The 288358-nt window shown below is 45.7% G+C and overlaps 5 protein-coding genes and 2 long non-coding RNA genes across 12 annotated transcripts in view; 5 read left to right on the top strand and 2 right to left on the bottom strand.

Moving 5' to 3' along the window:
• Window positions 1-64266, top strand: part of LOC115107620 (rho guanine nucleotide exchange factor TIAM2-like) — a 65058-nt gene extending 792 nt beyond the window's left edge. Inside the window, 25 exon segments of the mRNA XM_029631069.2 lie at window positions 32424-32598; window positions 33181-34482; window positions 37411-37900; window positions 38220-38395; window positions 41771-41995; window positions 43335-43520; window positions 43767-43913; window positions 46841-46903; window positions 48284-48451; window positions 49334-49438; window positions 49660-49738; window positions 49896-49985; window positions 50233-50448; window positions 52396-52499; window positions 54487-54592; window positions 54595-54698; window positions 55553-55621; window positions 56058-56183; window positions 56439-56547; window positions 56830-57009; window positions 57403-57521; window positions 60229-60337; window positions 60481-60539; window positions 60638-60816; window positions 60955-64266. Coding sequence (XP_029486929.2) covers window positions 33187-34482; window positions 37411-37900; window positions 38220-38395; window positions 41771-41995; window positions 43335-43520; window positions 43767-43913; window positions 46841-46903; window positions 48284-48451; window positions 49334-49438; window positions 49660-49738; window positions 49896-49985; window positions 50233-50448; window positions 52396-52499; window positions 54487-54592; window positions 54595-54698; window positions 55553-55621; window positions 56058-56183; window positions 56439-56547; window positions 56830-57009; window positions 57403-57521; window positions 60229-60337; window positions 60481-60539; window positions 60638-60816; window positions 60955-61600 — 5151 coding nt within the window. The 5' untranslated portion in view covers window positions 32424-32598; window positions 33181-33186 and the 3' untranslated portion in view covers window positions 61601-64266.
• A 4694-nt stretch (window positions 64267-68960) lies between these two features.
• LOC115107619 (claudin-20-like) lies at window positions 68961-87142 on the top strand. Its single transcript, XM_029631068.2, has 3 exons — window positions 68961-70213; window positions 79714-79768; window positions 80330-87142. The coding sequence occupies exon 3, from the start codon at window positions 80481-80483 to the stop codon at window positions 81393-81395; it is 915 nt and encodes a 304-aa protein (XP_029486928.1). The 5' UTR covers window positions 68961-70213; window positions 79714-79768; window positions 80330-80480; the 3' UTR covers window positions 81396-87142.
• An 11532-nt stretch (window positions 87143-98674) lies between these two features.
• LOC115107274 (uncharacterized) lies at window positions 98675-101126 on the top strand. The gene is made up of 3 exons (XM_029630661.2): window positions 98675-99665; window positions 99958-100065; window positions 100399-101126. The coding sequence occupies exons 2-3, from the start codon at window positions 100048-100050 to the stop codon at window positions 101038-101040; spliced, it is 660 nt and encodes a 219-aa protein (XP_029486521.1). The 5' UTR covers window positions 98675-99665; window positions 99958-100047; the 3' UTR covers window positions 101041-101126.
• Window positions 101068-116875, bottom strand: LOC115107618 (uncharacterized). The gene is made up of 3 exons (XR_003860229.2): window positions 116789-116875; window positions 109980-110097; window positions 101068-102616 (listed from the first exon to the last, which is right to left on the bottom strand). It is a non-coding gene; the product is annotated as an uncharacterized LOC115107618 (long non-coding RNA).
• LOC115107617 (AT-rich interactive domain-containing protein 1B-like) lies at window positions 115634-229633 on the top strand. 4 transcript variants are annotated; one of them, XM_065008682.1, is made up of 21 exons: window positions 115634-117213; window positions 122316-122516; window positions 127357-127503; window positions 152114-152224; window positions 189298-189532; window positions 190381-190470; window positions 192588-192770; window positions 195295-195658; window positions 196011-196193; window positions 205740-205891; window positions 205993-206114; window positions 209087-209296; window positions 210661-210859; window positions 219184-219316; window positions 219481-219656; window positions 223846-224002; window positions 224436-224552; window positions 224701-224788; window positions 225189-225984; window positions 226404-226534; window positions 226789-229633. In XM_065008682.1, exons 1-21 carry the CDS (start codon window positions 115945-115947, stop codon window positions 228460-228462), a joined length of 6738 nt encoding a protein of 2245 aa, XP_064864754.1. In that variant the 5' UTR covers window positions 115634-115944; the 3' UTR covers window positions 228463-229633. The 4 variants fall into 4 exon arrangements, with proteins under 4 accessions (XP_064864754.1, XP_029486927.2, XP_064864756.1 ...); XM_029631067.2 differs by having other exon boundaries at window positions 127354-127503; XM_065008684.1 differs by lacking the exon at window positions 152114-152224 and having other exon boundaries at window positions 127354-127503.
• Window positions 229634-235045: 5412 nt separating this feature from the next.
• On the bottom strand, window positions 235046-236105 carry LOC135564284 (uncharacterized). The gene is made up of 2 exons (XR_010460851.1): window positions 235641-236105; window positions 235046-235482 (listed from the first exon to the last, which is right to left on the bottom strand). It is a non-coding gene; the product is annotated as an uncharacterized LOC135564284 (long non-coding RNA).
• LOC115107616 (palmitoyltransferase ZDHHC14-like) lies at window positions 235989-273572 on the top strand. 3 transcript variants are annotated; one of them, XM_029631065.2, is made up of 9 exons: window positions 235989-237067; window positions 249417-249577; window positions 254146-254304; window positions 254750-254887; window positions 261438-261486; window positions 263224-263326; window positions 267694-267803; window positions 270228-270330; window positions 271474-273572. In XM_029631065.2, exons 1-9 carry the CDS (start codon window positions 236823-236825, stop codon window positions 271849-271851), a joined length of 1446 nt encoding a protein of 481 aa, XP_029486925.1. In that variant the 5' UTR covers window positions 235989-236822; the 3' UTR covers window positions 271852-273572. The 3 variants fall into 3 exon arrangements, with proteins under 3 accessions (XP_029486925.1, XP_029486924.1, XP_029486926.1); XM_029631064.2 differs by having other exon boundaries at window positions 271429-273572; XM_029631066.2 differs by lacking the exon at window positions 254750-254887 and having other exon boundaries at window positions 271429-273572.
• The last annotated feature ends 14786 nt before the right edge of the window (window positions 273573-288358 follow it).

The raw sequence follows: 288358 nt of genomic DNA, 5'->3' as shown, positions 1-288358 counted from the left end.
CTCTGACAATTAATCCACAGGTAAAAGGGTAGACAGAGTTTGTTTCTAGTAATCTCTCCTCTAGGCTTCTTCATCTTCTTTGGACTTTATATGGCGGTTGGCAACCAACTTTAACGTGCATTACCACCACCAACTGGACTGGAGTATGGACCTCAGTTCACCTTTCAATCACCCATGTGGGTATATGCTCCTAAAAACCAATGAGGAGATGGGAGAGGCGGGACTTGCAGCGAGTCAATGTCACAAATAGAACAAAGTTCTATTTTAGTGCCTGGCTACTACGCATATGCTCTTTGATGCACGAGCAGTGTGGGTGCAATGATTGAATAACATGTATGTGTACATTTATTTTGCAATGCTCGTGCACGCGACGTGAGTGGTGTGGTCTGCATGTTACTGTCAAATACTTAGTGAGAATCATAAAATGGTCATACAACAAAAAGACTTTGGAAGATTATTTTGTAACACCTTTATGTTAATCGACATGGATATGTCTTGTGTGTGAGCAGAGAGCAGAGGAGATGGCATAGCGGCACTTGTGGCCCTGGTGGGTGATATGGATGTAATTGTAGGGGCCAAACCAAGACTTACTATGAATAACTGTGGCTCTTGTCTTACTGTGGTTTTTGGACAGTGAGGCTATTGCGTCTGACAGTCTGAATTATTTGTCTGAATGGATGCAATAAATATGACATGTTATGATGCCATTACAACTATACTCAGATAGTTTATGCTCACTAAAAAGAGCTCTAGCAATGCATTTATATGACACATAAGGTAGCCCGACCAGTCGTTTGTCATCTGTGTCCAACTGGATTCTTGAAAGCGTCAGCATGATTAGGTTAGGCAGGCGCCTAGCCGAACCGAAGGAGTCGCACACTCCCTTAAAAGGCCTTTGCTTGAAAAACAAGGGAAAAGATGCCATAGCCAGTATACAATTCCTCAAAATAGTCAGAATTCATTTAAACTACCTCAATAAATCGGTCATTTCTTTTTACGTTTTTGCCGAGGAGATTTTAGTCACTCAATTTTACATCTAACTTAACTGTTTGGTGCCGTATTTATCATTTAAAAAATTAGCATGAAAAGTAGTTGTCTCTCATTGAATGACAACAAAGATATTATTGAATAATCCCTACTGTTGACCAGTCACAGAAGTAAGACTTCGGCTTGCCTCCAGAATTTTTTTTGTGCCCGAACAGCCGAAAAACACGACACCGAATTCCAAAATGAACAAAAACGTCACAAAATGTCATAATATATGGACAAACTCTTCCCAACTTTTTAGTCTGGGAAGCATGCGTTTATGCAGCCGGCTAGCTATACACATGTGTCCCTGGGGACCGGCTTGTACATAAAACATCCTCCATTCAGACTGCAGGAAAAAAAACTGTTCCACCACCATGCTAGTAGCTATTGCTACTTCCAGATCTTGCATATAGCGTTCACCCAGGGGTAACAGACTGCTGCAACCTGATTGACCGAACATCAGGAAGTATCATTAGCCACTCTAGCATGGTGGTGGAAAATTGTGCTTTATTAAGACAGTACGCATATTTTTCCAGTTCTTCTTTTGGAGTCTCGCCATTAAAGCTAGTTAAAGAGGAAATCGACGCCTTTGCAACCTGAATGGAGGATATTTTAAGTACCAGCCATTCGCCGGGGGACGGGAGTGTACAGCCAGCTGCACAAAGTCCAGTCGGACTCAGATGACAAACGACGTAAAAAGAATAATAGAACCATCTGCGGCCCGTCGGGTTACCTTATAAGACTGCGATCAATGGAATTGTAACGGTCAGATAACATTAACGCACCCTTAATTCTGTCATTAGAAAAGCACATGAGCATGAAGCCAGGTTTAGAAACCAACAAACCATCCAGCCCACTATTCATTAACTTGCTCCCACACAATGTCGTTAAGTCATTAGACAACATATGGGGAAACAAGTCTTCACACATGACTGAAGGTACCTCCTCCTGTTCATAGGTAAATATCCCATTGTCCATGTAGGCCTAATCATTAAGAGCACAAGACAGGAATTATTCATGACAAATGCATCTACAGAATGTTGTGATGTGGTGGGAACATTTTTTTTTTTAATAGATCAAACAGTTTCTATCTAAAATGCCAAATACGTTTGATATGCAAACTCTCAATGAGACTTCATGGAGCTGAGAAGCTCACTCGTAAGATATAGCTGGGGCCATGTGTATAAGTGTATCAGGTCCCTCCTGTCCACATCACCTTATTCATTGTGATCTAAAAGGCTAAACTGATCCTAGATCAGCACTCCTACGCTGAGACGCTTGATACATAAAGCCCCTGGTCTGTCTATATTGAAAAAATATATAAATGCAACCATTTCAAAGATTTTGCTGTTGAAGTTCATATAAGGAAATGAGCAACTTGAAATAAATTCATTAGGCCCTAATCTATGGATTTCACATGACTCTGCAAGGGTGCACCCAAAGAGGGAGCCAGGCCCAGCCAATCAAAATGTGTTTTTCCCCACAAAATCACTTTGTTACAGACAGAAATACTCCTCAGCATCTCCCCCCTCCCCTCAGACGATTCTGCAAGTGAAGAAGCCGGATGTGAGGTCCTGGACTGGCGTGGTTACACGTGGTCTGTGGTTATGAGGTTGGACGTACTGCCAAATTCTCTAAAATGGTAGAGAAATGAACATGGAATTATCTGGCAACAGCTCTGGTGGGCATTCTTACAGTCATCATGACAATTGCACACTCCCTCAAAACTTGAGACATCTGTGGCATTGTGTTGTGTGACAAAACTGCACATTTTAGAGTGGCCTTTTATTGTCCCCAGCACAAGGTGCACCTGTGTAATGATCATGCTGTTTAATCAGCTTCTTGATGTGCCACACCTAAAATTCTCACTAACATGGATGTAAACACATTTGTGCACAAAATTTGAGATAAATAATATTTGTGTGTGTATGGAAAATGTCTGGGATCTTTTATTTTAGTTCATTAAACATGGGACCAACACTTTACATTGGCGTTTATATTTTTGTTCAGTGTATAATAAGGCTGTAACAGCTAGTCATTGACCATATGGCCATTGAGGTGGTGACTTCTTGGCCATAAAGACTGCTGTCAAATGAGCAAACAAGAGAAAGTCTTCATGTGTGACCCTCTGAGATAATTCAGAACACTTTTATTGAATTCTCCATGACAGCCATGACAGTAGGGCCATTGTCCAACCTTATTTCATTCAACGTGAAAAAACCCCTCTTGTAAGGATATTGGGCGACTTGTGGTCAAAGCTATCGTAACTTTGCAGAGAAACTTTGGGTCACATTTCATTATAATATTTATTTGGTCTGGTGGAAGAAAGTAGACATAACAAAAAGAACAAAAAGTTACATTTTTACACAAGAATAACAAACATTGACCAGGGTTTTTTTCTGGATCAAAAAAGGGCTTAGGTGGTGGGCGTGGCAGAGGGGAGCGTTCGGCGAGGCTAAATTTGAGAGAAGATTTTAGATGCCCCCATCTTGGTGTAGACATATATTTGCATTTTTAAGACCAATTTCCTGTAATTCTAAACATTTTGCCATGCAGCTGAGTGAAAACGTTGCAGTTTTATAGCAAATTTCCCGCGATGCTACATATTCTACCATGTTCTTTTGCTCAAACATAAAACAACATCTGTACTGCTAAATTCATTGTTTTGGGAATTTAGAATTCTCTCTGAGCTAAAATATCTAGGTCCGTTATCTTTCCTACATACTTTATATCTGGTTTAGTCATTTACATATACACTGAAGCTCTTTTTCTATCCCAAAAATGTATTTCAACATTTTTGGGACTTAGGCGACCTGAAAAAAAGCTTAGGCGGCTTGCCCAAGATTTCAATTGCAGAAGAATCCCTGATTGACATAATTGTTGCGTTCTCTGACACTTGCTAGAAGTTGGAAACCAACTTTACTCCCTGGTTCCTTGTTGACAGCTGAACTCAGTCAGAAAACTGGTCAGCCCAAAGCAAACGAAGAGCCAGTCCCTGGTCTTGGACACCAGTCAAAGAAGGGGATATTGGACCCCATGCAACATTCCAACAGCTATGCCAGACCAACATATGCTTACATACTGACAACAATAATCAGGTGAACTAACCAACATCAACAACCAGGCCTGGTCAACGCTGGGCCAGCCAGGTTTGCTCCCAGATAACCAGATGTAAATGGTCTGCGTTCACGCTCAATTGAAGTCAAACACGGGGTCCAATTGGCTGCAATCAATAGATAACATCGACCAATTCGCTAAGGCAAATTTGCTTTAGTAATGTAAAGCTGGCACCAGACTCCTAAGCACAAAAACATCATCATTTATTTTCTCAGCATAAATCCTTGACTAATCCACATCATTATATACATTCTTTCCTAAGAACAACACCCTCCAGAAATAGTAAACCCTCTAATCTAGCGGCATCCAAATACAAGTCTGTGTGTGTGCAGATGCAGTGTACCTACAGATGGATAAAGCCAAGGCAGTGGAGTGGTTAGTCACTATGGGCTTTGGGTTTCCATGACAGTGCTCTCTTTGTGCCCGTCAGTCGGCAGCATGCCCCAGCCTTCCACCCTGTGCTGGTGGTGGTGTGCTGTGTTTGCTCTGCCTACCGCTGCACTCCAGGACTCCAGTTGGCCTTTTGTGTGCACTTTAGTCTGCCCAAGCCCCTCACACACTCATCAGCAGCACAACAAGCCACGTTGGGGGGGGGATTTCCAGCCGTTTATTAGAGGCTGAAGAGAAAGAGACGTTTTTACGGCCAACATAAGGTGACTTTCCTGCTGAATTTCTTGCTCTGTAAATCAGTAAAAGAGACAAGCATTGCAAGCAACAAGCATTCTCATTACCTGTCCATCATATGCACACAGAAGGAGGAACACATGTGTCAATGTGAACAGGTAAGTGAATGCTGTGGTGCAGTCAAAAGATAGCAGGGGCCTCATTTATACAGTTTTCATGCAAAAGTTGGCATTTATAAAAACTAAACTTGAAAATGTGCTTATCCTCCCGCAAACTGTAGACTATGCGTACATACTGTTTCTAGTGGTTGATGTATTGCATTGCAAGAAAGCAAAAGCCAAGTAGTAGCCTTGTGACACTCTTATTCATAACAATAAAACAGGTAGCTAAATATATGATGACTCTTATTCATAACAATAAAACAGGTATCTAAATATATGATGACTCTTATTCATAACAATAATCTAAATATATGAACTCTTATTCAAACAATGTATCTAAATATATGATGACTCTTATTCATAACAATAAAACAGGTAGCTAAATATATGATGACACTTATTCATAACAATAAAACAGGTATCTAAATATATGATGACACTTATTCATAACAATAAAACAGGTAGCTAAATATATGATGACTCTTATTCATAACAATAAAACAGGTAGCTAAATATATGATGACTCTTATTCATAACAATAAAACAGGTAGCTAAATATATGATGACACTTATTCATAACAATAAAACAGGTAGCTAAATATATGATGACTCTTATTCATAACAATAAAACAGGTAGCTAAATATATACTGAACAAAAATATAAAAGCAACATGTAAAGTGTTGGTCCAATGTTTCACGAGCTGAAATAAAAGATTCCAGAAATTTTCCATACGGACAAAAAGCTAATTTCCCTAAAATGTTGTGCACAAATGTGTTAACATCCCTGTTAGTGAGCATTTCTCATTTACCAAGACAATCCATCCACCTGACAGGTCTGGCATATCAAGAAGCTGATTTAAACAACATGATCATCACACAGGTGGACCTTGTGCTGGAGACAATAAAAGGCCACTCTAAAATGTGCAGTATTGTCACACAATACAATGCCACAGATGTCTCAAAAGCTGAGGGAGTGTGCAATTGGCATGCTGACTGCAGGAATGTCCACCAGAGCTGTTGCCAGAGAATTTAATGTTAATTTCTCTACCATAAGCTGCCTCCAACGTCATTTTAGAGAATTTGGCAGTACGTCCAACCGGTCAGACCAAGACCTCCACATCCGGCTTCTTCATCTGCGGGATCGTCTGAGACCAGCCACCCGGACAGCTAATGAAACTGAGGAGTATTTCTGTCTGTAATAAAGCTCTTTTGTGGGGGAAAACTAATTCTGATTGGCTGGGCCTGGCTCCCCAGTGGGTGGGTCTGGCTCACAAGTGGGTGGGACTATGCCCTCTCAATTTATTTTATCTTTGCATTCTAAAATACTTAGAAAAAGGCATCTATTTCCTGTTATTTATTTCATTTCCATGATCATAGCAGAATAAATTCCTCACCTTTTCTGACTGGGATGGTTTCAAACTCGCGAAAATAGCCTATAGGCCTACAACAAGTTAGGATAGGCTACCATTTGTCCCACGTCTCATTTAACTGGACCCACTTCACAGTAGCATAGTAAATAGATAAGCTATTTCAAGTATTAGGTGATCCGATGCGCAGTTTAACGGTAGAACCGACTGTTCACCTTTTCCATTGTCGTTTGTAGGCTACGTCCTAATAATGTCACATTTCTCATAGGCTATATTTCATTTCTAAACATAATACATCATACATACACTGAGTATACCAAGCATTCAGAAAACCTTCTCAATATTGAGTTGTATCCTCCCCCTTTGCCCCCAGAACATCCTCAATTCGTCAGGACATGGACTCTACAATGTTTTAAAAGTGTTCCACAAGGATGCTGGCCCATGTTAACTCCAGTGCTTCCCACAGTTGTGTCAAGTTGGCTGGATGTCCTTTGGGTGGTGGACCATTCTTGATACAAACGGGAAACTGTTGAGCGTGAAAAACCCAACAGTGTTGCAGTTCTTGGCACTAACTGGTGCACCTGGCACTTACTACCATACCCCATTCAAAGGCACTTAAATATTTTGTCTTGCCCATTCACCCTCTGAATGGCACACATACACAATCCAATTTTTCAATTGTCTCAAGGCTTAAGAAGGCAGTGATTCGCTGGTTTCAAATATCCACACTGTGTCAGTAGCAGTATGTGTACTACTGACAGAGACAAAGCCCAGAGCCCCCTCTCTCCTTCTCTCTTCCTCAGGACACTCTGCTGTGGTCTCTCTCTCTCTCTCTCTCTCTCTCTCTCTCTCTCTCTCTCTCTCAGGACACTCTGCTGAGGTCTCCCTCTCTCCTTTTCTCTCCTTCTCTCTTCCTCAGGACACTCTGCTGTGGTCTCTCTCTCTCTCTCTCTCTCTCTCTCAGGACACTCTGCTGAGGTCTCCCTCTCTCCTTTTATCTCCTTCTCTCTTCCTCAGGACACTCTGCAATGGTCTCTCTCTTCTCTCTTCTCTCTCTCTCTCTCTCTCTCTCTCTCTCTCTCTCTCAGGACACTCTGCTGAGGTCTCCCTCTCTCCTTCTCTCTTCCTCATGACACTCAGCTGCGTTCTCCTTCTATCCCGGGAATCGAACCCACAGTTCTCGTGTTGCAAGCGCCATGGTCTACCAACCAGAGTATGTGATGAAAGTTGAGCTCATGGAGCGCTGCACAATGCTCCCCGGCACTCCACATCCTTTCCAACGGCTTGGCAAAAAACTGCTCCTAGCTCACAGAAAAAAAACTGCCTCTCTGAATTACATGAATTAAAGTCACAATTTAACCAACACCCATCTATTTTTGTGACTACCTGGACCTACCAGTTGGTTTTGAACTTTTAAGAGATCTCAGTTTATAAATACTTTGCTACAATGACACTTAGTTATCAACCCACCCCGTTCCTTTCTGTTAGCATGTAGTAAGTACAGCATCATACTTTTGGGATGTCTTTACAGATTCCACAATTATTCTTTAGTTGTGGACAACACATCTATCACGTTCTGACCTTAGTTCCTTTGTTTTGTCTTTGTTTTAGTATGGTCAGGGCTTGAATTGGGGTGGGCAGTCTATGTTCTTTTTTCTATGATTTGGTATTTCTGTGTTTGGCCTGGTATGGTTCTCAATCAGAGCCAGCTGTTTAACGTTCTCCCTGATTGAGAACCATACTTAGGCAGCCTGTTTTCACCCTTGAGTTGTGGGTGATTTATATTTTCTGTTTAGTGTGGTTTGCACCTGACGGAGCTGTTTCGATTGTGCTTTTTTTGTTTCTTTCTTTGTTTGATGTTGTTCAGTTAAAATAAATAAGATGAACACGTACTACGCTGTGCTTTGGACCTCACCTTCTTTCACCGACGACCGTTACAACATCATTGCACTCCCCCTCTTACTCTTGATCCTCATCTTTCTAAGTCACCTTGATTTTTACACCTGTGTGTTTTATCAGTTTCTTTATGAAAATATTTAGCAAACTCCATGACAGTAGCTAAAGCAAGGGGCTATAGCAGCACACAAGTAGACTGAATACAAATGCATGCTGCGTCATGCATGCCCTGAGCTCATGAAGTGAGCTCTATTGGAGCGGGCGACGCTCCAGCCTTTGGGAATCTCGCTACTCGCTCCAGTCAAATTGGGCATGCTCCACTCCTCGCTCCAGTCAAACTGGGCATGCTCCACTCCTCGCTCCAGTCAAACTGGGCATGCTCCACTCCTCGCTCCAGTCAAACTGGGCATGCTCCACTCCTCGCTCCAGTCAAATTGGGCATGCTCCACTCCTCGCTCCAGTCAAACTGGGCATGCTCCACTCCTCGCTCCAGTCAAACTGGGCATGCTCCACTCCTCGCTCCAGTCAAACTGGGCATGCTCCACTCCTCGCTCCAGTCAAACTGGGCATGCTCCACTCCTCGCTCCAGTCAAATTGGGCATGCTCCACTCCTCGCTCCAGTCAAATTGGGCATGCTCCACTCCTCGCTCCAGTCAAATTGGGCATGCTCCACTCCTCGCTCCAGTCAAATTGGGCATGCACTCCTCGCTCCAGTCAAATTGGGCATGCTCCACTCCTCGCTCCAGTCAAATTGGGCATGCTCTACTCCTCGCTCCAGTCAAATTGGGCATGCTCCAATCCTCGCTCCAGTCAAATTGGGCATGCACTCCTCGCTCCAGTCAAATTGGGCATGCTCCACTCCTCGCTCCAGTCAAATTGGGCATGCTCCACCCCTCACTCCAGTCAAATTGGGCATGCTCCACTCCTCGCTCCAGTCAAATTGGGCATGCTCCACTCCTCGCTCAGCTCTACTCACATACTCTGCTATTAACTGAGCTACAGAGGACCATGATACAACACTTGGGCTGGGAGACCCCAAATACACACACACACACACACACACACACACGACCAGGGTCAGAGGAACAGGGTGAGAAAGACAGAGAGAGAAGAAAAAGGGCCCATTGTTGGCCACAGGTGTCTGGCTGCCTGGGATGGTGAAAGGGTACAGACAGGAAGAGGACATTCCTAACATCCATCTCTCATCTCTCACACATATTAGTCTGTGTTATTTTGAGCTTCTTTATTCAGACACAAAGAAACTGGTTTTACATGATCCTGCTGTATCTCTCCCAAGCCCGAGGGTGACTGACTGACTACTTTGCAGTGCCTGATCAAATAACACTAGACATTCCCGGAAATTATTTCCCCTTGCGCTCTGCCAGTACATTTATTCATTTCAAAACAATTGCCTAGCTGTCAGTGTCGGCAGACAGTTTGTGTATGAACAGAGTTCTTCAAATATCATTAAGACATGTTGCCTTAGCTCATCTCCCAGGCTGGTAGCTGGGGTGGGACATGCTGGGGGTGGGTTACATGGGGGGATGTTAGGCTGGGGTTGTCCCCCAAATGGCACCCTATTCCCTATATAGTGCACTACTTTTGACCAGGGCCTATAGGGCTTCCCCCAAAAGTAGAGCACTAGGGAATAGGTTGCCATTTGGGACACAACCTGGGTTGTTGTGGGTGGGATGAGGACTGAGAGGGCAGCAGCATGGGAAAACACAAAGGAGCTCCGATATGAGTAGAATAGGCAGGTAGGGTGGGAGGTTGGGCGCCTGGAACCAGCAACCAGTGAACAGCTCTGTCAGAAAGAGGGAGAGTGCCTGCTTCCTCCCTATCCCGGCAGTGCCTGACAGGGGGCTTTGTGCTCCCAGCGTGGGCAGACGGGTGGGGCCCCTGAAACCCATGTTACGTTTGGTGTGGTACCACAGCTGCTTCCTCCTCTGGACCCCATCAAACAATTCAGAAGGGCAGAGGGGAGACTTTGAGTAGGGAGACCTGTGTAATATTATGCACCCGAGGGTCTATTTATAGGATTGTGTTGGTCTGGTTGTCTTGATAAAACTGTGTTGGTCTGGTGTGGTCTAGTTGTCTTGATAAAACTGTGTTGGTCTGGTGTGGTCTAGTTGTCTTGATAAAACTGTGTTGGTCTGGTGTGGTCTAGTTGTCTTGATAAAACTGTGTTGGTCTGGTGTGGTCTAGTTATCTTGATAAAACTGTGTTGGTCTGGTGTGGTCTAGTTGTCTTGATAAAACTGTGTTGGTCTGGTGTGGTCTAGTTATCTTGATAAAACTGTGTTGGTCTGGTGTGGTCTAGTTGTCTTGATAAAACTGTGTTGGTCTGGTGTGGTCTAGTTGTCTTGATAAAACTGTGTTGGTCTGGTGTGGTCTAGTTGTCTTGATAAAACTGTGTTGGTCTGGTGTGGTCTAGTTGTCTTGATAAAACTGTGTTGGTCTGGTGTGGTCTAGTTGTCTTGATAAAACTGTGTTGGTCTGGTGTGGTCTAGTTGTCTTGATAAAACTGTGTTGGTCTGGTGTGGTCTAGTTGTCTTGATAAAACTGTGTTGGTCTGGTGTGGTCTAGTTGTCTTGATAAAACTGTGTTGGTCTGGTGTGGTCTAGTTGTCTTGATAAAACTGTGTTGGTCTGGTGTGGTCTAGTTGTCTTGATAAAACTGTGTTGGTCTGGTGTGGTCTAGTTGTCTTGATAAAACTGTGTTGGTCTGGTGTGGTCTGGTTGTCTTGATAAAACTGTGTTGGTCTGGTGTGGTCTAGTTGTCTTGATAAAACTGTGTTGGTCTGGTGTGGTCTAGTTGTCTTGATAAAACTGTGTTGGTCTGGTGTGGTCTAGTTGTCTTGATAAAACTGTGTTGGTCTGGTGTGGTCTGGTTGTCTTGATAAAACTGTGTTGGTCTGGTGTGGTCTAGTTGTCTTGATAAAACTGTGTTGGTCTGGTGTGGTCTAGTTGTCTTGATAAAACTGTGTTGGTCTGGTGTGGTCTAGTTGTCTTGATAAAACTGTGTTGGTCTGGTGTGGTCTGGTCCCGTTTGATTTGTCCATAAGTCTGAATATGAGGCCAAATGTGGCCTGGTGTTTTTATTCATACTCATAAAGGGACAGATTCAGATAAACACATGCAACTCAGATTTTTTGCGTAAATCGTTCATTGGTGTCAATGGGAGTTAAATCTGAGTTAAGCTAGTGGATCTCAATTAAAATACTGCCCATATATTTTACGAGTAAGCAGTGTTTCTCTTATTCATTTATTCATCATCTGTTCCCAAAACAAAGTTGAAACCTTATCTACTAATCAGACTATATTTGACCAGGTGTTAAATCTAATCTGACTCTCTTTAGCTACCTCCAGCCCATTTCCACCCTAAGCCTCAACCTGTCAATTTCTCCAACACCAGTTAATGAATGGTTAACTAAGTTAGCTGTCAATTAGCGTTGGACCTCATCGATCCATCACTGTACCTGAGCATTCTGTTGTTAGCAAACATGATGGGGGTTGAGGTGAGGACACAGACAGCATCCCAAATATCACCCTATTCCCTATTTAGTGCACACCTTTTTACCAGGGCCCATCAATGTTTGGCCAGTCCTGTGCGGTGACTTTCTCTGATGCATTCGGACTTTCTCTGATGATTGATAGAGCAGTCTCCATAGTGATGCTCACTTCTTTATACTGCATCTGTATGTCTTATAGTGGAAGTAGTTGTCGGTGTCTGGTGTGTGTGTGTGTGTGTGTGTGTGTGTGTGTGTGTGTGTGTGTGTGTGTGTGTGTGTGTGTGTGTTCACACCTGGCAAGCCTTTGTACATTCACTCTGCCAAAACATTACACAGTTACAGTCACTCACCCTTCTAGATAATTAAAAGCAGTCTAACAAGGTCTAGGCTAGCTAGTCCTAGCCATCTTTTTTGCCAATTAGCTTCAAATGGCTGGTGTGCAACCATGGCAAAGTTGGTTTTGACGTTTGGTAGCCTTACTCTGGGGCTAGTTAGGAGCCGGGAATAAATGACACAATGTAAATGGGACAATATTTGCATGTTGCACATCTAGTTGTCTCATTAAAAGCTTTCAATAATTGTATATGAATTTCTAGAATGTATAGTTGGTTTTAGGTTTTTAATTAATTGAAATTTGGAAATATTGTCCTTTAAAAATATTGTCCCATGTACATTGTGTAATTTACTGATGGTCCCTAACTAGCCCCATAGGGATATCGAATGTCAAACCAAATTGACCCCTAGCAATTAGAGTTCTAGCCAATGAGCTTCAGCCCCTTGCCATTTCTGTGACAGCTAGCAAGATGCACACACAGCAGACCGAGAGAGAGAGCAATGGCGTGGGGTGCACATTTTTCCACATGTGACGTAGTACGCAATTTTTGGGGACCCTTTTGGCTCTAAATGAGCACTAAATTCAGAACTACTGGATAAAAAGTATACAAAAGTACTGGTGAAAGAAAGATGTAAGAGGCCAGTTTCTCAGGCTCTGGTCATATGGGGGATGGGGAGTGGAGTGTGCAACTTAAAAGGATTGTGAAGTGCTGATAACAGTTACCGGCAGGGAAATAGTAACAACTGGAGAATCTTTTTAAATGCTGCAGCACTTTCAGGTTTTGCATTTCTTTCTATAGAGGCAGTGGCTGGGATTCCACTCAAAGGTCCTTGAAACCATGCATTCAGAACTGATGTGTTGACCAAAATCAAAACAGAAGATTCATTTGCAACCCCAAAAATGTGATTTTTCGACATAATGTTATGCTATTTATTCATGACTTTATTCAGGCATTCAACGCATCCATGATGGCATGATCAGTCTGTCAGTTACTAAACGGTGGGGAAGAGTTAACACTGTGGATGTGTATTCAGCACATGTTTTCAGACGTTTAGATTTGGCCCATTCATCTCTAGTCAGAGGCAGAGTGAGGCATGCTGGGTTTGCTCCAGCAATAGCTTAGCACTTGAGTCCGAGCTGGGTACCGCTGTGCAACACCACACACACTAATGAGCAGGATGTGCTGGTTAAGGCTAAGCCCCATGTAAACACAGGGATACCACAGGCAAACCCGAAGCCTTCTCTCACGCACAGATCCGCACACAAGAATGCACGTAAGTACTTTGAGCTTGGAGTCAATTCAGTATTTATTTTTTGTTGCTTTGGTACTATTTTCACAAGTATGTGGTACATTTTCACAACTCTTAGTACAAAACTCCAAGCTGGTCACACAACGCAGCCAGTCTTTCATTCAAAACCTGTCCTTGTGCATTCATTGGGATTGTAAACATCTCTTCACACAACCATTGATTCAAAATATATGTTTATTGTGACATGTAATGAGAACATTGGTTTAATCACCAAAACACAACATAATGATATAATTTAGTTGTTTTAACTACCAGTTAATCCAATAGCAAACAATGCAAGATACAAGGTTCACATTTTCCCAAATGTATTACAAATAAAAATCAGAAATACCTTATTTACATACATATTCAGACCCTTTGCTATGAGACTCGAAATTGAGCTCAGGTGCATCCTGTTTCCATTGATCATCCTTGAGATGTTTCTACAACTTGATTGGAGTCCACCTGTGGTAAATTGATTGGACATGATTTGGAAAGGCACACACCAGTCTAAATAAGGTCCCACAGTTGACAGTGCAGGTCAGAGCAAAAACCAAGCCATGAGGTCAAAGGAATTGTTCGTAGAACTCCGAGACAGGATTGTGTCAAGGCACAGATCTGGGGAGGGGTACCAAAACATTTCTGCAGCATTGACGGTCCCCAAGAACACAGAGCCTCCATCATTCTTAAATGGAAGAAGTTTGGAACCATCAAGACTCTCCCTAGAGCGGGGGAGAAGGGTCTTGGTTAAGGAGGTGACCAAGACCTTGATGGTCACTCTGACATAGCTCCAGAGTTCCTCTGTGGAGATGGGAGAACCTTCCAGAAGGACAACCATCTCTGCAGCACTCCACCAATCAGGCCTTTATGGTAGAGTGACCAGACAGACGACACTCCTCAGTAAAAGGCACATGACAGCCCGCTCTGTGTTTGCCAAAAGACACCTACAGACTCTTAAACCATAAGAAACAAGATTCCCTGGGTCTGATGAAACCAAGAGTCTTGGCCAACTCTTTGGTCTGAATGCTAAGAGTCATGTCTGGAGGTGGCAGCATAATGCTGTGGGGATGTTTTTCAGCGACAGGGACTGAGAGACTAGTCAGGATTTGAGGCAAAGATGAATGGAGCAAAGTGCAGAGAGATCCTTGAAGAAAACTTGCTCCAGAGCGCTCAGGACCTAAAGAAGGACTCTAAGCACACAGCCAAGACAATGCAGGAGTGGCTTCGGGACAAGTCTCTGAATGTCCTTGAGTGGCCCACCCAGAGCCCGGACGATCGGACATCGATCGGACATCTCAAAATCCATATATAGCAGACAAACCAGTTTAAAATCTATAGGTTTTAGAGCGCAGTTAGATTAAGTGATGGTCAAAATGTATTTATACAAATGAGAAGAGAATCATATGAAAAGTATTGTGAGCATTTCATTGTAAAACGCAATTACTTTCTATGAAAGGTATTTCTAGATGAAACACTGATTAGGTTTGCTGAAAAAGTTACTGTGTGATTCTGTGTGTTGGACTTCGTCAATTGATCATGTGTTGAAAGTTTTGAAAAAACTGCCTTTTTGATGATTTTCAGTCTTGTACTAAGAGTTGTGAAATTTGACCACATTCTTGTGAAAATAGTACCAAAGCGATACAAAAAACGAAAGGATTTCATTAACAGTATTGATCTGCCTTTTAGATGCCAAATGAAAAGAAAAAAAGTGTTTTCATTCCAGTGCAACCAACCCAAAACAGGAGAAAGGGCTCTGTAAGACCAAGTGGTATAAAAATTCCTGGATTTAATGGCTTAAAGTTGAATACTATCTGTCCAGAAGGTCACTGGTCATTTTAAGCGTAGAGGAATACAAACATTTTTCAAGTAGATGTGTCAATGTGGTGTAGAGCAGCTAAAAACCACATCCACCAATTGTATTCTCTGTTTTATTTCCCTAGTTTCTATTGTAGACAGTGCCGCCTTAACATGGCAGTATGGCTGCCAGAGGTCCACAGCCATGAAAATAATCTTGTTTGAAACACCTCTGACTGTGAACACAGCTTAGTAATACTGTTGACCAGTCACTGAGTGGGGAGGGCTGACAAATACATTCTCTTAAGACTTTCTCACTAGCACTGCTGACTTACGAACACACACACACGCACACGCACACAGACACACACACACACACACACACACACACGCACACACACACACACACACACACACACACACACACTGACTATAATAGACTGTACATAAAACATACCCACACAGGACGAGGTCACTTCCTGTGTCAGGGTAGGGCTATTTCCTCTCAGCTGGCCTCACCAATAGCAGGGCTCCATTCCTATCTGACTAACAGGTTTCAGAAGGTCAAACATCCCGTCCACATGTGTTCCTGTGACGCTGTATTACTGTAGTGTAAAACCTGGGAATGAACATCCAACTGAAGTTTCAACGGAATAGCCTACAGCAGAGACTTCAGGAGAGCTATCAGACACAGTAAACACAGTGTCATACACATACAGTGCATTCAGAAAACATTCAGACCCTTTTTCGTTTTCCACATTTTGTTACGTCACAGCCTTATCCTAAAATGGATTCAGTAAATGTTCTCTATCATCAATCTACCCACAATATCCCATAATGACAAAGCAAAAACAGGTTTTTAGAAATGTTTGCTAATTTATTTCTACAACTTCATTGGAGTCCACCTGTGGTAAATTCAATTGATTGGACATGATTTGGAAAGGCACACACCTGTCTATATAAGGGACCACAGTTGACAGTGCATGTCAGAGCAAAAACCAAGCCATGAGGTCGAACGAATTGTCCGTAGAGCTCCAAGACAGGATTGTGTCGAGACATAGCTCTCAGGAAGGGTACCAAAAAATGTCTGCAGCATTGAAGGTCCCCTAGTACACAGTGGCCTCCATCATTCTTAAATGGAAGCAGTTTGGAACCACCAAGACTCTTCCTAGAGCTGGCACCCAGCCAAACTGAGCAATTGGGGGAGAAGGGCCTTGGTCAGGGAGGTGATCAAGAACCCAATGGTCATTATGACAGAGCTTCAAAGTTCCTCTGTGGAGATGGGAGAACCTTCCAGAAGGACAACGGGGGATATGGTTAGGAGCGAGGGAAAGATGAACGGAGCAAAGTACAGAGAGATCCTTGATGAAAAACATTATTTCCAAATGCATCGTATTTCTGCTGCCTGCTTTGAGGAATACAAAGATTTCAAAATGTATTTCTAAGCTGTGTACTGATTACTGAAAAGTGCAGCAGCACTTCACCAAGTTCTCCTCTGACTTCAGTCTCTTCTAACAGGAATTAAGGTAAGACCCAAGTGCAGACTGTGTGAAGTAACAATGTTTCTTGTAACCTCAGGAGCAGGCAAACGACAGGTCAAGGCAGGCAGGGGTCGATAATCCAGAGCAGAGGCCAAGGTACAGGACGGCAGGCAGGCTCAGGTCAGGCAGAGGTTGGTAATCCAGAGGTGGAGCAACGGTACAGAACGGCAGGCAGGCTCAGGGACAGGCAGTGGTCAGGCGGGCGGGTACAGGGTCAGGTCAGGCAAAGGTCAAAAACCAGGAGGATGAGAAAAAGAGAGACTAGGGAAAACCAGGAGCTGAGACAAAACGCTGGTAGGTTTGAACAAACAAGACGAACTGGCAACAGACAGACAGAAAACACGGGTATAAATATAAATGGGGAAGATGGGCGACAGCTGGAGGGGGGTGGAGACAAGCACAAGGACAGGTAAAACAGATCAGGGTGTGACATCTTCTCTTGTTTGATGGGAACACTTCTCTCCTTGCTAACATGAGAGGCCGCCGTTCCAGGGAGTGTGAATGTTCAGACATGGAGGGAGAGTCACAGAGCTGTGCTTACCAGGAACCACAGAGGCTGAGTCCTAATTCTCCAACCTTTTCCAGAAGTGTGCACTTGCACGCTCCCCGTCATGGATATGATTGTTGTAAACATTGGCTGGAGTGAGTTTTTCCATTACTGTCAAATTCAAATGAGAAAGTGTGCAAGGTAGAGAATCGGGATGCAGGAGAGAAGTCAGGAGAGCCTCACTCCTCTCTTATGCAACCCTGAGAGAGGCTGAAGATCCAACACTGGGAGAGGCTGAAGATCCAACCCTGAGAGAGGCTGAAGATCCAACACTGAGAGAGGCTGAAGATCCAACACTGGGAGAGGCTGAATACCCAACCCTGAGAGAGGCTGAAGACCCAACAATGAGAGAGGCTGAAGATCCAACCCTGAGAGAGGCTGAAGATCCAACCCTGAGAGAGGCTGAAGCTCCAACACTGAGAGAGGCTGAAGATCCAACACTGGGAAAGACTGGGGATCCAACATTGGGAGAGGCTGGGGATCCAACATTGGGAGAGGCTAGGGGTTCCAACATTGGGAGAGGCTGGGGATCCAACACTGGGAGAGACTGGGGATCCAACCCTGAGAGAGGCTGAAGATCCAACACTGGGAGAGGCTGAAAATCCAACCCTGAGAGAGGCTGAAGATCCAACACTGAGAGAGGCTGAAGATCCAACACTGGGAGAGGCTGAAGACCCAACCCTGAGAGAGGCTGAAGACCCAACAATGAGAGAGGCTGAAGATCCAACCCTGAGAGAGGCTGAAGATCCAACCCTGAGAGAGGCTGAAGATCCAACACTGAGAGAGGCTGAAGATCCAACACTGGGAAAGACTGGGGATCCAACATTGGGAGAGGCTGGGTATCCATCATTGGGAGAGGCTGGGGATCCAACATTGGGAGAGGCTGGGGATCCAACATTGGGAGAGGCTGGGGATCCAACATTGGAAGAGGCTGGGGATCCAACACTGGGAGAGGCTGAAGATCCAACCCTGAGAGAGGCTGAAGATCCAACACTGAGAGAGGCTGAAGATCCAACACTGGGAGAGGCTGAAGACCCAACCCTGAGAGAGGCTGAAGACCCAACAATGAGAGAGGCTTAAGATCCAACCCTGAGAGAGGCTGAAGATCCAACCCTGAGAGAGGCTGAAGATCCAACACTGAGAGAGGCTGAAGATCCAACACTGGGAAAGACTGGGGATCCAACATTGGGAGAGGCTGGGTATCCATCATTGGGAGAGGCTGGGGATCCAACATTGGGAGAGGCTGGGGATCCAACATTGGGAGAGGCTGGGGATCCAACATTGGGAGAGGCTGGGGATCCAACATTGGAAGAGGCTGGGGATCCAACACTGGGAGAGGCTGGAGATCCAACATTGGGAGAGGCTGGAGTTCCAACACTGAAAGAGGCTGGGGATCCAACACTGGGAGAGGCTGGGGATCCAACACTGGGAGAGGCTGGAGATCCAACATTGGGAGAGGCTGGAGTTCCAACACTGAAAGAGGCTGGGGATCCAACACTGGGAGAGGCTGGAGATCCAACACTGGGAGAGGCTGGAGATCCAACACTGGGAGAGGCTGGAGATCCAACACTGGGAGAGGCTGGAGTTCCAACACTGGGAGAGGCTGGAGATCCAACACTGGGAGAGGCTGAAGATCCAACACTGAGAGAGACTGGGGATCCGGCCACACAGAATGGAAAACAATAAGGACTGGAGTCAGAAAGGAGCAGGACACGATGACAAAACATCAACTGAGAGGGATACCACTGAACAGTGCTGATGGAGAAGAAATAAGAAGGAATGTGGGGGAGTGGGAAGAACTGACACACAGGGGAAGGATGTGTATCTGACTCACATACATTCATATACTTGTTCATACACATGCATGAACACACATACAGTACACACGCACCCCCCTTTCCAACCCTTGCATTTTTTAGTTTGGGTCAAGGAAGGTTCCCAGATATCCATTGTGGGAAGCAGCCTTTTGGGGGCCCTAAACATATTTGTTTGGGGGGGCACCCACAAAGCGGGCAAAACATTTTAGTGGCCCCCCTCTTGACGGCGGAGAGAACGTTTTTACGTTTTAAAGTACATTTCCTGCATTTCTACACGTTGCCACGGGGCTTAGAGAAAATGTTGCAGTTTTAAAGCAAGTTTTCTGCAATTCTACACATTCTGCCATAAGGCGGAGAGAAAATGTTGCTATTTTATAAAAAATGTCATGCAATTCTACTCATTTTGCCAATGGTGCGGAGAGAAGAATTAGTCATTTTAAAGCTAATTTCCTGAAATTCTACACATTTTGCCATTATTTATGCCATGTCAATACAATATCTGAGCGAGTGACTAACAAAATCAATGTGGGGCCCCTGGGCACATGACCTTCGTGCCTGGTTGGTAATTTGGCCATGATTACTACTAAGTTTAGATAGCTGGCTAGACTAACTTACCAATCACATTTTTTTGTTGCTTACATGGGCTAATTGAGTGACTGTCAGTGACTGACATAACAAGAGGAAAACTAATGATGCACAACCACATTTCGGCCCTGGTCAAGAGTAGTACACTCCATACATTGGAAGAAAAAAAGATAGCGATTCAACATACAATTGTAAGGCAACCAGCTGCAATAGGATTGTGTGTTCACTCAACAAAAATGTTCTTGGGCAAACTCACAACAAAAAGTTTGTGTGTGAACATTTTGTTGAGCAAACTCACAATCCTATTGCAGCTGGCTGCCTTACAATTGTATGTTGAATCAACATTATTATTCGTTTTTTTCTATAGTGATGGCTGTCTCCCTGTTCCTCTCACAGGGGAATATGCCTCTGCTGGGGTTAGGGAGATGGATGAGTCCCTGGGAGACCAGAAAGAGCAGAATAAGAACAACTGTGACATTCGTGGACATTGTCCACGTTAAGAGAAAATGAGTTTGAGGGTGGATTTTTAAGTGACGCATGGAGGCTATAAATATATGCGTATGTCTGTGTTTGTAAACAAGCAGAGGAACCTTTTGTGCTCTGAAGTGTGGGTATTCCCGGAAATGTGTGTGTGTGTGTGTGTGTGTATATATATATATATATATATATGCCTGTATGCCTTTGTGCGTGCCTGTGTGTGTAAGCACCGTGTTTGAGGGCTGGTGGTGAGGGGGGTGAATCAGAGGGGGCAAGCAATGGGAATTATCTTGTGGGGGAACAGGGAGTAGACGAGACTGGAGAGCATAAAGGTAGGACAATTAGATCGGTAATGAAACGCAGCTGTGGACCAGTCAGGCCCATAAAGACATGAGGAAACAAAAAGCCATGTTCTTGGACTCTCAGAAGAAAGGGGAGGCCTGGGAATGGGAATGGGAATGGGAATAGAAATGGGAATGGGAAAAGCCTGTTTATGATGCAATAATGCTGCAGAGGACACTGGATTGGTGTAACAGAGCAGCCACTGTAGGTGCCGTTCCTGTCCCTCACTTCTGCACAACACCTTCCACGCACAAAGCAATGTTAGTTAGCTAGCCACCAATCTACTTTTGAGTAAGAATGGAGGTAGGCGATGTATTCTGAGAGCACTTCAAGAGAAAACAAAAGAGCTTGTGTCATCATTCTGACACTCGGCAGAATGAAATGATAAGATATGAAAAGATGACGTGCTTCCCTGGGTAAAGCTCTCCCAATGCACATTGAGGAATAGAACAATTAACATGTTTCATGGGGTCAACTTTACACTTATTTCAGAGATGGAAACAAACCTGGCCCGGGTAAGCGGCTGCCTTGTTTAGAGGGGGTTACAGCGCTGCGGCTGGACGAGATTTAATAATGTTCTAATGCCATGCGCGCACTCAAAAAGAAAGAAGGGATACTGGTGTGTTGGGTTGGGTAACGGTTTACAATGGACCGTCATTATCCCAAATGGAACATTGATAAGATCAAATTGACTGTGAAATGACATCGCTGAGAGACCCTAATGGAAGCCACGAGTTTCCAGTGTGGCTGGAGGATGTGGACCGCAGTGCGTATCGCAGGCTGTTTTTTCCAGCCCAGTCAGGAAAAAAACATTACCCCTTACCCAAACCCCCCTATACTCTAGTTCCCTTCTCTTCTCCCATCAGCTTTCAACATACTCACTGGGCCCAGTGGGGGAGACCATGGAGACAGAGGACGACCTAAATTACAGCTGTGGGTAACACAGTAATCCACATTATCATGAGGTATTCGCTGCTGATTCCCTCTTTGGACTCAATGTATATATGGTTCAAACGCATTAAGAAGGAAAGAAATTCCACAAATTAACAAGGCACACCTGTTAATTGAAATGCATTCCAGGTGACTACCTAATTAAGCTGGTTGAGAGAATGCCAACAGTGTCCAAAGCTGTCAGTCTTCAAGGCAAAGGGTGGCTACTTTGAAGAATGTAAAATACTTTTTGAGGTACAACCTGATTCCATATGTGTTATCTCATAGTTTTGATGTCTTTACTATTATGTAGAAAATAGTAAAAATAAAGAAAAACCCTTGAATGAGTAGGTGTGTCCAAACTTTTGACTGGTACTGATTATACAAGACAGATGTCTGGCCTGGCAATCCATGTCTATGTTTTGGAAATGCAGATCATCTAAGAGTGCTGTAGGCATAGACTTTACTTGTCATAGTTGAGAGAGGATGCATATTATGAACTGTGTAGCTACCGACTGCATGACAACATAGACTTTACTTCTCATAGTTGAGAGAGGATGCATATTATGAACTGTGTAGCTACCGACTGCATGACAACATAGACTTTACTTCTCATAGTTGAGAGAGGATGCATATTATGAACTGTGTAGCTACCGACTGCATGACAACATAGACTTTACGTCTCATAGTTGAGAGAGGATGCATATTATGAACTGTGTAGCTACCGACTGCATGACAACATAGACTTTACGTCTCATAGTTGAGAGAGGATGCATATTATGAACTGTGTAGCTACCGACTGCATGACAACATAGACTTTACTTCTCATAGTTGAGAGAGGATGCATATTATGAACTGTGTAGCTACCGACTGCATGACAACATAGACTTTACTTCTCATAGTTGAGAGAGGATGCATATTATGAACTGTGTAGCTACCGACTGCATGACAACATAGACTTTACGTCTCATAGTTGAGAGAGGATGCATATTATGAACTGTGTAGCTACCGACTGCATGACAGCATAGACTTTACGTCTCATAGTTGAGAGAGGATGCATATTATGAACTGTGTAGCTACCGACTGCACGACAACATAGCTTGAAGCACTCCAATATGAGCAGCAAGTTTAACAGAATCTCTGATTGGCTGTAAAAAGTTTAAGTATTAGGATCCCCATTAGCTAACGCAGTAACGCAAGTTAATCTTCTTGGTGTCCAACACCAATTAACAAGACATTACAAACAACCACAAATCAAGACTTAACAAACATTCAACAAGTAGACAATACAGACAATTAAAATGACAGGAAACACATTTAACATTCAGTTGATGCTTTCTATTTCCTGTCCCGTCATATGGTCTATCACATTAGATGTTCTTTCTATTTCCTGTCCAGTCATATGGTCTATCACATTAGATGTTCTGTCTATTTCCTGTCCAGTCATATGGTCTATCACATTAGATGTTCTTTCTATTTCCTGTCCAGTCATATGGTCTATCACATTAGATGTTCTTTCTATTTCCTGTCCAGTCATATGGTCTATCACATTAGATGTTCTGTCTATTTCCTGTCCAGTCATATGGTCTATCACATTAGATGTTCTTTCTATTTCCTGTCCAGTCATATGGTCTATCACATTAGATGTTCTTTCTATTTCCTGTCCAGTCATATGGTCTATAACATTAGATGTTCTTTCTATTTCCTGTCCAGTCATATGGTCTATCACATTAGATGTTCTGTCTATTTCCTGTCCAGTCATATGGTCTATCACATTAGATGTTCTTTCTATTTCCTGTCCAGTCATATGGTCTATCAATTTTTTTTCTTGAAAGTGGATTTACTTGTTGCCTGAGAAATATGGATGGGTAAAAAGTTCCATTCAGCAATGGCTCTATATAAAACTTGTAGATTTAAGGCTATTTGTCCTTGGCTTGGGTTGTCTTAGCTGCCCTGAATATGCCTGTCTGGTTTGGTGATTATGCGTGTTGCTAGTATGTACTACCTTGCCTGAAAAATACTCTGTTTTAAAAAATATATATAACATGCCTAAAGACAATCAGAAGACTGGATAGTAATTTGTTTTCAACGTGAAGCCATGAGAGACTCATTTGATGCATTTGGATAATATTCAGCTTTTTATACATCTTTCTTTGCTGCAGATTACCATAAGAACTCTAAGTGTGATAGGACCAGGGATTGAATCACCTGATTCAGAGTGCTAGATGTTACATACTCTGAACCTTTTCTTGTAGCAGCAATTCCCTTACCCATCTTAACAATATTATCTATGTGTTCGGACCATGATAAAGCTGAGTGCGACATGACGCCTCGTTTTTTTCACTTGCTCTACATGCTATCTATTCATCGACAAATTCAATTGGGTATCATCAGCAAGCATATCTTGAACCAAATACAATACATTTAATTTGAGAAATGTTCAACACCTATTTGTTCATATCAGTTCTTAGTTCACTACTCAGTACATCTGTTTGCTCATTACGTTCTGATGCTGCGCTATACATTGTAGAGTCATCAGCATACATTACCACTCTTGCTTTGTTCATGACTGAAAGTAAATCATTAGTAAAGCTAGAGTAGAGAAGTGGGCCTAGGCAGCCTCCTTGAGAAACACCACAGTGGGTATCTTTACTGTTTGAAAAGCTGCCATTAAAGGACACATTTTGCCTTCTCCTGGATAGATGGCTTTCCATCCAGTACAGAGCTGCGACTTAAAATCCTAACATTTGAGTTTACCTAGTAACAGTTCATGATCAATTACATCAAAAGCAGCCCTGAAATCTAGCAACACAGCACCAACTAACTTCCTGTCATCCATTATCTTTAACCAATCATCTGTCGTTTTTTCTAAAGCCGTACTCCTAGAATGCCAGATTTATCTTCTACTTTTTTGGCATAATAACGTTGAATCATTACATTTCTCAGCTCATCATCAATCCATGGGGCATCGTTTTGACCTCACAGTGTATTTTCTTAAAGAGGCATGCTTATCAGCTATACTCATAAATAATTTCATAAACAAACTTAGTGACATTTCAGGATCATCCTTACACACTTCTAACCATTGCACATTCTTAATATCACCCACAAGGGTTCAATCAGAGTCCTGCTTGAACCCTCTGTAGGACCATCGGTAGCTTGTTTTCCTAATGAGGCAACCAAGTTGTGATCACTACAACCTAGTGCCACTGATACAGCTTTAGAACAATGTTCAGCCATGTTAGTAAAAATGTGATCGATACAAGTTGATGATGTGATACCGGACTGTCGCACATTAAAGGGTAAACTGTTCAAGTGAGAAATAAATTGTGTATGACTAATTCATATTCAGGTCTTTTAAAGGCTGGCTCTTTGTTGCTGTCAGAGAGTCCCCACTGGGCTAATGCCAGCCCCTGAAATGACTTGAAACACAAACACTTTGCTCAGCTTTATCCACAGCCATTTGCTTTTCCCTGACGTGTGAAAAAAAAACAAGATGGTGTTTTGCCAAGAACAATATTTGCCTTGTTTAATTTGGGTTAAGGTATGCTGCTCAGACAGCACCCTTCCCTTCCTCTCCATGTTGACTTTCAGCATCATATACTCTATGACGCTCAATGGGTTCTTCCGTTCCCAAAATGTGGGCTTTCACCTACCTCGAGCCAGTCACGTGTTTTTGGCATAGCCAGCACAAAAGAGCAGCGCTCCACTCCAGTCTCAATTTCTATCAACATTGGGTAGAACATAGTGTACTGTCCATGATGTTAACAACAAGATAATGATCAACCACTGTTATTTTATCAAGATGATTCCCAAAGAGAAATGTATAGATTAATATTACCACCCCAATCAGATTTATTTTATCAAGATGATTCCCAAAGAGAAATGTATAGATTAATATTACCACCCCAATCAGATTTATTTTATCAAGATGATTCCCAAAGAGAAATGTATAGATTAATATTACCACCCCAATCAGATTTATTTGATTTTAATCAAAGCATTTATTTAAAACAATTATTTTCAATGTCTGACCTCTTCGAGGTCAACAGTAAACTCTTTATTATAAATCAAATGTGAACCCAATTATGTTTATTGGCCAGGAGCATTTTAATAGTTGAATAGTTCGGTCTGCCATAATTGAATTTTAGATGAGTGAAATAAGATTGTATCAGGGCTGTTCTCATGCCTTATAATGCCATATGTATATAGGGTCTCCATTGTGGGATTACAAGGCCTCTTCATCCTCGGTACACCCAGTCCTAATGTTGTGCGCGAGACTGCTTAGCGAAAAACAACAAAACCCAGGACAGCTAAGCCTATATCGCATTCTTCCATCGTGAAAAAGTGCCGGCTTGCATGAGAAAATAGGAGATAATTAGGTAGAAAATCCACCGCACATTCCGCATGGCAGCAGTTCAGCCAGCTGAACACAGAGGGCCCTTCTTCTGCACTGGAACCACAAAGACATCAAGGCAGTTTACCACTGGATCTGGGCTGGATGAGGTTGCTGGGCTGCGTGCCTGTGATGACTACCTAGTGGAAAAATGAACCCATTATCCTGGGACTACACCTCTTGATGCATCTTATCCTCTTCACATGTACCACTCAAAGTCATCTCTGACTGAGAAGGAGCTCTTAGGAGCTCTCACGTAGGAGAACTTCAAGAACATATAAAGGATTTGGTCCCACACTGAAAATGTTCTGAAAGTGTTGCTACCATGAGACGCTCTGATCAACTCTACAAATCTGTTACATTTTTAAAATAAAATGTTGTCTCATGTGCAGAGACCAGGCTGCTACTGTAAGTGAGGCTTCACTACTGTTCATGAGGAGCGGTGCACGCTGCTAACTCAGTCAGCAAACATTGGCAACAAGAGGCTAGTATGTAGAAGCAACATAAACTGTACATGGTCCAAAACCCACCTGCTCAGCCTAACAATAGTCCTGGTGAAAACTCAGGTGACACTCCTTTAAAATAGTTACTTACTGACTGTAACAAAGAATACCAATGCATTTATATTTGAGTTAAAAGGTGGCGATTAATCCATTTCATTATTTCACTGTTGGGGAATAATCTTTGATTCAACTCGTGACTGAACTGCTACTCACAGACCTCTGTTTGTTATTTCAAACCTCTCCCAGCCACGTCTCTAGTCATTCATTCTACTGCTGACAAAAGCACCTGAGGCCTCATTTATAACAGTTGCGTAAAATTTATACTAAATATCTGCGCGTGCCATTTCTGAAAAGACTGTTCACGCACAAAAATATTAAGATTTGACAATTACGTCCTTAATTGCTGTATACTTCAGAAGTATTGGAATTAGGCCAAGACAGTATCTAAAGGAAATAACAATGGTGAACTTGATCAAATGTCTTTGGAGGTGTTGACAGAATGTTTTCTTTTGCAGTACCATTTGCTGTAAACTATCTGACCGTTTCTGAAATACAAAAACTATTGTAAATTGTTGTGCACATGTAGACAGTTTGAATTCAATAATGTTTTGCATTTACTGTTTTCCCGAACCTAAATATGCAACATTGCCTGCGAATTCTGAAACGTATACTCTTATAATATTTTTTTACTAGAGTAGGCTATACTTACAGTGGTAGGCTACACACTTCACTGCAAAATATCAACTGTCTGTTCACCTGATTCTACTGTATGTTATGAACCATCCTCCCGTTCTCAGAGCAAGGAGAGCAAAAAGTAGAAATTATAATAGCCTATCTAATAGGCCCAATTAAATGAGAGATGCGCATGGTCATTTGTTTATGGCTACTTCGGGAATATGAACTCATCATGGCCATAAATGGTGATTAATTTATTCTGCAATGGTTATGGTGTACACTGAGTATACAAAACATTAAGAACACCTGCTCTTTCCCTGACATATACTGACCAGGTGAATCTAGGTGAAAGCTTATTGATGCTACTTACTAAATCCACTTCAAGTAGTGTAGATGAAGGGGAGGAGCCTGGTTAAAGAATGATTTTTATCAACTCTACATACATGGTATTATTTAAACAACTTACTGATAGTTTATTTAATCATTTTGCATTTTTCTGTGAACGTGTCCGTTTACAATGAATAATTCCATTCTCAGTCTGATGATTCATATGTACTGTAGTCATAAAGTAAGCTTCAGCTTGTGTGTTATTACAATATTAGCTCATAGCAGTAGATTTTTAGTTTGGAGTTCTCGGCTACAGCAGATGGGTTCTAACGACATAAAGTTGATGAAGAGAAGAGTCTGTGCCAGGTTTTAACGGTCCATTTGGAACGCTGCCAGGTTGCTCTCTGTCTGTGCCAGGTTTTAACGTCCATTTGGAACGCTGCTAGGTTGCTCTCTGTCTGTGCCAGCTCTCCATCCCCTCAAATGTTATTTGTCACATGCGCCGAATACAACAGGTGTTGACCTTACAGTGAAGTGTTTACTTACAAGCCCTTTAACCAAAAATGCAGTTTTAAGAAAAATATGTGTTAAGAAAGTATTTACTAAATTAAACTGAAGTAAAACATAAATAATAATAAAATAGAAATAAAAAAAATATATAAAGTAAAAAATATATATTTTTTAATTGAAAAATATATATATTTTTTAGTTAAAATAAATAACAATAGAAATAGAACAGATAATTTGATCTGTTGGAGTGGTATGCTATTGGGAGTGGGTCTAGGGTTTCTGGGATAATGTTGTTGATGTGAGTCATGACCAGTCTTTCAAAGCACTTCTTGGCTACAGACATGAGTGCTATAGGGCAAATCAAATCAAATCAAATTGTATTTGTCACATACACATGGTTAGCAGATGTTAATGCGAGTGTAGCGAAATGCTTGTGCTTCTAGTTCCGACAATGCAGTGATAACCAACAAGTAATCTAACTAACAATTCCAAAACTACTGTCTTATACACAGTGTAGGGGGATAAGGAATATGTACATAAGGATATATGAATGAGTGATGGTACAGAGCAGCATACAGTAGATGGTATCGAGTACAGTATATACATATGAGATGAGTATGTAGACAAAGTAAACAAAGTGGCATAGTTAAAGTGGCTAGTGACATAAGGATGCAGTCGATGATCTAGAGTACAGTATATACGTATGCATATGAGATGAATAATGTAGGGTAAGTAACATTATATAAGGTAGCATTGTTTAAAGTGGCTAGTGATATATTTACATAATTTCCCATCAATTCCCATTATTAAAGTGGCTGGAGTTGGGTCAGTGTCAATGACAGCAGCCACTCAATGTTAGTGGTGGCTGTTTAACAGTCTGATGGCCTTGAGATAGAAGCTGTTTTTCAGTCTCTCGGTCCCAGCTTTGATGCACCTGTACTGACCTCGCCTTCTGGATGATAGCGGGGTGAACAGGCAGTGGTTCGGGTGGTTGATGTCCTTGATGATCTTTATGGCCTTCCTGTAACATCGGGTGGTGTAGGTGTCCTGGAGGGCAGGTAGTTTGCCCCCGGTGATGCGTTGTGCAGACCTCACTACCCTCTGGAGAGCCTTACGGTTGAGGGCGGAGCAGTTGCCGTACCAGGCGGTGATACAGCCCGCCAGGATGCTCTCGATTGTGCATCTGTAGAAGTTTGTGAGTGCTTTTGGTGACAAGCCGAATTTCTTCAGCCTCCTGAGGTTGAAGAGGCGCTGCTGCGCCTTCTTCACGACGCTGTCAGTGTGAGTGGACCAATTCAGTTTGTCTGTGATGTGTATGCCGAGGAACTTAAAACTTGCTACCCTCTCCACTACTGATCCATCGATGTGGATAGGGGGGTGTTCCCTCTGCTGTTTCCTGAAGTCCACAATCATCTCCTTAGTTTTGTTGACGTTGAGTGTGAGGTTATTTTCCTGACACCACACTCCGAGGGCCCTCACCTCCTCCCTGTAGGCCGTCTCGTCGTTGTTGGTAATCAAGCCTACCACTGTTGTGTCATCCGCAAACTTGATGATTGAGTTGGAGGCGTGCGTGGCCACGCAGTCGTGGGTGAACAGGGAGTACAGGAGAGGGCTCAGAACGCACCTTGTGGGGCCCCGTGTTGAGGATCAGCGGGGAGGAGATGTTGTTGCCTACCCTCACCACCTGGGGGCGGCCCGTCAGGAAGTCCAGTACCCAGTTGCACAGGGCGGGGTCGAGACCCAGGGTCTCGAGCTTGATGACGAGCTTGGAGGGTACTATGGTGTTGAATGCCGAGCTGTAGTCGATGAACAGCATTCTCACATAGGTATTCCTCTTGTCCAGGTGGGTTAGGGCAGTGTGCAGTGTGGTTGAGATTGCATTGTCTGTGGACCTATTTGGGCGGTAAGCAAATTGGAGTGGGTCTAGGGTGTCAGGTAGGGTGGAGGTGATATGGTCCTTGACTAGTCTCTCAAAGCACTTCATGATGACGGAAGTGAGTGCTATGGGGCGGTAGTCGTTTAGCTCAGTTACCTTAGCTTTCTTGGGAACAGGAACAATGGTGGCCCTCTTGAAGCATGTGGGAACAGCAGACTGGTATAGGGATTGATTGAATATGTCCGTAAACACACCGGCCAGCTGGTCTGCGCATGCTCTGAGGGCGCGGCTGGGGATGCCGTCTGGGCCTGCAGCCTTGCGAGGGTTAACACGTTTAAATGTCTTACTCACCTCGGCTGCAGTGAAGGAGTCATTTGGGTCAGTAGTCATTTGGGCAGCTTACCTTGGTGTTCTTGGGCACAGGGACTATGGTAATCTGATTGAAACATGTTGGTATTACAGACTCGGTCAGGGACAGGTTGTAAATGTCAGTGAAGACACTGGTCAGCGCATGCTCGGAGTACACGTCCTGGTAATCCGTCTGGCCCTGCAGCCTCGTGAATGTTGACCTGTTTAAAGGTCTTACTCTCATCGGCTACGGAGAGCTTAATCACACAGTCGTCTGGAACAGCTGGTGCTCTCATGCATGCTTCATTGTTGCTTTCCTCGAAGCGAGCATAGAAGTAATTTAGCCCGTCTGGTAGGCTTGTGTCATTGGGCAGCTCACAGCTGTGCTTCCCTTTGTAGTCCTTAATAGTTTGCAAGCCCTGCCACATCCGACGAGTGTCGGAGCCGGTGTAGTACGATTCAATCTTAGTCCTGTGTTGACATTTTGACTGTCTGATGGCTTGTCGGAGGTCGTAGTGCGATTTATTATAAGCGTATTAGTGTCCCTCTCCTTGAAAGTGGTAGCTCTAGCCTTTATCTCAGTGTGGATGTTGCCTGTAATCCATGGCTTCTGGTTGGGATATGTACGTACGGTCAGTGTGAGGACGACATCGTCGATGCACTTATTAATGAAGCCAGTGACTGATGTGGTACTCATCAATGTTATTGTATGAATCCTGGAACATATAATAGTCCTATAGCTTAGCATCCGCTTTATCGAACCACTTCCGTACTGAGCGCGTCACTGGTACTTTCTGTATGAGTTTTTGCTTGTAAGCAGGAATCAGGAGGATAGTTATGGTCAGATTTGCCAAATGGGGGGCAAGGGAGAGCTTTGTATGTGTTCCTGTGTGTGGAGTAAAGGTGATCTAGAGTTTTTGCCTCTAGTTGCACAGGTGACATGCTGGTAAAAAATGTGAAAAGACAGATTTCAGTTCCCCTGCAATAAAATCACCGGCCACTTGGTGCTCCACATCTGGATGTGCATTTCCATGTGTGTTTATGGTCCTATACAGCTCATTGAGTGCGGTCTTAATATCAGCATCGGTTTGTGGTTGTAAATAGACAGCTATGAAAAATTTGGATGAAAACTCAAAACTCTAAATAGTATGGTCTGCAGCTTATCAATATGGCCGTTGTGGAGTTTTGCACCAGGGGCTCATTGTGATTGAAGAATGACAGGGTCAAGGGTGACATAGGGGTGATGGGGCTTCCCCTGCAAGGGAGCAGGTGGCCTATAGGAGAGGCACAACAAAAGTGTTGACTGCCACCTGCTTGCACCTTTAACCATTCATGGCCTCCTTGTCTGCAGCGCAAGCCGACAACTGTGTCACAAAGCGCCGGTTCCACAGTCCTGCCCACCGCACAGGCCCATAGTCTAGGGTCCCAGCCAAGTGGCAGACCATTGACTGGCTGAAAGCGCAGCCCATCAGAATTTTAAAACAGACAGCGAGTACCGAATACAATCTGTCCCTCTGCTGCTCTGAATGACAGATGTGATAATGACTTTGCTGTTCTTCTGTCCTAATGACTGGAGTCAACCAGTTACTATTTTCTCTGCCATCAGACTAGGCGTTCGAAGTTTCCTGATCGTTGCTTCCTGTTGGGTGTAATTGAAGGAGTCAAGGGTTGTGGATGTGTTTAGGGTCAGCAGTGTGATGTATTCTCACCCTGCTTTGTGTAACCAAGGTCTCTGTCCTCCTCCTCCTCCTCTCCTCTCCTCCTCAGTATGAATGAGGCCAGGACAGGACAGGCATAGTGCTGCTATAGTTTACTGATGGAACACGGTGCACCTTAGGCCACTCCGACCTCTGACCCCTCTCTGTCTCTCTCAGGAAATGAGAACTCTGGACAATACTCTGATGGTTTATCTGTTTCAAGAAACACTGGGGTTGATGTCATTGTATTTCAAAATGTCTGTAATTGTTTTACCTTATAGATATGTTCTCTTTCATCCTTTTTGGCTTGATCTTGAGCTGTTGGGAGATTTCTAACTTGTGTTATTTAAAAAAAGTTTAAATCTGACTTAGAGACGTTGCTCACGGTGATGTTGAAATAGCCTTGTCTGATAACTTAAACTGAACGGTCTTAGAGTCGAGCGTTTCTGCTTTTAAAAAGGAAAGGAAATTGCTCGGAATTCCTGAGAACCAAAATAAACAGGCGACAGAATGAAGTCCGCTTTTAAAAAGTCTGTTCAGCAGCTCAGTAGCAGTACGTCATGGAAGGAGGCTGAGTGGAGTCGGGGGGTGGCCAAGCCAAGGAACAAGGGGTGTTTAGATTTAGAGTGGGGGTTGCAAAGGGGGTCCTCCTAACCACAGTGGGCTCACATACAAGGCAGACTGTGTGTGTGGAACTAACTGAAGTCCCTCCCTCCTCTGTTTCCCTACAGATGAGCTGGAGACAGAGAGATAGAGAGAGCAAGCGAGTGAGCAGCTGTGTGTGTGAGTGTGAGAGAGGTGCTGAGTTCTGAAGAGCTCACACAACAGGACAGAGCCCAGCTAGCGCTGCTGAGACGGACTATGCAGAATAGTGTCTGAGTTTGTCCTGAGGATAGACACCAAGAGGTAAGATAACTTTACAGCTGGTGTGTGTATACTGTAGTTTGTTGTTTTTATGTGCTTTTGTTTCAATTTAACCTCGTGATTTAATTTAGTTTTATTCAAATGTATGTGATTTCATTTGATTTAATTGAACCTTTTTTAACCATTTAACTATTTGTCAGACGGCAGTCAAGCATCGATCATCATGTCACTAGAATAACACCTTCAATATTTATTGGAAAGGAGCATCAAGCTCATCACCGTACACTTTCACCACCCTGTGAAGTTCATCATAACTTATTTCATTTGTTGCCTAATAAACTGCATGTTTTTCCGAGTTGTAGTGGGAGGACCACACACCATATCATCGCTTGACTTTGATATGATGGTTATTATATCAATATTTGCATAAAAAGTCATTTCCACCACCATTTCCCGACACAAAAAGACCCCGCCAAGTCGAATGAACAAATTCCTGTTTCCACCACAGCTGTCCTGACTTTTTTATTTTATACGATATGACTTTACTGTGGATGAATGTGTGATTATTGGCATTCTCTCTTGATTATCTCTCATGCTGATGTTTTGTCTTCTGCCCTACTACAGATCAGAATGGGAAACACTGACAGCCAGTACAGCAACTTCAACGTCCCTGGGAAACCCAAACCCTGCTCTCTAAAGTTCCACTCCATTAAGGAGGAAGTCCTGTCCCCCAATAGCTGGTGGAGGAGCAGCGAGGGGGGCGGCCAGGAGTACAAAACCGGAGGCAAGGGAGGGAGGGTCTGCCTGCCCCAGCAGAAGATCACTCACAACCAGCCTTATGGCTTGTCGCAACACTACGAGCACCACATCACCAAGGAGGGCAGGGGACTGAGAGGGCCCCCAGGAGCCAAGCTGAAGTCCAGCTCTCCGCAGTGTTGTGGCGGAGGGGACAGTTCCCAAGTGACCAGGAAAAGCAGAGGTCATAACGGCTATGGTTTCCTGGAGAGTAGCGGGGAGAATGTGAACGGTCTCGGTGCCAACGGGCAGCGCACCCCTGAGATGACTTCTCTGTGTGAGCCAATAGAGAGCCGCAGCAGCCCCAAGGTGCTCCTCAGTAAGGACGGCAGCATGCGTGTGGAGTTCACCAATGCCAGGAGGATGCCTCTGGAGCCCCAGGGTCTGTCAGGCCACAGCCACAATGCAGTAGCAGCCCCAGAGCCCTCTCTGACTAGGACCAGTAAGGGTAGCTCGCTCAGCTCCGAGGGCTCCTGGTACGACTCTCCTTGGGGGAACAACACAGAGCTCAACGATAATGTGTTCACATGCAGTCAGACCGCAACGAGGGACAACAGTAGTGGCTACACCACCTACTCCTCCACGCGCACTGAGGAGACGGGCTGCGACTACAACACCTTCTCATCCGCCCCTACTGAGGACATGTCCCCGGGGTTCAACCCCAACCTCCTCTTCCAGAGCATGGATAGTAATGGACAATATGCAAGCCGAGGGTTTAACAGCAACGGGTATAACTCTTGCTCTTTGGGCCGCACTGAGGACAGTGGCATCGGAGATTCTATGATTCTCTACCCGGAGCAGAGTCAGTTTAGCCTCATCTCCCCTCCCGTGTCCCTATCTGACCTCTGCATGGTGGCTACATACCCCACCCCTCACTTCAAGGACATCCCCCAGCGCCGGGCGTCGCTGGCCTCGGTGCTGACCCTGGACGTGGGCGACCAGGAGGAGAGCTCAGAGTCGGGCGACCAGTGCTACTCCTCCGCTCACAGTCACACGCTGCCCTGCAGGAGGGTCGCCACCGGGCCTACCGCCATCGTCGTCAGCAACAGCAGGAAGGACAACCTGAAGAGCCGAATCCGGCGCCTCAGCGACTGGACAGGAAGTCTAAGCAGGAAGAAGAGAAGACTACAGGTTAGGAAGGAGGGGAAGAAAGGGGAGAGGGAAGGAGGAGGAGAGGGTACATAGTGAAGGGGGAAAGGGAGTAAGACTGGACATGTACTGTAAACTCTTTATCAGATGACCTGTTGCCAGTTATCTATGACATGAGACTGCAGGCTGACTATGTGTGATGGTAATCTCATTGTTCAGGTTGTTTTGGTCAACGTGATTGGCTGATGGCCATTGGCTCTTAGAACCAATCAGATGAAGCAGAACACTGCAGTGTCACAGGAATATCTCTCTGTCAAACATCATCCTATGACAGTTAAATACTAACAAACGTTTCAGAACCTTACATCATTATGACAGATGTTATGTACGTCTCCTTAAGGCCTTGTGTCGAGGGGAAAGGAGGGGGGTTTCAAAGGTCAGAAAGGAAATCTTCCCTGCTTCTTTTGTCGCCGGAGAACGTTAAATTAGGCCAGAGTCACACATGACCAAGCATTTTCCAGCATTACTTGAGTTAAAATACTGCTGTGAACAGCCTTTATTTGTCGACAGTGGACAAGAGGATGTAATCAGGTAATAACGATGGTGTTATATGACTCCATTGCGTTTTTTCTCTGTATTGTACAGCAGGCTGAGACCCCGCCTCCTGGCTATGTAAGAGGAGCCCTCTACCTTTCTCTGTATTGTATAGCAGGCTGAGACCCCGCCTCCTGGCTATGTAAGAGGAGCCCTCTACCTTTCTCTGTATTGTATAGCAGGCTGAGACCCCGCCTCCTGGCTATGTAAGAGGAGCCCTCTACCTTTCTCTGTATTGTACAGCAGGCTGAGACCCCGCCTCCTGACTATGTAAGAGGAGCCCTCTACCTTTCTCTGTATTGTACAGCAGGCTGAGACCCACCTCCTGACTTTGTAAGAGGAGCCCTCTACCTTTCTCTGTATTGTATAGCAGGCTGAGACCCCGCCTCCTGGCTATGTAAGAGGAGCCCTCTACCTTTCTCTGTATTGTATAGCAGGCTGAGACCCACCTCCTGACTTTGTAAGAGGAGCCCTCTACCTTTCTCTGTATTGTATAGCAGGCTGAGACCCCGCCTCCTGACTATGTAAGAGGAGCCCTCTACCTTTCTCTGTATTGTACAGCAGGCTGAGACCCCGCCTCCTGACTTTGTAAGAGGAGCCCTCTACCTTTCTCTGTATTGTATAGCAGGCTGAGACCCCGCCTCCTGGCTATGTAAGAGGAGCCCTCTACCTTTCTCTGTATTGTACGGCAGGCTGAGACCCCGCCTCCTGACTTTGTAAGAGGAGCCCTCTACCTTTCTCTGTATTGTATAGCAGGCTGAGACCCACCTCCTGACTTTGTAAGAGGAGCCCTCTACCTTTCTCTGTATTGTATAGCAGGCTGAGACCCCGCCTCCTGGCTATGTAAGAGGAGCCCTCTACCTTTCTCTGTATTGTATAGCAGGCTGAGACCCCGCCTCCTGGCTATGTAAGAGGAGCCCTCTACCTTTCTCTGTATTGTATAGCAGGCTGAGACCCCGCCTCCTGGCTATGTAAGAGGAGCCCTCTACCTTTCTCTGTATTGTATAGCAGGCTGAGACCCCGCCTCCTGGCTATGTAAGAGGAGCCCTCTACCTTTCTCTGTATTGTATAGCAGGCTGAGACCCCGCCTCCTGGCTATGTAAGAGGAGCCCTCTACCTTTCTCTGTATTGTATAGCAGGCTGAGACCCAGCCTCCTGGCTATGTAAGAGGAGCCCTCTACCTTTCTCTGTATTGTACAGCAGGCTGAGACCCCGCCTCCTGGCTATGTAAGAGGAGCCCTCTTCCTTTCTCTGTATTGTATAGCAGGCTGAGACCCTGCCTCCTGGCTATGTAAGAGGCGCCCTCTACCTTTCTCTGTATTGTATAGCAGGCTGAGACCCCGCCTCCTGACTATGTAAGAGGAGCCCTCTACCTTTCTCTGTATTGTATAGCAGGCTGAGACCCCGCCTCCTGGCTATGTAAGAGGAGCCCTCTACCTTTCTCTGTATTGTATAGCAGGCTGAGACCCCGCCTCCTGGCTATGTAAGAGGAGCCCTCTACCTTTCTCTGTATTGCTCTGGATAAGAGCGTCTGCTAAATGACTTAAATGTAAATGTAAATGTATAGCAGGCTGAGACCCCGCCTCCTGGCTATGTAAGAGGAGCCCTCTACCTTTCTCTGTATTGTATAGCAGGCTGAGACCCCGCCTCCTGGCTATGTAAGAGGAGCCCTCTACCTTTCTCTGACAGGAGAAAGTGTTTATTGTTCGCTATTAATGAGAGATTACGGTCGCCGTTCTACTGAAGCAGGGATGTTAAGATGGGCTTTGTCTTGTTCCAGTAGGAATGGAAATGAATTAATAGATACAGCATGTAAGAGCTTTAGGTCAGTGGGTCAAGACTCGAGAGTACTCATTCACACCCAAAGATACCTACACTAGAACTATCTTACCCTTTCATCTGTGGGCCTGATTCCTTTTGGGTCGCAATCTAAGACTAGGTCCTGGTTTTGTTATTTTGTTGGTCACAAGAAACCTTTAACATGTTTAGGCGGGGCAAGTCACAAGAATGTTTGGATAATATCCATGTGTTCTGTTACCCGTACCAGGGAAACTCCAGGCTGTTATTATAGGGGACTGATTGTTGCAAAAATATTTTACAATATCATGTTAGAGTATCTCACGATACATTTCATATTGTTTTCTAATATAAATAGACAACAATTGCCTACTGTTCAGGAATTGGTAGTTGAGAAATAGATGAAAATGTGCCTCTTCTGTGTCCCTGATCTTGTGCTATTGTAAGATTATCGTTTAACTTTACACACAAAGGTCTAGTTAGTTAACTATTCAGACTTGTTTTCCTCCTCAAAACCATCCTGATCTCTCTCTCTTACTCTCTCTCTCGCTCTCTTACTCTCGTTCTCTCTCTCCCTAGGAGCCTTATGGTAGTGAGGCCAGTGAAGGCTTTATCATTGGAGTGGATCCTAGGTTAGGTGACTCCAGGTCCCAGGTAACTGGTCCAGTATGGAACTCCCTCCACACCCAGACCCTGTCAGTCCGCTCTGGGGCCTCCAGGGGCCAACAGAGCCACAGTGACGCCTTGCGGCAGAACATCTATGAAAATTTCATGCAGGAGCTGGAGACAGGAGGCAACAGCGGGACGGAGCGGACCGAGCCTTCGGAGGATGGAGAGGGGGAGGACATGGGAGGAGCAAGGGGAATAGGAGTGGGGGAACAGGGAGAGAGTAGTGGCAGTGGCTCCCTGGGCTCTCTGGAACAGCTGGACCTGCTGTTTGAGAAGGAGCAAGGGGTGGTACGCAGGGCCGGCTGGCTCTCCATCAAACCCCTCCTCACCTTGCATAAGGACAGGAAGCTGGAGCTTGTGGCCCGCAGGAAGTGGCGGCAGTACTGGGTCACGCTCAAAGGTAGGGCTCCCTCCGCCTTCCACCTACACACACTGGAAATAACCTGTAATACATACAGACAATAGGGGTACTTCCCAAATGGCACCCTATTCCCTATATAGTGCACTTCTTTTGACCAGAGCCCTAGTGCACTATAAATGGAATAGGGTGCCATTTGGGATGCTGACTAGGTCTCCCTTGGGAAAGAAGTCTTCTGACCACCATTGGACAACCTGGTTAAATAAAGGTTGCATGCACGTTGTTAGATATATGTTCTGTAGGTATTCCCCATTAAAGCTGTGTGTTAGCTGAAGCCTCCTCTCCTCCCTGGTGCATACAGGGTGTACCCTCCTGCTCTATGAGACCTATGGGAAAAGTAGCTGTCCCGAGCAGGAGCTGTCCCCGTGCTACACCCTGCTTGCTGAGGACAGCATAGTCCAGGCGATCCCTGAACACCCCAAGAAGGAGAACGTCTTCTGCCTGAGCAACGGCTACGGAGATGTCTATCTGTTGCAGGTACGTTCTACCCGAGGCTCACACACAGATTTCTCCCCAAGCTCGGATGTACAGTAGCTATATGAGCTATAGCCTCCACACCCAGCTAGCGGACCGCAGAGCGGATCTGGACCCAGAACAGGGTGATTTAAAAAAAGATTATTATTATATACATATTTTATTTTCTGCTGGGTCAGGCTTCGACCCCTGGTATCATTTAAACACACATAAGACAGGGAAGATTGCATATAATTGCAGTAAATTAGCTTTAAAACAGAAAAAAATCATCTCTGTCCCATAGCAAAATGTGTAGAATTGCTGGAAATTAGCTTTAAAACTGCAACATTTTCTCTCCGCCAACAAGAGGGGTGTGAACAGTTTGGGGTCGCATGGATTGTGAGGTGGGGGTTTGTTACCACGCTGTTAAATGACATTATCCATCTGGACCTTTGCCACCTAGGAAATGTGTGACTTGACCTTCTCAAAATAGTAATGGAATACCCCTGCGCTATCGTATGCACTGTGAACTCTGCACAATAGCCTGGGGATGAGGTTAGTTCCACACAGACTGTTGTGCCGTCAATGGAGGCACCTGTCATGTTTGAATCTGCAGTACATCATCGTGTTGATTTAGCCTTTACAAATTGGACATTATAACACTCTGAGCTTGTCTCTTGTTTATTTGTAGGATGTTCTATTTTTCTTAGAGCACAGTGTGAATGGCTGAGAGGAAACATTTTAGGGGGTTTAATGGGTTTCTGCTGTATTTCCTGCTCCTGTCTCTCAGGCTCCGTTGACAGGGTTGTGCTTTCTACTCAGACTGCAGTCTGTTGAGAGGGTTTGTAACAGCTCCTGCTATGGGACAAGCACAAGTATGGACTAGGCTGGACATCTGCTTTTTAGGATTTGCTGTGCTGTTGTTTTTGCTTGGTAATGAATGCGTTGGTGTTGGTTATGTCCTGTCTGGGTGTAGTGTCAGCTTTACAGCTCCATTGTTACAGTGTATGTTCTATAAGAGGGTGAAATGGCAGTGTTGGGAAAAACCTCCCTACTGGCTGATCTGAGTCGACTAGTCGTGTATGATTTTTAAATGTTTTACATTTTTATTTCACCTTTATTTAACATGGTTGTCACAATTGTGTGTATAGGTAGCAGGGAAGTCAGGCGCAGGAGAATTAAACTTGGTAAAATGGAGTAATTTAATAAAACAAAACATAACTCCAAAACCATAAATAGAAATGAAACAAACTGGGTACAAGGACCCGTCGTGCACCAAATACAAACAACACGAACTGAACATAAAACAATCTCTGACAAAGACATGATGGGTAACAGAGGGTTAAATACACAACAGGTAATGAATGGGATTGAAACCAGGTGTGTAGGAAGACAAGACAAAACCAATGGAAAAATGAATAATGGATCAATGATGGCTAGAAGACCGGTGACGTCGCCCGCCGAGCACCGCCCGAACAAGGAGAGGCATCGACTTCGGCAGAAGTCTTGACACAGGTAGGCCAGTTGAGAACAAGTTCTCATTTACAACTGCGACCTGGCCAAGATAAAGCAAAGCAGTGAGACAAAAACAACAACACAGAGTTATACATAAACAAACGTACAGTCAATAGTACAATAGAAAAGAAAATTAGAAAAATCTATATACAGTTTGTGCAAATGTAGAAGAGTAGGGAAGTAAGCAATAAATAGGCCCTAGAGGTGAAATAATTACAATTTTAGCATTAATACTGGAGTGATAGATGTGCAGATGATGATGTGCAAGTAGAGATACCGGGGTGCAAGAGGGTAAGTAATAATATGGGGATGAGGTAGTTGGGTGTGCTATTTACAGATAGCATCCTAAATGCCACCCTATTTCCCTATATAGTACCCTGTGGGCCCTGGTCAAAAGTAGTGCATGTTAGGAATAGGGTGCCATTTTGGATGCATCCAGTGTGTCTGTTTGGGAATAGGGTTGTTTGCCTCCTTTTTCCACATTCGAGAGGGAAGGTCTTTTCTCTTGAATGTGCATTACACTCAGTTTTACGAGCGTTGAAAGCACCTTCTTTTTCTCAGAGAGTAACATTCATTTGATTCAGTTACTAAGTGTTTACCAGACACACAAATCACACCGCAGGGCTGTATCTACCCAACATCACCATGGCAACGGGGAAACCTTGGCCTGTTGCACTGAGGCACTGAGGGAGTGAAGCCTTATAGCGAAAGTGATGAATGTGTCAAGAGGCTTTTGTTTGGCACTTAAGGATCCCCATCTGGGAATAGAGAGAGAAAGCAGAGCAATGACAACCATGTTCCCCTGCAGTTCCCTTAGCCTGGCACTGTGTCACCTGTCCCCATGTTCCCCTGCCCTTCCCTTGGCCTGACACTGTGTCACCTGGCCCCATGTTCCCCTGCCCTTCCCTTAGCCTGGCACTGTGTCACCTGTCCCCATGTTCCCCTGCCCTTCCCTTGGCCTGACACTGTGTCACCTGGCCCCATGTTCCCCTGCCCTTCCCTTAGCCTGGCACTGTGTCACCTGTCCCCATGTTCCCCTGCCCTTCCCTTGGCCTGACACTGTGTCACCTGGCCCCATGTTCCCTGCCCTTCCCTTAGCCTGGCACTGTGTCACCTGTCCCCATGTTCCCCTGCCCTTCCCTTGGCCTGACACTGTGTCACCTGGCCCCATGTTCCCCTGCCCTTCCCTTAGCCTGGCACTGTGTCACCTGTCCCCATGTTCCCCTGCCCTTCCCTTAGCCTGACACTGTGTCACCTGGCCCCATGTTCCCCTGCCCTTCCCTTAGCCTGGCACTGTGTCACCTGTCCCCATGTTCCCCTGCCCTTCCCTTAGCCTGGCACTGTGTCACCTGTCCCCATGTTCCCCTGCCCTTCCCTTGGCCTGACACTGTGTCACCTGGCCCCATGTTCCCCTGCCCTTCCCTTAGCCTGACACTGTGTCACCTGTCCCCATGTTCCCCTGCCCTTCCCTTGGCCTGACACTGTGTCAACTGGCCCCATGTTCCCCTGCCCTTCCCTTAGCCTGGCACTGTGTCACCTGGCCCCATGTTCCCCTGCCCTTCCCATAGCCTGGCACTGTTAACCTGGCCCCATGTTCCCCTGCCCTTCCCTTAGCCTGGCACTGTGTCACCTGGCCCCATGTTCCCCTGCCCTTCCTTTGGCCTGACACTGTGTCACCTGGCCCCATGTTCCCCTGCCCTTCCCTTAGCCTGGCACTGTGTCACCTGGCCCCATGTTCCTCTGCCCTTCCCTTAGCTGGCACTGTTAACCTGGCCCCATGTTCCCCTGCCCTTCCCTTAGCCTGGCACTGTTAACCTGGCCCCATGTTCCCCTGCACTTCCCTTAGTTTGACACTGTGTCACCTGGCCTCATTCCTCCCCGCAGGCTGCTAATCAGACAGACCTGGAGAACTGGGTGACAGCCATCCACTCTGCCAGCGCCTCTCTGCTGGCTAAGAGACAGGGGAAGGAGGACACGGTGCGGTTACTGAGGAGCCAGACTGGCGCCCTGCTGCAGAAGGTAGACATGGACAGCAAGATGAAGAAGATGGCTGAGTTGCAGCTGTCTGTCATCAGTGACCAGAGGAACAGGAAGGCCATCAAGAGCCAGGTGAGGCACTGGGATGTGTGTGTGTGTGTGTGTGTGTGTGTGTGTGTGTGTCAAGATCAGAGGCCACTGTTAGTCCTAGCCATTCAAACATGCAGTTAGTTAAATTGGCCTATTAAGTCATCAGTGTCTGAGCTCCATGGAAACCAGACTATTCTCCCTCTGAAGAGCCACACATATACACCTGCATGACATCTTCTTGTTTCTGTCCGCATAGCCTGCGAGTTAGAACGTTCATGTAATGGCTGAAATCATTACGTTATTACACCGTTCCTTGTGGTTGTGGAACATACTGACATGAGCCCAGATGTGTTGGCAGCAGAGTTTGTTGAAACTGGGGTTTTATGCTTTCAGACCCAAGCAAGATGACATAAGGAAAGTCATTTGTATTCCAGATGTTCTCAGTCTAACAGACTAGTACAACACATTCGGTCCACTCCACATAGAAGTCTATTGTAATGGGAAACCCAGATGAGGGGGACATTTTGCAGAACACACACCAAATGCAGATGAGGAGGATGTTTTATTCCGTAGCACACCAATGCGGATGAGGAGGACGTTTTATTCCGTAGCACACCAATGAAGATGAGGAGGACATTTTATTCCGTAGCACACCAATGAAGATGAGGAGGACGTTTTATTCCGTAGCACACCAATGAAGATGAGGAGGACGTTTTATTCTGTAGCACACCAATGAAGATGATCGTTCCTCTTCCCTGGGTGTGTTGGATAAGGGCGATTTAATGTGATTATGTGGCATTGCTCCAATGAGTCATGTGACTTGTTCTGCAGTTAGACACGCCCCTTTTGATTGCCTGATGCCATTCAGTCACCTCGTCGCCCTCTGTGCTATGGTGGGACCAGAGCCACATCTCATTACTAAAAACTTTTATTTTTTAAACCTTTATTTAACTAGGCAAGTCAGTTAAGAACAAATTCTTATTTTCAATGACGGCCTAGGAACAGTGGGTTAACTGCCTGTTCAGGGACAGAACGACAGATTTGTACCTTGTCAGCTCGGGGATTTGATCTTGCAACCTTCCGGTTACTAGTCCAATGCTCTAACCACTAGGCTACCCTTCGCTGCTGTTTTGCTTTGTGTAATGTCACATCACCAACAGTTTTGGAAATAAGGTTGCTAACATGGTGAACTGTGTCAATGTTGGCCAAACTCTCTCTAAGTACTGTATATGGTTCTGTGTGTGACTGTGAGCATGTGTTTCTGCCTTGCCTGGTCTCTCATTGTCAATAAGAGGGTGGAGAAGTCATCCTGTCACCTTGAGAGTGACTCTAACCCTGTGTACTGTGATGTGACCCTGTCTGTCTGTCTGTTTCTCCCCAGATCCAGCAATGGGAGCAGAACCTGGAGAAGTTCAACATCGACCTGTTCCGGATGCGCTGTTACCTGGCCAGCCTGCAGGGCAGTGAGCTCCCCAACCCTAAGAGTCTCCTGGCCGTGGCCGGACGGCCCTCCAAAACCACCCTGGGACGCCTGGGGATCTTCTCTGTCTCCTCCTTTCATGCCCTGGTGATCTACTGCTTTGCACCCATATCAACCCTCCACCTGGGACATTGACATTTCACACGTTCTCTGGACCAGTTCCATTGAAAACTCGTTATTTATCCCCGTTTAAGAAAGCGATTAAGAATGTTATTGAATGCTGCTATATTTATTATGATCAAAAAACATCAGCCTGTTCTCTGGTCAGATTTTTTATACAGATAAAATAAGTCTCTAACCACAGAAGTGATGTCTTTTAATGTTTGTTCTCAGATCTGCACCCGTGACGAGGCAACCCTGCGGAGGTGTTGCCAATCTCTTTCCCGGGAGACACGGAACAAGAGGGGTATCTTCTCTTCCCTCAAGGGTCTGGACAGCCTGACCAAACGCAGCAAGGAGAAGAGGCAGTCCATGTCCCAGGTATTATACAACCTTCCTACAACCTCCCTAGAACCTCCCACTCCCACGTGAGTGGTCAAAGTAAAGAATAACTCATTGAGGAGGCAGATAATGTTCTGTACTCGATAAACCTCTGGATTACCCTCCCAAAGCCTTTATTAGGTTAACTGAACGTGTCAGCTGGGACAGATCTGTGCGGGTTACCCCCTGCTACCCCATAACCTGTCAGCTGGGACAGATCTGTGCGGGTTACCCCCTGCTACCCCATAACCTGTCAGCTGGGACAGATCTGTGCGGGTTACCCCCTGCTACCCCATAACCTGTCAGCTGGGACAGATCTGTGCGGGTTACCCCCTGCTACCCCATTTGCTGCGGCGCCCATGTTTGCCTTTTTCCCGTTCTCCTTTCTATCACCTGTATAAACAATCTTTTACAAGAGACCTCTTGGCTCCGGACCCGACAGCACGTTTCTGGAGGCTTTTTGAACAGAGAGCATGTTTGATAAATCCAGCAGAGAAGAAGTGGAATGTGTTTCAAGCACTAACTGACTCCTCGCCAACCCATAAATTAGCCAGACAGACAGGGTTGAACTTGCAACATTTTCCTGCTCATCGTAAAGCTATCTTTCCTGTACGTCGTTTGGGAACATTCCAAACTGAGGCAATGATTGAGGGAGTTGTTTTGTTTTCCCCGGTCAGGGGCAGTAGTTAGCAACCTGCTGAAATTCTCATCATCAGTCATTGAAGTCAAGTCAGTACTCTCCAACACCACTGTCCAAGCCCCAGCCCCTATCCCAGCCCCCAGCTGTCCCAGCCTCTATCCCAGCCCCCAGCTGTCCCAGCCCCTATCCCAGCCCCCAGCTGTCCCAGCCCCTATCCCAGCCCCCAGCTGTCCCAGCCCCTATCCCAGCCCCCAGCTGTCCCAGCCCCTATCCCAGCTGTCCCAGCCACTGCCCCTGTCTTAGTCCCTGCCCAATCGCCTATTCCCCAGCCCCTATCCCAGCATCAGTCCCAGCACTATTCCCCAGCTCCAGCCCCTGCTGCAGCCCCAACCACTGTCCTTGTCCAAGCCCCCAGCTTTAGTGCCTGCATCTCCCTCTGTCTCTGTCTGATAAAACAGCTAGCCTTCAGAGAGTGGTCTATTTTGGGATGTTGATAGGATCTGTTATCCTTAGGACTCCTGTGAAGGACAAGCCACACTGGGCCCCTCTGCCCCACCATCATTGTTTAGTTCTGTCCAGTCAGTGGGACATTACATTAGACAGATTGACTTGTATAATATGATGATAGGATATACATAGTAAGCCCACTTCACCCCCTTGCACATGCTCTGTGTTAACATTCTGAAAGATACATCTCACAGTCACACCTGGAGTCTGTTAACTCACATGTCCATATGCTGCTGATCCAGGCAGCATACGTTGGTAATGCCCAGGGGTGCCTGGGTAATCAGAACTATCACGGTAATAGATGGTCACTATGTAATATAATACACATACACTGAGTATACCAAACATTACAGACACCTTCTTAATATTGAGTTGCACCCCCTTTTGCCCTCAGAACAGCCTCAATTCGTCAGGGCATGGACTCTACAAGGTGTAAAAAGTGACTACAGGGATGGTGGCCCATGTTGACTCCAATGCTTCCCACAGTTGTGTCAACTTGTCTGGATGTCCTTTGGGTAGTGGACCATTCTTGATACACACAGGAAACTGTTGAGCATGAAAAACCCAGCAGCGTTGCAGTTCTTGACACAAACCGGTGCGCCCGGCACCCTACTACCATACCCTGTTCATAGGCACTTACATCTTTTGTCTTGATCATTCACCCTCTGAACGGCACACATACACATTCTGTCTCAATTGTATCAAGGCTTAAAGATCCTTCTTTAACCTGTCTCCTCCCATTGGTCATCACTGATTGAAGTGACATCAATAAGGGATCATAGCTTTCACCTGCATTCTCCTGGTCAGTCTCTGTCATGGAAAGAGCATAATGTATTGTACACTCAGTGTATAACATGACGGCCTCTGATCTCTGTACACAGGTCAAACGTACAGTAGTGCCCAAATCCGTACATGATTCCCTCCGTAGTCATGGGGCAGATAGGAAGAAATCTCCCAGCAGTGAAGTTCTTTGTTATGAGGCTGAGTCAGAGAAAGCTTAATCTCACTATAGAGGCCAGCTAGACCACTCAATGGAACAGAGATGGAACAGACATTAGAAGCCACATGTGGTTAATTGTTGTAAGCTGCAGCATGCCAGCCCAATGGCGACAAACAGATGGTCTGTGTAAACCGCCGTGCTGTCCCACTAAACGTCCTACAGCCCCACATTTACCAAAGGGGATCTACTCTACCCCCTTCTCTCTGCTAGCACAGCAGTTTGTTTTTATTGTAGGGTGATTGGGGGTTGATCACTTTAAGAGCCTTGTAATCGCTTCCAGAGAGCTGTAATGTCAGCGAGTCAAATCAGCCAGTCAGAAAAGGTACAGATGTAAAATGACTAGCTCATTCAAGCATTTTGAGTCCTTTGTTCTGCGATTGTTGTTTAGTTCCAGTAAGCTGTTGGCATTTGTTGACACAGGTAAGGTATCTTGTCTCTGTGGTGGTCCTGCCTGCTGCTGGTGGTGGTAGAGGTATCTCTGCTGAGGGCAGACTGGTATCTTGGTGAAGGGGAGACAGTCTCCATCCCCGCCAGCCTGATGAGGGCCGTTCCATCTGCCTGACTCCCAGACCTGTAATTTCAACATCACCAAACCCATTATTTCTTCCCATAGATCCTCCCGAGGCTGATTTAGGTCTCAGTCTGGATCCGAATAGTATCAAAACCTTTGGTTTTAGAGAGATCATTTTAAAAGATATGTAAATATAGACCAGGTAGTTATTTTTAGTGTGCATTCTGCTCCTTGGTCACTTATGAATGTGTGTGTTTTCCATGTTGCAGGTTGTTGAAGGACAAAGTGTTGGAGTGCCTGCTGGCCATGTCCTCAACCACAGCAGCTCTGAGGTACAGTAAGCACTTTGTCCGGAAAACATTTTCCAACATGTTAACTCATAATTTCTGCAACCAGTGGAAATATGTGAACACTTCATCTTTCACTAGCTAACCACATCTTTCACTAGCTAACACATATTTCACTAGCTAACCACATCTTTCACTAGCTAACCACATCTTTCACTAGCTAACACATCTTTCACTAGCTAACCACATCTTTCACTAGCTAACACATCTTTCACTAGCTAACCACATCTTTCACTAGCTAACACATCTTTCACTAGCTAACACATCTTTCACTAGCTAACCACATCTTTCACTAGCTAACACATCTTTCACTAGCTAACCACATCTTTCACTAGCTAACACATCTTTCACTAGCTAACACATCTTTCACTAGCTAACACATCTTTCACTAGCTAACCACATCTTTCACTAGCTAACACATCTTTCACTAGCTAACACATCTTTCACTAGCTAACACATCTTTCACTAGCTAACCACATTGCAATATTCTATTCAATAACTTTAGGTTGTCATGGATACATTTGATACATCAACCTTTTTCCTCTTTGTTGAAGAAAGTCTCCAAATACTGCCCCTATGTTTGCTCTAGAACCAGGTGTTAGGGAGAAGTGCATCCAAAATGGTACCCTATATTCTATATAGTGCACTACTTTTGACCAGAGCACATAGTGACCAGAGCCCTATGGGTATTGCACGATATAGGGAATAGGGTGCCGTTTGGGACCTAGTCGAGGAGTATTGTTGTTGATCAATCTCAGCCTAATGGGGGCCAGTGAGGGTGGGTGGGATGGAGGAATGGAGGGGGGGGGGGCTTTCTATTCACACGGGGTCGGGGTTAGCACAGCTGTCACAGCAGCATCCTGGTATGTTGACCCTGCTTCATGCAAACAGGCAGGCGTGAGGAGGGCAAAGAGCCCTTCGAGGGTCTGGGGGATGGGGGGGTTAGGCCGACGGAGAATTCCATTGTCACCTAGTGACAGCCCTCTGTACGGCCAGAGAATGGGACCCCCCCCCAGACCTGTTGTTGTGTGCTTTCAATGTCTTTTGGCTTTAGTTCGATAGACACATAGGTCAGCTGAGACTGGCATGAAAACACACATTTCTGTTGGGGTTTTAATTAAACATCTACGATTGATACATTTTGTTCATGTGAGTTTTTTTTGTCATCGTGTATTAATATTATAAGAATAATATCTTGTGGCAAAAGTCACAGAATTCAGAACTTTTCACCACAATGCCAAGAGAGATGTTTTATACCTGATTTAATTATTTGAACTTGTTTAATATAAAACACCTATTTATAAAATACCTATTGTCAGTTAAGAAACCTAAATGAACTCCTCCCTCTTTGTCTCTCCGTAACAGAGATTGGACGCTCTTGCCAAAGTGCAGTTGATAGCACCACCTAAAGGCAACCCTTGGTTCAGCAGTTTGGAACCTCCAGTCTGTGTGAATATGCCCGAAAGCCAAACAGTTACTCTGCACATCAAACCCGATTTCCTCGTATCAGATGTGCTATCTTTGGCCTGTAAGGTAAGCATACTGCATCTATCAACCTCATTATTAATACATTTCAACACTCTCCTAACTCTGAAGTCAGCATTTTGCGGTGAATTCTCCAGTGACTGATATGGATGTTAAAGGCAAACCGGGAATGATAGAAGAGAATTGTACAGAACAGCTACTAGTTTAATTGCTCTGGATTCCTCAATAATTCATGCTTTCTCTCCATAGAAAGTTCATTCACTACAGCATAATTTTAGCTGATTGGGAACATGAAGAGTGTTAGTGATTGTGCGGGAGTGTAGCTAGCTACCGTAGCTGAAGACACTGAACATTTCTGACACACTGAGGTGATGTCACTAATGGCACCCTATTCCCTATATAGTGCACTACTTTTAAATACAGCCCTCTATGGGTATTGGTCAAAAGTAGTGCAGTGGTGTAGTGCAAATGTAGTGCACAACATAAGGAATAATATTGCATTCTGGACGTAGCTTCATTGTTTCCTGATCAAAAGTAGGTCACTACATATGGATTAGGGAGCCATTTGGGTCGCACATTGACTCATTCACTTGGGTCGCACATTGACTCATTCACTTGGGTCGCACATTGACTCATTCACTTGGGTCGCACATTGACTCATTCACTTGGGTCGCACATTGACTCATTCACTTGGGTCGCACATTGACTCATTCACTTGGTTCGCACATTGACTCATTCACTGGGTCGCACATTGACTCATTCACTTGGGTCGCACATTGACTCATTCACTTGGGTCGCACATTGACTCATTCACTTGGGTCGCACATTGACTCATTCACTTGGGTCGCACATTGACTCATTCACTTGGGTCGCACATTGACTCATTCACTTGGGTCGCACATTGACTCATTCACTTGGGTCTTGAACTAGGACAGGCACCTGGACCCGAGCCAGCACTGCCTGCGTGTGAGAAGGCTGGTGGGTCAGGACACGGAGACCAGCTCCACAGCACTCACAGACCCACTACGAGACCTGGTAAGGCCCCAGCTATACAGTAGCAATTCACTGGTAAGCATTCATTGATTTATTCAGTCACTTATTGTGTTATCTCAGAGTCAATACATTTCAATATTAAACCATAATTCCAGGATTATTATCATTTTGTTTCAGAGACAACATTTCTTGCCCCTTTAGGAAGTACATTGATTATGTGTTGATGAGTTCTTCTTCACTCTTCTATGTTCTTCTTCTGAAAGGTGTATGATGAGCTAGAGGTCTTCCCGCTCAATGTTTTCACCATACAACTGTCCCGCCCAGACACAGCAGTGGACTTTGGTGAGTAGGGATTGTGTGTAGTGGGGATTGTGTGTGTGCGTTTGTTTGTGTCTGTGTGTGTGTGTTTGCAAAAAAATGCTTATTTACACTTCGGTTACCTTATTACAGTATAATATCATGTGTTACTGTTTTAACCTCTGACCTATCCCACCTGTAGGCTTTGCTGTGACGGGCCATGTAGACGGAACCAGGAAAGGCCATGTCTATGTGAGTGAGGTCACTCCAGAGGGACTGGCTTTCACTGAAGGTACGTCAATTCATAGTCATGGTGTGCTGGCGCTCTGACCAAGATGTAAAAAATTGTCTGGACCACTACTGTCCTAGGAATGTAAAACTGCAATAGTAAAGGTGGTTCAAGAAGGCAGCTTAATTCAATTAATTATTTAACATAAATAAACAGACTTTATTTCAGGAATAGAACACACAATACAGATGATGTATCTTACCTAGTGACAAACACTAACAGCCTGATTAGTAATGTCTCTTTCCCTCAGGTCTGAGAGCGGGGGATGAGATCCTGTTTCTGAATGGGACCAGTGTGTCCTCCCTGGACATGGGTCTGACACACCTGTTGTTCAGCCACCAGACCCTCCATCTGTTGCTCAGACGAGAGGACACGACCACTGAGGACCATACCTCTGTCTGGTCAGACTGTGGCCCCTGGCAGCCAGCACCACCGCCACCCAGCCACTGTGGCCCCTGGCCTACAGGTATAGAAAGCACATTCTATAGAAAAGTTTGTGGTCATACGCACATCCTTAAAAACATAGGTGCTGGGCTAATGAAGAATACTAGTATAGAACAAGAAGGCCCTCACACTGTTAAAGCTCCCAATTCAACGCTTTATTGACTACGTTTTAAAACGGGACTTCTTGTTCTAAAGATTCTAAAGTTCACATTCCTCATCTTCATACAGATACTATTATTGACATTGGGATACTTCTTAACCTATTTGAACTAACTCAACATTTGGTTTACTGGAGGGCATTCAGTGTCTTCTACCGGCAGGTTTTCATTTTTCAGCACTAGAGGGCCTCAGGCAGCAGTATCATTAATCAGCCAGTGTGTCTGTGGAGGGGAATGCCATGCTGCCCAGCCAATTCCACAGGGTGTTTAGGCCTGGCTGGAGACATTCAAATGCCTCATGCTGATTCAATTAAGAGAATGTGAAGACAGCTGGCATGTCTGACTGGTCTGGGCAGCGCAGCACGGTCACTCCATGATGGAGCTAGCTAGGATCATTATTGTCTTCATTACATCATGCAATAGTATGTGATTAGATCACTGATTACTGGCATGAGCATAGGCCATTGTTAAATCACTGACAAACAAAGTTTATGTATATTGTTGAAAAACAGATACTGAATTTACACTTGAGTGTGCCAAACATTAGGTAACACCTTCCTAATATTGAGTTACAGGAAACTGTTGAGCGTGAAAAACCTAGCAGCGTTGCAGTTCTTGACAACGTACACAATCCATGTCTTAGTTGTCTCAAGGCTTAAAAATCCTTCTTTAACCTGTCTCCTCCCCTTCATCAACACTGACTGTGGATTTAACAAGTGACATCAATAAGGAATCCAATAAGGAATCATAGCTTTCACCTGGATTCACCAGTCTATGTCATGAAAAGAGCAGGTGTTCATAATGTTTTGTACACTCAGTGTATAATGATAGTCTCTATTCTGTTTCAAACAGATGATAAAAACTTGTTTATTCCTGTTGGTGTGAGGCCAAGTAAGCTGTATAAGACCCCTGCGAGAGTAGGTGTGAGGCCAAGTAAGCTGTATAAGACCCCTGCGAGAGTAGGTGTGAGGCCAAGTAAGCTGTATAAGACCCCTGCGAGAGTAGGTGTGAGGCCAAGTAAGCTGTATAAGACCCCTGCGAGAGTAGGTGTGAGGCCAAGTAAGCTGTATAAGACACCCTGCGAGAGTAGGTGTGAGGCCAAGTAAGCTGTATAAGACCCCTGCGAGAGTAGGTGTGAGGCCAAGTAAGCTGTATAAGACACCCTGCGAGAGTAGGTGTGAGGCCAAGTAAGCTGTATAAGACCCCTGCGAGAGTAGGTGTGAGGCCAAGTAAGCTGTATAAGACCCCTGCGAGAGTAGGTGTGAGGCCAAGTAAGCTGTATAAGACCCCTGCGAGAGTAGGTGTGAGGCCTAGTAAGCTGTATAAGACACCCTGCGAGAGTAGGTGTGAGGCCAAGTAAGCTGTATAAGACCCCTGCGAGAGTAGGTGTGAGGCCAAGTAAGCTGTATAAGACCCCTGCGAGAGTAGGTGTGAGGCCAAGTAAGCTGTATAAGACCCCTGCGAGAGTAGGTGTGAGGCCAAGTAAGCTGTATAAGACCCCTGCGAGAGTAGGTGTGAGGCCAAATGAATTGCTCCTGCCTGCTGGGCTTGTAGTGAAGCCAGATCGATGGTGGTTGGCACCAGTCAGGTGCACTTAACCTCCCCGCCAGTACAGAACATCCACCATTCATCCCACGGACTGCTGTAAAACTGCCTCCAGTGCTTTAAACCAGGAATTCCCTCTCAGCACCTGTATGTGTGTGTGTGTTGGTGTGTGTGTGTTGGTGTGTGTGTGTGTGTTGGTGTGTGTGTTTGTGCACAAGCATTCTGGCCCATCTGGAATCATACTGTCCTGTCTGCTTATCTCTCAGATGTGCTGCTGCCCCAGGAGCTTCCAGAATGCTCTGTAACGTCTCCCTTTCAGGAGCTGTCACAACAACCACAACCCGCTGATGGGACGGAGCAGCTCGGCCAGGTGAGATGGAGTGTGTGTGTGTGTGTGTGTGTGTCTCAGGTTAAGAGCAGCAAGTGGTGTGTTTGATGGCGTGTCCTGTGTTGGTGATCAGAGCACCTGCTAAAATGAGATGAGTGGCCAGGAGAGTACTGGCTCAGGTTCGACAAACTCCGGGGATGAATGGCTACCAGCGGAGGTCAGAACGCCCAGCCAGGCGTGTAGCATGTTGTTTCTATCTAGCTCCACCAGCGGGGCTATGTGCTGGGTTCTGTCCCAGGAGGATGATGTGGGGGTGGGGGACTTCATCCCTGGGACTTTCTCCCTGCCGTCTCTCAGACAGTCCCTGAAGGACATGCTGGCTGGGCTGCTGGATGAGGTAATCTCTTGTGTGGCCCGCGAGCAGGCAGCCAACAGGATCACTCTGCTGGTTGTACTGTAGCTACTGTAATGTAGTGCCTCTCTCTATTGTAGTTACTGTAATGTAGTGCTTCTCTCTACTGTAGCTGCTGTAATGTAGTGCCTCTCTCTATTGTAGTTACTGTAATGTAGTGCCTCTCTCTACTGTAGCTACTGTAATGTAGTGCCTCTCTATTGTAGTTACTGTAATGTAGTGCCTCTCTCTACTGTAGTTACTGTAATGTAGTGCTTCTCTCTACTGTAGCTACTGTAATGTAGTGCCTCTCTCTACTGTAGCTACTGTAATGTAGTGCCTCTCTACTGTAGCTACTGTAATGTAGTGCCTCTCTCTACTGTAGCTACTGTAATGTAGTGCCTCTCTCTACTGTAGCTGCTGTAATTTAGTGCCTCTCTACTGTAGCTGCTGTAATCTAATGCCTCTCTCTATTGTAGTTACTGTACTGCAGGGTTGGAGTCAATTCAAATTGAAGTCACTCAATCCAGGAAGTGATTTGAGTTAAAACATTTCAAATTCAAAAAAACATTTCAAATAATTAGCTTCTCCTTTTCAGTTTATTGAGAAATCATTGAAAACAGATGCAATTACTGAATTGGAATTTGAGTTTATTTCCTGAATTGACTGACTTCAATTTGAATTGACCTGCTGTATTGTACTGCACTGATTATGCATTGGTACTGTAGCTAGTGTTGTTCTGGTGTTATTGCTTGGGAAGGAGAGTCTTTACTGTTCAGGTCTTACTGTAGGTACAACTTATAGGATACATAGGCAACACGCTCCTGAGAGATACACAAAGAACACATGTTACAGGAAATAATAAGCCCATAAATGTTCATGCTTATTTTCACCTTCCTTGTCCACGTTTGCTTCTATTTTAGAGGGTATTTTAAAGCTGGATTGCAGCACAGCACAACAGTCCTAACCAGAGGGATTTATCAGTTTGTCAGCACTTTATTATAGCCTGACAGGAGAAATTATGATGACAAATGGGCAAAGCTCTGGCTCGGGATCCTTCCTGCTACTGGGGGTTGCCTGGTGTGTGTGTGTGTGTTTACCGCCGATTGTGCTGCCTTTCTTTGGCAAATCTACTGAACATCTTTGAGTGAAAATGGTGTCAATGTGGATGGATGGAAGTATATGATGTGACTTGTTGTTTCAGTAACTAGACTCCCGGTTATGTATCAGATATCATGCTGTTAATTGCTCTGTCTCATGTCTTATGAAAAACTTAATAGCAGTGTTTACCCACAGTGTCCAAATCTCTCTGATCCTGTTTTGCCCATGATACAGCAGCCTGGCTTAAACCCATGGGCCCTCGTCAAAAGTAGTGCACTATTAGGGAATAGGATGTCATTTAGGATATAGACCTGGCTCTCTGTGCACTTTCTGCCTCTCCAAATACAGAGGTTTGACAGACATGCTCTCGGAACTACAGAAGGGGTCGATGATTTTAACTGGCATTATGATTAGGTGCTTGTCGCAGTAGATTCAGGGCTGAGTTGTAACTTAACTCCCCAGAGTAAAGGGCAGTCATTTGATATTCAGAGCTGAAATGAGAATCTCTCCTGACTCATCTCTCTTCTGTTTCCTCAGAATGTTGAGACGGTGTGCTTCCTGAACCAGACCTTCTCAGAGGGCCGTGGGGCAGCGGGGGCAGTGGTGGTGGAGGGCCAGAGGAACCCCTACTCCATGGAGCCCCCGTTCCCCAGACCCTGAAGCCCCCCTGCCCCAGACACATGTCCATCTCTGAGAGGCTCTGTAAGGTCATACAGGAATTGGTGGACACAGAGAAGTCCTACGTCAAGGTACATACCTGGCCCATTATTCACCAAGTGTCTCAGAGTAGGAGTTATGATCTAGGATCCATTTAGCCTTTTAGATAAGGATGAATAGATGATATGAACAAGGGGAACCTGATTCTAGATCAGCACTTCTACACAAAAGAGAGGTCAGGGCCTATTCACGACATGTATCAGAGTAGGAGTTTTAGATAGTAATGAATGGACAGAGGGGATCTGATCCTAAATCAGGACTCTTGTTCTGATACACTTTATGAACACGGGTCCCTCACATTCTGCTGCTCTATCTAAGAGAATGCTGGAACATCCTCTCTGGGGATTTATAATTGATGGTCTCTCTTTATTAATGATCTGCCCGTAAATGAATGGTCTCTAAGTGGCTGTTTGTTAACGATCTCTAGTAGCATTTAGTGTAATGCATATTTACTTAACCTCTTCTTTAACGCCATGTGTCAGGCTGAGGAGAATGATGATGTCACAGTCTGATAGTGATGATGTCACTGTCTGATAGTGATGATGTCACCGTCGGATAGTGATGATGTTTCAGTCTAGTAGTGATGTTGTCATAGTCTGATAGTGATGATGTTATAGTCTGACAGTGATGATGTGACAGTGATGGTGTCACAGTGGGATAATGATGATGTCCCAGTCGGATAGTGATGATGTCACCGCCGGATAATGATGAGGTTTCAGTCTAGTAGTTATGATGTCATAGTCTGATAGTGATGATCTTATAGTCTGATAGTGATGATGTCACAGTCTGATAGTGATTATGTTTTATTCTGATAGTGATGATGTTATTGTCGGTTAGTGGTGAAGTCACAGTCTAATGAAGTTTGTTCTCTGTCTCTGTCCCTCAGGACCTGGGCTCTCTGTTTGACATCTACCTAACGCCTCTACAGAGTGAGACCTTCCTCAGCCACGATGAGGTACAGTACAGATGGGTGTGGGCAATATAAAAAATATAGCTTACATGTAAAATGTCTAAATATAGGCAATTTTACATGTCTAAGCACATGTCAAATACAATAACATTACATTACAGTATGTGCTTATTTGATTATGACTTGTTAGTAAGCTGTATGTTCGTGTGACAACCGGGGTTTGAACCAGGGTGTTAGGGAGTTAACTCAAGTCTTCAGATCTCAGACAAGTCTATCCATCACATGAGCATGGTTCCCAACCACCTCTGTTACATTATCTGTAAATCTCTTTCCATCTTCTATTCTGTACTTTTGTAGCATTTTAGTTTGCTATGTAGTGTATGTACAGTAGCTAAATGGTGTCCATAAAGGCTTTCTAATGATCAATAATCTTCTGTCCTCTGGTTCGTTTCTAACTGTTGTCATCTCCTCCCTCCACTAGATGGAGTCTCTGTTTGGCAGTCTGCCTGAGATGCTAGACTTCCAGAGAGTGTTCCTACACACCCTGGAGGAGCGCATCGCCTCCTCCCCCAACTTCAGCTCCCTGGAGACCCCGGAACAATTCAAGGTACAGTATATCCACAACAAGTCTGGTGATATGTGTGAAATGGCACCCTATTCCCATAGGGTTCTGGTCAAAAGTAATGCACTATGTAGGGAATAGTGTGCCATTTGGAACACATATTGAAGGTCTAGTGGGAAAGCTTCACGTTTCATTAACAGGATGTTTCTTAGCCTACTGACTGCAGTGTTAGTCAGAGGTAGGCCTGTTGGATGTTTACAGGAAGTGTGCATTCTCTCTTCTTTTTCTTTCTGCATCCAGAAACTTCTTCTCTCGCTGGGGGGCTCCTTTCTCTACTACGCCGACCACTTCAAGCTCTACAGCGGCTTCTGTGCCAACCACATCAAAGTCCAAAAGGTTCTGGAACGAGGTAAGGCTGATAGCTATGCTACCTCATGTACATTAGATCTGAACATCCCACTTACAGTAGTACCCTGTTCAACCATAGGCTAGAAAATGCCATCTAAGTGAAAAGTCAGTGAAAGTTCTGAGGATCAAAAGCCTGCTTTCTCATCTACACTAGACCAAAATATCCCGTCTACTCAGTTAATCATAAATGCCATCTGAAAAGCCAGTGCAAAGGCAGGGAATCAATACCTGCTTTTGCGATTCATCCACACACTTAGCCTAAGTCCTAATTTCCGGTTTACAGCGAAGACGGACCGGGCCTTCAAGCAGTTCCTGGAGGCGAGAAACCCCACCAAGCAGCACTCATCCACCCTGGAGTCCTACCTCATTAAGCCAGTCCAGAGGGTGCTCAAGTACCCCCTGCTGCTCAGACAGCTGGTCTCCCTGACCGACTCAGAGAGCGAGGAGCACAGCCACCTCACAGGTAGGACTACATATGACAGGGCTTATGTATGAGCATGCATAGACTCATACAGGGATGTGTACACACACACACACAAACAGAAACCATAAGACACACAGCACACACCCATTGCCAGGTCTGTCTGATGTGCTAGGCTTGAGCTCTATTGGTGTGTGCTGTAACACTTGTCTGTCTGTCTGTCTGTCTGTCTGTCTGTCTGTCTGTCTCTCTCTCTCTTTTTCTCTCTCTCTCTTTCTCTCTCTCTTTTTCTCTCTCTCTCTTTTTCTCTCTCTCTCTTTTTCTCTCTCTCTCTCTTTCTCTCTCTCTCTCTCTTTTTCTCTCTCTCTCTTTTTCTCTCTCCCTTTTTCTCTCTCTCTCTTTTTCTCTCTCTCTTTTTCTCTCTCTCTCCATCAGAGGCTCTGAGAGCCATGGAGAAGGTGGCCAGTCACATCAATGAGATGCAGAAGATCTACGAGGACTACGGAACTGTGTTTGACCAGCTGGTGGCAGAGCAGAGTGGTCCTGAGAAAGAGGTAGAGCATAGCCAACCAGTCATACCATTATATGAGTGATATTACAAAAGATATAGGTCCTCTGTAGCTCAGTTGGTAGAGCATGGTGCTTGCAACGCCTGGGTTGTGGGTTTGATTCCCGCTGGGGTCTCCCATATGAAAATGTATGCAATCTTTGTAAGTTTGATTGTAAGTTGTAATTTGTAATTTGTAATTAAGATTGTAAGTTGCTTGTACATCGTTTTGGATAAAAGTAAACCAGTCTGCTAAATGACGTCAACTGTATAGTGTAAGTCGGAAGTTTACATACATCTTAGCCAAATACATGTAAACTCAGTTTTTCACAATTCCTGATATTTAAAAATCCCTGTCTTAGGTCAGTAAGGATCACCACTTCATTTTAAGAATGTGAAATGTCAGAATAATCGTAGAGAGAATGATTTATTTCAGCTTTGATTTCTTTCATCACATTCCCAGTGGGTCAGAAGTTTACATACACTCAATTAGTATTTGGTAGCATTGCCTTTACATAGTTTAACTTGGGTCAAACGTTTCGGGTGGCCTTCCGCAAGCTTCCCACAATAAGTTGGGGGAATTTTGGCCCATTCCTCTTGACAGAGCTGGTGTAACTGAGTCAGGTTTGCAGGCCTCCTTGCTCGCACATGCTTTTTCAGTTCTGCCCACAGATTTTCTATGGGATTGAGGTCAGAGCTTTGTGATGGCCACTCCAATACCTTAACTTTGTTGTCCTTAAGCCATTTTTCCACAACTTTGGAAGTATGCTTGGGGTCATTGTCCATTTGGAAGACCCAAGCTTTAACTTCCTGACTGATGTCTTGAGATGTTGCTTCAATATATCCACATACTTTTCCATCCTCATGATGCCATCTATTTTGTGAAGTGAACCAGTCCCTCCTGCAGCAAAGCACCCCCCCAACATGATGCTGCCACTCCCGTGTCTCACGGTTGGGATGGTGTTCTTCGGCTTGCAAGCCTCCCCATTTTTCCTCCAAACATAACGATGGTCATTATGGCCAAACAGTTCTATTTTTGTTTAATCAGACCAGAGGACATTTCTCCAAAAGTACGATCTTTGTCCCCATGTACAGCTGCAAACCGTAGTCTGGCTTTTTTATGGCGGGTTTGGAGCAGTGGCTTCTTCCTTGCTGAGCGGCCTTTCAGGTTTTGTCGATATTGGACTCGTTTTACTGTGGATATAGATACTTTTGTACCTGTTTCCTCCAGCATCTTCACACGGTCCTTTGCTGTTGATCTGGGATTGATTTGCACTTTTCGCACCAAAATACATTCATCTCTAGGAGACCGAATGCGTCTCCTTCCTGAGCGGTATGACGGCTGCGTGGTCCCATGGTGTTTATACTTGCGTACTATTGTTTGTACAGATGAACGTGGTACCTTCAGGTGTTTGGAAATTGCTCCCAAATATGAACCAGACTTATGGAGGTCTACAATTCTTCTTATTGGCTGATTTCTTTTGATTTTCCCATGATGTCAAGCAAAGAGGCAGTGAGTTTGAAGGTAGGCCTTGAAATACATCCACAGGTACACCTCCAATTGACTCAAATGATGTCAATTAGCCTATCAGAAGCTACTTAAGCCATGACATCATTTTCTGGAATTTTCCAAGCTGTCAATTTAGTGTATGTAAAATTCTGAGTGTATGTGAAATAATCTGTGAGACATGTGATCTGTGAGACAAATAATCTGTGAGACATGTGATCTGTGAGACAAATAATCTGTGAGACATGTGATCTGTGAGACAAATAATCTGTGAGACATGTGATCTGTGAGACAAATAATATGTGAGACAAATAATCTGTGAGACGTGATCTGTGAGACAAATCATCTGTGAGACATGTGATCTGTGAGACAAATAATCTGTGAGACATGTGATCTGTGAGACAAATAATCTGTGAGACATGTGATCTGTGAGACAAATAATCTGTGTGACATGTGATCTGTGAGACAAATAATCTGTGAGACATGTGATCTGTGAGACAAATAATATGTGAGACAAATAATCTGTGAGACATGTGATCTGTGAGACAAATAATCTGTGAGACATGTGATCTGTGAGACAAATAATATGTGAGACAAATAATCTGTGAGACGTGATCTGTGAGACAAATCATCTGTGAGACATGTGATCTGTGAGACAAATAATCTGTGAGACAAATAATCTGTGAGACAAATCATCTGTGAGACATGTGATCTGTGAGACAAATAATCTGTGAGACAAATAATCTGTGAGACAAAGTAGATGGCCTCTTAGTTCCGGTGGAGGGAAATCTTAATTCTACAGCATACAATGACATTCTATGCACAGACCCTGACCTCAACCCCATCGAACACCTTTGGGATAAATTGGAACGCAGACTGTGAGCCAGACTTAATCGCCCAACATCAGTGCTCAACCTCACTAATGCTCTTGTGGCAGAATGGAAGTAAGTCCCTGCGGCAATGTTCCAACATCTAGTGGAACGCCTTCCCAGAAGAGTGGAGGCTGTTATAGCAGCAAAGGGGGACCAACTCCATATTAATACCCATGATTTTGGAATGAGATGTCCGACTAGCAGGTGTCCACATACTTTTGGTCATGTAGTGTATATACATTATATTATAGTATTTTTATACAATTACATGAATCACAGAGTGAACCCTTTAAACCACTAACCTCCCAGACTGTGTCATCCTCTCTCCTCTCCAGGTTACAGAGATCTCCATGGGAGAGTTCCTCATCCACTCCTCATTAAAATGGCTCAACCCTCTCCCCTCCCTGGGTCGCATGAGGAAACATCCTGAGCTAATGCTGTTTGGTGAGTGGGACTTTTTACAATGAAGAGTTGAACCAGAATAACTGACTGGATGATATGGTGTTCAAATATGTTCAAATGTGTGTTTATTACAACAATCAAAAATATCTGACTTAAAATCTAGTTGCTCCTTCCTCTCTGCTCAGTTTTCAAGAGAGCGGTGATCCTGGTGTACCGTGAGCGCAGCAAGATGAGAAAGAGGATGGTGAGTCTCAAACACGTCTGATAAACTGTACTGGTGACTTCATGCTGTATACATGTGATATGACGTCATTGGAGTTCTAATGAGTTAATGTGCTCCAGACCACGTCACGCTCAGGGGACCTGGAGGCCTTCAAGTTCCGCTGGCTCGTCCCGGGGTCGGCGGTGCAGGTCCGCCTGGGGAACGCAGCAGGAACGGAGAGCCCATGTATCTGGGAGCTGGTCCATACCAAGTCTCAGGTGGAGGGGAGACCAGAGACCGTGTTCCAGCTCTGCAGCAGGTGACATTGAAAATGACAGAGATAATGAATGTTTTATCTGTCATGAAAAAGCCAGAAGAACAAAATATATACATTGGAATTAACATGGCAGTGCCTAATTGACTTGATCTCATATGGATCTATATGTGTCTTTTCCAGTGGTTTGGAGAATAAGGCCAGTGTAGTGAAAGCTCTTCGCTCCCTTCGAGACTGGACCTGTAGGCCCCTCCTATCAGAGAGAGGTTCTAGAGAGTACCTAGGCTCCCTCCGTAGGACCCAGCCTGCACCGGTCAGAGCCGGCTCCTGGAGAAGACAACAGGAACTGCAGGCCATGAGTACTGCAGGCCACCAGCACCACTCTGACGACGGCAGTGTGTCCAGTGGTGCAACCCAACCCTGCCCGGGAGACACCCACTCGGAGCCCCAGCTTCACAGCCGCTCCACCATGGGCCTCCCCAGCCTGGAGGTCACCACGCTGGGCAAGAGGGCCCGGCTGTGCTCCCTGACCAGCGCCCTGGAGGCCCAGCTCCAGAGACTCAACTTCACAGAGGAGGCCGGGCCGAGGAGTGCTGCGTCCCAGCAGGAGCACCTCAGACCGGGGCCCCACCAGCCCCATCCTGCTGCCCAGAGGAGGGCTAGCAGTCTGCAGGGTCCAGGAGGGCAGGATAATGACCCCCAGTGTGTGGACCTTAATGCCCTGCTGGGGAGGGACTTCAGTGTGCAGAGCCTGACCTGTGTGGTCAATGAGAACTGCTTTTATGACACAGTTATGGGGATCCAGAAGGCGGCCATTCCAACACTATAGGGGCCCTAGAAGTTGCCCCTAGACGCTGATCTTGGGTCAGTTTTCCCCACTAATGGTTAACAATAGGATTGGGGGACAGCTGATCCTAGATCTGTACCAAGGGAAACTACACCCGGAGAGCTGATGAACACTATAGAAGGTACACTCCTGTACCTGTCTCGACCCTAATCACACTGACTACATTAGTGCCTGGTCAAGGTACTATGGACTAGAAGATGAATCTCCTTAATGTGTTTACTCTGACTGGTGAGTAGGCTACGACTGAAGACCTGAGCTCTGATCACAGTTACTTGACTTTATCCTTTTATCTCCTAGTGGAGCAAAGGCATCAAGATCACACTGTGACAGTATATACAGTGCATTTGGAAAGTATTCAGACACCTTCGCTTTTTCCACATTTTGTTATGTTACAGCCTTATTCTAAAATATATTCCATTGTTTTTTCCCCTCATCAATCTACACACAATACCCCACAATGACATCACAATACCACATACTGACAAAGAAAAACGGGTTTTTCAAAATCTTCTGAACTGTATACTTAAAAAAAAACGGAAATATCACATTTACTTAAGAATTCAGACACTTTCAGTACTTTGTTGAAGCACCTATGGCAACGTTTACAGCCTTGAATCTTCTTGGGTATGATGCTACAAGTTTGGCACACCTGTATTTGGGGAGTTTCTCCCATTCTTCTCTGCAGATCCTCTCAAGCTCTGTCAGGTTGGATGGGGAGCGTCACCGCACAGCTATTTTCAGGTCTCTCCAGAGATGTTCGATCGGGTTCAAGTCCAGGCTAAGGCTGGGTCACCCAAGCTGTGTGCTTAGGGTCGTTGTCCTGTTGGAAGGTGAACCTTCGCCCCAGTCTGAGGTTCTGAGTGCTCTGGAGCAGGTTTTTATCAAGGATCTCTCTGTACTTTGCTCCGCTCATCTTTCCCTCGATCCTAACTAGTCTCCCAGTCCCTGCCACTGAAAAACATCCCCACAGCATGATGCTGCCACCACCATGCTTCACCATAGGGATGGTGCCAGGTTTCCTCCAGACGTGACGCTTGGCATTCAGGCCAAAATGTCAATCTTGGTTTCATCAGACCAGAGAATCTTGTTTCTCATGGTCTGAGAGTCCTTTAGGTGCCTTTTGGCAAACTCCAAATGGCTATTATGTGCCTTTTACTGAGGAGTGGCTTCTGTCTGGCCACTCTACCATAAAGGGCTGATTAGTGGAGTGCTGCAGAGATGGTTGTCCTTCTGGAATGTTCTCCCATCTCCACAGAGGAACTCTGGAGCATCGAGTTCTTGGTCACCTCCCTGACTAAGGCCCTTCTCCCCCGAATGCTCAATTTGTCCGTGTGGCCAGCTTTAGGAAGAGTCTTGGTGGTTCCAAACTTCTTCCATTTAAGAATGATGGAGGCCAGTGTGTTATTGGGGAACTTCAATGCTGCATAAATGTTTTGGTACCCTTCCCCAGATCTGTGCCTCGACACAATACCTTCGACCTCATTGCTAGGTTTTTGCTCTGACATGCACTGTCAACTGTGGGACCTTATATAGACAGGTGTGTGCCTTTCCAAATCATGTCCAAACAATTTCATTTACTACAGGTGGACTCCAATCAAGTTTTAGAAACAATCTCAAGGATGATCAATGGAAACAAGATGCACCCGAGCTAAATTTCGGGTCTCATAGCAAAGGGTCTGAATACTTAGGTAAATAAGGTATTTCTGTTAGTTTTTTAATAGTTTTGCAACAAAAAAATCTAAAAACCTGTTTTCCCTTTGTCATTATGGGGTATTGTGTGTAGATTGGTGAGAGAAAAAATAACAATTTAATCCATTTTAGAATAAAGCTGTAATGTAACAAAATGTGTGAAATGGGAAGGGGTCTGAATACTTTCCGAATGCACTGTGAAATGAGCGTCCTTTGTTTGGCTTCACTCTCTAAGCTCTGAGCACAGTTGCCTATGTTCAATAACATTCCTCCTTACTCTTGTTTGTGAATATGATGCAGTATCTTAATCACAAACATTACATTTTAATGTCTTTTTTGGCAAACGCAGTTGTTAATTAAAAATTGGAATTGCCTGAATTCTATTTATATTTTGTCTCAATATTATTTTGTTAATGTGTTAATATCCACATAAAAACAAAGACTAAGTGTCACATTTCGATTTAATTGATTTTATTAAGTTCAAAGCTTTAAATCTCTTTCTTGTTTCAAGTGATTTGATGTATCACTTTAAGAATTGTTCAAATGTTTTATCATTATTCAGATGTATCTTAACTGTAATTTATTCTCAAATGTTTATTATTTTCATTTAAACGGGACGTTTATACGGGTGTCCTGACTCTCTGTGGTCACTAAAGATCCCATGACACTTATCTTAAGAGTAGGGATGTTAACCTCGGTGTCCTGGCTAAATTCCCAATCTGGCCCTCATACCATCATGACCACCTAATCATCCCCAGCTTACAATTGGCTCATTCATCCCCTCCTCCTCTCCCCTGTAACTATTCTCCAGGTCATTGCTGTAAATGAGAACGTGTTCTCAGTCAACTTACCTGGTGAAATAAGGGTTCAATAAACACATTGTACAGGTAAGGTAAAATGCTGTAATGTTGAATAAAAAAACAGTCTCTTATACTAGAGTTGTCCTGATTGATAAATAATAGATGCTTTGTTATTACATTATTAGCTCATCCAGGTCTTATCCACTAGACACCAAATGAAAGAAAATGAACCTAAACTGGGAGCGACTACCTGAACTTGTCCAATAAGAAATTCTTGTTGAACAATGTTTTGCAACGGCACTAATACATGCTGAATGAGAGAATATATTAGAAATTGTGAGCAGTAATTTACAGAAGAAGAGCATAAAGTAGGATGCAAAATATTCCTCCACTTGCTCCTTCGTGCTCCATCCAGTAGCTAGAGTAGGATATAGAGCCCTAATTGATACTATGGAGCCCTGGACCAGAGCTAGCCACAACAACCACGGCCACACCACAGAGACTGTGGGGCTATGGACCAGAGCTAGCCACAACAACCACAGCCACACCACAGAGACTGTGGGGCTATGGACCAGAGCTAGCCACAACAACCACGGCCACACCACAGAGACTGTGGGGCTATGGACCAGAGCTAGCCACAACAACCACAGCCACACCACAGAGACTGTGGGGCTATGGACCAGAGCTAGCCACAACAACCACAGCCACACCACAGAGACTGTGGGGCTATGGACCAGAGCTAGCCACAACAACCACGGCCACACCACAGAGACTGTGGGGCTGTGGAGCAGAGCTAGCCACAACAACCACAGCCACACCACAGACACTGTGGGGCTGTGGACCAGAGCTAGCCACAACAACCACAGCCACACCACAGGCATCAGGAGCTGAGCATCCTGTCCCTGAGTTTCAGTGTTGTGTGTGACTCACACAGATTCCTCCTCCTTCAGACAGTGGACAGTGGCATACCACAGCTTCGCAAAGAACATTTTGCAGTTTTACAGCTACTGTTCTACACATTTTGCAGTTTTAAAGCTAATTTTCTACTGTTCTACACGTTTTGCAGTTTTTAAGCTAATTTCCTTATTCTACACATTTTGCCATGTGTCTGAGAGAACATTTTCCGTTTTAAATTTCCTGTCATTCTAAACATTTAGATATGACTTATGACCTGTTCATATGCTATCTGCAGAGCTTGTGCCCCCCCTCCGAGAGAGAGAGAGAGGGGGGGGAAGCTTATTTTATTCAGTCTCTCAGCACCACCAACACAATGAGTCATAATTGTTGGCCCTCTCTCTAGGTCTTTCTGTTCACAGGTCTGTGGGCGATGTTAATCATGTGTGGGTGTGGGGTGCCCGCCAGTCTTTGTCACATGAAAAGGAACAGAGGGAGTAGTAGACATTACACGGGGAAAATATGTTTTCCTCTTAGTTTGGTCGTTGGTCACTGTGGATCTAAAGGATGAGACACAGTATCCCTGGGCCGGACAGATGGACAGATGGACGGACAGTGGACAGACAGGCGAATGGGTGCACACACACACCAGAAACAGACAGAGACTGTGGGGAGATGGAGGGGGTAAGGTGTGTACACTAGCATAATGAGTAACAGATTGCTTTAAAGGGAAAACAGGAGACTGTGTGTGATGGCAAGCCAGTTATTTTCCTGTTGCCACAGTAACACCTGTGTGAAGGACCATAAAGACAGCCCACCTCACACACACACACACACACACACACACACACACACACACACACACACACACACACACACACACACACACACACACACACACACACACACAAGCCTCAACCCCCAGAACCTACTGCCACTCCAACACACTGCTGCCTGGCAGCCTGAGAGAGGAGAGAGAGAACACACTGCTGCCTGACAGCCTGAGAGAGGAGAGAGGAGAGAGGGAACACACTGCTGCCTGACAGCCTGAGAGAGGAGAGAGGAGAGATGGAACACGCTGCTCCCTGGCAGCCCGAGAGAGGAGAGAGGGGACACACTGCTGCCTGGCAGCCTGAGAGAGGAGAGAGGGAACACACTGCTGCCTGGCAGCCTGAGAGAGGAGAGAGAGAACACACTGCTGCCTGGCAGCCTGAGAGAGGAGAGAGGAGACACACTGCTGCCTGACAGCCTGAGAGAGGAGAGAGAGAACACACTGCTGCCTGGCAGCCTGAGAGAGGAGAGAGGGAACACACTGCTGCCTGACAGCCTGAGAGAGGAGAGAGGAGAGAGGGAACACACTGCTGCCTGACAGCCTGAGAGAGGAGAGAGAGAACACACTGCTGCCTGACAGCCTGAGAGAGGAGAGAGCAGAGAGGGGACACACAGCTGCCTGGCAGCCTGAGAGAGGAGAGAGGGAACACACTGCTGCCTGGCAGCCTGAGAGAGGAGAGAGAGAACACACTGCTGCCTGGCAGCCTGAGAGAGGAGAGAGAGAACACACTGCTGCCTGACAGCCTGAGAGAGGAGAGAGAGAACACACTGCTGCCTGGCAGCCTGAGAGAGGAGAGAGGGGACACACTGCTGCCTGGCAGCCTGAGAGAGGAGAGAGGAGACACACTGCTGCCTGACAGCCTGAGAGAGGAGAGAGAGAACACACTGCTGCCTGACAGCCTGAGAGAGGAGAGAGAGAACACACTGCTGCCTGACAGCCTGAGAGAGGAGAGAGAGAACACACTGCTGCCTGACAGCCTGAGAGAGGAGAGAGGAGACACACTGCTGCCTGGCAGCCTGAGAGAGGAGAGAGGGGACACACTGCTGCCTGGCAGCCTGAGAGAGGAGAGAGGGGACACACTGCTGCCTGACAGCCTGAGAGAGGAGAGAGAGAACACACTGCTGCCTGACAGCCTGAGAGAGGAGAGAGGGGACACACTGCTGCCTGACAGCCTGAGAGAGGAGAGAGAGAACACACTGCTGCCTGGCAGCCTGAGAGAGGAGAGAGGGAACACACTGCTGCCTGACAGCCTGAGAGAGGAGAGAGGGAACACACTGCTGCCTGACAGCCTGAGAGAGGAGAGAGAGAACACACTGCTGCCTGACAGCCTGAGAGAGGAGAGAGCAGAGAGGGGACACACAGCTGCCTGGCAGCCTGAGAGAGGAGAGAGGGAACACACTGCTGCCTGGCAGCCTGAGAGAGAGAGAGAGAACACACTGCTGCCTGGCAGCCTGAGAGAGAGAGAGAGAGAACACACTGCTGCCTGACAGCCTGAGAGAGAGAGAGAGAACACACTGCTGCCTGGCAGCCTGAGAGAGGAGAGAGGGGACACACTGCTGCCTGGCAGCCTGAGAGAGGAGAGAGGAGACACACTGCTGCCTGACAGCCTGAGAGAGGAGAGAGAGAACACACTGCTGCCTGACAGCCTGAGAGAGGAGAGAGAGAACACACTGCTGCCTGACAGCCTGAGAGAGGAGAGAGAGAACACACTGCTGCCTGACAGCCTGAGAGAGGAGAGAGGAGACACACTGCTGCCTGGCAGCCTGAGAGAGGAGAGAGGGGACACACTGCTGCCTGGCAGCCTGAGAGAGGAGAGAGGGAACACACTGCTGCCTGACAGCCTGAGAGAGGAGAGAGGAGAGAGGGAACACACTGCTGCCTGACAGCCTGAGAGAGGAGAGAGAGAACACACTGCTGCCTGACAGCCTGAGAGAGGAGAGAGCAGAGAGGGGACACACAGCTGCCTGGCAGCCTGAGAGAGGAGAGAGGGAACACACTGCTGCCTGGCAGCCTGAGAGAGGAGAGAGAGAACACACTGCTGCCTGGCAGCCTGAGAGAGGAGAGAGAGAACACACTGCTGCCTGACAGCCTGAGAGAGGAGAGAGAGAACACACTGCTGCCTGGCAGCCTGAGAGAGGAGAGAGGGGACACACTGCTGCCTGGCAGCCTGAGAGAGGAGAGAGGAGACACACTGCTGCCTGACAGCCTGAGAGAGGAGAGAGAGAACACACTGCTGCCTGACAGCCTGAGAGAGGAGAGAGAGAACACACTGCTGCCTGACAGCCTGAGAGAGGAGAGAGAGAACACACTGCTGCCTGACAGCCTGAGAGAGGAGAGAGGAGACACACTGCTGCCTGGCAGCCTGAGAGAGGAGAGAGGGGACACACTGCTGCCTGGCAGCCTGAGAGAGGAGAGAGGGGACACACTGCTGCCTGACAGCCTGAGAGAGGAGAGAGAGAACACACTGCTGCCTGACAGCCTGAGAGAGGAGAGAGGGGACACACTGCTGCCTGACAGCCTGAGAGAGGAGAGAGAGAACACACTGCTGCCTGACAGCCTGAGAGAGGAGAGAGAGAACACACTGCTGCCTGGCAGCCTGAGAGAGGAGAGAGGGAACACACTGCTGCCTGACAGCCTGAGAGAGGTGGAACACACTTCAATGTGTCTACTGCCTACTCTTCACGAAAAAGGGCTTGGAAGGGAGACTGAAGTGTTGGTCTCAGCAACGGGAGGATTAGATGACGAGTGGATGACAGAGGAATGGCTGGATCTATCTCTGGGGCAGACTGCAGGAGGACTGGAGGCTGGGCTCCACAGATACCACAGCCCACTAACCTAACCTAGCAGGCGTAAAAAGACGACCTGAGCTGAGTCCCCACATCTGGTTTTCAGGGGAAACGAAAGTTAGGTTGAAAATATTGTATCCCTGAAAATCGGATGTTAGCAGTTTCTGGCGACCCCACATAAGGCTACAGCCTGCAGGCAGCAGCTCCACTGACACACTGTTGAAGGCAGTCATCACACAAGAGTCAGCAGTGCCTGGGTCCTCCTCCTCCTCTCAGAGCTCCCTCTCCCTCTGCCTAGTCAGTGCCTCCAGTACCACTAGACTCTCTTGTCTGTCAGCCTCGTGCTCTTTTCTCTACCCAGAACAATAGAGGGGGATTGCAGCTCCACAAAGACCACAGCACAGCAGCAACATTCACAGACAGGCAGGCTGCCGTGCCCTCCTCTCTGGGGTGTTCCAGCACAGCAGCTGGGTCTCTTCAGCCGTTATTGGCTCAGCCGACTCCTGCCTGCCATTCACCCATGATATGACTGGGATCCTCCTGGGGCCTCCTGGACCATCAGTCCAAAGGGAAGGGAACACTGCCGCTACCTCGTTCTCAAACCAAGGTGCATAAATTGAGGAGCAAACTGAAGTGAAGAGGACATTCAGAAACTCTTGGAGGCTGCATTGTTGGTTAAGGGCTTGTAAGCATTTCACTGTACCTGTTGTATTAGGCGCATCTGACAAATAACATTTGATTTGATTTGATCTACAGCACAGAGAGAGAGACAGAGGAAGAGAGAGACAGAGGAAGAGAGAGACAGAGGAAGAGAGAGAGAGAGAGAGAGAGAGAGATAGATAGGAAGAGAGACAGAGGAAGAGAGAGACAGAGGAAGAGAGAGACAGAGGAAGAGAGAGACAGAGGAAGAGAGACAGAGGAAGAGAGAGACAGAGGAAGAGAGAGACAGAGGAAGAGAGAGAGAGAGAGAGAGAGAGAGAGAGAGAGAGAGAGAGATAGGAAGAGAGACAGAGGAAGAGAGAGACAGAGGAAGAGAGAGAGCGAGAACGAGAGAGAGAGAGAGAGAGGAAGAGAGATAGGAAGAGAGACAGAGAAAGAGAGAGAGCGAGAACGAGAGAGAGAGAGAGGAGAGAGAGAGGAAGAGAGAGAGAGAGAGATAGGAAGAGAGATAGGAAGAGAGACAGAGAAAGAGAGAGAGCGAGAACGAGAGAGAGAGAGAGACATAGAGAACAGGGAGTCTAGCTCCATCACAGACGGACGGTGTGGTGTGATACTGGGATACTGTCAGAGGGCAGAGAGCTGGTTGCCTCAGGTTCCAGCTAACTGGGTTCTCTCGGAACAACAGCTGATGGGATGTGCTGTGCTGGACTGCATTCAACAACGGACATTCATCACGCCTGGGGCTGAAGTCCCCCCCTCTACCTGGGATGGGCTTGCCTTGTCCAAGTTTCAACTAGCATTCGCTGAGGTGACATACTCACATACACACGTGTGTTTGTGTGTGCAAACACACTAACACAATCTCTCAGACACAGGAGAAATGTGGTTCCATTGTGAGTTGTGCTGCTGGATGAACTGGATGGATAGAATAGCGGTAAGTGCGTGCTGAAAGTGTTTCCCTCTTTCTTCTCTAAGTCATGTGAGGTTGATTACAACGTATTAGGTAGATGTTGTTAGACGAACCACAGCTATTCACAGTAATCTACAGTTGGACTGAGACATGTCTATGTGTGACAGTTTGTGTATGCTACCACATCTGTTAGCAATTTGGACATGATTCAAAAAACAGGATAGATTTCCATCATCGTTGTTCTAAGAACTTTGTTGACAGGTTGTTTATTTGCACTCCCCATTCTAACCAAAATTCCTCCCGCATTATGGCTTATCCAATCAGGGAGCCGGACATGGTTTCCATCATTTACCTCCTCATTCCATTACTCGGATGTCATGACATGACAATTAATAACAATTTTCAGAAAGAATATCATTCCTAAACAGCTAGTTATTTAACTATCCACATTGATTGTATTAGGCTGTGTAAAAATAGTCAATTACCTTAGGAACCTGTCATTGATCATTTCATGGCAGTACCTTAGTGGTGAAAAAACTGCATCAATCCAACTGCTGACAGGTAATAGCGAAGCCATTGCCTCTTGACTGTGGGAATAAATAGGTCATTTATATTCCTGTCTGTTTGATGATTTAGGTAGGGTTGATGCCTCCTGGCTGTACTCATGCAAAAATATCTCAGCCTACTGAATGAACTCTCAACTCAGAAATTCCATTTCTCCTGGTGATCTGGCTACTGCATTAAGGTGGTAGGGTGAAACCTTTAACTAATCCTTATTAGATGTTACCTTTTCCCCTTCTCTGGCCGTGTAGTTTTGCTATTCTAACTTCATATGAGGCAATGAAAATGTAAAGTAACAACAAATAGATGCCTACAGATGTAGGATCTTAATTTGAGCCAGTTTGCTACAGCAGGAAAATAATCCTGCGGCAACAGGAAATGTGAATTATTAATAGACATTAAAACCAGAAGATGGTGATAGCGCTGACATCATCCACATATTCCTTTGTAAAACTCCCGATGGCACATGAAGTATATGTGCCATATTGCTAAATGGCACCAAAAAAAGGATCATGGTGAAAGCGACCATAACTAGCAAAGGATCATGGTCGATGTAATCCTGGTAGCCTGCCGGCCTGTGATTGGTCTGTATAAGCACGTGGTCCTGCATGACAACAGATGTAGTAGTTCAAATGGATTACTATTGAATTAAAATATCTCCATTTGTAGGGAACTTTAAAATAATTCACTGGGAAGATCAAACTTGATCATAATAAACACATTTTAGAGCCCAAAACGGCCATCTATTTTTATTTTGGGGACCGTTCTGTCCATCGTACTTTACATCAGCTTTCTAGGGCAGACCAGGGCTTTTGGCAGCGCTAGGTTGCTACACAGTAGCCGACCAGCAGAGCTGGTGACTTCACCCTCCAGACTGGACACTGGGGGCCTGGAATTATTATGTGAAGAATAATTGTTGATACATTTTTAATTATGGCAAATCATGTCTGACATTTAAAAATGGAAATGACAAACTTTAGAAGCCTTTTTAAACTTTGAATACACTACAAGTTTGCCTTTCCTGCCGTGAAGGAAAATCCTCAGCAACAAAAGAATGATCAAATTAAGATTCTAAATCTGTAGTATCACACATTAGTATTCTGACAGCACTACGATGCAACATTTCTCATTGCTGGACAGCTTGTCATCACAGTAAACATCAGTGAATTCACAAAAAAACATTACTGGGTCTTTGTTAGTCTGCCGGCTGCTCATACTGTAGCTTTTTCCCTTTAAAAATAGATTTGCTGAATGAGCTCAACACAGGTTTTTTATGAGCTTGTATGTACAAGGCTTTAAAGAGGGAACAACAAGCACAATAGCAACCTGTAATGAATAACAGACTAATGACGTGTCTAAATTGCCCGCTTTTACTGTATGACTATTTTCATTAGAACACAATAAAAATTCCTTGGCTGTCTGACCAATTTCAACATTTCTTTTTAAAACAAACTTTAAACAGGCAGTGAAAACGTTGTAAGCTGGAACCGTGCTCCCCAGTTGACATTAACAATAACTTTTTATTTAAATAATTCTGGGTAGGACCGCCTTTTAAACCATCATTACAAATTTATTTAAATAATTCTGGGTAGGGCCGCCTTTTAAACCATCATTACAAATTTATTTAAATAATTCTGGGTAGGGCCGCCTTTTAAACCATCATTACAAATTTATTTAAATAATTCTGGGTAGGGCCGCCTTTTAAACCATCATTACAAATTGATTTAAATAATTCTGTGTAGGGCCGCCTTTTAAACCATCATTACAAATTTATTTAAATAATTCTGGGTAGGGCCGCCTTTTAAACCATCATTAAAAATGTATTTAAATAATTCTGGGTAGGGCCGCCTTTTAAACCATCATTACAAATTTATTTAAATAATTCTGGGTAGGGCCGCCTTTTAAACCATCATTACAAATTTATTTAAATAATTCTGGGTAGGGCCGCCTTTTAAACCATCATTACAAATTTATCGCTGGATATCTAATTTTACTCTTCCTTGGAAGTGACAACAGAATAACAGTCTGTTACTGCTAAACAATAGTCCTCAGTTATCATCTCCTCCACCGTTAAACATTATCAATGGCTCTCTTTCAATGAACCTGAGGTGATGATGTAGGAGTATTCCGTAGGACGGTGTGTATCATGTGTATCCTATAAATACGGCTAATACAACTTGACATTTGAACTTCTAACTTGATGAGCAATATTAGGGAGAGCGATAACAACATCTAATCAGTACCAGGTACTACTGTCCCTTAGTAATTATGGGAGTGAAACGCAAACAAGCCACAAAGTTAATGGAACCAAGGAGTAGTAGAATGCGACAATAAGAACTAGCCTACACATCAACGGCTACTACTCCAGTTAGTGGAGGCCAGGCCACAGAGCTAGAATAACACTCCTGCTGTCACGTTCGTTGGAATGATTGGACCAAGGTGCAGCGTGCGTAGCGTTCCACATATTTCAATAAATCGAAACTCACCAAACAAAACAATAAAGCACAAACCAAACGTGAAGCTAACAGTGCTACTAGGCAACTATACATAGACAAGATCCCACAAAGCACAATGAGGAAATGGCTGCCTAAATATGATCCCCAATCAGAGACAACGATAAACAGCTGTCTCTGATGGAAACCATACCAGGCCAACATAAATCATTAATCACCTAGATGATCCACCCTAGTCACTATCACGGCGTGACACCTGCCCTGTTCTAGTGGAGGCCACAGAGCTATAATAACAGTATACTATTCTAGTGGAGGCCACAGAGCTAGAATAACACTATACTATTCTAGTGGAGGCCACAGAGCTAGAATAACACTAATCTACTATTCTAGTGGAGGCCACAGAGCTAGAATAACACTAATCTACTATTCTAGTGGAGGCCACAGAGCTAGAATAACACTACTCTACTATTCTAGTTGAGACCAGAGAGCTAGAATAACACTACTCTACTATTCTAGTGGAGGCCACAGAGCTAGAATAACACTACTCTACTATTCTCGTGGAGGCCACAGAGCTAGAATAACACTACTCTACTATTCTCGTGGGAGTACACTGAGCTAGAATAACATTACTCTACTATTCTAGTGGAGGCCACAGAGCTAGAATAACACTATACTCTTCTAGTGGAGACCACAGAGCTAGAATAACACTACTCTACTATTCTAGTGGAGGCCACAGAGCTAGAATAACACTATACTATTCTAGTGGAGACCACAGAAATAGAATAACACTAATTTACTATTCTAGTGGAGGCCACAGAGCTAGAATAACACTAATCTACTATTCTGGTGGAGGCCACAGAGCTAGAATAACACTAATCTACTATTCTAGTTGAGACCACAGAGCTATAATAACACTAATCTACTATTCTGGTGGAGGCCACAGAGCTAGAATAACACTAATCTACTATTCTAGTGGAGGCCACAGAGCTAGAATAACACTAATCTACTATTCTAGTGGAGGCCACGGAGCTAGAATAACACTACTCTACTATTCTAGTGGAGGCCACAGAGCTAAAATAACACTATACTATTCTAATGGAGACGACAGAGCTAGAATAACACTAATCTACTATTCTAGTGGAGGCCACAGAGCTAGAATAACACTAATCTACTATTCTAGTGGAGGCCACAGAGCTAGAATAACACTAATCTACTATTCTAGTGGAGGCCACAGAGCTAGAATAACACTATACTATTCTAGTGGAGACCACAGAGCTAAAATAACACTATACTATTCTAATGGAGACGACAGAGCTAGAATAACACTACTCTACTATTCTAGTGGAGACTACAGAGCTAGAATAACACTACTCTACTATTCTGGTGGAGGCCACAGAGCTAGAATAACACTAATCTACTATTCTAGTTGAGACCAGAGAGCTAGAATAACACTACTCTACTATTCTAGTGGAGACCACAGAGCTAGAATAACACTAATCTACTATTCTGGTGGAGGCCACAGAGCTAGAATAACACTACTCTACTATTCTAGTGGAGACCACAGAGCTATAATAACACTAATCTACTATTCTAGTGGAGGCCACAGAGCTAGAATAACACTAATCTACTATTCTAGTGGAGGCCACAGAGCTAGAATAACACTAATCTACTATTCTAGTGGAGGCCACAGAGCTAGAATAACACTAATCTACTATTCTAGTGGATGCCACAGAGCTAGAATAACACTAATCTACTATTCTAGTGGAGGCCACAGAGCTAGAATAACACTAATCTACTATTCTGGTGGAGGCCACAGAGCTAGAATAACACTAATCTACTATTCTAGTGGAGGCCACAGAGCTAGAATAACACTACTCTACTATTCTAGTGGAGACCACAGAGCTAGAATAACACTAATCTACTATTCTAGTGGAGACCACAGAGCTAGAATAACACTGATCTACTATTCTAGTGGAGGCCACAGAGCTAGAATAACACTAATCTACTATTCTAGTGGAGACCACAGAGCTATAATAACACTAATCTACTATTCTAGTGGAGGCCACAGAGCTAGAATAACACTAATCTACTATTCTAGTGGAGGCCACAGAGCTAGAATAACACTAATCTACTATTCTAGTGGAGGCCACAGAGCTAGAATAACACTAATCTACTATTCTAGTGGAGGCCACAGAGCTAGAATAACACTAATCTACTATTCTGGTGGAGACCACAGAGCTAGAATAACACTAATCTACTATTCTAGTGGAGACCACAGAGCTAGAATAACACTGATCTACTATTCTAGTGGAGGCCACAGCGCTAGAATAACACTAATCTACTATTCTAGTGGAGGCCACGGAGCTAGAATAACACTACTCTACTATTCTAGTGGAGGCCACAGAGCTAGAATAACACTAATCTACTATTCTAGTGGAGGCCACAGAGCTAGAATAACACTAATCTACTATTCTAGTGGAGGCCACAGAGCTAAAATAACACTATACTATTCTAATGGAGACGACAGAGCTAGAATAACACTACTCTACTATTCTAGTGGAGGCCACAGAGCTAGAATAACACTACTCTACTATTCTGGTGGAGGCCACAGAGCTATAATAACACTAATCTACTATTCTAGTGGAGGCCACAGAGCTAGAATAACACTAATCTACTATTCTAGTGGAGGCCACAGAGCTAGAATAACACTATACTATTCTAGTGGAGGCCACAGAGCTAAAATAACACTATACTATTCTAATGGAGACGACAGAGCTAGAATAACACTACTCTACTATTCTAGTGGAGGCCACGGAGCTAGAATAACACTAATCTACTATTCTAGTGGAGGCCACAGAGCTAGAATAACACTATACTATTCTAGTGGAGGCCACAGAGCTAAAATAACACTATACTATTCTAATGGAGACGACAGAGCTAGAATAACACTACTCTACTATTCTAGTGGAGGCCACGGAGCTAGAATAACACTAATCTACTATTCTAGTGGAGGCCACGGAGCTAGAATAACACTAATCTACTATTCTAGTGGAGGCCACGGAGCTAGAATAACACTAATCTACTATTCTAGTGGAGGCCACAGAGCTAGAATAACACTAATCTACTATTCTAGTGGAGACTACAGAGCTAGAATAACACTACTCTACTATTCTAGTGGAGACCACAGAGCTAGAATAACACTAATCTACTATTCTAGTGGAGACTACAGAGCTAGAATAACACTACTCTACTATTCTAGTGGAGGCCACAGAGCTAGAATAACACTAATCTACTATTCTAGTGGAGACCACAGAGCTAGAATAACACTAATCTACTATTCTAATGGAGGCCACAGAGCTAGAATAACACTACTCTACTATTCTAGTGGAGGCCACGGAGCTAGAATTACACTAATCTACTATTCTAGTCGAGACCACAGAGCTAGAATAACACTACTCTACTATTCTAGTGGAGGCCACGGAGCTAGAATAACACTGATCTACTATTCTAGTGGAGGCCACAGAGCTAGAATAACACTAATCTACTATTCTAGTGGAGGCCACAGAGCTAGAATAACACTAATCTACTATTCTAGTGGAGGCCACGGAGCTAGAATAACACTACTCTACTATTCTAGTGGAGGCCACAGAGCTAGAATAACACTACTCTACTATTCTAGTGGAGGCCACGGAGCTAGAATAACACTAATCTACTATTCTAGTGGAGGCCACGGAGCTAGAATAACACTACTCTACTATTCTAGTGGAGGCCACAGAGCTAGAATAACACTACTCTACTATTCTAGTGGAGGCCACGGAGCTAGAATAACACTAATCTACTATTCTAGTGGAGGCCACAGAGCTAGAATAACACTAATCTACTATTCTAGTGGAAACCAGAGAGCTAGAATAACACTACTCTACTATTCTCGTGGAGGCCACAGAGCTAGAATAACACTAATCTACTATTCTAGTGGAAACCAGAGAGCTAGAATAACACTACTCTACTATTCTCGTGGAGGCCACAGAGCTAGAATAACACTACTCTACTATTCTAGTGGAGGCCACGGAGCTAGAATAACACTAATCTACTATTCTAGTGGAGGCCACAGAGCTAGAATAACACTAATCTACTATTCTAGTGGAAACCAGAGAGCTAGAATAACACTACTCTACTATTCTCGTGGAGGCCACAGAGCTAGAATAACACTAATCTACTCTTCTTGGAGCTGCATTGGTTCCCATCTCCCTCCTTGGCTGTGTTCCAGACTCACTATTCACTTTATAGTGGACTAATTCTGACCAAGGCCCGTAGTGCACTCTAAAGTGAATAGGGGGCCATTTGCGACCCAGCCCTCCTCTCCCCATGCTCCCCTTGCTTCTCAGAGCTAACCATACACCAAAAACACTACATCACATACACTAGTGTAGTCCCATGACTCAACAGGCTGGTAAAGGACATCAATCTCAAAGATATGAATTATATCCAGACATCACATACCATTCATATGAGAGATGTTCAGTGATGTTCTGTTAGTAGTTTGTTGTATGTTTTCTTTTCCTCAGGGTCACTCTCCCGAAACAAAAAGTGCATGACCTTACCTGCCTGTGTAGCTTGCATAGTAAACTCTTGGTAACATAATAGAGGAGAATTGGGAAGAAACTAATTTCAACTGAAATCCAAGTATTTTTTCTAGGTCTAAATAACTGTCTAATACTGGGTAATACAATGATGGTGATAAAACTGATTATCTGGTCAGGTCTTAAAGAGATCTTTGTTACTTCCAGATATTACTATTTTGAGTAGTAAAAGACATATACTTTTTGTACAAAGCAATAAGGAACACTAGTGTGATAGATGCAGTGTATAAAATTCACAAGACTGTTTTTCCTTTGAGACTAAAAGTAGACCGGCTCTGTATCAAAGCCCAACTTCTGTGTGCCTGGAAGAAGAAATAACAAATGCATGGAGCACCGCTTATATTAGCCAGCCATGTCCTCTCACATCACACACATAGCCTACAATTCTGCAATTTTAATGACTTCAATGTAACTGTCTGTCTGAGGGGGGAAGCCCAAAATTGGTCCTGAGTTAAACCCACTCCTGCTGTCACTCCTGCTGTCATTCACTTCCGGATGCTTCTGCTGTTTGGGGCAGTGTATTCTGGGATCTAATATGTGTCCCTAATCGCACCCTATTCCCTATATAGTGCACTATTTAGTACACAATGTTGGGAATAGGGTGTCATTTGGGAGGCTGAGAATGACCTCTTTATGCTGCTGAGTAGAGGTGGGATGCAGAGGAATGGATGGAGGGGTGTATACATAGAGCTAAGAGTCTCCTAATGAGGACTACAGCTGTGTAATAACCACAGTGGCATTTCCCCTCCATACTCCCTCCCTCAGAGGGTGGCTAGGTAGGTATAGGCCTGGGAGGGAGCCTGCTGCCTGCCATCGTCTGGGCTGGAAAATATCATGGTAATGGGTTAATGGGAGTAGGCAGACTGGCTAAGGTCAAATGATCTCTTCTCTTCCAGTAATATTTCCCCCTTTTTTCAAATGAATGTAGTCTTTCTCTCCTAAAATGAGGGGTTGGAATGGAGGAGGCAGTTTGGTAGAGTCGGATAGGGGGGGAGTGGGAGTGGGTAGGAAAATGTATCTTTTCTGTTTATCCCTCTGGTAATAGTTCCTGTTGGGGCAGGTCTGCCACTATGGGGTGCTTTCCCCTCTGTTGTCACAGTGTGTGGATATATAGATAGAGGATTACTTCAAGGATAGGTTGTGACTGTTGTTGGGATACCAGCGCTGTGTGTGTTCCATCTCTACAAATGGAGGGGGCGGTTCACACAGTCTTATCTGTGTGTTGCAGTCGGCCATACTTCATGCGGTCAATTGAAAGGCGGCACCTTCCTCTCAGCTGCAAGGCTAAAGGATGGGGATGCAGGTCCTCGCCATCTTTCCGTTTATACTGTGCTCTGAGTGACGCCGTTGAAACACCACAAAAAGCCACCATCGAACGAACACCAATGACAAATCAAACCTCAAAACTCTTGGCTGTCTAAATGATATATTGAACCAATTAAAAGGGACCAACAATATCTTCAACTGCAAATTTCAGTCAGACATTTAAATATGCCGTGATAAAGAATATTGGCTTACTACTGTCTTTTATCATTACTACTCATTTGCTGAGAGGACATTAGCTCTGAGGCTGTTCATCTGAATCAATGACCTTCAGGTTATACTAGTCCAGTTGTTTAACCACTCTCACAGCACATTGCTGCTCAGTTTTGCAGTATTTCTCTCAGTTCACCACTTAGTTCTCCTTAGAGGTACTGTAGCTCACAGGCAACAAGAATGTGCGACTGCCATGTCTCTACTGGACACTGAAAAGGATGGAATTGTATGTTGTGTTGCTAAGGAGATGGTAGGAGGACGGAGGAGGTGCGAATCACTGAGCTGCTTAGCCTATTGTTTTGTTAGGTGTTTTTTCCATCTCTTTTGTGCCCAGAAAACATTGAGAAGAGACTGACGCACCACGGCACACTGTCCGAGACACACAAAAGGTAAGGAGGCTTTTTTTCTCAAAACACTGCAATTACAAACAAACGATTCACTTTAACAATGCATTTATGTTGTCTTTAATGTCAGAATGTCACCACCATAGAAGACAAACTAAAGAATTGGAGAAATGACAAATTATTCTAAAAGATTATTGAAATAGCTTATGTATGCTGCAATGACATAATTGTGAATTGAGTTTATGTATAGAGGCAGCATGTACCTCATAGCTAAAGTGAAGTAGCTGCCTACTGTAAAAGAGTAACCCTCTTTCAGAGGACGGACACTGCAGCTTTAAATGCACATAATTGAGTCTTTAAATGAACACCACAAAACTCAGTCACACAAAGCCATGGATGCAGAGTTAAAATGCAGACAAACAGAAAGCGCACACTCACACACGCTTCCCCCTAAAAAGAGGGAGAAAAAAAGAGCAGAGCGCAGTTTCCTTTTCCCATCACAAGCCCCTGCCTCTTACAGCACCTGCCTTATCCAGCCCCTGTCTCCTCCGTCTGATCGTCACGCTTGCTCGCTCAGTTCAATTCTCATTTCGATTTTTATCACAGCCCACTGAAGCCTGCACTGAGGAATTATCTGCTGTCAGGACCTGAGGCTGCACGGGGGCGATAGGGAGAGACGGAGCCAGGGAGCCAGGCTCAGGCCACCACAGGGTGACGGTGCCGCTGTGCCGGAGAGGAGGGGACTCGCAACTCGGCGATGGCGTCCTCCACCATGCAGATCCTCGCCTTTGCCCTGGCTCTGCTGGGCGTCCTGGGCGCCACCGTGGCCACACTGCTGCCCAACTGGAAGGTGAGTGCCGACGTGGGCTCCAACATCATGACTGCCATCTCCCAGATGCAGGGGCTGTGGATGGACTGCACCTGGTACAGCACCGGTGTGTTCAGCTGCACCTTGAAGTACTCCGTGCTGTCGCTGCCCGCCTACCTGCAGACCGCCAGGACGACAATGGTTCTGTCGTGCATGATGGGTTGCCTGGGCCTCTGTCTTGCCGCCCTAGGGCTGAAGTGCACCCGCTGGGGGGGCAGTCACCGGGCAAAGGGTCACGCGGCCATTGCCGCGGGGAGTTGCTTAATCCTGGCTGGCATTCTCTGCTTGGTGCCCGCTTCCTGGTTCACCAACGAGGTCATCACCACCTTCCTCGACTCCAACGTCCCCGAGAGCAGTAAATACGAGCCTGGGGGGGCCGTGTACGTGACCTTTGTCTCTGCCGGCTTCCTGCTTGCCAGTGGGGTCATCTTTTGTTTGTCGTGTCCCGGAAAAAGAGACTACACCTCCACCTCCACCTCTACCACCTTTCCTGACAAACTACTGCAGCAGCAGATAAACCAAGAGCAACTACAGCGCGACCTGATACAGTGTGACCTGATGCAACACGATCAACAGCAACGGGAGCAGAAGGACTTTAAACAGCAGACGTCGCCTAATGAGCAGTCGAGCCAAGAGCAGCTACAGTGGGTTGACAAAGGGTCCCAGGGTAAGGTCCAAGCAGCTGACGACATCCAGCAGGAGAAGCCTCTACATGAAGACAAGGGAACGCAGCAGTTCTACTCTCCATCCAGAGTCCCTCCAAAAGACGCCCGGGCTGGTTACAGCCTGCAGGACTATGTTTAATGTGTTTTATCCCTAAACCCTATTCTTGTTAGTGGGGTGGGGGGAGAATCCTGAGGACATTCTACTGGCTGCCTTGTGAAGGGGAGAGAGTGGAGAAAGAGGGGGAGGAAGGATGGGAGGAGGAGGGAGAGAGTGGAGGGGAGAAAGAGAGGGAGGGAGGGAGGAGGCTAATGACGTTGACAGCCTTATCGCCACCTCTCATCTGTTCTCTCTCGCTACTGCGAGCACAAGCAGTAAAGGTATTCCCAAACTATTGGAGAAAGACAGCTTGTGGATCCAGATTCCTGGGGCAAATGCCTCCTTGACTGCTGCTGTGGTGGGCGGAAAGACACAAGGGTAGGGTAGAGTAGAGGTGCCATAAAAATGCACAAACACAGAGCAAGTACTGTCAATCCTGTGACAAGTTCCTTTAAAAACTGATGCGGAGGCTTTTCCATACCAAAGGTTTCCATGAGAAAAAAAGTGCTGATGATAACTAGCTGCTACTAATAAGCCATCAGAACGATTGCATAGTAAGATAGCGTCGATATGTCTGGAAAAAGCCATTCTCTGCTATCTTGTGTCCTTTTAGAACCCATTTGCCTTGTGAGACAAAAAATAATCATCAATTATATTTTCCAAAGCTAAACGGATTGATTGATATTGAGTCTTTTTGCATGCTAATTATCTGTAGCTTGTTAAATAATTCAGTGGAATGCAGAGTAGTTACTGAAACATAGTTACCAAAGCTTGTGCCTAAAAGAATGTGTAGAACTTCAACTGTCTGTAAAGGAGACTTAGAGAAGATTAACAAAGTGAAAAGGGAGTTCAGATTCCCACCAACACCATACACAAACATCCAGTCCATTTTTTCCTGTGAGTTGTGGAGGGGAATAAGGTGCATGGCAGCGCAGGCTGTCAGAGATAATGATCCTCTTTGCTTTCCCATTATCCCCTCGCTACGGCTGGATGCACACTACTCATTTACTGCACCCCCCCCCCCCCCCCGCACACACACACTCGTCCTTCCTCTCCCTCTCTAGCTGCGAGGGTAATAGGGTCTTGTACCCAATCATCTTTACGGCGTGTGTCCGTGTGTCATTGCTGCAGGAGGCACAGCGGTAGGAGTCTGTTCTGTGGCCAGAGGTTAGCTGTCACAAGCTGCTGTCCCCTCGTGTTGACGGAGGGTAATAGAGGCTACGTCCCAAATGGTACCTTATTCCCCATTTAGGGCACTTCTTTTGACCAAGGCCCTTAGGGCACTACATAGGGAAGGAAGGGTTCCACAAAAAGTGGTGATTTTATTTGGCTCCCCAAGTATTCTGAGAAAAAAATATAAATCATTTCATAGTTGGAAATAAAGATGGTAAAATCATCAGAAAATCAGAAAATAATTCCCTGCATTCCCACACATACTGGGCACAATGGAAAAACAATGTCAGATTTTGGGTTTAGATGTCATCTAAATGCAATATAGTATCATTGATGACACAGTGCATTCGGAAAGTATTCAGACCCCTTTACTTTTTCCACATTACAGCCTTATTCTAAAATGTATTCAATTATTTTTTCCCTCATCAATCTACACACAATACCCCATAATGACAAATCAAAAACAGGCTTTTAGACATTTTTGCAATTATTATTATTTTTTTTAAGAAAAAAATGAAATATCACATTTACATACGTATTCAGACCCTTTTCTCCGTACTTTGTTGAAGCGCCTTTGGCAGTGATTACAGCCTCGACTCTTCTTGGGTATGACGCTACAAGCTTGGCACACCTGTATTTGGGGAAGTTCTCGCATTCTTCTCTGCAGATCCTCTCATGCTCTGTCAGGTTGGATGGGGAGCGTTGCTGCACAGCTATTTTCAGGTCTCTCCAGAGATGTTCAAATCGGGTTCAAGTCCGGGCTCTGGCTGGCCCACTCAAGGACATTCAGAGACTTGTCCCGAAGCCACTCCTGCATTGTCTTAGCTGTGTGCTTAGGGTTGTTGTGCTGTTGCAAGTTAAACCTCTGCCCCAGTCTGAGGTCCTGAGCGCTCTGGAGCAGGTTTTCATCAAGGATCTCTCTGTACTTTGCTCCGTTCATCTTTGCCTTGATCCTGACTAGTCTCCCAGTCCATGTCGCTGAAAAACATAACCACAGTATGATGCTGCCACCACCATGCTTCACCGTAGGGATGATACCAGGTTTTCTCCAGATGTGACGCTTGGCATTCAGCCAAAGAGTTCAATCTTGGTTTCATCTGACCAGAGAATCTTGTTTCTCATGGTCAGTTCTTTAGGTGCCTTTTGGAAGGTTCTCCCATCTCTAGAGCTCTGTCAGTTTGTCAGTCCTTCTCCCCCGATGGCTCAGTTTGGCCGAGCGGCCAGCTCTAGGAAGAGACTTGGTGGTACCGTTCCCCAGATCTGTGCCTCGACACTATCCTGTCTCGGAAGTCCACGGACAATTCCTTCGACCTCATGGCTTGGTTTTTGCTCTGACATGCACTGTCAAATGGGACCTAAGATAGACAGGTGTGTGCCTTTCCAAATCATGTCCGATCAATTGAATTTACCACAGGTGGACTCCAATCAAGTTGTAGAAACGTTTCAAGGATGATCAATGGAAACAGGATGCACCTGAGCTCAATTTCGAGTCTCAAAGCAAAGAGTCTGAATACATATGTAAATGACATATTTTTGTTTTTTATGTTTATTAAATTAGCAAACATTTCTAAAACCCTGTTTTTGCTTTGTCATTACGGGATTATTGTGTGTAGATTGCTGAGGAATTGCTTTTTATTTAATACATTTTAGAATAAGGTTGTAACATAACAAAATGTGAAAAAAGTCCAGGGGTCTGAAAACTTTCCAAAGGCACTGTATATGACTTATAAAGTAAGGTTACATCTCATTTGCTCTGTTAAACCTACCCTTGGGAACGACTTTGCTAGCAACCTTGAATATATGTTGTTATTAAGAGTTCTCCCAATAATAATTTTATTATTACTACATTGGTAGTAGTCAGTGACAAACATCAAAGCTAAGCATGGCTTGGCTTGGTTAAAACCCAGGATGGGAGACCAAATGAATAGCTGTTGATAGACCAACTGTCCAGTAGGAGGTGCTGCCCAGACTATAGTTGATTTTTTATAAACATTGAAGATCTGATGTTATTTCAAAAGGCACAAATTCAACATATTTTATACAAGGTTTGTCTATGTTGAAAGTTGGTTATAATGAATACATAATCCTGTGGTTGAAAGCTGACATATGGAGTTGTTTTAAGATCGCCATACCATGGATCATTTGGCTATTTTATTATGAATTTTAGGACCCCTTCAGGCAACAATGATTTACTTAGATTTTTTTATATAAAATATTGAGTTGAAAATAATGTGCTGAGTAGAACATAGAACATTGATCTCAGGCATGAGTAGGTCTAGATGGCAGACATTGTGGCTACCTTTCTCCAACGATTTCAGATTTTTTTTTAAATGTGTTGTGTGTTTGCCTCACATGTCAGCACATACAGTTGAAGTTAGAAGTTTACATACACTTAGCTTGGAGTCATTAAAAGTAATTTTCCAACCACTCCACAAATGTCTTGTTAACAAACTATAGTTTTTGCAAGTCAGTTAGGACATCTACTTTGTGCATGACACAAGTCATTTTTCCAAAAATTGTTTACAGACAGATTATTTCACTTATAATTCACTGTATCCCAATTCCAGTGGGTAGACTAACACTAAGTTGATTGTGCCTTTAAATAGCTTGGAAAATTCCAGAAAATGATGTCATGGCTTTAGAAGCTTCTGATAGGCTAATTGACATAATTTGAGTCAAATGGAGGTGTACCTGTGGATGTATTTCAAGGTCTACCTTCAAACTCAGTGCCTCTTTGCTTAAGGGGGACAAAGATAGTACTTTTTGGAGAAAAGGGTCTTCCAAATGGACAATGACCCCAAGCATACTTCCAAAGTTGTGGACAAATGGCTTAAGGACAACAAAGTCAAGGTATTGGAGTGGAAATCACAAAGCCCTGAATTCAATCCTATAAAAAATGTGTGGGCAGAACTGAAAAGCGTGTGTGAGCAAGGAGGCCTACAAACCTGACTCAGTTACACCAGCTCTGTCAGGAGGAATGGGCCAAAATTCACCCAACTTATTGTGGGAAGCTTGTGGAAGGCTTCCCAAAACGTTAGACCCAAGTTAAACAATGTAAAGGCAATGCTACCAAATACTAATTGAGTATGTAAACTTTTGACCCACTGGGAATGTGATGAAAGAAAAAGCTGAAATAAATCATTCTCTCTACTATTATTCTGACATTTCACATTCTTAAAATAATGTGGTGATCCTAACTGACCTAAGACAGAATTTTTACAAGGATTACATTTTAGGAATTGTGAAAAACTGAGTTTAATTGTATTTGGCTAAGATGTATGTAGACTTCCAACTTCAATTGTATTATGCTCAGTTTTTCTTACTTGTATGGAAGAGAACAAAAATAACTACAAGGGCTCCACTGGGAAAAGGTGAAATAATTGTAGTGTTTATTTTCACAAAGTTCACAAAGACTTTCCCAAGCAATGTTCATAAATTTGGTTCTGCCTGTGATCAGAGGAAAGTCTAAGTACAGTTGATGTCTCAGAGAACCAAGACTTTACTGTGCTCTCTTATCGATGTTCATGTTTTCAACATGGAATACAAATATCTAGATTCGAGAATAAGGTAAAAAAGAAATGTACCTGATAATGCTTATGCTTCGCATTTTAAAAGAGGTCATGTGCACTTGTTGATAAAAATATGGTTTATATATACTTTTTGTATTTGAGAATGGCTTGTTTTATTATGATTCAGGACATAACTTTATTAATGAGTGAATTTACTGTGGATATAAGGTTCTCATTAAAACGCATGTTTCCACATGATTGTCAATCCACAAGTCAGTTCAACTTTTCAACTTTTGTTTTTGATTGTTAATTGCTCAAAAATGATTTGTTAAGCTGCCAACAAATGTTTTTGTTCAGCTGTCAACTCGTTCCATAATGGAAGTCAGACCGAGAGTGTTGCTTACTACAATGAAGATAAATGGAACATACATAACTGCAACAAAACATTATGATTGCAATATTCTATACTCTTTGAAAAAAGATTACAGAAGGCTTGTTTGGCTGTCCCTATAGTAGTGCCCTTTTTGGTTCTAGGTAAAAACCCTTTTTGTTTCCAGGTAGAACCATTTTAGCTTCCATTTTGGATCCCAAAACAGTTCTACTTGGAGCCAAAATGATTCTACCTAGAACGAACTAGGATTCTTCAAAGGGTTCTCCTATGGGGACAACCGAATATCCCTTTTAGGTTCTAGATAGCACCACTTTTTCCCCAAGAGTGTAGTCTGCCTCTCTCTCTCTCCAACAATGGATGTGTAAAGGGACTTAGTATGCACAATGCTGTCTTCAGTCCACAAGTGGCAACAAAGCAAACGCCTGTTACTGTGCAAAACAACTAAAGTTGTTGCTTTTTCTCTATAAAAGAATGTAAATATATCTGTAAGTGAAAATACTGAAACATATATTTTTATTTCATTTTAAATAATGCATTATTTTGACATTTGATTACATGACAAAAGGATGTGATCTAAATGAAAACATCTATGTTCCTCTTCTTTCCTAGTGGCTTTAATAGCTTGACTCTCCCAGTTTCCCCGATCAGAAAACATGCACATAATCAGATTCTGTAAAACTTGATCTTCCCTTCCGTTAATGCTGCTCTTTGTTGTCTGTCCGTGCTCTGACTTCCAACACCTCCAGATAATAGGAGGACTGTCAGGCGGTGGGCTCTGCTGGGACTGGGAGTCAGGCTTGTCCAAGCGAAAATCTACATACTCTTAGAGTGGGTTCAATCAGGCATCAAATTAGCCCAATGCACACACAGCTGAGCACTGTGACACACACACACACACACACACACACACACACACACACACACACACACACACACACACACACATCATCATCATCTTGCTGGGTGCAATGCCACTCTAATTAATCAAATGACCCTCATTTTGTGCCACAAGGGTACATTTAGTCCCCCCCTCCTAGACACATCTCTTCAGTGGCTTTAGTCCCCAATCCCTCAGATACATCTCTTCAGTGGCTTTAGTCCCCAATCCCTCAGATACATCTCTTCGGTGGCTTTAGTCCCCCCCCTCCTCCCTCAGATACATCTCTTCAGTGGCTTTAGTCCCCTCCCCCTCAGATACATCTCTTCAGTGGCTTTAGTCCCCCCTCCCTCAGATACATCTCTTCAGTGGCTTTAGTCTCCTCCCTCAGATACATCTCTTCAGTGGCTTTAGTACCCCCCCCTCCCTCAGATACATCTCTTCAGTGGCTTTAGTCCCCCCCTCCCTCAGATACATCTCTTCAGTGGCTTTAGTCCCCCTCCCTCAGATATATCTCTTCAGTGGCTTTAGTCCCCCCGCCCTCCCTCAGATATATCTCTTCAGTGGCTTTAGTCCCCTCCCCTCCCTCAGATACATCTCTTCAGTGGCTTTAGTCCCCCCTCCCTCAGATACATCTCTTCAGTGGCTTTAGTCCCCCTCCCTCAGATATATCTCTTCAGTGGCTTTAGTCCCCCCTCCCTCAGATACATCTCTTCAGTGGCTTTAGTCCCCCCTCCCTCAGATACATCTCTTCAGTGGCGTTAGTCCCCCCCTCCCTCATATATATCTCTTCAGTGGCTTTAGTCCCCCCTCCTCCCTCAGATACATCTCTTCAGTGGCTTTAGTACCCCCCCTCAGATACATCTCTTCAGTGGCTTTAGTACCCCCTCCATCAGATACATCTCTTTAGTGGCTTTAGTCCCCCCCTCCCTCAGATACATCTCTTCAGTGGCTTTAGCCCCTCCCTCAGATACATCTCTTCAGTGGCTTTAGTCCCCCTCCCTCAGATACATCTCTTCAGTGGCTTTAGTCACCCCCCTCCCTCAGATACATCTCTTCAGTGGCTTTACCCCCCTCCCTCAGATACATCTCTTCAGTGGCTTTAGTCCCCCTCCCTCAGATACATCTCTTCAGTGGATTTAGCCCCCCTTCCCTCAGATACATCTCTTCGGTGGCTTTAGTCCCCCTCCCTCAGATACATCTCTTCAGTGGCTTTAGTCCCCCTCCCGCAGATACATCTCTTCAGTGGCTTTAGTCCCCCCCCTCCCTCAGATACATCTCTTCAGTGGCTCTAGCTCCCCCTCCCTCAGATACATCTCTTCGGTGGCTTTAGTCCCCCTCCCTCAGATACATCTCTTCAGTGGCTTTAGTCCCCCTCCCGCAGATACATCTCTTCAGTGGCTTTAGTCCCCCCTCCCTCAGATACATCTCTTCAGTGGCTCTAGCTCCCCCCTCCCTCAGATACATCTCTTCAGTGGCTTTAGTCCCCCCTCCTCCCTCAGATACATCTCTTCAGTGGCTTTAGCATCCCCCTCCCTCCCTCAGATACATCTCCTCAGTGGCTTTAGCCCCCCCCTCCCTCAGATACATCTCTTTAGTGGCTTTAGTCCCCCCCTCCCTCAGATACATCTCTTCAGTGGCTTTAGCCCCCCCCCCTCCCTCAGATACATCTCTTCAGTGGCTTTAGTCCCCCTCCTCCCTCAGATACATCTCTTCAGTGGCTTTAGCCCCCCTCCCTCAGATACATCTCTTCAGTGGCTTTAGTCCCCCTCCTCCCTCAGATACATCTCTTCAGTGGCTTTAGCATCCCCCTCCCTCCCTCAGATACATCTCCTCAGTGGCTTTAGCCCCCCTCCCTCAGATACATCTCTTTACTGGCTTTAGTCCCCCTCCCTCAGATACATCTCTTCAGTGGCTTTAGCCCCCCCTCCCTCAGATACATCTCTTCAGTGGCTTTAGTCCCCCTCCTCCCTCAGATACATCTCTTCAGTGGCTTTAGCCCCCCTCCCTCAGATACATCTCTTCAGTGGATTTAGCCCCCCTTCCCTCAGATACATCTCTTCAGTGGCTTTAGTCCCCCCTCCCTCAGATACATCTCTTCAGTGGCTTTAGTCCCCGCTCCCTCAGATACATCTCTTCAGTGGCTTTAGTCCCCCTCCCTCAGATACATCTCTTCAGTGGCTCTAGCTCCCCCTCCCTCCCTCAGATACATCTCTTCAGTGGCTTTAGTCCCCCCTCCTCCCTCAGATACATCTCTTCAGTGGCTTTAGCACCCCCCTCCCTCCCTCAGATCCATCTCCTCAGTGGCTTTAGCCCCCCCTCCCTCAGATACATCTCTTCAGTGGCTTTAGCCCCCCTCCCTCAGATACATCTCTTCAGTGGATTTAGCCCCCCCTTCCCTCAGATACATCTCTTCAGTGGCTTTAGTCCCCCTCCCTCAGATACATCTCTTCAGTGGCTTTAGTCCCCCCTCCCTCAGATACATCTCTTCAGTGGCTTTAGCCCCCCTCCCTCAGATACATCTCTTCAGTGGCTTTAGTCCCCCCCCCTCCCTCAGATACATCTCTTCAGTGGATTTATCCCCCCTTCCCTCAGATACATCTCTTCAGTGGCTTTAGTCCCCCTCCCTCAGATACATCTCTTCAGTGGCTTTAGTCCCCCCCTCCCTCAGATACATCTCTTCAGTGGCTCTAGCCCCCCCCTCCCTCAGATACATCTCTTCAGTTGCTTTAGTCCCCCCTCCCTCAGATACATCTCTTCAGTGGATTTAGCCCCCCCTTCCCTCAGATACATCTCTTCGGTGGCTTTAGTCCCCCTCCCTCAGATACATCTCTTCAGTGGCTTTAGTCCCCCTCCCGCAGATACATCTCTTCAGTGGCTCTAGCCCCCTCCCTCAGATACATCTCTTCAGTTGCTTTAGTCCCCCTCCCTCAGATACATCTCTTCAGTGGATTTAGCCCCCCTTCCTCAGATACATCTCTTCGGTGGCTTTAGTCCCCCTCCCTCAGATACATCTCTTCAGTGGCTTTAGTCCCCCTCCCGCAGATACATCTCTTCAGTGGCTTTAGTTCCCCCCCCTCCCTCAGATACATCTCTTCAGTGGCTCTAGCTCCCCCCTCCCTCAGATACATCTCTTCAGTGGCTTTAGTCCCCCTCCCTCAGATACATCTCTTCAGTGGCTTTAGCATCCCCCTCCCTCCCTCAGATACATCTCCTCAGTGGCTTTAGCCCCCCCTCCCTCAGATACATCTCTTTAGTGGCTTTAGTCCCCCCTCCCTCAGATACATCTCTTCAGTGGCTTTAGCCCCCCCCTCCCTCAGATACATCTCTTCAGTGGCTTTAGTCCCCCTCCTCCCTCAGATACATCTCTTCAGTGGCTTTAGCCCCCCTCCCTCAGATACATCTCTTCAGTGGCTTTAGTCCCCCCTCCTCCCTCAGATACATCTCTTCAGTGGCTTTAGCATCCCCCTCCCTCCCTCAGATACATCTCCTCAGTGGCTTTAGCCCCCCTCCCTCAGATACATCTCTTTAGTGGCTTTAGTCCCCCCCTCCCTCAGATACATCTCTTCAGTGGCTTTAGCCCCCCCTCCCTCAGATACATCTCTTCAGTGGCTTTAGTCCCCCTCCTCCCTCAGATACATCTCTTCAGTGGCTTTAGCCCCCTCCCTCAGATACATCTCTTCAGTGGATTTAGCCCCCCCCTTCCCTCAGATACATCTCTTCAGTGGCTTTAGTCCCCCCCCCCCCTCCCTCAGATACATCTCTTCAGTGGCTTTAGTCCCCCCTCCCTCAGATACATCTCTTCAGTGGCTTTAGTCCCCGCTCCCTCAGATACATCTCTTCAGTGGCTTTAGTCCCCCTCCCTCAGATACATCTCTTCAGTGGCTCTAGCTCCCCCTCCCTCCCTCAGATACATCTCTTCAGTGGCTTTAGTCCCCCCTCCTCCCTCAGATACATCTCTTCAGTGGCTTTAGCACCCCCTCCCTCCCTCAGATCCATCTCCTCAGTGGCTTTAGCCCCCCCTCCCTCAGATACATCTCTTCAGTGGCTTTAGCCCCCCTCCCTCAGATACATCTCTTCAGTGGCTTTAGTCCCCCTCCTCCCTCAGATACATCTCTTCAGTGGCTTTAGCCCCCCCTCCCTCAGATACATCTCTTCAGTGGATTTAGCCCCCCCCTTCCCTCAGATACATCTCTTCAGTGGCTTTAGTCCCCCTCCCTCAGATACATCTCTTCAGTGGCTTTAGTCCCCCCTCCCTCAGATACATCTCTTCAGTGGCTTTAGCCCCCCTCCCTCAGATACATCTCTTCAGTGGCTTTAGTCCCCCCTCCCTCAGATACATCTCTTCAGTGGATTTATCCCCCCCTTCCCTCAGATACATCTCTTCAGTGGCTTTAGTCCCCCTCCCTCAGATACATCTCTTCAGTGGCTTTAGTCCCCCTCCCTCAGATACATCTCTTCAGTGGCTCTAGCCCCCCCTCCCTCAGATACATCTCTTCAGTTGCTTTAGTCCCCCCCCCCCCTCAGATACATCTCTTCAGTGGCTTTAGTCCCCCTCCCTCAGATACATCTCTTCAGTGGATTTAGTCCTCCCCCCTCCCTCAGATACATCTCTTCAGTGGCTTTAGTCCCCCCTCCCTCAGATACATCTCTTCAGTGGCTTTACCCCCCTCCCTCAGATACATCTCTTCAGTGGCTTTAGTCCCCCCTCCCTCAGATACATCTCTTCAGTGGCTTTAGTCCCCCCCTATCACTTACTCTCAATACGTAGGGAAAACGAAATGAGTATTATATCTGTCTTTGGTATTAACAGGCTACATTACTAGTACTGTAATTGGTTTATAATAGTTGTTTGCACAAAAATCTCTCAATCCATAGGATGCACATCAAGCACATCCACAAAAGTAAACGGATGATTACGCCTTTGAGAAGACATTACCTGTTCATTATTCTGGATGAATTACATCACGTTTAGCAAGAAGGCATGAAAACAAACACCGGCCATCAACTCTTTTAGTGCATGGAAGTGAATGTCTCAATGGAAATGTTCTTCACAGTGAACAGGATTGGGGTAATGGACTGCAACCACCACACCTCTACAGTGTCAAGAGAATTATCTGTGAGGGCTGATGTTCCCATGGAAATAGAATTCTAGATGTTCCACTATGACAGAAAACAACAATACTGACTTACTATGTAGTGCCCATGCATGCAATGTATCAAAGAAACAGTAAAAAGCACATCCTAAATCTTTTTTTTTTAGATATTCTTTCTGTCTACACTGTCTGTATTTCATTTTCCAGGGAGTGCATATATACTGCAAAGCATTTTAGTTTATAGTTTTACTTACAGTAGCACTGTGGTATATTGACATTCTGCACACCTTAAGGCATTACATGGAAATGTAACTTAGTGAGTTCTTGTTCCTAAGCATTTGGTATCTTTAATGACCCCAACTAAAAATTTAGGAATTAAGGGAAGAAAAAACATGTTTGAGTCAGCCAATTCTATCAGCTTCAATTTGAAATTCACCTATTCAGTAACAGAAAATGTTGTCTTTATAGCCCTATTTACACCACTACATAAATACTAAGTTTGTATGTCTCTTTTGTTTCGGTTCTTTATGAAGATATTTAATTAAGCAACTTTGATTTTGTGGGGCTATTTGAATCTTGGAATCTTGCTCACCAAGAAGTTTTACAATTCAGCAATAACATTTTCAATGCCATCTTGACTAGGGGGTTTAATTTGGGGATTCAATTCATAGGGAACAACTAAGAGGTATAATAAACTAAGAGGTATAATAAATACTATTCTAGTTCATCCAACCTGGCTACAGCAAAACATTTTCTCCTGCCAGCAGCCAACCATTATCTTATAATTGCATGACATTATTACTGTTGTGTCCCTCAGTGTGTGGCCTTGGCCTACTGCCACTGAGGCTCAAAGCCTTTTACATGGAATTATCTGTGTTCTTCAGATCTCCTTTTTCCTCACAGCTTCTCTGTCATTCTCTGAGCAGTCCTGGGCTTGAATCTAAAACCAAATTGAGACATGACTGTACTTGACCGCGTGCACTTCCTGCACACACAATGACTGCAGGTCCAAATACAACGTTTGAATATGGATAAATGTTATTATCCATGTGTGTTCAGTGAATATAAAGCCCTTTCACGTTTACATTTACTGTATTCTTTACCTATTAAAATACATTTATTTCTACCATCAAATAATCTCTGCAACATTTTCTACCAGTAGGCATACACAGAAGCTGGTGTACGTGCAACATAATAATACATTTGAATTGCTTGTAGAGACATTTCAGGTGTACATTTGGCAGGTTGGGGACATGCTATAGTTAGCTACATATGCTAGATGGGTAACTGAGGCTAGCATGTGGGTGCTCCAATCAGACAAATCGGACTTTCCTCACATCTCCTAATGACAGAAAATCCTGAAAATAATGACAGTGGCCACTGTCTTTGATATTAAATTGGGTTTGAAAGCCGATGTTAAGTTTGCGACCTGTAAATAAATGCATCTGTGGAGGCACCAAACATGTTTAATAACTAACCATTGTTCTATCCAGTGATTCTGTGACAGCACCATGTTCGCGGAAGTAAAGCTTAAATCACTAGGACGTGATAGTTCGGCATCCGAATGTGACCACCATCAGCCCGAAAACGTACCTCCCACAATTCCCAACCAACTCGTCTCCCGGTACACATCCTCTATTCATTTCAATGTGTTGATAGTTAGAGAGATTGCTTGAGCTCTGCGAGAATTCGAAAAGTACGAAAGCCAATGGTCCAATATTCTAGAACAGTGGTTCCCAACCTTTTTTATTTAGTGTACCACCAACTGAATTTTGCTCTGCCTGGAGTACCCCTGAAGTACCCCCTCATGTGCATTTTACCAGTAACTATGGTCTCATGAGTCTTCTCAAGTACCCTCTGTGGATAGGCCAAGTACTAGTACCCCTGGTTGGGAACCACTGTTCTAGGAGACTGCTGTGTTCTATCTGTGGATGGATGTAGGCATAAACGTTTTGTCTCGATGAGGTTGGTATCCAATAAATGTTGCATTACCGCCACCAACAGGACTGGAGTATAACTCCCTTATACTTTGCATGGAATTAAAAAATAAATAAATAAACAAATACCCTACCATCTAACCCTACACTCATTAAAAACCCACCACCCTATTCCACTATTTAAACCTATCTAGTCCTACCTCAGGCCAACAGACTGAAATGACGGGACACCACTGAACATACCCTGTAACTCTTCTGACATGAAATCTCCTGGGTTGAGGTCAGGGCTCTGTGCAGGCCAGTCAAGTTCTTCCACACCGATCTCAACAAACCATATTGATATTCAATTGGTAGTGATATTCAAATGGTAGTTACAGTCTTGTCCCATTGCTGCTACTCCCGTACAGACTCGGGAGAGGCGAAGGTCGAGAGCCATATGTATTCCGAAACACGACCCCGCCAAGCCGACCTGCTTCTTGGCACACTGCTCGCTTAACCCGGAAGCCAACTGCACCAATGTGTCAGAGGAAACACTGTATAGCTGACGACCGAAGTCAGCGTGCATGCGACAAGTCGCCACAAGGAGTCGCTAGAGAGCGATGGATCAAGGACATCCCAGCCAGGCAAACCCTCCCCTAACCGGGTCCCCCAGTCGCAGCTGGCTCCGACACAGCCCAGGATCGAACCCGGATATGTAGTGACACCTCTAGCACTGCAAAGCAGTGCCTTAGACTGCTGCGCCACTCGGAAGGCCCTGACGAACCATTTCTGTATGGGTCTCGCTTTGTGCACAGGGTCATTGTGATGCTAAAACAGAAAAGGGCCTTCCCCAAACTGTTGGAAGCACATAATTGTCTAGAATGTCATTGTATGCTGTAGCGTTAAGATTTCTCTTCACTGGAACTAAGGGGCCTAGCCCAAACCATGAAAAACAGCCCCAGACCATTATTCCTCCTCCGCCAAACTGTACAGTTGGCACTATGCATTCAGGCAGGTAGCGTTCTCCTGGCATCCGCCAAACCCAGATTTGTCCATCGGACTGCCAGAAGCGTGATTCATCACTCCAGAGAACACGTGTCCTCTGCTCCAGAGTCCAATGGCGGCGAGCTTTACACTACTCCAACCAAAGCTTGGCAATGTGCATGGTAATCTTAGGCTTGTGTGGAAACCCATTTCATGAAGCTCCTGACGAACAGTTATTGTGCTGACGTTCCTTCAAGAGGCAGTTTGGTAATTGGTAGTGAGTGTTGCAGCCGAGGACAGACACATTTTACACGCAAATGGCTTCAGCACTTGCCGGTCCTGTTCTGAGAGCTTGTGTGGCCTACCACTTTGTGGCTGAGCCGTTGTTGATCCTAGAAGTTTCCACTTCATAATAACAGCACTTATAGTTGACAGGGGAAGCTGTAGCAAGGCAGGAATGCAGCATCCTATTACAGTGCCACATTGAAAGTCACAGCTCTTCAGTAAGGCCATTTTACTGCCAATGCGTTGTCCTAGCCCTCTTTCTTCACTGCCTCAGTATAGGACAACCTCTGCTCTACTCTAACCCTGGTAATCTCAACCTGCCTCTCTCTGACATTTCTGGTCCCCAGCCCAAATGGGCACCCCTACAATTAACACATACTGCTTCTTTCCCAATGCTACACAATAATTTATCTCATGCCCTTCTGCCCACTTTCACCAATTAGGAACCTCACTCCTAAACACTGCTGCCACATGCCCATAAGCTCACATGCCCATAAGCTCACATGCCCATAAACTCACATGCCCATAAGCTCACATGCCCATAAGCTCACATGCCCATAAGCTCACATGCCCATAAGCTCACATGCCCATAAGCTCACATGCCCATAAGCTCACATGTCCATAAGCTCACATGCCCATAAACTCACATGCCCATAAGCTCACATGCCCATAAGCTCACATGCCCATAAGCTTACTCCTAGCTAACCTGTAACAACAGAATGTATTTGGCACATAAGCTCATACTGGTTAACTGAAATATCCTATCATCACTTTGTCGAGCAAAGACCCAACATCAAAACTCAAAAGAACAGACAATGACTCTTCTGTTTCACCAGTCACGCCACCCTGTACGCGTCTCACCAAACGACGAGCATCACAAACACCGGGAATCTTCCCCTTCAGTTGGTCAACTTCTACATTTACCGCTACCCCAGTAATCACTCCTTTCAATGTCACACTTTTCTTGAGAGAAAAACAAGACACATAACTCGTCCCAATTCGTTTGGCGCAAAGCACCTGCTCCACCACCAGCAGAAACACAAACAGTTATCACAAGGCCACTTCTGGTTCGTTTCACCGATTCCACAGCACCTTTTTCACCCACCCTGAAACCACAAATGGATCAGCCAAAAGTCAGGGGTCACTCCTATCATCACCGACTCATCTTTATCCTGACCATCAGTGCAAGCCTCGGGCTCCAAGGACTAAACCACACCTGCCACCTCTGATAATTCGCCCTCATTCACTTCCATTTCTCGATCCGGCGTATGGCTCACTCTGCTTACACTTTCTACCATTCTTCTTCGACAAACCATCTCCCTTTTTCCCCGCCATTTTTCCCCGACTCAAAATCACCCTCTTCCTCCCTCTCTCCGACCTACTCTACCTCTCTTTTTCCCTCCATTCCTCCTCTATATTCCAAGTATATGTCTCCTTATGATAATATTGTACTTCTCCTAACATACAGTACGTCTTGTTCTTGCCCTTTCAATGGACACCATTTTCTCCATCCTTACAATACATGTTTTGAAGTATGATAAACCCTTAAGTGTCATTTCTGCCAGTGATCAAACGAGACGCAAAAAAAAATATGAAAATAAATCATCAAGAAAAGGGGACAGATCGGAAGGTTATCTGCTGGTAAACTGGTTTTAAAGTTCATTAGCTAGCTACCTGCTTATTTTAAAAGAGGTTTTGTTCATGTTTAGCTGGCGCTAGACCAGCCCAGAAAGTTGTCGGTTTTGGGAACATTTTGACAGTCTTCGCAGTGGAACTGCTGAACAATGAATCAAATCAAATGTATTTGTTACATGCGCCGAATACAACATGTGTAGAGCTTACAGTGAAATGCTTACTTACAAGGCCTTAACCAACAAACAATGCAGTTTTTATTTAAAAAAAGATGTGTTAAGACAGTGGCAGAAACATTATGTATAAAATAAATTACAAATATCGCGAAAAAACACACAACAGCAATTGGTTAGGACACCGTAAAACGTCAGTTATCTCCTCTGGCACCATTCTTTCGATTAATCAAATGCCCACTCGGACTAGTAACATAGATCCCCCTTTGTTTTTACAATGCTGCTACTCACTGTCTTATCTATGCAGTCACTTTACCCCCACCTACATGTACAAACTACATAATTAACCTGTAACCCCGCACACTGACTCGGTACCGGTCCCCACTGTATATAGCCTCATTAGTGTTATTTTATTGTATTACTTTTTATTTTTTTATTTAGTTTATTTAAAAAAATATTTTCTTAACTGTATTCCTTGAACTGCATTGTTGGTGTCCGGCGCAGCATGTGACAAATAACATTTGATTTGAACTGTTGCAGATATGGGAGAAACACATGATAACGTTACACTTAGTCAGAGCGTTTCAAATGATAGCAAAATGAACACCAACAACCCTTGTCCACGCAGTATCTTGAAACATAGAGTAACGTCAGATCATGTTTGGAAAAATGAAACCTCAACCACAGGCGATCAACCAGCAGTAGGCCTACTACCAGTGAGTTTCCTGCACCAAAACGGTACACATTTTCTTGACAACTCAGCAAAGCTACCATTACATGTTATGGGAGAAAATGTGCTGTCGACAAAGAGATAAGCAGGGCTGTGGAACAAGAGTATGGGGTCATTTACCCTTACAGTACATTCAGGTAAATCGTAATAGGTCTAGATTTAGCTAATATCACGTTACACCTGTCGAGGCCTGCCTGCCTATTTTATTTGGTGACATGATACTACTAGCAGTGTTGCCAACTCCACGGTAAGGAAAGTAGCTATAGGCTGTCCTAAAAGTCGCCAACTGACGTCATCACCTAATTTGCGTAATTGGCCATGTGCATGTAATTGTGATGGACGCTGTAGGAGAGAGGAATAACGTCGTGGGAGAGACAAAAGTGAGCCAAAAACACCCTAAATATGTTTAGAACTACAAATGAACTTTCTTCTGTCGATTCTTGTTTTTTTATGTCACAATTCCAACCCTCCTCCTTTATCCGGGCTTGGGACCAGCAAAAGTGACCCAGAAGAGACACAAAAGAGACACAAAAGAGACATAGCTACAGGTATTTTTTTCTGGCAGCAATACAGATGTAGGATCTTAATTTTAGCAAGTTTGATACAGTAGGAACATAATCATGTAGCAACAAGAAATGTGAATTAATATGTGGATTAAAATGAATAGACGTTTTTGCAGGGGTTGATATATTTTTCATTAGGGTGAATCAAGTCTTAAATGTCAAAGTGTAAATTACAAACTTTAGAAGCCTTTTAAAAACTGAAATAGACTACGAGTTATAATTTACAAATGATCTGCATCAAAAGAGTGATCAATTTAAGATCTTACATCTGTACATAAAATTTGAAATTTGGTAGGAAATTACATAACCAAATACTGGCAAATTAAAATGGCTACTATTTTTCATTGTCATGAATTTCTAAGGTTCAGTTGCTTTTCATTTCATACCAAATCCTGGCTTGTGATAATGATCATTATGACTGTCATTAACGTGGTTGTTGCCATTCCTCTTGATGTGAGCGAGAATTAAATAAATATCCACTGGCTTGACTACAATGTAAAAATGGACTTAATTTTGAGCTAGGTTGACCTTGCCCTTAATTTTCATATTGGTTACACCTATGAGGAAACAACATAGGTAAGTACATTTGTATACTGTCAGGTGTTTTTGTTCTTCTTGCTTTCTCGTGTTTCTTGTCTGTTTTTTAAATTTTTTATTCAATATTATTATTAGTATCACTGCATTGTGGGAAAGAGCTCTGAAGGTAAGAATTTCCCCTTACTGTTTTACACCTGTTGTATCCTGTGCACTTGGTGAATAAACTTTAAAACTTGAAACTTCTTTCTGTTGTTGGAGACACATTTTGTTAAAGTACATTATGAGAGAGAGCCTATTTTAAATCAGCATGAGATAAGTTCCTTTCTTGTGTTTTTCAGACTGCCATTTTGGACCTTAGAAAAGTCAGGAACCACTATCAGAAAACTTGATTAATTCCAGACCCTATGGCTGTGGCACAAGTGGATTACTGCCTAATGACCAGTGGGGTATGTACCCTACATTCCCCCTGATTCTTTCAGGTTTTGATGTTGCAATGTTGTTGGTATTATTAAACCCTCCATGCTAATAATAGTCAACTATTATCTTGAAACGTTTTTGTTTTTAAATATTAGCTCTGAAATGTTGTATCCTTTTCTAAATGCAGTTGATAACTGCTTCTCTGATAAGTTAAACATGCTGCCAGTGCCTCCCACAGGCTGAATGGTGTGTGTACAGCCATGGCTTATAGAGCTGTCTGTTTCAGGCTGCAAGTGTCATTCAAACATATCCCCTCCACAGACCTGGCTGGAGTTCAAATGACGTGTCTGATCAAAATGACTACGGTGTTCAGCCTGCTGCACCTGCTTGGATTCTCTAGGCTACTACAATATGTTCACAACTGTGGAGGTGTGAGCACATTTCTTTGTTATTTTTTGTTCATTTCTTTATCAAGGTTTGGTAATTATTCCATAGTTAGGTCATTGTGCCATGCCATTTAGATAGATATACGTTTAGTTTCTGGTTTCTTTCTGCATATTTTCCAACCTCATGGCAGCATATACACATTGTATTGTATTGTTTCATTTATATTTTTATGTTTCTAATTATTATTCAGCATTTTGTGTTTATCTGCTTGTATATTTTTCATAGTATTTTTTCAGGCACATAGATTGACTGTGTCATGTAGCAGTGCTCTAGTTCAGGCACATGAACCTCTCCATCCTACTGATGTGTCATTAGAACTGCCACCCTCAGAACAGCTGGGTCACCCTCGTGGACTGCCACCCTCAGAACAGCTGGGTCACCCTCGTGGACTGCCACCCTCAGAACAGCTGGGTCACCCTCATGGACTGCCACCCTCAGAACAGCTGGGTCACCCTCATTGACTGCCACCCTCAGAACAGCTGGGTCACCCTCATGGACTGCCACCCTCAGAACAGCTGGGTCACCCTCATAGACTGCCACCCTCAGAACAGCTGGGTCACCCTCGTGGACTGCCACCCTCAGAACAGCTGGGTCACCCTCGTGGACTGCCACCCTCAGAACAGCTGGGTCACCCTCATGGACTGCCACCCTCAGAACAGCTGGGTCACCCTCATGGACTGCCACCCTCAGAACAGCTGGGTCACCCTCGTGGACTGCCACCCTCAGAACAGCTGGGTCACCCTCGTGGACTGCCACCCTCAGAACAGCTGGGTCACCCTCATGGACTGCCACCCTCAGAACAGCTGGGTCACCTCATGGACTGCCACCCTCAGAACAGCTGGGTCACCTCATGGACTGCCACCCTCAGAACAGCTGGGTCACCGCATAGACTGCCACCACCATGGATGGTCTGGTAGTAAGAACACAGCTCTTAGATTTCACTTGGATTTAAACTAAATTAAATAGGTAATATTGGAAAGTTACTTGATTTATGCATATGATTTTATTGTTGCACATGGAAGGGAACACTAGTGCTACCTTGCTATCTTGTCTTACTTTTAACAACAAAATAAGCACTTTTTTTGTCGTCCACTGTCCTCCAAGAGTTGTTGAATTTCCGCTTCACTTGTGATTTTATTCTTGCCAGGAGAAGCCGATCTCCAGACAGTATACCAAGGCTATGTTGCGACCTTTGTGTCACATGACAAATTATGTTATTGTGAGCATGATGGTTGGAAGGTACATATTTAAATGTCCAGGTTTCGTTTATCAGTTTATTATGATGATTGATGCAGATGCATTCATATATTATTTTAACAGATAGTAAGTAGGTCTGGGATTTGCCAGGGACCGCACAATACGAAACTATCACGATACTTAGGTGCAAATACTATATGTATTGCGATTCTCATGATTCTATATGTATTGTGATTCTCAGGATTCTACATGTATTGTGATTCTCAGGATTCCATATGTATTGCGATTCTCAGGATTCCATATGTATTGCGATTCTCATGATTCTATACGTATTGCGATTCTCAGGATTCTATACGTATTGTGATTCTCAGGATTCTATACGCATTGTGGTTCTGAGGATTCTATATGTATTGCGATTCTCAGGATTCTATACGTATTGTGATTCTCAGGATTCTATACGCATTGTGGTTCTGAGGATTCTATATGTATTGCGACTCTCGGGATTCTATATGTATTGCGATTCTCAGGATTCTATATGCATTGTGATTCTGAGGATTCTATATGCATTGTGATTCTGAGGATTCTATATGTATTGCGACTCAGGATTCTATGTGTATTGCTATTGGATGTTCCAAACATATTTCTCATCAAATCAAATCAAATGTATTTATATAGCCCTTCGTACATCAGCTGATATCTCAAAGTGCTGTACAGAAACCCAGCCTAAAACCCCAAACAGCAAACAATGCAGGTGTAAAAGCACGGTGGCTAGGAAAAACTCCCTAGAAAGGCCAAAACCTAGGAAGAAACCTAGAGAGGAACCAGGCTATGTGGGGTGGCCAGTCCTCTTCTGGCTGTGCCGGGTAGAGATTATAACAGAACATGACCAAGATGTTCAAATGTTCATAAATGACCAGCATGGTCGAATAATAATAAGGCAGAACAGTTGAAACTGGAGTAGCAGCACAGTCAGGTGGACTGGGGACAGCAAGGAGTCATCATGTCAGGTAGTCCTGGGGCACGGTCCTAGGGCTCAGGTCCTCCGAGAGAGAGAAAGAAAGAGAGAATTAGAGAGAGCATATGTGGGGTGGCCAGTCCTCTTCTGGCTGTGCCGGGTGGAGATTATAATAATAAGGCAGAACAGTTGAAACTGGAGTAGCAGCACAGTCAGGTGGACTGGGGACAGCAAGGAGTCATCATGTCAGGTAGTCCTGGGACATGGTCCTAGGGCCCAGGCCAGTTGAAACTGGAGCAGCAGCATGGCCAGGTGGACTGGGGACAGCAAGGAGTCATCATGTCAGGTAGTCCTGGGGCATGGTCCTAGGGCTCAGGTCCTCTGAGAGAGAGAAAGAAAGAGAGAATTAGAGAACGCACACTTAGATTCACACAGGACACCGAATAGGACAGGAGAAGTACTCCAGATATAACAAACTGACCCTAGCCCCCCCCGACACATAAACTACTGCAGCATAAATACTGGAGGCTGAGACAGGAGGGGTCAGGAGACACTGTGGCCCCATCCGAGGACACCCCCGGACAGGGCCAAACAGGAAGGATATAACCCCACCCACTTTGCCAAAGCACAGCCCCCACACCACTAGAGGGATATCTTCAACCACCAACTTACCATCCTGAGACAAGGCCGAGTATAGCCCACAAAGATCTCCGCCACGGCACAACCCAAGGGGGGGGCACCAACCCAGACAGGCTGACCACAACAGTGAATCAACCCACCCAGGTGACGCACCCCCCCCAGGGACGGCATGAGAGAGCCCCAGTAAGCCAGTGACTCAGCCCCCGTAACAGGGTTAGAGGCAGAGAATCCCAGTGGAAAGAGGGGAACCAGCCAGGCAGAGACAGCAAGGGCGGTTCGTTGCTCCAGAGCCTTTCCGTTCACCTTCCCACTCCTGGGCCAGACTACACTCAATCATGTGACCCACTGAAGAGATGAGTCTTCAGTAAAGACTTAAAGGTTGAGACCGAGTTTGCGTCTCTGACATGGGTAGGCAGACCGTTCCATAAAAATGGAGCTCTATAGGAGAAAGCCCTGCCTCCAGCTGTTTGCTTAGAAATTCTAGGGACAATTAGGAGGCCTGCGTCTTGTGACCGTAGCGTACGTGTAGGTATGTACGGCAGGACCAAATCAGAGAGATAGGTAGGAGCAAGCCCATGTAATGCTTTGTAGGTTAGCAGTAAAACCTTGAAATCAGCCCTTGCTTTGACAGGAAGCCAGTGTAGAGAGGCTAGCACTGGAGTAATATGATCAAATTTTTTGGTTCTAGTCAGGATTCTAGCAGCCGTATTTAGCACTAACTGAAGTTTATTTAGTGCTTTATCCGGGTAGCCGGAAAATAGAGCATTGCAGTAGTCTAACCTAGAAGTGACAAAAGCATGGATTAATTTTTCTGCATCATTTTTGGACAGAAAGTTTCTGATTTTTGCAATGTTACGTAGATGGAAAAAGCTGTCCTCGAAATGGTCTTGATATGTTCTTCAAAAGAGAGATCAGGGTCCAGAGTAACGCCGAGGTCCTTCACAGTTTTATTTGAGACGACTGTACAACCATTAAGATTAATTGTCAGATTCAACAGAAGATCTCTTTGTTTCTTGGGACCTAGAACAAGCATCTCTGTTTTGTCCGAGTTTAATAGTAGAAAGTTTGCAGCCATCCACTTCCTTATGTCTGAAACACATGCTTCTAGCGAGGGCAATTTTGGGGCTTCACCATGTTTCATTGAAATGTACAGCTGTGTGTCATCCGCATAGCAGTGAAAGTTTACATTATGTTTTCGAATAACATCCCCAAGAGGTAAAATATATAGTGAAAACAATAGTGGTCCTAAAACAGAACCTTGAGGAACACCGAAATTTACAGTTGATTTGTCAGAGGACAAACCATTCACAGAGACAAACTGATATCTTTCCGACAGATAAGATCTAAACCAGGCCAGAACATGTCCGTGTAGACCAATTTGGGTTTCCAATCTCTCCAAAAGAATGTGGTGATCGATGGTATCAAAAGCAGCACTAAGGTCTAGGAGCACGAGGACAGATGCAGAGCCTCGGTCCGATGCCATTAAAATGTCATTTACCACCTTCACAAGTGCCGTCTCAGTGCTATGATGGGGTCTAAAACCAGACTGAAGCATTTCGTATACATTGTTTGTCTTCAGGAAGGCAGTGAGTTGCTGCGCAACAGCCTTCTCTAAAATTTTTGAGAGGAATGGAAGATTCGATATAGGCCGATAGTTTTTTATATTTTCTGGGTCAAGGTTTGGCTTTTTCAAGAGAGGCTTTATTACTGCCACTTTTAGTGAGTTTGGTACACATCCAGTGGATAGAGAGCCGTTTATTATGTTCAACATAGGAGGGCCAAGCACAGGAAGCAGCTCTTTCAGTAGTTTAGTTGGAATAGGGTCCAGTATGCAGCTTGAAGGTTTAGAGGCCATGATTATTTTCATCATTGTGTCAAGAGATATAGTACTAAAAGACTTGAGCGTCTCTCTTGATCCTAGGTCCTGGCAGAGTTGTGCAGACTCAGGACAACTTCTCATCATGTGTCTTGCTGCAAAAGGACAAGAGAGCCCTGCAAAAGGACAAGAGAGCCCTGCAAAAGGACAAGAGAGCCCTGCAAAAGGACAAGAGAGCCCTGCAAAAGGACAAGAGAGCCCTGCAAAAGGACAAGAGAGCCCTGCAAAAGTTTTGATCAGTCATGGAAAAAAAAGTTGTGAAAATAAATTGGCTCCCTCTGTAGAAAGAAGATGGAGTACAAGCTATGAAGGAAAAATACTGGAATTTTGTTGCAGGTACAGCCAACTAGCACAAAGCAAAACGATATGTCGTCAAAAATAATATCCTGATATGTAACTATCACCTACCCCATCAGTGTGATATGTATGCATCATTATTTGCATTCTGTTTTTGTTGTCGTATTGGTCTAGGGTTGAATAACCATGGAAGTGTATATACAACCCCCACCAGAGGGTGGTAGAGACTCACAATTTCTTACACTTTCAAACAACTGTTCTGTTCAACACAATAATCTGAAGGAGTACATGACACACCACCGTCTGCCTGGCAGCCATTACCATAGAAAGTGGTTTCATGACAAGGCCATCCTCATGGAGCTCTCAGAAGACCCTCAGACTGATATGCAATGGCTTTCCATGGAAATATCATCAGTTATCAGCACTGTAGTTTAGTAGTAGATGTGAACTATTTGTTTATGGTTCTACCAAGACCCATTTTATCATCTTAAGGTTATTTTTATTTAACCTTTATTTAACTAGGCAAGTCAGTTAAGAACAAATTCTTATTTACAATGATGGTCTACTTGTAAAGGCCCCCAGCCAAACCCTCCCCTAACCCATACAACGCTGGGCCAATTGTGCGCCGCCCTATGGGACTGCCGATCATGGCCGGTTGTGATACAGCCCGGGATCGAACCCGGGTCTGTAGTGACGCCTCTAGTACTGTGATGAAGTGCCTTAGACCGCTGCACTACTCGGGAGGTTCTTCCTAGAACCGTCTGAAGGGTTCTACCAAGAACCCTTTTCTCTTTGGAGGTTTCTTCCTGGAACCCTCTATGAAATGATTCCACCAGCCTTATTAGCCTTCATGACAATACATCACATATGTCATAAGGCCTTTCTTTGAGGGCCTAGTTATACCCTAACACAGTGGTGTTAGGAATCTCCTGGTTTACAGGCCACATCAGGCCCGAAATTCACATTATGCTGGCTTGCAAAGTGTTGGGTAATTCCTATTGGAATCCAGCCAGAGTTAGGATATCCAACAACAGAGTTAATCATCCACAATCTCCAGAATGACTGCCAGGGCAGGGAAGCTTGAATACTTCAACTACCTCAATCATCTAAACTGGAATGACCATCTCAGTACTGGTTCAATACATCCAACTGATTGGATTAGTTTAGAAAACTGTGTATTATTTATCTTTGTGTAGCATAAAATGTATTAACCAATCAATGTAAATGCAAAAACACATATTACACTAAAACAAACAAAAAAGAGTGTATATAAACAGGAGGTCATCCACTACAATTGTAAGACTGGTGTTGAATGCGTTTGGTGACACCGACCCATGTTTGTGAGTTAGCTGCTGGAGGTGCTGTTTAAGATACACCAGAGAGGGGACTTGATAGTTCCATCAGTGCGCCCTGGGGGACTGCATGTTCTTCATAGATAGGGACACCATGCTGATGGAGACCCCCATGCACACTGAGAGGCTGTTAGACGGGGCATTCTTTAGATAAAAAAAATACAGTCCTAGGCTGCGTCTCAAATGGGATCCTATTCCATATATAGTGCACTAACATTGAACAGGGCCCCTCTTCCACTGCAGTGTCCCCCAGACAGTGACTGATCACTGCTCAGTGTGGTGAGATTATAAATTAAGGATGCAGAGGGATGCCTAGGAAGGGGTGCACATGATAATCATAACTGATAAGATGTGCTAGATATTATTCAATCAGAAAGTTTGCTATAATTAAGCAATAAGGCACAAGGAGGTGTGGTATATGGCCAATATACAACAGCTAATGACTGTTCTTATGCACAACGCGGAGTGCCTGGATGCAGCCCTTAACCATGGTATATTGGCCATACACCACAAACCCCTGAGGTGCCTTATTGCTATTATGAACTGGTTACCAATGTAATTAGATCAGTAAAAATACATGTTTTGTCATACCCGTACACAATCTGATATGCCATGGCTGTCAGCCAATCAGCATTCAGGGCTTGAACCACCCACTTTATAAAACTAGGAAACACTGTCACCACCGATAAATCTATGATTATCGAGAATTTCAATAAGTATTTTTTTACAGCTGGCCTTGCTTTCCACTTGGCTACCACTACCCCGGACAACAGCTCTGCACCCCCCGCAGCAACTTGCCCAAGTCTCCCCCATTTCTCCTTCACCCAAATCCAGATAGCCGATGTTCTAAAAGAGCTGCAAAATCTGGACCCTCAGCTGGGCTAGATAATCTGGACCCTCTCTTTCTAAAATGTTCCTCCGCAATTGTTGCAACCCCTATTACTAGTCTGTTCAACCTCTCTTTTGTATTGTCTGAGATCCCCAAAGATTGGAAAGCTGCCGCGGTCATCCCCCCTCTTCAAAGGGGGAGACACTAGACCTAAACTGTTATTATAAACTATCTATCCTACCCTGCCTTTCTAAGGTCTTCGAAAGCCAAGTTAATAAACAGATCACTGATCATTTCGAATCCCACCGTACCTTCTCCGCTATGCAATCTGGTTCCCGAGCTGGTCATGGGTGCACCTCAGCCACGCTCAAGGTCCTAAACGATATCATAATCGCCATCGACAAAAGACTATACTGTGCAGCCGTATTCATCGACCTGGCCAAGGCTTTCGACACTGTCAATCACCGCATTCTTATTGGCAGACTCAACAGCCTTGGTTTCTCAAATGACTGCTTTGCCTGGTTCACCAACTACTTCTCAGAGAGTTCAGTGTGTCAAATCGGAGGGCCTGTTGTCCGGACCTCTGGTAGTCTCTATGGGGGTGCCACAGGATTCAATTCTCGGGCCGACTATTTTTTCTGTATACATCAATGATGTCGCTCTTGCGGCTGGTGATTCTCTGATCCACCTCTACGCAGACGACACCATTCTGTATACTTCTGGCCCTTCTTTGGACACTGTGTTAACAAACCTCCAGATGAGCTTCAATGCCATACAACTCTCCTTCCGTGGCCGTCAACTGCTCTTAAATGTAAGTAAAACTAAATGCATGCTCTTCAACCGATCGCTGCCCGCACCTGCCCGCCCGCCTAGCATCACTACTCTGGACAGTTCTGACTTAGAATATGTGGACAACTACAAATATCTAGGTGTCTGGTTACACTGTAAACTCTCCTTCCAGACTCATCTTAAGCATCTCCAATCCAAAATAAAATCTAGAATCTGCTTCCTATTTCATAACAAAGCATCCTTCACTCATGCTGCCAAACATACCCTCGTAAAACGGACTATCCTACCGATCCTTGACGGCGATGTCATTTTTCAAAATAGCCTCCAACACTACTCAGCAAACTGGATGCAGTCTATCACAGTGCCATCCGTTTCGTCACCATAGCCCCATATACTACCCACCACTGCGACCTGTATGCTCTCGTTGGCTGGCCCTCACTACATATTCGTCTCCAAACCCACTGGCTCCAGGTAATCTATAAGTCCTTTCTAGGTAAAGCCCTGCCTTTATCAGCTCACTGGTCACCATAGCAACACCCACCTGTAGCACGTGCTCCAGCAGGTATATTTCACTGCTCACCCCCAAAGCAAATTCCTCCTTTGGCCACCTTTCCTTCCAGTTTTCTGCTGCCAATGACTGGAACGAATTGCAAAAATCACTGAAGCTGGAGACTCATATCTCCCTCACTAACTTTAAGCATCAGCAATCAGATCAGCTTACAGATCATTGCACCTGTACATAGCCCATCTGTAAATATCCCATCCAACTACCTCATCCCCATATTGTTATTTATTTTATTTATATATATTCTTTTTTTTGCTCCTTTGCACCCCAGTATCTCTACTTGCACATTCATCTTCTGCACATCTATCACTCCAGTGTTAATTTGCGAAATTGTAATTATTTCGCCACTACGGCCTATTTATTGCCTTACCTCCCTAATCTTACTTAATTTGCCCACAATGTATATAGACTTTTCTATTGTGTTATTGACTGTACGTTTGTTTATTCCATGTGTAACTCTGTGTTGCTTTATCTAACACTGCTTTGCTTTATCTTGGCCAGGTTGCAGTTGTAAATGAGAACTTGTTCTCAACTGATCCTACCTGGTTAAATAAAGGTGAAATAAATGTAAATAAAAAAAACATGTCTATACTCATGCTATAATAGGTGTCTAATTAGTTGTTTGTTTTAATAATTAGATGAATGGGATCGTTACTGATGACGCAAGTAGTTCCATCATGGTCAAAATGCACTTTTCTGTTATATTATGCAACAGTCATTTTATGTTGGTTATCAAGGGAGCTGAGCTGAATGCAAACAGATGCTGAAATATCCCAGGATTGTCATGCAAATTGATGCAGGGATTTTGAGATTTAACGCCTACATCATAGTAATATGGTTGTTGTTTGATGTGTTTATGTGAACAACACGATGTACGGGTATGGTATGGTAATTACATGTAGCTGCAAAAAACATACAAATTCAAGCAAAACCAAAACATTTTTGGGTACAACTACATTTTTTTGTACAACCATATTTATATTTATTGAAAAGACTGAAGAACGAAGTAACACATGCCATCCTAAATGAACACTTATATTTAGCTTGCTCCATACCAATGCATAGTTTAATCCATCATTAGTTACTACTTGAAACCTACAGTATCATACTGAATTATAACTTGTTTTATACCCTGCTGAGAACTCAGACCCTCCTGACCTGGATCTAGGATCAGTTTTGTATTTTAGATTGTAATAAATAAGATTGTATGGACAGGGAGGAGCTGGTCCTAGATCAGCACAGCTACTCTGAGATTCATTGTGAGTACAGATCCTTGTCTTTTTGTTTGTTCTGACTCTGCACACTCAGAGTTGGACCTGGTAACGGACGCTAAGCACTCAGCCAACATGACGGCGCTGACTCCCTGCCGCCTCTACATCCTGTCCATCCAGGCCTACCAGACATTGCTGCAGCGCTTCCCTGCAGCTGGAAGCCCACATCAGCTCGCGTGGCCCTTCACCACCTCACAGCCTAGTCCAACCCCATAGCCATTGTGAGTCATCATTCAAGTCCACACTGAAACACAGATCACACAATGGGTACAAATGAAACTTTTCTGATTCGAAACACTTCAAGGTGCATTTTGTTTTCGGCACATTTGTTCTTAAATTGGTGTATTGATCTAGTGTCAGTGCTGTTCTAGGACAGGTCCCCCCTGCCCAAGTAATCTTGTTAGTTATGGTCTAAAAGGCTAAACTGATCCTAGATCAGCACTCCTACTCTAAGATGCTTGATACAAACAGTCCCTGTTATTGTTGTGTCATACCTCCCTGAGATGGGAAGACAGAGTCTGCTGCTTCTACCTCTGCTGACGTTGAGACAGAACCATCAGAAGATCATGTGATCTGGTTTCTGTGTGATCCAAAAGTCCATCCTCGGGTCCTTTAAGGATGCATCACCCATCACTATCCTGTAACTATCCTGCACTAACTACCACTACACTACTGCAGACACATCACACGTAGCCTGTGGCCAGGCCACAGACACACCCAGAGGGACTATACTGTAAACCTTTTTTCTCTTGGAATATGTGCTTTGATAATTTAGTTCCGTTAACATGGCCTGCATTCCAGGGCAGAGGCGCTTATAAAGGTACAGAATGGTTCAGCGAATGGGAGGTGTCACGTTCGTGGTATGGAGGAGACCAAGGCGCAGCGTGAGATGAATACATCTTCTTAATAAGACGAAGAACACTTAAACAAACATTCAAAACGAATGTGCCGCTATATATGATAAGTGCAGACACAGGCAACTAACACATAGACAATGACCCATGAAATAATCCAAGGAATATGGCTGCCTAAATATGGTTGCCAATCAGAGACAACGATAAACAGCTGCCTCTAATTGAGAACCAATCTAGGCAACCATAGACATATAAATACCTAGACTAGTGAAAACCCATAGACTTACAAAAACCCCTAGACAATACAAAAACACATATCACCCTTGTCACACCCTGACCTAACCAAAATAATAAAGAAAACAAAGCAAACTAAGGTCAGGGCGTGACAGGAGGCCAGGGAAAACGGAGTGCAACACCTCTATCTAAAAACTACATTAGACTTATGACTTAATAACTTAGGACTTCATTAATTAGTTGGACACTAGAGGAAAATGACTGGCATTGAGGGGAAATGCAAGCATAAATGTAATATGTAAATTGTACATAGCTAACAACCTTTAAAGAAGTTTGTTTCATAAAAATGTTAACTTGAGTTGACCAATTCGGATAGTCATTCCAGTTACCAACAAACACATTCTTGCTTTCAGCAACAGTGAGCCGTACTGTACCCCCACTGAGTGTCTATAGCATATTCCTGTCAGAGCTCTTAGGGAGAGAAGTGTGTATAAGTCGGTTGCATCCCAAATGGAACCGTATTCCCTTTGCACTACTACAGGCCCATAAGGCTCTGGTCAAAAGTAGTGCACCATATTGGGAACGGAGTGCCATTTGGGATGCAGCCGCTGTTAAACCCTGGCTCTGATTTACGGTTCACGTTAAGAGGGGTGAACAGACGGGGGACGTCGCCTCGTCAAGAGGTTGTTTTCCTTGACAGGCATCCACAAACAACCATTAAACATGTGTACACATCTGTGGAACTGCGAGACACACGAGATCCATCTGGCAGTACAGCAACAACCTGTCGTTTAATAAATCATTCATCTGAGGCAGGCGGGGAGAAAGGGCACAGATGCATCCCAAATGGCTCCCTATTTCCTTTATATTGCACAACTTTTGACCAGAGCCCTATGTGCCCTTGTCAGAAGTATAGTGGACTATAAAGGGAATAGGCTGCCATTTGGGATGCCTAGCCATATTTTACTGTGTGCCAGAACAACTTAGCCCAGGTCTCGACACACCTAAATGATTCATTTGGATCCTTAATGGATTTAAAGATCCGAGTTTGGTTCAGACATGCAGGCTGGGATTTGTGTGTGTGAGGGGTTGATGTGGTGGATCATGGGAATTGATATAGGATATCACGTATGACTGACTCTCTGGCTGGCTCTCTTTGTCTTGTGTGAGAACCTTTCATGTAACCCTGGAGAGATTCTCCATTGAGCTTGCTTTTTAAGTCCAGGACCAAACTTAATCTCTGTCTGAGAAACTGCTGGTAAATTACCTTAGATTAATAATACTATTACACACCACAACCTTATTTCAAACCTGCACCTACAGCAATATAAAGAAGATGAATAGAATATTAAATATGCTGGCATCAGTATTGTAGCCATAACATGCCCTACTTCTGGGTGCTTTCTCTGTTCTTGGCTTGTGTGTTTCAAAGTAAAGTAAATCATTCCTATTGTAGCTATTGGATTTGATTTTGCAGCAAAACATTTTACATTTTCACCATACTAATCTGACTGGGATGCATCTCACCTACCCCCTCTTACCCTGTGCTTGGTAAGCATAACAGGGAGGAGAAGAGAGAGACATGTTTTCTGACTTAACTTGAGGGTCACATTTATGGAAATTATGCTACATGGTCAGCTTGGTCATTTTAATTAAAGAGATTGGGATTGATTCAGCCATGAATGATGTCACCCAGTGTGTAACGCTGATTGCTAGGCAACCCCTTGTTAGTTCAGTAAGGCAGCTGCCAGTAAGAAAGGACATGTTATTACCAAAGTAATGAATTACTAATGATGCAAGTAATTCCCTGATTATCTTTTCCCCCCCTCTGTTGTGGGCTGCATTTCAAGTAGTGTAAGTACTCGAATTAAGAATAGACGTTCAATTGCTCTCTCTTATGTTTGAATATTCTTGAATTAGCGTTATTATAAGATATACTTTTTTGGAAGGTTTGCACACAAAAGATGTATCAGCTATATTTGCACAACGGTACCATATGTATAACTATGCTCCAATCATGCAATCCCATTAGCTTGGAAATCAGTCTCTGTGTCCGTACCTCAGTTCTCTGACATTGTCAAAATGTATTTGAACATTTTTGAACATGGCCTGAGCAGCTATGTCTAAATGCAAATGTAGTTCCAGTGGGGTATAATTGCGTCCGTGTGATGATTACAACGGGAAACTAATGATTTACCTCTGCCAAGGTCAGGGGAGGTTTAATTAGAAGAAACACAATCAGTGTCACTCGTCTCACAGCCTTATGAGCCCTGTTCAAAAGTCGTCCACTGTATAGAGTGTAACGTTCCATTTGAGACCACTGCCTGCCTGGGTCCCTGTCACACAGATGGTTTAAGTGGGGTGATAAAAGGTGTCTAGATGGTGGAGAAGTAGCTGCTGGGTCAAGGGTCGATATGGGGTCAAGATTCAAGTGATGATGTCCACAGACTGTAGTCGACAAAGGGTGAAGATTATAATTTGTCAATGGGTTAAGTCTATTCCGTATGTAGGGTACTTATTTTGACCATGGCCCATAGAGCTCTGTTCAAAGGAAGGGCACTATATAGGGAATAGGGTGCCATTTGGGATGTGAACATGGTGTAATTAGTTTGTTACATGGTTAGTGCTGACTGCTGAGTAAGCAACACCCCTGTTTCCGTTCTGTGTGCTCTCACCTGACATGGTATATTCTGGAATCAACTAATTGTGTGAAAAGTACCTTTTAATTGCAACAATTTATCTTTCCACTATCAAAAGTACTGATTAGTTTGCTGATGTCTGTGTGTAGCAATTGTATAATGAGCCATTCTCTAATATACACAAACAATTGGGGCACAAATTGAGAGACAAAGGTTGAAAGCCAAGCGTCCTCTGAAACACAACCCAACCAAGCTGCACTGCTTCTTAAAACAGCGCGCATCCAACCTGGAAGCCAGCCGCACCAATGTGTTGGAGGAAACACCATGCACCTTGCGACCTTGGTTAGCGTGCACTGCACCCGGCCCGCCACAGGAGTCGCTGGTGCTCGATGAGACAAGGACATCCCTACCGGCCAAACCCTCCCTAACCCGGACGACGCTAGGCCAATTGTGCGTCGCCCGACGGACCTCCCGGTCGCGGCCGGCTGGTGCAGTGGTCTAGGGCACTGCGCCACCCGGGAGGCCCCACAATGTCTGTTTTTTATTGGTGGAATTATCCAGGGCACATTGCCACACAGACTTGCAAAACACTGTGAAGTACACTTGACATTGACGTGTACTTCATGTGTATGTAGATGTGATTGCAAAACCCTTGAGAATCTCCTTCTCACAGGCCAACACACTGGCCTGTACAGAGAATGCATGCTTCAGACACAACCATAATTTACGTTACGATCTGGCATTGTTATTGGAATGCCGGTCACAGACATCCTATACATCACTATTTTATAGCTAATGCTATGCTGTCTGTACAGTCATAGCTTCTCCAATGCATTGCGATTTGAGAAAAGTCATTGTGATTCCTTCTTATATACCTCCATTCACAAGGTCTTTGGAATCAACCTTGCTACCAGCTGCTTCAGAAGAGGCCTTTGGTTGCTTACCTTTATCCAATGAATAAAATGATGCACAAACTTGGATTGCAAATACAGTATAGCATTTTCTTTATTCTACTGTCATCGAAGACTATGCAATGGCTAACTGGAACGGGTCACACATTTGGGAATACAGTCACTTTCATACACTGCATATTGGGTCACTTGAAGCCATCCTACTAGTGAACAAATCAATTGTCATATTGTTATTTACTCAACCCTGAAATTGAAAGCATGTTGGTTTGACAAGGTGTGCTGATTGCAAGCGCGTCCCAAATTGCTCTCTATATAGTCCACTACTTTTGACCAGAACTCTATGGGTAGTGCACTATGAAGGTAATTGCAAATGGCTTGCAAATGCTGTGTTGGAGCAGTATTTTCCCTTCCCTGTAAAAAAAAGGTCTGTGGTGTCAGTGTGTTCCTGTGGAGCTGTACTGTGCTGCTTTCTGTGGGTTTTCAGTGACCCACTTTCCCTGCTTCACTTGACTGGGCTGCTGCTGCCATTTCTGTGGGAGGTCTCAGACGATTTCCCCCTTGAACAGGTCTCTCAAGTGAGTCGATCCCTCAACATCACACAGACTAACATATTCAGGAAGAGTAGCAGCTAATGGGGATCCTAATCAAATAAAAACATATTTGCTCATGTATATTCACTCTCATTTAGGCCCACGTAGAAACACGCAGACATTCTCATATGGCCTGTTTATCTTTTTATTTCAATTTTTGTTACTTTAATAATAATAGAATAGCATAGAGAAGAATGAGTACATGTACAGTATACAGTCAACAATTTCCACACATATGATGGGCGAATGGGGTGAATTCATAGGTGAATGAATTCAATCAGACAAGTAGATTAGGCATATTAAAGAAAGCAGGGAAAACAATAGCACCATTCATCGCAAAAGTAGGCGCTCGAACACTATTTCCAATTTAGGCATACAAATGTTCCCTTTCAGCCTGGTTTGCTATGAACATGCAAATATTTGTTGTTGTTGTATGTGATAAAAAGTGATATGTACATATTAGAGCTCAGGTGCCACTACTCAGAATAATCTCGCCCCGCCCCGACCAGGAACCGACCAGGAAATCGTCAGCCATTCAGCCCTCTAGATCGCTGAGGTATAAACTATCGATTCTCAACGCTCGCTGTTGCCATGCTGGGCAAAATGGTCTTTGGAGAGAAAAGGCATTTGCCTGTATACGGGTTAAACATGGAAGTAAAAAAGTTTAATGCCCGTCTTTATCAAAACTTTCAACATAAACTCGCTCTAATATAGATGGTATTTATGCTCATATTCGACACTTTGCGCTCTTTTTCATTTCCCGCTAACGTTAGCTTGCTTGCATCTTTTCGTGTTCTGCGTTTCTTCTACATGTTTAGCTTGCTAGCTCGACTGGATTTTCTGCCTGAGATGTGGACTTGATCATGGCCGCACAAGTGGCAACAGCCCCAACATCAACTGGTAAGAAAAGGTCGAGTTTAACTAGCAGCGTGAGTCAAGATTTTAAATCTGCAGTAGTTGGTGGAGCTGTACTTGGGGTAGGAAACGGGACTATCGTTCATGCTATTAATGTAGAACGCAATCACCATGAATTGAACCCAAACAGAGCTCGAGTTTTTCATGTAAACAACAATTCGAGTCAACGTGAGAAGGAAAGTGGAGATTCTAGATCGGAGTCTTTTTCGACTTCAAATTGTAGCATGAGTTCGGGAAGCATGGAGACGGGAACGCTTGTCAGTCATAAAGTGAAAAATGTTGGTGTCGGAGATCCTCCTCCATCGCACCACCACACACCTCCACAGCAACAGCCATTCAATCAATTCATTCAGCACCAACAACGCCAAATTCACAACAGCCAGCAGTCGATACATGGAGAAAGTGGAAACCGCCAACATGGAGGAAAAGAGAACGTTGTTTTAGGGAATCAGGTGGAGCTTCATCAGCAGCAACAAATGCTAAATAAAAGTGAGGAGGAGGACCAACCGGGCAAAACGGAGGACCGGATTAACAGCAGGTACGACCATGCCAGTTTGGGAACAACTAATAACATCAACCCGTCCCAAAGTGGGAATAGTTCTGTTTTGGAGATAAATAATAGTTATTATGGAAAGGGAAGAGGAGGGCCTTGCTTTGATCAACATGGCGGACAACAAAGCCCAGGGTCTGGGATAATACATTCGGTACAACAGAACAATATGGATCAACTTCAACAAAACTCCCACGAAGGATACCAAAACAACCCGTACAATCACTACCCGAACTACCGACCTGGCTACGGTAACAGTGGATATGGGATGATGAGTCCCTCTCGGCACGGGAACAACATGATGGGCCCAGTCAGCAACACTGCTGCTGCTAATCATAGCAGAGCTGCCATGGCTGCTGCCTCTTCTTCTGGTAGTGCGAATATTGGAGGGTTTCACAGATTTCCAGGGCAAAGTCATCAGCATCCGTCGGGGGCTACCCCGACTCTAAACCAGTTACTGACGTCCCCGAGCCCTATGATGCGGGGCTATGGCAGTGGCTATCAAGATTACACTAATCCTTCTGCTGAACAACAACAATCAAGCATGGGGCTGACTAAAGACTTGAGCTCCCAATACGGTTCAACAACTCATAGTTGGGTAGGACAAGAAAGAAATCACCCTGCCACGAGCCCTGGAAACAACGGACAAGGAAGCGGCAGATCACAGGTAAATTATGCATTCATATGTCACTTTTTTTTCTTCTAATGTGCGGAACTATAACTACGCTTTCCAGGCGGCTTGGCTAGTTAATTTAGCTATGGATAGACACGTTAGCTATGCTAATGTGTTCGCTAGCCAGCATCGCTAGGACAGCTTTTGTACATTGTACTGTTTTTAGATTAAATGAACATGCACGCGGAGAATACCCAAATGGTAATTTTCTGAATTCCGTGTCCTTGTGGGCAGATAACTAACTTAGTTAACTATTCTGTTATGGTTGATTTGAAGTTGGCATTTCCATTTCTGTACAAGGTGACTTCTGGTTGGGGATCCCAGACCTTTCATTTAGCTTGCTTGCTTGTCTCTTAAGTCTAGTTAAGTTAGTCTGTTCTCCAACATTTCAAACTTTAACTACAGTACTGTACCATGTAAACGTATGCATACCCATGCTGATAAATTTACTACAACATTTTCAATATAACTTGTGGACTTGCATGACTTGCCTAATTAAATAAAGGTTAAATAAAATAAAAAACGTTAGACTGGGGTGCGAAAACTATCGACCTTCCTTCTAGCTAGCACAGGATCTGTACAACTGCTGAGATATTGGAAGTATCCGTTTCATATCTTAAAACGCATATATACTTTTATTCAACAAATCAGAATTCTTACTAGCTAACACTAACATTCGTTTGTTGATATCCAGCTAGCTAGATATCATACACTCCAATTGTTATCTGCTATTGCTAGCTAGCTATAGCATAGCCTGCTAATGTTAGCCTTGTCACACCAATTTGAAGGCCTCACGTTGGCCAAGTAGCTAGATGTGCTCCTCAGCACGTATTATGATCATTATTTCAATTGATTTAAACAGGGAAATTCCATTGAGACCAAGGCCTCTTTTACAAGGAAGCTCAGCACACAGAGCATACAAATTCACAACATGTACAAGCAATTGAAGAAAATGGACATATGAAAAACAAACCCATTACTCACTAATAAAAGTCATCAACCAGCCTTTTGAACTTCCCTAGTTGTGCCAAAACATCAAACTTTAGCGTTCTGGACATCAATCCACAACAACAACAAAAAACTACCCACAGATCTACCTAACTCTGTACCTAACTTGGTGGAAACTGAGAGTTAGGCATCCTTGTAATCAGGTCTGGTGACTTGTGTGCATGTCTGTCATTTAGCAATGAAGTAAGGTATGGCAGACATTTGCACAAGGGCTTTATAAACAAACAGATCTAGAATATTTGAGAGGGCCAGCCTACTTTCTGATACAGAATGCAGTGACGTGTACTGAACCTATCGTTCCTAGTAAAGTGTAGTGGGCTATGATAAAATGCGTCCAGTGGTAGCTGCATTCATATAGACGATTTCGCCATAGTCTAAAGCCAGAATGAATGTCAACTGGATGATTGGGTTTCTGCTATTTAACTAAATGCTGCATGCCCTGTTCCTACAAATAAGCCTGTTTTAGATATTACGTATAAAACAGTACATCATATAACATTATTACACCACTGCATATCTAAAATACTACATGTATAATACCACCATACAACTATATTACAATGCACTTGTGTGTAGATTGCATGTGCAAGCGCTTGTTTTTGCGTATGCATACATCAGATACATTTGTAAGCTTTTTGGGAAATAACATGTACATAATTTTAGCTGCATTAAGTACCAATTTCTGTTCAAGGGCTTTCTACAAAGCAAAAGGGCAGATTGTAGTTGAGAGAGAGCCTTGTCAACAGAATACACAACCGTATCATATGCATACAATGGGAAGTTACAATTTCTTAGACAAACCAATATTGCTAGATGCCAAAGAACAGGCTGGTGCTAGTAGTGGTCCATGTTCCAGTGAAATGTGTTGCAATCAATTGTTTGACTGGGCGGTTAGTGGGCTGCTATGCATACTCTTCTGAAATGAGTTCATGAAACATCCACCGTGTAGGCCGACTGAAACTATTGTACAGAGGGCCTGGCAAGGGCTGGTGTCCATCTTGCACTTCCAAGAGCACTTTGGAAGCATGAACATTTGAGCTAAATTTGACCATGACTTCCCAATTGACCTAATCTCGCATCTGATTGGTTCTTACCACCTGCCTATCAAGGACTGTGGGGGGGACTCAGGATTGTGTTCTGATTCCATTGTGTAGTGGTATCTCTGACACTCGTGGCTTGACCTTTTTTATCTAGTGACGTGATCCTGGTTTTTGACATGGAGGCCATTATGTGGTCTCCCCTTCATTATGTGGTCTGCCTTCACACATGCAAATTAGCCATGTGCCCGATCCCACAATCAGCCAGCTAAATATCTCAGCTGGAAAACACACTCTCTGTCTTCAGGCCTGCACTGTGACAACCTACCAAGAAGTGCCTGGTTTGAAAGCATTGACATCTTTTGTCAATGTGAACATGTTGTGGACGGAACCCTCCATTAAACAGGCTTTCTGTCTGAAAATGTTTAACAGCCACTCTAGTCTCTACTGTAGCTTAATTTCCCCACGGCTAAGCCCCCCACAGTGTTTAAAGATGTGCAAACTGCTGCACTACACAAAATATGGACTTTTCAGATGGAAGTTATTCTTGTATTCACTAGCTAATTCCTGCTGTCTCCAGCATGCTCTGAGATCCTGTTACTGACAAGGCTATAATAAACATTTCTGCTTTGAAAGTCTATCATCTTCACTGAGGTATTGTAATTGAGTCTTAAATTAGTCTTTTTAAAAGAGGACATGTCCTTTTTTTCCGCAACTCTCTCTCATTCTGGCTTTGAGCACATGGACTTTGGTGCATCAGAAACACTATGAAGGGGGTGATGCTGGCTTTGGTCTCTGACATTCTTGCCGTCAAAGCTCTAGTTTTATTACATTTTGACAAGTGGTTATGTTTACGTTGTAGATGCAGTGTGTGGATATAGCCAGATGATGTGGTAAATGCGGTGGTTTGCCTGTGATGTCCACAGGCAAACCATTCAAGTTTGGACGTCAGTGAGTCTGGACGTCCACTTCATTGTGGGTTGGAGAGGGTTCGTCCTGTGCTCTTTGGTTACCTGTAGTGTAGGGTTACAGACAAACCTGAGATTGTGTTTTAGGAACTCATCCCAGGCATATTTCTGACCGACTTGTAAGAATTGTGCTGGCCTAAAGTAGAGGGGTTTCTCTTCATAGTTTCTCCTCCCTCTCCAGAGGCAGGTTTGATGTCTCCTCCCCACCCTCGTGGTGTGAATTGAACACATGGCACTCTGACTCAGTATTTAATCTGTCCTGAATGGCACTCTATTTCATATACAGTGCTCTACTTTTGACCAGGACCCATATGTTTCTGGTCAAAAGTAGTGCACTATAAAGGGAATAGGGTGCCATTTAGGATGTAATCCTTTTATTTTGCTGATTTGTAGGTAGGATTTCCCCATCTGAATGGCCTCATTCACATTGACAGCAAGCCCTCGTTTGGTAGATTAGCCTACAGCAGACAGAAGAAGTGTTTAGCTGGGAGAAATTTAGTGATTTTTGCTCACTGGACTCCTAATACAGGGAAAATACAAAAACAAGCTTGACCTATTTGTGTTTTTAAAAAATCACATCCTTCTTTGCTCTGCAGCTATTTTCTCCAGACTTTCATATGTGGGGTGAGACTTTCTCAAAATAATGGACCTACAACACCATGTGTGGTGTTTACGAACGGATTGAAACCAGTTACAGGTCATAAAATGGAGTAAGAACAACACAAAATTGAATGTTTACTGCTGGTACCTGAAAAGCATTCTTGTGTAGACGAAGTGTTGTGTATGTATTTAGTTCAGAAAGTGTAGTGTTTAGGATTTAAGTAGCCTTTTCTCCATCTGCTGATCTAGTCTGTCTTTTTTGTAGTGAGGTTTTATTTTAAGACTGTTAGTCATTTGAGTTTACCAAATGGATTGTGTCAAATAAAAATATTGCTTTGTTTCTGTCTTTGAAAAAAGTTGATTAATTCAAATTAGGCGTACTGCCAGGTGTACAATACTTCTACAAAGGATTGTTGGTACAACATCCTCCAACTTGCTTTCATTGCTCATAATCCCATCTGAGCTACAGCGAAAACATTTGAATCGTTTTTATTCTGGATAACCTACCCTTAACTGTCATTTAGTGAGTCTGTGTTAAAATCGCAGGGTGCCCAGGCATGACTGCTGACACCCAGACTGTTCGTTTAAAGTGGCCCCTTGGGCTTTCTCGATTGCTCACATTTTCTTTAAGTGCTTCTTCAATTGGCCTGAATTTAGCAGTGACATGAGAAGATTAGTTTGAATTGCTCTCACTCTTTTTTTGGCACAGCCTGCCGAGCCTCTGGAGAATAACCTGACTCCTAAAGCACTTGACGGCACATTATCCTGGATATCTTTGCCTACCCCTGGACCTGACTATGAACCCCAGGCTATTTAATAGGACTCCGATGGAGTGATGGAGAAATCTGATGTATTGAAACATTTAAAAACTACTTTTGTCATTTGCAAGGCATGGTGAATAGGCCTACTTCAATCCTGGCCAGCTGTCATATACTGGAAGTTGAGTAGTGATGGTCAGAATAGGTTGCTATCGTTTTCTTACTAGTTTTGCTCTAGTCTAGGCTAGACTCTAGATATATTTTTATACCTTTTTATTTAACTAGGCAAGTCAGTTAAGAAGAAATTCTTATTTACAATGATGGCCTTGGAACAGTGGGTTAACTGGCCTAGGAACAGTGGGTTAACTGGCCTAGGAACAGTGGGTTAACTGGCCTAGGAACAGTGGGTTAACTGGCCTAGGAACAGTGGGTTAACTGGTCTAGGAACAGTGGGTTAACTGGTCTAGGAACCGTGGGTTAACTGGTCTAGGAACAGTGGGTTAACTGCCTTGTTCAGGGGCAGAACGACAGACTTTTACCTTGTCAGGTCGTGGATTTGATCTTGCAACCTTTCGGTTACTAGTTCAATGCTCTAACCACTAGGCTACCTGCTGCGAATGTGAAGGCAGGGGCCTTTGACCTTGCAAGCTGTTGGTTGTATTATACAATGTCTAAAGCATAGTAAGCCCAATCTTATGCTAACTTCTCCCATCTCTCTCTATTAGGTGCCACCAATAGACGCCATGGTGATGAAGCGCTCTCAGCTGTACGGCATGGGCAACAACCCTTACTCCCAGCAACAGCAGGGCGGGGGCGGCTCCTACCCTGGCCAACCATACGGATCACCTTCTCACCGCTACCCAATGGGAATGCCTGGGAGGGGTCAGATGGGCATGAGTGGAATGCAGTATCCTCAACAGCAGCAGGTATGTTCTCCATTTAGGCTAGTCAACCACTGCCTAAATGTCTGCCATTGCAATGTAGGCTACTTCTCTACAGACTACTGTCAGCATTCAGGAGTTAGCACATGACGTATTCGCTTTTACAATGAACCGCATTGGGATGCCCTTTCACCAGTTACACCAGTGACTGGAAGGCAGAGGGCTCTTCAGAGCTGTGTGGGTTTTGAATGACAATCACCTTGCAGGTTAAAAAAAGCTTTGGCCTGTTGTCCCATCACGCAGAAGGCATGGGTCTGTCCGTGGTTGCATCCCGGAGGGCACCCTGTTCCTAATGGACCGGGGTGAAAGTAGTGCACTATATAGGGAATAGGTTGTCACACAACCCCTGTGTGGGTGGCAGGGCTCTGACTGAGTGTGGGGATCTGTTGACATGCAGCATGGCTGGCAGAGCAGTGTGGGCCAGGCTGGGCTGAGTCAGTCTATTCTGGTTAGAGTCAGACTGCACTGCTGCTATATTTAGCCCCCGGACAGAATGTTGGACTTGGCTCTTAACGCTCCTCCAGAGACGGCCTGGCAGTGGCCCTCACATGGGACCAGGCTGCTGACGTAGCATGATGTATGATGGTCCTAAATAAGGACTAAAGTCTGCCTCACCAGTAGTATTTGTGTACTGTTCTCGCTCTCTCTTAATTATTTATATATATATATTACACACACACACACACACACACACTGTTTGTTTTGCTGATTGAAGTAAATTCCCTGGGCTTTGCTGCTGTTCTGTTTCACAGTTGGCCCTCTTTCATTCCAGCCATTATCCTTCCAGTGACAGGTGCTGAAAAAAAGTATGGAAACCCTTGTTGATATGAATAGACAACAGCTTTCTATGCCTCCACTTTGGCATGGGCCATGCACGACACACACACACACTAGGAATGGCTCTGCAGTTGTAATCTTGTCATATACCAATGTCATATTGATACTGCCTTTGTGGCACTGGATACGTATCTGCTAAATCACCTAAATGTAAATATTCACAACACCAGCTTTGAAAATAGCAGAAATTGCGTTGCCCAAAGAAAACGTCATCTCGACGATGGCAGAAAACCACTATCACATCATTGCATCATTACATCATTAGAAATCAGCAGCATTTTCCAGTTTGACCCTAGGGCTCCGTGTTAGTGTCAACTCTGCTTGCTTTTCCGTCTCGGAGAGAGACTGAGCATATAATGACTTTTATCAGCACTGGGCCCCAGATGGCCCCTTCTCCATTACCTCATGGATCCCACCTGAAATTGGATGCTTCAACTATTCAGATACCACCGGGGCCCGCTTTGCTATTTTATATTGATTGTGTTCCCGAGGGTGGGGGGGGTGGCCGGCCAGCACGGAGAGAAGAGATGCAGCAGAGAAGACATGCCCGTATTCGAGATGTCATTCAGAGATCAACCTTAATATTTCATGATAATTAGGAATGGATTTTCCTCAGTCTACTATACAGGCTGGCTTCGCTTCTTCCCTTGCATCCTGCTGTCTTTGGTCTGGTGTCAACTGTCCTAAATGGCACCCTATTCCTTCTATGGTGCACTACTATTAATCAGGGCTCTGTAATATTCCCCTAGTGTCATCAGTCCCTGATTCAAAACTGTATTATCTTATGCTTCACGGAGTCGTGGCTGAACGACGACACCATCAACATACAGCTGGCTGGTTATACGCTGTACCGGCAGGATAGAACAGCGGCGTCTGGTAAGACAAGGGGTGGCGGGCTATGCATTTTTGTAAATAACAGCTGGTGCACGATATCTAAGGAAGTCTCGAGCTATTGCTTGCCTGAGGTAGAGTATCTCATGATAAGCTGTAGACCACATTATCTACCGAGAGAGTTTTCATCTGTATTTTTCGTAGCTGTTTAGAGGCCGGCACTAAGACCACATTGAATGAGCTGTATTCTGCCATAAGCAAACAAACAAAAAACACTCAACCAGAGGCGGCGCTCCTAGTAGCCAGGGATTTTAATGCAGGGAAACTTAAATCCGTTTCACCAAATTTCTATCAGCATGTTAAATGTGCGAGGGGGGGGGCTCTGGACCACCTTTACTCCACACACCGACGCATACAAAGCTCTCCCTCCATTTGGCAAGTCTGACCATAATTCTATCCTCCTGCTTACATGCAAAAATGAAAGCAGGAAGCACCAGTGACTAGATCAATAAAAAAGTGGTCAGATGAAGCAGATGCTAAGCTACAGGACTGTTTTGCTAGCACAGACTGGAACATGTTCTGGGATTCTTCCGATGGCATTGAGTACACCACATCAGTCATTAGCTTCATCAATAAGTGCATCGACGATGTCGTCCCCACAGTGACCGTACGTACATACTAGAGGTCGACCGATTTAATTAGGGCCGATTTCAAGTTTTCATAACAATCGGAAATCGTTATTTTTGGCGCCAATTTGCCAATTTGTATTATTATTTATTTATTTAACTAGGCAAGTCAGTTAAGAACACATTCTTATTTTCAATGACGGCCTAGGAACAGTGGGTTAACTGCCTTGTTCAGGGGTAGAACGACAGATTTTCACCTTGTCTGCTCGGGGGATCCAATCTTGCAACCTTACAGTTAACTAGTCCCACGCAATAACGACTTGCCTCTCTCTCGTTGCACTCCACAAGGAGACTGACTGCCTGTTACGTGAATGCAGTAAGCCAAGGTAAGTTGCTAGCTAGCATTAAACTTATCTTATAAAAAACAATCAATCATAATCACTAGTTAACTACACATGGTTGATGATATTACTAGATTTTATCTAGCGTGTCCTGCGTTGCATATAATCTGACTGAGCGTACAAGTGTCTAAGTATCTGACTGAGCGGTGGTAGGCAGAAGCAGGCGCGTAAACATTCATTCAAACAGCACTTTTGTGCGTTTTTCCAGCAGCTCTTCGTTGTGCGTCAAGCATTGCACTGTTTATGACTTCAAGCCTATCAACTCCAGAGATGAGGCTCGTGTAACCGAAGTGAAATGGCTAGCTAGTTAGCGTGCGCTAATTGTCGCTGTGTTGCTGGTTCGAGCCAAGGTAGGAGGGAGGAAAGGGATGGAAGCTATACTGTTACACTGGCAATACTAAAGTGCCTATAATAACATCCAAAAGTCAAAGGTTAATGAAATACAAATGGTATAGAGGGAAATAGTACTACAATTCCTATAATAACTACAGCCTAAAACTTCTTATCTGGGAATATTGAAGACTCATGTTAAAAGGAACCAACAGTTTTCATATGTTCTCATTTTCTGAGCAAGGAACTGAAACGTTAGTTTTCTTGCATAGCACATATTGCACTTTTACTTTCTTCTCCAACATTTTGTTTTTGCATTATTGCAAATTGAACATGTTTAATTATTTACTTGAGGCTAAATTGATTTTATTGACGTATTATATTAAGTTAAAATAAGTGTTCATTCAGTATTGCTGTAATTGTCATTATTACAAATACATTAAAACATTTGGCCGATTAATCGGTATCGGCTCTTTTTTGGCCCTCCAATAATCGGCATCGACGTTGAAAAATCCTAATCGGTCGACCTCCAATCCAAAGCCTTTCCATTTGTGGGGTAGTGAAGGAGAGCACACTCTCACCACCGCTGCTGCTGGTGCGTCCTTCAGATGCTCTTGGCCTGGCCTGGTAATGGGCTCAGAGGAGAGGGGCTGGGAGGCAAGAAGAGAGAGGAGAGGCAGGGAGCTAGGGGAGGTTTAGTTAGACTCCCAGACATCAGTGTCTCAGTTCCAGAGTCATGAGCTCATGTGTGGAAAAACAGCCTTGACGCCCCCCAGGCTTAAGGAGCTGACGGCTTGTTGGGTGATGAGCATTGCACACAGCTATTGGATTGTAAAACTGCTCAGCGCTGCACTCCCATATGGGCCTCCATGTTTCTGCCTTTGTGTCCCAAATGGCACCCTATTCCCCATGTAGTGCCCTACTTTAGGTATAGGCTACCATTTTGAGCTGCAGACAGAAATAACCCAGCCATTTTCATAGATTGCTCTTTGGTTTCATAGATATCTGATGTTTCATAGAATGACCAGGCTAGTGTTCTTGTGCTTGGCTATTGAATCATTGAGGGGGAGGACCCTTCGCCAACAGGGGAATGCTGAACTCTGCCTCTGTTGCAGAAACCTTATGATTGATCGTGTTTACAGATTTCTCGATGGTGTACTCTAGAATAGATATCAGTCTGTTCTATACACTGCTGGTTTTGTGTATTTTGTTCTAGACTTAGAACCACGGCTAGTAAGTGACTCCAGGTGAGGCAGAGAGAGGGATGAGCCAATAACAGCTGTTCCCCAAAATGCCTTACGTAAGACTGTTACAAACAGCTTGAGATGAATGGAGGAGGAGGAGAGCAGCTGGGGCTGTGTCCCAAATGGCACACTATGGGCTCTGGTCAAAAATGGTGCACTATATAGGGAATAGGGTACCCTTTGGGCCACGGCGGCCGTGTGTATTATTGATGTCAACACAATGTTAATGTATTGAGGCTGGAGAGGTGAGAAACCCTCCAGGGTCCTGTTCATCACTGCCGTTAGTCAACCTCAGTACAGAGCATGGTAAACAACCTAGCAGGCAGTGTGACTGAGTGGAAATGACTGAGGCTATACAGCACCACATTGATTGGGAGTTTAATCAAATTCACTTCTGTATATGAATTGGGATCTTTTAATGGTATGCTGATGATGTCTTGGTGAACTAAAGGCCATTAGTCTATCCTTTACGTCTTGCAGAGGTGTGGGCATTGACAGTGAGCTTTTAGAGAGTATCGATCCTATCATATCTGATGTCTCCTTTGTCTCTCAGCAGATGGCAGCTCAGTATAGGCAGCAGCAGGGGGGCATGAGTGGGTACTGCCAGCCACAAGGCCAGCCCCCGTACTCCAGCCCTCCCCAGCAGCAGCCTGCAGCCCCCACGCAGCCCCCCTACATGCAGGCACGTCCACTGCCACAGCAGGTAAGGCTACAACCCCTACAATGCCATGCGTGTATTGATGCTGACTAGCCAATTGACAGGACTTAAGTTAGACTTCTGACCTTTCTGAACCACGCACTCATCGGCTAGTTCATGTCCATGAGTGTAATCAAAGCAGTGTTTACCCCATAAGCACACACACACACACACACGTTGATTTCATTGTGGAGAGACCGGTTTACTGGGATTATAGCCAGAACAGAGGCCACCCAGGTCCATCTTCATTTTAAAAACTTAATGAGCAATACATTAAAAACCAATTCTGCGCTGTAGTGTTCCCCAGAGATTAGAGTGGGCCATTATCTGTTCCATCTGCACTCCCCGTCCCCTCTCTCTCTCAGTCTTCGTCCCAAATGGCACCCTATTCCCACTACCTTTGACAAGGACAGTCTTTCTGTCTGTTTGAGTCAGCCATTTTGGCTGCTCGTATTTGTAGGCGTGAGGCAGCGAGTCAGCTGCAGTCATTTTTTTATTCAGCTAGCAGAGAGTTAACTGCAGGGGGGTCCTTGGATGAAGGGAAAACCCAAGATGGCCACCACTGTGCTTGTTAGACCAGTGTTTCCTGTGAAACTGGGTGTTGTAATGATGAAACACAGCTGCCAACAACACAGTGTGAACTCTGTTGGGGGTCACTGAACAAGACACGGCGTCGCTTCTATGTTCGCCCCCTTTAGGGATGCAAACAGTGTTCCACCTGACCCAAACCACAATCCGAGAGACTGAGAGCGTGGCAGTCTACTGATCTCTGTGTTGACCCTGCTACTCCGTGTCTCTCCTCTGTCCCAGCGGCCTTCGTAAGCTTTGTGTGTGTCGTCTTGGCGAGACAATGAGCCAGCGTACACCACGGGAAACGTGTGTGTCGTCTTGGTGAGACAATGAGCCAGCGGACACCACGGGAAACGTGTGTGTGTGTCGTCTTGGCGAGACAATGAGCCAGCGTACACCACGGGAAACGTGTGTGTGTGTCGTCTTGGCGAGACAATGAGCCAGCGTACACCACGGGAAACGTGTGTGTGTGTCGTCTTGGCGAGACAATGAGCCAGCGGACACCACAGGAAACGTGTGTGTGTGTGTCGTCTTGGTGAGACAATGAGCCAGCGGACACCACGGGAAACGTGTGTGTGTGTGTGTCGTCTTGGCGAGACAATGAGCCAGCGTACACCACGGGAAACGTGTGTGTGTGTGTCGTCTTGGTGAGACAATGAGCCAGCGGACACCACGGGAAACGTGTGTGTCGTCTTGGCGAGACAATGAGCCAGCGGACACCACAGGAAACGTGTGTGTGTGTGTCGTCTTGGTGAGACAATGAGCCAGCGGACACCACGGGAAACGTGTGTGTGTGTGTGTGTGTCGTCTTGGTGAGACAATGAGCCAGCGTACACCACGGGAAACGTGTGTGTGTGTGTCGTCTTGGTGAGACAATGAGCCAGCGGACACCACGGGAAACGTGTGTGTCGTCTTGGCGAGACAATGAGCCAGCGGACACCACAGGAAACGTGTGTGTGTGTGTCGTCTTGGTGAGACAATGAGCCAGCGGACACCACGGGAAACGTGTGTGTGTGTGTGTGTGTGTGTGTCGTCTTGGTGAGACAATGAGCCAGCGTACACCACGGGAAACGTGTGTGTGTCGTCTTGGCGAGACAATGAGCCAGCGTACACCACGGGAAACGTGTGTGTGTCGTCTTGGCGAGACAATGAGCCAGCGTACACCACGGGAAACGTGTGTGTGTCGTCTTGGCGAGACAATGAGCCAGCGTACACCACGGGAAACGTGTGTGTCGTCTTGGCGAGACAATGAGCCAGCGGACACCACGGGAAACGTGTGTGTGTCGTCTTGGCGAGACAATGAGCCAGCGGACACCACGGGAAACGTGTGTGTGTCGTCTTGGCGAGACAATGAGCCAGCGTACACCACGGGAAACGTGTGTGTGTGTCGTCTTGGCGAGACAATGAGCCAGCGTACACCACGGGAAACGTGTGTGTGTGTGTCGTCTTGGCGAGACAATGAGCCAGCGGACACCACGGGAAACGTGTGTGTGTCGTCTTGGCGAGACAATGAGCCAGCGTACACCACGGGAAACGTGTGTGTGTCGTCTTGGCGAGACAATGAGCCAGCGTACACCACGGGAAACGTGTGTGTGTCGTCTTGGCGAGACAATGAGCCAGCGTACACCACGGGAAACGTGTGTGTGTCGTCTTGGCGAGACAATGAGCCAGCGTACACCACGGGAAACGTGTGTGTGTCGTCTTGGCGAGACAATGAGCCAGCGTACACCACGGGAAACGTGTGTGTGTGTGTGTCGTCTTGGCGAGACAATGAGCCAGCGGACACCACGGGAAACGTGTGTGTGTCGTCTTGGCGAGACAATGAGCCAGCGGACACCACGGGAAACGTGTGTGTGTCGTCTTGGCGAGACAATGAGCCAGCGGACACCACGGGAAACGTGTGTGTGTCGTCTTGGCGAGACAATGAGCCAGCGTACACCACGGGAAACGTGTGTGTGTCGTCTTGGCGAGACAATGAGCCAGCGTACACCACGGGAAACGTGTGTGTGTCGTCTTGGCGAGACAATGAGCCAGCGGACACCACGGGAAACGTGTGTGTCGTCTTGGCGAGACAATGAGCCAGCGGACACCACGGGAAACGTGTGTGTGTGTGTGTGTGTGTGTCGTCTTGGCGAGACAATGAGCCAGCGTACACCACGGGAAACGTGTGTGTGTGTCGTCTTGGCGAGACAATGAGCCAGCGGACACCACGGGAAACGTGTGTGTCGTCTTGGTGAGACAATGAGCCAGCGGACACCACGGGAAACGTGTGTGTGTGTCGTCTTGGCGAGACAATGAGCCAGCGTACACCACGGGAAACGTGTGTGTGTGTCGTCTTGGCGAGACAATGAGCCAGCGTACACCACGGGAAACGTGTGTGTGTGTCGTCTTGGCGAGACAATGAGCCAGCAGACACCACAGGAAACGTGTGTGTGTGTGTCGTCTTGGTGAGACAATGAGCCAGCGGACACCACGGGAAACGTGTGTGTGTGTGTGTGTCGTCTTGGCGAGACAATGAGCCAGCGTACACCACGGGAAACGTGTGTGTGTGTGTCGTCTTGGTGAGACAATGAGCCAGCGGACACCACGGGAAACGTGTGTGGCGAGACAATGTGACACCACAGGTGTGTGTGTGTGTGTCGTCTTGGTGAGACAATGAGCCAGCGGACACCACGGGAAACGTGTGTGTGTGTCGTCTTGGTGAGACAATGAGCCAGCGGACACCACGGGAAACGTGTGTGTCGTCTTGGCGAGACAATGAGCCAGCGGACACCACAGGAAACGTGTGTGTGTGTGTCGTCTTGGTGAGACAATGAGCCAGCGGACACCACGGGAAACGTGTGTGTGTGTGTGTGTGTGTGTGTGTGTCGCCTTGGTGAGACAATGAGCCAGCGGACACCACGGAAACGTGTGTGTGTGTGCCTTGGCGAGACAATGAGCCAGCGTACACCACGGAAACGTGTGTGTGTCGTCTTGGCGAGACAATGAGCCAGCGTACACCACGGGAAACGTGTGTGTGTCGTCTTGGCGAGACAATGAGCCAGCGTACACCACGGGAAACGTGTGTGTGTCGTCTTGGCGAGACAATGAGCCAGCGGACACCACGGGAAACGTGTGTGTGTCGTCTTGGCGAGACAATGAGCCAGCGGACACCACGGGAAACGTGTGTGTGTCGTCTTGGCGAGACAATGAGCCAGCGTACACCACGGGAAACGTGTGTGTGTGTCGTCTTGGCGAGACAATGAGCCAGCGTACACCACGGGAAACGTGTGTGTGTGTCGTCTTGGCGAGACAATGAGCCAGCGGACACCACGGGAAACGTGTGTGTGTCGTCTTGGCGAGACAATGAGCCAGCGTACACCACGGGAAACGTGTGTGTGTCGTCTTGGCGAGACAATGAGCCAGCGTACACCACGGGAAACGTGTGTGTGTCGTCTTGGCGAGACAATGAGCCAGCGTACACCACGGGAAACGTGTGTGTGTCGTCTTGGCGAGACAATGAGCCAGCGTACACCACGGGAAACGTGTGTGTGTCGTCTTGGCGAGACAATGAGCCAGCGTACACCACGGGAAACGTGTGTGTGTGTGTGTCGTCTTGGCGAGACAATGAGCCAGCGGACACCACGGGAAACGTGTGTGTGTCGTCTTGGCGAGACAATGAGCCAGCGGACACCACGGGAAACGTGTGTGTCGTCTTGGCGAGACAATGAGCCAGCGTACACCACGGGAAACGTGTGTGTGTCGTCTTGGCGAGACAATGAGCCAGCGTACACCACGGGAAACGTGTGTGTGTCGTCTTGGCGAGACAATGAGCCAGCGGACACCACGGGAAACGTGTGTGTCGTCTTGGCGAGACAATGAGCCAGCGGACACCACGGGAAACGTGTGTGTGTGTGTGTGTGTCGTCTTGGCGAGACAATGAGCCAGCGTACACCACGGGAAACGTGTGTGTGTGTCGTCTTGGCGAGACAATGAGCCAGCGGACACCACAGGAAACGTGTGTGTGTGTGTGTCGTCTTGGTGAGACAATGAGCCAGCTGACACCACGGGAAACGTGTGTGTGTGTGTGTCGTCTTGGCGAGACAATGAGCCAGCGGACACCACAGGAAACGTGTGTGTGTGTGTCGTCTTGGCGAGACAATGAGCCAGCGGACACCACGGAAACGTGTGTCGTCTTGGCGAGACAATGAGCCAGCGGACACCACGGGAAACGTGTGTGTGTGTGTCGTCTTGGCGAGACAATGAGCCAGCGGACACCACAGGAAACGTGTGTGTGTGTGTCGTCTTGGTGAGACAATGAGCCAGCGGACACCACGGGAAACGTGTGTGTCGTCTTGGCGAGACAATGAGCCAGCGGACACCACGGGAAACGTGTGTGTGTGTGTGTGTGTGTGTCGTCTTGGCGAGACAATGAGTCAGCGTACACCACGGGAAACGTGTGTGTGTGCGAGACCATCGGACACCACGGGAGCGTGTGTGTGTCGTCGAGACAATGAGCCAGCGGACACCACGGGAAACGTGTGTGTGTGTGTGTCGTCTTGGCGAGACAATGAGCCAGCGTACACCACGGGAAACGTGTGTGTCGTCTTGGCGAGACAATGACCCAGCGGACACCACGGGAAACGTGTGTGTCGTCTTGGCGAGACAATGAGCCAGCGTACACCACGGGAAACGTGTGTGTGTCGTCTTGGCGAGACAATGAGCCAGCGTACACCACGGGAAACGTGTGTGTCGTCTTGGCGAGACAATGAGCCAGCGTACACCACGGGAAACGTGTGTGTGTGTCGTCTTGGCGAGACAATGAGCCAGCGGACACCACGGGAAACGTGTGTGTGTCGTCTTGGCGAGACAATGAGCCAGCGTACACCACGGGAAACGTGTGTGTGTCGTCTTGGCGAGACAATGAGCCAGCGTACACCACGGGAAACGTGTGTGTGTCGTCTTGGTGAGACAATGAGCCAGCGTACACCACGGGAAACGTGTGTGTGTGTCGTCTTGGCGAGACAATGAGCCAGCGGACACCACGGGAAACGTGTGTGTGTCGTCTTGGCGAGACAATGAGCCAGCGTACACCACGGGAAACGTGTGTGTGTCGTCTTGGCGAGACAATGAGCCAGCGTACACCACGGGAAACGTGTGTGTGTCGTCTTGGCGAGACAATGAGCCAGCGTACACCACGGGAAACGTGTGTGTGTCGTCTTGGCGAGACAATGAGCCAGCGTACACCACGGGAAACGTGTGTGTGTCGTCTTGGCGAGACAATGAGCCAGCGGACACCACGGGAAACGTGTGTGTGTCGTCTTGGCGAGACAATGAGCCAGCGTACACCACGGGAAACGTGTGTGTCGTCTTGGCGAGACAATGAGCCAGCGGACACCACGGGAAACGTGTGTGTGTCGTCTTGGCGAGACAATGAGCCAGCGTACACCACGGGAAACGTGTGTGTCGTCTTGGCGAGACAATGAGCCAGCGTACACCACGGGAAACGTGTGTGTGTCGTCTTGGCGAGACAATGAGCCAGCGGACACCACGTGAAACGTGTGTGTCGTCTTGGCGAGACAATGAGCCAGCGGACACCACGGGAAACGTGTGTGTGTGTGTGTCGTCTTGGCGAGACAATGAGCCAGCGTACACCACGGGAAACGTGTGTGTGTCGTCTTGGCGAGACAATGAGCCAGCGGACACCACAGGAAACGTGTGTCTGTGTGTCGTCTTGGTGAGACAATGAGCCAGCGGACACCACGGGAAACGTGTGTGTGTCGTCTTGGCGAGACAATGAGCCAGCGTACACCACGGGAAACGTGTGTGTGTCGTCTTGGTGAGACAATGAGCCAGCGTACACCACGGGAAACGTGTGTGTGTTTGTGTCGTCTTGGCGAGACAATGAGCCAGCGTACACCACGGGAAACGTGTGTGTGTCGTCTTGGCGAGACAATGAGCCAGCGTACACCACGGGAAACGTGTGTGTGTCGTCTTGGTGAGACAATGAGCCAGCGTACACCACGGGAAACGTGTGTGTGTGTGTCGTCTTGGCGAGACAATGAGCCAGCGGACACCACGGGAAACGTGTGTGTGTCGTCTTGGCGAGACAATGAGCCAGCGTACACCACGGGAAACGTGTGTGTGTCGTCTTGGCGAGACAATGAGCCAGCGTGGCGAGACAGCCACGGGACACCACGGGAAACGTGTGTGTGTCGTCTTGGCGAGACAATGAGCCAGCGTACACCACGGGAAACGTGTGTGTGTCGTCTTGGCGAGACAATGAGCCAGCGTACACCACGGGAAACGTGTGTGTGTCGTCTTGGCGAGACAATGAGCCAGCGTACACCACGGGAAACGTGTGTGTGTGTCGTCTTGGCGAGACAATGAGCCAGCGGACACCACGGCAAACGTGTGTGTGTCGTCTTGGCGAGACAATGAGCCAGCGTACACCACGGGAAACGTGTGTGTGTCGTCTTGGCGAGACAATGAGCCAGCGGACACCACGGGAAACGTGTGTGTGTCGTCTTGGCGAGACAATGAGCCAGCGTACACCACGGGAAACGTGTGTGTGTCGTCTTGGCGAGACAATGAGCCAGCGTACACCACGGGAAACGTGTGTGTGTCGTCTTGGCGAGACAATGAGCCAGCGGACACCACGGGAAACGTGTGTGTCGTCTTGGCGAGACAATGAGCCAGCGGACACCACGGGAAACGTGTGTGTGTGTGTGTGTGTGTGTGTGTGTGTCGTCTTGGCGAGACAATGAGCCAGCGTACACCACGGGAAACGTGTGTGTGTGTCGTCTTGGCGAGACAATGAGCCAGCGGACACCACAGGAAACGTGTGTGTGTGTGTGTCGTCTTGGTGAGACAATGAGCCAGCGGACACCACGGGAAACGTGTGTGTGTGTCGTCTTGGCGAGACAATGAGCCAGCGGACACCACAGGAAACGTGTGTGTGTGTGTCGTCTTGGCGAGACAATGAGCCAGCGGACACCACGGGAAACGTGTGTGTCGTCTTGGCGAGACAATGAGCCAGCGGACACCACGGGAAACGTGTGTGTGTGTCGTCTTGGCGAGACAATGAGCCAGCGACACCACGGAAACGTGTGTGTCGTCTTGGCGAGACAATGAGCCAGCGGACACCACGGAAACGTGTGTGTCGTCTTGGCGAGACAATGAGCCAGCGGACACCACGGAAACGTGTGTGTCGTCTTGGCGAGACAATGAGCCAGCGACACCACGGGAAACGTGTGTGTGTCGTCTTGGCGAGACAATGAGCCAGCGGACACCACGGGAAACGTGTGTGTCGTCTTGGCGAGACAATGAGCCAGCGGACACCACGGGAAACGTGTGTGTCGTCTTGGCGAGACAATGAGCCAGCGGACACCACGGGAAACGTGTGTGTGTCGTCTTGAGCAGACAATGAGCCAGCGAGACACCACGGAAACGTGTGTGTGTCGTCTTGGTGAGACAATGAGCCAGCGTACACCACGGGAAACGTGTGTGTGTGTGTCGTCTTGGCGAGACAATGAGCCAGCGGACACCACGGGAAACGTGTGTGTGTCGTCTTGGCGAGACAATGAGCCAGCGTACACCACGGGAAACGTGTGTGTGTCGTCTTGGCGAGACAATGAGCCAGCGTACACCACGGGAAACGTGTGTGTGTCGTCTTGGCGAGACAATGAGCCAGCGTACACCACGGGAAACGTGTGTGTGTCGTCTTGGCGAGACAATGAGCCAGCGTACACCACGGGAAACGTGTGTGTGTCGTCTTGGCGAGACAATGAGCCAGCGTACACCACGGGAAACGTGTGTGTGTCGTCTTGGCGAGACAATGAGGCACGGGAAAGCGAGACAATGAGCCAGCGGACACCACGGAAACGTGTGTGTGTCGTCTTGGCGAGACAATGAGCCAGCGTACACCACGGAAACGTGTGTGTGTGTCGTCTTGGCGAGACAATGAGCCAGCGGACACCACGGGAAACGTGTGTGTGTGAGCCAGCGTACACCACGGGAAACGGTGTGTGTCTTGGCGAGACAATGAGCCAGCGACACCACGGGAAACGTGTGTGTGTCGTCTTGGCGAGACAATGAGCCAGCGTACACCACGGGAAACGTGTGTGTGTCGTCTTGGCGAGACAATGAGCCAGTACACCACGGACACCACAGCGGGGAAACGTGTGTGTCGTCTTGGCGAGACAATGAGCCAGCGGACACCACGGGAAACGTGTGTGTGTGTGTGTGTGTGTGTGTGTGTCGTCTTGGCGAGACAATGAGCCAGCGTACACCACGGGAAACGTGTGTGTGTGTCGTCTTGGCGAGACAATGAGCCAGCGGACACCACAGGAAACGTGTGTGTGTGTGTCGTCTTGGTGAGACAATGAGCCAGCGGACACCACGGGAAACGTGTGTGTGTGTGTGTCGTCTTGGCGAGACAATGAGCCAGCGGACACCACAGGAAACGTGTGTGTGTGTGTCGTCTTGGCGAGACAATGAGCCAGCGGACACCACGGGAAACGTGTGTGTCGTCTTGGCGAGACAATGAGCCAGCGGACACCACGGGAAACGTGTGTGTGTGTGTCGTCTTGGCGAGACAATGAGCCAGCGGACACCACAGGAAACGTGTGTGTGTGTGTCGTCTTGGTGAGACAATGAGCCAGCGGACACCACGGGAAACGTGTGTGTCGTCTTGGCGAGACAATGAGCCAGCGGACACCACGGGAAACGTGTGTGTGTGTGTGTGTGTGTGTGTGTGTGTGTGTCGTCTTGGCGAGACAATGAGTCAGCGTACACCACGGGAAACGTGTGTGTGTGTGTCGTCTTGGCGAGACCATGAGCCAGCGGACACCACGGGAAACGTGTGTGTGTCGTCTTGGCGAGACAATGAGCCAGCGTACACCACGGGAAACGTGTGTGTGTGTGTGTGTGTGTCGTCTTGGCGAGACAATGAGCCAGCGTACACCACGGGAAACGTGTGTGTGTCGTCTTGGCGAGACAATGACCCAGCGGACACCACGGGAAACGTGTGTGTCGTCTTGGCGAGACAATGAGCCAGCGTACACCACGGGAAACGTGTGTGTGTCGTCTTGGCGAGACAATGAGCCAGCGTACACCACGGGAAACGTGTGTGTGTGTGTCGTCTTGGCGAGACAATGAGCCAGCGGACACCACGGGAAACGTGTGTGTCGTCTTGGCGAGACAATGAGCCAGCGTACACCACGGGAAACGTGTGTGTGTCGTCTTGGCGAGACAATGAGCCAGCGTACACCACGGGAAACGTGTGTGTGTCGTCTTGGTGAGACAATGAGCCAGCGTACACCACGGGAAACGTGTGTGTGTGTGTCGTCTTGGCGAGACAATGAGCCAGCGGACACCACGGGAAACGTGTGTGTGTCGTCTTGGCGAGACAATGAGCCAGCGTACACCACGGGAAACGTGTGTGTGTCGTCTTGGCGAGACAATGAGCCAGCGTACACCACGGGAAACGTGTGTGTCGTCTTGGCGAGACAATGAGCCAGCGTACACCACGGGAAACGTGTGTGTGTCGTCTTGGCGAGACAATGAGCCAGCGTACACCACGGGAAACGTGTGTGTGTCGTCTTGGCGAGACAATGAGCCAGCGTACACCACGGGAAACGTGTGTGTGTGTGTGTCGTCTTGGCGAGACAATGAGCCAGCGGACACCACGGGAAACGTGTGTGTGTCGTCTTGGCGAGACAATGAGCCAGCGTACACCACGGGAAACGTGTGTGTGTCGTCTTGGCGAGACAATGAGCCAGCGGACACCATGGGAAACGTGTGTGTGTCGTCTTGGCGAGACAATGAGCCAGCGTACACCACGGGAAACGTGTGTGTCGTCTTGGCGAGACAATGAGCCAGCGTACACCACGGGAAACGTGTGTGTGTCGTCTTGGCGAGACAATGAGCCAGCGGACACCACGGGAAACGTGTGTGTCGTCTTGGCGAGACAATGAGCCAGCGGACACCACGGGAAACGTGTGTGTGTGTGTGTGTGTGTCGTCTTGGCGAGACAATGAGCCAGCGTACACCACGGGAAACGTGTGTGTGTGTCGTCTTGGCGAGACAATGAGCCAGCGGACACCACAGGAAACGTGTGTGTGTGTGTCGTCTTGGTGAGACAATGAGCCAGCGGACACCACGGGAAACGTGTGTGTGTGTGTGTCGTCTTGGCGAGACAATGAGCCAGCGGACACCACAGGAAACGTGTGTGTGTGTGTCGTCTTGGCGAGACAATGAGCCAGCGGACACCACGGGAAACGTGTGTGTCGTCTTGGCGAGACAATGAGCCAGCGGACACCACGGGAAACGTGTGTGTGTGTGTCGTCTTGGCGAGACAATGAGCCAGCGGACACCACAGGAAACGTGTGTGTGTGTGTCGTCTTGGTGAGACAATGAGCCAGCGGACACCACGGGAAACGTGTGTGTCGTCTTGGCGAGACAATGAGCCAGCGGACACCACGGGAAACGTGTGTGTGTGTGTGTGTGTGTGTGTCGTCTTGGCGAGACAATGAGTCAGCGTACACCACGGGAAACGTGTGTGTGTGTGTCGTCTTGGCGAGACAATGAGCCAGCGGACACCACGGGAAACGTGTGTGTGTCGTCTTGGCGAGACAATGAGCCAGCGTACACCACGGGAAACGTGTGTGTGTGTGTGTGTCGTCTTGGCGAGACAATGAGCCAGCGTACACCACGGGAAACGTGTGTGTGTGTGTCGTCTTGGCGAGACAATGACCCAGCGGACACCACGGGAAACGTGTGTGTCGTCTTGGCGAGATAATGACCCAGCGGACACCACGGGAAACGTGTGTGTGTGTGTGTGTCGTCTTGGCGAGACAATGAGCCAGCGTACACCACGGGAAACGTGTGTGTGTGTGTCGTCTTGGTGAGACAATGAGCCAGCGGACACCACGGGAAACGTGTGTGTGTGTCGTCTTGGCGAGACAATGAGCCAGCGGACACCACAGGAAACGTGTGTGTGTCGTCTTGGCGAGACAATGAGGACTGGTTGTTACTAGGACTAGGACGGGTTGTTACTAGGACTAGGACGGGTTGTTACTAGGACTATGACGGGTTGTTACTAGGACGGGTTGTTACTATGACTAGGACGGGTTGTTACTATGACTAGGACGGGTTGTTACTATGACGCGTTGTTACTATGACGGGTTGTTACTAGGACTATGACGGGTTGTTACTATGACGGGTTGTTACTATGACTAGGACGGGTTGTTACTAGGACTAGGACGGGTTGTTACTAGGACTATGACGGGTTGTTACTAGGACGGGTTGTTACTATGACTAGGACGGGTTGTTACTATGACTAGGACGGGTTGTTACTATGACGCGTTGTTACTATGACGGGTTGTTACTAGGACTATGACGGGTTGTTACTATGACGGGTTGTTACTATGACTAGGACATTTACACCAGAGATCTGTAATATAATAAGGAGATGCTCATGTCTCTGCCTTCATTTCATTTTCATTTCATTCATTTAAGTCATTTAGCAGACGCTCTTATCCAGAGCGACTTACAAATTGGTGCGTTCACCTTATGACATCCAGTGGAACAGCCACTTTACAATAGTGCATCTAAATCTTTTAAGGGGGGGGGTGAGAAGGATTACTTTATCCTATCCTAGGTATTCCTTAAAGAGGTGGGGTTTCAGGTGTCTCCGGAAGGTGGTGATTGACTCCGCTGTCCTGGCGTCGTGAGGGAGTTTGTTCCACCATTGGGGGGCCAGAGCAGCGAACAGTTTTGACTGGGCTGAGCGGGAACTGTACTTCCTCAGTGGTAGGGAGGCGAGCAGGCCAGAGGTGGATGAACGCAGTGCCCTTGTTTGGGTGTAGGGCCTGATCAGAGCCTGGAGGTACTGAGGTGCCGTTCCCCTCACAGCTCCGTAGGCAAGCACCATGGTCTTGTAGCGGATGCGAGCTTCAACTGGAAGCCAGTGGAGGGAGCGGAGGAGCGGGGTGACGTGAGAGAACTTGGGAAGGTTGAACACCAGACGGGCTGCGGCGTTCTGGATGAGTTGTAGGGGTTTAATGGCACAGGCAGGGAGCCCAGCCAACAGCGAGTTGCAGTAATCCAGACGGGAGATGACAAGTGCCTGGATTAGGACCTGCGCCGCTTCCTGTGTGAGGCAGGGTCGTACTCTGCGGATGTTGTAGAGCATGAACCTACAGGAACGGGCCACCGCCTTGATGTTAGTTGAGAACGACAGGGTGTTGTCCAGGATCACGCCAAGGTTCTTAGCGCTCTGGGAGGAGGACACAATGGAGTTGTCAACCGTGATGGCGAGATCATGGAACGGGCAGTCCTTCCCCGGGAGGAAGAGCAGCTCCATCTTGCCGAGGTTCAGCTTGAGGTGGTGATCCGTCATCCACACTGATATGTCTGCCAGACATGCAGAGATGCGATTCGCCACCTGGTCATCAGAAGGGGGAAAGGAGAAGATTAATTGTGTGTCGTCTGCATAGCAATGATAGGAGAGACCATGTGAGGTTATGACAGAGCCAAGTGACTTGGTGTATAGCGAGAATAGGAGAGGGCCTAGAACAGAGCCCTGGGGACGCCAGTGGTGAGAGCGCGTGGTGAGGAGACAGATTCTCGCCACGCCACCTGGTAGGAGCGACCTGTCAGGTAGGACGCAATCCAGCGTGGGCCGCGCCGGAGATGCCCAACTCGGAGAGGGTGGAGAGGAGGATCTGATGGTTCACAGTATCGAAGGCAGCCGATAGGTCTAGAAGGATGAGAGCAGAGGAGAGAGAGTTAGCTTTAGCAGTGCGGAGCGCCTCCGTGATACAGAGAAGAGCAGTCTCAGTTGAATGACTAGTCTTGAAACCTGACTGATTTGGATCAAGAAGGTCATTCTGAGAGAGATAGCGGGAGAGCTGGCCGAGGACGGCACGTTCAAGAGTTTTGGAGAGAAAAGAAAGAAGGGATACTGGTCTGTAGTTGTTGACATCGGAGGGATCGAGTGTAGGTTTTTTCAGAAGGGGTGCAACTCGCTCTCTTGAAGACGGAAGGGACGTAGCCAGCGGTCAGGGATGAGTTGATGAGCGAGGTGAGGTAAGGGAGAAGGTCTCCGGAAATGGTCTGGAGAAGAGAGGAGGGGATAGGGTCAAGCGGGCAGGTTGTTGGGCGGCCGGCCGTCACAAGACGCGAGATTTCATCTGGAGAGAGGGGAGAAAGAGGTCAGAGCACAGGGTAGGGCAGTGTGAGCAGAACCAGCGGTGTCGTTTGACTTAGCAACGAGGATCGGATGTCGTCTACCTTCTTTTCAAAATGGTTGACGAAGTCATCTGCAGAGAGGGGGAAGGAGGATTCAGGAGGGAGGAGAAGGTGGCAAAGAGCTTCCTAGGGTTAGAGGCAGATGCTTGGAATTTAGAGTGGTAGAAAGTGGCTTTAGCAGCAGAGACAGAAGAGGAAAATGTAGAGAGGAGGGAGTGAAAGGATGCCAGGTCCGCAGGGAGGCGAGTTTTCCTCCATTTCCGCTCGGCTGCCCGGAGCCCTGCCTTAACAATGGCAGTTGTTGTCTCAAAGACGGGAAAGCAGGCGTCAAGCTTAAGTTACAAATAAGCGCATAGAAACGCACTGGGCTTATTTTGGACACATTTTGGCGAGAGTTCGCCACTTTCTCCCAAGCCCCTCCCCCTACCACTCACAACAACAAAGATGAGAGATCACTTCTTCCTCTGACAAGTGGTTTCAAGACATTATTTTACTGTAATAGAGAAGTTAACCTTTCCAACCATACCCTGTTTCTACTCCTCAAATTTCGAGGAGAGCAGACACTACTAAAATGGATGTACCAATGAACATTAATTCTTGAAAATGCTCAGTTCATTGTGTGCGCATTATGGTACCACGTATTGCTAGCAGCATTTTAGTCAGATCAAGATTGTTATACTAGCTGTTTAGTCTGTTTTTTAAAAACTTTGCAATAAGCATATAACTATTATCAAAGGAATCGGCAACTCATTCTGAGAAATAAGTCATGCCACTTGATTTCAACATGTGAACAAAGTGGACAGGCTAGCATGCAGTTCAAACCGAGACTGACAGAAGGGTGTGTTCATAACAATTAAACTGTTTTGCCTTGTTAGCTGAATTCAGATCAGAAATTATACCTAGATCCAAGTTGGCTACACCTGAAATATAAATATTAGCTGGGTACTAACTAGCACGTGGGCTTGTGCTTGAGAGATTGAGACCGGTGTTAATTTTCTAGAATACCTGCTACATTATTAGTGAATGTGCATTATGCATGGTTCTGGTTACATTTGTAACAAAAAAGGGCATTTTTAAAGACAACTGAAAGCCTGATCAGTTTTTATTGGCCCAAAAATTATTTTATGCTTGTGGAAGGCATCTATTCAGCCTCGGTATGATTACACAAACTCTGAATTCATTAAATGATTGCTGACTGTTTTTAAATGCAGTGGATTTGACCTTTTAATTGTTCAACAATGCTTATTTAGAGACAACATAAAATAAAATTGAGATGTGTATATATTTTGAATTGCCCATAAGTCTGGAAAAATGTAAATGTGAGTTTTAGGCCCTATCGCTCAGCCCTAATAGTGGGGGTCCAATAGGGAAGTAAATGGAAATTGTCTGTCTATACAGAAAGAGAGGAATCCAGGATAATTTAGCTTCTTTAAAAAAAAGAGCTGTGGATTGTTTCAAATTGCAAGCTCATAGGCCTTATGCCTATTTGGAAGGTCCGCCGTTTGGGCAGCGCGCGTGGCAATAGGCCTAGCTGATTGAGTTGTGGCTGTCAGTAAAACACATCTAAAATATGTGTAGATAATGTGTCTTGAGAAGAAAGGGAGGGGTGTGGTAAAGATGGAAGCGAGTCCAAGCTGTCTCTTGCCCATTCATTGTGTGAATTGTTTGCAATTTTGATTAATTCCTCATTACATATGTCATCAGTAGTAAATGTAATCCCTGTCATTTGGATCCATGAATTTATGTTAATGCATGTATTAATTAGTCAATTACAGTTCTCATTCTTGGAGTGGAAATGTTGTTTGCAGATTTCACAACCTGCTGCACCTGTGAGAAAGTTTTGGTTAATTTCATAACCATTTACGAGATTAACAAAAAACTGTCATTGTCTTTTGTTTGGAGTGCTCCATGTGAGCAATTAGCACTTATCTGATTTCTTTGTCCTGAAAAAGTTGAGGGAGCGCATGTGCCTGAGAATGCATAGAAGTACCTGGCCTGCTCTGTGGAAATGTAGGAAAGTATGTTGATAATATATTAAAACTGTACTTCCTCACTGTACGCTATTTGAAAAATCTTCCCAACAATCTCCCCCTCGATAACCACCAATCCTCTGGGTGAAAGAGCAATGGTGCATTGGCCTATAGGCTATGAGTTCCATGCACTCATTTCTTTAGCTGCCAATGGATCATGGTGTATCAATGCATATGGCAGAGGCTGGTGATGTCGAAAATGCACATAGGAAAATCATAACTACGCCTTCCCAACTTGAAAGTCACGCGCTGCCTTTAAAGTCTTTTTAAAAGAATTGCCTCCACGTTTCCATGGTGAGATTTTGTCTACAGGCTACTTTGAAGCAAGGTAAAACATGTCTCCATAATATAAGATCAAATATTCAGGTTTTAAACAATTTAGTTTGTTTTCAAAATGCACACTAACTCCAGCTCACATTGTAAAGTGGAGAGTGAGGCACTTGAATGGGAGAGTCAGCTTCAATTACCAGTTGAGGATTAAAAATAGTAGCTCTTTTTATTCGTGCACCAATACTGTTTTTAACACGCGATTGCATTTAGAATTGTTGCGCAATGAATGGGCTTCTAAAAGCAGGTTTTACTGAAGCAGCAACCAGGTGAGGAGCTGCAGGAGAAGTCACGCTCAAAATAGGCTCTGTACGCGTGTGATAAATCAGATACATGAGGACTAACAAGAATAAACACAGGCCAATTTAATTCCACTAAATGATGAAATCAACCCATAGACTGATAAGCATGACGGTCAAATGTATTTCCGTCAATGAATAAAAAGCATTCTTGTGTTCTAACTACCCGCTGTTCAAAGTGCTCTGAACAAATTAAGGGAATTGTTCACAAACATTGGCACATCCTAAAATCCGATGATAGTCTCGGTAATGTGTTTTCGGACCTTCCCTTGGTCGTATTCTCGCGGGGCAGAAATCTCAGAGACCAATTTGTACACTCTGATTTACCACCCCAATATATTCCTGAACAACGTCTATTTGCGCCCCTACAGGATGGAAATGACAAATGTAATGGCTGTGCTCAATGCAATGGCACTTATAAATGTAGATCCTTCAAACACCCACAAACAAGGAAATCGATCCCAATCAAAGGTGTTATTACGTGCTCCACTAAGGCAGTTATTTATCTTATAACTTGTCCTTGTGGTAAAAATTATGTAGGTAAAACAAAGCACGAATTAAAAGTACGTATCTCAGAGCATCGTAGCACCATTAGGTGTAAGAACTTTACTTACCCAGTTGCGGCCCACTTCTTGGAGGCAGGCCACTCGATTTCGTCTCTGCGTTATATTGGCATACAACATATCACCCTCCCTAGGAGAGAGGGTGACCCTGATCATTTATTGTTAAAACGAGAGGCTGCCTGGATCTTTAACTTAAAGACCCTTGTTCCCTTCGGTCTCAACGTAGACTTTGATCTGAAGCCATTCTTGTGATTATTGTGACTTTGCCATTGTAATTGTTCGTAAGCTTGTGTAGTCAAATTTATCTATGATCGTATGCTCTCCATTTGTTTGTATGCTGTTCTTTGTATGACATTTTAATATTTGATAATTAACCAATGATATTACCGTAGGCCACTCTTGGCCATGATTAGACACCTGTGTCTTTTGACACTACATAAATGAGTCATCCCGCAATGTTTGTGATTATACCCTGATGAAGACAGCTCGGCTGTCGAAACGTTGATAATAACATTTTTGCGTCTGGGCTCCTAGAGTGTGCGGCTCTCTTTATTTTCAAGTTTTCTACTCCGCTAGCCAGCACCTCTAGCCAGCACCTCGCCTAAATCGGTGTGCGTTTCTTTTTCTTTTAGATTTTTTTGCCGGTAAGTTTTCAGCTTTTCATTATTTTTTCCAGCCAAAAGCCATAAATTGCCAGCAAACGGAAATCCTGGATCACATATACAGTATCTCTCTTTGCCTGGTAAGACTTTCAGGGCTCTACGTTTGGCCTTTTTGTTTTTACAAGGAGCATGTGTGCGCCTAACTTGAAAGCTTTAGGAGCACCGGGTTGCGGTACAGTGAAGTAATCATTGATTGCAACAATTACCGTCTGGGTGATTTGTCTTCTAGGCATACTGGTGCTCCTAAAAAAAACGTCAGGTCGCACAGCGGGTAAAATGGGTGCATGTGAAGAATTCCAAAATTAAATCACTTTGCGCCGATTTGCTGGTGTTTTTACAGTCTTTTGCCCCCCCCACACACACACTATTTTTGGGCTCCGAAAGCTAACTAAAGTCACTAGTGGGCCACCAGTTGGGGATTCCTAATAGGGTGTCATTTGGAATGCATACCGTGGCTGTCAAGCCTGGTCTCCGTGAAGAACGCTCTCCTGAAGGGAGCAGCCAGGGTCCAAGCCCTCTGCATTTTACTGACGCTGTGAATGCAGCTCTCGGCTTAGATTGGGGGTCACGTTACGCTTGGCAGGAAGGATGAATTTGGCCTTAAAATCGGCTTTAAAGTAAAGAGTAGCTTTTCTCTCTCCGGATCCGTTTGACTGGATAAAGGCCTGTAGTTAACAAGAATTGATGAACCTGGTCAGGCAGCCCTACCACTCTCATAGTCTGCGTCTCTATGGTAACAGCACACCCTTGCAGATCCCTGCAACTTGATGAGTGTTTTCTTCTGAAATGATTCACTAGAATTCATTGGTGATTAAGTGTCAGCACCTATAAAAAAAAAACTGAATCGCACTGAGACACGGGTTAGATGCAAATCTCTTTTAAAATAAGGAATGCAGCTTTTTGAGGGCACACAACAATCAAGACAGGTGAAATAGACATGATTTTACATAATGAACCGGTTGCTTGCTGCCGACGGGTGTATTCTTGAGCACCCAGCGGACGGTTGCTTTGGGGAATAATAATAAAATGTACATTTTAACACGTAGCTGTGCTATTGCTGATACAGTCTAATGTATTTCCTGTTGACCTCCATCACATAGAGCCTGTCAGAGCTGATATGTTGCAACTCAAATGGCTCCCTATCCCCTATCTGCTGCCTGTGACTGGAACGAATTGCAAAAATCGCTGAAGTTGGAGACTTTTATCTCCCTCACCAACTTCAAACATCTGCTATCTGAGCAGCTAACCGATCGCTGCAGCTGTACATAGTCTATCGGCAAATAGCTCACCCATTTTTACCTACCTCATCCCCATACTGTTTTTATTTATTTACTTTTCTGCTCTTTTGCACACCAATATCTCTACCTGTACATGACCATCTGATCATTTATCACTCCAGTGTTAATCTGCAAAATTGTAATTATTCGCCTACCTCCTCATGCCTTTTGCACACAATGTATATAGACTCTCCTTTTTTTTTCCTACTGTGTTATTAACTTGTTAATTGTTTACTCCATGTGTAACTCTGTGTTGTCTGTTCACACTGCTATGCTTTATCCTGGCCAGGTCGCAGTTGCAAATGAGAACTTGTTCTCAACTAGCCTACCTGGTTAAATAAAGGTGAAATAAAAAAATTAAAAAATAGGGCTCTAGTCAAAAGTAGTGCACTGTGTCCATGATCAAAAGTAGTGCACTATATAGGGAATAGGGTGCCATTTGGGATTCACACATATTGTGATGCTTTGTTGCAGCTGGATGCTTTGTTTAATTCCCTTACATCACGCATCCCTCTCCGTACCTCAAACACATTCCCTTACATCACGCATCCTCTCCGCCTCAAACACATTCCCTTACATCACGCATCCCTCTCCGTACCTCAAACACATTCCCTTACATCACGCATCCCTCTCCGTACCTCAAACACATTCCCTTACATCACGCATCCCTCTCCGTACCTCAAACACATTCCCTTACATCACGCATCCCTCTCCGTACCTCAAACACATTCCCTTACATCACGCATCCTCTCCGTTCAAACACATTCCCTTACATCACGCATCCCTCGCCCCACCTCAAACACATTCCTTACATCACGCATCCTCGCCCCCACCTCAAACACATTCCCTTACATCACGCATCCCTCTCCGTACCTCAAACACATTCCCTTACATCACGCATCCTCGCCCCCACCTCAAACACATTCCCTTACATCACGCATCCTCGCCGTACCTCAAACACATTCCCTCCGTACCTCAAACATTCCTTACATCACGCATCCCTCTCCGTACCTCAAACACATTCCCTTACATCACGCATCCCTCGCATCAAACACATTCCCTACATCACGCATCCTCAAACTCCGTACCTCAAACACATTCCCTTACATCACGCATCCCTCGCCCCCACCTCAAACACCCCTTACATCACGCATCCTCGCCCCACCTCAAACACATTCCCTTACATCACGCATCCCTCTCCGTACCTCAAACACATTCCCTTACATCACGCATCCCTCTCCCCACCTCAAACACATTCCCTTACATCACGCATCCCGCCCCCACCTCAAACACATTCCCTTACATCACGCAACCTCAAACACATTCCCTTACATCACGCATCCCTCTCCACCTCAAACACATTCCCTTACATCGCCCCACCTCAAACACATTCCCCATCACGCCCACCTCAAACACATTCCCTTACATCACGCATCCTCTCCGTACCTCAAACACATTCCTTACATCACGCATCCTCGACCCACCTCAAACACTCAATCACGCATTCGCCTTCAAACACACATCACGCATCCCTCGCCCCCTCAAACACATTCCCTTACATCACGCATACATCACGCATCCTCTCCCCACCTCAAACACATTCCCTTACATCACGCATCCCTCTCCCCACCTCAAACACATTCCCTTCACGCATCCTCTCCCACCTCAAACACATTCCTTACATCACGCATCCTCTCCACCTCAAACACATTCCTTACATCACGCATCCCTCTCCGTACCTCAAACACATTCCTTACATCACGCATCCCTCCCCACCTCAAACACATTCCCTTACATTCCTCGCCGTACCTCAAACACATTCCCTTACATCACGCATCCCTCCGTACCTCAAACACATTCCCTTACATCACGCAACCTCAAACACATTCCCTTACATCACGCATCCCTCTCCGTACCTCCACTTACATCAAACCTCACATCACGCATTCCACCTCAAACACATTCCTTACATCACGCATCCTCTCCGTACCTCCTTACATCACGCATCCCATCACGACCCACCTCAAACACATTCCTTACATCACACGCCCCATCAAACCATTCCCTTACATCACGCACCTCAAACACATTCCCTTACATCACGCATCCCTCTCCCCACCTCAAACACATTCCCTTACCATCAAACACATTCTCCGCATCCCTCTCCCCACCTCAAACACATTCCCTTACATCACGCATCCCTCTCCCCACCTCAAACACATTCCTTACATCACGCATCCCTCTCCCCACCTCAAACACATTCCCTTACATCACACATTCCCCATCGCATCCCTCGCCCCACCTCAAACACATTCCCTTACATCACGCATCCCTCTCCGTACCTCAAACACATTCCCTTACATCACGCATCCCTCTCCGTACCTCAAACACATTCCCTTACATCACGCATCCCTCTCCGTACCTCAAACACATTCCCTTACATCACGCATCCCTCGCCCCACCTCAAACACATTCCCTTACATCACGCATCCCTCTCCGTACCTCAAACACATTCCCTTACATCACGCATCCCTCTCCGTACCTCAAACACATTCCCTTACATCACGCATCCCTCGACCCACCTCAAACACATTCCCTTACAACACGCATCCCTCGCCGTACCTCAAACGCATTCCCTTACATCACGCATCCCTCGCCCCACCTCAAACACATTCCCTTACATCACGCATCCCTCTCCGCACCTCAAACACATTCCCTTACATCACGCATCCCTCTCCCCACCTCAAACACATTCCCTTACATCACGCATCCCTCTCCCCACCTCAAACACATTCCCTTACATCACGCATCCCTCGCCGTACCTCAAACACATTCCCTTACATCACGCATCCCTCGCCGTACCTCAAACACATTTCCTTGGAACATATTTTATTACTGTGTAGCCAAGCATTTCACAAGCAAAGGAAGTCTTTAATGTGTAAGCTATTTGTAATATCGCTGTTTGTCAGCCTGCCTGGCTGAGAGCTTGTACAACACTATGCCTACATTGCACTGTGTGAACGTCCTTAATGATCTGGAAGAGGTATTGAAGAATGGAAAAACAGACCCGCTGAATTTCATTGGAAATGTTTTATTATTCAGGATTTGGTTCTATAACGCATGCAAACTCCAACTCCAATATATCATCCGTCATATGATGCATCAGCAGATGAAACCCATTTTCATCCCAATGTATGCATAACTCAAGTAGAGTTGAGTGGAGGTGGAGTTGGCCTCTGGCTGGCTGCATACTTTCACTATGATTCGTTTCCTGTGCGTGGCCCTCCCAGACACACACAGAGTACATGCCCCACTCCTCTCCTCTGGCCCTCCCTGCCTGTTGAGGGAAGTGGTCTTTATTGTGTCAGAGCAGCTGTTCCATACAACCGGCATGTGAGCGAGTACCACAGAGCACTGATGGCATCCTCGGAGTGTAAACATTGGCCTGTGTCTGACCTGGCCGTGACCCAGCTATCACTGCACTCCACTTGAGTAATCCTGGCCAGCCCTGCTCAGTCTGTAAATATCTCACCAGGCTACCGGCTTAATGGGACTAGTCTGTGTTTTTCTCATTGCCTCATTTCAAACAGACTGATTCTCAGTGATCTGACTGGCTTCCTCCTGAGTATTTGCTCACCTCAGGAAATGGTAGGCTCTCGTTTTGAGGAAATCCTACAAAATAAATGAACCACAGAAGATTTCATGTCTGCTGAGTCACTGGGCTGCAGGCCAGTTTATACTAATCAGTATGATTTATTTTATTGAACCTTTAACTAGGCAAGTCAGTTAAGAACAAATTCTTATTCACAATGATGGCCTACCAAAAGGCCTCCTGCGGGGATGGGGGCCTGGGATTCAAATAAAAAATATAGGACAAAACACACATTACGACAAGAGAGACAACACTACATAAAGAGAGACCTAGGACAACAACCTAGCAAGGCAGCAACACATGACAACACAACATGGTAGCAACACAACATGGTAGCAGCACAAAACATGGTACAAACATTATTGGGCAAAAAGCTCGAGACAACAATACATCCCACACAGCAGCCACAACTGTCAGTAAGTGTCCATGATTTGAGTCTTTGAATTAAGAGATGGAGATAAAACCGTCCAGTTTTAGTGTTTGTTGCAGCTCATTCCAGTCGATAGCTGCAGCGAACTGAAAAGAGGAGCGACCCAGGGATGTGTGTGCTTTAGGGACCTTTAACAGAATGTGACTGGCAGAACGGGTGTTGTATGTGGAGGATGAGGGCTGCAGTAGATATCTCAGATAGGGGGAGTGAGGCCTAAGAGGGTTTAATAAATAAGCATCAACCAGTGGGTCTTGCGACAGGTTTACAGAGATGACCAGTTTACAGAGGAGTATAGAGTGCAGTGATGTGTCCTATAAGGAGCATTGGTGGCAAATCTGATGGTCGAACGGTAAAGAACCTCGAGAGCACCCTTACCTGCCGATCTATAAATTACTTCTCTGTAATCTAACATGGGTAGGATGGTCATCTGAATCAGGGTTAGTTTGGCAGCTGGGGTGAAAGAGGAGAGATTTACGATAGAGTAAACCAGATTAAACTTTAGCCTGCAGCTTTGGTATGTGCTGAGAGAAGGACAGTGTACCGTAAACAAAACAGTACAAATCATCCATTCTCCACTCCATGTTTGAGCTCTTCGGATTAAAGGCAGTTGTTTGTTGGCAGAGGGGGGTGCATTTTAAATGTCAGCAGAAATAGATTAGTAAATTTCTGTTTCACTTCTCCTTCAACCTGCATCTCTCTCGCTCACTCTCTCCTGTCCTCTCTCGCTCACTCTCTCCTGTCCTCTCTCGCTCACTCTCTCCCGTCCTCTCTCGCTCGCTCTCTCCCGTCCTCTCTCGCTCGCTCTCTCCCGTCCTCTCTCGCTCGCTCTCTCCCGTCCTCTCTCGCTCGCTCTCTCCCGTCCTCTCTCGCTCGCTCTCTCCCGTCCTCTCTCGCTCGCTCTCTCCCGTCCTCGCTCGCTCTCTCTCGCTCGCTCTCTCCCGTCCTCCTCGCTCGCTCTCCCTCTCTCTCGCTCGCTCTCCCGTCCTCTTCGCCGCTTCCCGTCCTCTCTCGCTCGCTTTCTCCCGTCCTCTCTCGCTCGCTTCCCGTCCTCTCTCGCTCGCTCTCTCCCGTGTCCCTCTCGCCGCTCTCTCCCGTGTCCTCGCTCGCTCTTCCCGTGTCCCTCGCTCGCTCTCTCCCGTGTCCCCTCGCTCGCTCTCTCCCGTGTCCCCTCTCTCGCTCGCTCTCTCCCGTGTCCCCTCTCTCGCTCGCTCTCTCCCGTGTCCCCTCTCTCGCGCTCGCCCTCTCCCGTGTCCCCTCTCTCGCGCTCGCCCTCTCCCGTGTCCCCTCTCTCGCGCTCGCCCTCTCCCGTGTCCCCTCTCTCGCGCTCTCCCGTGTCCCCTCTCTCGCGCTCTCCCGTGTCCCCTCTCTCGCGCTCGCCCTCTCCCGTGTCCCCTCTCTCGCGCTCGCCCTCTCCCGTGTCCCCTCTCTCGCGCTCGCCCTCTCCCGTGTCCCCTCTCTCGCGCTCGCTCTCTCCCGTGTCCCCTCTCTCGCGCTCGCTCTCTCCCGTGCTCGCTCTCTCCCGTGTCCCCTCTCTCGCTCTGTGTGTGTGTTCTGTCCTTCTCTGTCTGTATAGGAGGTGTCACAAGAGGGCTATGTCAATAGGGCCCAATCTGCTATGACCCCTGGGAAGCCCAACCATGAGGAGATGGGCCTCAGCCAGCAGGACAGACCCTCCAGTCTACCTGTAAGTCCACTTCAGTTTCTGAAAAACACCAGCAAGCACTGCACCACAAAATGTGCTGTAAGTCCACTTCAGTTTCTGAAAAACACCAGCAAGCACTGCACCACAAAATGTGCTGTAAGGCTACTTCACAACCACTGGAAACGCATACTGAACAGCACTCGAAATGCACTGCAAAATGTACTGAGGGAACTGCAACACACACACATCCAGGGTTTTAGTTTACTTAATTGATTGCCTTCAATTGGAATTGAGCTCAACCCTGAGGCACACACACTGCATCAGCCTAGCCTTTTAAATATTTATTGCAGGGCAGGAGTCCTTAACACTTGTCATGGCTGACATGACCTTTTGGGTAACGTGCACTACTTTAACAAGACCACAGGGCTTTAACTGGAACCATGGTGGGACTCAGACCCAGCACAATATTACCTGTAACGTGCACTACTTTAACAAGACCACAGGGCTTTAACTGGGACCATGGTGGGACTCAGACCCAGCACAATATTACCTGTAACGTGCACTACTTTAACAAGACCACAGGGCTTTAACTGGGACCATGGTGGGACTCAGACCCAGCACCATATTACCTGTAACGTGCACTACTTTAACAAGACCATAGGGCTTTAACTGGGACCATGGTGGGACTCAGATCCAGCACCATATTACCTGTAACGTGCACTACTTTAACAAGACCACAGGGCTTTAACTGGAACCATGGTGGGACTCAGATCCAGCACCATATTACCTGTAACGTGCACTACTTTAACAAGACCACAGGGCTTTAACTGGGACCATGGTGGGACTCAGACCCAGCACCATATTACCTGTAACGTGCACTACTTTAACAAGACCATAGGGCTTTAACTGGGACCATGGTGGGACTCAGATCCAGCACCATATTACCTGTAACGCACTACTTTAACAAGACCACAGGGTTTTTTAACTGGAACCATGGTGGACTCAGATCCAGCACCATATTACCTGTAACGTGCACTACTTTAACAAGACCACAGGGCTTTAACTGGGACCATGGTGGGACTCAGACCCAGCACCATATTACCTGTAACGTGCACTGCTTTAACAAGACCACAGGGCTTTAACTGGGACCATGGTGGGACTCAGATCCAGCACCATATTACCTGTAACGTGCACTACTTTAACAAGACCACAGGGCTTTAACTGGAACCATGGTGGGACTCAGATCCAGCACCATATTACCTGTAACGTGCACTACTTTAACAAGACCACAGGGCTTTAACTGGGACCATGGTGGGACTCAGACCCAGCACAATATTACCTGTAACGTGCACTACTTTAACAAGACCACAGGGCTTTAACTGGAACCATGGTGGGACTCAGACCCAGCACAATATTACCTGTAACGTGCACTACTTTAACAAGACCACAGGGCTTTAACTGGGACCATGGTGGGACTCAGACCCAGCACAATATTACCTGTAACGTGCACTACTTTAACAAGACCACAGGGCTTTAACTGGGACCATGGTGGGACTCAGACCCAGCACCATATTACCTGTAACGTGCACTACTTTAACAAGACCACAGGGCTTTAACTGGAACCATGGTGGGACTCAGACCCAGCACAATATTACCTGTAACGTGCACTACTTTAACAAGACCACAGGGCTTTAACTGGGACCATGATGGGACTCAGACCCAGCACCATATTACCTGTAACGTGCACTACTTTAACAAGACCACAGGGCTTTAACTGGGACCATGGTGGGACTCAGACCCAGCACAATATTACCTGTAACGTGCACTACTTTAACAAGACCACAGGGCTTTAACTGGAACCATGGTGGGACTCAGATCCAGCACCATATTACCTGTAACGTGCACTACTTTAACAAGACCACAGGGCTTTAACTGGAACCATGGTGGGACTCAGATCCAGCACCATATTACCTGTAACGTGCACTACTTTAACAAGACCACAGGGCTTTAACTGGGACCATGGTGGGACTCAGACCCAGCACCATATTACCTGTAACGTGCACTGCTTTAACAAGACCACAGGGCTTTAACTGGGACCATGGTGGGACTCAGATCCAGCACCATATTACCTGTAACGTGCACTACTTTAACAAGACCACAGGGCTTTAACTGGAACCATGGTGGGACTCAGATCCAGCACCATATTACCTGTAACGTGCACTACTTTAACAAGACCACAGGGCTTTAACTGGGACCATGGTGGGACTCAGACCCAGCACAATATTACCTGTAACGTGCACTACTTTAACAAGACCACAGGGCTTTAACTGGAACCATGGTGGGACTCAGACCCAGCACAATATTACCTGTAACGTGCACTACTTTAACAAGACCACAGGGCTTTAACTGGGACCATGGTGGGACTCAGACCCAGCACAATATTACCTGTAACGTGCACTACTTTAACAAGACCACAGGGCTTTAACTGGGACCATGGTGGGACTCAGACCCAGCACCATATTACCTGTAACGTGCACTACTTTAACAAGACCACAGGGCTTTAACTGGAACCATGGTGGGACTCAGACCCAGCACAATATTACCTGTAACGTGCACTACTTTAACAAGACCACAGGGCTTTAACTGGGACCATGATGGGACTCAGACCCAGCACCATATTACCTGTAACGTGCACTACTTTAACAAGACCACAGGGCTTTAACTGGGACCATGGTGGGACTCAGACCCAGCACAATATTACCTGTAACGTGCACTACTTTAACAAGACCACAGGGCTTTAACTGGAACCATGGTGGGACTCAGACCCAGCACCATATTACCTGTAACGTGCACTACTTTAACAAGACCACAGGGCTTTAACTGGGACCATGGTGGGACTCAGATCCAGCACCATATTACCTGTAACGTGCACTACTTTAACAAGACCACAGGGCTTTAACTGGAACCATGGTGGGACTCAGACCCAGCACAATATTACCTGTAACGTGCACTACTTTAACAAGACCACAGGGCTTTAACTGGGACCATGGTGGGACTCAGACCCAGCACAATATTACCTGTAACGTGCACTACTTTTGAAGGTTCCATCTGGTCAGAAGTAGTGCACTATGGAATATATGGAGCCATTTTGGGAGTCAGATCTTAACTATACTTCTCTTCAGATGACACCAAGGGATTGGTTTTCCATACACAGATTAAGCTTAGTCCTGCACTATGTAGGGTGCCATTAGGGACTTGTCTGTAGTCGCTCTGGGCCAGTCTCCCACTAACGCTGAGTGCTGGTTCTCTCTAGTCGCTCTGGGCCAGTCTCCCACTAACGCTGAGTGCTGGTTCTCTCTAGTCGCTCTGGGCCAGTCTCCCACTAACGCTGAGTGCTGGTTCTCTCTAGTCTCTCTGGGCCAGTCTAACGCTGAGTGCTGGTTCTCTCCAGTCTCTCTCTGGGCCAGTTTCCCACTAACGCTGAGTGCTGGTTCTCTCTAGTCGCTCTGGGCCAGTCTCCCACTAACGCTGAGTGCTGGTTCTCTCTAGTCTCTCTGGGCCAGTCTCCCACTAACGCTGAGTGCTGGTTCTCTCTAGTCTCTCTGGGCCAGTCTCCCACTAACGCTGAGTGCTGGTTCTCTCTAGTCTCTCTGGGCCAGTCTCCCACTAACACTGAATGCTGGTTCTCTCTAGTCTCTCTGGGCCAGTCTCCCACTAACGCTGAGTGCTGGTTCTCTCTAGTCTCTCTGGGCCAGTCTCCCACTAACGCTGAGTGCTAGTTCTCTCTAGTCTCTCTGGGCCAGTCTCCCACTAACGCTGAGTGCTGGTTCTCTCTTGTCACTCTCGGCCAGTCTCCCACTAACGCTGAGTGCTGGTTCTCTCTAGTCGCTCTGGGCCAGTCTCCCACTAACGCTGAGTGCTGGTTCTCTCTAGTCGCTCTGGGCCAGTCTCCCACTAACGCTGAGTGCTGGTTCTCTCTAGTCTCTCTGGGCCAGTCTCCCACTAACGCTGAGTGCTGGTTCTCTCTAGTCGCTCTGGGCCAGTCTCCCACTAACGCTGAGTGCTGGTTCTCTCTAGTCTCTCTGGGCCAGTCTCCCACTAACGCTGAGTGCTGGTTCTCTCTAGGTGCTCTGGGCCAGTCTCCCACTAACGCTGAGTGCTGGTTCTCTCTAGTCGCTCTGGGCCAGTCTCCCACTAACGCTGAGTGCTGGTTCTCTCTAGTCTCTCTGGGCCAGTCTCCCACTAACGCTGAGTGCTGGTTCTCTCTAGTCGCTCTGGGCCAGTCTCCCACTAACGCTGAGTGCTGGTTCTCTCTAGTCTCTCTGGGCCAGTCTCCCACTAACGCTGAGTGCTGGTTCTCTCTAGTCTCTCTGGGCCAGTCTCCCACTAACGCTGAGTGCTGGTTCTCTCTAGTCGCTCTGGGCCAGTCTCCCACTAACGCTGAGTGCTGGTTCTCTCTAGTCTCTCTGGGCCAGTCTAACGCTGAGTGCTGGTTCTCTCCAGTCTCTCTCTGGGCCAGTTTCCCACTAACGCTGAGTGCTGGTTCTCTCTAGTCGCTCTGGGCCAGTCTCCCACTAACGCTGAGTGCTGGTTCTCTCTAGTCTCTCTGGGCCAGTCTCCCACTAACGCTGAGTGCTGGTTCTCTCTAGTCTCTCTGGGCCAGTCTCCCACTAACGCTGAGTGCTGGTTCTCTCTAGTCTCTCTGGGCCAGTCTCCCACTAACACTGAATGCTGGTTCTCTCTAGTCTCTCTGGGCCAGTCTCCCACTAACGCTGAGTGCTGGTTCTCTCTAGTCTCTCTGGGCCAGTCTCCCACTAACGCTTGAGTGCTGGTTCTCTCTAGTCTCTCTGGGCCAGTCTCCCACTAACGCTGAGTGCTGGTTCTCTCTAGTCTCTCTGGGCCAGTCTCCCACTAACGCTGAGTGCTGGTTCTCTCCAGTCTCTCTCTGGGCCAGTTTCCCACTAACGCTGAGTGCTGGTTCTCTCTAGTCGCTCTGGGCCAGTCTCCCACTAACGCTGAGTGCTGGTTCTCTCTAGTCTCTCTGGGCCAGTCTCCCACTAACGCTGAGTGCTGGTTCTCTCTAGTCTCTCTGGGCCAGTCTCCCACTAACGCTGAGTGCTGGTCTCTCTAGTCTCTCTGGGCCAGTCTCCCACTAACGCTGAGTGCTGGTTCAGTCTCTAGTCTAGTCTCTCTGGGCCAGTCTCCCACTAACGCTGAGTGCTGGTTCTCTCTAGTCTCTCTGGGCCAGTCTCCCACTAACGCTGAGTGCTGGTTCTCTCTAGTCTCTCTGGGCCAGTCTCCCACTAACGCTGAGTGCTGGTTCTCTCTAGTCGCTCTGGGCCAGTCTCCCACTAACGCTGAGTGCTGGTTCTCTCTAGTCTCTCTGGGCCAGTCTCCCACTAACGCTGAGTGCTGGTTCTCTCTAGTCGCTCTGGGCCAGTCTCCCACTAACGCTGAGTGCTGGCTGGCTCTTCCCACTAACGCTGAGTGCTGGTTCTCTCTAGGTCTCTGGGCCAGTCTCCCACTAACGCTGAGTGCTGGTTCTCCTAGTCGCTCTGGGCCAGTCTCCCACTAACGCTGAGTGCTGGTTCTCTCTAGTCTCTCTGGGCCAGTCTCCCACTAACGCTGAGTGCTGGTTCTCTCTAGTCGCTCTGGGCCAGTCTCTCTAACGCTGACTAACTGGGCTGAGTGCTGGTGCTCTCTCTAGTCTCTCTGGGCCAGTCTAACGCTGAGTGCTGGTTCTCTCCAGTCTCTCTCTGGGCCAGTTTCCCACTAACGCTGAGTGCTGGTTCTCTCTAGTCGCTCTGGGCCAGTTCCCACTAACGCTGAGTGCTGGTTCTCTCTAGTCTCTCTGGGCCAGTCTCCCACTAACGCTGAGTGCTGGTTCTCTCTAGTCTCTCTGGGCCAGTCTCCCACTAACGCTGAGTGCTGGTTCTCTCTAGTCTCTCTGGGCCAGTCTCCCACTAACACTGAATGCTGGTTCTCTCTAGTCTCTCTGGGCCAGTCTCCCACTAACGCTGAGTGCTGGTTCTCTCTAGTCTCTCTGGGCCAGTCTCCCACTAACGCTTGAGTGCTGGTTCTCTCTAGTCTCTCTGGGCCAGTCTCCCACTAACGCTGAGTGCTGGTTCTCTCTAGTCTCTCTGGGCCAGTCTCCCACTAACGCTGAGTGCTGGTTCTCTCCAGTCTCTCTCTGGGCCAGTTTCCCACTAACGCTGAGTGCTGGTTCTCTCTAGTCGCTCTGGGCCAGTCTCCCACTAACGCTGAGTGCTGGTTCTCTCTAGTCTCTCTGGGCCAGTCTCCCACTAACGCTGAGTGCTGGTTCTCTCTAGTCTCTCTGGGCCAGTCTCCCACTAACGCTGAGTGCTGGTTCTCTCTAGTCTCTCTGGGCCAGTCTCCCACTAACACTGAATGCTGGTTCTCTCTAGTCTCTCTGGGCCAGTCTCCCACTAACGCTGAGTGCTGGTTCTCTCTAGTCTCTCTGGGCCAGTCTCCCACTAACGCTTGAGTGCTGGTTCTCTCTAGTCTCTCTGGGCCAGTCTCCCACTAACGCTGAGTGCTGGTTCTCTCTAGTCTCTCTGGGCCAGTCTCCCACTAACGCTGAGTGCTGGTTCTCTCTAGTCTCTCTGGGCCAGTCTCCCACTAACGCTGAGTGCTGGTTCTCTCTAGTCGCTCTGGGCCAGTCTCCCACTAACGCTGAGTGCTGGTTCTCTCTAGTCTCTCTGGGCCAGTCTCCCACTAACGCTGAGTGCTGGTTCTCTCTAGTCGCTCTGGGCCAGTCTCCCACTAACGCTGAGTGCTGGTTCTCTCTAGTCTCTCTGGGCCAGTCTCCCACTAACGCTGAGTGCTGGTTCTCTCTAGTCTCTCTGGGCCAGTCTCCCACTAACGCTGAGTGCTGGTTCTCTCTAGTCTCTCTGGGCCAGTCTCCCACTAACGCTGAGTGCTGGTTCTCTCTAGTCGCTCTGGGCCAGTCTCCCACTAACACTGAGGGCTGGTTCTCCATGGCTGTTGAGCTGACTTTGCCCACACAAACCTTATTTAAGCTGCTGTCTTATTGAGGAGGGTTGGAGAGAGCAAGGGTGCTGAAGGGCTCTCTTCAACCTTACTCCTCCTCATTCCCTGCTGCAGTCTCCTCTGTTCGGCCGTGTCTAAGTGCTCAACTGAGTCAGTCAGGGTGGGCCCACAGCTCTCCGTCAGTCGGAGCTCTTCCTCGTTGCTCCCATCCACTTATTTTTCCTTCTGTTTGACTGTCCATTTCATAGTTACTGATACAGCATTGTTTTGGCTGTGGACCGATGTGGACATTAGAGGTCGAACGATTATGATTTTTCAACGCCGATACCGATTTAATCGGCCGATTTAAAATAAAAAAAAATAAAAATGGTAATAATGACAATTACAACCATACTGAATGAACACTTATTTTAACTTAATATAATACATCAATCAAATCAATTTAGCCTCAACTAAATAATGAAACATGTTCAATTTGGTTTAAATAATGCAAAAACAAAGTGTTGGAGAAGAAAGTAAAAGTGCAATATGTGCCATGTAAGAAAGCTAACGTTTAATTAAGTTCCTTGCTCAGAACATGAGAACATATGAAAGCTGGGGGTTCCTTTTAACATGAGTCTTCAATATTCCCAGGTAAGAAGTTTTAGGTTGTAGTTATTATAGGAATTATAGGACTATTTCTCTCTATACCATTTGTATTTCATATACCTTTTGACTATTGGATGTTCTTATAGGCACTTTACTATTGCCAGTGTAACAGTATAGCTTCCGTCCCTCTCCTCGCCCCTACCTGGGCTCGAACCAGGAACACATCGACAACAGCCATCCTCGAAGCAGCGTTACCCATGCAGAGCAAGGGGAACAACTACTCCAAGTCTCAGAGCGAGTGACGTTTGAAACGCTATTAGCGCGCACCTCGCTAACTAGCTAGCCATTTCACACCGGTTACACCAGCCTAATCTCGGGAGTTGATAGGTTTGAATTCATAAACAGCAGAGCTGCTGGCAAAATGCACAAAAGTGCTGTTTGAATGAATGCTTATGATCCTGCTGGTGCCCACCACCGCTCAGTCAGACTGCTCTATCAAATCATAGACTTAATTATAACATAACACACAGAAATATGAGCCTTAGGTCATTAATATGGTAGAATCCGGAAACTATCATCTCGAAAACAAAACATTTAATCTTTCAGTGAAATACGGAACCGTTCCGTATTTTATCTAACGGGTGGCGTCCATCAGTCTAAGTATTCCTTCGTTTCTGATACATTTCTCAACCTTTAATGTTATGTCATAATGTTATGTCATAATTACGTAAAATGCTGGCAAATTCGTTTGCAATGAGCCAGGCGGCCGAAACTGTTGCATATACCCTGACTCTGCGTGCAATGAACGCAAGAGAAGTGACACAATTTCACCTGGTTAACATTGCCTGCTAACCTGGATTTCTTTTAGCTAAATATGCAGGTTTAATAATATTTACTTCTGTGTATTGATTTTAAGAAAGGCATTGATGTTTATGGTTAGGTACACGTTGGAGCAACGACAGTCCTTTTTCACGAATGCGCACAGCACCGATTATATGCAACGCAGGACACGCTAGATAAACTAGTAATATCATCAACCATGTGTAGTTATAACTAGTGATTATGATTGATTACGTTTAATGCTAGCTAGAAACTTACCTTGGCTTCTTACCGCATTCGCGTAACAGGCGGGCTCCTCGTGAGGCAGGTGGTTAGAGCGTTGGACTAGTTAACCGTAAGGTTGCAAGATTGAATCCCTGAGTTGACAAGGTAAAAATCTGTCGTTCTGCCCCTGAACAAGGCAGTTAACCCACTGTTCCTAGGCCGTCATTGAAAATAAGAATGTGTTCTTAACTGACTTGCCTAGTTAAATAAAGATAAAATTAAGGTGTAAAAAAATAAACTGCAAAATCGGTGTCCAAAATGACCGGTTTCCGGTTGTTATGAAAACTTGAAATCATCCCTAATTAATCGGCCATTCAGATTCATCGGTCGACCTCTAGTGGACATGGCTGCGTTTCGGTGGTTCTCTTGCACCACTAAGCATGGCTAGAATAGATTTTCCCTCCCTTTCCTCTCTCATGCTCCTGAGAGGGAGAAATCATTATGGAAGTCGACTTAAGAGTAATTGCTGGATATTATTTAGGCCAAGCGTGGCAGCCGAGAGATGTACGCACAGAATTTCAATGCTGGATTCGATTTCAAAGGGTAATTTGAATTGATCCTGTTTTGGTCTGGTGATTCTCTGGGGCAACATTCAGGCAGGGTTTAAAGATGCCATTGTTCGATGTGCTATAGATAGACAGCATGTGATTCAATCTGTGATGATGGCATATTGCCAGCCAGCTGTTTAAAGATAATCAGTTAATTATGCATTTGTCTCACATTGGAGTTCTCTCTTGTCCCTGGTGATGGTGTAAGTCATGCACTCTGTGCCTGATAAACGTGTGCGCGTGTGTGTGTGTGTGTCTGTGGAAAGCTAGTGGGTTAGTTGTTGACTTGTAGACATGCTGTGTGGTCTGCAGCTTTGGAAGGACGTATGTCATGTAGTGTGTGCAGGCAGAGACTCCTATGTACAGTGTAAGTCACTCACTGTGTCATCAAGAAACAATGGCATAGGGAACCCCGCGAAGGAATGTAATATATATTGTTTTTAGTGATGCACCAATATGACATTTTTGGCCGATATCTAATATTTTCCTTGCCCAAAAAACCTGATACCAATATTTAACATTTTAGCTGCCTTTTTAAGCATTCTAGTACAGTTAAATAGTTAACACACACATGGACACAGCGGTCTAAGGCACTGCATCTCAGTGCAAGAGGTGTCACTACAGTCCCTGGTTCGAATCCAGACTGTACCACATCCAGCCGTGGTTGGGAGTCCCATAGGGCGGCGCACAATTGGCCCAGCGTCGTCCGGGTTTGGCCGGGGAAGGCCGTCATTGTAAATAAGAATTTGTTCTTAGCTGACTTGCCTAGTTAAATACACACACCACACTGACAAAAAAGTTATTTACGATTGTCCCCATTACCAGTAAATCCTCAGTGCGCACTGTTACGGTGTCCGTTTCCATCTTGTCCCGCTGTGTCTGTAACATTTCACGTAAACCCTGTTTCTTGTCTGCATCAAAGTAGTGGTCCTTGTACATAGCATCGAGCATGGTGGCGACACAGTAGAGAATGCCGCCGAATTGCTTGTTCACAGCCTGTGTGGGCCATTTTGTTGTCATGGGCAACGGTTTCATTCGCCAATGTGGGCCAGTAAAAACACCCACCTCGTCGGAAAAAGGGGCAGCGTTGCACACTAGCTGCTAGCTGACTGGTTAGCATAGCATTGGCGAAGTCAGAATGGGCATGTGCTCTCCACTGTCATGTGACTGAATCGGTGGTGTTAGAATACGAATACTACACTGAACAAAAATATAAACTTCATATAAATGTAAAGTGTTTGTCCCATGTTTCATGAGCTGAAATGTTCCATATGCACATAAAGCTCATCTCAAGTTTGTGCACATTTGTTTACATCCCTGTCAGTTTTGTTGAACAGGCTTCTTTTTTTTAATCCCCTTTTTCTCCCCAATTTCGTGGTATCCAATTGTTTTTAGTAGCTACTATCTTGTCTCATCGCTACAACTCCCGTACGAGCTCGGGAGAGACGAAGGTAGAAAGTCATGTGTCCTCCGATGCACAACCCAACCAAGCTGCACTGCTTCTTAACACAGCGCGCATCCAACCCGGAAGCCAGCCGCACCAATGTACCGGAGGAAACATCATGCACCTGGCAACCTTGGTTAGCGCGCACTGCGCCCGGCCCGCCACAGGAGTCACTGGTGCGCGATGAGACCAGGACATCCCTACCGACCGATCCCTGCCTAACCCGGGCGACGCTAGGCCAATTGTGCGTCGCCCCACGGACCTCCCGGTCGCGGCCGGTTAGGACAGAGCCTGTGCGCGAACCCAGAGTCTCTGATGGCAGAGACTGCGCCACCCGGGAGGCCCCTGAACAGGCATTTCAATGCCATGACAGAGGGTATCACATTTGCTGCAGGTGCAGTTGAGCTTATTTCTCGAGTCAGATGCTCGAATGGAGCTAACTAGTATATTCAGGTTTCAAACATGTTCTCAAATCCCATTGATATGACAACCAGCACATTCATGAGCATGAAATATGACTTTCCTCAGTACGAAATCCTCGACAACCCACGGTGCTGTTAGACCCCGCTTGCTCATGGGGCTGATATCGCTGGTCCAAATGTCAGTCGTGGAACTAATAGCAGTGACGTTATTACTGTGTAACTCCATTATGACAACATCTGAAAAATAATACCGGGGGGGAAAAAAGGGTGCCGGTGCTCGACTAGTCACCGAAAGACATCTCTCACGACAGAGAACGGTTGATTGTCAAGGGCAATGAATTCCATTATCTTGGCTTTAATGGATTTCACCTTTGAGTTGTCTTGCTGAAATGTTCTTACTCTTTCAAATGACAGTTTGACTTGTTGACTGTTGATCCACACAGCAGACATTGTGGGCTAGGTTTGGAATGCTGTGTTGCACGTGTAGGGCAACATTACGCCATGTACCTCCGTTATATACGAAGATGTTCTCATCTATCTGTGTTATATAGGTATGCACGTCAGCTTTGACTTCGCCGTTAACCTCTTACGTCGACCTGACACGCATGCGTCCCATCTAGCCATCTGGAAATGCAAATGCGCTACGCTAAATGCTAATAGCACTCGTTAAAACTCAAACGTTCATTAAAACACACATGCAGGGTACTGAATTAAAGCTACACTCGTTGTGAATCCAGCCAACAAGTCAGATTTTTTAAATGCTTTTCGGCGAAAGCATGAGAAGCTATTATCTGATAGCATGCAACACCCCGAAATACCCGAAGGGGACGTAAACAAAATAATTAGCATAGCCGGCGCTACACAAAACGCAGAAATAAAATATAAAACATTCATTACCTTTGACCATCTTCTTTGTTGGCACTCCTAGATGTCCCATAAACATCACTATTGGGTCTTTTTTTCGATTAAATCGGTCCATATATACCCTAAATATCGATCTATGAAGAGTGTGTGATCAAGGAAAAAACACCGTTTTAAAACGCAACGTCATTTTTTTAAATTAAAAAAGTTGACGATAAACTTTCACAAAACACTTCGAAATACTTTTGTAATCCAACTTTAGGTATTAGTAAACGTTAATAATCTATCAAATTGATCACGGGGCGATGTGTATTCAATAGCTCCACGTCTTGAAATCATGGTCGGAAATTTCTCATCCTAAACATCCTGTCGGAGACCGGAAGGAATGGGCTCTCTCTCACTCGTTTGACCAAGAAACAAAGCCCAGGCAATTGACAAGACTGGCAACATCGTGTGGAAGCTGTAGGACTTGCAATCTCAGCCCCATTTGCTTTCCAGTAGACAATACATGCAATGGCGCATTGATATGTTTTCAGTGATCAGTTTTTCTTGCGCTTTTCGATTAAACACACGTTATGTTGTAGTCACAGCCGTGATTTAACCAGTTTTAGAAACGTCAGAGTGTTTTCTATCCACACATACTAATCATATGCATATACTATATTCCTGGCATGAGTAGCAGGACGCGATTTTTAACAGAATGTTCGAAAAAGTAGGGGGTAGACTTAACAGGTTAAACTAGACATCGGGCCGATACCGATGCTGGCATTTTTAGCTAATATCGACCGATTCTGATATGTTCACCGATATATCGTGCATCATCATTTAAAAAAAAATTTTTTTAGTTCACAGTTGCTTGCGTGCTCACAGGTAGCATTACGGTAATATTCTGCAGGGAACTTTCTAAACCCTGTCCACACTTTCATATTTGTCTCTGACTACCACAGTTAATTGTGTTGAAAGTCTGTGTAGACCAGACCAGCATGCTGGTGAAGAGTGGCTCTGAAAAGAGTGAATAGGTACTACACTTCCAATGCTACTGCCGAGTCCTCTCATTGGGCCGAGTCCTAATCAGATATAGCAGTCATCCCACCCTCAGGGTATGAAATGTCTATAAGTGTAGTGTGGTTCACCCTCGCCACCCTCCCTTCTGCCGCTCTCCCCCTCTGCCGCTGGTGTTGCCATGGCAACGGGGCTGAGGAAACAGCCTCCTCAGAAATATGCATATTCTAGCAACTGATTATGTACTAATCACATTATACTAATGGAACGTATTCTTGTCATCCCTCCACAGATTCACCTGTTTAGATTTGAGTATTGTGTCAATTGAGCCCGACTGTGGTGCGTCATATAGACGGAGACCAGTGTATTTTAGCATTACATTTTTATTTTCACCGCATTCTAGTTTTCTTACTGCTATTAATACGATATTATATTATATTATTAATATTCCCAGTGGAAGTCTGTGATTGGGTGCTTCTGCTGTTTTGGACACGATGGAACATGATTGGTATTAGAGTTCACAGTCAGTTTTTTGTTTTCAAGTGTCACACATTTTAATTGAATTCCTGTGAAATGTGACATGATATTTAACTCTCTCGGGAACCGGCATTTCATCTTTGTTTTCTTTTCAAGCCGTAATCAAATCCGCTTCGTCTTTCGCCGGCGCCATTGTAAACAGGCCAAGCTGGATGCTCAATCAGGATCCAGGAGGGAGGCAGCGAGGCTTTGATCAGTGCCCGTAAATATTTTTGAAGAGTACACCCCCTCCAATTTGAGACGCAAACTGCCTCACCCCGGAGACATGGCTTCCCTTAAAACGCTGTTAATGCCCCCCCCCCATTTTTGGGGGGGATTTCCGTAAATATATGATAAAAGACGACTTGAGTGTGGTTGCTTCAAAGCTCAGGGTGGTTGAAAAAAATAGGTTCTGTGGTGTTTACTCAATTCTGCCTAAGCTACACCTTAAAAATATTTCCCGAAAAATGATTTTCCATACATCGCAAAGCAAGTGTGTGAACATCAACATTGTTGGTATGTATGCCCATTGCCCAAGTTCACTAAATGATTTCGCAGCACTGTTTCATAGGAGAGGCCGGAGTGGAGTCGGGACTGTTTGGTGCGCTCCGCCGTAGTTAAACTACATGGTATCCTACAACCATCCAGGCCTTTCTATAGCTGGGCGCTGTATCAGAGATGGCCTGTGGCAAATACCACACTATTCAAATCTCATGTTATTTGTCACATATAACTGCAACAGGTGTAGACCTTACAGTAAAATGCTTATTTACAAGCCCTTAACCAACAATGCAGTTTTAAGAAAAAAGTGTTTAAGTATTTACTAAAAACAAAAAGCATCACATTACATGGGGAATAGGATTCCATTGGAGGCCTAAATCAGAGATGGTGAGCACGATGCCCCACTGCAGATCCTCCACACTCCTCCAAAGACTGAGTAGTCTCCTGATACACACAGCCTTCCACTATTCCATTGAGGACAGCCGAAGGGCCTGGCTTTAGCTGAATGTTGTTGCAGGTGGCAGGCAGCTCTCTATAAGCTGGGAGGTTTGGTTTCTTGCCTGTTGCGGCAGAAAGCCCAGATTTGCGTTGTAATCTTGTCCTGATGCCTGTGTTATTAGAACAGCTCCTACACAGTGCTGCTCTGGACTTTCTCTCACACACACACGGGGCAGGCTTTCAGACCCCACCGTATGATTGACACCAAGCTGGAGCGCTGGACCACCGCCAGGCCTCGTGTGTGTGTTTGTCATAGTAGTGTATGAGTTTTTCCAGTATGACCCTGAGATTGCTTTACAGCCCCAGAATGTTTTTTCTACCTCTCAATGCTCTTTTATTTTTATTTGTTTCTTTAACCTTTATTTAACTAGTCAGTTAAGAACAAATTCTTATTTACAATGATGGCCTAGGAACAGTGGGTTAACTGCCTTGTTCATGTGGTAGAACGACAGATTTTTACCTTGTCAGCTCGGGATTCAATCTAGCAGCCTTTTGGTTACTAGTCCAACGCTCTAACCACTAGGCTACCTGCCGCCCCACATGTCTTGCGTGTGATAACAGGCAGGTCATGACGCATTTACAATCAGAAATGGAGCTAGAGCTATTTGTTGAGGTGCTCACCTAAACAAGAGAATTCAGTGTGTTTCCATCAATGACCATGATGGAATAGATTTGCCACAATGCCCCAGACCTTTTTGGCTATATAGTAGAATGGAGCCAACAGTGCTGTATAGTGGATCTAGCCCATAAGCAGAGTTATGACCGGCAATAGAAGGTTGATTTATGACGTGATGTAAGTGTCACATGGGTGAGCTGCTATTTAATACTGGTATAAAATATGTATAAATCTGAAACACTGACCATTAAATGGAACACATTTCTAGGCAGAGAATGCGTGTAATTTTGGCTAGATGGTCGTGTCTATATGGCCACTTTACACATGGCTGCTTCAGTGATAAACCAGTGAAATTTTGCTCTACCAACCAATAACAACCTGGCTTTTGTTTCAAGAAAAATTCCTAGTCTGCCACAAAACTCATGATGAATCATTATGGTTCATTGATTCACCCGTGGTGTTTAAGTATGAACCAATGGTGGAAGAAATGTGCACTTTATTGGGAAAGGCTGAGAGACTAGATGGATCTTAGTAAATTACTCCTGTTAGCGTCCCAAATGTCACCATATTCCCAATAAAGTGCACTACTTTTGACCAGAGCCATATGGGTAGTGTACTAAACAGGGATTAGGGTACCATTTGGGAGGCTTACTCTGTTTCTCTGTTTTATAGACCTGAAGGCAAGCAGCAGAAGCCACAAATCCCAGGGTGTCGGCAGCTCCTTTAAAGTTTTAGTCTTAAATACATTTCTGATTTAAAGGTCTTAAGTCTTAAAATGTTTTAAATTCAGTTTTCAAAGGTCTTAAAAAATGTTAGAGATGACTACAGTGTTTCCGTTATATTGTGCCTCTGTTAAATTGTTGCCACCACGGGGAAAAATTATTTAGTTTTTTTAAACATCGGATAATACTAGAGGCGCACTTTCAAGATTCCAACCACGTTGCTGGGGAGCATTCCAACCACGTTGCTGGGGCGCATTCCAACCACGTTGCTGGGGAGCATTCCAACCACGTTGCTGGGGAGCATTCCAACCACGTTGCTGGGGAGCATTCCAACCACGTTGCTGGGGAGCATTCCAACCACGTTGCTGGGGAGCATTCCAACCACGTTGCTGGGGAGCATTCCAACCACGTTGCTGGGGAGCATTCCAACCACGTTGCTGGGGCGCATTCCAACCACGTTGCTGGGGCGCATTCCAACCACGTTGCTGGGGAGCATTCCAACCACGTTGCTGGGGTGCATTCCAACCACGTTGCTGGGGAGCATTCCAACCACGTTGCTGGGGAGCATTCCAACCACGTTGCTGGGGCGCATTCCAACCACGTTGCTGGGGCGCATTCCAACCACGTTGCTGGGGAGCATTCCAACCACGTTGCTGGGGAGCATTCCAACCACGTTGCTGGGGAGCATTCCAACCACGTTGCTGGTGGGAGCTCTGTGTGTACAGGGCATGTGCCAGTGCAATTCGGGCCGTTGAGAGAGGAGAGTGCAAGGTAGCCTATACAACTTTCTAGATAACAAAACTAACTAGAGCTGGGACGATGAACTAAAAATGACCGACACGGTCATTGCCCTCCTCTTACCAGAGCAAGAAGCTTATGTCAGTGATTAGACTACACAATGCTCCTGCAGATTTTTGGGTTCATTAACCTGATTTCTACAATTAAAGTTTAGAATGTTATTTTATTTGGATCCCCATTAGCTGACTCCAATGGCGACAGCTAGTCTTACTGGGGCCCGACACAAAATGAAAATGTCCATTACAGATAAGACTTTACAATTGACATACATTTAAAAACATGAACACGTAATCTGTGTGCCGGTATCTGCCCTGTTTCTCTGCTGGATCTCACTCCCTCCCCCTTGGTACACGGCGTGAAGGGAGAGATGCGTTCTGAGAAACACAAGCATACTGACAGACTGTTTTTAGAACAACTACTGTTAAAAAGAGGACTCTCAGCTTTGTGTGTATAACCATCATTTCTCAATTGTCAATATAGAGGAAATGACACCACTTTTCAAATGAACTATATCATTGTGATGACAGTGAATACAGTAAGTAGCCTAGTGGTTAGAGCGTTGGGCCAGTAACCGAAAGATTGCTGGATCGAATCCCTGAGCTGACAAGGTAAAAATCTGACATGCCCCTGAACAAGGCAGTTAATCCACTGTTCCCTGGTAGGCCGTCATTGTAAATAAGAATTTGTTCTTAACTGACTTGCCTAGTTAAATGAAAAAATATAGGCCTACCAATGGCATGACTATGTAGCATCAGATAGTTGACAATCTAGCTAATGTGGTTTGAGTTCCCACTTCCTCAGGTGGTAAATTATGTTGCATAGCCAATGTGCACAAAAAACTTGCAGGCAAATTCATCTCTAAAGAGCCAAACATATTTCTGGTTCCTATTTTGACATGTTGCACATCAAAATATCCATTATGCATTCCCTGTCTTACTTGGCTCTGGAAAAGGTCAGTCTAGAGCCCTCCTGCTTAGCTATCTTGTGAAGGACAGTTTTGCCATTTGATACCATATTCACTGAATGAGGTAATTCTTTCATTAGAACTGTTGGTTATAGGCTGTTTTAATGTTGGATTATAAACTGGGTGGTTCGAGCCCTGAATGCTGATTAGCTGACAGCCGTGGTATATCACAGTGTACCATGGGTATGACAAAACATTTATTTTTACTGCTCTAATTATGTTGGTAAGCAGTTTATAATAGCAGTAAGGCACCACGGAGGTCTGTGGTATATGACCATTATACCACGGCTAAGGGCGGTATCCAGGCACTCCGCGTTGCGTCGTGCAAAAGAACAGTGTTTAGCCGTGGTATATTGGCCATAACCCCCACCCCCCCACCTCCAGGAGAGTTACTGGGTGTGGAGACTTTAGTTCCATCCCTACTCTAACACACCAGGCCTCAACAGGACCTTGTTAAAGGAAAGGTTGAGCCATTTTGAATGTTATATATGTTTTTGTGATGATCTATCAATTCCCGGGGTCATTTCTTGTTTTCCATGTCCGTGTGTATCTGAGTTATTGGTGTTCAAGCGGCAGGAGCGTTGGACTAGTAACCGGAAGGTTGCTAGTTCAAATCCCAGAGCTGACAAGGTACAATTCTGTCGTTCTGCCCCTGAACAGGCAGTTAACCCACTGTTCCTAGGCCGTCATTGTAAATAAGAATTTGTTCTTAACTGACTTGCCTGGTTAAATAAAGGTAAAATAAAAGAAGCAGTCAGAAATGCGTCCGGTATGACGTAGCACCGTGATGGTCTCTCACTATATTGGGACTTAATAGGAATATGACTTAGATGGTGAAACCATCGATCATATACAGTATATCACAAAAGTGAGTACACCCCTCACATTTTTGTAAATATTTGAGTATATCTTTTCATGTGACAACACTGAAGAAATGACACTTTGCTACAATGTAAAGTAGTGAGTGTACAACTTGTATAACAGTGTAAATTAGCTGTCCCCTCAAAATAACTCAACACACAGCCATTAATGTCTAAACCGCTGGCAACAAAAGTGAGTACACCCCTAAGTGAAAATGTCCAAATTGTGCACAAAGTGTCAATCTTTTGTGTGGCCACCATCATTTTCCAGCACTGCCTTAACCCTCTTGGGCATGGAGTTCACCAGAGCTTCACAGGTTGCCACTGGAGTCCTCTTCCACTCCTCCATGACGACATCACGGAGCTGGTGGATGTTAGAGACCTTGCACTCCTCCACCTTCCGTTTGAGGATGCCCCACAGATGCTCAATAGGGTTTAGGTCTGGAGACATGCTTGGCCAGTCCATCACCTTTACCCTCAGCTTCTTTAGCAAGGCAGTGGTCGTCTTGGAGGTGTGTTTGGGGTCATTATCATGTTGGAATACTGCTCTGCGGCCCAGTCTCCGAAGGGAGGGGATCATGCTCTGCTTCAGTATGTCACAGTACATGTTGGCATTCATGGTTCCCTCAATGAACTGTAGCTCCCCAGTGCCGGCAGCACTCATGCAGCCCCAGACCATGACACTCCCACCACCATGCTTGACTGTAGGCAAGACACACTTGTCTTTGTACTCCTCACCTGGTTGCCGCCACACACGCTTGACACCATCTGAACCAAATAAGTTTATCTTTGTGTCATCAGACCACAGGACATGGTTCCAGTAATCCATGTCCTTAGTCTGCTTGTCTTCAGCAAACTGTTTGAGGACTTTCTTGTGCATCATCTTTAGAAGGGGCTTCCTTCTGGGACGACAGCCACGCAGACCAATTTGATTCAGTGTACGACGTATGAGCACTGACAGGCTGACCCCCCACCCCTTCAACCTATGCAGCAAAGCTGGCAGCACTCATACGTCTATTTCCCAAAGACAACCTCTGGATATGACGCTGAGCAGGTGCACTCAACTTCTTTGGTCGACCATGGCGAGGCCTGTTCTGAGTGGAACCTGTCCAGTTAAACCGCTGTATGGTCTTGGCCACCGTGCTGCAGCTCAGTTTCAGGGTCTTGGCAATCTTCTTATAGCCCAGGCCATCTTTATGTAGAGCAACAATTCTTTTTTTTCAGATCCTCAGAGAGTTCTTTGCCATGAGGTGCCATGTTGAACTTCCAGTGACCAGTCAGTATGAGGGAGTGTGAGAGCGATGACACCAAATGTAACACACCTGCTCCCCATTCACACCTGAGACCTTGTACCACTAACGAGTCACATAACACCGGGGAGGGAAAATGGCTAATTGGGCCCACTTTGGACATTTTCACTTAGGGGTGTAATCACTTTTGTTGCCAGCGGTTTCATGCTGCGTCACGCGGTTGCTAAGCTAATCGTCACGCAACCTTCTAAAAGTCAGTGTATATGTCGAGAAACGTGCCTATTTTCCTCAAGTACGTTATGCCACGATTCCAAAGCTATACGGTACTACAGATGGCAAGTTAATTATCCCACATCTTGGAAAAGATTTGTTATGTTGTACTTCTTGTTTATGAAATTTGTGCTAATGTTGGGTTTTGGGGCTAGCGCCCAATAGACTCCCATTCACCCCTTGAAGGAGAGTGCTCCTTGTCCCAGAATGCACCCGCGGCCCATTGAGACCGCATGAGCAACGTTTCTCATCTCTTCAAAAGTATATCTGCCGTTGTGAATGTTAGACTCCACTTAAGCCCTGGTATCATATAAACACACGTAAAATATGAAAATATTTGTAGAATTGCAGTAAATGTGCTTTTTAAACTGCTCCACCAACCAGAGGGGTGTGAACGATGGCTCGCAAAGCCTGGGTTTGTTACTACACTGATAATTGACCACATCTTTCTGGAAGTTTTGCCGCCTAGGAAATTGTGTGACCAGACCTTCTCAAATAGTACTTGAGTACCCTGCTTTATGGGAAATAACGATTATTTCTCATCTACTGTATGAGAGGCATTCTGAATGATCTATTCTCTGCCTATGTCCCAAATGGCCTCCTGTTCCCTAAATAGTACCTATGGGTCCTGGTCAAAAGTAGCACACTATATAGGGAATATGGTGCCATTTAGGAAGCACACGATATGAAACGATGTCTCCTTAGCTGGCCCAGAAAGAGGAACTCTACTGACCAGGCTGATTATGGAAGAGAACAGTACTGAGACTGGTGACGCACACAGCCCTCTAATCTCATCTACTCAGCATGAACTCACTCACTCACTAGGTGTTTTTGTTGATGCATTGCTCTTTTACACCCCAGTATTCTCCATGTTTCATCTTTGTTTTTCTCTCATCCTACTGTAAACACTCTCAGCCTTGCCATTTGTGAACCCCGTGCAGCTAGGATGCTGATCTTTCTCCAGCCCCATTCATTTCTCCTGAATCACAAATGCCGTCCTGTAAACAAACAGCCAGTGTTCCTGTCTCTCCTCGGTCTCTTCACCGGCCATTTACACTGTACAAGTGGCAGTCACCTAGCCACTAGTGCTGTCTCTCCTAGTGCTGTGTATCAACAGCTATTGTCAGCTCTGATTGGTCACTTGTGTTGCGAGGATTTGAATAAAGATCAGCTTTCCAGAACTTAAGTCCCGCCCTGTTCAGCTCCCTGGCCAATGCTCGCGTCGCTCAATGGTCCCCCCCACTCACTGCTTCTCTGGCTTTCCTTCCTTTGAAAGGGAATGGCTTCCAACGTTTCACCGCACGGTGCCTCTTCCTAGTGTAAACCTGCGTCTCCTCCATTCACTTCTATAGCCCTGATCCCAGATCAACGATGGCTGTGAATGAGCCCTTTATCACTGATGCTGCTCACAGCCATTCCAGTTCCATTGCAAAGCTGCTGAATTTGAGAAGCCGTGTGAGCCTGTCATAACGGTGCTGTATTCTCAGGCAGCCAGGTGTTCTCTGTGGGGCCCAGACAGAATGGGCTCCTCTCGGCTTCTGCCTTCATCCCAAATGGCACCGTATTCCCTTTTATAGCGCTCTACATTTGACCAGGATCCATACACCTCTGGTCAGAAGTGGTGCACTATAAAGGGAAAAGGGCGTGTGCATTTTGGACGTGTGCTCTGTTTGACACGTGTCTGTTCAGCGGGGGAAATCTGCCAATTCTGTCTGAATACAAGGCATGTTAACCCCCCACTGTAGGTGATCCCTCAGTTGTTTGATCTGCCAAGAGGATGCTGTCAGAATGGAGTAGCCTGCGAGACACACACACACACACACCACCATCCCACGGACAGACTGACAGGATGACATGCGCTCCACGGGACATGGAGCCCGGCTGACGGAAGGGCCAATCACCCACAACGGGGATTACTGTCACCACAGTGTGTGTGCCTGTGTCTCAGCCTCTGTGCCTGCCTGTGTCTCAGCCTCTGTGCGTGCCTGTGTCTCAGCCTCTGTGCGTGCCTGTGTCTCAGCCTCTGTGCGTGCCTGTGTCTCAGCCTCTGTGCGTGCCTGTGTCTCAGCCTCTGTGCGTGCCTGTGTCTCAGCCTCTGTGCCTGCCTGTGTCTCAGCCTCTGTGCCTGCCTGTGTCTCAGCCTCTGTGCCTGCCTGTGTCTCAGCCTCTGTGCCTGCCTGTGTCTCAGCCTCTGTGCGTGCCTGTGTCTCAGCCTCTGTGCCTGCCTGTGTCTCAGCCTCTGTGCCTGCCTGTGTCTCAGCCTCTGTGCCTGCCTGTGTCTCAGCCTCTGTGCCTGCCTGTGTCTCAGCCTCTGTGCCTGCCTGTGTCTCAGCCTCTGTGCCTGCCTGTGTCTCAGCCTCTGTGCGTGCCTGTGTCTCAGCCTCTGTGCGTGCCTGTGTCTCAGCCTCTGTGCCTGCCTGTGTCTCAGCCTCTGTGTGCCTGTGTCTCAGCCTCTGTGCGTGCCTGTGTCTCAGCCTCTGTGCGTGCCTGTGTCTCAGCCTCTGTGCGTGCCTGTGTCTCAGCCTCTGTGCGTGCCTGTGTCTCAGCCTCTGTGCGTGCCTGTGTCTCAGCCTCTGTGCCTGCCTGTGTCTCAGCCTCTGTGCCTGCCTGTGTCTCAGCCTCTGTGCCTGCCTGTGTCTCAGCCTCTGTGCCTGCCTGTGTCTCAGCCTCTGTGCCTGCCTGTGTCTCAGCCTCTGTGCGTGCCTGTGTCTCAGCCTCTGTGCCTGCCTGTGTCTCAGCCTCTGTGCCTGCCTGTGTCTCAGCCTCTGTGCCTGCCTGTGTCTCAGCCTCTGTGCCTGCCTGTGTCTCAGCCTCTGTGCCTGCCTGTGTCTCAGCCTCTGTGCCTGCCTGTGTCTCAGCCTCTGTGCCTGCCTCTTTGCCTGCGTCAGTCCTACATGTGGGGCCCTGTCCACGGTGCCCTTATCTGTCAGAAAACAGCATGAGGGAGGAATAGGAGCGAGCATGGCTCACACTGCGTAGCTTTGGCCTTATAATGCATCCCATACTGCTGCCGGTTCACTACAGACCGGCTCAACTACGGACCGGCTCAACTACGGACCGACTCACTACGGAGCTCTCCTGTTGAAGTGGAGATGCTTTTCTTCTGTTGGAGATATATCACTTGTCTGGTTGACTAGCGGAGACGAGAGGGGCTTTTGCCAGTAGATTTGATTTGTTTGTGCTGGTGGAGTGTGTGTGTGTGTTAGCTTTGTTTTCCTAGCTTTGTTGTCCAGTAGGCCTGCTGTTGTTTTTACTGTTGTGAGTGAGCATCGTGAAAATAATAAGTTAAACCTGCAGGTAGTCTGAGCCTGTATGATGCATTAGTGTGTAGCTCAATAGGAGCGTGCCTTAGTGAGCCGGTCCGTAGTTGAGCCGGTCTGTAGTGAGCCTGCTAGCGCTAGCTGCATTAGCATGTGTCTGTAACCACGCAGCAGACAGACATCACAACCACATAGCCTCTTGTTCCTCCTGCTTCCTCCCTCGTATTAAACATCGTTAAGGAATGAGCTGTGTCCCAAATGGCACCCCATTCCCTTTAAAGTGCACTACTGACCAGGGCCCATAGGGATCTGCTTAAAAGTAGCCTACTATATAGGGATTACGGTGTCAATTGGGACTCATCCCTCATTAAGGTCTAAAGGGAGAGGCTGAATTACCTCCAGCAGGCTGACCACCTGTTTATTTTCCTCTCCTTTAAAAAGTCTGGCTGATTTAAATAGGAGGCAGTACATTTCAATTTCCCTTTTAATACAGCATGACAAAAACAGCGTTGCGAGGCGTGGAGCCCCCTTCAAACACGGCCAGCTATTGATTACTCACAAGTGTGTACACACACATTCCAATCAAACCCACTCAAGACACACAGATGACACCACCTTCACACAAGAGGGCCGACAATGTGGGTGCCTATATAATGTCAGGAATGAAACCCGCCAGGTTAGCTGTCAAATCCCAAATTGGGTTCGACTAACAGATCAGTTATATTACTACTGGGCTTGTCAAAGTTAACGGTCTAATAGTGTGACATGTTTATCGCTGTCATTTTTGGGACGCCGTCTCCATTTCATCACCGCACACGTTTCCGCATGGACCCTTTTAATGAATGGCAGGACGCAACACGACTGCAGTCCATGTCTGTTCCTTTACACATCTGAAGACGCTGTGCCTTTAGCTAAAGTCATGTCAAAGTTATGCCCAATGTTAGTGGAGCGGTGTTTCTTCTAGCAGCCGCGGAAAGCATGTCGCAGACGTTTTAAACTGCTCACCAGACGCCGTTTCTTTTGGTTTGATAATAAATGAGGTTGCTATTATCCTGATAACTTGACCACTGACTAGGCTATGCACAAGAGGAACTGAGCAGGAATATGCTTCTCAAAGGTAGGCTGCATATGCCAGAGTGGGGTGTGTATGATTGTTTGTTTTTAAGTTTATTTTTGTCACATGTGCTAGTACAGTGAAATGTCTTTAGCTCTTTCCCAACAGTGTGTGAGAGCAGAGTAAGTGGGTGAGGGGTGGAGGGAGTGTGTAAGCCTGTGTGTGTCAAGTTATCTGGACAGTCAAGATGGTTACTTTTAAAAGTTATTTTTTTTCTTCCTGTAGTCACACCCATTTAGGATGCCGACGCTTCAACAGTACTTAGACCTGTGTGTGTTGTGAGCAAACTTCAAGAACATTGATAATAGGCAGTAGGGCTACTGAAACAATGGGAGCATTCATAGCTGTGTCAGTGACTTGTGGTGTTTATGGTGTAAAATGCTATTAAAACATTCTGATATAGATAATGTTGTGTTTCCATACCTTAGAATCAAGAATCTTAGAATCAGTATGTAACTAAATGCACTGCTTTTTAAATGGAAATAATCTTTCTTTAGGGTCAAATTTGAGGAAATTCAAAGATTTCGATTTAACTAATGCCATTAACTTGATTAATCGCCTGACAGCCCTAATTACTACGAGTTTGACAGACAAATGATGAAATTGTGCGACAGACATGTGAGTATTGTGGCAACCACAGGGTTCTCACAGCAGAGCCAATCCAAGGACAGGTGTGAGCACAGTTATTCAACGCTGTGTTTGAGAGGGAGGACTGATGGTGTCATTTATTTTCCTAGGCCTCTGCGTGTGCTTTTTATGTCGCACACAAACGCATGCAGACGGCCTCTTGACCTGTTTTTTTACCCAACTTCTCCCGCTGTTTTCTTCCCATTTTGTGAAAATGATGGGTTAAGGAAAGATACATATTTGAATGAAAAAACAATGGAACTGACTGTTTACTGGTGGGAGAAAAGGAGAGCGGGCAGCTCAGTGAGTTAGAGAGAGGGGGAGGGAGAGAACACAAACTGAGAATGAGACATAAGATGATTAAAAGGTCTAGTGAGGGATGGGAGCCCAGAAGTCGTTTCAGAGGCAGCAAAATGCACCGCAATAACTAAACCAGCGAAGCAAGGGGCGGCTGCTGAGTTTGAAAGATTACAGCAGAGGGAGAGAAGAAGAAAAGCCTGCATTCTGTGTTCCCTCTTCTTTCTGTCTGCTGACAAGCATTTGGCGTCGTCCTATCTAAAACAACTAGCCCCCCTCTCTCCCTCCGTTCTGTTGGTTCTTTCTGCTGTTCCCCTTACACAAACTCACATTATTTTCTCCTCTTTCCCTCCTCCCCACTCTGTCTGCTCCCATCCCCTCCCCACTCTGTCTGCTCCCATCCCCTCCCCACTCTGTCTGCTCCCATCCCCTCCCCACTCTGTCTGCTCCCATCCCCTCCCCACTCTGTCTGCTCCCATCCCCTCCCCACTCTGTGTACTCTGTCTGCTCCCATGAGTGAGAGGGGGTGGGTAGGGGCCTTGCCTGCCTGCTTTCCTCTGAGAGCACAGCTGCAGTGAAGCAGACACATTGGGCCTGCCACACTGATGTTAAAGCTTGCTGCTCCCCCCCTACACACACTGCATTCTAATTACTTGCAGGCTGAAAGGAGTGTTGTTTATTCTAAGACCTAGAGGCTGATCTACATCCTGTGACTGTTGCCTCCTCTTCTCTCTCCTGTACCCTTCATCTCTCTTCCCTCCCTCCCTCCTGTATCCACCCTCCCTCCCTCCCTCCCTCCTGTATCCTCCCTCCCTCCTGTACCCTTCATTTCCCTCCTGTACCCTTCATTTCCCCCCTCCCCTCCCTCCTTCCTGTACCCTTCATTTCCCCCTTCATTCCCCCTCCTGTACCCTTCATTTCCCCTCCTTCCTGTACCCTTCATTTCCCCTCCCTCCTGTACCCCTCATTTCCCCTCCCTCCTGTACCCTTCATTTCCCCTCCCCCTGTACCCTTCATTTCCCCTCCCTCCTGTACTCTTCATTTCCCCTCCCTCCTGTACCCTTCATTTCCCCTCCCTCCTGTACCCTTCATTTCCCCTCCCTCCTGTACCCTTCATTTCCCCTCCCTCCCGTACCCCTCATTTCCCCTCATTTCCCCTCCCTCCCGTACCCTTCATTTCCCCTCCCTCCCGTACCCTTCATTTCTCTCCCCCTCCCTCCTGTATCCTTCATCCCTCCTTTGATTCTTTCCTCTGTGCATTGCGGCTCACTCCCCATAATTAGAATGCGCACAAGGGGGATGAGCTGGAGGGAAAGGAGAGAGGAGGAGGGGAGTCTAAGGCAGGCAGAGCTGCGAGCTGGTTGGCTGAGCCACTGGCAAAGGGTCGGAGGGGGGGGGGATGGGTTGCCACTCTGCTATTGGTTGGCCTGAGGGACAGGGGGGTTGAGCGGATGGCAGCTCTAGTGTTGTGCCTCTCCCCTACATGGAGCTCCACTCATCAAACCCACCACAGCATTGAGGGGGGAAATCAGCAAAATGCTGTCTGTTATTACACTGGGTGTGAGAGGGACGCCCTAGCAACTATTTCTCTTTAAATCACTAGCACTCAGAATGCACTGTGCTGTTAGCTGAACTGGAAGATGAAACAGTATTGTAGTAGTAGGTAAGGTTGGTACAGACTACAAGAGGACTGGATTCCCATCCATTATACCTCAGGGGCCAGAGGCCTAACCTTCCCAGTCTGTGTCTATGCTACACCCCAAATGGCACACTACCTTTGACCAGGGCCTATAGGGTATTGTAGGGAGAGGGAGCGAGTGAGGCGGGGGAGAGCGCGAGGCAAGGGAGAGGGAGCGAGTGAGGCGGGGGAGAGCGCGAGGCAAGGGAGAGGGAGCGAGTGAGGCGAGGGAGAGGGAGCAGCGAGGGAGAGGGAGCGGAGCGCGGGAGAGGGAGCAGAGCGCGGAGGGAGAGTGCGAAGGAGGGAGGGAGGGGGAAGGAGATGAGGGGAGCGGGGAGGGAGAGCGGGGGAGAGCGCGAGTGGGGGAGAGTGCGAGGCGCGGGGAGAGTGCGAGGCGAGGGGGAGAAGAGAGCGAGGAGAGGGAGCGAGTGAGGCGGGGAGAGTGCGGCGAGGGGAGAGAGAGCGAGGGTAGGGGAGAGGGAGCGAGTGAGGCGGGGGAGAGTGCGAGGCAAGGGGAGGGAGAGCGTGGGAGAGGGCGAGTGGGGGAGAGCGCGAGGCTAGGGGAGAGAGAGTGGGGGCGAGGCGGAGTGGGGGAGGGGGAGAGCGGGGCACGGGAGCGAGGGGGAGAGAGCGCGAGGGAGGGAGAGCAGAGGTGTATTTAGAGGGCGGGTTGGTCAGGATGATATCTGAGGGTGCCTCTGTTTACGGATTTAGGGTTGTACCTGGTAGGTTCCTTGATAATTTGCTTGCTCGCTCCCTCATCTCGCTCGCTCGTTTCCTCATTTCGCTCGCTCCATTTCGCTCGCTCCATTTCGCTCGCTCCTGCTCTCATCTCTCTCTCGCTCACTCTCTCTCTCTCATATATTGATTGTCTGGAGGATGTGAGAGAAGGTAATTACTTTTTTTTTTCATCTAAATCAAAGAAAATGAAAGTCTTGGACAGTCCCTAATTTTTCACAATGCTTTATGTTCTCCCCCTTGTTCCTCTTTTTCTTTGTTCCAAATCATACTGGTGAATCTATTCTACACCAGCCCCCCATCCCCTCTGTCCCGTAGTGCTACTCTAGTCAAATGAGGAATTTATTGTATTAATGATACTGCTCAGCTATATTTGTTTTTTACACACTCGCTCAGCCTCAATCACACACATGCACCCTTAGAGAAATCAGTCAGATTGCTGCTGTCCCCGTTCCCCACTATTTCTTACACGCTGTCATTAAGTCTAAATTATTTTTCAGCACAGCCTGTGTGTGTGTGTCATCTGACTGCTACTCATGATTTGTAAATGCTGATGCCCCTCTCTGTAGCTCCTTGGGATGGGGTTGTTCTATTGTATTGTCAGCAGCTATTCCTTCCCCCAGGCCTCTCTCCCCTTCCATATTTCAGTTGTCTCCTCTTATGGCATCCCCAATCCTTATTGGTAGTTGGATAATTCAGTCCTGGAGCTGGTTGGCTGTAGCCTGTCACGGTTTGAGTGGCTCAGACAAGGCCACCTGTTAAGGTAAAGGTTTTTGTCCCAAATGGTGCCCTATTCCCTATATAGTGCCCTGGTCAAATGGGCCCTGGTCAAATGTAGTGTACACTGTAGTGTTGTCATGATACCAGTTTTCCTATCACAATACTTGATGCATCACAATACCACGCAAAAAAAAGAAGCCGTTTTAGCCAAAGTCATAGAATGGCACTTGATCCAGACAGAAACTCAGCTACTGTTCTGTTCAATCGCTGGGTGTCTTTTGAGATCAATATCATTATATGTGACAAAGGTTATGTCAATGTTTTTTGACATCTGTGTACACATTAATTGAATCAATTGTTTTTACCAAAGTCAAATTGATAGTACAATCTAACTAAAAAAGCAACATAATTGTAATCATTTAGTTGAATGGTAAATCTCTATTGATAAACTGTTTAAATCAAGATGTAGGCTAGGTCTATTCACAATACAGGTGAATGGATATTATTCAATAGGAGTGTGTGCATGCATTGAGTTATTGAGGCTGATTTCATGGGGTTAAAGATGACAAACGATCAGAATGTGCATGTGGAATCTGACTTTGTGGCTATGGAATCTAGTGGAAACCAGACAGGATGGATAAGTAAGACAAAGACGTAAATTAGTTTTTGGTGGTGAGGGAGACTAAGTGAATTAACAATGTTTTTGGTGACAATCGGCTTTGAAATCAGCATATTTCACATTATGGTTTGCATATTAACGGAGTACTAGGGTAGTGAATTCAGCTGTAAGCTAGCAAGGAAAGCCTACAATTTAAAGCTGGAAGCTACCGGTCTAGCATGGTAAAGGTGTTCTAGCCTGTATTAGAGGTTGATTGATTATGATTTTTCAACGACGATACTGATTAATCGGACAATTTTTAAAAAATGTATTTGTAATAATGACAATTACAACAATACTGAATGAACTTATTTTAACTTAATATAATACATCAATAAAATCAATTTAGCCTCTAATAAATAATGAAACATGTTCATTTTGGTTTAAATAATGCAAAAACAAAGTGTTGGAGAAGAAAGTAAAAGTGCAATATGTGCCATGTAAGAAAGCTAACGTTTAATTAAGTTCCTTGCTCAGAACATGAGAACATATGAAAGCTGGGGGTTCCTTTTAACATGAGTCTTCAATATTCCCAGGTAAGAAGTTTTAGGTTGTAGGAATTATAGGACTATTTCTCTCTATACCATTTGTATTTCATATACCTTTTGACTATTGGATGTTCTTATAGGCACTTTAGTATTGCCAGTGTAACAATATAGCTTCCGTCCCTCTCCTCGCCGCTACCTGGGCTCGAACTAGGAACACATCGACAACAGCCACCCTCGAAGCAGCGTTACCCATGCAGAGCAAGGGGAACAACTACTCCAAGTCTCAGAGCGAGTGATGTTTGAAACGCTATTAGCGCTCAGTCAGACTGCTCTATCAAATCATAGACTTAATTATTACATAATAACACACAGAAATATGAGCCGTAGGTCATTAATATGGTAGAATCCGGAAACTATCATCTCGAAAACAAAACATTTATTCTTTCAGTGAAATATGGAACCGTTCCGTATTTCATCTAACGGGTGGCATCCCTAAGTCTAAATATTCTTGTTACATTGCACAACCTTCAATGTCATGTCATAATTACGTAAAATTCTGGCAAATTCGTTCTCAATGAGCCAGGTCGGCCCAAACTGTTGCATATACCCTGACTCTGCGTGCAATGAACGCAGGAGAAGTGACACAATTTCACCTGGTTAATATTGCCTGCTAACCTGGATTTCTTTTAGATAAATAAGCAGGTTTAAAAATGTATACTTCTGTGTATTGATTTTAAGAAAGGCATTGGTGTTTATGGTTAGGTACACGTTGGAGCCACGACAGTACTTTTTTTGCGAATGCGCACAGCACCGATTATATGCAACGCAGGACACGCAATATAAACTAGTAATATCATCAACCATGTGTAGTTATAACTAGTGATTATGATTGATTAAGTTTAATGCTAGCTAGCAACTTACTGTGGCTTCTTACTGCATTCGCGTAACAGGCGTGCTCCTCGTGAGGCAGGTGGTTAGAGCGTTGGACTAGTTAACCGTAAGGTTGCAAGATTGAATCCCTGAGCTGACAAGGTGAAAATATGTCGTTCTGCCCCTGAACAAGGCAGTTAACCCTCCGTTCCTAGGCCGTCATTGAAAATAAGAATGTGTTCTTAACTGACTTGCCTCGTTAAATAAAGATTAAATAAAGGTGTAAAAAAAAAAAATGAACGATTTCCGATTGTTATGAAAACTTTAAATCTGCCCTAATTAATCGGTCGACCTCTAGCCTGTATGGACATTGTTTTGCGAACAGTTTCAACATTTCTGCATGCCGTGTTGCATTATTCAAGTGTGTTAATGTCTGTGCAGCATGAGTGGGGACTGGAGAGCTAATGTAGCCCAGACAGCCCTAGCAATGAATGGCTCTTCAGGCTGTAATAGGACTGGGCTGTAATAGGACTGGGCTGTAATGGGACTGTGCTGTAATGGGACTGTGCTGTAATGGGACTGGGCTGTAATGGGACTGGGCTGTAATGGGACTGGGCTGTAATGGGACTGGGCTGTAATGGGACTGTGCTGTAATGGGACTGTGCTGTAATGGGACTGTGCTGTAATGGGACTGTGCTGTAATGGGACTGTGCTGTAATGGGACTGTGCTGTAATGGGACTGTGCTGTAATGGGACTGTGCTGTAATGGGACTGTGCTGTAATGGGACTGTGCTGTAATGGGACTGTGCTGTAATGGGACTGTGCTGTAATGGGACTGTGCTGTAATGGGACTGTGCTGTAATGGGACTGGGCTGTAATGGGACTGGGCTGTAATGGGACTGGGCTGTAATGGGACTGGGCTGTAATGGGACTGGGATGTAATGGGACCGGGCTGTAATGGGACCGGGCTGTAATGCTGTAATGGGACTGGGCTGTAATGGGACTGGGCTGTAATGGGACTGGGCTGTAATGGGACCGGGCTGTAATGGGACCGGGCTGTAAAGGGACCGGGCTGTAATGGGACCGTGCTGTAATGGGACCGGGCTGTAATGGGACCGGGCTGTAATGGGACCGGGCTGTAATGGGACCGGGCTGTAAAGGGACCGGGCTGTAATGCTGTAATGGGACCGGGCTGTAAAGGGACCGGGCTGTAATGCTGTAATGGGACCGGGCTGTAATGGGACCGGGCTGTAATGCTGTAATGGGACCGGGCTGTAAAGGGACCGGGCTGTAATGCTGTAATGGGACCGGGCTGTAAAGGGACCGGGCTGTAATGCTGTAATGGGACCGGGCTGTAATGCTGTAATGGGACCGGGCTGTAAAGGGACCGGGCTGTAATGCTGTAAAGGGACCGGGCTGTAATGCTGTAATGGGACCGGGCTGTAATGCTGTAATGGGACCGGGCTGTAATGCTGTAAAGGGACCGGGCTGCAATGCTGTAATGGGACCGGGCTGTAAAGGGACCGGGCTGTAATGGGACTGGGCTGTAAAGGGACCGGGCTGTAATGCTGTAATGGGACCGGGCTGTAAAGGGACCGGGCTGTAATGCTGTAATGGGACTGGGCTGTAATGGGACCGGGCTGTAATGCTGTAATGGGACTGGGCTGTAATGGGACCGGGCTGTAATGGGACCGTGCTGTAATGGGACCGTGCTGTAATGGGACCGTGCTGTAATGGGACCGTGCTGTAATGGGACTGGGCTGTAAAGGGACTGGGCTGTAATGCTGTAATGGGACTGGGCTGTAATGGGACTGGGCTGTAATGGGACTGGGCTGTAATGGGACTGGGCTGTAATGGGACCGGGCTGTAATGGGACCGGGCTGTAATGCGACTGGGCTGTAAAGGGACTGGGCTGTAATGGGACTGGGCTGTAATGGGACTGGGCTGTAATGGGACTGGGCTGTAATGGGACCGGGCTGTAATGGGACTGGGCTGTAATGGGACCGGGCTGTAATGGGACCGGGCTGTAATGCGACTGGGCTGTAAAGGGACTGGGCTGTAATGGGACTGGGCTGATAGACTTGATCCTCTCAATCACATGAGACAGATTTGACAGAAGTACCAAACATACAAAAGTTCTCGTACCAAACCGCTTTGTTTTTTTTGTAGCAAAAGTACAGAAGTTTCGATTACAGTCCACTAGTGTTACACGGTATAAGGGAATATGGTGCAATTTGGGATGCATCCAACCAGGACATCCAGAGCCACGGTGATGAGCGCCGTCTGAAACGGGGACTTCAAACAGAACAAAAAGCCTCCGTTGGCTGTCAATATTTTAATTGGGCATGAGTGTGTGAGGTTGTCCCCGGAGGGCCATGCGTGTGTTGTGTTGGCAGGAAGGAGAGAGACTCCATCACACCAACCCTCGGGCTAAATAGGAGACCGGATGAGAGGGGAGAAAAGGCAATGAGTACCACAGGTTTCTATTTCAGCCCCCTCTCAATGTGTCCTCTTTCATGATCCTACTGCTACAGCAGTGCTTGTGGAGTCGTCTTCTGAAAGGCACAGCCAGTCAGTGTGCATATGGACTGGTGTTCACAGTGCTGAAGACAGAAGAAGAACCTTGACTTCTATGCACATCACAGAACCAGTGTGTGTCTCTCGCATTCGCTCTCATTACTATTCTGCACCAGTGCCTGAGTGCTGTTTTCTGTCCTTCAGGCTCTCTGCTTTTACTCTGCTTTGTAGTGGTGTTTGTGTTGAAAGCTGGGTGGCTGGTGCATCTTCCTATCCCAGCACACACTCCCACCCATAGTGGGGCCAGATGGAGAAGTAATCCAGTCCTCTGATATGGGTTCAGGCATCAGAACCTAAACATCACCCTGAGTTACATTATCAGGAATCTGGCAACTGGATGTATGCCATCAAACTCATCTAAAGTTGTCCTCAGAAGAAAAGCCCATCAGTCTTCTTTTGAACATGGCATTATTGTGCCGCCTCATCCCTACCCCAGAGAGACTGCACTTCCCACTGGAGGCTGTCTGTCTAATCTCCCATCCATCGCTCTGCACCGAGTCACGTTCCCACTGTCTCTAGATACACTCGTCGTCTCCTGAGAGCGCTCATCAAACTTAATACGCCAGGCAGCGCTCCTTGTCAGATTTCACAGAGTCTGATTCCCCTCCTTAGCCTTCTGAATGTCTCTGTGTGTGTACACCACAGTGTTCTGCTCAGGACCACTGCCACTGCTGCTACCCCCTACTGGGACACATTTGATGGGGGAAGATCTAGACCCAGGCGGTCCCACTGGCCTTCCTTGGCTTTTACTATTTTCTCAATAGCATATTTGTCAAAGGCAATACTTTTTTTCAAACTATATGGACAGAATCAAATGACTGGGGGATGAGAAGACGATGGCGGGTGCTCTGGTGAATGTGTCATAGCTACTTTAGAGCCCCAGCTCCATCTAGTCGTCTGTCTGCCCATCAGCAACATCTTGGGTGCGTTGTGTCCAAATAGCCAGGCTATGAGCAGAGAGGGCAGCGATGTGCTTACTCCCCCACACTATGCACAGTCAGCACACTGCTCCTTGCTGCCTGGGGTGAATCACACACACACACACACACACACACAGGCTGAGCAATCCTGGGGGCTGAGAAATAAGAGAGCTGGGAAACAAATTATCAGCAGGTGAACAAAACTGGAAAGCAACTTTCTCTCTCTGCAATGTGGCACATGTGTGCATGGCTCCTTCATGGTCCCATTTCAACCGTTTCCGTAGCAACCCACATTTATTTATCCCTCTTCTTTCACTGACGTGTCCATAGTGACAGAGCAGGGTGAGGGAAGGGAGGCGGTTAAAAAGCCTGAATAATTATATCCGTAAAGTTAGTAAGCTGGGGCCACTAACGAATGGGAATAATTATATCCGTAAAGTTAGTAAGCTGGGGCCACTAACGAATGGGAATAATTATATCCGTAAAGTTAGTAAGCTGGGGCCACTAACGAATGGGAATAATTCTATCCGTAAAGTTAGTAAGCTGGGGCCACTAACGAATGGGAATAATTGTATCCGAAAAATCATGCAAGCTGCACAAGTCTGGAGGAATATATGTAAACAGGTAGAAGTGGTCCCCCAGTGCCTTTTCAATTGGTGAAATAAAGGCTTTGTTGTTGAAATATGTAACACATGCTGAAAACTGAAGAGAAAGCCTTGGCTTGCATCCCAAATGCCACCCTGTATCGTGCACTACTTTTGACTAGAGCCCTATGAAGTGTGCTATGTAGGGAATTGTTTGTCACGTGCCGAATACAACAGGTGTAGACTTTACTGTGAAATGCTCATTTACGATCCCTTCCCAACAAAGCAGAATTTAAAAAGTCAAGAAAAAGGGGGATGGTAATAAAATAACAATGAGGCTGGATACAGGGGGGCTGGATACAGGGGGCTGGATGCAGGGGGCTGGATGCAGGGGGCTGGATACAATGGGGCTGGACGCAGGGGGCTGGACGCAGGGGGCTGATACAGGGGGCTGGATGCAGGGGGCTGGATACAAGGGGGCTGGATGCAGGCGGGCTAGATACATGGGGGCTGGATGCAGGCAGGCTGGATGCAGGGGGCTGGATGCAGTCGGGCTGGATACAGGGGGCTGGATGCAGGTGGGCTGGATACAGGGGGCTGGATACAGTGTGCAGGGGTACGAGGTAGTCTAGGTAATATGTACATGTAGGTAGGGGTAAAAGTGTCTAGGCAATCAGGATAGATAATAGAGTAGCTGCAGCGTATGTGGGGAGTGAGAGAGAGAGAGAGAGTGTGTGTGTGTAGTCCAGTGCAAATATTAGGGACGCTGCACTCAACCCCCATTACCTCTAATGATGCTCCCATGTGATGGTGAATAGGAGCATACAAACCCCTATTACCTCTAATGATGCTCCCCTGTGATGGTGAATAGGAGCATCCAACCCCCATTACCTCTAATGATGCTCCCCTGTGATGGTGAATAGGAGCATCCAACCCCCATTACCTCTAATGATGCTCCCCTGTGATGGTGAATAGGAGCATCCAACCCCCATTACCTCTAATGATGGTGAATAGGACCATCCAACCCCCATTACCTCTAATGATGGTGAATAGGAGCATCCAACCCCCATTTCCTCTAATGATGGTGAATAGGACCATCCAACCCCCATTACCCCTAATGATGGTGAATAGGACCATCCAACCCCCATTACCTCTAATGATGGTGAATAGGACCATCCAACCCCCATTACCTCTAATGATGGTGAATAGGACCATCCAACCCCCATTACCCCCAATGATGGTGAATAGGACCATCCAACCCCCAATGATGGTGAATAGGACCATCCAACCCCCAATGATGGTGAATAGGACCATCCAACCCCCATTACCTCTGATGCTACCCTGTGATGGTGAATAGGACCATCCAACCCCCATTACCTCTGATGCTACCCTGTGATGGTGAATAGGACCATCCAACCCCCATTACCTCTGATGCTACCCTGTGATGGTGAATAGGACCATCCAACCCCCATTACCTCTGATGTTACCCTGTGATGGTGAATAGGACCATCCAACCCCCATTACCTCTGATGTTACCCTGTGATGGTGAATAGGACCATCCAACCCCCATTACCTCTGATGCTACCCTGTGATGGTGAATAGGACCATCCAACCCCCATTACCTCTGATGTTACCCTGTGATGGTGAACTAGAAAACCCTTTGGGACACATGTAGGAACTTGAGAGGAGTGCAGACGAGAGGATCCCACTGCACAGCAGGGTGCATTGCAGTCTAGTGTAATTGGCTTTTAGTCTGCGTGGTTTTTAAATGCATAGCTGGGATGCTATTAACTGCTTTGTGGCGCTGTGGGTATTTTAAGTGACTGATCATACAGTAAGTGGTTGTTAAGGCCTCAGAGGAAGTGTCATATTGACGGGTGACAGGTCATAGTTAAGAGCTGCCTGCTTGCCAGCTGGGAGAGAGGCCATCGACCACACCGTTTCCACAACTATCAAAAGCGCAGAGGGAAAAAGGGAGGCACATTGGAGGGCAACTCATTGGCACTATTAAACTCTTGTCTCCATTCTTGATTTGGCATTGATGACATTTGGCACGGCTCTCTTTTGTAGGTACTTTGGCCAAATCTGCTTAAATTTGAGGTGTTTATGCCAGTTAGGTAAATTGGTGATTGTTGCTATGATGCTGGTTGCATCCCAAATGGCATCCTATTCCCTATATAGTACACTAGTTTTGATCAGGCCTCTGGTTAATAGAAGTGCACTATTTAGGGAATAAGGTGCCATTTGTTTCTCTGGCTATTAAAGCAGTAGTATAGACTGAGAGATGGCCATCTGGCCTGCCTGGTTTTGGCTTTAACTGAATTTGGTAAAACCTTCCTCCTGGACATCGAGATTTCCAACACTCCCAATGTCTTTCTGTCTATGTTGGACGTTATGTCAAGTGACTGGTGAAGTTTTTACCATCTGTTGGTGAAGAATGCTTAGTGGTATTTCTTCTGGGTCGTGTTCGTTCAGGGCACAAAACGGAGCACAATTTAAAAATGTTTTGCAGGTAGTCGCTTCCTGTTTCAGTCCATTTTCTTCAGTTTGGTGCCGAATGAACACAACCCTGGCTTTCCCCTTGGTTGCTCTCTCTTCTTCTGTTCCAGGACCTGTCTGGGTCTATAGATGACCTTCCCACGGGCACAGAGGTGGCTATCAGCTCAGCGGTCAGTGCTTCGGGGTCCACCAGCAGCCAGGGCGAGCAGAGTAACCCGGCCCAGTCTCCCTTCTCACCCCACATGTCCCCTCGCCTGCGTAGCGGCCCCTCCCCCTCCCCCGTGGGATCACCCGTGGGATCCAGCCAATCGCGCTCCGGACCGATCTCCCCCGCCAGTGTCCCAGGTATAGAACGAATCCCTGCCACCATGCACCTAGGTCTAGGAGACACCTACACACTCTACCACATCTCACACACACACACACACACACACACACACACACACACACACACACACACACACCTACCTCGGACAGGGAGTAAGGACCAGTGTGCTAGGCTTGATACAGTAACTGAATGTGCAGTATTTCATCCATTATATTTCAGAGAGCAGTTCTGACACACTGAGACAGCCACAGTGGAACTGCAGCAGCTCTGGTTGTCATGACTGGCTCATCTGTGGAAGAAAAAAGAGCTCCTTTGTCTCATTCCAGTCAGTTCTTTCTGAACTTCTTTTGAGTTAGTGACTCTATAGTAGCTAGTCACAGTGGGAGGGGGAGAGACGTCTGTTCTTATATCTGTACAGGCAGCTGGGGCAGTCAGGGGAGGTTCTCTAGCTGGTTTATACTCCAGCTCCAAAACAAAGGCCTTGGTCATTAAAATAGTTTCTAAACTATGTTAGCAGTTCGGAGTCACTTTAACACAATTACTCTCCCACAGTGCAGCGCATTGTTGGCCTTGTTGACTCCAGGGCTGGACTAGTTGGGGGAGTTTTGTTATTTGCGGGCAAAGTTAGTTCATTCGCCTTCTCTCTCGCTGCTCTGGGTGATAACGAGGTCGATGGGAGACCATTTAGCCGTTGACACACACACACGCTCTCACCCCTACTGGGAGAGCTGTCAGTCATTAGCCCCCATTAGGGAGGGGTTCCTTTAGCTGGACACACTGCTGCTCTTCAGGCCATCACACTGACACGAAGGAGCTGGGGACGTGTGTGTGTGTCCCACTGACGCTTGCCCCTCTCTCCTCCCAGGCACCCAGATGGCCCCACAGACCCCTGGGAACATGTCTGATGTGGGTTCCCATTCCACCCTGAGCCAGTCCCCCATGTCTCAGGAGAGAGGTGAGATTCTCCTGCACATTACACCACCTGTGACCCACAACCCCCCTCTTCCGGGAGATTTAACATGAAGTCAGAGTAATCAGCAACCAACTCGTATATCCACGGCCGCTTCTGTGGTCAAATCCATGTTTGTTTCAACAGTGGTTTGATAAAGAAGGTCTCCTCTGGTGTACACAGCCTGACCCCAGGACGGAAGTAATCTAATTGTACACCATAAGCCGTAGTCCCTCCCTAATGATGTATAGCAGTCCATTTCTACTGCTGGTTTTTCCATAGGATCATTAGTACAACAGATTAGCCATAGATTCCACTCCCTCTATACCTCTGGGCTGTTGTCAGCACTGGGCCAGAACTTCAGCATGTTTCCCAAATGGCACCCCATTCTCTATTTAGTACACACGTTTTGACCAGGACCTATAGGGCTCTGGTCAAAAGTAGTGCACTATGTAGGGAATATGGTGCAATTTAGGACACAGACTCTGCCTTTATAGAGTAACCATGGCTGTGCCTCTCAGCGGTTGCCAATATGGTTGTCAGTGACCAAGCAGTCAGACATGTCAATCAGGCTGTTTTCTATGGCCCACCCTCAGCCCAGCACTGGGTAAAGGCCTAGCAAGTAATAGTCAAAATAACACCTCAGCTGCCAGCTAGGCAGAACCTTTTTCTCACTGTCTAAAGGGGATCATTGTAACAGTGGTGGCATTAATACAAACGATTAGTCACTCCAAGCTTGGGGAGCGGAGTCTATTGAAATGGGGCATGTGAGTGAGCTGCTGAACCACGGGGAAGGGGGAAGTCATCAGATTTTCCTATTGGCCTTATCAGGACTGTATGAAGAGTATATTATTAGGATCCCCATTAGCTACTGTTAAAGCAGCAGCGACTCTTCCTGGGGTCCACATGAAACATGTCATAATACAGAACATGAATAGACAAGGACAGAAATACTTAAAATAAGAATAGATGTTAAATAGGTCAATGGAACTCGACCAAAACAATGGAAATGCCATGGAAACGTATGGGGGAAAGATCTCCTCATTGCACCCCCAGTTAAATTAGCCTACATTTTAGTGTATTTCAGACTATTTTTGAGGTAAAAATTGAAGTGTGGATGTCAACCCCACCACATGTCCATGTCATTGTCACCAATCGACTGCATTACAGTTCAAAACAACTGACTACCACCACCCATTTCTGTATGCACCACCCATTTCTGTATGCGCCACCCATTTCTGTATGCGCCACCCATTTCTGTATGCGCCACCCATTTCTGTATGCGCTAGCTATGCTGCCAGGTTATATGGCCCGAAGTTGGCATTTAACAGTCACTTTTGAACCTGAAAAGGGACAACTTCTAAATGTTATGCAGTGAAAACAGCCAAAGGATCCAAATGGGAGTTTAGTAACCACATTGTGGGCCTGTTAAAATACTTCAATCATGACGGAGTTCACCAATATCCACTTGCTTAGATCAGATTTGTAGAATGTGTTCCAATCCGGCGTCCTTCTATCCCCCATAGTCTAAATTCCATTGATGCCTTAGCATTCCATGCATCATGTACTCATTCATATTTAAAGGGATAGTTCACCCAAATGAATGTCTTTCTTACTGTGTCTATTGACTGATTACATGGTAAGTAAACCAGTATGTCATTTGGGTGAGCTATCCCTTTAAGAGGTAGTGAGTTTGTGTATTCAAGTGGTTGTATCACTCCTCTGCCCTTAGAATGAGGTTTTGATCAAGTGAGATGAAAAGATCACATTTCAAACAGATGGGAGACCTTTTCCATGGCGGGCGGGGGTGTATTAGCTCTTGTGCTATTTGTCATCCTTTCAGATCAGTTTAAATGTCGATTTGGACGTTTGCTGTAGCATTTGGTAGTGGTTTTCAGAAGGCAAAGGTAAGTGTTACCATTCAACTCAAGCGAGTACACTTCAATTGAACTCAATTGCTACATTGACAATTGGGTTCAAATATAATGGAGTCTGAGAGGAAAATGTCTCCTTTTAAGAGTAGCTAGGTTACCTCAGTCCTAACCTTCCTATATTTCTGCTTTCAATTAGAATGATTTTAACAGGGCTCTCTCCTTTCGCTCTCATTCTTTTGTTCTTTCCAGGGTTCCCACCTGCCATGCAGCGGAACACCACAGTCCCCCAGCAGTCAGGTCAGGGACCCGCCATGTCCCCTCACTCGTCCCCCGGTGGCTCCATGCACCCCCAAAGCTCCTACCACCAGCAGCAGCTGCAGGGGGGCCCCTGCCCCTCGTACGGACCCCAGACCAGCCAGTACGGCCCCCAAGGTAATATTCCACTCCGGGGTGACGTTTCCCCTAAGTACAGATCTAGGGTCAGCTTCCTCTTTTTTTAAGGACCAATAAATGTTATTATTATTGTCATTATTTAAAAAACCAAAAATGTCAAATAGGAACTCAGTTGTGTATTCTATTAACAGTAAGTTGAGACCCCAAGGTGCAATTTTGAAATGTGGTTGTGCATCAGCAGTCACTCAATTAACCCATGTCAGCTAAAAGTATACGGTACGCAGACCCACGAGCCACTGCAGCCCCTCACGAGTTCCAGTTTTTGGTAGCCCCATCCCCATACCTGGTCTAGCAGCAAATTCACCCTTCTCCTAATATTCCTCCAAGGTAACACATCCTCCATGCTGATAATGATAATATTCCTCCAAGGTAACACATCCTCCATGCTGATAATGATAATATTCCTCCAAGGTAACACATCCTCCATGCTGATAATGATAATATTCCTCCAAGGTAACACATCCTCCATGCTGATAATGATAATATTCCTCCAAGGTAACACATCCTCCATGCTGATGATGATAATATTCCTGCAAGGTAACACATCCTCCATGCTGATAATGATAATATTCCTCCAAGGTAACACATCCTCCATGCTGATAATGATAATATTCCTCCAAGGTAACACATCCTCCATGCTGATGATGATAATATTCCTCCAAGGTAACACATCCTCCATGCTGATGATGATAATATTCCTCCAAGGTAACACATCCTCCATGCTGATGATGATAATATTCCCCCAAGGTAACACATCCTCCATGCTGATGATGATAATATTCCTCCAAGGTAACACATCCTCCATGCTGATAATGATAATATTCCTCCAAGGTAACACATCCTCCATGCTGATAATGATAATCTTCCTCCAAGGTAACACATCCTCCATGCTCGTGGCTGATGATGATGCTGGTGCCCATACAGCCTGTTAATTCACACTGGCCTTTTCACATCAGAACTCTCTCTCCCCTGTAGCAGGAGGCTAGTGGAATGGTGGCAATCCTATGACTATATTCTATGGCCCAACATACATTTCCACAGGGTTGGAGAGAGCAGGGTTTTTTTCCACAGCTCAGTAAATCTCCCATCTACCTCCCAAGTGTTCCATGTTTTTGCATATACTGTAGCCTACTTTGCATCTCCCGCTTTCTCTCTCTCACTCACACACCCGTCTGGGGTAGAGGAGGAGACTTGTTCCATCTCTTTTTATGTGGCTGGTTGGGCTATCCAGCACACCTGGTTTTAAGTACTATTTGAAATAATTTCCCTCTGATGCGTGTCACATTGGAACCAATAGAAGTTTCCCAAAACTCCAAACCCCACCCACCTAGTATTTGAACCCAGGTCTTTGTAGTGTGGTGTCCAGAGCCAGACACCAGGCACACACAGCAGGGACTATTAATCAGGGATCTGGAGCAGGGAGAGCGGGTGGGGGCAGAGACCTCAGCTATGAAAACGCACACACATTGGTCACGCATTCATCAAGGCATGCTACCACACACGAGATGGATTACCGTAATGACCCAATTTGTGTGAGCCCCGTTCCAGATGAGCGCTTACGACGTCCATGGGTCGGTTTCCATCCTTCGCTGAAACAGAGTAGATTGATGAATGCTGCACGCTTTCATCCAGTCAACCAACTGGTTGACAGCACACCGCATGCATTACACCACTAATTCACATAACTCAATACAAACATCTCGCTCCTACAGAAAGCCTAAAATAGAAGCCCCCTTCACTACTAACTAAAAGCACCAGCACAGAGCAGTACAGTTGATCAGTGTGAACAGACAGGACTGGGTCTGCGTCCCAAATGTGTGTCTATTGGGCCCTGGTCAAAATAGTGCACCAAATAGGGAATAGGGTGCTGTTTGGGAAGCAAACTGTTTCTGTGGCCACTCGGGGAGGATGACCTTGTCTGATCCATGTCACAGCCCTGTGTTCCCGAGGGGAATTCTAGGATTAACATGACTACAGAGAAGCTGATGCTGCCAGTGAATTTCCATATAATTGGCAGAGTCCCAGACCCCCCCCATCCCCTTCTCCTCTCCTTTGCCTGTGAGCAAAGCTCGTTATAGGGATGGAACCAGAATAACTCCAGGAAGAGCCAAAATAGCAGCTCTCCCTGAAACACCACGACCGAGTTAATGTATTTTTGGAAGTCTCACATGACATCAAAGTGTGTGTGCGCTTTTTTTCTCTCATGTGAAATACCCTATGAAAGATTGGTCTGGCTGGAGTACAGAATCTGAAACAGAGGAACATGAGGCAATGCTCTGTTCAAATCACACACGCTGTGTGTCCCAAATAGAACCATATTCCCTACGTAGTGCACTTCTTTTGAGCAGGGCCTGTCCTTTTGAAAGAAATAACATGGATAGGTGAATGAAGAATCTATGAATCAAGCCAATTCCAATGTTCTTAAGTTCTGATGAACATAACATAGCCAACCTGATGATCCTCAGTCTTAATGTTGATGACTTACTCTATTCTGTCTCTCCAGGTAACTACCCCAGACCCCCTAACTACGGCGGGACCCCCAGTGCCAACTACAGCGGCCCCGGCCCTGGCATGAGCAACAGCCTGGGCATGAATGCCAATAGCCCCATGCACGGCCAGGGCCCTGGGCAGCCCTGTGGCTCCATGCCCGCCGGGCAAGGCCTGGGCCCGGGGGCCAGTGGGCGACCCCACCTTGGTGCCAATACCAACACCATGGCCCCCACCTCTCCCAGCATGCCGCAGCCTGCCGGACAGGGCCAGGGCATGAGACCGCCCCTGCCCAGTGTTAACCAGGAGGCAGGTCTGGGTCCGGGAACCAACGCCATGCAGGGGCCCAACGCTGGTCCCAACCCTTCTGCACAGGGCAGGTGAGTCAGGACAGGGGCCACAGAAGGGATATAGTACCCGTCCTAAATGGTACCCTACCCCGATATAGTGCACTACTTTTTGACCTGGGCCCATTGGGAATTCCATAGGGCTCTGGTCAAAAGGAGTTCGCTAGAGTGTAGGGAATAGGTGCCATTTTGGGATGCAACACCACGGGTCATTCTTGTGTATAAGTTCTACACATTCACTACTCCACACCCCACATATCCTCATTCAGTCATCATCCACACACTAAGGTTATAAGGTGTGTAGTAAATGCAGTTAGAGTTTGTCCTCATGTGTCTGTGAGTTTGGAAACCAAAGGGGCTTCTTCTCTCTCCTCCCTCACGTCAGGCCTCCCTACGCGCGCTCCCCTGCCTACCCCGGCCTGAGTTGTCCTGGAACGTGCCCTCGCCTCTCTCCCCATCACTCTCCCTCCCCTCACCCCCATCACTCTAATTCCCCCCGTCCCCCCCACCACACCCAGGTCAGCAGTGCTCAGAGCCACCCCATGATGCAGCAGGCTGACCAGTATGGGTAGGTGTCACATCGGCTGTCTGTAATACATACTCTGTACACTGCTGGTCGCAGCACTAACCGAGCACTGGGCTGCACAGGAGATGTACCTCTCCACTGGTCACAACCAATGATTTATATACAGTGCCTTCAGAAAGTAATCATACCCCTTGACTTATTCCACATTTAGTTGTTACAGCCTGAATTCAAAATGGATGACAAAAAAAACTCACCCATCTACACACAATACAATACCTCATAAGGCCAATGTGAAAACATGTTTTTGTAAATGTTACATCATTTACTTAAGTATTCACACACCTGAGTCAATACATGTTAGAATCACCAGTCTTTCTGGGTAATAACTTTACACACCTGGATTGTACAATATTTGCCATTATTCTTTTCAAAATTATTGAAGCTCTGTCAAATTGGTTGTTGATCGTTGCTAGACAAACATTTTCAAGTCTTACCATAGATTTTCAAGCAGATTTACACTACCGTTCAAAAGTTTGGGGTCTCTTAAATGTCCGTATTTGAAAGAAAAGCTCATTTTCTGTCTATTTAAATAACATCAAATTGATCAGAAATACAGTGTAGGCATTGTTAACCTGTAGTGACGCCCAGCCCGTGAACGGGACCGTTATCATCATCTGACACTAATTAGCATAACGCAACGGACATAAATCTTCCTAGAAAATCTTCCTATTCATGAAAATCACAAGTGAAATATATTGGAACACAGCTTAGCCTTTTGTTAATCACCCTGTCATCTCAGATTTTCAAAATATGCTTTACAGCCAACGCTAGACAAGCATTTGTGTAAGTTTATCATAGCCTAGCATAGCATTATGCCTTGCTAGCAGCAGGCAAACTTGTCACGGAAATCAGAAAAGCAATCAATTGAAATCGTTTACCTTTGATGAACTTCAGATGTTTTCACTCACGAGACTCCCAGGTAGACAGCCAGTTATTTTTTCCCAAAATATTATTTTTGTAGGCGAAATAACTCCGTTCTTCACGTTTGGCTGAGAAATCGCCCGGAAATTGTGGTCACCACAACGCCGAAAAATATTCCAAATTAGCTCCATAATATCGACAGAAACATGGCAAACGTTGTTTAGGATCCATCCTCAATGTGTTTTTCTAATATCTATTCGATAATATATCCGTCGGGACAATTCCCTTTTCTCTAGGACTGACTGGAGTAATGGCTACCTCTGCACTTTACGCGAGAATCTCTCTCGGAGCCACCATGTGACCACTTACGCAATGTGCCCCCATACGGCTATTCTTCAACAGAAATGCGTAAAACTACGTCACAATGCTGTAGACACCTTGGGGAATACGTAGAAAGCGTAAACTCGTTGATGGTACATTCACAGCCATATAGGGAGTCATTGGAACGCAGCGCTTTGAAAACCTGGGGCACTTCCGGATTGGATTTTTCTCAGGCTTTTGCCTACAACATCAGTTCTGTTATACTCACAGACAATATCTTTACAGTTTTGGAAACGTTAGTGTTTTCTATCCAAAGCTGTCAATTATATCTAGCATCTTTTCCTGACAAAATATCCCGTTTAAAACGGGAACGTTTTTTTCCCCAAAAATGAAAATACTGCCCCCTATCACCAAGAGGTTAATGTTGTAAATGACTATTGTAGCTGGAAACTACAGATTATTTAAACAGCAGATTATTTCAAATTAAAAACAAAAAAACAATTATGGAATATCTACAGAGGCCCATGAGCATCAACCATCACTTCTGTGTTCCAATGGCACATTGTGTTAGCTAATCCAAGTTTATCATTTTAAAAGGCTAATTGATTTTGCAATTATGTTAGCACAGTGGAAAACTGTCCTTCTTTAGACTAGTTGATATCTGGAGCATCAGCATTTGTGGGTTCAATTACAGGCTCAAAATATCCAGAAACAAAACTTTCTTCTGAAACTCATCAGTCTATTCTTGTTCTGAGAAATGAAGGCTATTCCATGCAATAAATTGTAAAGAAACTGAAGATCTCGTACAACGCTCTGTACTACTCCCTTCACAGAACAATGCAAACTGACTCTAACCAGAATTGAAAGAGTGGGAGGCCCCGGTGCACAACTGAGCAAGAGGACAAGTGCATTCGTGTCTAGAGAAAAAGACCCATCACAAGTCCTCAACTGGCATCTTCATTAAATAGTACCTGCAAAACACTAGTCTCAACATCAACAGTGAAGATGTGACTCCGGGATGCTGGCCTTCTAGGCAGAGTTGCAAAGAAAAGGCCATATCTCAGACTGGCCAATAAAAATAAAATATTAAGAAGGGCAAAAGAACACACACTGGACAGAGGAATATTGGAAAATAAGTGTTATGGACAGACAAATCTAAGTTTGAGGTGTTCGGATCACAAAGAAGAACATTAGTGAGATGCAGGAAGAATGAAAAGATGCTGGAGGAGTGAACCATCTGTCAAGCATGGTGGAGGCAATGTGGTGGTCTGGGGGTGGTTTGGTGGTGGTAAAGAGGGAGATTTGTACAGGGTAAAAGGGATCTTAAAGTAGGAAGGCTATCACTCCATTTTGCAATGCCATACCCTGTGGACGGGGCTTCATTGGAGCCAATTTCCTCCTACAACAGGGCAATGACTCAAAGCACAGCTCCAAACTATGCAATAATTATTATTATTTTTGTATTTATTTTTTATTTCACCTTTATTTAACCAGGTAGGCAAGTTGAGAACAAGTTCTCATTTACAATTGCGACCTGGCCAAGATAAAGCAAAGCAGTTCGACAGATACAACGACACAGAGTTACACATGGAGTAAAACAAACATACAGTCAATAATACAGTATAAACAAGACTGTATACAACGTGAGCAAATGAGGAGAGAAGGGAGGTAAAGGCAAAAAAGGCCATGGTGGCAAAGTAAATACAATATACCAAGTAAAACACTGGAATGGTAGTTTTGCAATGGAAGAATGTGCAAAGTAGAAATAAAAATGAGGTGCAAAGGAGCAAAATAAATAAATAAATAAAATACAGTTGGGAAAGAGGTAGTTGTTTGGGCTAAATTATAGGTGGGCTATGTACAGGTGCAGTAATCTGTAAGATGCTCTGACAGTTGGTGCTTAAAGCTAGTGAGGGAGATAAGTGTTTCCAGTTTCAGAGATTTTTGTAGTTCGTTCCAGTCATTGGCAGCAGAGAACTGGAAGGAGAGGCGGCCAAAGAAAGAATTGGTTTTGGGGGTGACTAGAGAGATATACCTGCTGGAGCGTGTGCTACAGGTGGGAGATGCTATGGTGACCAGCGAGCTGAGATAAGGGGGGACTTTACCTAGCAGGGTCTTGTAGATGACATGGAGCCAGTGGGTTTGGCGACGAGTATGAAGCGAGGGCCAGCCAACGAGAGCGTACAGGTCGCAATGGTGGGTAGTATATGGGGCTTTGGTGACAAAACGGATTGCACTGTGATAGACTGCATCCAATTTGTTGAGTAGGGTATTGGAGGCTATTTTGTAAATGACATCGCCAAAGTCGAGGATTGGTAGGATGGTCAGTTTTACAAGGGTATGTTTGGCAGCATGAGTGAAGGATGCTTTGTTTGCGAAATAGGAAGCCAATTCTAGATTTAATTTTGGATTGGAGATGTTTGATATGGGTCTGGAAGGAGAGTTTACAGTCTAACCAGACACCTAAGTATTTGTAGTTGTCCACGTATTCTAAGTCAGAGCCGTCCAGAGTAGTGATGTTGGACAGGCGGGTAGGTGCAGGTAGCGATCGGTTGAAGAGCATGCATTTAGTTTTACTTGTATTTAAGAGCAATTGGAGGCCACGGAAGGAGAGTTATATGGCATTGAAGCTTGCCTGGAGGGTTGTTAACACAGTGTCCAAAGAAGGGCCGGAAGTATACAGAATGGTGTCGTCTGCGTAGAGGTGGATCAGAGACTCACCAGCAGCAAGAGCGACCTCATTGATGTATATAGAGAAGAGAGTCGGTCCAAGAATTGAACCCTGTGGCACCCCCATAGAGACTGCCAGAGGTCCGGACAGCAGACCCTCCGATTTTACACACTGAAATCTATCAGAGAAGTAGTTGGTGAACCAGGCGAGGCAATCGTTTGAGAAACCAAGGCTGTCGAGTCTGCCGATGAGGATGTGGTGATTGACAGAGTCGAAAGCCTTGGCCAGATCAATGAATACGGCTGCACAGTAATGTTTCTTATCGATGGCGGTTAAGATATCATTTAGGACCTTGAGTGGGAAGAAGGAGAAGAAGCAGTCAGCTGGTATTCTGTCTATAATGGGGTGGCCAGCACAGTCACCGGATCTCAACCCTATTGAGCTGTTATGGGAGCAGCTTGACCGTATGGTACGTAAGAAGTGCGCATCATGCCAATCCAACTTGTGGGAGGTGCTTCAGGAAGCATGGGGTGAAATCTCTTCAGATTACCTCAACAAATTGACAACTAGAATGCCAAAGGTCTGCAAGGCTGTAATTGCTGCAAATGGAGGATTCTTTGATGAAAGCAAAGTTTGAAGGACACAATTACTATTTCAATTAAAAATGTATAACCTTGTCAGCGTCTTGACTATTTCCTATTCATTTTGCAACTCATTTCATGTAAAACAAGGACATTTCTAAGTGAACGCAAACTTTTGAATAGTAGTGTATGTCAAAACTGTAACTAGGCCACTCAGGAACATTCACTGTCTTCTTGGTAAGCAACTCCAGTGTAGATTTGGCCTTGTGTTTTAGGTTATTGTTGAAAGGTTACTGTTGAAAGGTGAATGAATCTCCCAGTGTCTGTTGGAAAGCAGACTGAACCAGGTTTTCCTATAGGATTTTGCCTGTGCTTAGCGCCATTCCGTTTCTATTTAATGTGCATTCTGTACAGGCTTCCTTTTTTTCACTCTGTCAATAAGGTTAGTATTGGGGAGTAACTAAAATGTTGCTCCATCCTCAGTTTTCTCCCATCACAATCATTAAACTCTGTAACTGCTTTAAAATCACCATTGGCCTCATGGTAAAATCCCTGAGCGGTTTCCTTCCTGTCCGGCAAGCGGGTTAGGAAGGACGCCTGTATCTTTGTAGTGATTGGGTGTATTGATACACCATCTAAAGTGTAATTAATAACTTCACCATGCTCAAAAAGATATTCAATGTCTGCTTCTTTTTTTACCCATCTACCAATAGTTGCCCTTTATGAGGTATTGGAAAATCTCCCTGGTGTTTGTGGTTTAATCTGTTCTTGAAATTCACTGCTTGACTGAGGGACCTGACAGATACTTGTGTGGGGTACAGCGATGGGGTAGTCATTCAAAGATCATGTTAAACACTATTGCACACAGTGAGTCCATGCAACTTATGTGACTTGTTAACCTCTCTAGGGTACGTGGGCGTCCCACCTCGTCAACAGCCAGTGAAACTGCAGGGCGCCAAATTCAAAACAGAAATCGCATAATTAAAATTCCTCAAACATACAAGTATTTTACACCATTTTATAGATACACTTGTTGTAAATCCAGCCACAGTTTCCGATTTCATAAAGGCTTTACGACGAAAGCACACCAAACGATTATGTTAGGTCAGAGCCAAGTCACAGATAAACACAGCCATTTTTCCAGCCAAAGAGAGGAGTCACAAAAAGCAAGATGAAAATTAATCACTAACCTTTGATGATCTTCATCAGATGACACTCATAGTAGGACTTCACAATACATGTATGTTTTGTTTGGTAAAGTTATTTATATTTATATCCAAAAATCTGAGTTTACATTGGCGCATTATGTTCAGTAGTTCCAAAACTTCCTGTGATTTTGTAGAGAGCCACATCAATTTACAGAAATACTCACAATAAACATTGCTAAAAGATACAACTGTTATGCATGGAATTTTAGATCCACTTCTTCTTAATGCAACCGCTGTGTCAGATTTCAAAAAAACTTTTATGGAAAAAGCAAACTATGCAATAATCTTGAGTACAGCGCTCAGACAACAAATCAAGCCAAACAGATATCTGCCATGTTGGAGTCAACAGAAGTCAGAAATGGCATTATAAATATTCACTTACCTTTGATGATCTTCATCGGAATGCACTCCCAGGAATCCCAGTTCCACAATAAATGTTTGTTTTGTTCGATAAAGTCCATCATTTATGTCCAAATACCTTCTTTTTGTTCGCGCGTTTAGCCCAGTATTTCAAATTCACGACTCGCGATCACTGGGAGCAGACGACAAGTCAAAAAGTTCCGTTACTGTCCGTAGAAACGATGTATAGAATCAATCTTTAGGATGTTTTTAACATAAATCTTCAATAATGTTCCAACCGGAGAATTCCTTTGTAGAAATGCAATGGAACACAAGCTAACTCACATGAACGAGCCTGGCCAGCTCGTGCCTCTCTGGCAGACCTCTGACTCATCCAGCTCTCATTCCCCCCTCCTTCACAGTAGAAGCATCAAACTGTTGACATCTAGTGGAAGCCTTAGGAAGTGCAATATGACCCCATAGACACTGTGTATTCGATCGGCCAAGAGTTGGAAAAACTACAAACCTCAGATTTCCCACTTCCTGATTGGATTTTTCCCCCGGGTTTTTGCCTGCCATATGAGTTCTGTTATACTCAGACATCATTCAAACAGTTTTAGAAACTTCAGTGTTTTCTATCCAAATCTACTAATTATATGCATATTCTAGCTTTTGTGGCTGAGTAGCAGGCAGTTTAATTTGGGCACGCTTTTCATCCAAAATTCCCCCTACCCTCTACCCTAGAGAAGTTAAGTACGTTTTTACTCCTGAACTTATTTAGGCTAGCCATAACAAAGGGGTTGAATACTTAGTGACTTAAGACATTTCAGCTTTTCATTTTTAATAAATTAGTCAATAACTCTTAACATAATTCCACTTTGACATCATGGAGTATTTGTGTGTGTGTTGGCCAGTGGCCAAAAACCACAATTGAACCTTTGGCAGCGATTACAGCCTCGAGTCTTCTTGGGTATGACGCTACAAGCTTGAAACACCGGTGTTTTAAAGAGTTTCTCCCATTCTTCTCTGCAGATCCTCTCAAGCTCTGTCAGGTTGGATGGGGAGCGTTGCTGCACAGCTATTTTCTGGTTTCTCCAGAGATGTTCAAGTCCGGGCTCTGGCTGGGCCACTCAAGGACACGCAGAGTCTTATTCTGAAGGCACTTCTGCGTTGTCTTGGCTGTGTGCTTAGCGTCGTTGTACTGTTGGAAGGTGAACCTTTGCCCCAGTCTGAGGCCCTGAGCGCTCTGGAGCAGGTTTTAATCTCTGTACTTTGCTCCGTTGATCTTTGCCTCGATCCTGACTAGTCTCCCAGTCCCTGCCGCTGAACATCCCCACAGCATAATGCTGCCACCACCATGCTTCACTGTAGGGATGGTGCCAGGTTTCCTCCAGACGTGACTCTTGGCATTCAGACCAAACAGTTCAATATTGGTTTCATCAGACCAGAGAATCTTGTTTCTCATGGTCTGAGAGTCTTTAGGTGCCTTTTGGCAAACTTCAAGCAAACTTCATGTTCCTTTTACTGAGGAGGTGCTTTCGTCTGGCCACTCTACCATAAACACCTAATTGGTTGAGTGCTGTGGAGATGGTTGTCCCATCTTCACAGAGGAACTCTAAAGCGCTCTCAGTGACCATCGGGTTCTTGGGTCACCTCCCTGACCAAGGCCCTTCTCCCCTGATTGCTCAGTTTGGCCAGCTCTAAGAGAAGTATTGGTGGTTCCAAACTTCTTCCATTTAAGAATGATGGAGGTCACTGTGTTATTGGGGACCTTCAGTGTTGCAGAAATGTTTTGGTTCCGTTCCCCAGATCTGTGCCTCGACACAATCCTGTCTCGGAACTCTACAGACAATTCCTTCAACCTCATGGCTTGGTTTTTGCTCTGACTTTCACTGTCAACTGTGGGGCCTTACATAGACAGGTGTGTGCCTTTCCAAACATGTCCAGTCAATTTAATTTACCACAGGTGGTCTCCAATCAAGTTGTAGAAACATCTCAAGGATGATCAATGGAAACAAGATGCAGCTGAGCCCATTTTTTTCAAGTCTCATAAGCAAAGGGTCTGAATACTTATGGAAATAAGGTATTTCTGTTTTTATACATTTGCAAAACTTTCAAAAACCCTCTTCGCTTTGTCATTATGGGGTATATTGTGTAGATTGCTGAGGAAATTGTTTTATTTAATCCATTTTAGAATAAGGCCGTAACAATGTGGAAAAATTCAAGGGGTCTGAATAATTTCCAAAGGCACTAGATGACTGAGGGGGCATGGTGTTGAAGCCACTGTGCCTCCATCTTGGCTCTCCTCCATTGTAACAAATATTTTAGAACCTATAGAAATGCTTTTATTAACGTCTACATACAATTATTATATTGGACACCTTAATGCATACTTTTAAATTATGTGATATAAACAAAAAATATATACAAATATTTGACTTTAAGTATCATTTTTAGACATTACTAATGTCACTGTCCCCACTACAACAAACAAATAATTAAATGCATGTAATTTTGTCCTTAAGGTTTAATTGATATTCCATGAATTCCTATGGAAGATTTCTCTTACTGGCGACTGGCAATATGTCCAATCGGTGGTTTGATGAAAGCCTCTCAATGACCAATACATAGTGTCATCAATCCAGGGGGAATAGACTTTAGTTTGGGGCTGGGAGAAGACTATGGTTGCGTCCCACTATGCCCACCTATTCCCTACTTATTGCACTACTTCTTACCAATGCCCTATGGTCCCTGGTCAAAAGTAGTGCTAAATATAGGGTGCTGTTTGGGACACACAATGGTTAACTGGTTGGGAATGTAACTCCATTAGAGGTGAGGGACATGTCCTCATTACATTTCCCTTAGAGGGGAAATTAAGTGGGAGGAATCAAGTGTGGCTGGCTGGCTGCCTGTGGGGCAAATAGCCTAGTTGCCAAATCACCAAACCACTGAGTCTTCAACTCGTCTTTCTCCTCACTGGGTCCATTACCAGGTTAAATAGAGCAGCCTAAATGTCAGGGCATGATTTCTTTCTCCACCACCAAATAAGTGAAGGGAAGTGAACAAGTGCATACTTTGGAAGGAAGGGGATAATATTAGGACGCACCCTCAGTGTGCTGTTCAGCGCCCAGGAAGTCTGGCTGGGGGTTGGAAAAGAGCAGGAAATAAATGGTATTACTTTTCACTCGACTCCCCAGCCTTTTGATGTGGGTATTATTTCCCACAGGGTTTAAAACGTCTTCAACGTTTCTTCTCTGTCCCTGTGTTGTGTGTTTTGGAGTTGAGAAAAGCTGCTGATGCTTTTGATGACCAACATGCATTATTCATATTGTCTCACTCACAACTCCATCTGTCCGTCAGGTCAATATGGTTTCCCTCTGTTTGAGGTTCAATTCCATTCCAGCCATTTTTATATGAGTCTGTCCTCCACTCACCAGCCTCCACTAATAGTTAAATGTAGTGTATGAATATAAAGCCTTTGGTAATAGCGTTGTGTATTACGGAGATGGTAAATGACTAACCCAATCTCTTGTTCTTTGGTTTTCAGGCAGGGAATGACCCCCATGCCTCACCATCCAGGCATGAGCCCCAGAGGGATGGCCTCCAGCCCTGCTGGCCCCTACAGCCAGCAGCCAGGGGCCAACCCCTCTGGGAAGATGACCCCACAGGGGCCCCAACCTCCCTACAACGCACCCTCCGGTATCTACCTACTCCACACACTGTCCATGTATACCAGACAGTCACAAGCCCCAGTATAACAGTGAACAAGAGGCTGAACGTTTTCCACCCTTCCTCCACAGGGCCCATGCTTATGGGAGGAGAGGGGATGGTGTGTCCCACTGACCCCAAACCGAGACCTCCAGAGCAGTACAGGGAGAGCAATATTCCTGGTCCTGCCGCCGAGCCCCCACCTAAACCCAAGGTAGGAGTTCCAGTTCTAACAGGCCCCTCGTCAGTACATCTCAAAGCATGTCCTAATAACACGTGTGTATGGAAGAGGAACCTGAATGTGGCAAAGCTCAGCAAACACAGCATCTAATGAGGCAGCAGACAAAAAGGAATGCAGAGAATTGAGAAAAACATCCTGTGTTTGGCGTCATTGTGAGGATTTTCTAACGGAAGACGTCGCTTTCTCGATCTCTCTATTTACCTTCTGTTACTACTGGGAGACGGTTCCAAAATAAATGCCTCTTTATAGCAGTGCTATTTTATGGTAAAAAGACCTACTCTCTTTTCAGCAAGTTGTTGATCATTATTACCCCACTCATGTCTCTGTCTGCCTGCCTGTCTCTTGACTGATTTGGATGTGTGATAGACACAGACACGCTAAAATAACAGTCTCCCTTCGACTGCAGAGAACTTGTTACTGTTCACTGTGCTCTCTCATGAGCTCCTATTTCTCTTGTCAGAGTTTGGGGTTTTCCCTCCCTCCCTCGTGTTTCAAGTTCCCCCTCGCTTGGTTTGGTTCTGCACGCATCTGTGTGGTTGGTTCCAGACTGAGAGTTGTGTGAAAGTGAACAGCTTTTCTCCCTCTGCGTTCATTTGTCTCTTCACCTCATTACCGGCTGTGAGAACATCCTCTTGATCATAAACTGAAGACTGTCAGCCCAACTGATCTGAGAGGAACCACTATTATATCTCTTCTGTGTCTACTTAATGATCACTCCTCATACGTTTGACTGCTTTGTGCATTTCTGCTGTCATGGCAACAGCAGTAGCTAGCGTGGATTCATGTTTCCACTCATGACAACTTGAGGGCTAGTAATAATGGCTGTGGCCTTTGCTGCTGAAGCTCCTGCCATGCACCTGTTTGGCAGACTGCCCTAGAATGCCGTTGCTCAATCTGTCTGTATGGCTCCTCTCATCATGTAGTTTCCACTGTGTGCTTTGCCTTAAATCCTCCAGGTGAGCGCTGAACAGAGCTGTACCAAGTGTGTGACTGAGTGTGGGCCATTGGCTGCAGACAGCAGAGTTCTTACTCTCCCAGGATGTCTTTGAGGACAGGTTTTGCTGTTTGTGTGCTTTCTGCATGGGTGTGTGACTATGTTTTGGAGAAAGCGAGAGAGCGAGGGAAAAGGATAAAGTCAGACTGCAATCTCTCAAACTCCTGCCATCTCTCATCACGTGGCCCTGTTGTGTGTTGACGCGTGTACGCCCATCTATTCCTCGTCACACTGAGAGGAGCTGTATCTGCCCTGTATGTCCCAGCCCCCTGTCCCCCTGCCCTGCTAGTCTGTCCTCTTGTCATGGGGTGGAGGACATCACGCCCACCAGCCCTATAAGTGCCGCAACAACTCGCTTTCACTTCTGTTCCATTTTTCATTTGTTGGATTGGTTATATATTTCCTTTTTTGCTTAGTTTTTTTACAGGTTGTCGTTTTTATATTCTAGTGTCTTTGTTTTTGATGTCTGAAATATGATTGTGGTGATGTTTGACCGAGACGTTCTCATTTAAGGCATGTATACAATTGGACCAATCATTTTCCATTCTTACACTCTTTTCTCCTATCTCTCTCCATACGGTGCCGGTAACCTGGCAGTCCTGCTGCACCACAAGGGCTCAAATGCTTCTCTGTTTGTATTGGTTGTTATTGATGACTGAGTATGTTAAAGGGTACTTCAGGATTTTGGCAATGAAGCCCTTTATCTACTTCCCCTGAGTCAGATGAACTAATGGATACCATGTTATGTCTCTGTGTCCAGTATGAAGGAAGTTATAGGTAGTTTCGCGAGCCAATGTTATTGCACTAACACTATACTGAACAAAAATATAAACGCAAGATGCAACAATTTCTAAGATTTTACTGTGTTTCAGTTCATATGAGGAAATCAGTCAATTGAAATAAATTAATTAGCCCCTTATCTATGGCTTTCACATGTTTGGGAATACATCTGTTGGTCACAAATACCCCCCCCACCCACAAAATGGGCCTCCATGGCATTTGTGTTTTTAAATTACCATCGATAAAATGCAATTGTATTCGTTGTCCGTGGTCGGCCCATACCATAACCCCACTGCCACCATGGGGCACTCTGTTCACAACGTTGACATCAGCAAACCGCTCGCCCTTGCCACGCCATACACGTGGTCTGCAGTTGGACGTATGCTAAATTCTCTAAAATGACGTTGGGGGCAGCTTATTGTAGAGAAATTAACATGAAATTCTTTGGCAACAGCTCTGGTGGACATTCATGCAGTCAGCATGCCATTGCACACTCCCTCAGCTTGAGACATCTGTGGCATTGTGTTGTGACAAAACTGCATATTTTAGAGTGGCCTTTTATTGTCCCCATCACAAGGTGCACCTGTGTAATGATTATGCTGTTTAATCAGCTTCTTGATATGCCACACCTGTCAAGTGGATGGATTATCTTGGCAAAAGAGAAATATTCACTAGCAGGGATGTAAAACAAATTTGTTCACAACATCTGAGAGAAGCATTTTGTGCGTATGGAACATCTCTGGGATCTTTTATTTCAGATCATGAAACCTGGGACCAACACTTTACACGTTGCATTTTGATGTTTTTGTTCAGTGTTAACAAATTCCTTCAAACTGCACATAAAAGATGGTATCCATGAGTTCATCGACTAGGGAAGTAGATACCGGGTTTCAATGCAAAAATCCTGTAGTATCAGTTTAATGAGAAAGTCCTTCAATCCTGCATCACATGGTACTCTGTCTGTAGACAGCTGTGGGACCTACCTGACTGTATAGCTGCCATTCAACTGGGCTTGAATGCAACAAGTCCTATAATAATATACAGTTGAATGTTGAACATGTTTCTGTCTACATGACCCTCGTGACCATGCTCCATAAGCAATGACAACAGTAGTAGCCCTGACTGACCCTTCCCCCTCTACTCTGACTGACCCTTCCCCCTCTACCTTTAGAAGACCAGCCCGGCCACTATGACCAATGAGAAGATTCGCATCCTGTACGAGATGGGCGTAGAGCCCGAGAGGCAGGTGTGGGTGGACCGTTACCTGGCCTTTATGGAGGAGAGGGGCACGCCTGTACCTATGCTGCCAGCCGTGGGCAGGAAGCCCCTGGATCTATGCCGCCTCTACCTGTGTGTTCGAGAAATAGGAGGACTGGCCATGGTGAGTCTGTGAGACCTGTGTGTTCGAGAAATAGGAGGACTGGCCATGGTGAGTCTGTGAGACCTGTGTGTTTGAGAAATAGGAGGACTGGCCATGGTGAGTCTGAGAGACCTGTGTGTTCGAGAAATAGGAGGACTGGCCATGGTGAGTCTGTGAGACCTGTGTGTTTGAGAGAGAGGGTGCCTGGCCATGGTGAGTCTGTGAGACCTGTGTGTTTGAGAGAGAGGGTGCCTGGCCATGGTGAGTCTGTGAGACCTGTGTGTTTGAGAGAGAGGGTGCCTGGCCATGGTGAGTCTGTGAGACCTGTGTGTTTGAGAGAGAGGGTGCCTGGCCATGGTGAGTCTGTGAGACCTGTGTGTTTGAGAGAGAGGGTGCCTGGCCATGGTGAGTCTGTGAGACCTGTGTGTTTGAGAGAGAGGGTGCCTGGCCATGGTGAGTCTGTGAGACCTGTGTGTTTGAGAGAGAGGGTGCCTGGCCATGGTGAGTCTGTGAGACCTGTGTGTTTGAGACAAAGGGTGCCTGGCCATGGTGAGTCTGTGAGACCTGTGTGTTTGAGAGAGAGGGTGCCTGGCCATGGTGAGTCTGTGAGACCTGTGTGTTTGAGAGAGAGGGTGCCTGGCCATGGTGAGTCTGTGAGACCTGTGTGTTTGAGAGAGAGGGTGCCTGGCCATGGTGAGTCTGTGAGACCTGTGTGTTTGAGACAAAGGGTGCCTGGCCATGGTGAGTCTGTGAGACCTGTGTGTTTGAGAGAGAGGTTGCCTGGCCATGGTGAGTCTGTGAGACCTGTGTGTTTGAGACAAAGGGTGCCTGGCCATGGTGAGACCTGTGTGTTTGAGACAAAGGGTGCCTGGCCATGGTGAGACCTGTGTGTTTGAGACAAAGGGTGCCTGGCCATGGTGAGTCTGTGAGACCTGTGTGTTTGAGACAAAGGGTGCCTGGCCATGGTGAGTCTGTGAGACCTGTGTGTTTGAGACAAAGGGTGCCTGGCCATGGTGAGACCTGTGTGACTCCTGTGTTCGCAACACATATACCGTCTCTGCCACTTGGTCTACAGCCCTGGTCACGCATCTGTCTCCCTATCTACCTTAATACTTCCCTGTCAATAGAAATATGAAAGGGGACCTGGACGAAGCTGCCTGACCACCAGGCCTATCCTGGATGTCAAAATGACATGAAAAATTGACAAAGGCAAAATCTAGACCCTGGTCTGCTCCCTGACCCAATCCCAGTGTGCTATTAAATGAACTACATTATGGCCCTTGCTGGCTATCCCGTCCCAGTTCTACCCCATCATATACGGTTTCATACTCAGCCCTGGTTGCTCAGGAGTCTCCTGTCGGCCATATGCCCCCCTCCCCCTGCAGGTGAACAAGAGCAAGAAGTGGAGGGAGCTGTCCACCCATCTCAACGTGGGCACGTCCAGCAGCTCTGCCAGCTCTCTGAAGAAGCAGTATATCCAGTACCTGTTTGCCTATGAGTGCAGGGTGGAGCGGGGAGAGGAGCCGCCGCTGGAGATCCCGGGGGAAACCAAGAAACAGGCTAAGATCCAGCCACCCTCACCGGGTGAGTAAAACACTGGCGACTGTAGCTTTCCTAGCTGAGCTGCACGCTATGCAGGGTTGGGATCACTTGTGTGTCGACTAGAGGTATAAGCTACCTGCTGGGGTTGACACATGTACACCCACACAAAGCCATTATAAACAGGCATGACCAGGATCATGTCCATATATCCACAGGCAGACCCATTCAGTCACCCAGCTTTTCATCTATCCATATCCATTCTCCCTGGGCTGGCTGCTCCCTCCTTGCACGTGGGCCTATTTCTGTCTGACAGATGATTGTCACACAGAGAGAGAGGGAGCAGGGAAGAGGGAACGTGAGGGAGAGATACAGAGTGCGAGTTAGACTGTGGGAGAGAGAGGGCTATCAAGCTGCGGGGGAAGGGATTCCCCCTAGAGAAGCTGAATAGGGGAGGAGTGTGGAGTGGCTGTCTGATATATAAACAACCATGACCTAAGTCTGACCTAGTTTCCCACAGACCAGTGGGGCAGTAGTTTTTTTTCCCTCACTTTCGCTGTCTCTGTGTGTGAGTATGGTAGGGTCACGTGAGTTCACATGCTCAGAGAAGGAGAGAGAGCTAGAGAGCGAGACGGTGCCTGTGGCTGAAACTCTTCATTGTTTACTTTTGGAGTTGAAACACGTGGCGTCTTGGCTGGCAGCGGATCAGGCACCAGAGAATCTCTCATTTACCAACACATGCATATTACTGCCAGCCTGGCCCATTCTCTCACCCGCTCTCTTTCTGTCTCTGGCTCTCTCTCTCTCATTCAGTGGGGATTATTACAAGACAGGCTTTTTAATGTCTTGAATTGTTTCACTTTTTATTTTATAGATGTCAGGTTTGAGGTTTCTTTAATTTTGTTCTTGTATCGTTAATGAGAAGAACAGAGTGGTTTTGATGTAAGAACAAATGGGAAATGTAAAATGCTGAATTCATTGGTTGCATCCCAGATGGCACCTTATTCCCTTTGTAGTGCACTACTTTTAACCTGGGCCCATGGTGATGTGGTCAAAAGTAGTGCACTATAAAGGGAATAGGGTACCATTTTGGACTCAAACATTATTACTAGACTAAGCGGCCTTTAATCCTGTCTGGTTTTGCTATGAGTAATCTAGCCTGCATCAGATAGTTACATTGTTCCACCATTCCAGTACTGTACATGTATCCTGCATGTTGTCAAAGTTATTATATGACTTGTTGCATTCAAGCCCAGTTGAATGGCAGCTATACAGTCAGGTAGGTCCCACAGCTGTATACACAGATTACCATGTGATGCAGGATTGGAGGACTTTCTCATTAAACTGATACTACAGGATTTTGGCAATGAAACCCGGTATCTACTTCCCTAGTCAGATTAACTCATAGATACCATCTTTTATGTGCAGTTTGAAGGCATTTGCTAACTAGTGTTAGCACAATTGCTAACAATACTGAACAAAAATATAAAACACAACATGTAAAGTGTTGATCCCATGTTTCATGATCTGAAATGAAAGATCCCAGAAATGTTCCATACGCACAAAACTCTTCGTTGTCTCAAATGTTGTGTACAAATTTGTTTACATCCCTGTTACTGAATATTTCTCCTTTGCCAAGATAATCCACCCACCTGGCAGGTGTGGCATATCAAGAAGCTGATTAAACAGTGTGATCATTACACAGGTGCACCTTGTGCTGGGGACAATTAAAGGCCACTCTAAAATGTGTAGTTTTATCACACAACACAAAGCCACAGATGTCTCAAGTTTTGAAGTAGTATGCAATTGGTGTACCATAAGTCACCTCCAAAGTGGTCTTAGAGAATTACATCCAACAGGCCTCTCAACTGCAGACCACGTGTATGGTGTCGTGTGGGTGAGCGGTTGGTCCTGGCTCCCAAGATTGAAAAACTCATTCTGATTGGCTGAGCATGGCTCCCCAGCGGATGGAAATCCACAGATGAGGGTCTAATGAATTTATTTCAACTGACTGATTTCCTTTATATTAACTGTAATTCAGTAAAATTGTTGAAATTGTTTCATGTTGCATCTATATTTTGGTGTGTATATTAATTACACTGCGTGTACAAAACATTAGGAACACCTTCCTAATATTTAGTTGCGCCCCCTTTTCCCTCAGACAGCCTCAATTTGTCCAGGCATGAACTCTACAAGGTGTCTTAAGTGTTCAACAGGAATGTTGGCCAATGTTGACTCCATTTCAGGTCTGCTGAGTGAGCGTTTACTGTGACCACTGATGCTGTACCCGCTTTAAGTTATTTTCAGACCGTGGTTAAGTAGGCTACTGTGGCTATTTGATCATGTAGGCCTACCATCAAAAACAATGGACAAAATGCATTACATAACATTCAGCCTACAGTAGCAGCCAATGTGTGGTGTTCAATGTAGGAAAAGGTGACTGACAATGTGCTGTCTGATACAAGAAACCACTTTACAAAATGAAATGGTATTATTATTATTCCGATACCATATTAATAAGATTCAGACAAATGATGCTACCCTCTGCCTATTGACTACTTGGCTTATTCAAGCCTGTCTCAAAATACAACACTGCCACTTTAAGACAAAAAAAAGCTCTTAGCGGACTTTTTTCCCCCAAAGATGTCTAGAAATGTACATGTTTTGTGCTCTAGCTGGAAGCAATCACTCCCCTATTACTGATTTAGAAATTATCTATAACTGGGCTAATAACTCACTAATTAGCAAAGGATTTGATCAAATGTGCACAAGTGGCTACATGCAGCTCTGATCTCAAAACAAGCTCTAATCTACTCATGACCGCTCATGCTGTAAACACAGTCCAGTTCAAAGTGAATGGCACATATCCATTTATGGCAATGGTCTATTTGCAAATAGTGCAGCTCTGATGCCGCACTGGTCTGTGTATAGTACGGGCGGAGTCGTGCATGTCAATGCAATAGAATCCTACTCAGATGCATTCTGCCTACAACAACAGTTACTCTTCTGTAGTTCGTTTTGTTTCGATATGTTGCATTGATTCGATAACAATTCCCACAGTAAAGGGAAATGTTAATGGTGTTAACATTGATATTGATATTTATTCTGCGCAGCATCTTGAGGGAGCTGCATGCAGCTTATAGGGAATGCAGCTTATAGGGAACATTGGTGGGGGACCATTCTTGATACACACACAGTGAAAAACCCAGCAGAGTTGCAATTCTTGACACACTCAACCCGATGTGCCTTGCACCTAATACCATACCCTGTTCAAAGCACTTCAATATTTTTTTCCTTGCCCATTCACCCCCTGAATGGCGCGCGCACACAATCCATGCCTCAATTGTCTCAAGTTTAAAAATCCTTCTTTAAACTGTCTCCTCCCTTTCATCTACACTGATTTTGAAGTGGATTCAACAGGTGACAATTGAAGGGATTTATTGGCATGGGAAACGTGTGTGTTTTACATTGAAAAAAGCAAGTGAAATCAATAAGAGATCACAGCTTTCACCTGAATTCACCTGGTCGGTCTTTCATGGAAGGAGCATGTGTGTTGTACTGTGTGTGTGTGTACACATACATGCATACAGTACCTTCAGAAAGTATTCACACCTCTTGGCTTTTTCCACATTTTGGTGTTACAAAGTGGGATTTAAATATATTTCATTGTCGTTTTTTGTCAACGATCCACACAATACTCTCAGTGGAAGGAAAGTTCTAACGTGTAAATAAATTATGAAAATAAAATGGATTAGATAGGTATTCAACCCCTTAAGTCAATACAGTGATTACAGATGTCAGTCTTTCTGGGTACGTTTTCAAGAGCTTTGCGCACCTGGGGTAGTACAATATTTTCCCATTTATTCATTTAAAAATTCTTCAAGCTCTGTCAAATTGGTTGTGGATCATTGCTAGACAGCCATTTTCAGGTCTTGCCATAGATTTTCAAGTAGATTTAAGTCAAAATTGTAACTAGGCAACTCAGGACCCTTGAATGTCATCTTGGTAAGAAACTCCAGTGTGTATTTGACCTTGTGTTTTAGGTTATTGACCTGCTGAAAGGTGGATTTGTCTCCGTGTCTGTTGGAAAGCAGACTGAACCCAGTTTTTCTCTAGGATGTTGTCTGTGCTTAGCTCTATTCCGTTTCTTTTTATCCCCCAAAGAACTTGTTGCAGCCACCACCATTCTTGAAAATATGAAGTGGTACTTAGTGATGTGTTGTAGGATTTCCCCCAAACATAATGCTTTGTATTCAGGATATAAAGTGAATTTATATTTTGCCGTTTTACTTTTGTGCATTATTGCAAACAGGATGCGTGTTCCGGAAAAATGTTCTTCTTTACAGGCTTAATTTCCGTGCTGTAAATTAGGTTAGTATTGTGGAGTAACTACAATGTTGTTGACCCATCCTCAGTTCTCTCCTATACCAGCCATTCAACTCTAACTGTTTTGAAGTCACCATTGGCCTCATGGTAAAATCCCTGAGCGGTTTCCTTCCTCTCCGGCAAGCGGGTTAGGAAGGACGCCTGTATCTTTATAGTGACTGGGTGTATTGATACACCATCTAAAGTGTAATTAATAACTTCATGCTCAAAGGGATCTTCAATGTCTGCTTTTCTATTTATTTTTATAAACTTTTATAAAAAAGAAACTTCCTCTCACTGTCATCTGCATTTATTTTCAGCAAATATTTGTATGAACATAAGATTGAACAACTGAAACAACATAAACTGAACAAGTTCCACAGACATGTAATGTGTCCCTGAACACAGGGGGGGTCTAAATCAAAAGTAACAGTCAATATCTGGTGTGGCCACCAGCTGCATTAAGTACTGCATTGCATCTGCTCATGAACTGCACCAGTTCTTGGTGTGATATGTTACCCCACTCTTCCACCAAGGCACCTGCAAGTTCCTGGACATTTCTGGGGGGAATGGCCCTAGCCTTCACCCTCTGATCCAACAGGTCCCAGACGTGCTCAATGGGATTGAGATCCGGGCTCTTCTCTGGCCATGGCAGAACACTGACATTCCTGTCTTGCAGGAAATCACGCACAGAATGAGCAGTATGGCTGGTGGCATTGTCATGCTGGAGGGTCATGTCAGGATGAGCCTGCAGGAAGGTTACCACATGAGGGAGGAGGATGTCTTCCCTGTAACGCACAGCGTTGAGATTGCCTGCAATGACAACAAGCTCAGTCCGATGATGCTGTGACACACCGCCCCAGACCATGACGGACCCTCCACCTCCAAATCGATCCCGCTCCAGAGTACAGGCCTCGGTGTAACGCTCATTCCTTCGACGATAAATGTAAATCCGACAAACACCCCTGGTGAGACAAAACCGAGACTCGTCAGTGAAGAGAACTTTCTGCCAGTCCTGCCTGGTCCAGTGATGGTGGATTTGTGCCCATAGGTGACGACGTTGCCGGTTATGTCTGGTGAGGACCTGCCTTACAACAGGCCTACAAGCCCTCAGTCCAGCTTCTCTCAGCCTATTGAGGACAGTCTGAGCACTAATGGAGGGATTGTGCGTTCCTGGTGTAACTCAGACAATTGTTGTTGCCATCCTGTACCTATCCCTCAGGTGTGATGTTCGGATGTACCGATCCTGTACAGGTGTTGTTACACGTGGTCTGCCACTGCGAGGACAATCAGCTGTCCGTCCTGTCTTCCTGTAGCGCTGTCTTAGGCGTCTCACAGTACGGACATTGTAATTTATTGCTCTGGCCACATCCGCAGTCCTCATGCCTCCTTGCAGCATGCCTAAGGCACGCTCACGCAGATGAGCAGGAACCCTGGGCATCTTTCAGTAGAACGGCCTCTTTAGTGTCCTAAGTTTTCATAACTGTGACCTTAATTGCCTACCGTCTGTAAGCTGTTAGTGTCTTAACGACCGTTCCACAGGTGCATGTTCATTAATTGTTTATGGTTCATTAAGCATGGGAAACGGTGTTTAAACCCTTTACAAGTTATTTGGATTTTACGAATTACCTTTGAAAGACAGGGTCCTGAAAAGGGGATGTTTTTTGTTGTTGCTGGGTTTAAATACATACGCATCTACCAATAGGTGCCCTTCTTTGCGAGACATTGGAAAACCTGCATGATCTTTATAGTTGAATCTGTGTTTGAAATTCACTGCTCGACTGAGGGACCTTACACCTAATTCTGTGTGTGGGGTACAGAGATCAGGTAGTCAATAATAAACGTTAAATAATATTATTGCACACAGTGAGTCCATGCAACCTATGACTTATTAAGCATATTTTTACTCCTGAACTTTAGGCTAGCCATAACAAAGGGGTTGAATACTTAGTGACTGAAGACATTTCAGCTTTTCATTTAATTCATTTTGACATTTTGGGGTATTGTGTGTAGGCCAGTGACAATCTAAATTGAATCCATTTAAAATTCAGGCTGTAACACAACAAAATGTGGGACAAAGTTAAGTGGTGTGAATACTTTCTGAAGGCGCTGTATTTCTACATATAAACAGTGGGGAGAACAAGTATTTGATACACTGCAGGTTTTCCTACTTACAAAGCATGTAGGGGTCTGTAATTTTCATCATAGGTACACTTCAACTGTGAGAGACGGAATCTAAAACAACAACAAAAATCCAGAAAACCACATTGTATGATTTTTAAGTAATTAATTTGCATTTTATTGCATGACCTAAGTATTTGATCACCTACCAACCAGTAAGAATTCTGGCTCTCACAGACCTGTTAGTTCTTCTTTAAAAATCCCTCCTGTTCTCCACTCATTACCTGTAATAACTGCACCTGTTTGAACTCATTACCTGTATAAAAGACACCTGTCCACACACTCAATCAAACAGACTCCAACCTCTCCACAATGGCAAGACCTGAAAGCTGTGTAAGGACATCAGGGATAAAATTGTAGACCAGCACAAGGCTGGGATGGGCTACAGGACAATAGGCAAGCAGCTTGGTGAGAAGGCAACAACTGTTGGTGCAATTATTAGAAAATGGAAAAAGTTAAAGATGACGGTCAATCACCATCGGTCTGGGGCTCCATGCAAGATCTCACCTCATGGAGCATCAATGATCATGAGGAAGGTGAGGGATTAGCCCAGAACTACACGGCAGGACCTGGTCAATGACCTGAAGAGAGCTGGGACCACAGTCTCAAAGAAAACCATTAGTAACACATTACGCCGTCATGGATTAAAATCCTGCAGCGCACGCAAGGTCCCCCTGCTCAAGCCAGCTCATGTCCAGGCCCGTCTGAAGTATGCCAATGACCATCTGGATGATCCAGAGGAGGAATGGGAGAAGGTCATGTGGTCTGATGAGACAAAAAATAGAGCGTCTGCTAAATGACTTAAATGTAAATGTAAACTCCACTCGCCGTGTTTGGAGGAAGAAGAAGGATGAGTACAACCCCAAGAACACCATCCCAACCGTGAAGCATGGAGGTGGAAACATCATTCTTTGGGGATGCTTTTCTGCAAAGGGGACAGGACGACTGCACTGTATTGAGGGGAGGATGGATGGGGCCATGTATCGCGAGATCTTGGCCAACAACCTCCTTCCCTCAGTAAGAGCATTGAAGACGGGTCGTGGCTGGGTCTTCCAGCATGACAACGACCCGGAACACACAGCCAGGGCAACTAAGGAGTGGCTCTGTAAGAAGCATCTCAAGGTCCTGGAGTGGCCTAGCCAGTCTCCAGACCTAAACCCAATAGAAATTCTTTGGAGGGAGCTGAAAGACTGTATTGCCCAGCGACAGCCCCGAAACCTGAAGGATCTGGAGAAGGTCTGTATGGAGGAGTGGGCCAAAATCCCTGCTGCAGTGTGTGCAAATCTGGTCAAGAACTACAGGAAACGTATGATCTCTGTAATTGCAAACAAAGGTTTCTGTACCAAATATTAAGTTCTGCTTTTCTGATGTATGTCATGCAATAAAATGCAAATTAATGACTTAAATCATACAATGTGATTTTCTGGATTTTTGTTTTAGATTCCATCTCACAGTTGAAGTGTACCTATGATAAAAATCACAGACCTCTACATGCTTTATAAGTAGGAAAACCTGCAAAATCGGCAGTATATCAAATACTTGTTCTCCCCACTCACTGTACATACATGCATGCATGCATTATACATCTGCCTCACACTACATAAACAGGAGATAGGCTCCTGACTTATGGGCCGTTCTGGCCCAGACAACTTAATTACGTATACATCTCTCTGTGGCTCTCTCTTCCCCTTAGTCTCTCCTGCTTACTAATGCTCCCTGTAGCGTCCCCATGTTTATCAGTCTGTCTATAGCACATGTTTATGTTTGTATATGTATATTTTTGACGTTTTAACAATTGTCTACCGTTGCCAATTTCCCTTTAGCCAACTCTGGCTCCCTGCAGGGTCCTCACACCCCCCAGTCTACAGGTAGCAGCTCCATGACTGAGATGTCAGAGGGCATGAAGCTTCCCATTCCTGCCACCACACCACACGCGACCCCCCAGCCAGGTAACAGGTAGGTCCTGGGCTGGGGGCCACTCATAGCCCGATAGTGTGGGGGTGTGTACATGTGTGTCTGTCAGTGTGTGTCTAAATCTGACTGTATACACACACGGATACCCCTCTTTAACCCTTTGTATCATCCTTTCTTGTCCTCCTTACCCTTCCTGTATGTCTCAGGAACAGTGTTGGTATCCGTGTCCAGGATCCCTTCTCAGAGGTCAGTGACCCTGCCTTCCACAAGCGAGGGCCCATGCCCTCTGGCGCCCAATACCAGCAGGTTGGCGGTAGTGCAGACCCCTCCATGAGGATGCAGTATGACGCCAACAAAGATCCCTATGAAGGGCCCCGGAAGGGTGAGTGGACCAGGCTCTCCTTAAACACATGACATACAGTGCATTCACATAACACAGTACACTCACATAACACAGTACACTCACATAACACAGTACACTCACATAACACAGTACACTCCTATTGGTATTGTCCACATTGCTTGTCTGCATTATTTTTGGGGGGATATTTGTGTATTAGTATTGTACTGTTAAGACATTTACTGCTGGAGCTAGAAACGGAGGCATTTACTGCTGGAGCTAGAAACGGAGGCATTTACTGCTGGAGCTAGAAACGGAGGCATTTACTGCTGGAGCTAGAAACGGAGGCATTTACTGCTGGAGCTAGAAACGGAGGCATTTACTGCTGGAGCTAGAAACGGAGGCATTTACTGCTGGAGCTAGAAACGGAGGCATTTACTGCTGGAGCTAGAAACGGAGGCATTTACTGCTGGAGCTAGAAACGGAGGCATTTACTGCTGGAGCTAGAAACGGAGGCATTTACTGCTGGAGTTAGAAACGGAGGCATTTACTGCTGGAGTTAGAAACGGAGGCATTTACTGCTGGAGTTAGAAACGGAGGCATTTACTGCTGGAGTTAGAAACGGAGGCATTTACTGCTGGAGCTAGAAACGGAGAGGCATTTACTGCTGGAGTTAGAAACGGAGGCATTTACTGCTGGAGTTAGAAACGGAGGCATTTACTGCTGGAGTTAGAAACGGAGGCATTTACTGCTGGAGTTAGAAACGGAGGCATTTACTGCTGGAGTTAGAAACGGAGGCATTTACTGCTGGAGTTAGAAACGGAGGCATTTACTGCTGGAGTTAGAAACGGAGGCATTTACTGCTGGAGTTAGAAACGGAGGCATTTCGCTGCACCTGCTTTAGCGTCTGCTGTTCTTTGTATGTGACAAATAAAGTTTGATTTTGATACTAGATGAACAATGTGATGTTAGTAAAAGTGAAGTAATACAACTGTTGTCTGAACTGAATATGGCTGGTACTTCAATTCTCCATGTAGGTTCAAGTCAGTTTTCGTCCTTGTTTTTGGTTAGCCCATCAGACCTGACTCTCTGTCGTGATTGTTTCCTTAGACTATGTTGCCCCCAAGTGATAAAATCATGTACTACATCCTTGCCTTTTATAACGCCTAACATGAATGCAGATGGAATCAGAATGGCCTGTATTCGCCAATTACATTTACACGTACCAGGAATTTGTCCTGGTGAAATGGTGCTGACAACATGAAGCAGAGAAAAAACAGACAGAATATAGACAAAATTATTTACACTATATCAACATACAGTGCATTGGAAAGTATTCAGACCCCTTCACTTTTTCTACATTTGTTACGTTACAGCCTTATTCTAAAAGGGATGAAATTGTTTTTTTCCCCTCAATCTACACACAATAGCCCATAATGACAAAGCAAAAACGTTTTTTAATTAAAAAAAAATACATTTACATAAGTATTCAGACCCTTTACTCAGTACTTTGTTGAAGCACCTTTGGCAGCGATTACAGCCTTGAGTTTTCTTGGGTTTGACGCTACAAGCTTGGCACACCTGTATTTGGGGAGTTTCTCCTATTCTTCTCTGCAGATCCTCTCAAGCTCTGTCAGGTTGGATGGGGAGCGTCGCTGCACAGCTATTTTCAGGTCTCTCCAGAGATGTTTGATCGGGTTCAAGTCTTGGCTGGGCAACTCAAGCACATTCAGAGACCACTCCTGTGTTTTTGCTGTGTGCTTAAGGTCATTGTCCTGTTTGAAAGTGAAACTGAGTCTGAGATCCTGAGCGCTCTGGAGCAGATTTTCATCAACGGTCTCTCTGTACTTTGCTCTGTTCATCATTCCCTCGATCCTGAATAGTCTCCCAGTCCCTGCCACTGAAAAACTTACCCACAGCGTGATGCTGCCACCAGCATGTTTCACCGTAGGGATGGTCTTGGCCAGGTGATGAGCAATGCCTGGTCTCCTCCAGATGTGACGCTTGGCATTCAGGCCAAAGAGTTTAATCTTGGTTTCATCAGATGAGAGAATCTTGTTTCTCATAGTCTGAGAGTCCTTTAGGTGCCTTTTACCAAACTCCAAGCAGGCTGTCATGTGCCTTTTACTGAGGAGTGGCTTCCATCTGGCCATTCTAACATAAAGGCCTGATTAGTTGAGTACTGCAGAGATGGTTGTCCTTCTGGAATGTTCTCCCATCTCCACAGAGGAACTCTGGAGCTCTGTCAGAGTGACCATCGGATTCTTGGTCACCTCCCTGACCAATAACCTTCTCCACAGATTGCTCAGTTTGGACGGGCGACCAGCTCTAGGAAGAGGCTTGGTAGTTCAATACTTCTTTCATTTAAGAATGATGGAGGCCACTGTGTTCCTGGGGACATTCAATGCTTCAGACATGTTTTGGTACCCTTCCCCGGATCTGTGCCTCGACACAATCTTGTCTGAGCTCTACGGACAATTCCTTTCACCTCATGGGTTGGTTTTTGCTTTGACATGCACTGTCAATTGTGGGACCTTATATTGACAGGTGTGTGCCTTTCCAAATCATGTCCAATCAACTTAATCTACCACAGGAGGACTCCAATCAAGTTGCTGAAACATCTCAAGGATGGTCAATGGAAACAGGATGCACCTGAGCTCAATTTTGAGTCTCATAGCAAAGGGTTTGAATTAGAGGTCGACCGATTAATCGGAATTGCTGATTAATTAGGGCCGATTTCAAGTTTTCATAACAATCGGAAACCGGTCATTTTGGACACCGATTTTGACGGGGTTTTTTTAACGCATTTATTTAATCTTTATTTAACGAGGCAAGTCAGTTAAGAACACATTCTTACTTTCAATGACGGCCTAGGAACGGTGGGTTAACTGCCTTGTTCAGGGGCAGAACGACAGATTTTCACCTTGTCAGCTCGGGGGATCCAATCTTGCAACCTTACAGTCCAACGCAATAACGACCTGCCTCTCTCTCGTTGCACTCCACAAGGAGACTGACTGCCTGTTACGCGAATGCAGTAAGCCAAGGTAAGTTGCTAGCTAGTTAAACTTATCTTATAAAAATCAATCATAATCACTAGTTAACTACACATGGTTGATGATATTATCTAGCGTGTCCTGCGTTGCATATAATCTGACTGAGCATACAAGTATCTAAGTCTCTGACTGAGCGGTGGTAGGCAGAAGCAGGCGCTTAAACATTCATTCAAACAGCACTTTCGGGCGTTTTTCCAGCAACTCTTCGTTGTGCGTCAAGCATTGCGCTGTTTATGACTTCAAGCCTATCAACTCCCGAGATGAGGCTGATGTAACCGAAGTGAAATGGCTAGCTAGTTAGCACGCGCTAATAGCGTTTCAAACATCACTCGCTCTGAGCCTTGGAGTGGTTGTTCCCCTTGCTCTGCATGGGTAACGCTGCTTCGAGGGTGGCAGTTGTCGTTGTGTTCCTGGTTCGAGACCAGGGAGGAGCGAGGAGAGGGACGAAAGCTATACTGTTATACTGGCAATACTAAAGTGCCTATAAGAACATCCAATAGTTAAAGGTTAATGAAATACAAATGGTATAGAGGGAAATAGTCCTATAATTCCTATAATAACTACAGCCTAAAACTTCTTACCTGGGAATATTGAAGACACATGTTAAAAGGAACCACCAGCTTTCATATGTTCTGATCTTCTGAGCAAGGAACTTAATTAAACGTTAGCTTTCTTACTTAGCACATATTGCACTTTTACTTTCTTCTCAAACACTTTGTTTTTGCATTATTTAAACCAAATTGAACACGTTTCATTATTTATTTGAGGCTAAATTGATTTTATTGATGTATTATATTAAGTTAAAATAAGTGTTCATTCAGTATTGTTGTAATTGTCATTATTACAAATAAATAAAAACAATTGTCCGATTAATCGGTACCAGGTTTTTTTTGGGGTCCTGCAATAATCGGTATCGGCATGGAAAAATCATAATCGGTCGACCTCTAGTCTGAATACTTATGTAAATAAGGTATTTTGTGTTTTTTTATACATTTGCAAACATTTCTAAAAACCTGTTTTCGCTTCATCATTATGGGATATTGTGTGTAGATTGAGTAAAAACATTTATTTAATCCATTTTAAAATTAGGCTGTAACGTAACAAAATGTGGTAAAAGTGAAGGGGTCTGAATACTTTCCGACTCCACTGTATATACAATATCTATTCTCTCTCCACAGGGCCAGGGGGCAGTGAGCCCTATAGACCAGGTCAGATGGCCAGCGGGGCCATGCAGGACATGTACCCCCGTGGTCCTCCCTCAGGAGCCATGCCAGGGATGGGTATGGGCCCTGGCCCGCGGTCACAGTACCCCTACGGGCCTGGCTACGACAGGAGGTGGGTATTTTAATAACCAACATTCTATAGTAGATACATTTACTGAGTGCCAGCAGCATACCACTCTGCATCCCACTGCTGGCTTGCCTCGGAAGCTAAACAGGTTTGGTCCTGGTTGGTCCCATGGATGGGAGACAGTAGGAGGTGCTCTTTCCTCTGGTCAAAAAAATATCAAAATTCTCCAAGGCAGTGATTGGGGAAATTCCCCTGTGTAGGAAAAGAGGTGTTTCATGCTTAAACAACTGGAATAGAGGTGCTACCTTAATAATGAAATGATGGATCAGAAGTTGAAGCAGGGCACTCTATTATAAAAATGTATGATTCATTGTAAATCCCAAGTCAAAAACATTTGATGTTTCAATCTGAGACTTTCATCAGACAGTAATATAAATGCCACGAATGAGCTGCTCATAATTGTCGTCCTACCCACCAGACCAGACCATGTGATGGGTTCGGAGGGGGGGGTGCCTCCCCCTGGGGGCCAGAACAACATGGTACCTTCCAGCGGTGACCCAAGCATGTACTCTGCCAACCGATATCCCCATCAGCGGTAAGACGTGTCATGCTCTGTGAATGATGCATAAAAACTGTTGGCTTTACATGTAGTGACTCATTAAATGAGCTTATTATTTATAAAGCTACCTATATATGCATAGTTTATTTGTGTTCTGACTGAGGGTGTACCTCTTTCTTTGTAGGCCACATGGACATGAAAGTTATGGGCAGCAGTACCCTCACGGCCCCATGCCCTATGGCTCTCACCAGTCTGGGATGTACCCACAACAGGTCAGACCCAGCCTCAAGCCTCCTGCCCCTAGAGGGCACTGTGCTTCATCTACTGAAACTTGAACAGATGGAAAACAGGCTAACTTGGCCATTTCAATGCAAAGTAAAGTCTAAACTGGGTTTGCGATAGCGGTCTACCAGTAAGTAATCATCATTGGCTTCTACTCCACCTTGTCCAACTCCAACACCATGGCTTGTTGCTAGTTGGAGAGAGAGCGCGAGAGTTGGAGAGAGAGCGCGAGAGTTGGAGAGAGAGCGCGAGAGTTGGAGAGAGAGCGCGAGAGTTGGAGAGAGAGCGCGAGAGCTGGAGAGAGAGTTGGAGTGAGAGCTGGAGACCTCAATAATAGGTCATCATTGTAACTGCAGTATCTAACGTATTAAGTTCTGTGTTCCCTCTCAGGGCTATAAGAGGCCAGTGGGACAAGAGGGGATGTACGGTCCCCCTGCTAAGCGCCATGAGGGTGAAGCCTACGACATGCAGCAGTACGGAGGGCAGCAGCCAGACATGCACCGCCAGTATGGAGGGGGCTACATGGGGCCGGAGCACAGGCCCATGCAGGGCCAGTACCCTTACCCCTACAGCCTAGACCGCATGGGAGCCATCCAGGGGCCCCAACAACACGGCATGATGAGCGGAGGTCCTCCCTTCCCCTCCGGAGCCTCTCCAGAGGGCCCCCAGGCCAACATGTGGCACCCCAGGACAGACATGGGCTACCCCGGGCCCTACCCTGGCCGACAGGGCCAGGGGCCACCTTACCCTGTTATGTCCCGGGGTCCGGGGGATGACCCAGAGGGAAGGGCCCTCCAGGACGGCCAATGGCTGTCCGGACACCCGGGCCAACGCCAGTCCCCATACCCATGTCCCTCTTCCTCCTCCATGCCCCCCATGGCTTCCCGACAGCCCCCCTCCTCCTACCAGTCTAACCCTGCCATGGCCAACCACATCGCTAGAGCCCCCAGCCCCTTCGCCCGGCCCATGGGGGGACCCGGACCCCTTTCCCCCAACAACGGGGGCCACTACATGGCCTCTCTGAAGAAGGCAGGGATGCCTGGGTCCATGCCAGGCTCACACAGTGGGGGGATGTCAGGGCAGGGCATTCTACCTCTCCACAGAGATATCAGCTTCCCCATGGGGTCTGTGGAGGCCACCCTGCCCAAACTCAAGGTCCGACGCAGACTTACTTCCAAGGAGACCGGTAGGAGAATTAGCCTGTTATTATAGAGCCGTCTATCCCAACCCTGGTCCTCCAGTGTCCCCAACAGTACACATGTTTATTGTAGCCCTTGACAAACACGTCATTCAACTCGAGGGCTTGATGATTAGTTAACACGTTGAATCAGGTGTGCTGGTCCAGGTTTACAGTAAAAATGTGTATTGTTGGGGGTACTGGAAGACCAGGGTTGGGAAACTGTTATAGAGCATTAGCCAGTTAATTCATAATGGCTGCATCTGAAATGGCCGCCATTGTATATAAGAATGAGTTTTTAACTGACTTGCATAGTTAAATAAGGGTGACATTTAAAAATGTATGGGCCCTGGATAGGGAATAGGGTGCCATTTTCGATGCGACCCTCATCTCTCCTCCGACCTGGAACTGTAACCTCTTACCCTCAGGAACCCCAGAGGCGTGGCGTGTGATGATGTCTCTGAAGTCAGGTCTGCTGGCTGAGAGCACATGGGCGCTGGACACCATCAACATCCTGCTGTATGACGACACCACTGTGTCCTCCTTCACCCTGTCACAGGTGACGGTGCTACACAAACCATATCCATACAATGTCCAATGATATCCAGTATCCATGAGAATGATATAAACTTCCAATATCTATAGTATACCATACTAAACCATGTCAAATGCATGGCTTCATTCTCAGTGGTGTGGTTATTGGACCATGACTGGATTCAAGGACAAATACCCCTAACCAAACCGTTCTCTAATAGTCTTTCACACAATCATTTCAGAGAGCCACCTAACCTCTGATATGCTATGTTTCCCCAGCTGCCTGGCTTCCTGGAGCTGATAGTGGAGTACTTCCGCCGGAGTCTGATCTCCATCTTTGGGATCCTGGATGAGTACGAGGTGGGCACCGAGGGCCAGAAGATGCTGCTCGGACCAATCACAGACCAGGAAGAGGGGCTTGACAGCCAGTTAGACGAAGAGCAGAGGGACAGCGGGCCAGAGAAGACCACAGCCAACAGCAACACAGAGGAGGCGGTCCCAGAGGAGAAGGAAGAGCCTGTGGAGGTGACTTTGAAAGAGAAGGTAGAGGGGGAGGAAAAGGAGGGGGCCGCCACCGAGCAGTCCCAGCCCCCAGAGCCCAGGCCCAAACAGGCCAGTAAGTACGACAAGCTGCCTGTGAAGGTGGAGGAGGACCAGGTGAAGGAGGACCAGGAGCTCAGTCTGTCCAGGGGGTTCACCTCTGGCCTGCTGCACTGGAAGGCTGGAGGAGGGGACTCCACTGCCCACATCCAGACACACTTTGAGATACGTGGCGAGGAGACCAACAGTAAGCCTACAGAGAGGAAAGAGAGGGAGGATAAGACAGAAACGACAGAGGAGGAGAGGAAGGCTGTTGTAGAGAAGAGCATGACTGAGACAGCCACTATGGACGATATGCTGAGTGCCTGGCCAGGCTCTCTGTCAGAGAGGAACGGTCTTCCCGGGACGCAGACCCAGAGCCCTATCTTCACCCTGCTGGAGGACGAACCTCGCTGCTGGGACGAGGCGCCCCTCTCCACGGCCGAACCCTGGCAGGACGCCCTGGCCCGCCGCTGCGTTTGCATCTCCAACATTGTCCGCGGCCTCTCCTTCATCCCGGGGAATGACAACGACATGTCCTGCCACCCTGGCCTGGTGCTGATCCTGGGGCGGCTGGTCCTGCTGCACCACCTGCACCCCCAGAGGAGGAGGATGCCTCCCAGCTACCAGAGAGAGGAGGAGCAGGGCCGGGCCTGCAGTAAAGACCAGTGGTGGTGGGACTGTTTGTCAGCCCTCAGGGAGAACACTCTGGTCACCCTGGCTAACATCTCAGGTCAACTAGACCTGTCCCTCTACCCAGAGAGCATCTGTCTGCCCATCCTGGACGGGCTCCTCCACTGGATGGTGTGTCCCTCTGCCGAGGCCCAGGACCCCTTCACCACGGCGAGCTGCTCCTCCTCCCTCACCCCCCAGAGACTGGTGCTGGAGTGCCTGTGCAAGCTGAGCATCCAGGACAACAACGTGGACCTCCTGCTGGCCACGCCGCCGTTCAGCCGCCAGGAGAAGCTCTACGCCACCCTGGTGCACCACGTGGGTGAGCGGAAGTCCCAGGTGTGCCGGGAAATGGCAGTGGCTGTGCTCTCTAACCTGGCGCAGGGGGACCCGACCGCGGCGCGCGCCATCGCACTGCAGAAGGGCAGCGTGGGGATACTCATCGGCTTCCTGGAGGACTGCGTGGCCATGTGCCAGCAGGGACCCCACAGCCTGTTACACCCAGCAGCACACCCCCAACCCCCCAGCGTTAACATGATGTGCAGGGCCGCCAAGGCTCTGCTGGCCATGGCCAAGGAGCACCGGACAGAGTTGGTTCTCTACGAGAGCAGGCTACTGGATATCTCCCTGTCCTCTGTGCTGAGCTCAGCCGTGGCGGCCATCATGTGTGAAGTACTGTTTAAGATTGGACGCTCCTCGTGACAGCCACAGGCAAAGAAACAGAGGGAGGGGGGGTTGGTCTGACGACCAGGCTACAGTGAACACAAACACATTGGTGTGGGTGGTATTATATTTTTATTTAAATAAGACACTTTTTTTTTTTTTTTTACAAATAAAAATATATATAGCTCCTCGGCCCAAATCACAACCTTTATTTGGAATTTTTTAATAATTTTAATAAAATATTTAATACTTGGTATCTTAAAAGTATATTTTTATTTGTCGCTTAGTTTTTGTTTTAACTAAAGTTGGCACCCAATGGAAGGTAACGTACTTTAGTTTTGGGGTCTCGTTGCTTACATTTTATTTGTATTTTTTTTGTATGTGGCTGTTTGTCTGTATGGGATCTTTTTGTTGGTGTTTTTTGCAGGGGGAAGCAGACTTATTTAAATTGTGAATCATGCTGTAGATAGACCTCTATCGTGTATTAAGGTAAAGAAAAAAAACACTGACTTTACTCTGAATATATAACAGTACATCATATATCCTGTTCTGGGGGGGGTGCCCTATTGTGCAATAGGATTTAGTAGTATTGCATCATAATATTATTACCATACCAGTATAACAGGGACGAAACAAGACACCCTGTTCAACTGACTTACTGGTAACCATAGCAACACAGTACTTCCATCAGTCCTTATTTCCTTTTCTATCTATAAGCCCATTTGTATATAGAAGATATAAATTGACACCCCTATTTGGTATCTTCGCCAAGAGATGTGGTATAGATAAGTGATGGTAGTTGATAATTATAATGACCTTTAGAATGATTATTACTGCTCATTTGAATACTGGATATTTAGTTACTCACTTCAAATGAGGTTAGTCATTTTATGTATTTAAAAAAATATATATATATATTCTGACTGGGACAGGTCTAAGGACATATAGGGATGAGACCGCTCTAGTTTTGGTTCTGAAAAGACAAGCGTATTTAGATTGTACAGACAGCTAGCAGACCATGATGGGCAGAACTGTATTCCAGAATAACAATGTTGTATAACATGCCTGATTGACAGTTAAGTGTTGTTGTTTTTTACTCTACATATAGGGTACTTCTCCCCCTTTCATTTGATCAACTTTACATTGTTTATTCAGTATAAAATCTTTATTCTATGTTCCACATGTTAAGAATAAACGTACATGGATTTTGGTTGAGCACTGAAGGTGTTTTTGATTCTTCTGTCCAGACATTGTGAACAGGAGGCCCGCGGCAGAATATGGCCAGTGTTTTCGTATGCCTGTGGTTGTATGCCTGTGGTTGTATGCCTCTGGTTGTATGCCTGTGGTTGTATGCCTGTGGTTGTATGCCTCTGGTTGTATGCCTCTGGTTGTATGCCTGTGGTTGTATGCCTGTGGTTGTATGCCTGTGGTTGTATGCCTGTGGTTGTATGCCTCTGGTTGTATGCCTGTGGTTGTATGCCTGTGGTTGTATGCCTGTGGTTGTATGCCTCTGGTTGTATGCCTGTGGTTGTATGCCTGTGGTTGTATGCCTGTGGTTGTATGCCTGTGGTTGTATGCCTGTGGTTGTATGCCTGTGGTTGTATGCCTGTGGTTGTATGCCTGTGGTTGTATGCCTCTGGTTGTATGCCTCTGGTTGTATGCCTGTGGTTGTATGCCTGGTTGTATGCCTGTGGTTGTATGCCTGTGGTTGTATGTCTCTGGTTGTATGTCTCTGGTTGTATGCCTCTGGTTGTATGCCTGTGGTTGTATGCCTGTGGTTGTATGCCTGTGGTTGTATGTCTCTGGTTGTATGCCTGTGGTTGTATGCCTCTGGTTGTATGCCTCTGGTTGTATGCCTGTGGTTGTATGCCTGTGGTTGTATGTCTCTGGTTGTATGCCTGTGGTTGTATGCCTCTGGTTGTATGCACGCGTGACTGAAAGTCGCTTTGCGTTTGCTTACATTGCATGTTATATTTCATAACTGCAACCAATCAGAATGAAGATGAGTACCATAGTAGTTTGGCACAGAGAAGGAATTCTATGCATGACAGAAATGCCACAGCTGTGGCATCAACGTTTGCATGACATGCTCTTTCAACTTGATTATGTGGGCTAAATGTGTAGGAAAACATCAGGGGCAGCTGTCACAAGCTTTTAAGATAGTTCAGGTCTGTTCTCATTTTATACTTGTTATATGGCTAGCCGAGCCCAGTTTAAGATAGTTCAGGTCTGTTCTCATTTTTATACTTGTTATATGGCTAGCCGGGCCCAGTTTAAGATAGTTCAGGTCTGTTCTCATTTTATACTTGTTATATGGCTAGCCGGGCCCAGTTTAAGATAGTTCAGGTCTGTTCTCATTTTTATACTTGTTATATGGCTAGCCGGGCCCAGTTTAAGATAGTTCAGGTCTGTTCTCATTTTTATACTTGTTATATGGCTAGCCGGGCCCAGTTTAAGATAGTTCAGGTTTGTTCTCATTTTTATACTTGTTATATGGCTAGCCGGGCCCAGTTTAAGATAGTTCAGGTCTGTTCTCATTTTATACTTGTTATATGGCTAGCCGGGCCCAGTTTAAGATAGTTCAGGTCTGTTCTCATTTTATACTTGTTATATGGCTAGCCGAGCCCAGTTTAAGATAGTTCAGGTCTGTTCTCATTTTTATACTTGTTATATGGCTAGCCGGGCCCAGTTTAAGATAGTTCAGGTCTGTTCTCATTTTTATACTTGCCCAGGGCCCGGAGAGCCAGGAACGCCCCTGTCTCCGGTACTGCAGTGGTGGCCATCGTTCCCTTGAACACACACACTTGAGGTGACATTGTGGTACACGAGTTGCTCGTGGTCCCCAATTTATAGGCTAAACTCACTCCCTAGCAAAATCAGTTTTCACATTGTGCAGTGGTGCTATAGCCAGTGCTGTCCACCGTTCCCTGGATAACATGCTGGATGTGACATTGACGTACTTCACACGTGGGCCCAAACTGAGTCAACCCAGTGAGCAGAACATTTAGAGGTGGAATCTGTGGATCGATTCCAGTTTGCAGGGTGTCTAACAAACTCTAAACGTGCCCTGGCGGGGCTCTATGCTGACCTTTTTTTTAATTTTTTAATTTTTTACTAGGAGCATGTGTGTGACTAAGTTGAAACATGTAGGTACACACAAAGACATTTAGGAGCACAATTAAAAATATTTGAGGTAATAAAGCTGGTTCTCCCAAATTAAAATTCCAGGTCGTACAGCAAAATATTTAGGTGCATATGCGAGTAAAATGGTTGCACTGTAGAGCCCTTGCCTGCCCTGTAGAGCCCTGCCTGCCCTGTAGAGCCCTGCCTGCCCTATAGAGCCCTGCCTGCCCTATAGAGCCCTGCCTGCCCTATAGAGCCCTGCTGCCCTGTAGAGCCCTGCCTGCCCTGTAGAGCCCTGCCTGCCCTGTAGAGCCCTGCCTGCCCTGTAGAGCCCTGCCTGCCCTATAGAGCCCTGCCTGCCCTGTAGAGCCCTGCCTGCCCTGTAGAGCCCTGCTGCCCTATAGAGCCCTGCCTGCCCTGTAGAGCCCTGCTGCCCTGGAGGAGCTGCATTTCAAGGTAGCGTCTAAAAGGGGGCCCCATTTCCTATATAGTGCCTTACTTTTGACCAGGGTTCTGGTGCACTGTAAGGAGAAGTGTGCCATTATGGACGCAGCCTAAGACTGAACAAGCTGTCTAGAAAACTCTCAATGTATTTATTGTCCATGTGTTTAAGTGGCCTGCTCATTTGATTAGCTATAATTAGAGTTTGGCGAGACTTAGCAGCTCTTCCTGGAAGGGTAAAAATCTGCGAGGAAGCGATGTGGTTTGGTGTAGGCTAGTCAGTGTGCATCAACATAAAAAAGAATGCCAACTGCCTATTATAATGCTGTCTACTCTTATGTATGATTCTTTACGAGTTTCTCTCTTTTCAGTATGAGCTTTCTTAGAAGAAATGTGAGCATACTAAACATTATTTCTGGTTAACCATTGAGTTACCACAAAGAAACAGCCATAAGTCATAACAGTTCTACTGCAAGCTTCATGTGTAAGCTGCCAGATTCATGTGTGAGATACCAGAGACAGCCCTGGTTCCATTTGTAAACTAGCCTTGGTATCAGCTCTTTACAGTGCCTCATAAGTCAGTAACCGCCTAGTAATCTCGTCTGGTCATGGGCTGTCTACAGGCCATATCCTCTGTGAGTGAAGCTTCTCAGCCACTGTGACCTCACAACCACGTTCCTCTCATAACACGCTAAATCTAATTTGACCACTTTACAAGGCATATTTGGCTGAGATGGAAGTTTACAAAGATGGCCCTCATCTTAAAATAGAATGAAAAAACAAAGGCACCACTGTGCTGCTCTGCCAAGTATATCTTCAAAAGTGATATAAACTCAGGATCTGTGACTGTCCCGAATGGCACCCTATCCCATAAATAATGTGCTACTTTTGACCAGAGCCCTATGGGACGTGGTCAGAAGTAGAGTGCTAGATTTTGCCCTGCGAGCCCCAAAAGGGAGTGGTTCAAAGGTTACGACCCAGTGCACGCACATGCACACGTGAACACGCACACAATCGCTGCACAAACATAACCATCATTACAGCCATAAACAGTAGGGGGCGCAACTTTGGTTTTAGAAGTGGTGGGGGGGGGGGGGGCATAACCTGGCAAGAGTTTTTGGGCAACAAAAGCTCATTTCCTGCATTTAAAAAAATATATGAATATGACCCTTTTGTGGTCACTTATTGTAAATAAAAATCTAAACACTTCTACATGAATGTGACTCTAAAATGACATAATCCATTCATTTCTATTGGGCACAAAATAATCTGAAACCCAACCAAAACAAATAGCAAATGCATCCAACAAATGTGTAGAGTCACAAGCTTGATGTAGTCATTTTGTGCTATGAATATGATCAATACTTAACCTTTTACTAATTTAATACACATAAAATGAATTTGTCCCAATACTTTTGCACCCTTAAAATGGGACTATGTACAAAAAGTGCTGTAATTTCTAAATGGTTCACCCGATATGGATGAATACCCTCAAATGAAAGCTGACAGTCTGCACTTTAACCTCATAGTCATTGTTTGATTTCAGAGCCAAAATAAGAAAAAATGCTTCACTGTCCCAATAATTTCAGAGGGCACTGTAATTCATATCATCGGCCTAACAGTATTGTAGAGCTCTTTTAACTTTCACATAATATAGCTGGATCGCCCCTGTCCTGTCCCTAGGGTCCACCACCCTGCAGCCCCCCAACCCAACACACCCCACTCAGCCTTAGGATCTTAGTGAAACATTCATTATTGGTTTCAGATGTTAGGCCAAGTCCAGAGTGACAACCAAGGGCCAGGCAGACCAGCCCAGCAGCTAGGGATCGCCTAAATAGGCATCTCCATTGACGTGGGCATGTTTTCAATACAGACTCCTTTTGTTGTACAGTATTCCATATAAGGCAGACCTTATGAAAGTTGCACAGTATACTTTTAATCTTCTGCCATTGTGATATTGTGGGAGAAGAACCAACCTTCCAATTAATGGCAATGGATTTCTTAGTTGCTATAAATTTTACATTACACAGTTCTGTTAAGTCTACAGTATCAACATTTCCAAGCAAACAAAAACATGGAGAAAGGGGAGTATGTAGACATGCTGAGATAAAATAACATACTCTTTGCCAGAATTCAGTCAACCTTCACAAGACCACAACATATGCAAATGTGTTCCCTTTTGTGTTTTACACCTCCAGCAGAGGAATTACATTTCTGACTGCATGATATTCAGTTTCACTGGCATATAGTACGTTCTGTGGAAGGTCTTAAACTGCAGAAATTTATGTCTGCGATTATATGAACATGACTGGGCATTCAAACACATGTATCCATTCATCATCATCAAGTGTCTCCCAGGTCTTACATTTTTGTTACGCATGTTTTGTGTCATCAGGAAAAGCCTCTATCAACCCTTGATACAGTTTGAAAATCTACTTTATAGAGGTTTGTCAGACTGCCTTAAAATAGTTTCAATCTTTGAAGCTTCTATCTTGTCCAGTGTTTGTTGCAAAGAGAGAATAAAGTGTTGCAGCTGCAAAAGTTCACCTCAGTGCCGTCACGCACTAGTCTTCCCTGGTTGACTGACCCTGCTGAGACCCCTGTCACCATCTGATCCTGCTCAGATGAGACATGACAAATAATTACCTTGGTGTACATTATATTACCCAAGAATAGAATCAAAGGTACAATACCTGAAATGACCATTATTCCCAGACTGTAGCCTAGCCATCAACTCAAGATGTGACTTTGTATCCCTTCACTCGTTATAATATACTACACAATTCACCAGAGCTCTGTAGACTGTACTTCCATGGCTGTCTGACCCTGCTGGGACACCTGCCACCATCTGATCCTGCTAAGACATGATGAGCGTAGTGTTGTGTACGGACTGTGCATGACAACGAAGGCTGTAGAGCAGTTTAAACCATGCATGAAAATCTATGCACTCATTACTATAATTGCTATGGATAAGAGCATTTACTGAAAAGGAATGAACAGACCATTTCAGTTGTCACATAGAAATAAAGTTGCATTTGCAAAGAAACTGGAAAACATATCAAGCAAGATTTTTTTATATTCCATAAGTATTATCACATGAAATGTTTTATACAGACTCAAGTTACAAATACTGATAAACACCCAAATACATGTTTTTATTTTAAATCACAAAAGTAGTGCATTGGAATTTTACTGGTCTTATATTAGCGGACCGAGATACGTCTGCAGCGCGAGCAATTAGTTTTTCTTCATAATATAAAGTTGCCATACATCCAGGGAGGCTATGCAAAAAAGCAATACATTTTAGACAACGTTAGTGGTCAGATTATGTGGACCAGTATAATATCACTCCGTCATCGGTCAGGGCTAACAGGCATCTGAAGTTAAATTGCCTAGATGTAATGCTAGCTTACATCAATCATTGCTACTTTGCAAACGTTGAGCCAAATCCTGCAATCATCCCGGCAGAGGCGACAGTCGTCAGGAAAGCTGCACCTGAAAAGGGATAATGGGACGTTGTTTATGGGTCACAATAATTTGTCGTATAAGTAAACAATTAGCTAGCTATAGTAGCTACTACATTTATAATACAAAAACGGCTATTGTATTCACAAACAGTACAGCGATCGATAAATAAATAAGCAGTCGCTTGCCTTTCATTAGCTGTAGTTTGTTATCGTTTTCTGTCACAATTGCAGTGACATTCAAAGTCGTGTTTCTTTTCAAAGTGGTCATTTTATTTGTCCGACACTTAAATAATTACGGTGGAAACATGCTCAGCTAAGAACCTTAATTCGCTCTAAAACTACTCTATCTACATACACATTTTTGGAGCCACGAAAATAAATTGTAGCATACTTATTCATTACTATGCATTTGAACATTAGGATGTATATTTCAATTTGAGACTAGTATACTCCATCTGAAATACAAATACCGATACTACAATTCCCATGGCACTACTAACGTGTGCGCGCATGTGTTTGTTGTTGGGGCTGCTGTACATTGTAGCAGCCGCAACACAGGCAACGGGTGGCGAGCTGTTGTTGCAGTGATACAAATGTCTCTGCTTTCAAAACCATGAAGGCATGAACATAAGATTACGCGTCTCCACAACAACACTATAAAATCATTATTTTACCGAATCGAGAGAACTGTGAGAATGCGAGGTGTATCAAGTATAGGCTATTGCTACCAACCAACGAATACTGCGGACACGACGTTATTGTACTGGCGGCTTGCAACGAGAGCCGTGCACCTCTAGAAATCCATTCCGCGCTATTCTGCAGTAAAATGCCCGTCTTTTATTTTGCGTATATCCTCGTTGGAGAATTGCATTTTTATACACTGAGTGGCTAAACGATTGGCTGTATCTTCTCTGCACTTACATGTGAAAAGCATTATTCTCTTTTAAGGACACTCGAAGGACGTCTTTATGACTGGATTTCTTCTCGCGTCCTCCACATTTTTTGATTGCATTGTGTTTACATAAGTCTGGCCAGTAACGCCTCGCTAGTGGCTACAGTTACAGTTTTCAAAAACACAATGGAAGTGTTATTCAAACAATTGAGGCTATGTTTATTTTCACACTGACAAAGTGGTATAGCTGATCAAATTCTGGAGGATGCACGTCCAGAAAATGAAACTTATTTTTGAAAGTATTTAAGAATTTTTGTTTTGTACTGCAATGTATTGTACAGAAATTGACATTTTCTGACAGCATTACATCATCACTGTGCCAAAGGATCAGGAACAAGCACGGAGCACGTCTTTAACCCCATTTATCAGCTGTCCCTGAATTCTTTGTATTGTTTTGCAAGGTGCACTATTTACAGATGCATCTCGGACTTGATGAGCCGGTGCGAGAATGTCAGTATAATCCGATCTGCACGCGCAACTCATCGTCTATGGAGACCTCGGGGCACAAAAAGAAGAGGACTCCCCGCAGGAAGTGGCAGATCTTCCCTGGCCGAAATAGATTCTACTGTAATGGAAGGGTCATGATGGCGAGACAGACCGGGGTCTTCTACCTAACCCTGATCCTCATCATGGTCACCAGCGGGCTTTTCTTCGCATTCGAGTAAGTGCAAATTACACTACAGTAGCTCATGCAAGATCTCATCATTTACAGGTGTGAACAGTCGTTTTTAAAAGAGTGCCAAAGTTTCTAAGTGTGCCACACTTAAAGGAAATTTAACCCTAAAACTATCTTTTGGTATTTGTTTCAATAGTTCATTGGTGATATAGTCTCAAAATGTTTTTCATGTCAGCAATCAAGTTTTCAAGATATATACCTTCAACATTAATTTTTTTAATAAAGCAGGTATAATGGCTCTATTTCTCTATTTTGAGAGTTGTATATCTTGAAAACTAATGACACATATACCTAAATAAAATGTTAGATCCCCCCCCCACACACACACACTTTGCTTTTGCTATCCCTCTAATCCGTTTCCATCCCAAATGGCACCCTATTCCATATACAATGTGCATCTTTTGACCGGCGCCCTGATCAAAAGTAGTGCCCTATGTAGGGAATATGGTGTCATTTGATACACAGACCCCACTGATTTATGAATGTAGCTAATTGTCTACCTTTATATAGAAAGAGTTTGGGAGTATGCAATCTGGTTTACACTCAGGTTATAGATGTGTCACTGCAACCTTAAAGGTCCTCAATGATGTCACCGTTGCCCTTGATTCTAAGCAATATTGTGCTCCTATTTTTATTGACTTGGTCAAAGCTTTTGATACGGTAGACCATTCCATTCTTGTGGGCCGGGTAAGGAGTATTGGTGTTGCTGAGTGGTCTTTGGCCTGGTTTGCTAACTACCTCTCTCAAAGAGTGCAGTGTATAAAGTCAGAAAATCTGCTATCTCAGCCACTGCCTGTCACCAAGGGAGTACCCAAGGCTCAATCCTAGGCCCCATGCTCTACTCAATTTACATCAACAACATAGCTCAGGCAGTAGGAAGCTCTCTCATCCATTTATATGCAGATGATACAGTCTTATACTCATGATTTTGTGTTAAATGCTCTACAACAAAACTTTCTTAGTGTCCAACAAGCTTTCTCTACCCTTAACCTTGTTCTGAACAACTCCAAAACAAAGGTCATGTGGTTTGGTAAGAAGAATGCCCCTCCTCCCACAGGTGTTATTATTACCTCTGAGGGTTTAGAGCTTGAGGTAGTCACCTCATACAAGTACTTGGGAGTACTGCTAGACAGTGCACTGTCCTTCTCTCAGCACATATCAAAGCTGCAGGCTAAAGTTAAATCTAGACTTGGTTTCCTCTATCGTAATCGCACCTCTTTCACCCCAGCTGCCAAACTAACCCTGATTCAGATGACCGTCCTACCCATGCTAGATTTCGGAGACATAATTTATAGATCGGCAGGTAAGGGTGCTCTCGAGCGGCTAGATGTTCTTTACCGTTCGGCCGTCGGATTTGCCAACAATTCTCCTTATAGGACACATCACTGCACTCTATACACCTCTGTAAACTGGTCATCTCTGTATACTTGTCGCAAGACCCACTGGTTGATGCTTGTTTATAAAACCCTCTTAGGCCTCACTCCCCCCTATCTGAGATATATACTGCAGCCCTCATCCTCCACATATAACACCCATTCTGCCAGTCACATTCTGTTAAAGATCCCCAAAGCACACACATCCCTGGGTCGCTCGTCTTTTCAGTTCGCTGCAGCTAGCGACTGGAACGAGCTGCAACAAACACTAAAACTGGACGGTTTTATCTCAATCTCTTCATTCAAAGACTCAATCATGGACACTTACTGACAGTTGTTGCTGCTTTGTGTGATGTATTGTTGTCTCTACCTTCTTGACCTTTGTGCTGTTGACTGTGCCCAATCATTTTTGTACTATATTTTGTGCTGCTACCATGTTGTGTTGCTACCTTGCTATGTTGTTGTCTTAGGTAGTGTTGTGTTGTCTCTCTTTTTGTGATGTGTGTTTTGTCCTATATTTATATTGTGTTTATTATTATGTTTTTATCCCAGCCCCCGTCCCCGCAGGAGGCCTTTTGCCTTTTGGCAGGCCGTCATTGTAAATAAGAATTTGTTCTTAACTTACTCGTCTAGTTAAATAAAATAAATAAATAAAGAGAGAATGTTGTCTAGACTCTTTTTCCCTGGTCGTTCCATATAATTTCAGAAAACCATGACACCAACCATCTAAGATTGTTCGGAAATACTTTTTGTAGTAAAATTAGCATTCCTGCATCATAATTTTTTTTAAATATATTTTGATCTCTTAGGAATTAAGCTAATTGATTGTGCCCAAATTTTCAATTTTGTGATATTCAGTAAATATAGTACCTAACATACGATTTGGACCAAACTTTTTTTCTAACAACGAATAAGACATGAGGAATCCAAATAAATGGTTAAAAGCCACCCATGGACCCCCCACACCAATACCACCCCAACAACGAGTGTACAGTATCAGGATGTACGATGGAACATAAACCTAACAATTTCAATGACTAATTTCTCTGAACAGGGGAAAAAAACATCACCAAATTCTCTGAGAATACAATACATAGGATGAAGAAACAATACTCTGAGCCGCAGCTCCATAGTACTTGTCAGACATAGTGAACTGATACTTTATACTCATTGTTGGTGTAGGATTGGCGTAGGTTGTGGGGGGTCCATGGGTGGCTTTTGGCTATTTCTTTGGATTCCTCATGTCTAATTCATTCTTAGAAATAAAGTTTGATCCAAGTTGGATGTTAGGTACTATATTTATTGAATATTATATTAATCCTATAAATTAAAATGGCCAATTTGGGTTCAATCAATTAGCTTAATTTCTCAGATATCAAGTTATATTTCAACAAAATAATGTTGCAGGAATGCTAATTGTATCTGTTTCTAACAACAGAAACATTTGAGAACAATGTGGAAGGTGGAATGAACCCCCCCCCCAACCATATGGTCACAGAGCTTCGTTTTTGCCAAGCAGATGAAATTTACTCCACTCAGTCAAGTGTCAAACTTTGGGTGAGCAGAGCTCCAAACATTGCAGAAACTTAATGGTTCTCAATCCTCATTGGTCAGGAAAGATATTTGTGATAGTAATGACTAATGAGTTACTTGATTTTGGGGTCAGGTGAATGCATTCCTTGGTGGGCTGATGTATTTAATTTGGTTTTTCCAGGGCTCTGACATGCTGTTGAGAAATATGAACACAAGGAGTTATTGTGATGGTTGTGCAGTCCGCAGGGTCGGGGGTACAGGACAAACCATCCTTTCAACTTAGTCTCAAGTCTCATAAATGTTTTCGTGGCTCTCTAAGCTTCTGCAGGTTTTCAAAGGGTCATTTTTAAAGGTTTATATAATTGCAATCTTTCAATTTAGCAATCAAGATGGGTTCAAATTCAGAAACTTTTTGGATTTGCTTAGTGTATCAGCCTGAACATTTCAATCTTAGTCATTAATCAGACAAGCCTGTAATTCAATGGCCTAGGCTATTCATTGAGTGATGAAATGCCACAAATGTAAGTCAGTCAGATATGCAGATGTCTTCAATTATACATTTGAATGACAGCTCATATAGGCCCACTGTTATGACATGCAAATTCATTCATTTGAGAGTGACACCGATCCTAATATGTAAAGAGAGAACTGGGAGATGACTGACATATATTTTCCGGTCAGTCTACCCATCTTCCCCTGTCTTTCCTTCTCTGTTGCCTTTCATTCCTCCCACGTTCCATACCTTCCAAAACATGGCACCCCAGTGTTCCCGTTTCCATGGTAACAGTTTCCTCTTAGGCTCTTTGTGTCCTGTCGAACCAACAGCCTGCATCTCCAAGGCAACTGGAGAAGAGTCACCAATTGTTCTAGTTTGATTTGGTCTCCGTCCCAAATTGCATCCTGTTACCTATATAGTGCACTACAACGGTAATAGGTTGGCATTTGAGACTCAGACTTTGTCTCTGTTTGTTGTGTTTGACTAAAGATAAGACTAAAGTAATTGCACTCCTCTAGCCAGAACAGAGAGCATCTCTAAACTACAGCCAAAACATTCATCCATTTATAGTCCAACATGCTCTGGGATTTGCCTGGGAAACATTGGACAAATGGTCCAATGAATGAAACATAACAAGGACGAATTGTGTCGTGATTCAACCTTGGAATGGATCAACTTCTGGTTATTCATTGCATTGTATAAAGCCTGAGAAAATGAAATGAGAAACTCATGCCTGAATGTTTACACATCTCCTACATTTGCATTTTAGTCATCTAGCAGACGCTCTTATCCAGAGTGACTTACAGGAGCAATTAAGGGTTAAGTACCTTCTTCAAGGGCACATATATTTTTCACAGAGTTGGCTCGGGGATTTGAACCAACGACATTTCGGTTACTGGGCCTACCCTCTTAACTGCTAGTCTACCTTTCAATCTTTCATTCAGACATTTGTTTTCAGTAGAGTATCCAATACTATCCAGATTCCATAGTCTTTACCAAGGGCATAGTCCGTATATTTCTAAAGGCAGTGGGATAGTGAAGTGCAGGTAGAGTGAAAGAATCACGCTACCATGACCCTACCCCAACCTTTCCCTCCACTGTGCCAGATCTCCAATCCAGCCCTCTGACAATTATCCATGCTTTCTTTACAATGCCAACAACAACATTGACCGATAACCTCCTCTAGTCTACAATGGTAGACATTTTTTAAACAGGACTACTTGGAAACTTGCTGCAGCTATTTCCAATCCCAGCATGACGAACTGATAAGATCTGAGTTTCAGTCTAATTCAATTCCAGCGTAGCCGCCTCACAGAGCCAAGGTAGCAGCCATACAGATCTCATATCAGTTCACACTGACTATGCTAAGTGAATAAAAGCATGGTATTTCACTTCATGGCTAATACCATTAAATATTTAATGTAGTTTTATGCCTAGACTATAACCTGAAACCAATTACTCAAACCTGCGCTCAACATGCCTCACTCATTAAACATGGGGATCTTTGATGTCCAATATTGTAACAACCCATAGAAGACTTTAGGGAACAGACGTGAGGTTAAGAGATTTTGATTGGATATTGTTTCCACCAAAATATTAACGGATTACATGGACATGATTCTTCCCAATCCTTTTTCTAATTCAAATCAAATGTTATTGGTCGCACACATATTTAGCAGATGCTTTTGTGGGTGTAGCGAAATGTTGTTTTCCTAGCTCCAACAGTGCAGTAATATCTAACAATACACAACAATACACAAATCTAAAAGGAATTAAGGAATATATAAATATTAGGACGAGCAATGTTGGAGTGGCATTGACTAAAATACAGTAGAATAGAATAAAGTATATCCAGATTAAATGAGTAAAGCAGTATGTAAACAGTGTTCCATTATTAAAGTGGCCAGTGATTCCATGTCTATGTATATAGGGCAGTAGCCTCTCAGGTGCAAGGTTGAGTAACCGGGTAGTAGCTGGCTAGTGATGGCTATTTAACAGTCTGATGGCCTTGAGATAGAAGCTGTTTAGAAGCAGTCTCTCGGTCCCAGCTTTGATGCACCTGTAATGACCTCTCCTTCTAGATGATAGCGGGGGAAACGGGCCGTGGCTCGGTTGGTTGATGTTCCTGATGATCTTTTTGGCCTTCCTGTGACATCGTGTGCTGTGGGTGTCCTGGGGGGCAGACAGTGTGCCCCCGGTGATGCTTTGGGCAGACCGCACCACCCTCTTGGTGCAGTTGCCGTACCAGGCGGTGATACAGCCCGACAGGATGCTCTCAATTGTGCATCTGTAAAAGTCTGTGAGGGTCATAGGGGCCAAGCAGAATTTCTGCTTCCTGAGGTTGAAGAGGTGCTGTTGCGCCTTCTTCACCACACTGTCTGTGTGGGTGGACCATTTCAGATTGTCGGTGGTGTGTACTCAGAAGAACTTGAAGCTTTTCACCTTCTCCACCACAGTCCCGTTGATGTGGATAGGGATGTGCTCCCTCTGCTGTCTCCTGAAGCCCACAATCAGCTCCTTCGTTTTGTTGATGTGGAGGGAGAGGTTATTTTCCTGGCACCACTCTCCCAGGTCCCTCACCTCCTCCCTGTAGTCTGTCTCATCATTGTTGGTAATCAGGCCTACTACTGTTGTGTCATCTGCCATCTTGATGATTGAGTTGGAGGCGTGCGTGGTCATGCAGTCATGGGTGAACAGGGAGTACATGAGGGGGCTGAGCACACACCCTTTGTGGGGCCCCTGTGTTTAGGATCAGTGAAGTGGAGGTGTTTTCCTACCTTCACCACAGGGCTGGGTTCAGACCCAGAGCCCCAAGCTTAATGGTGAGCTTGGAGGGTACTATGGTGTTGAAGGCCGAGCTATAGTCAATGAACAGCATTCTTACAAATGTAGTCCTCTTGTCCAGATGGGATAGGGCAGTGTGCAGTGCGATTGCATTGTCTGTGGATCTATTGGGGCAGTAAGCAAATTGAAGTGGTTCTAGTGTGTCAGGTAAGTTGGAGGTGATATGATCCTTAACTAGCCTCTCAACACTTAATGCTGACAGAAGTGAGTGCTACAGGGCGATAATAATTTAGTTCAGTTACCTTTGCTTTCTTGGGTACAGGAACAATGGTGGACATCTTGAAGCAAGTGGGGACAGCAGACTAGGATAGGGAGATATTGAATATGTCCGTAAACACTCCAGCCAGCTGGTCTGTGCATGCTCTGAGGATGCGGCTAGGGCTACTGTCTGGGCCAGCAGCCTTGCTAGGGTTAACCACTTAAATGTCTTACTCATGTTGGCCACGGAGAACGAGAGCCCACAGTCCTTGGGAGTGGGTCGCTTCGGTGGCACTGTGTTATCCTCAAAGCGGGTAAAGAAGGTGTTTAGCTTGTCCGGGAGCAAGACATCAGTGTCTGCAACGTGGCTGGTTTTCAATTTGTAATCCGTGATTGTCTGTAGACCCTGCTACATATGCCTCGTGTCTGAATTGCGACTCCACTTTGTCTCTGTCCTGATGTTTTGTCTGTTTGATTGCCTTGCCGAGGGAATAACTACACTGTTGTATTCAACCATATTCTCAGTCACCTTGCCATGGTTAAATGCGGTGGTTTGCGCTTTCAGTTTTGCGCAAATGCTGCCATCTTTGCACGGTTTCTGATTTGGTTAGGTTTTAATAGTCACGGTGGGAACAACATCCCCTATACACTTCCTGTCACTGTGTCCGTGTATACCTCAATGTTTTTCTCAGAGGCTACCCGGAACATAGTTTTGATCACGCGGACTGGGCTATCTTGAAGCATGGATTCCGATTGGTGAAACCAGTGTTTTAACGGGTAATTCATGTTTGAGTTTCTGCCTATAGGAAGGGAGGAGCAAAATGGAGTTGTGATTTGATGGGCGGGGGAGGGCCCTGTAGGCATCCCGGAAGGGGGAGTAGCAGTGGTCGTGTTTTTCCAGAGCGAGTACTACAGTCAATGTGTTGATAGAACTTCGGTAGAGTTTTCCTCAAATCTGCTTTGTTAAAATCCCCAGCTATAATAAATGCTGCCTCAGGATATGTGGTTTCCAGTTTGCATAAAGTCCAGTGTAGTTCCTTGAGGGACGTCGTGGTATCGGCTTGAGGGGGACAATACACGGCTGTGAGTTATTCTAGGTCAGGTGAACAATAAGACTTGAGTTTCTGTATGTCATCACAATCACACCATGAGTAGTTAATCATGAAACATACACCACCACCTTTCTACTTCACGGAGCGTTCTTTATTCCTGTCTGCGTAATGTACTGAGAACTCAGCTGGCTGTATGGATGGGGACAGTATATCCCGAGAGAGCCATGATTCTGTAAAACAGAGTACGTTACAGTCCCTGATCTCTCTGCAAGGAGGTCCTCGCCCTGAGCTCGTCTACTTTATTGTCCAGGGGCTGAACATTAGCGAGTAATATACTCTGAAGCCGTGGATGATGTGCACGCTACCTGAGTCAGAATCCGAATACCTCTTCTCCCACTGGCGGCGTCTTGGAGCAGCCTGGGATAAGTTCAATTGACATGGGGGGTACGAACAAAGGATCCCTATCGGGAAAATTGTCTGCTGCTATAGACCCAGGCTATGAGAAGAGAAGAATGGAGTGTCTGTTCATTTGTAGAAATAATGTAAAAATAAATATGAAGGCATACCTTTCATTTCATGTTTTTGTCACGGATGCCAATCGAGGAAAATGCTTGGAAATAGGCCAGTAGATTTCAGTCAGTGGATACGTCCCAAATGGCACCCTATTCCCTATATAGTGCACTAATTTTGACCAGAGCCGTATGGGATGTGTTGAATTGTGCCACAGAAAGTTTTCCAGGAAGGCCATTCCTCCTTGGCCCCGGCCCCAGTCTTGTCATCTAATGATTTTAGGTACAGAGGACAGACAGTACAGTAGTGCCAACCAACATCTGTTCATGAACAAAACACTAGGCATGGTTTAAGTGACTTTGTTGTTACAAGTTCATCAAATATTTATGTGTGTGTGTGCACATTCCTGTTTATCCTAAAAGTTTTATTAGTTGTGAACTTTCCACCCACCCAGATACAGAGACTACACTAAGACCAGCTAATAACTACACCTAGCGTAGCAACTCATATTATTGACATATTCAACAGCGTTTAAGAAATATCTTCAACAGTGTTATCTTGTGATCAAGCCATCAATGTTTTGTGATTATTGGTGCCGTAAAAAATGGTTAGCAATTAGCATGTTTGACATTTCAGTGGAAGGATTACTACTATCAGCTTTTTGATAAGCGGTTTACAAAAATGCGTCCCGTATTATCGGCATACGGTCCCCAGTTATTGGCCACCTTACTATTTTGTTCAGTTATAAGATATATCTGTTTAATTTTGTTCAAAAAAGAGACACCAACCACGTATCCAAGGGGTTACTAGATAGTTGGCTAGTTGGCTAGCCTTCGGGTTAAAAAAACGACTTCCCTGTCAAGTCTTCAATGCGTAGCCTGGTGGGCCCTCCTGTAAGACTCTTAAAAATGGATAAGAGCGTCTGCTAAATGACTTAAATGTAAATGTAAATGGTTCTTCACCAACATCTTCTTGAGTGTTGTAACCAAATAATGTATCATTATTTGTTTTACAGATAATTATTATGTTTTGAGAAAGTAAATAACAGTTTAATACTAACATATAAATGAGTATGAATAATTTAGGTAAAGAGTTGGATATTAAATGTGTGGTCTGTCACGCATTCAAATTTTACAATATACAGCGTGTCCCACAAAGTGTGTGTGTGTGTGTGTGTGTGTGTGTAAATATATACATGCGCGCACACACACACACACTTTGTGGGACACGCTGTATATTGTAAAATATTCAAAGATAAAGATAATTCATAAAAATCCAAATAACTTCACAGATCTTCATTGTAAAGGGTTTGAACACTGTTTCCCAAGCTTGTTCAATGAACCATAAACAATTAATGAACATGCAACTGTGGAACGGTCGTTAAGACACTAACAACTTACAGACGGTAGGCAATTAACGTCACAGTTATGAAAACTTAGGACACTAAAGAGGCCTTTCTACTGACTGAAAAACCCCAAAAGAAAGATGCCCAGGGTCCCTACTCATCTGCGAGAACGTGCCTTAGGCATGCTGCAAGGAGGCATGAGGACTGCAGATGTGGCCAAGGCAATAAATGGCAATGTCCGTACTGTGAGACGCCTAAGACAGCGCTACAGGGAGACAGGACGGACAGCTGATCGTCCTCGCAGTGGCAGACCACGTGTAACAACACCTGCACAGGATCGGTAAATCCTAACATCACACCTGCGGGACAGGTACAGGATGGCAACAACAACTGCCCGAGTTACACCAGGAATGCACAATCCCTCCATCAGTGCTCAGACTGTCTGCAATAGAAATGAGCGTTACACCGAGGCCTGTACTCTGGAGCGGGATCGATTTGGAGGTGGAGGGCCTGTCATGGTTTGGGGCGGTGTGTCACAGCATCATCGGACTGAGCTTGTTGTCATTGCAGGCAATCTCAACGCTGTGCGTTGCAGGGAAGACATCCTCCTCCCTCATGTGGTACCCTACCTGCTAGCTCATCCTGACATGACCCTCCAGCATGACAATGCCACCAGCCATACTGCTCGTTTCGTGCGTGATTTCCTGCAAGACAGGAATGTCAGTGTTCTGCCATGGCCAGAGAAGAGCCCGGATCTCAATCCCATTGAGCACGTCTGGGACCTTTTGGATTTGAAGGTGAGGGTGAGGGCCATTCCCCCCAGAAATGTCTGGGAACTTGCAGGTGCCTTGGTGGAAGAGTGGGGTAACATCTCACAGCAAGAACATGCAAATGTGGTGCAGTCCATGAGGAGGAGATGCACTGCAGTACTTAATGCAGCTGGTGGCCACACCAGATATTGACTGTTACTTTTGATTTTGACCACCCCCTTTGTTCAGGGACACATTATTCCATTTCTGTTAGTCACATGTCTCAGTTGTTGAATCATGTTATGTTCATACAAATATTTACACGTTAAGTTTGCTGAAAATAAATGCAGTTGACAGTGAGAGGATGTTTCTTTTTTTGCTGAGTTTTATATATATATATATATATATATATATATATATATATATACATTGGGGAGAACAAGTATTTGATACACTGCCGATTTTGCAGGTTTTCCTACTTACAAAGCATGTAGAGGTCTGTAATTTTTTATCATAGGTACACTTCAACTGTGAGAGATGGAATCTAAAACAAAAATCCAGAAAATCACATTGTATGATTTTTAAGTAATTAATTTGCATTTTATTGCATGACATAAGTATTTGATACATCAGAAAAGCAGAACTTAATATTTGGTACAGAAACCTTTGTTTGCATTTACAGAGATCATACGTTTCCTGTAGTTCCTGACCAGGTTTGCACACACTGCAGCAGGGATTTTGGCCCACTCCTCCATACAGACCTTCTCCAGATCCTTCAGGTTTCGGGGCTGTCGCTGGGCAATACGAACTTTCAGCTCCCTCCAAAGATTTTCTATTGGGTTCAGGTCTGGAGACTGGCTAGGCCACTCCAGGACCTTGAGATGCTTCTTACAGAGCCACTCCTTAGTTGCCCTGGCTGTGTGTTCCGGGTCGTTGTCATGCTGGAAGACCCAGCCATGACCCATCTTCAATGATCTTACTGAGGGAAGGAGGTTGTTGGCCAAGATCTCACGATACATGGCCCCATCCATCCTCCCCTCAATACAGTGCAGTCGTCCTGTCCCCTTTGCAGAAAAGCATCCCCAAAGAATGATGTTTCCCCCTCCATGCTTCACGGTTGGGATGGTGTTCTTGGGGTTGTACTCACCCTTCTTCTTCCTCCAAACACGGCGAGTGGAGTTTAGACCAAAAAGCTCTATTTTTGTCTCATCAGACCACATGACCTTCTCCCATTCCTCCTCTGGATCATCCAGATGGTCATTGGCAGATGGGCCTGGACATGCGCTGGCTTTAGCAGGGGGACCTTGCGTGCGCTGCAGGATTATAATCCATGATGGCGTAGTGTATTACTAATGGTTTTCTTTGTGACTGTGGTCCCAGCTCTCTTCAGGTCATTGACCATGTCCTGCTGTGTAGTTCTGGGCTGATCCCTCACCTTCCTCATGATCATTGATGCCCCACGAGGTGAGATCTTGCATGGAGCCCCAGACCGAGGGTGATTGACTGTCATCTTGAACTTCTTCCATTTTCTAATAAATTGCGCCAACAGTTGTTGCCTTCTCACCAAGCTGCTTGCCTATTGTCCTGTAGCCCATCCCAGCCTTGTGCAGGTCTACAATTTTATCCCTGATGCCCTTACACAGCTCTCTGGTCTTGCCATTGTGGAGAGGTTGGCGTCTGTTTGATTGAGTGTGTGGACAGGTGCAGTTAATACAGGTAATGAGTGGAGAACAGGAGAGCTTCTTAAAGAAAAACTAACAGGTCTGTGAGAGACGGAATTCTTACTGGTTGGTAGGTGATCAAATACTTATGTCATGCAAATGAATTACTTAAAAATCATACAATGTGATTTTCTGGATTTTTGTTTTAGATTCTGTCTCTCACAGTTGAAGTGTACCTATGATGAAAATTACAGACTTCTACATGCTTTGTATGTAGGAAAACCTGCAAAATCGGCAGTGTATCAAATACTTGTTCTCGCCACTGTATATATTTAACCTTTTTGAAAACTCTCAAAACTTACATAAACTACAATTAAAATCAGTGGTCAGCTAGCTAGAAGGGTGTCTTTAGTCACAAAACGTACTATTATTTTCCAGGCCATTTACATGTTGCGCTCGAGGTGATTTAATCCTCCAACCGCTAGAGTGTCCGAAGTTAGGGTGTGTCTGATGTTGGGGGGGGAAATAGCTACATGCTTTTCCTAAATGATTTTCATTCCTCCCATCTTCCAGCTGCCCGTTCCTGGCGTCCAACCTGACCCCGGCCATCCCGGTGGTCGGAGGGGTGCTGTTTATCTTTGTTCTGGGGATGCTGTTCAGAGCCAGCTTCAGTGACCCGGGAGTCCTGCCCCGTGCCACACCCGACGAGGCTGCCGACCTGGAGAGACAGATTGGTAACTATGGAGACCACCTGGTTTTCTAACAGTCCAGAACTGGGTTCTGGTCAAAAGTAGTGCACTATGTAGGGAGTAGAGTGCATTTTGGGACTTTGCTGAGGCAGAACTCTGAGGTGGCTGCTTCTCCTTTGTTTGTGTCCCGCTAATGAGGCAGATAGATTTGTTATCAACGTGAACTTCACCCGACCTCTATTAAATGGCTTGGATCGAGCCAATCACGTGCCGCCCTCTAAACGCCTGTGTGTGCGTGCCAGTGAGATGATAAGGTGTTCAGAGATGACATCAGCTTTGAGAGGTGCTTTGCCCTGAGCACAATGGCATGTTGTCCAAACAACCTGATTTTAAGGGACTCATTTTAGAGTTCAATTTAGAAAAGATGTCAGCCGTGTTGCAAATGTTTTACCATATTCCCTTTTAGTGCAATACTTTCGACCAGGACTCATAGGCCTCTGGTTTGAGGTAGTGCAATATGTAGGGAATAGGGTGCCATTTGGGAACCAACCCTCCTTTATCACTGGTGCAAGACACTTGTTCCCCTTTGTTATGAGACGCCCAATCCAATGCAAACCAAGAAGAATGAGTCAGGGATGTTCAATGAGAGAACCTGTGTTATACAGACCGAACAATCAATGTATATTTAGAACTGTGTTTTTCCCTGTGAAAACAGCATTCCGGAACAGACCTATCAATCACAAAAGAGTCATTACTGAGAGAATGAGCAAATTTGGGCGTTGCTTGCTCTGCATTTAACTCCAGCTTTCTTATAGCAGGAGAGAAAACGGTTCATGTCTGCGTCCCAAATGGCACCCTATTCCTCATGTAATGCACTACTTTTGACCAATCCCCTTAGGGCTCTGGTCAAAAGTAGTTCACTATATAGGAAATGGGGTGCCATTTGGGACATAGCCTATGTCTCCCCACCTCAACGCTGTTGTATACATTTGATGAGGAAGGGTGGAAAGAATTCTGTTATATTTACTCAGTTTGGTTGTTTAGTGTCTGTGGCCAGTCACTATGTGATGCACGTCTAGAAATAACATCTGCACATCCTGTATTAAAGGATCTAGAGGTTCTGGACTGTACAGTCAACTCTACAAACAGGAAATTGGTGCCAATTGTCGTCAAAATCGTGCCTACAGACAATACCTATAAACGAGAATTACATTTGATTTATTTATTTTTATACACAATTTCGTGGTATCCAATTGTTAGTAGTTACTGTCTTGTCTCATCGCTACAACTCCCATACAGGCTCGGGAGAGACAAAAGCCATGCGCCCTCCGAAACACAACTCAACCAAGCCGCACTGCTTCTTAACACAGTGCGCATCCAACCCGGAAGACAGCCGCACCAATGTGTCGGAGGAAACACCATGCACCTGACGACCTTGGTCAACGTGCACTGCGCCCGGCCCGCCACAGGAGTCGTTAGTGAACGATGAGACAAGGATATCCCTACCGGCCAAACCCTCCTTAACCTGGACGACGCTAGGCCAATTGTGTGTCGCCCCATGGACCTCCCGGTCGCGGCTGGCTGCAACAGAGCCTAGGCTCGAACCCAGAGTCTCTGGTGGCACAGCTAGCACTGTGATGCAGTGCCTTAGACCACTGCGACACCCGGGAGGCCCAAGAATTACATTTTGTTTATTAAACGTTGATGAAAGTAATATTACAGGCCTGCACTGAAAAAGCAGTGAACTTATGGAGAAGTAGTCCTGTTGTCTGTTTCACAACCTAGCCCTTGCAACCTAAACGCCTTCAAACTACTACTTTGTCTTTCTCTCTCCCACGCTTCTTCAGTCTCGCTCCTGAATGTTAGCTTTGGAGCAGCTCGATGTGTTTTCAATTCTAAGCTGCTTTATTTGCTGCTTCCCACAACTTGCAGTCCCACAATGCATTCTTTCTGATGTCTGCTGTGCTTCTCTCTCATTGTGTGTCTTTCTCTCTCTCTCTCCTCCTTTTTATAGATACTTCTCATCATTCCTGCACTGTGTTTCAGCAGAAGTCGTGTTGTTAAATGCATTCACAATCCTCTGTGTATAAGAATGACGTGAATGTGATTGCAAGTGATCTCATTCCCTTTCCGCAATATACTTAATGTATGCTATGTTCCCACGCTACTGTCACCGCCACTGTCAATGTCTTGTTTTTCATATGCACAAAGTCGTGGTTAAATATTGAGGCTAAACCTCAATCCAATAGATGTTCACCACATTGATACTCCGTTGTCGCCTGAAACTTGATAGGTAAATCTGCAATATTTAACTTAACCCGACAAAATTCACATAGAAATATTTGTTATAGATCTGTCACTCTCATTTAAAGCAAGTCTAAGAAACAGTAAATATGTTCTATGTGCGCTATTTCGATGCTTCCCATTCTTAAGTTTAGGTTTTGCGTCTTTTACTTTTGGTTTTGTACACCACCTTCAAACAGCTAAAAATACAATATTTTGGTTATGGAAAAGATATTTCACAGCGGTTTAGATGGTAGAATGGTTTTCTACACTATTCTTGCTTGTTTTGTTACATAAACTGAAACTATTAGATTTATAGCAACCAGGAAATGGCGGAGCGATCTTTAACGTTTATACACTCCATTTATATTAAACAATAAACCAGTGGTACAGTGTGATGAAATGTTAACAAGGAATGATGCAGTGTATGAAAACAATGATCCAAGGCAGTGATGCAGAGTGAGTGATAAGCAGGGCTGCAGGGCCGTCCCTTTGGCCCCCACCCACCAGGAGCCTCGCCCCCCCCTCCCATCTCCAAGCAGGAAGAGCATGCAGTGTATGAAAACAATGATCCAAGGCAGTGATGCAGAGTGAGTGATAAGCAGGGCTGCAGGGCCGTCCCTTTGGCCCCCACCCACCAGGAGCCTCGCCCCCCCCTCCCATCTCCAAGCAGGAAGAGCATGCAGTGTATGAAAACAATGATCCAAGGCAGTGATGCAGAGTGAGTGATAAGCAGGGCTGCAGGGCCGTCCCTTTGGCCCCCACCCACCAGGAGCCTCGCCCCCCCCCCCCCCCCCCAGACCACACTGAGACTAATAAATCACTTTTTCCTGGATCAATTAGGTGTGCCCCCCCCCATCTCCAAGCAGGAAGAGCATGCAGTGTGTGTGTGTGATGAGTGCTAGGTCCTGCAGAGCAGATGAATAATGTAATGTCAAGTAAACACTGTGCCACCGTGCCCCAGGTGCCTGCTGCTGTAAATTGCATCAGTGAGGAAGCCAGTAAAATGTGCTGATTGTGAAAGCCTATACTGTTGATGTGATTGCGTGACTGGCTCTTACCAGACTGGCTGTGCTTTTAGAAATAAGATACAGAGGGGCCTCCCGGGTGGCGCAGTGGTCTATGGCACTGCATCGCAGTTCTAGTTGTGCCACCAGAGACTCTGGGTTCACGCCCAGGCTCTGTCGCGACCGGAAGTCCATGGGGCAACGCACAATTGGCCTAGCGTCGTTCGGGTTAGGGAGGGTTTGGCCGGTAGGGATATCATCGCGCACTAGCGACTCCTGTGGCTGGCCGGGCGCAGTGTGCGCTAACCAGGTCGCCAGGTGCACGGTGTTTCCTCCGACACATTGGTGCGGCTGCCTTCCGGGTTGGAGGCGCGCTGTGTTAAGAAGCAGTGCGGCTTGGTTGGATTGCGTTTCGGACCAGCGTCGAGTTAACTATTAACAATTGGATACCACGGAATTGGGGAGAAAAGGGGCTAAAAAATGAAATAAATAAATAATACAGCTCTGAGACTGCTCAGCTCTGAGACTGCTCTAAGATACAGCTCTGAGACTGCTCTAAGATACAGCTCTGAGACTGCTCTGAGACTGCTCTAAGATACAGCTCTGAGACTGCTCTGAGATACAGCTCTGAAATAACAGCTCTGAGACTGCTCTAAGATACAGCTCTGAGACTGCTCTAAGATACAGCTCTGAGATACAGCTCTGAGGCTGCTCTAAGATACAGCTCTGAGACTGCTCTAAGATACAGCTCTGAGACTGCTCTAAGATACAGCTCTGAGACTGCTCTAAGATACAGCTCTGTGTCAAGGCTTTCTTCCTGGGAAGGAGAGGCGGACCAAAACGCAGCGTGGTTATAGTTAATGTTTCTTTAATAAGAAAACTCAAACATGAACAAACTACAAAACAATAAACGTGAAAACTGGTGCATAAAACACAGACAGGAAACAATCACCCACAAAATACCCAAAGAATATGGCTGCCTAAATATGGTTCCCAATCAGAGACAACAATAAACACGTGCTTCTGATTGAGAACCAATCTAGGCAACCATGGAATTACCTACACAACTAAACTGAAGGTCTTGTGTGGTCCTCTTCAGACACCTCTAATGGCCCCATAAATCTACAAAAAACCCTAGACAAGACAAAACACATAAATCACCCATATCACACCCTGGCCTAACCAAAATAATAAAGAAAACAAAGATAACTAAGGCCAGGGCATGACACTCTGATACTGCACTGGATATCCAACATAGGAAAACAAAGGAATATGCTTCCCTTGTGAACTAAACCTGACTAGGTCTTGTGTGGTCCTCTTCAGACGCCTGTAATGGCCCCAGTGGTCCAGGGTACAGGCCGCCCCCGAGGATCAGAGAAGTGGTCATCAATGGGCAGACGGTCAAGCTTAAGTACTGCTTCACCTGCAAGATCTTCAGGCCCCCACGGGCCTCGCACTGCAGCCTGTGTGACAACTGTGTAGGTGAGTGGAGTAGACCTGGACCTCACTCAGACTCTGTGGGAACATAATAGGAGAAGCTGACTAACCATGGCTGTTCCATATGTATGACTTTTACACCATCTACTCTCCCCTCTCTTTCCACTTTTTATTTCCTTTTCTATCCGCTACCCTCTTCCCCTTTAATTCTCTCTTCCACTCTTTACACTTTTCTGTTTCCCTTTCCTCTCTCCTCTCTTTCTTCCCTTTCTCTCTCTCACTATCCCCTCTTTCTCACTCTCTCTGTTTCTCTCTTTCCCCTCTCTCTCACTCTCCTCTTTCTCTGTTTCTCTCACTCTCCTCTCTCTCCCCTCTTTCTCACTCTCTCTCTCCCCTCTTTCTCACTCTCCCCCCTCTTTCTCACTCTCCTCTCTCCCCTCTTTCTCCTCTCTATCCTCTCTTTCTCACTCTCCCCCCTCTCTCTCTGCAGAGCGTTTTGACCACCACTGTCCCTGGGTGGGGAACTGTGTTGGGAAGAGGAACTACCGTTTCTTCTACCTCTTCATCCTGTCCCTCTCCTTCCTCACCGTCTTCATCTTCGCCTTCGTTATTACACACGTCATCCTGAGTGAGTGACACACAGTGGTGATGCCCTGAGATAAACACAAAACTCAGTTTTTCCCCAAACAAGTCTCCTGTACATACTGTTTGTTATCAACAAGATGAGGGAATATATTACCCTGGTATTTCTCTTATAGGTATCAATATTTTTTTGGCCTAGACCTCTTTACTTAATTGTCCTATCCTGACACATTCTAGTAGCCTCTAGCCCTGAGCAACACTACCTCCTAGGGCACTTCATCTCTGTAATGGATGAGATCGGCTCTGACATTGATCAGCCACTCCCCTCCCTGCTCCCCAGCGGAGGCTGGCTGTCAGCAAAGCTGGTGACATGGCTTCTCTCTCTCTGTGGGGAGACAGAGCATTGTGACACTTTACACCACAGATCAGTCAGCAGACCAGGGGCCGTATATATCAAGCTTCTCAGAGGAGAAGTACTGATCTAGGATCAGCTCCAAATGCTTATTTTCAATGACAGCCTAGGATCAGCTCCAAATGCTTATTTTCAATGACAGCCTAGGAACAGTGGGTTAACTGCCTTGTTCAGCAGCAGAACGACAGCTTTTTACCCTGTCAGCTCAGGGATTCGATCTTGCAACCTTTCAGTTACTAGTCCAACGCTCTAACCACTAGGCTAGCTGCCGCCCCAGATGGGAAGAGCTTCTTCTGAACCCTTAACTGGCAGTCATTGTCGCGTCCCAAATGGTACCCTATTGGCTCTGTTCAAAAGTAGTGCACTATATAGGGAATAGGGTGCCATTTGGGAAGCACCCATTCCCTACTGCACCACAGTAGAGGTGTTTTGATCAAGTCTAGAGTTTCTGGTGGATTACTTGACTGATTCAGCCTATTGACCCTTCACATCAAGCCCTGAATTAAACCTAGTTTTCTCATCATTGCCTTTGTGTAGGGATGTTTTCAATGCGTTACTGCTGTATAGACCAAGCACAGGGCTAGAGATCTCCTTTGCTGCTCCTCTCTGTTCTCCCAGGTGCAGTCAGTCAGTGTGACTAGCATCAGTTACTCTCCCAGGTGCAGTCAGTCAGTCAGTGTGACTAGCATCAGTTACTCTCCCAGGTGCAGTCAGTCAGTCAGTCAGTGTGACTAGCATCAGTTACTCTCCCAGGTGCAGTCAGTCAGTCAGTGTGACTAGCATCAGTTACTCTCCCAGGTGCAGTCAGTCAGTCAGTGTGACTAGCATCAGTTACTCTCCCAGGTGCAGTCAGTCAGTCAGTGTGACTAGCATCAGTTACTCTCCCAGGTGCAGTCAGTCAGTCAGTCAGTGTGACTAGCATCAGTTACTCTCCCAGGTGCAGTCAGTCAGTCAGTCAGTGTGACTAGCATCAGTTACTCTCCCAGGTGCAGTCAGTCAGTCAGTCAGTGTGACTAGCATCAGTTACTCTCTCAGGTGCAGTCAGTCAGTCAGTGTGACTAGCATCAGTTACTCTCCCAGGTGCAGTCAGTCAGTGTGACTAGCATCAGTTACTCTCCCAGGTGCAGTCAGTCAGTCAGTCAGTGTGACTAGCAGTTACTCTCCCAGGTCAGTCAGTGTGACTAGCATCAGTTACTCTCTCAGGTGCAGTCAGTCAGTCAGTGTGCAGCATCAGTTACTCTCTCAGGTGCAGTCAGTGTGACTAGCATCAGTTACTCTCCCAGGTGCAGTGAGTCAGTCAGTGTGACTAGCATCAGTTACTCTCCCAGGTGCAGGCAGTCAGTCAGTGTGACTAGCATCAGTTACTCTCCCAGGTGCAGTCAGTCAGTCAGTCAGTGTGACTAGCATCAGTTACTCTCCCAGGTGCAGTCAGTCAGTCAGTCAGTGTGACTAGCATCAGTTACTCTCTCAGGTGCAGTCAGTCAGTCAGTGTGACTAGCATCAGTTACTCTCCCAGGTGCAGTCAGTCAGTGTGACTAGCATCAGTTACTCTCCCAGGTGCAGTCAGTCAGTCAGTCAGTGTGACTAGCATCAGTTACTCTCCCAGGTGCAGTCAGTCAGTCAGTCAGTGTGACTAGCATCAGTTACTCTCTCAGGTGCAGTCAGTCAGTCAGTGTGACTAGCATCAGTTACTCTCTCAGGTGCAGTCAGTGTGACTAGCATCAGTTACTCTCCCAGGTGCAGTGAGTCAGTCAGTGTGACTAGCATCAGTTACTCTCCCAGGTGCAGGCAGTCAGTCAGTGTGACTAGCATCAGTTACTCTCCCAGGTGCAGTCAGTCAGTCAGTGTAACTAGCATCAGTTACTCTCCCAGGTGCAGTCAGTCAGTCAGTGTGACTAGCATCAGTTACTCTCTCAGGTGCAGTCAGTGTGACTAGCATCAGTTACTCTCCCAGGTGCAGTCAGTCAGTCAGTCAGTGTGACTAGCATCAGTTACTCTCCCAGGTGCAGTCAGTCAGTCAGTCAGTGTGACTAGCATCAGTTACTCTCTCAGGTGCAGTCAGTCAGTCAGTGTGACTAGCATCAGTTACTCTCCCAGGTGCAGTCAGTCAGTCAGTGTGACTAGCATCAGTTACTCTCTCAGGTGCAGTCAGTCAGTCAGTGTGACTAGCATCAGTTACTCTCCCAGGTGCAGGCAGTCAGTCAGTGTGACTAGCATCAGTTACTCTCCCAGGTGCAGTCAGTCAGTCAGTGTGACTAGCATCAGTTACTCTCTCAGGTGCAGTCAGTGTGACTAGCATCAGTTACTCTCCCAGGTGCAGTGAGTCAGTCAGTGTGACTAGCATCAGTTACTCTCCCAGGTGCAGTCAGTCAGTCAGTGTGACTAGCATCAGTTACTCTCCCAGGTGCAGTCAGTCAGTCAGTGTGACTAGCATCAGTTACTCTCCCAGGTGCAGTCAGTCAGTCAGTGTGACTAGCATCAGTTACTCTCCCAGGTGCAGTCAGTCAGTCAGTGTGACTAGCATCAGTTACTCTCCCAGGTGCAGTCAGTCAGTCAGTGTGACTAGCATCAGTTACTCTCCCAGGTGCAGTCAGTCAGTCAGTGTGACTAGCATCAGTTACTCTCCCAGGTGCAGTCAGTCAGTCAGTGTGACTAGCATCAGTTACTCTCTCAGGTGCAGTCAGTGTGACTAGCATCAGTTACTCTCTCAGGTGCAGTCAGTCAGTCAGTGTGACTAGCATCAGTTACTCTCCCAGGTGCAGTCAGTCAGTCAGTGTGACTAGCATCAGTTACTCTCTCAGGTGCAGTCAGTCAGTGTGACTAGCATCAGTTACTCTCCCAGGTGCAGTGAGTCAGTCAGTGTGACTAGCATCAGTTACTCTCCCAGGTGCAGTCAGTCAGTCAGTGTGACTAGCATCAGTTACTCTCTCAGGTGCAGTCAGTCAGTCAGTGTGACTAGCATCAGTTACTCTCTCAGGTGCAGTCAGTCAGTCAGTGTGACTAGCATCAGTTACTCTCTCAGGTGCAGTCAGTCAGTCAGTGTGACTAGCATCAGTTACTCTCCCAGGTGCAGTCAGTCAGTCAGTGTGACTAGCATCAGTTACTCTCTCAGGTGCAGTCAGTCAGTCAGTGTGACTAGCATCAGTTACTCTCCCAGGTGCAGTCAGTCAGTCAGTGTGACTAGCATCAGTTACTCTCTCAGGTGCAGTCAGTCAGTCAGTGTGACTAGCATCAGTTACTCTCCCAGGTGCAGTCAGTCAGTCAGTGTGACTAGCATCAGTTACTCTCTCAGGTGCAGTCAGTCAGTCAGTGTGACTAGCATCAGTTACTCTCCCAGGTGCAGTCAGTCAGTCAGTGTGACTAGCATCAGTTACTCTCCCAGGTGCAGTCAGTCAGTCAGTGTGACTAGCATCAGTTACTCTCTCAGGTGCAGTCAGTCAGTCAGTGTGACTAGCATCAGTTACTCTCCCAGGTGCAGTCAGTCAGTCAGTGTGACTAGCATCAGTTACTCTCTCAGGTGCAGTCAGTCAGTCAGTGTGACTAGCATCAGTTACTCTCCCAGGTGCAGTCAGTCAGTCAGTGTGAGTAGCATCACTTACTCTCCCAGGTGCAGTCAGTCAGTCAGTGTGACTAGCATCAGTTACTCTCCCAGGTGCAGTCAGTCAGTCAGTGTGACTAGCATCAGTTACTCTCCCAGGTGCAGTCAGTCAGTCAGTGTGACTAGCATCAGTTACTCTCTCAGGTGCAGTCAGTCAGTCAGTGTGACTAGCATCAGTTACTCTCTCAGGTGCAGTCAGTGTGACTAGCATCAGTTACTCTCCCAGGTGCAGTGAGTCAGTCAGTGTGACTAGCATCAGTTACTCTCCGAGGTGCAGGCAGTCAGTCAGTGTGACTAGCATCAGTTACTCTCCCAGGTGCAGTCAGTCAGTCAGTGTGACTAGCATCAGTTACTCTCCCAGGTGCAGTCAGTCAGTCAGTGTGACTAGCATCAGTTACTCTCCCAGGTGCAGTCAGTCAGTAAGTGTGACTAGTATCAGTTACTCTCCCAGGTGCAGTCAGTCAGTCAGTGTGACTAGCATCAGTTACTCTCCCAGGTGCAGGCAGTCAGTCAGTGTGACTAGCATCAGTCAGGTGCAGTGCAGTCAGTGTCAGACTAGCATCAGTTACTCTCTCAGGTGCAGTCAGTCAGTCAGTGTGACTAGCATCAGTTACTCTCTCAGGTGCAGTCAGGTGCAGTCAGTGTGACTAGCATCAGTTACTCTCCCAGGTGCAGTGAGTCAGTCAGTGTGACTAGCATCAGTTACTCTCCGAGGTGCAGGCAGTCAGTCAGTGTGACTAGCATCAGTTACTCTCCCAGGTGCAGTCAGTCAGTCAGTCAGTGTGACTAGCATCAGTTACTCTCCCAGGTGCAGTCAGTCAGTCAGTGTGACTAGCATCAGTTACTCTCCCAGGTGCAGTCAGTCAGTAAGTGTGACTAGTATCAGTTACTCTCCCAGGTGCAGTCAGTCAGTCAGTGTGACTAGCATCAGTTACTCTCCCAGGTGCAGGCAGTCAGTCAGTGTGACTAGCATCAGTTACACTCTCAGGTGCAGTCAGTCAGTCAGTGTGACTAGCATCAGTTACTCTCCCAGGTGCAGTCAGTCAGTCAGTGTGACTAGCATCAGTTACTCTCTCAGGTGCAGTCAGTCAGTCAGTGTGACTAGCATCAGTTACTCTCCCAGGTGCAGGCAGTCAGTCAGTGTGACTAGCATCAGTTACACTCTCAGGTGCAGTCAGTCAGTCAGTGTGACTAGCATCAGTTACTCTCCCAGGTGCAGTGAGTCAGTCAGTGTGACTAGCATCAGTTACTCTCCCAGGTGCAGGCAGTCAGTCAGTGTGACTAGCATCAGTTACTCTCCCAGGTGCAGTCAGTCAGTCAGTGTGACTAGCATCAGTTACTCTCTCAGGTGCAGTCAGTCAGTCAGTGTGACTAGCATCAGTTACTCTCCCAGGTGCAGTCAGTCAGTCAGTGTGACTAGCATCAGTTACTCTCCCAGGTGCAGTCAGTCAGTCAGTGTGACTAGCATCAGTTACTCTCTCAGGTGCAGGCAGTCAGTCAGTGTGACTAGCATCAGTTACTCTCCCAGGTGCAGTCAGTCAGTCAGTGTGACTAGCATCAGTTACTCTCTCAGGTGCAGTCAGTCAGTCAGTGTGACTAGCATCAGTTACTCTCCCAGGTGCAGTCAGTCAGTCAGTGTGACTAGCATCAGTTACTCTCTCAGGTGCAGTCAGTCAGTCAGTGTGACTAGCATCAGTTACTCTCCCAGGTGCAGTCAGTCAGTCAGTGTGACTAGCATCAGTTACTCTCTCAGGTGCAGTCAGTCAGTCAGTGTGACTAGCATCAGTTACTCTCCCAGGTGCAGTCAGTCAGTCAGTGTGACTAGCATCAGTTACTCTCTCAGGTGCAGTCAGTCAGTCAGTGTGACTAGCATCAGTTACTCTCCCAGGTGCAGTCAGTCAGTCAGTGTGACTAGCATCAGTTACTCTCTCAGGTGCAGTCAGTCAGTCAGTGTGACTAGCATCAGTTACTCTCCCAGGTGCAGTCAGTCAGTCAGTGTGACTAGCATCAGTTACTCTCCCAGGTGCAGTCAGTCAGTCAGTGTGACTAGCATCAGTTACTCTCCCAGGTGCAGTCAGTCAGTCAGTGTGACTAGCATCAGTTACTCTCTCAGGTGCAGTCAGTCAGTCAGTGTGACTAGCATCAGTTACTCTCTCAGGTGCAGTCAGTCAGTCAGTGTGACTAGCATCAGTTACTCTCCCAGGTGCAGTCAGTCAGTCAGTGTGACTAGCATCAGTTACTCTCTCAGGTGCAGTCAGTCAGTCAGTGTGACTAGCATCAGTTACTCTCCCAGGTGCAGTCAGTCAGTCAGTGTGACTAGCATCAGTTACTCTCCCAGGTGCAGTCAGTCAGTCAGTGTGAGTTGCTTCAGGTATGTGAAGTAATGCTGTTTACTGACTAGCTCACCATCATGGTGCTCAGTGAGACTTTGGATGTTCCACTTTTTACCAACAAGCTCTCTCTGCTCTCTCTCTCTGTGCTCTCTCTCTGCTCTCTCTCTCTGTTTGCTCTCTCTCTCTGTTTGCTCTCTCTCTCTGCTCTCTCTCCCTGCTCTCTCTCTCTGCTCTCTCTCTCTGTTCTCTGCAGGATCCAACCGGACAGGCTTCCTCAGCGCACTCAAAGACAGCCCTGCCAGATATCCTTTCACTGGGGGAGAGTGTGTCTGTCTTTCTGTCTGTATGTCTGTGATAAGTGTCCTCGTGTCTCTGAATGACAGATGATACTGTCCTCATCTCTCTGAATGACAGATGATACTGTCCTCATCTCTCTGAATGACAGATGATACTGTCCTCGTCTCTCTGAATGAGAGATGATACTGTCCTCGTCTCTCTGAATGAGAGATGATACTGTCCACATCTCTCTGAATGACAGATGACACTGTCCTCATCTCCCTCTTTCCAACTGTGGGAGTAATCTAATGGTTATCACACCTACACACACACCAACGTTTCCGTTAGCCGGTAATAGCCGGTTTTTGACAAAAGCGGCCTAGCGGTTAAGAGCTTTGGGCCAGTAACTAAAAGGTTGCTTGTTCGAATCCCCGAGCCGACAAGGTGAAAAAAATCTGTATGTGCAAAAAGCACTTAACCCTAATTGGTCCTGTAAGTGGCTCTGGATAAGAGCTTCTGCTAAATGACTAACATGTTAAAGGTACTTTCATCTCTGTCACAGGAAACCGCTCGCATGTGCTTTTGACAATTTACGGTTTCCAGCTAATTACATTATGGAAGGAAAATGTGCGTGTAGCCTACTGCCTTGTGCACATTGCTGCACTTATAATGTGAAGAAATAATAGTTTATCAACATTTTGTACTAAAGGTTTTGATCTGTTGCATCAGCCTCTTTGCGTTAATTATTTTTGTTGTTGGTGTAGGCTAGGACTACTAGTCGTATGAATTTGGAGTCTATTGTCCCAGAGTCTGTTTGGAATAGGCTATTTCTTTCTTGCGCAGAACAACAAGCTGACTAATAGAATAGGTAAACTTTTCTACTTTGGGGGATAGTAGATTGACATAAGCTAGTGATTTTGCTGTTCGTTACTCGTCTTGTTGGCTGAGGAAAAGTACATGTGGAAAGTTATTCTAACATCTTCAAAGTGCACATCAGAATTCAGAAACGCCATTCCATGTTAAGATGAATTACCGTAATATGAATGTGATTTCTGTCATTCTGAGCACTATGGGTGGACGCCCTAATCAGGTTACACACGTACACACAACATCAAAAGAGATAAACACCAGGAGGAGGTGTTTAAATTCTGTGCATTGTGGGACAGGTTTTAGTTTGATTTGAGGGAAGAGCTAGACGCTGCCCTCCCTTCTTTTCAATTCCATCAGGGAGCAGACAGACACATTGTCTCTTTTCCATTAGTCTCCATCCAGCCACCCCGCTGCTTTCTGACAATCAAGCACCTGTCACTTATCATTTGGGCCTTGATCACACTGCACATAGGCCCCCTGTCTTCCTGCAAAGGCAACAGATCTGACACACACACACTCTCTATGGGCTGGAATACACTAAACGAATGACAGGGAAAGAGGCATTAACGTGTGTGTGTGTGTGTGTGTGTGTGTGTGTGTGTGTGTGTTGGGCACGTGCACTGGGTTAGATGTGTATGTTAATCCATTGTTGGTATGTATCCACTTTGCCTGGAGTCTCTCGGGAAATTACAGAGGACACAGCAGTTATTTCATGGAGCCGTACCACATGTAGATTGCATTGCCTAGTAAACCAATGGCCCGACAATCTTCTGGTAGTCAATACCACGGTGCGTTACCATGGACAAATGGAAGAGCGCTCTCCACCTCTCAGTCACCGTGACGACGTGCCAGTTGTTGTAGTGATGGTGGTCTCGTTTCCTTAACTGAATGACTGTGCTGGAGGTGCTGGTGTGTTTCTTCTCGGTGTGGTCCATTATGGGCCTGTCGGGCTTCCACACCTACCTCATCAGCTCCAATCAGACCACCAACGAGGACGTGAGTACACACACACACACCACTTCTCATCATCCAGCTCTCTCCATCTTTGACTGCTGATATAAATTCTGTCTCATTAAGGCTCATTTCACGCTTGGTCCCCTAATACCTCTCTGGTGTGATTTGTTTCACTAGCGCTGCTGAGGTTCTGGTAGATTGAACACTCGAACATCCTCCCTCATCCTTCTGAAATGTCTCTCTGGTGTGATTTGTTTCACTAGCGCTGCTGAGGTTCTGGTAGATTGAACACTCGAACATCCTCCCTCATCCTTCTGAAATGTCTCTCTGGTGTGATTTGTTTCACTAGCGCTGCTGAGGTTCTGGTAGATTGAACACTCGAGCATCCTCCCTCATCCTTCCGATTTGTCTCTCTGGTGTGATTTGTTTCACTAGCGCTGCTGAGGTTCTGGTAGATTGAACACTCGAACATCCTCCCTCATCCTTCTGAAATGTCTCTCTGGTGTGATTTGTTTCACTAGCGCTGCTGAGGTTCTGGTAGATTGAACACTCGAACATCCTCCCTCATCCTTCTGAACTGTCTCTCTGGTGTGATTTGTTTCACTAGCGCTGCTGAGGTTCTAGTAGATTGAACACTCGAACATCCTCCCTCATCCTTCTGAAATGTCTCTCTGGTGTGATTTGTTTCACTAGCGCTGCTGAGGTTCTAGTAGATTGAACACTCGAACATCCTCCCTCATCCTTCTGAACTGTCTCTCCGCTTCGCTCCACAGGTAGTATCACATTTTCATTTCATTTCATTACAGTACAACGTTTTGATTTGTTTGATCGTAGCTAGCTACATAGCTAGCTACATAGCCGTCTTTGTATCAAAGATAATTGTGTAGTCTAGAGCGATTTTCTAGGTTAGCTAGCCAGCTATTGTCGTTCTTTTAACGCAACGTAACGTAATCAACACTGCTAGCTAGCCAGCTAGCCCCCGAATAGCAGCACTGTCGAAACTATCACACTCAACGGAACGACTTGATTAGTGTAGTGTCAACAACGCAGCCACTGCCAGCTAGCCTACAAAGTCAACAACGCAGCCACTGCCAGCTAGCCTACTTCAGCAGTACTGTATCATTTTAATCATTTTAGTCAATAAGATTCTTGCTACGTAAGCTTAACTTTCTGAACATTCGAGACGTGTAGTCCACTTGTCATTCCAATCTCCTTTGCATTAGCGTAGCCTCTTCTGTAGCCTGTCAACTATCTGTCTGTCTATCCCTGTTCTCTCCTCTCTGCACAGACCATACAAACGCTCCACACCGCGTGGCCGCGGCCACCTAATCTGGTGGTCCCAGCGCGCACGACCCACGTGGAGTTCCAGGTCTCCGGTAGCCTCTGGAACTGCCGATCTGCGGCCAACAAGGCAGAGTTCATCTCAGCCTATGCTTCCCTCCAGTCCTCGACTTCTTGGCACTGACGGAAACATGGATCACCACAGATAACACTGCTACTCCTACTGCTCTCTCTTCGTCCGCCCACGTGTTCTCGCACACCCCGAGAGCTTCTGGTCAGCGGGGTGGTGGCACCGGGATCCTCATCTCTCCCAAGTGGTCATTCTCTCTTTCTCCCCTTACCCATCTGTCTATCGCCTCCTTTGAATTCCATGCTGTCACAGTTACCAGCCCTTTCAAGCTTAACATCCTTATCATTTATCGCCCTCCAGGTTCCCTCGGAGAGTTCATCAATGAGCTTGATGCCTTGATAAGCTCCTTTCCTGAGGACGGCTCACCTCTCACAGTTCTGGGCGACTTTAACCTCCCCACGTCTACCTTTGACTCATTCCTCTCTGCCTCCTTCTTTCCACTCCTCTCCTCTTTTGACCTCACCCTCTCACCTTCCCCCTACTCACAAGGCAGGCAATACGCTCGACCTCATCTTTACTAGATGCTGTTCTTCCACTAACCTCATTGCAACTCCCCTCCAAGTCTCCGACCACTACCTTGTATCCTTTTCCCTCTCGCTCTCATCCAACACTTCCCACACTGCCCCTACTCGGATGGTATCGCGCCGTCCCAACCTTCGCTCTCTCTCCCCCGCTACTCTCTCCTCTTCCATCCTATCATCTCTTCCCTCTGCTCAAACCTTCTCCAACCTATCTCCTGATTCTGCCTCCTCAACCCTCCTCTCCTCCCTTTCTGCATCCTTTGACTCTCTATGTCCCCTATCCTCCAGGCCGGCTCGGTCCTCCCCTCCCGCTCCGTGGCTCGACGACTCATTGCGAGCTCACAGAACAGGGCTCCGGGCAGCCGAGCGGAAATGGAGGAAAACTCGCCTCCCTGCGGACCTGGCATCCTTTCACTCCCTCCTCTCTACATTTTCCTCTTCTGTCTCTGCTGCTAAAGCCACTTTCTACCACTCTAAATTCCAAGCATCTGCCTCTAACCCTAGGAAGCTCTTTGCCACCTTCTCCTCCCTCCTGAATCCTCCTCCCCCTTCCCCCTCCTCCCCTCTCTGCAGATGACTTCGTCAACCATTTTGAAAAGAAGGTCGACGACATCCGATCCTCGTTTGCTAAGTCAAACGACACCACTGGTTCTGCTCACACTGCCCTACCCTGTGCTCTGACCTCTTTCTCCCCTCTCTCTCCAGATGAAATCTCTCTAGACCTATCGGCTGCCTTCGATACTGTGAACCATCAGATCCTCCTCTCCACCCTCTCCGAGTTGGGCACCTCCGGCGCGGCCCACGCTTGGATTGCGTCCTACCTGACAGGTCGCTCCTACCAGGTGGCGTGGCGAGAATCTGTCTCCTCACCACGCGCTCTCACCACTGGCGTCCCCCAGGGCTCTGTTCTAGGCCCTCTCCTATTCTCGCTATACACCAAGTCACTTGGCTCTGTCATAACCTCACATGGTCTCTCCTATCATTGCTATGCAGACGACACACAATTAATCTTCTCCTTTCCCCCTTCTGATGACCAGGTGGCGAATCGCATCTCTGCATGTCTGGCTGACATATCAGTGTGGATGACGGATCACCACCTCAAGCTGAACCTCGGCAAGACGGAGCTGCTCTTCCTCCCGGGAAGGACTGCCCGTTCCATGATCTCGCCATCACGGTTGACAACTCCATTGTGTCCTCCTCCCAGAGCGCTAAGAACCTTGGCGTGATCCTGGACAACACCCTGTCGTTCTCAACTAACATCAAGGCGGTGGCCCGTTCCTGTAGGTTCATGCTCTACAATATCCGCAGAGTACGACCCTGCCTCACACAGGAAGCGGCGCAGGTCCTAATCCAGGCACTTGTCATCTCCCGTCTGGATTACTGCAACTCGCTGTTGGCTGGGCTCCCTGCCTGTGCCATTAAACCCCTACAACTCATCCAGAACGCCGCAGCCCGTCTGGTGTTCAACCTTCCCAAGTTCTCTCACATCACCCCGCTCCTCCGCTCCCTCCACTGGCTTCCAGTTGAAGCTCGCATCCGCTACAAGACCATGGTGCTTGCCTACGGAGCTGTGAGGGGAACGGCACCTCAGTACCTCCAGGCTCTGATCAGGCCCTACACCCAAACAAGGGCACTGCGTTCATCCACCTCTGGCCTGCTCGCCTCCCTACCACTGAGGAAGTACAGTTCCCGCTCAGCCCAGTCAAAACTGTTCGCTGCTCTGGCCCCCCAATGGTGGAACAAACTCCCTCACGACGCCAGGACAGCGGAGTCAATCACCACCTTCCGGAGACACCTGAAACCCCACCTCTTTAAGGAATACCTAGGATAGGATAAAGTAATCCTTCTCTTCTTCTAGATGCACTATTGTAAAGTGGCAGTTCCACTGGATGTCATAAGGTGAACGCACCAATTTGTAAGTCGCTCTGGATAAGAGCGTCTGCTAAATGACTTAAATGTAATGTAAAATGTAATGTCTCTCTGGTGTGATTTGTTTCACTAGCGCTGCTGAGGTTCTAGTAGATTGAACACTCGAACATCCTCCCTCATCCTTCTGAACTGTCTCTCTGGTGTGATTTGTTTCACTAGCGCTGCTGAGGTTCTAGTAGATTGAACACTCGAACATCCTCCCTCATCCTTCTGAACTGTCTCTCTGGTGTGATTTGTTTCACTAGCGCTGCTGAGGTTCTAGTAGATTGAACACTCGAACATCCTCCCTCATCCTTCTGAAATGTCTCTCTGGTGTGATTTGTTTCACTAGCGCTGCTGAGGTTCTGGTAGATTGAACACTCGAACATCCTCCCTCATCCTCCCGATTTGTCTCTCTGGTGTGATTTGTCGAGATCCACTCTCCTCTAAGAGTTTCTGAATTTCGTCTTCACTTCAGTTTGCTCCTCAATTTATGCACCTTGGTTTGAGAACGAGGTAGCGGCAGTGTTCCCTTCCCTTTGGACTGATGGGTCATGTTCCCCCTCCAGATTAAAGGCTCGTGGTCGACCAAACGGGCGAAGGACAACTACAACCCCTACAGCTACGGGAACATCCTGACCAACTGCTGTGCTGCCCTTTGTGGTCCTCTTCCACCCAGGTGAGTCTCTGTCTGCCATGGCCAAACGAACCCTAACAGCAAGGCTGGTCGTGTTCAGTAAGGAGAAAACGATTTGAAACAGGGAGGTACTTCCTAAAACTTGTCCAATGAGAACACATACTTTTGTATGCACTGAGGGGCAACACAGTCACGGCTGTAGCTCAACTTTAGATCCATGGGGTTTTAGATCATCTCTCTCCCGCCTCCTCTTCTCTCCCCTCCCTCCTCTCGTCCCCTACATCTCTCTTTCTCCCTCCTCCATCTCTCTTTCTCCCTCCTCCCCTACATCTCTCTCCCTCCTCCCCTACATCTCTCTCCCTCCTCCCCTACATCTCTCTTTCTCCCTCCTCCATCTCTCTTTCTCCCTCCTCCCCTCCCCTCCCCTCCATCTCTCTTTCTCCCCCTCCCCTCCCCTCCATCTCTCTTTCTCCCTCCTCCCCTACATCTCTCTCCCTCCTCCCCTACATCTCTCTTTCTCCCTCCTCCATCTCTCTTTCTCCCTCCTCCATCTCTCTTTCTCCCTCCTCCCCTCCCCTCCCCTCCATCTCTCTTTCTCCCTCCTCCCCTACATCTCTCTCCCTCCTCTTCTCTCCTCCCCTCCATCTCTCTTTCTCCTCTCCTCCCCTCCCCTCCATCTCTCTTTCTCCCTCCTCCCCTCCATCTCTCTCCCTCCTCCTCCTCTTCTCTCCCCTCCACCAGACATGCACCAGGGGTCTTTTCACATTCCCCAAATCCAGAACAAATTCCAGAAAGCATACAGTATTATATAGAGCCCGTATTGCATGGAACTTCCTTCCATCTCATATTGTTCAAATATGCAAACATGGTTTAAAATAACTGATAAAGCGACACCACTCCGCTATTTGACCTAGATAGTTTGTGTGTACATATTGATATGTAGGCTACATGTGCATTTTTTAAATGTATGTAGTTCTGTCCTTAATGTTCTTGTCTATTAATGTTATGTATTATGTAATGTTTCATGTTATGTGTGGACCCCAGGAAGAGTAATGAGGAAGAGCTAATGGGGATCCTAATAAAATATAATATAAAATATCCATCTTCCTCTTCATCTTTCTCCCCTTCCTTCTCCTCCCCTCCTCTCTCCTTCCTCCTCCTTCTCTCTCCGCTCCTCTTCTCTCCCTCAATTTCTCTCTCCTTCCTCCTCTCCCCCCTCCTCTTCTCTCCCTCCTCCTCTCTTCCCTTCCTCCTCCTTCTCCTCTTCTCTCCCCTTCCTCCTCCTTCTCTCTCCCCTTCCTCCTCCTTCTCTCCTTCCTCCTCCCCCTCTTCTCTCCCTTACTGCATTAGTCAGCACCCACAAAATGAGCTCCCCTTATGTGAATCAAACTGTCAGCCACTGTGTTAAATGAGCAATGCTTTCAATCAAGATATCCATCAGTGCACACAGGCAGGAATAATTACTGTACACTCTGTTTCTGTCCTCTTTCGAGGGAGCTGGAACTAGCCTTGTCTTACACATTATTAGGATGAGCTCAGCACATTGTCTACACCCCAAATTGCAACCTGTTCCCTATGTAGTGCACTACTTTTGACAAAAGTAGTGCACTATATAGGGAATAGAGTGCAATTTGGGGCACATGCACCGTAAGCATCCCCACAGCATATGGTTGGTTATTGCATTTAACGCAAATGGTCTGGCTGTAGAAGATAATGTCATTCAGTCATTTGCTCTCCCCCCAGTGACACCACAATACCAAAACTATGGAGTTACATTAGGGTCAATTTTATTTTGGGGCCTAAATTTGACTCCATACACTACCCGCAGATACAAAATCATGTCAGTATCTCAAACATCTGGTGGAGTAACAATTGTCATTGATTCATTAGCTGGTCTATCACATTAATGGGTTACATCTGGCTTGGAATAGCTGAATTATGTGTAATAAGAGCTGAGGTATGTGTAATAAGAGCTGAGGTATGCGTAATAATAGCTGAGGTATGCGTAATAATAGCTGAGGTATGCGTAATAATAGCTGAGGTATGCGTAATAATAGCTGAGGTATGCGTGTGGTTTGCTCAGTAGGTAGGTACTGTACATTGGGTTGGATTCTCTGGGAATTTCAGGTGACCTGACTCTGTCCGTAGACAGGTGATTGCCATCTGCTCTGTGTGTGGGTATGCATGGAGAGATGGGGGTGTGGATGCTTCACACATGTATGAATGCTTGCACCAAGGCGACACACACACTTGGCAGATACACACACCGAAGTACAAGCACACAAACACTCTGCAGTTACACACATGCACACCAAAGCAGACTCTATCTCTCTCTCTCTCTCACCCACACACACACACACACAGAGAAACAGACTAACACAAACACCTAAGCGTGAACACAGACACTTTTGCAGGTACACACACATTTCAAGACCTCTGCTCATGTGCCATGTATTTTATTTCTAGTCTTATTGACAGAAGAGGCTTCATCCAGCCAGACACACCCCAGCCTGTGTCACACTCCAACGGGAGCAGCATGTACAACTCCACCCAGCTTCAATCTCACATGGTAGGTTGTGTGTGTGAGAAATAGGAAGATGTGAGAGAGAGAGAGAGAGAGAGAGAGATTTCTTAATGCAATCTGTGGTTTTACTGTTTCACAGGACTGAGTTGGCACTTCAGTATTTATAACCACTGAGAAACGCTTTGAAGTTATTTCAAAGTGGACTCCCCTTATGATGTCAGAAACTCACTTAAGTGCTCTCACTTACAAATGGCTCTTTGAACTGGACTGTGTTATAATTACGACCAACAGAGAGCAGTCATCTATCTCTATTCATCTCTATCTCTCTCTTTCGCCTCTCTCTCTCGCCTCTCTCTCTCTTTTCTCTCGCTCTCTTTTCTCTCTTGCTCTGTCCCTTTTCTCTCTCCCTTTTCACTCTTGATCTCTCCCTTTTCTCTCTCCCTCGCTCTCTCTCTGCTGGTGGTCGCAGTGGGCTTTACCCTGTGATCCAGAGAGCAGTATTTAATAGTGAATGAACACAGCTTATGTGTTTTTGTTCATTGGTTCATCGGGGTGTAACTTCTCACTTCTCAGGCAATCCTATCACCCTCCATCTAAATATATCCATATTTGAATTCACCTGTCGGTAATCTGATGAATGCTGATGTGTATTATCCCCCGCAGTCTGTGGATCCTCTCCCTCCAGTGGTTTCAAATAGTCTTTTTTATTTTATTTTATCTCAAGCAGAATAATCATAGTCTTCCTGCTAGTTCCTTATTTGCATACAGCCTTGCTTGAAACGGGCAGCTGTGAGAACAAGTCACTTTGGCCGTACGCCCGTGCAGAGATTATGAAAATGTTCGGGGGGGAAAAGGAAGCAACAATCTCAAAATGTGTTGAAAATGTCAATTGAACGGAAATGACATGGTAGTACCACCTGTTTGAGTTGAATGAGGTATAAGTTAATTATACATGCTAATGGGTCTGTAGTAATGGGATGTTTTATGGAAGACCTTGTTTCACTAACTTTCTTCCTCTTTTGTCTGTTAACCTTTTTATACGTGTGTATTTCTTGTCCCTCCTAAAAACATATCATTCTCCTACTGTTTTTTCCCTTCTCTTCCCTTCATCTATATCTCCTGTCACTTTCCCTGTCTCCTCAGTGTGACCAAGAGCACTGCATTCAGAGCACCAAATTCGTTTTGCAGGCTGCCGCTACCCCTCTGCTCCACAGCGACCCTGTCATGATGGGTGGAGAGGGACCCACTCTCCCTGGGAAGAGTTCCCTGGGGGGCCCCTGTGCCTCACTGACCCCCAGCCAGCCTTCCCTGCCCTCCTCCATGCCCGGCCTGGGCTGTGCGGGGGACATGCTGACCCTGAGGGACCCAGACACCCACTGCCACCACCATCACTTTGTCAGCCCTGAGGAGACGCCCTCGCCCGGCCCCATGCCTCTGACTCTGCCCTGCCCCGCCCACATGACCCACGGGGGACACATGAACCCGGCCCAGCTCTACGACCCTGCCAGCCAGGACTCTCTGCACGAGGACTCTGTCAGGGGCCTGGTCAAACTCAGCTCTGTCTGAGACTCTCCCCCTGGCTTTTTGGAATCACTACTCAGACTCTGTCAGCGTGCCAAATGATACCCTATTCAATATGTAGCACTACTTTTAAAAAGTAGTGCACTATATAGGGAATAGCGTGCCATTTAGGACGCTACCCCAGCCCCCCCGCTCCACACTGCCGGCTCAGTACCAAAGCCATAATTCCTGTTCCCCTAACATTCCATCCCAGCCCTCCCTCCCTCCTTCCCATCCAGATTTGTGCCCCCCACCTGTTGAGATAAGCTATTCTAGTGCCAAACAAACAGAGCCTCAGTCTGTCTCCACTGCACTTGACCGGGACCAAAATCAAGCTTCTGAATCCCCCTTCCTCTTCACAGTAGTATACCTAGTGCCCTACCAGGAGTCTACCAGGCCTCGATACAGGTCCAGGCTTCTGCCCAAGGCTCACGACTTGTGCTCTTTTGGGGGAAACCATCTACCTGGACCAGGCGGTCATTGTCCGGAAATGAAACTGACTCGCTCTCCTCTCGTCAGCCAAACCGACGTACCAAGGCAGTTGCCATTTTGGTTTGCTGACATCCAAGGACACGCACAGCGGGACAAGGTCTTTTGATTAGCTGGAAAGACATGAATCAGGTCTAAATATAGGACTTGTTTATAGTTTGATATCTGTGTCATGTGTCCCGAGTCAAGTGACACTCTTTTATACAATAGTAATGGAAACAGCCAAGCAGTGTTGGCCCTGAACACAGAAGATGTCACTTCCTGTTTCAGATTGTGTCAACACTGTATGTGTTGATTGGTAGTGTTCATCAGTCCGTTCCGGTGTCGGTGTGACGCTAGCCGCATTACCTTTTTGTTTCGTTCAAATGTGATGCCAAAACATCATGCCTGCATCCCAAATAGCACCCTCTCTATTTAGTGCACTACTTTTTACCAGGGCCAAAAGGACACTGGCAAAAGTAATGCACTATATAGGCAATAGGGTTCCATTTGGGACAGAGATAATAAGTAATGTGATGATTGTACCAAGAAATTCTCATTTACTTATATATATATTTTTTTTACCCCTTTTTCTCCCCAATTTCGTGGTATCCAATTTTTTTTTTTTAAATGTAGTAGCTACTATCTTGTCTCATCGCTACAACTCCCGTACGGGCTCGGGAGAGACGAAGGTTGAAAGTCATGCGTCCTCCGATACACAACCCAACCAGGCCACACTGCTTCTTAACACAGCGCGCATCCAACCCGGTAGCCAGCCGCACCAATGTGTCAGAGGAAACACTGTGCACCTGGCAACCTTGGTTAGCACGCACTGCGCCCGGCCCGCCACAGGAGTTGCTGGTGCGCGATGAGACAAGGATATCCCTACCGGCCAAGCCCTCCCTAACCCGGACGACGCTAGGCCAATTGTGTGTCGCCCCACGGACCTCCCGGTCGCGGCCGGTTACGACAGAGCCTGGGCGTGAACCCAGGGTCTCTGGTGGCACTGCGCCACCCGGGAGGCCTCATTTACTTATTTTTAATGAAGACATTTGCATATTTGTATGTACAAGAGTGGATTTCATTTATTCAACCAGCCTGTGCAGTCACTTTTTACCAGGGCCAAAAGGACTTTGGCAAAAGTTATGCACTATATAGGGAAAAGGGTGCCATTTGGGACAGAGATAATAAGTAATGTGATGATTGTACCAAGAAATTCTCATTTACTTAATTTTAATGAATAAATTTGCATATTTTTATGTACAAGAGTGGATTTCATTTATTCAACCAGCCTGTGCAGTCACTTGGCAGAAATACAAAACACAATTCCCTTTTCCATAGCCTTGGGAAGAAAATATTTTTTCACAAAAGTAGTGCACTGGCCCTTTAATAGTCCTGTATTAGCGGACCGATATAGCTGTCCGCAGCGTGGGCAAAAATCTCAGCACCCCCAAACTATTTCCCGCGGCTATGCCCTTTTCAGTGAATACCCTTTGCAGACAGAAATTAGCTATTAGCTAAATCTGGTACAACACATATTTTCTCAAGTTTACTGTGGCTAATGAATCCTTCAACCAGGATTTCTAAAAAACCTTGGAATTAGGGAAAGTTACCGGCATTTTGCTACTTTCTTCAATCAGATCCGCTTTAGCCAACATCTGCATAGTGGTTGTTTTGGTTGTGTCGGAGGTGGAATTTTGTGACAATGATTGCAAGAGCAGCTGCTCACTAATTTAAAGACTCCAACCAATGATGTACAGTACCAGTCAAAAGTTTGGACACACCTACTCATTCCAGGGTTTTTCTTTATTTTTTACTATTTTCTACATTGTAGAATAATAGTGAAGACATCAAAACTATGAAATAACACATATGGAATCATGTAGTAACCAAAAAAGTGTTAAACAAATCAAAATATATTTTATATTTGAGATTCTTCAAGGCAGCCACCGTTTGCCTTGATCACAGCTTTGCACACTCTTTGCCAAAACAGCTATGGGTGTCTGCTATCGCCGGTTAACACTTGATCTGAATGAATCCAGTCTCTAATCTATTGGCAGAAATGCATTTAAGCAACTCCATTCTAATAGCTTCTTCGGTACCTTGCTCTCGAGTGTATTACTGAATGAATGTCTGCAGGCCAGTTGTCGGCAGTGACAGATGTGTAGGTACTGGTATGTCTGCATGGCTATTGCCAGCTCTGAGGGATCTGCTGTATGTATGGCGAGTGAGAGGATAATGTGGATGCTATCTTAGAGGTGGCAAGAGACTGAGGCTGTATACTGCCCTCTAGTGGATACACTGAGGACAGAAGATGCACTTGCCCTCAGGCTAATCTGTACTGAAAGTACTGTAGCCTGATCCCAGATCTGTTTGTTCTGCCAACTCCATTGCTCATTGTCAATCCAAACGGTGACAAGGAGTTGGCATGATGGCACAAACAGACTGGCTCTCAGGCTAAACTGAAAGATCTACTCAAAGAGAATACACAATACACAACTAATAACAGATATATGAATTTGTTAGTTTATTATTGTTTCACATCTTTACATACTTTAATATTTTCCTATGGTAAAGCTTGTGGGCTATTGTTAATATCAGTGATACATGATATTCAAAAATAAAACTTCAGTTTTGGGGACAGAAATTATACAATACACTGGTGGCAGATGCAAACAAATCTACCTTAAAATGACATATCAGGCATATCTCTGTGGGAACCTGTATTGGAATGTTAACGAAAACCAAACTGTTTGTTCAAGGGGCTCCCTGATAATTCAATACAAGTTTAATTAGATATGGCTTATAGCAGACCTGTGCTCTGGAAATGTCAGGAGGTAATGCGTATGATCAATTCCCTGGTGGTAAAAGTCTATATTCAATCTTTATCGCTGGCTTTACAGATTGCGCAATATAAATGTAAAGGTTATTTCCGATTGAGCCGACATATGCAGCGTTTACCGTAGGTGAGGATACGTGATGAAATTTAAAGGCAATGTTAGCGGCGACTGCAATCACGGTAAACGTAGCTGAGGAATGCAGAACTCCATTCTCTTATATTGAAGCGGAGTTGAATACTGATAACTGGTCACGCGATTTGCTAACAACAACATTGAGTCACCATCAGTCGATGCTTGTAGAAATGGCAATTCTGAAAACTGTCCTATGCAACTGCGGTCCATCCAGGGGTGCTGAAATTCATACTTCCGCGATACGGATGAAATAGTTGCTATATAAGTCATTGTCAGTTAAGCCACACTTCCCAGTATATCCTATACATAAAATAATGCACCTTTTTGGTCAGTTAGCAAGGATAAACAAGAGTATCATTCATCCTGGAAGATAGAGAATTACCTGACTATACAAGCTCACTCATGTACTGCATAGTATATTGTATAACATATAACATTATGTGCTATTAGATTGAAGGAGTGTAACAGCTTTGAGCTGTATTAAACAAGATAAGCTTTCATCCATTTTTGATGCTCATGGAATAAAATATTTAGCCGTAAAGTCTAGATAGTTAGATAACCAGCTAGGAATGCTTTCACATTCCAGGGCTGAAAAGTTGGATGGGTACAGCGCGCGCTTAAATAACAAGCATTGATAGATTAAAGTATTGCTATTTTGATTGCATTAGGGTGATCATTATTATTACAAAACTTATCGTAATCTGTACCTGATTATAGTATTAATATCTCAATATTGACCTGATCGCACTGGCCTGAGTTGCCTCAAATGAATAATAGGCTTTTTGGTTAAGGATCGGACCCTTTTTTCTCAATGTTCACCTGAAATGACATACCCAAATCTAACTGCCTGAAGCAAGGATACGCATATTCTTGATACCATTTGAACGGAAAGACTTTGAGGTTTGTGGAAATGTGAAACTATCCCGTAGAGGCTAACACACCTGTTTATCATGTTACACATACCTGCTTCAACAGATTCGTAACAATTTGCTAATTACATTCAACGCCTCCCAAAACACTTGATCAGTGCAGCTCGATTAGTAGTCCACTAATTAACCGAGAGAGTCAAAGCCAAACCCCAAACCAAGCACTCACACCAGGGTTGGGGTCAATTCCATTTTAATTTTAAAAAGTACACTAAACTCACCTTGAACATGTTTCCTAATTGAAAAGCATGGAGAGAATTGGAATTGGAATGTAGGTGTGCTTCCTAAATTGACTGGAATTGAAATAGAATCCACCCCAACCCTGACTCGCGCACACAGTGCATTCGGAAAGTATTCGGGCCCCTTCCCTTTTCCCACATTTTGTTACGTTACAGCCGTATTCTAAAATGTATTAAATAACGAAAATTCCTCATCAATCTATACACAATGCTCCATAATGACAAAGCGAAAACATGTTTTTATACATTTTTGCCAATATATTAAAAATAAAAACCAGATTATTTACATAAGTATTCAGGCCCTTTGCTATGAGACTTGAAATTGAGCTCAGGTGCATCCTATTTCCATTGATCATCCTTGATGTTTCTACAACTTGATTGGAGTCAACCTGTAGTAAATTCAATTGATTGGACATGATTTGGAAAGGCACACACCTGTCTATATAAAGTCCTACAACTGACAGCGCATGTCAGAGCAAAAACCAAGCCATGAGGTCGAACGAATTGTCCATCGAGCTCAGAGACAGGATTGTGTCGAGGCACAGATCTGGGGAACGGTACCAAAAAATTTCTGCATCATTGAAGGTCCCCAAGAACACAGTGGCCTCCATCATTCTTAAATGGAAGAAGTTTGGAACCACCAACACTCTTCCTAGAGCTGGCCGCCCGGCCAAGCTGAGCAATTGGGGTAGAAGGGCCATGGTCAGGGAGGTGACCAAGAACCCGATGGTCACTCTGATAGAGCTCTGGAGTTCCTCTGTGGAGTTGGGAGAACCTTCCAGAAGGACAACCATCTCTGCAGCACACCGCCAATCAAGCATTTAAGATAGAGTGGCAAGACAGAAGCCACTCTTCAGTAAAGGTAAATGACAACCCGCTTGGAGTTTGCCAAAAGGTACCTACAGGACTCTCGGACCCTGAGAAACAAGATTATCTAGTCTGATGAAACCAAAATGGAACACTTTGGCCTCAATGCCAAGCGTCCCTATGGTGAAGCTTGGTGGTGGCAGCATGCTGTGGGGATGTTTTTCAGCGGTAGGGACTGGGAGACTAGTCAGGATCAAGGCAAAGATGAAAGGAGCAAAGTACAGAGAGATCCTTGATGAAAACCTGCTCCAGAGCGCTCAGGATCTCAGACTGGGGCGAAGGTTCACCTTCCAACAGGTTCTGGCCTTTCTAGGGAGTTTTTCCTAGCCACCGTTCTTCTACACCTGCATTGCTTGCTGTTTGGGGTTTTAGGCTGGGTTTCTGTACAGCACTTTGCGATATCAGCTGATGTAAGAAGGGCTTTATAAATACATTTGATTTGACAACTACCAGGACAAGTCTCTGAATGTCCTTGAGTTGCCCAGCCAGAGTCCAGACTTGAACCCGATCGAACATCTCTGGAGAGACCTGAAAATAGCTGTGCAGCAACACTCCATCTAACCTGACAGAGCTTGAAAGGATCTGCAGAGAAGAATGGGAGAAACCCCCCAAATACAGGTATGCCAAGCTTGTAGCACTATACCCAAGAATGCTTGAGGCTGTAATCACTGCCAAAGGCGCTTCAACAAAGTACTGAGTAAAGGGTTAGAATACTGAATTGTGATATTTTTTTCTACATTTAAAAAAATAATATATAAACTGTTTTTGCTTTGTCATTATGGTGTACTGTATGTAGGTTGATCAGGGAAAGAAATACAATTTAATACATTTTAGAATAAGGCTGTAACGTTACAAAATTTGGAAAAAGCCAAGGTGTCTGAACTTTCCAAAGGTCACTGTATATGATAAACCTCTGGCACTCATGTTTCTCTGTATAGTGTGAACCTTTAAGTTGTGGAAAAGTACATCACAGTCCTTCAAAGCTTGCGGTAATGGTATTATGACATGCCTAGAACATGATAAGATACAGGTAAGAGCATTTCCAAAGGCCAGACCCAGCTGTTCTGGTACCAGTGGGCTGAATCTGATTTGAAATCAAAAATCTAATTTGCCTATTTTGTTCTAATCAAATGTGTGATGTATAACGTCGGCAGCACAGCTGCTTCACATCAGAATCATAGAATATATAACGGAACAACAACTAACCAAATCACCTGATGTTGAAAGCACTGCCTGTCAGAAAGTAGATATTTTGCTCTCATTACAGAGACTAATCATAATTGGCTTGTAAAGGACAGAATTTGGGCATGTTTGATATGATTTTATTCCTTGTTATACATGTTGGCAGACACTCCATGCAGTGTTAAACAATCCCATTGCGTGGACTTGAAAATGCTCATCAAAAAGCACCACCATGTTAGCAGTCTTTGCAAAAATGTATTTGCCTTTATTTCATGTAGAAAAAGCGACTTCCTTCCGTTGGCTAGTGTGCCTCTGGTGTTCACTACACCAGGTGGAAGTGGACTGGAGTTCTACAATTTGAGGTGACAAAACAAACTTTTCACACTATGGGCCACATCACAACGGGTCAAACTTGTGTTCCTAACTAAAATGTCCCTCAAGTGAATGCACGTCTCCTGTAGAATTAAACTCGAGGTAAATAACATTCGGTTAAAGGCCTTGACAGCATAATGCCAGTTAGGCTACATCATATACCTAGATGATGTAAAACATTTACTGACTTGCTTAATTAAATAAAATATTTAAAAATAATAATTTACCGGGTTGATATGAAGCTTCAAAACAAATGGTTTGATTGCTTTTGGTACCTGAACAGTCCCAATAGCTACCATACCTTTCTGAAGTAGCTATGTAGGTCAGGCACGTGCATGCAATGTTTTTAAGTAAATTAAAACTGGGACGTTCTTCAACTGGTTAGGTCATAATTACCAAGGTAAAATGTGTTTTATATTGGGTATTCGGTTTTCACCAAGCATGCCATGACTGAAGATGGCATAGTCTGAATTGGGTGGATGGAGAACAATTCATAAATTCAAAAAATATATATATATAATTTGACTTTCAATCTTTCAATAGCTCTTACACAGCCTGCCACGACTATGAAATTGACATTCTGTACCGGGATGATGGGGATTAGAGGTCTTCACGGATCCATCTTTACTCAAATACCAGCGACCCGAGCGGGTCCGGATCTAGAATTCTAAATGTCTGGGTCGGATCTGACTTTGTCACAGGTCTCGGGTATGTGTAATTTTAACTGACTTATACATCCGAACACAAATGCTGCAGTAGAGAGAAATTGTATAATTTATACTGCTGCTCTTGCTTTTCACAATAGTGGAGTGTAGCAGTGGTGGTTGGTGACGTTTAAGATGTAGGACGACACATTAAATACTGCTTTGCACACTTGCCTGCATCTATCTGATATAGGGTGTTATTATTAGTCGAACTGTTGAAAACAGGTTTCTCTTGGGAAAATTCAGGTATGTTTATCCCTGTTTTGTTCCGTTTGCTTCTGTTTAAGAAATGTTTTTCAACAGAATCGGTGGAATGAATACACCCCTGATCACACGTAAATACGGTTCACTTTCATAGCAGCCACATTGTATTCCTTCTTGCATCTATGCGCTCCTCCTTTCACCTTTTCCCTTTGCTTGTGTACTTCAATGAACAACACATCAGCTGTATGTGACCAAGTGAGAGAAAAAAAATCTAAACCATATCATTACTGCTGCACACAGCCTACATCGTTGTCACCATATTTGCTATATTAACATCATGGTCAGCATAGCTAATAGAACTAATACATTAGTTAACCCGCTACAATGATGCAGTAACGTTAGTGTACAGTCAGTAAGTAGTTTACCAGTTACACCGGAAGGCCCCAGTGGCAATTAGTAAAACCAAAAGCTTACCTTGTAATGGATAGTCATTGCCTGCTAGCTAAAAGAGCATCCCTCTGTTTGAACCTATTGTTTGAGTAGGCAAAAGTAGTTAGCTGCATTTGCTAGCTAAGTGGGAAATATACAGTTGCTCTCTCTTCCTTTGTTAAAAAAACAATAGTTGAACACTGAGTAAACTATTCACATTTGATGTACTGCAGTGCTAGCTAGCTGTAGTTTATGCTTTCAGTATTAGATTAATTCTCTGATTTTTTTGATTGGGTGGACAACATAGCAGTTCATGCTGCAAGAACTCTGACATGTTGAAGGACATCCCCCGGAAGTTGTCCTAATTACTGTGTAAGTCTATGGAAGGGTTTGAGAACCATGAGCCTCCTAGGTTTTTGTATTGAAGTCCATGTACCCAGAGGAGGACAGAAGCTAGCTGTCCTTTGGCTACACCATGGTGCTACCCCACAGTGCTGTTGAGGTTACTGTAGACCTTCATTGCAAAAGTGTGTTTAAATCAATTATTTGGTGTCATGAATATATTTATAGTTTTAGCTAGGGTAACTTTTTAAATTATTTACTTTTACTTTACTTTTTTCACTGAGGATTGTCTTCCCCTTCCTCCTCTGAGGAGTGTCCACTGGCATGTAGCTTGTCATTAAAGCAGCAAAAGGCTACAGTCACAGAGCCTCCGTGTGGCAAAAGTTAGGAAATATCTAATCAATAGATGGAATTAAAATGACGGAATAAAAAGTTAAAGGATAAGGATAGACTACAACGACCAATAGCCAACAGGTAGGCTGCTACTTAATGTTCTGATGGAGTTATTTGTAATGTTAGGACCTTCCCACTCTGTCTGCCGAATTCTTTCTCTTTGCTCTTGTTTTCCTTAATAGGATGTCGGTGGGCGGAGCCGGAAAGGTCGTCAGCGAAATGGGACACTGTCACGAGAATTTTTATCTCAATGGTTGAACTCAACTATCACTGTAGCTTTGACCAATTCTCAGAAGTTTGTAAGACCCTGGTTAATGAAGAATTAGACAAAGCCCCCAGTCTGCAATAGGTTAGTTCCTTATTCAAAGTACTCTGAAGTCATAAATGCAAACAGTCATTTTATAACACCAACCTACACACACACACAGTTTACCGCTTTTCTACCAGCCTGGCAGTTTCTAGCCGTTACTCTCCTCCCTAGATTGTCTCAACTCTCACATTACTACATAGTAACACAATGGTCAGGTCACACACACATTATGGAATTATGACTCGAACACATTTCATACAATTATATGATTTCAGGGTGGAATCCTTTAGTCATTACTTTAAAAATAAATTCCTTTCAATCCACCCTATGACTAAATATTACTCACTGATACTTCAACCTTTATTGGAAATATAAATGTCACACAAAATCAAACAAAACCAATTCATGTATTTACATCATATACTCATCAACGACTGTTCTAGGCCTATATCCAATTATAACTCTTCTTTTTAGGATTTTCATTATAATCTTCATGAAATAAACAGTCTGTCTAAACATTGAAGATCGTCTCATCCAGCATGGCCTCATCGGAATTGAAGGGATCCGAATCATCTAGGTTTGGAGGTATGTATTTCAAATCAAATTTTATTTGTCACATACACATGGTTAGCAGATGTTAATGCGAGTGTTGCGAAATGCTTGTGCTTCTAGTTCCAACAATGCAGTTGTAACCAATGAGTAATGTAACCTAACAATTTCACAACAACTACCTTATACACACAAGTGTAAAGGGATGAAGAATATGTACGTAAAAATATGAATGGTACAGAACGGCATAGGTGAGATGCAGTAAATCAAATCAAATTTATTTATATAGCCCTTCGTACATCAGCTGATATCTCAAAGTGCTGTACAGAAACCCAGCCTAAAACCCCAAACCGCAAGCAATGCAGGTGTAGAAGCACGGTGGCTAGGAAAAACTCCCTAGAAAGGCCAAAACCTAGGAAGAAACCTAGAGAGGAACCAGGCTATGTGGGGTGGGCAGTCCTCTTCTGGCTGTGCCGGGTGGAGATTATAACAGAACATGGCCAAGATGTTCAAATGTTCATAAATGACCAGCATGGTCGAATAATAATAAGGCAGAACAGTTGAAACTGGAGCAGCAGCACAGTCAGGTGGACTGGGGACAGCAAGGAGTCATCATGTCAGGTAGTCCTGGGGCACGGTCCTAGGGCTCAGGTCCTCCGAGAGAGAGAAAGAAAGAGAGAATTAGAGAGAGCATATGTGGGGAGGCCAGTCCTCTTCTGGCTTTGCCGGATGGAGATTATAACAGAACATGGCCAAGATGTTCAAATGTTCATAAATGACCAGCATGGTCGAATAATAGTAAGGCAGAACAGTTGAAACTGGAGCAGATGGTATCGAGTACAGTATATACATATGAGATGAGTAATGTAAACATATAAAAGTGGCATTGTTTAAAGTGGCTAGTGATACATTTTTACATACATTTTTACATTATTAAAGTGGCTGGAGTTGAGTCAGTGTGTTGGCAGCAGCCACTCAATGTTAGTGGTGGCTGTTTAACAGTCTGATGGCCTTGAGATAGAAGCTGTTTTTCAGTCTCTCAGTCCCTGCTTTGATGCACCTGTACTGACCTCGCCTTCTGGATGATAGCGGGGTGAACAGGCAGTGGCTCGGGTGGTTGTTGTCCTTGATGATCTTTATGGCCTTCCTGTGACATCGGGTGGTGTAGGTGTCCTGGAGGGCAGGTAGTTTGCCCCCGGTGATGCGTTGTGCAGACCTCACTACCCTCTGGAGAGCCTTATGGTTGTGGGCGGAGCAGTTGCCGTACCAGGCGGTGATACAGCCCAACAGGATGCTCTCGATTGTGTATCTGTAAAAGATGGTGAGTGCTTTTGGTGACAAGCCAAATTTATTCAGCCTCCTGAGGTTGAAGAGGCGCTGCTGCGCCGCCTTCACCACACTGTCTGTGTGGGTGGACCAATTCAGTTTGTCCGTGATGTGTACGCCGAGGAACTTAAAACGTACTACACTCTCCACTACTGTCTCATCGATGTGGATAGGGGGGTGCTGCCTCTGCTGTTTCCTGAAGTCCACGATCATCTCCTTTGTTTTGTTGACGTTGCATGTGAGGTTATTTTCCTGACACCACACTCCGAGGGCCCTCACCTCCTCCCTGTAGGCCGTCTTATCGTTGTTGGTAATCAAGCCTACCACTGTAGTGTCATCTGATGATTGAGTTGGAGGCGTGCATGGCCATGCAGTCGTGGGTGAACAGGGAGTACAGGAAATGGCTCAGAACGCACACTTGTGGGGCCCCAGTGTTGAGGATCAGTGGGGTGGAGATGTTGTTACCTACCCTCACCACCTGGGGGCGGCCCATCAGGAAGTCCAATACCCAGTTGCACAGGGCGGGGTCGAGACCCAGGGTCTCGAGCTTGATGACGAGTTTGGAGGGTACTATTGTGTTAAATGCTAAGCTGTAGTCGATGAACAGCATTCTCACATACAGTGGGGCAAAAAAGTATTTAGTCAGCCACCAATTGTGCAAGTTCTCCCACTTAAAAAGATGAGAGGCCTGTAAATGTTCATCATAGGTACACTTCAACTATGACAGACAAAATGCGAGAAAAAAAATCCAGAAAATCACATTGTAGGATTTTTAATGAATTTATTTGCAAATTATGGTGGAAAATAAGTATTTGTATAAGTATGTGTGGAACCTAACTTCTTGGTTTAAACTGAGCTTTTTTGTTTAATTTCTGTTTGTAAATTTGTTTAAAATGTATGTATTGAGAGACTCAATGATGGGGATGGGGTGAGAGAAGCGGGGAGAGGAAAATGGTGTACGTATGTATGGGTGTGTATGTACAGTATATCACAAAAGTGAGTACACCCCTCACATTTTGGTAAATATTTGAGTATATCTTTTCATGTGACAACACTGAAGAAATGACACTTTGCTACAATGTAAATTAGTGAGTGTACAGCTTGTATAACAGTGTGAATTTGCTGTCCCCTCAAAATAACTCAACACACAGCAATTAATGTCTAAACCGCTGGCAACAAAAGTGAGCACACCCCTAAGTGAAAATGTCCAAATTGTGCACAAAGTGTCAATATTTTGTGTGGCCACCATCATTTTCCAGCACTGCCTTAACCCTTTTGGGCATGGAGTTCACCAGAGCTTCACAGGTTGCCACTGGAGTCCTCTTCCACTCCTCCATGACGACATCACGGAGCTGGTGGATGTTAGAGACCTTGCACTCCTCCACCTTCCATTTGAGGATGCCCCACAGATGCTCAATAGGGTTTAGGTCTGGAGACATGCTTGGCCAGTCCATCACCTTTACCCTCAGCTTCTTTAGCAAGGCAGTGGTCGTCTTGGAGGTGTGTTTGGGATCGTTATGTTGGAATACTGCCCTGCGGCCCAGTCTCCAAAGGGAGGGGATCATGCTCTGCTTCAGTATGTCACAGTACATGTTGGCATTCATGGTTCCCTCAATGAACTGTAGCTCCCCAGTGCCGGCAGCACTCATGCAGCCCCAGACCATGACACTCCCACCACCATGCTTGACTGTAGGCAAGACACACTTGTCTTTGTACTCCTCACCTGGTTGCCGCCACACACGCTTGACACCATCTGAACCAAATAAGTTTATCTTGGTGTCATCAGACCACAGGACATGGTTCCAGTAATCCATGTCCTTAGTCTGCTTGTCTTCAGCAAACTGTTTGAGGACTTTCTTGTGCATCATCTTTAGAAGAGGCTTCCTTCTGGGACGACAGCCATGCAGACCAATTTGATGCAGTGCACGGCGTATGGTCTGAGCACTGACAGAGAACCAGAGGAGGCTGGTGGGAAGAGCTGGTGGGAAGAGCTATAGGAGAACGGGCTCATTCTAATGGTTGGAATGGAACCTGCATTGCTTGCTGTTTGGGGTTTTAGGCTGGGTTTATGTACAGCACTTTGAGATATCAGCTGAGGTACGAAGGGCTATATAAATACATTTGATTTGAATCAATGGAACGGTATCAAACATACGGAAACCACGTTTCACTCCATTCTATTGCCATTCCAGCCATTACAATGAGGCTGTCCTCCTATAGCTCCTCCCACCAGCCTCAATTGTTGACCTAATTTGAAACATTACTCCACTAAATCATGGGGGGGGGAAACAAAATAGCGTCAGGGGACATTAAGCAATCAAATAGCAACCAAAAAATAGCATGGTGTGTGTGATTGTATGCATGTGTGTGGAAAGAAAGATCATAGATGATAGTTATGGTTGTAGTTGGTATGGGGCAGCACTGGACTTATCCCCGGACAGTACTGGCCCTATCCTGTCATTAGTGCTCTGCTGTGTGCTCTGCTGAGAGATGAGCTTTCAGAAGGCACCATCAACAAATATCCCTTGTTAAAATACGTACAAAATTTGCAGGAGACACGATGGTGTAGGTTCTGCTTTAGAAGAGAATGCCCTGGATTCTCCATGTTTATAGTCATGGCAAGCTTTATGTAATAGCTATTAACAATTGAAAGAACCCCCCCCCCAAAAAAAACAATAATAATAATGACATTTCAGCCACAAAAAAAGCTATAATTTTCATAGTCATGGCACACTTTGTTTAAGCTATTGAAGATTAGAATCATAAATATTTTTATTTTATTTTTATGAAAAAAAGATGTTTGTTATTCTTCCCCCCAATTCAGAATAGACCATATTCATAGTCATGGCATGCTTGGTTCAGTAGCTATTGATGACAGGAAATTGAATATCCATTATAAAACAAATTTTTACCTCGGTGTCACAATATTTCATAATTATTCATATTGAACCAAAACACTTGTTTTCTTGTGCAACAATGCATTCAAACAACAACCTAGCCTGACTATTTGGGTATCAGTCAACACCCTCCTTAATCAGAACAACCCAGCTGTAAAAGCAAGCAATACCCTCTTATCTGTAACACTTTAATCACTTTATTTTCTACTCCACTCACAGACAATGGGAGATTTACAGTTTGCGGAGTTGGTGCTTATTCAAGGCACTGTTCCCAGTGATTATGAGAGGTATCAGGTTGAACATGTATTTCAATAAGTATTTCAGATTACTATCACAAGTCTACACATGCAGTCATATGAAGAATGAGTCACAGTTGCAGAGAATTTGATTAAAGTTGATATAGGAGTCTCTTGGCTATAGCCTACTATATATGTGTGTGTCTGTCTCCACGTTTCAGGTGGACTTCTCCTGTGGGAACAGCACAAAGGCCAGAGTGGACATAGCCTTCCACTTTAACCCACGCTTTAAGAGATCTCTCTGCATCGTGTGCAAGATGATGCAGAGGAAGTTATCCTGCATTAGCACGCCTTCACACTGGGGTCAACCTTTGAGATGATCGTCCTGGTGCAGAAAGATGACTCTTGTGATCAGATTCAGATGCCTCATTGCCCATATTCGTGAAGCGTCTCAGAGTAGCAGTGCTGATCTAGGATCAGTTTGAACTTTTCAACCACAATGAATAAGATGACATCATGGACTATGGGGACCTGTTCCTAGATCAGCACATTAAGACGTTTGTTACATACAGCCAAAACCCCTGATAAATTGAAATGTAGAACATTCATAATACATTTTCACAAAATGATATTACTCCTGTGTGAACTATGGGCTTTATTACTTCTGTACAAGTGGAAATAAATACTCAGCACCCCCCATGTCCATCACCCCATCCCAAAACATCTTCCAGCGTCTATGCATACGGACCCAGATTCCCCTGATCTGTATAGCCTGTCTGGATCAATGTTCAGATCAATGAAAAGCAGACATTGAATATTCCTTTGAGCATGGTGAAGTTATTCATTACAATTTGGAAGGTGTTTTAATACATCCAGTTGAATGAGAGGAAGGAATCCTCTCAGGGATTTTACCATGAGGCCAAATGTGATTTTAAAACAGTTACAGAGTTAAATGGCTTTAATAGAAGAAAATTGAGAATTAACATTGCAGTTACTCCACAATAATAACCTAAAAGATAGCGTGAAAAGGAGGCATGTACAGAATAAAAATATTCCAAAACATGCATCCTGTTTGCATTAAGGCACTAAAGTAAAACTGGGAAAAAGGAACTTTTTGTCCTGAATACAAAGCATGTTTGGTGCAAATCCAACAACAGCATATGACTGAATACCAATCTTTCATTTCCTTGTATTTGTGTTCCAGGGTTGTATATTCATCAAGCACGGGGAAAGTGCTTAATCAGTTTGCCTTCATGACCTAGTAATAATTAAGTATAATATATTTTTCACTTCCCTTAGTGGTTGAGGTTGACTTCAGGTTTCTTATGTTGTCTGAGGTAAAAGCAAATATCAGTGTTTAATTGTGGTCTACCTCGTTCCAGCTCCAAAAGGTTGACATGTTTTGGATCTGTATACAATGACTGGGGTTTAAGGAAAGACTCAACTTTCATTTGAGGGTATTTCATACATATCGGGTGAACAGTTTAGAAATCAAAGCATTTTTGTGTATAGTCCACCGATTTTAGTTAGAGGCATAAATATCACATCATTACAATAACAGGGAAGGTTAGCATTTTTTTTTTTGGGGGGGGGTGTATATATTTGTAATTGTAGATACTATATCTAACTTTCTCACTCATTGTTCATGGTTCATTCAGGACTATCCATAATCCTGGTAGTATCCACGTTTAGAAACAGATTCTAATTTTCAATAAAGGTGACTCCAAAATGACGTAATACATTAACCATTCATTTCTATTGGGCACAAAATAATCTGAAACAGCAAATGCATCCAACAAGTTTGTAGAGTCACAATCTTGATGTAATTGTGCTTTTGACCACTTTAATACATGTAAGAGCTCCCGAGTGGCGCAAGGCACTGCATCTCAGTGGAAGTAGTGTCACTACAGGCCCTGATTTGAATCCAGGCTGTTTCACATCCGGCCATGATTGGGAGTCCCATAGGGTGGCACACAATTGGCCCAGGTTTGGCCATCATTGTAAATAAGAATGTATTTAACTGAAATGCCTAATCAAATAAAGGTTGAAAAAAAATTGAAAGTAATTTGTCCCGATACTTTTAAAATCCAATATGTC

Source organism: Oncorhynchus nerka, linkage group LG24 (assembly GCF_034236695.1).
Source record: "Oncorhynchus nerka isolate Pitt River linkage group LG24, Oner_Uvic_2.0, whole genome shotgun sequence".
NCBI lineage: Eukaryota > Metazoa > Chordata > Actinopteri > Salmoniformes > Salmonidae > Oncorhynchus > Oncorhynchus nerka.
This window is presented reverse-complemented; position numbering and strand designations above follow the sequence as displayed.

Excerpts from the sequence above, each read along its gene's own strand:
- LOC115107619 (XM_029631068.2), top strand. The coding sequence starts at position 80,481 with ATGGCGTCCTCCACCATGCAGATCCTCGCCTTTGCCCTGGCTCTGCTG.
- LOC115107617 (XM_029631067.2), top strand. The coding sequence starts at position 115,945 with ATGGCCGCACAAGTGGCAACAGCCCCAACATCAACTGGTAAGAAAAGG. Across the intron at positions 122,517-127,353 it reads AGTATCCTCAACAGCAGCAG|CAGATGGCAGCTCAGTATAG; the intron begins GTATGTTCTCCA and ends TTTGTCTCTCAG. Across the intron at positions 210,860-219,183 it reads GATCCAGCCACCCTCACCGG|CCAACTCTGGCTCCCTGCAG; the intron begins GTGAGTAAAACA and ends ATTTCCCTTTAG.
- LOC115107616 (XM_029631064.2), top strand. The coding sequence starts at position 236,823 with ATGCATCTCGGACTTGATGAGCCGGTGCGAGAATGTCAGTATAATCCG. Across the intron at positions 237,068-249,416 it reads GGGCTTTTCTTCGCATTCGA|CTGCCCGTTCCTGGCGTCCA; the intron begins GTAAGTGCAAAT and ends CCCATCTTCCAG. Across the intron at positions 263,327-267,693 it reads ATCAGACCACCAACGAGGAC|ATTAAAGGCTCGTGGTCGAC; the intron begins GTGAGTACACAC and ends TTCCCCCTCCAG.